This window comes from Cavia porcellus, unplaced genomic scaffold (assembly GCF_034190915.1).
Source record: "Cavia porcellus strain 051 isolate PalLab524CR breed Dunkin Hartley unplaced genomic scaffold, mCavPor4.1 scaffold_29, whole genome shotgun sequence".
Taxonomy (NCBI): Eukaryota; Metazoa; Chordata; class Mammalia; order Rodentia; family Caviidae; genus Cavia; species Cavia porcellus.
The window spans coordinates 38,226,895-38,515,252 of record NW_026947512.1 but is presented as its reverse complement, the minus strand read 5'-3'; the positions used below and the strand labels follow the sequence as shown (position 1 = coordinate 38,515,252).

The 288,358-nt window shown below is 36.4% G+C and overlaps 2 protein-coding genes and 1 pseudogene across 7 annotated transcripts; 1 reads left to right on the top strand and 2 right to left on the bottom strand.

The window, feature by feature from the left end:
* Positions 1-66,591: 66,591 nt before the first annotated feature.
* Wrn (WRN RecQ like helicase) lies at positions 66,592-217,842 on the bottom strand. 5 transcript variants are annotated; one of them, XM_063239798.1, is made up of 36 exons: positions 217,650-217,842; positions 199,808-199,914; positions 188,051-188,158; positions 186,803-186,915; positions 182,094-182,239; positions 181,521-181,669; positions 181,117-181,266; positions 179,875-179,944; positions 159,669-159,783; positions 154,882-155,311; positions 152,910-152,990; positions 150,838-150,976; positions 149,481-149,556; positions 147,415-147,482; positions 147,046-147,154; positions 146,348-146,416; positions 141,534-141,616; positions 137,033-137,139; positions 118,546-118,733; positions 116,550-116,724; positions 111,915-112,096; positions 108,217-108,318; positions 106,774-106,866; positions 102,288-102,429; positions 97,400-97,570; positions 97,224-97,324; positions 96,650-96,719; positions 95,805-95,881; positions 90,906-90,981; positions 90,564-90,676; positions 88,015-88,129; positions 80,956-81,087; positions 77,465-77,627; positions 72,284-72,498; positions 69,250-69,381; positions 66,592-66,841 (listed from the first exon to the last, which is right to left on the bottom strand). In XM_063239798.1, the coding sequence occupies exons 2-36, from the start codon at positions 199,820-199,822 to the stop codon at positions 66,725-66,727; spliced, it is 4,392 nt and encodes a 1,463-aa protein (XP_063095868.1). In that variant the 5' UTR covers positions 199,823-199,914; positions 217,650-217,842; the 3' UTR covers positions 66,592-66,724. The 5 variants fall into 5 exon arrangements, with proteins under 5 accessions (XP_063095868.1, XP_063095869.1, XP_063095870.1 ...); XM_063239799.1 differs by having other exon boundaries at positions 95,805-95,878; XM_063239800.1 differs by having other exon boundaries at positions 150,847-150,976.
* Positions 77,639-80,947, bottom strand: LOC134473928 (non-histone chromosomal protein HMG-17-like; annotated as a pseudogene).
* Positions 217,843-217,934: 92 nt separating the features above from the next.
* Positions 217,935-251,950, top strand: Purg (purine rich element binding protein G). Of its 2 annotated transcripts, XM_063239801.1 has the most exons (3): positions 217,939-218,436; positions 218,680-219,549; positions 251,058-251,950. In XM_063239801.1, exons 2-3 carry the CDS (start codon positions 218,686-218,688, stop codon positions 251,160-251,162), a joined length of 969 nt encoding a protein of 322 aa, XP_063095871.1. In that variant the 5' UTR covers positions 217,939-218,436; positions 218,680-218,685; the 3' UTR covers positions 251,163-251,950. The 2 variants fall into 2 exon arrangements, with proteins under 2 accessions (XP_003474927.1, XP_063095871.1); XM_003474879.4 differs by having other exon boundaries at positions 217,935-218,436; positions 218,680-251,950.
* The last annotated feature ends 36,408 nt before the right edge of the window (positions 251,951-288,358 follow it).

Genomic DNA, 288,358 nt, shown 5'->3' with positions numbered 1-288,358 from the left:
GCTGATGCCTAAATTTTCGAACCTGATACTATCCAGCAAAACAGAATAGGGGAACATCAGTTAAAAACCAGATGGTGAGAGTAATACAGGGCTTTAAATCGAGGTAATGGAAAGTCAAAGTGGGTTACTATAATATATCCTGCTATTTTTTTCCTTTAATTAAAAGGATAAAAATTTTTTTAAAAAGTATTAAAAAAGTAAATAATGGAGTGGAGATTGAGATAAAAGAGGGCATAACAACGAAACAGCACAGATCAAAACATAACCATTTAAGCAGAATAGTGTTTCACCACCAGATAATCCTGACCTAAAAGTAGTTACCATGTTGTCTCTTTCCTTGAAATCCTTGAGTACAACTTCGTATACTGTAGCATTAAGTATATCAAAACAATGTAAAACCATTTAAGAGAATGACAGCATTACAGAGTATTTAGAATCGACTAACAGAAAATGAATAATGGTTTCTGTATAATCTCCTTGTCTTTAAAAGGTTTTTGCTTATACTATTGTACATAATAAAATCCAGTAAGATACAACCTATTTAGACCATTGGAGACAGAAGGACAAAAGCTAGATGAGACTTCAAAACAAGATGATACTAAATCAGTATTACCTATTAAGATGTCATTTTCTCCAAAATAGCTGTTCCTATCATCCAATCTTCTCTGTATCATTTCTGTTGAGCTCTTATTCTGTCAGTAGCTGTCAGTTTGTCTTCTTCACTTTGTTCTCTGCTCCATTAGTCATGGCCTCCACTATTTTTGGATTCTTTGTATTTTTCTTTTTTTAGAATATCCTGCAATACTCTCTGTAGAGTTGAATTGGTGGTTGCAAATTCCCCCAGTTCCTCTTTATCCTGGAAGCACCTTGTTTTCCCATCAATTTCCAGGGACAGTTGTGCAGGATATCTCAATCTTGGCTGGAGATTATTATCTTTCAAAGCTTGAATTATTTCCCCCCACGCTCTTCGTGATTTGATGGTTTGTGCAGAGAAATCTGCTGTAATTCTGATGGGTGTTCCCTTGTAAGTAGTCTGTTTCTTGTCTCTGACAGCTTTTAATATTCTGTTCTTGTATTGAATTTCTGGAATTTTTATTATTATATGCCTGGGTGTTGCTCTGTTTGGGTTGTAGGTAGCTGGGGTCCTGTATACCTCATACATCTGAGTATCTTTACCTTTTGCTAAATTAGGAAAATTCTCCTGGATTATTTCTGTGAGTAGCTTTTGTAGTTCATTTGTTTGTGTCCCTACTTCTTCTTTTATGTTCTTAATCCTTAAGTTATGGTTCCTCTTATCATCTTCTTGTCTTTGTATTATTGCTGTTTGTTTCTTTGTTATTTTTAAGAAGTTTTTCATTTCATTCTCCCATATTACAATTCTGCCCCCCAGTTCAGATAGTCTGTCCTTAGTTTCTTTCAAGCTGTTATGCCAGTCTTCGATAGACTTCTTAGTTTCTTGGTAGTCCCTTTGAACCTGCTTCACGTATTCTATGCTTTCCCTGTTTTCTCCATCAAACAATTCTCCCCTCTTTTTCTGTTCTTCCATTCCACCATCTGTTTTTTCTTGGGTGGGGCTTAGCATTTCTCTAACTATTTTGCATACTTCTAGCTTCAGGTCGTTGATAACTTCATTCCTGAATTGGTCTATGAGGCTCTCTATATGGTGCTTTATGTGTATTGGTGCGGTGTCCGCTATTGCCTGTTTCTCAGAATTGGGGGCTGAGGAGCCTTTCTTGTTGCTGCCTCTTCCCATATTCTCTGTTCCTTATATATGCAAGCTTATATGAGAGGCCCAGCTTCTCTCCCTGTCAGCCACAGCCTGATCGAATTGCGCCGGTTAGGTGTTCCCACTCACCGCTGCGCACCAGCCAGCCTACGCGGGGGCCCGCCCCTCCCGGCCTCCGTCAGGCTCTGCGATCTGGGTTGGGCCAGCCTACGGGGTCCGCCGGCAGCGTCACGCAGGCCAGGCACTTTTCACCAATCCCACCCGAGAGGGGAATGTGTGGCTGGAGTCGCCAGCGCGCCCTGCTCCCGCAGGACTGCTCGGGCCCAGAAAGTCTGCTGGAGTCAAACTGTGGTGGAGTGTCAGTTTCTCTCACTCACCTCACCACAAGTCAGAACATGCCTCCCTGCCCGTCCTGTTTTCGACTCCGTTCGCAGACTCACGTTCTCAGAGTTTCCGCGCGTCTCTCTCCTTGCCGAGCTGATGTAGATGTAGCCGCCGCGCGGCGGGGAACCCAAATCGCGGCTTCCAATGGCGCAGGGTCCAGCCTCAGCAGCGAGACTTTTCTGTTCCTGTTTTAGCACCAGGACTACATTCCAAGTTGGTTTCTCTCAGCCGAGTTCATTCCTGAGTCAGCAGAGCATAACTCCACCTGCTTATGTCTCTTTAGTCCACACCATACCTGGCTTCTGAGCCTAGTTTTTCAGAGAGCCTCCGGTAGTTGCTGTTATCTGTCCGCCATGTTCTCCCGGAACTCCCCTCAATGCAAACTTTTTAAATGCTTTTAGGCCCAACAACATGGATACATTTTACACACATAATCTTGAGTCAAAGAACCCAAATGTGTGCAAACTGTATTACTCCACTCAAGTTAAGTACCAGAAGAAAGGCAAAATATCCCTTGGTGTTAGAATTCAAGGTAGTGCTCACTGCAGAAATCATTAGCAATGGGAAGTGCTTTTGAAATGCCCGTGATCTATTTCATTATTTGAATGGTGACTATGTGTGTGGATTCACAGTGTAATTATTTGTTGATCAGCAGAGTTAAGATTTGCATGCTTTTCTGCATGCATGTTACTTAACAGAAGTTTCTCTTTCAGCTTGTTTTTAATTCTTCATTTCCTACCAGCTCTGCTGAACATTCACTACCCCATTATAGATGGGTGAGTCTGGACCCCACTTAATTGAGAAAAGAACAGGGATTGGTTAGAATGCTTCTATTTCCTGCCCAAGCTGATTATGTTCCCTTCCAAACCCAGCTGCAGAGCAGCCTAATCCTGCTTTCACCCAGGAAAAGAGGCAGAGATGCCCTCTCCTGTCTAGGGGAAACTACTTTTTGTTCAGGATTATCTCCTTGGGAAGTTCTTGCTGGCCCTTGGAATGTTTCTCCCAGTTTTTCTTACCTTGCTTTGTCCTTCCCAGTAGCCTCTATAGTTTTCAATTATTTCCCGTTATGAAAAGCTCCTTGATGAGAACTAGTGCCAAGATATTTGGTCGTATATTATTCTAGATGTTTCTGTGAGATATTTTTAAGTGAGATTAACATTTAAATCTGTGGGCTTTGAATAAAGCAGATGATCTTCCTTGAAGTTAGTGGGCTTCATCCAATCTTCTGACAGCTTAAAAAAAAAAAAAGGCACACAAACACACACCAGACATCTCACACCACTTCCCTGACCCAAAAAAGAGGGAATTCTGCAGCAGACAGCCTTTGTACTTCAATTGCAGCATCAGCTCTTTCTTGGACCTCTGAGATTCCAGCCTGTACTGCAGAATTGGCACTTGGAAAGTTCTGCAGTCACATGAGCCAATTTCTTAAAATAAGTGTGTATAAACATACACACACATGCTATTGTTCTATGTAGTTAGATATCTAAACATGTAAATAAACATTTTAATATACATATATGCCAAGGATTTTTGTTTTATGCTTTGTTTTGTTGGTTTTGGTTGATTTTGTGTTTGTGTTTCTGCTTGTTAAAACAATTGGGAATATTCTTCTATTCTTCTGTCTTGGGGCTTCTTCATTTCCCCAATATGTGCCATTAAAATAATTCTGAATTTCAACCAAAACAAAACTCTATTGTTCTGACCTTGGACACAGCACCATTTCTTTGGTCTACCTTGTTTTCTATACTGCAACATTTCTAGAATTTTTTCCTAAACAAAAGAATCCTGAGTATTCTCGACAATAGTTTAAAAGTCCAGCCTAAGGTAAGTCTGTCCCCCGTTTCTTCTGCTTCCTCTACTTTGGAATCTGCAGCAGCAGCAGCTTCAGCATGACGTGCATTTACTGAAAACTCAAGCACTTCATGCATACAGTTATTAATCATTACCCAACAGAGCAACCTAAGTGATTGTAGGTAACCTTGTTTTACAATGAAGAAGACCGGGGAGTGCGTATCAGTGGCCAAGAGCATTGCTTGTCTTGATGGGCCTAAGATTCACATTCTGACTCCAGAGTCTAGAACACTCTCCCACCTGCCTCTCATCTACTCCAAACCAAAGGGGTACTTCTTCCCTAGTTAAAGAACAAAACTTGATCTCTATGGTTATTTGGCATGTAGTTGTCTAAATTATGTTTATCTCAGATCAAATGTCCTGGAGGATTAGAGAATAATAAGGCAATATGCTTATGTAAAATATTCCATGAGGAAATGCCCAATTTATTGTTCAATATAAATGATCATCTTTTTAAGTTTCTAGCCTCTCCTTTCTGCAAAAAAGCCAACCTTGGCTTCTATAACGATTTCCTGTTTTCAATTCATGTGTCTGTGAACCGAGTCTGCCATCTAGTGGCCACCATAAAAACTGCAGGGACATACACGCTACAAGATTTACCACCACATGGTACATTCTCCGCCATTTATAGATTTCACTTCTCAGCCAAAAAAACTATTTCTGCAAAACAGTTACTGTAATCCTAAAATGTGTTTACCTTTGACTTTTAGTTGGAAGATATAAAATGGCTAGGGGGATTTGTGGATAGAGCTGTAGTTTGGGAAAGTGTCAATGTGCCTTAAGTTTTTCCTCATATCTGACCTTTCCAGACACCAAGAGTTTCAAAAAATAATTGTCTGTCCAAAACCTCCACCTGATGCCAACCTCAACAACCATCACTACTACTAGACCTGTCTAAACAATCTTTCTCTTAATAGGCCTGACTCCCGTTCCTTTCAAATATACAGAACTCAAATCTCCCAAACTCAATTTTTCCCTCAAACTTGCTTTTTCACTGTTTGCTGTTTTACCAAAGGTGCTAACATCTGGTCAGCTCCACAGTTCAGACATTCAATACCCCATTACCTACTCCCCATTCCCCACGCCATACACACCCACAGAGCTTACATCCAAGAATCAGGAGTGCGGCTTGAACCACCACTGTCACGTACTCCCAGCATCTCCATCCCTGTCTGAAGACCCCATCGCCACACCCCTACCTGATTGTTCTGTGACTCTTCTGGTCCTGGGTTACTCCAGTCCATTCTCCACGTTGTTTCCCAATGACTTTTGTACAAATTTATGCTCCTTGCACACTTGTTTGGTGAGTTATGTTAGACAAGGTAACTAGGCATAATTTGAAATGGGGAAATACAATATTCTTTACACTAAATATAAGTCAGATCAAAGATCTGAGTGCAACTGTAGATGATAAATGTGAGTGTGTTTATGTACATTCAATAAGTATAGACACAAAGCAGGAGTGAGGTAAAGCCCTCTGTAAACATAGTTCAAACACAGAAGCTATAAGGAGATTAGGAAAATTAACAAATTTTAAAATGTGGTAAAATAATGTAATACGAGAGTGTGGAGACTTCCTTGGTCAGAGATCAGAGAATCTGCCTTTTCCGTCAGCATATCTTAGTACATATAAATAAGAGAAATGTTCCCTCTTGCCGAGGAAGGAAGTCATCTGCTTCCCTTTTATATCCAAGTCGATAATATTGATGAGATTAAAGTATAAGCTTTCCTACATGGGTCACTTAAAACAAAGCTTCCTTTGTTTTCTAATAATAATTTTAGATGATGACAACTTCTCAGACCAAAAGCAGGAGACGTAGGAGGTTTGGAGATATTTCATTCTTCTGTTTCTTTCGCTTCTTGTAACTTACATAAATCAATTTTTTGGAGTGAAATAGTTTAAGTCTTGCTCTGAGAACAAAAGTGTCAGCTCATCAACTCCTGAAAGAAAGAAAGAAAGAAAGAAAGAAAGAAAGAAAGAAAGAAAGAAAGAAAATGTAGAACTTTTCCAAAAATAGTCTCATGCCACAGTACCAGTTATTACCTTTGATAATCACCTCCCCAACCCCACCCCATGAAGGCCCCAAAAAGTTCTGTCCTGATTCAAACACCCAAAGCCTTAACACTGAGAGTTAGAAAAGCACGGAAACCTAACAGACAAAGGTTAGAAGCACAAAATCTACTGGGATGGTGTTCAGGAGGCAGGGACAAGAAACCATGGCAAACCAGGGCATGTGGCACACCCTGTAATCCTGGCACTTGGAAAGCTGAAGCTGAACGATCGCCACCAACTCAAGGCCAGTCTGAGCTGCACAGAGTTACAAACCAGCCTACCCTGCAGAGCAAGACTGGCTCCAAAAGAAAAGAAGAGAACCATGGCCGATTTAACCTCACCTGACAGAAAAGCTGGATCCCACCAACAATGTAACCCTCCCTAAAAAGAGGACCCAGGCAGCGGGGAGAAATTCCCTTCACAATAGCAAAACTAACCATAGAGAAGGCTGGTTTTCACTACTACCAAAAACACCTCCCCATTCATATGCATGCATATGCGCGCACACGCATACACACACACACACACACACACACACACACACACACACACCACATTCTTCAGTCTTTTATTATCTACTGCCATAACAAAATAACCAAATCCATTATAAGCTAGGAACCAGCTTGTTTCTCTCAGAGCAACTATACCTATACCTATTATTATTCTTTCTGTATACTTCCTGGCTCATGTGTGTAAGATTTTTGTACCTAAAGACTCTGAAATGGCCAAGACTGAACATTTACTAAATTAACTTCACAGCTAAAGTACTCTAAGCCAAAATTCACTCCCTACCTATTTCCCACCTCAAATTATGCCCAGCTGTATGGTCTATTATACTTCACCCCAGAAAATGTACAAGGAACACAAAGGACATTTTTAAGTCCCCAGCTCCTTCAGCAGTAATATAAAAATGTACCAAATTGAGACAATATGAATAGTAAGTGTCTAGAGAGAAATTAGATTCCAGAAATAAAACCCTCTTATACATTACAGCTGAAAAACTAATCCAAAACTTTTGATCGCCTCCAAAATCCTTACACTGCTTAGTTTTAGACTGGGACTTTCACGCACATACCTGGGCAGTCAGCACGGCCTCAGTAAATTCACAGAAGCCCCTTTCTCTACTCCCAGATGAATTCTCCAAACTCAAATGTCTCCCTTAAACAAGCATCCAAAGAACCAACACACATAGAAAAAGTAAGACACAGAGAACCAGCCCAGGCACAACACTGAGAAAACACAAACAAGTGGCCAGCCTACATTATCGTTACTCCATCAAATTATCATCTCAAAATTCCAGAACAACTCAAAAACTTCATTAAGAGAAAGATGCCACCAGAAAGCCAATTATGATATTAGTCAGCCCCTTTGGTAGAAAAAATAATTCATCTATGAATACAGCACTGGCATGTGGGAGGATTCTGTCTTCAAACCAACAATAGAAATTCCAACGTGCACACCTCCACGCCCTCTGGAGGACTTAACCTGACACTCTGTCCCCTCTGCATTCATCTCATTATATTTTAAAGCTTTTTAATGTACAGTTTCCCTTTGAGATTTATGTTCCTGGCATCTTTGCACTTAACAGGTTCAAAATTCACACAGGGAAAAGTGACATTTATAAGCTGGCCACTTCTTAAACAATGATCCATTAGTTATCATAAGATCTTCCTTCTAAGCCTCATTCTTAAAAGAAAATAGGACTGACTTGACCTCCATGATCTTAATTTCTCTCCCAGAGAAATGCTTTTCTTCTTCCATTACAATGAATAGCCTTTTCTTAACCTTCCTTTCACTTCCCAAGTGTCTCTATTTTGAGGTCAAGTCTAAAAACAAAGAAAAAAGAGAGGAACATTATATTCACTCTTCCTTGGGTTTGAGAATAAACCCAATTCATGGAGATACCTGTATTCTAAATACAGAACCTTCAAAACTTGTTCTAAGTTTTAAGGTATACAGTGGTTCAAATGAAATTGTTCTCACCCTAGCATAAAATGGTGAGAGACAAATTTTAATGACCTTCAGTGACCTTAAATTTATAACACTTTGCACAAAATAGTTGTAAAATGGAGAACTAACAGAAATTAAGGGACATCTAAGGGTTATGAGACTTCACTTTTTAAGAGGTAGTATTTTGTTCCGCGAATCAGCATGTATGCTTGTGTATATATGTGTCTACTCTTAGAACTATGATTTATCTCTTAAGCATGTTTCTGTTACTTCTCCTGAAAGGAAGAATAAATATCTTCCTTCTCAGTAAAATGATCAATATGTGAGATATAGATAGGCAGAAAGATAGTTGATAGATGATATACAGATCTCCCAAGTTGAATATAATCATTATGTATCATAAACCTAGGCTGATAAAAATATTTTAAATCTTTCCCTTTTATTGCTAGTTTCAAACATAGTATTCTACACATAGTGATGGAAGGGTGACTTAAGGGTATTCATGAGCCTCCTAACATCAAAAATCCTGTCCCTTATATTAGTCAGAGTTCTATTACAGTAACGAAATGCCTGAGATAATCAACCTTTTAAAAAAGAAAAATTTATTTTGGCTTACAGTTTCAGAGCTTCAAGTTCATGGTTGATTGGTCCCGCTGATGTTAGGCCTGGGGTTAGGCAGCACTTTACGGAAGGGAGCACATTGGAGAGCTGAATCACTCACCTCACGGCCAGGAAGTGAAATAAAGAAGGAAGAGACTGGAGTCCCAAGTTCAAGGGCAAGGACCCCCAGTGACCCGGAGACCTTTCAGCGGGCCCTACCTCTTAAAGGTGCCACCACATTTCCAATAGTGCCAAGCTGAGAACTAAGTCTTTAACCGTGCCATCACTACAAGTAGGATACTGTGTTTGAAACTGGCAAAAAAGGGGAAGATTTAAAATCTATTTATTAGTATATGCTTATAATATATAATGATTACATTCAACTTAGGAGATCTATCATCTACCTTGTAACTATCTCACATATTGTAGCTTTGAGAGACATTTCAGGTCCAAACTATAGCACCTTGTATGCTACTCTGATGCTAATTTTCCTTGCACATGACCTTGAGCTGAGAGACCAGGGTCAGGTTTCTGCCCAGACAGTGAATGCTTGCAGGACTCTAAGAGGTGATTTCACTTCTGTACTGCTTTCTAGTCTTGACTGTAAAATGAGAAGATACAAAGAACTTAAGCTACTTCAGATAACTCCTCCAGTTTCTTCTTGCCATAAAAATCACTAAGTCATTTTAAGAAGTGTGCATTTTGACCAAGTTAAGATATTATACATAGGAAATAATGTAAGTCATTATGTAAATAATATACTATTAAGAATTAATTTATTGTTCTCTCATAAAGCAGTTGGAAGAACTCCAAATACAGTAGCTAGATCATTAGATTGGTAAATCTTGAGTTTAGAATAGGAAAACATAGTGCATACTTCGTGCCCAGAATGGGTACATATCAGTAGAATCCTAAGCATCCAGAAGGCAGCCTGAGGTACCTGATCCCTCAAAAGAATTACCAAAGAGTCCCTTGGCTCTCAGAGGAAAATGATGTTTGGACCTGGCCTATCTTTATCCTCTCTGCAAGTTTGCCAAGGGACAGCCTCCTTGCTGCTGAGGGAGAGTGCTGAATGGATTATTTTACCTCTGATGTGACGGAGAAAGGTACCATTTGCAGATTCTTTCCTTTTGTTCTTTAGGTGGATCGATAAGTCTTTCCTATCTGTAGGTCTCTATCTTAGGCTGCTGTACTTCGTTGGATCCGATTGTTGCCTTTGGACCTCTCACTGCCCTCAAGAATTCCTTCAGCCCACAACAGATACCTTCACGCAGCTGAATTCTGATTTCACAGATAAATACACAGGGTCTAGGTGGCTCCTCAGTTCACACTCTGATTCCTTGGGCTTTTAAATACCCTGCCTCCTCCTCCAAAACAGAATGAGGGACAGTGTCGCTGCATTTCAAAATGCAGTTCTGGGCACAGGAAGCACACTGTCAGCTCAGGACATCAAAAGGGCTGTTAGGGTAAAAAGTTATTAGGAAATACTAGTGAGCCTGGTTCTACAAAGCAGCAGGGTTAATGGCACGTTTATCCAATAGCCAAAATCAGGAATTAGTCCTTAATCCCCTGTAAGAAGAGTAAGCAGAAACTGGCTCATGCTTAAATAAAAGTCACGTGTTATACTGAGATGTGGAAAATAAACCAATACCTCAATCATACTATAAAATTTCCCAAGGAAAAAAATCCAGAATATTTTTATAACCCATAGGTTTAACATTTACAAATGCTACTCGACATGTAAAAACACACATGCAGGTATCTGTAACACATGTATACATGGTTATAAAATATTTAAATACCACCACCAGTTTCATTTTTACAATTACATCATATAAATCAACCTCGTAGCTTCTGATAAATAAAAAAAATCTTGCTTTGGTTTTCAGGTTATTTTCTTCTATTTATTTTTGAAATGCCAAGTATACTGAGTATTTTATTAATTCCATTGAATTCCCAAGCCACACTTCTCTATACTTGATCAATAAATCAGACGGATACATTTTTCATGTAAGTTATCTCTCCAATTCAGCATCCTAGATTACTTCTTAGCATTTTCTGGTTAATTATCAACTTGGTAAGATTGAGAAACACCTAGAAAATTTGTACATCTGTGGATGTTTCCAGAGATAATTGTGTCATAGGACCTCTAACATCATCAGCGGATTAATCTGTTGATGAGGTCATAATTTGGCGATGTTTTGGGAGGCAAAGGAAATAGGAAGGGGCACAGGTTTGAAGAGAGAAGATTATGGGGGTTTGACCAAGGGGACTATTTCTAGTCTCCGGCCCTTCCCCCTTGAACTCTTCTTCTGTTCTATGCTTTCCCTTTCCATGAGCTAAGCACTTATTAGAAACAGAAAATGCACTAAAATGCAGTGATGCTCCATGAGCAGAAAGGCCACCCTTTTGCAGCCACAGACAAATCATAGCAGGTATGAGGATAAACTACCACCTTGTTGCTGCAAAAGATTAAAAACACAATTTTTTAAAAATAAAGGAAATTTCTATATCCTTCATCCCCTTCTTCCTTTCTGTGGCCTTTGACAAAGAAGCTCCCTGGGAAGTGTGTCTAGTGTTAGCCTTTTTAAAAGTAAATATTATTTTGAGTTATTTTAGATCACTGTCATAGGGACAAAAGCATTGTTTTCACTTCTGCTCCTGCTGCTCTGAACAACAAACAGGGCAGCTGAAGGTGACCTCAAACCACGTGCTGTCACAGATCACAGATTCCGGTTTCGCAGGGCATGGAACACATTAAACCTTAAAGCAGATGGCCTGTGCTGTATCACATCTGGTGAAGGCTTTTCTAGTTCTGAATCAATTCAGAAACCAAAATGCAGACCCAAGGAAAGAAAAGTCCCAAAGTCCTTGGGAGAGGAACCTTCTGATGATTCTGAGTGGGCAGCTGAAAACAATATTTGTTCTCCAGACAGATTCTCTTCTTCTTCCCTTCTTTGTTACCTTTATTAAGGGAGCGTGGATTAGACTGAGACAAATAATGGGTGAGTTTAAAAAATTTGGCTACTTACCAAGCCTCAGAGAACATTAGAGCAGCTACCTAAGAGTCCCAGCAAATACAAGAAATCCATACAGGACCCTCAAGCAACAAGCATTACACAGGCAGAGAACTGCTTCTCCCCAAGAAGTAGAAGCTCATTAGAAAAGAATGATCCAGAAATAAAAATGAATTTCACTTCAATCCCAAAAGTATTCCCTTGGGGTCTGCTTAAGAAAATCTAGTTCCTTCGGAGTGGCCTGGGAAGGAGAGTGAGTCATTCGTCTCTCTTACAGATTAAGCACATGTGAAGCACCAGCAGGCAGCATTCAACATGACAAAATGCAGAAGAACCCTCACTAATTACAGCCCTGGAAGGAAGCAGGTGGCCTGCACTTCCCGTCTCTGCAATGGGCCATCATGCAAGTGCAAGACACCCTCTGAACCCATGGCCACACAGCTCAGTACTCGGAAACTCCATGGTCTCAGAAACCACCAGCGTGGCCAGCCCCGGAGCAAACCAAAACCCTGATAGTGCCTGAGTGCTCTCCCGAAATGTCATTTCCCTTCCAGGTTCAGTCACTGAGCAGAAGTAGAACAAAGGCTGCTTGGGAGCTGGGACTCACTTACCACTGACACCACTGCCAGAGTGTGTCCTGTGAGTTTCACTGGCTCAGGAACAGGTCACAACTTCAGATGTTGTTTCTACTGAATACTAACAATTTCTGCACATCATAAAGCTGAAAAATCCAAGTCAAACCATCACAAGTTGGAGACCATCTATAGTTGTAATTTTTTTCTTACTGTTTGGAAGAATAAAATATTACATATTTTTACACACATATAGTTTGTAAATATGGAAGAAATTTGACACTGATTTTAGCCCAGCTGCCAATATGTTACACTGTGCTGTGGTTAGTTCCTGGCCAGGTGTCTTCCATTTGGCCTATAATAATTATGCACAGTCTTTCTCCAATCCAATCTGAGCTCCAGGAGATTAACCCAAAGACACTTTGCCATCTGGCTTCTGCTAGGATTTCACCAATGGCAGACTCTGGGAAGAAATCAGAGAAGAGTAAGGTCAGGTATTTGTCTCCTGAGCTGCTTTGAGTTAGCTGTCTCCTTCTCCTATCCCCTTCCCCTCCCCCTCCCCCTCCCCCTCCCCCTCCTCCTCCTCCCCCTCCTCCTTCTCCTCACAGGTAGACTTCTGAGTAGCTGCTTCTTACTCCAGGATGCATAACTTACCATACCCCTAGCCTCTTCAGGCCAAGCTGTCATCAGCTCCCCACAATTACTGAGCCACAGTTCTACATTCTCCTCTGTTGGGTCCTTAAACCTTACCCATACCCATATAAATACCCCCCTATTAAACCTCTTTAACATAACTATTTATACCCCACCATTTGCCTCTCAAAAGGCCCCTGACTAGTACAGTAATTGCAGCCTAGGATCATTGCAGGACAAAGGACTTCAAAGTGGGATTCTGGGTCAGTTTATCATATACTTGAGAGGTCACAGACATCCTCCTGTTATGAGAAAGTGGGTCTCCAGTAATCCATAGTGTGTATTAGCAGCACAGTTATCACGGATGAGCATAGGATGAACTGCAGGTGGAAGGCAAGTTGCAGAGAGAGAAAAATATCTGGGGCACATCATTGCTATAGCAACAATAGTACCTATAAAAGTTATGTAGTTGAACATAAGGCACATGGAGTCATTTGGCTTCTGATTTCCCTAGCCAACAAATCTATGGAAAAGAAGAAATTAGAATTAGTGACCATCCAGCTCAAAACATATGCAGAAAACTAGAAAGATTCAATAGCAAAGTTTAAAGACTCCTTTGTCTTGTGTAGGAAAGGAAAAGGTATTTCGGAGGAGCACATCTGACATTAGGAAATGGAGAGTTGCAAAGCCTTCTACATGCTCTGCCCTGCCATGTCTCTTCACCAAGATAAGAGCACGGGCCAGTGATGAAGGAGTGGAAACTTTAGAAGCCAGAAATGAGACTGAAGGTTTTGAACCCCCAAAATCTCCCTGAATCTTCCTTAAAAGTGGTGCCAGTCCCATCTGAGAAATGCAGCCTTTTCCTGGGAGAGAAAAAAAGTTTCTCTCATTGACTATACCTGGGAAAACTGCTTCAACAGTGAACACTTATTCTCATCAGCATGTAGGCTTCTCAGCCTTTTCTTACCTCAACTTCATGGTAAGAGATTGATACTAACAGATCCAGGTAAAGAAATGCAGTATCTACTATAGGATATAGGAAGGCACACAAGGGAGCGACTAGAAGGATATGAAACCAACAAAGTCTACTTGGACTGTATGGCTTCCATGGGCTCACTTCTCAGGAATTAGAATGTCATGAATTGGCTTGGCACCAGGAATTGATGTTAAGAATTTACTAGACTCTTTACCTGAAGCCTAGATTCAATAGTGATAAGCAGTCAATGAGATTAAAATCCAAAGTTTCCCTGGTTTACTGTAAAAAAAGAAACCCAAAAGCCCAGTGAGATGGAAAATTTGAAACAGACTCTGAGCAATTTACACAGACACCTAACTCCACTCTCTGAAAGGGGTACTCCCTTCACCAAGACACTAGGAACCGGCATCGCTTGCTGAGGGGTAGGGGCATTGGTGGAGAAGAAGTTAAACTGCATCTTTAAAAATTCTATAAATGAGCGATGGTGGGAAAGAGGCTGAAGTGGAATCACTTTCCCTGGCTTCAGTGGAAAAACAGACTTAGAGTAGTAGAGATTAAGTGACAACCTTCACCACCACAGACAACTGGACACAGTGACCACAATATGCCACTAGAACCACAGTCCACAAAAAAGTGCTACCTTTCCACCCTGTAACAAACACCTTAGATAATCTTATAAGAGCATACAGAAAGGTTTATTTAGGCTTGCATTTCTGGAGGGTCTTCTGGCCCCACTGTTTTGGGACCTGAAGCACAGTAGCACATCATGACAGCAAGTGCACTGGGGAGAAGGGCTTGCCTTATGGCCAGGAATTAAAAGACAAAAAGAAGAGACTTGAGTCCCACCAGTGCCCACATGGGTGCACCTCCAGCAGCCTGAAGATGGCCCCCTAGGCACCAACTCTTCAAGGGTCCACCACCTTCCAAGGGCACCATGCTGAGGAGTAAGACTTTACCACCTGGACTTTTGGGGAACACCTACGGTCCAAACTACAGCAGAAGGTTAAGATTCACAGAACTCTAAATTGTCTAACTGATCACAGAATCCCTGAGAATGAAATGAGTAGACAGCTACCAAATAGGTGGTCAGATGGAAAAATGCTATCACTCCTGGGGAGGCACCTAACTCAAGCTGCTACGGTAATTTACAGCCTTTTAACTAGTTCCCATGTTTAAATAATTTCAGAGACCCAAAAATCTTCAGCTGAGCAAGAACTTCAAGGAAGGAGCCTATACTACAAGCACAGGTGTTTTTCATTGCTTATATTTCATGGCCATGTAAGAGACACCTAGACAAGCAGGAAGGTGAAACAATATTTCTCTCAAGCTACTAGATGGTAGCCCTAAAGAGACCCTCTCTCCAGAGATTCAAAATACTACTGTGGTCCACCCAGCCAGGATGAGGGCTTTAGGAGGCCAGGGGATAAACGGTCTGGGCCCAACCAGAGAATCCAATGGGACCAAAATCCATACTTCTGCAGTTGTCCCCCGACTGCATAAAGCATAATGGAAACATATATGATGGGAATAAAATCCTTTCTTTATTTCCCTGGTCTGTGATTTGAGGGCTATTGGGGTAGAAAAGACTTTGGACCTGCCTAACCCTTTCTAAAGTAGTAAGCCAGATGTGGTATTAATCTGTCAGGTAAATGCAGCAATTATGGTCAACATCGAGTATTTGACAAATGCAGTGATAGTAATCATTATTTTTCTTTCTTTTTCAAAATTATGATTTAAAAAGCTTTGTAACACAATACTTACCATCTTACCCAATTTTAGGCTCACAATATAGCAGTATTATCCACATTCACATTGTGTAACAGGTTCCCAGGGCAGGTTCATCTCTCAAAACTAAAACTCTATCCCCAATGAGCAACTCCCTATGCCTTCCCCTTCCAATCTCTGGAAATCTCCTTTCTACTTGCCTTTTACTATGTGTTTCACTATTTTAGATCATAATAGTTTATTTTGGCTTAATAAGTCCTAATTTCTTTATTCAACATAAAGATTAGTCGTATGACATAATTTAGTTAGAATTTGAAAATTATCATTTTTTCACTCTTTTTATTAGTCCCTCTGTTATAAAAATGATACTAGTGTCTTATTTAAAATTGTCTTTTTAAAATCAACTTGGACAAAAGTAGTGAGTGACCAAGTACGTGAAGAGAATCACAGAGTACCCACAGTCCAAGTGACACAATATTCATGAAGGTTGGAAGCATTGGCTGCATGTGTATGAAAATATTTTAAAATCTTTAAGACCCGGTATGATTTGAAGCCGAGGCATCTTTCTGTGGGGTCTTGGTGCTACATGATTACTGGAAAAATTGGTAGCTGATAGAGAAGGTTCTCATTGTGTTCTCATGTAAGGGTATCAGGACACATCTGCATCCACATGAAGATTTTCCTCCTGTAGCCTGAGCAAACTGTCATGAAGATGAACTCAGGCTGAATGTCTAGAGTAGTACATGTCTTTCCCCATACCTTATGAGGCTTATGGGAATAATGCCCCAAACTGCACCTTCCTCAATGATAAACCCCGGCAACTTTCTGAAGTGGCCACACAATGAGTCCCAGCAAACCCTGAGCCTGTATATCCAGAATTCTCTGCACCTGTGCATAAACAAAGAGCTTTGTTGTTCTTTTTGGTGTTTCTTTTTCTCTTTTCTTTCTTTCGGAGATTGGATTGCTCCAGGGCTTAGTTAATTCTTTACACAACATCATTAAATGCATGTGTTTTCTCAGTGCAAAAGCCAGAAAGAGTACAAAGACGACTGCAGACATCACAAATAGTAGCAGATGGTGATGCCATTCACTGCTGCAATTTGAATATGTTATCCTCACAGAGCAAATGCACACAGCCCCTGGTAATTAGTGTGTGCTTACCAATTGTTTCTTTCTTATTAGTAAATATAATCAGAGATAATTGCCCTCATGTAGTAGGAAGAACAGTATGCCCTTACTCGTTTGCCTCAGAGCCATATATACAGATAGCAAAATTTAATACAGACTAGAAATAAAGACAAAGAAATCAAATTTTGAAGACAAAATCCAATAGGAAAAGTAAGGGATCAAAACAAGAAATCTAAATCAGAAAATTAGGGATTCTTTTTAAAAATTTAAGAATAAATGATCTTTAAAACATCTTTTAATATTTCAGGAAAAAGAACACATACAATATTTCTCAACTGAAAACACCAGCGCGTGGAGAAACACCTTAAAGCACAGAAACAAGACATTTTAAAAGCCTAAGTATAAAGAGAGTAAAAGCATTTGGAAAAATAAAGCAGTTCGATGCAAGGATCAGTACTAAGGATGGTCTCAGGCTTCTCTGTAACACTGGATATTAGAAAGTAGTGGAAAACTGTCCTCAAAATTCTAAAGAAAAGATATTTCTAACAGAGAATACAATCTTAAAATTCATCTGGAACCAAAAGAGACCTAGAATCGCAAAAGCAATTCTGGACAACAAAGGTAAGACAGGGGGCATCACAAGTTACAATTTAAAACTATACTACAAATCTACCATGATGAAAATAGTATGATACTAACAACAAAAAAAAAAAAAAAAAACAGGCCTGAGAGAATGGAACAGAAGAGAATATGCAGAAACAACTCCAAAGAGACTCAGCCACCTTATGTTTGACAAATGGGTCGAACATCTTCATGGAAAGAAAGATAGCCTGTTTAACAAATAGTGCTGGGAAAACTGGCTTTCTGCATGCTGAAGATTAAAAACTAGATGCATATCTCTCACTGTACACTAAACAAAAGTTGAAATGGATCAGAGTTCTAGAAACACTAAATCTGCTGAAAGATACAATGGGTATAACTCTTGAAGGCATTGTGTAAGTAAAGACTTTATGAACAAAACTCCAGTTGCACAGTAAATACTACAAAAAATCAGCAATTGAGATCTTATCATATTAAAAAGTTTCTGCACAGCAAAAGAAACCACTAACAGTGAAGAGACAACCCACAGAATGGGAAAAAAAAAACATTTACCAGATATTTCTAAGACAAAGAACTACAATCTAGAGCATATAAAGAACTCAAAAAATCAGATTCCTCCAAATTTAAAGTCAATCCAAACATGGACATCTGAAATGAATAAACACTTGTCAGATGAAGATTACCAACAGAAAATAAATATATGTAAAAATACTCAACATCACTGGTCCTTTTACAAATGCAAACTAAAACACACTAAGATTCTACTTCAATTCAGAAAGAACAGGTATCATCAAGGAATCAATCAATAATAAACTCTGGCGAGAGTGTGGGAAAATGGACCCTTTTTCATTGTTGATAGAAGTATAAATTGGTACAACCACTATGGAAATCAGGATGCAGAGTCATAAAACTAAAACTAGAGGTTCCATTTCCACCAGCTCTTTCTCTTCCAGGTATCTTCACAAAAGAATTAAAAGCATCATACTGCAGTAACAAATACATACCCATGTTTATAGCAGCACAATTTGTAGTAGCTAAACCTTGGAAACAGCCTAGATGCCTATCAACAGATGATGGATAAAGCAAATGTGATTTTTATATACAATGGTGGGGGATATAAAGTACAATGGTGAGGTATAAAAGTATTAAATCTTTATCTTCCAGAGTGGAAATTGGCCTGGAAGTAATCAAGAAATAGTAATATAATGCTATTTAGAAATATTGATGTAAGTAGCAAAAAAAAGGGAGAGGTTAAAAAAGTCGTAAACAGAAGTCAAGGTGGAAGAAGTTAGTGCCTTACCAAACATTTAAATTTGTATGCTGTTTTATTATTAATTTGATTATAATAAAATACCAAAGAAAAAGTATCTTCCCTCAGGATTATTAAACAACCTATTCACTGATATTGTATGTCATTATTCCAATGGAATTGTATAGTTAATGATGTTTTAAAACAGTACCACTTTGATTCCTGAAGATTTCTTACTTAAATAAGCAGTAGATTTAGCTTTTATGATTTTTGTTTCAGATGGTCAAACACTCATGGCTTTTGTCTTTATTTTGTTTTGTTTTGTTAGCTTGGTTTGGTTCACAGTATTGGAGTCTGGACTTGTGTATGGTAGGCAAGCATTCTAACACTGAGCTATGCCCCAGCCATGTACTTTAAAAAATGGAAAGAAAAAAGAAAAATTCAATTCCTCAGCTGAGCTGGATGGCATTAATGCGCAGCTGTTCAAGGTTTTGGTAAAAGTCATTCACTACTCAGTACCCCCCCCCAAAATTATATATATACATGTCTATATATCTATGTATCTATATATGTATCTCTATAGTGTATGTGAGTCTACTTGGTTATGAAGTCATACAGTCATTTTATCTTGAATGATCCACCAAAACTAGTATAACTTCAATTCAGACATCTTTTCCCCTGGAAAGCCTAAGGTTGTCACAACCAAGCTGTATTGTCTAGAAACCTGCAATGCATTTGCCCAGTTGTTTTCTTGTTGGAGAAGCTCCTGAATGTTTTTATTTAATAAAAAAAACTTTAAAATAATCTAAAATAAATTTTGTGCTTCAACCATAAAAAAATTACATTTTTCTAAATGTAACATTTGGCCAAGCCAAAACTATCCAATAAAGTTTATCTATGTTTCTCAAATTAAAAACTAGAATCATCATCCATTTGGAATTGGTGAGAGAGTAGTTTCATAATTCTATCATCCAAAACAGATCACAAGTTTACTTTGATTTTACAGGTAACTGCTTGATAACGAAAAGACCATTCTTTCCTGACAATTGAGAACTAGGTACCAGCTCCACATCATCTTCAATTCTCACAGACTGGCTTAGCCTGAATTGGTCTGTAGTGCTGGGCCAGGAGCTTGCTTTGAAGGCTGTAATAGGCCACCATACAAAATCCCTTGTAATACCCCCACTAACAAGTTCTGTTTTATTATAAACCATTGACTATGAAATAGTTTTCTTGAAAAAAAAACTATAAATGACTTGCTTTAGTATTCAGTGTGAATATTTTCCCAGTGCTCTGCATGCTATGGTACATTCTCCAGCAGTGAGAGCTGGCCCAGCCCACTGCGTCTCTACCCCAGGCCAGTGAGCTCCAGCACACCACACTGCACCCTTGCACCGCCAGAACTCGGCTCCTGAAATATATGTTCTGCATTCTGTGTTACTGTTCTGCTGTAGCGTCTCTTTCTTCTATTTATTTAGTCTTCTAGTGAATAGCTTTTACCTGTGACAAAAACTGAACAAATGTTCAACATTTCTCAAAAAAACAAGGAAAGAAAGTTACGGTGAATGTTAAAAGAGCTAATGCACCCTGGCATGCTTTCAAAAAAAGAGATAATAAAATGTAGAGGAGCAATTGCTACATAATCAGAGTTACTGGAAGTCCTTTCACATTTTAAGTGAATCACAAACACCTCCACAGGACTGATCAAAAACCATAGGTAAGGAATCAAAACTTGTCATGACTTCCAGGAGCTAAAGAGAACAAATGTGCTTTCACCAATGAATGACACAGGCAACATGCATCTACACAGAAACCACGTTCTAATAACACCATTTGGTGCTGACTAGATTAGTGCTACCAACTCAAAAAGTTTTCCTCCACTGCTTAAAAGATGTATACACGTGTATTGGTCATTTTTCCAATTCTGTGACAAAATACCTGACAACTACACCTTAAAGAAGGAGAGATTTATTCTGGTTCATGGTTTTAGAGGTTTCAATCCATGGTTAACTTGTTCCAAGCCAACGATATTGTACGAGGACACAGTAAAAGAAAGCAGCTGGGCAGCCGAGCAGGCTATAAAGAGTCAGAAAAGAAGGAGCCAGAATCAGCTATGGTCCCCAAGGCCACATACACACTATACAACACACTTTCTCCAAATAGCCCATTTAGCTATGAACTCACTGCCCAAGTCAATCATCTCTGATATGACTATGGAATGAAGCCTCTGAAACTATGAGCAAAAATAAACTTCTCCTTTAAGTTGTGGGTATTAGCAAGAAAGCCAAAGAGGGTCCCATTCAGGACCCTCCAGCACCTAGTTACACATTCATGTGTAACAATACTACATCTTCCTTATTATACCCAAAACCCATAGCATTAACATTCAAGCAAGTATGTTTTTCTTAAGGTTGAATTCTAATACTTAGCAGACTACCTAAGCAAACAGACACATTTTTAAAATACTCAATAAATATTTATTTAATGAATAAATAAAATTTATAGCAATTTTGGTCTCATGACCACAGCTGATCAGGTCAGCATAAGCCACACCCTAAGAAAAACAATTCATTGGTAACCAGATTGCATTCTGAGGGAATGGGAACTAAAAGACACAAGGCTCTCAGCAGGCCTTCATTAAGTTCTTGAAGCTGGGATTGGACATCCCTGGATTAGCTAAAGTAAAAAGTGTTGATGTGAAAACTGAGAGATTAATGAAGTGGATGTAAAGAAAAAAGAAACAGATCCAGGTAGCCTCAGAGATCAAGAAAAATCTCTTTTCCTGATTGTTTAGTTCTTGGTTGCAGTGCTCATGTAGCCCACCCCCATTCTTTAAGGGAACCCAGAATCCTCCCAGGGATTTTCTTTTCACATAAACTCATTTGGTGCAATTATATTCCTTGCAATTAACACTTCATCAGGCTGGCAAATGCTGTTCCATATCAGTGAATTCTCTAGGTTACTAAAATTGTTATTACTTGAACTGTTTATAATAATCTAATATCTCATAGATATGTTATACAGATTTATTCCTTCTCAGAGTTTGTAGAAGATAGTTTAACTTTTTTGTCTCAGAGTCACTTACAACATTAAATAAATAGTCTTTCAATCAAACTTTGCTACCAACTCTCACTAGTAGGACATTCTTTCTTTCAAAATAGTCCTGTTTTAGTTTCTACATAACTTAATTTTGAGGACCACAGACAGGAAGGGAATGGTAGAACCTTAAAGTAACAGCCTCAGAGAAAAAAAAGAAAACACCTACAACTCTGGGGAAAATGAGGGGAATGTAAATCAAGCTATCTAGCAAGCAAATTTTTAGTCTTTGAGCTAAGAAAATGGAATGTTTGGCTAACTGGATGAGACCAGTACAGGCAAAGACGGTGACAAATTCCACAAAGAACTAATCGTACACTTCCTTAGATACTCATTTGGATGCATTTTCCTAATAAAGTTTCCTAGAGAGGGGAACAACACAATCTTAAGCACATTTTGGACCACATGCAAGCTCATACTTGCACAGTAACTAAACTCCACCCTGTCTGTAGACTCTGGTGAACCCGTTAGAGATGACGCCCAGACGGCAACCCAAAATCCACTTATTTATCAAAAAGTGGAACTTAGCAGCACAGGCGCCTGCCTAGCAAGCACAAGGTTGTAAGTTAGAGCCCAGGTACCAAAAAAAAAAAACAAAAAACATGAAATGTGTCAACACTCCAATTAAACCTGAATACTGATGTTATACTTTAAAAACAAACAGCCCACACAGTAATATCTTAGTTATCTTAAAAGAAAAACAAATAACATATTCCATAGGTTCACCATTGCTGCTCTGGATTCTTTTGAGAAAAAAACTCCTGAATAACTAATGATGTTCCTTTGGAACTGCAGAAAAGTGGAATGCATCCTCAGATAGATGCTGGGCTGTCCACGGAGGAGCTGGCTCTCTGTCTATCCAACAGCCAATTTCTCGGTCTCTTTCTTAAGGCTGCCTATAGAATAGTCAGTTTCATTTCTTTTCTATTGAAAACTGCTGCCTGTAAATTCCTACTGTTGCTTTAGTTTTCAGTTACATTATCACTAAGGTAAGTGCCATGTTTAATCTGAGACTCTCTCAGCAAACATGTGGTCCGTCACAAACAACAGGAAACCATAAAAGCACCATTCTGTACTCAGTGAACAGAACAGATAGGCTTGAAGGAATTTAAGACAAGACTTAAAACTCCTAGGGGCTGGGAAGTCCAATATTATCTATACACCTGCTCTGACCATTGTGGAGACCTTGACCCCAAACATTCCATCAAGATTCTTTGGAATGATAACCCAACCCCAAACCCTATAAAATCCTAACTTCTCCTCCAGTCAGCTGCTGAAATCTTTCATGATCTCAGCCTGTCTGCACTAGACAAAATAAATCCAGTGTTTTGCTCACATAAATTCTGTGTCCAGCGGTTTCTCATTGATAACATATTGGTGCCATGATAGGGTAATCCCTCCTAGATGGCCCTACATCAAGGCTTTTGTCCTACTGAAGCAACCAGGTGATACTGCCCCCAGATCTTGCTCCAGTGCTCAGCAGCTCCCACCGTGACTGCCTGCTTCGGATCTGGTAAGATCTCTCTCTCTCTCTCCTCTCTGCATTTTAACACTCTCTGTGCCTTACTGTAAGACTCACCCCACCACTGCTACAGCAGCTGCTCTTTAGTTATACTCCTTTCACACTGAGATATGCCTTGATTTCTGTCACTGTAAACCCAGCATTGGTCACAGGAAACCCTCCAAGAACCCGCCTTCCCTTGACGATTGATGTATTGTAGTAATAACAGCTTTGTTCACTCATCCACGTTCTGTGGCCCTGGTCACAACCAGAGAAGTCCACTGCAGATTCTGGTGCTGCTCTCACTTTGTCATGCCACTGCCTCTGGGTCACAACCTTGGACTGGCTCCTCCCCAAACCTTCTTGGCTTGGCAACCAAAGACTGAGGCTCCCCAGAGGCCTCGGAGACACCCGGATCATCTTGGACTCTAACCTCCATGTAACTTTCGGTGGAGGGTAAATCCATCCCATTTTTAATCCAATGGACACCTGCACACTGACATACCTCACCCCAAAATTATATTATTGCCCTAGAAAACTAGAGCCCCTTTGTTGCTGTTGGGCCCAGGTCTAACAATGTAGAGCCTGGTATCAGCTGCTACAGGGACAGGCGTTGCAGGCCTATCTATCTCCCTGACCTGCTACTCCTGCCTCTCCCAAGATCTTTCTGACAACCTCAGGAAATAGTTGACTCCAATATTATGGAACCAAATCGTCTCCCTAGTAGCAGTGACCCTCCAAAAGAATAGAGGTTTAGATCTCCTCACTGCTGAGAAAGGCAGATTATGCCTCTTCCTTTGGAAGGAACATTGCTTTCACACCAGCCAGTCAGGTATTGTGTGAGACACAGCCAAAAGCCTGAGAGAAATGGCTTCAGAAATCAGATAGCACCTCTAGGACTCTGGGACTAACATTTGGTTCTGAGCCTCATGGCTCCTTCCACTAACTGGACCTCCTGTCTGTATTATTCTTCTTCTCTTTGGACCATGCCTCCTCAGATTTTTCTCACAATTTTAAGGATTATTCAGGCAGTCACAAACTGACAGATGCTGGCTCTAATCACTCCTTGATATAGCTTCATACTTTAGAAGCTCTCATCCAATCAGGCTGCCCATGCTGCCCCCATCTGTCACATGTTGAGCACCAGGCTACATGACTGGGGCCTCATGATCTTGAGGCCAATGTGACCTCACTTCAGGAACAGGGAGGTATATTGAAGGCTGCCGTGATTCCAGACTGTGCAGAGAAAGCTAGGAACCACAGCACTCCTAAGGCAAGATGACATCTGCTGAGGATGATATAAAGACTGCAGGCATCTGGGTGTAGGGACAAACTTGTCCCCCACTAACTTTTCCTTGTCTGTCATGGTCACTATTTCAGGAAAAGTCTACCACTCCTCCTGTGCTCACTTGCTAATAAAAATGGTCCAACTGTGGAGATAGGGTGTGCCTGTCCACTGGTCTCACAGGTTCTGCCCAGTCCCCTAATAACGTGAAATTTGTCTTTTTTCTTTCTTAGTGGAGCTAAGAATAACATTTAAGTCAGATATCTGGGAGTCTGACCATCTCCAGGCAGTCATGCACAAAGTAACCATGAGAAACACCATTCACAGTCCTGCCCTTCTCTGTATATAACAGAAAGAGAGGAATGTTATCCCTGACCTGAAAGAGACTCTCTCAGCAAATATGCCACCCTCTATAAACAACAGGAAACCATGAAAGAATGATGCTGCACTCAGCAAACAGAACAGATGACCATTAAGAAAATTTAGAACAAGACTTACAAACTTCTTGGCACCAGGAAATCCAGTATTATCTACATGTCTGTGCTGATCATCCTGGGAAATTTGACCCTGAATATTCCACCCAGATTGAGATTATAAACCAATTCCCAAACCCCATAAAAACTTAACTTCTACTCCAGCCAGCTGCTAAAATATCAGCCTGTCTGCACCCAGACAAAATAAATCCAGCATCTTGTTCACATAAAGCCTGTGCCATGTGGTTTCTTGTGCACCACTGATAGTAGTAAGAACTAGAACTATCCAGTAACAGAATCAGTTCTATAAGTTGATTCTATATGTATTCCACAGGATTTCTCTGAGAAGAGCCCACCCCCAAATGGATGATAGTTTCTAGAGAAACAGGGCTACACCTTAGAGCTTAAATCCTTCACTGTTGAAACCTTGCCCCTGACTCTGTAGCTTTCAACTAAGCTGTCACCCTTCTAAAACACTGATTACTTGCTTCCAGTCTCTGTTTCACTAGGGACATGTTCCCCACACTCTCTTTTGCTTTGACCATTAAATATTCATACACTATTAAAGTTTTCTTCACTATTAGCCATTCTCTCTTTAATGAGGTAGCTCTCCCTTTCCCAAGGAGCCACTGAGTCGACAACAGAGAGCAAGGCCAAAGTCCTATTGTCTTCATTTTGGAGTGTAAATTTGATGCCAGTGGACCTGCTGCTAGACTGCTGATGCAAGAGATTAAATCCCTCTATAGCCAGCATACACCTAAATCCACCAGGACTGCTTGCTGTTATTGCCATACTAGGTGTACAAAGCCCAAATATAACCTGGAGCTTCTAGAAGCAACATCAAGCCAACCTCACTGGAAATAGGCCAGATTCATCACTACAAGGCTCCTGTTTTCTAATGAGGAGTTTCAGAAAAATATGCCCACGTATAGCTCAGAACCACTAAGCAAAATGATCTAAAACTCGGGCCAGAGATCTTCCTCCAGCATAACTCTACAATCTATTTTCCTTGACAAACTTCAGTACTAATCACCAGAATCAAAGGTTCTAGGCCCCACAGAATCTAGGAAGAGTCTAGTGGCTCCCGTTGGGATCCTTTGGAAACACTTTACCCCATTCCCACTCTGCATAGGATCCGTGACAATGAGAAAACAAGGCTGATCTACCAGAGCCCTGGATCACCCACCATAACATCCCATACCTTTAACTATTCTAGCAATGTCTATGCACGAGCCCAAGTTTCTAAGTCAGCTGGATTTTCCACTATACAAAACACAAAAAATAAAACCAGAAACTAACATCATGGCACAATATGGCCATATCAAGTGAAAGAAAATGTAGAGTTACTAATTAAAACTTAGCTGGAATCCATACATACTCCTGACAAAGCCCTTCCCGGTAGCACCCCAGCCTATGGACCAACACTTTAGCATATTATCCTTTGGGAGACATTTAAGAGCTGAACTGCAATACAGCAGCAATCTGGAAAGAGGCTAAGAAAGTTCCACAAAAGGAGTAAGAAGGACAGAGAGGAAGGGAGAAGAGGAGGAAAACATGACAGAAAGTGGACGATTGCTAATGCAGTATCCTACTTAACCACAGGAGACAGAGCAGAAGACCTCAAGATTTTGCCATTCTCATGAGTCTAAAAGTAAGCTGGCTTTGCAAGTAATTTTGGCAAAAATCATAGTCTTTCTTTCCACCTATGAAGGCTAGTTTTATATTTGAAGGACAAAATATTCTATCTACAACTACCTTCCTGATGAAGAACACAGCAACGCTTTGCAATTCTTTCTTCCTATCATTTTCAGGAGAAAGACACAAACCATGCATTAAAATTGGATCCTCTCCACTCAGAAAACAGGTAGAAGACAAAGCCAGGAAGTGAGTAGTGATTACACTTCCAATTTCCACTGAAAGTAAGACCATGAAAAGGAATCATCTACTTTTGAAGTAATTTTATAACATTCTCAGTGGCAAGGTCCTGAGCTCCTCCATTGGTAATGGTCAAGTAAATGTTAGGGGCGCCAGCATGACAAGCTCCTCCAGGAGAGCCAACAGCTCCAAACAACAGCATTGATTCTAGATGGATGCACAGTGCTGCTGCTTCCTCTCCAGGTCTCTTTATTGTGCTGGCAACAGTCCTCAGGTGGGCCGTTCACGCTCAGTACCATGCTGATTTTATTCAGCTGTTGTTTAAGTTGACCACCAGTTACCAATCCACTACAAATAGGTAGGTACAATAAATGATATTTACATCAATAGGATCATACTGTTTTTAATAAAACCTACTGGATTTAATTTCACTTGAATCTAACAGAAGGGAAATAAATGGGAAGAGTCAACATCAAATCAATATTCTCACTTCACAAGATATTATTTCTTAAAGGATAAGAAAAGACTAAAGACAACATGGCTTTCAGTTATTTGGGTTTTGGGGCTGGGGATTTAGCTCAGTGGCATAAGCGCCTGCCTTGCAAACAGGCGGTCATGAGTTCGATCCCCAGTACCGATAAAAAAAAAAAGATTATCAGTTATTAGGGTTTTATAACTGCCCATCTTTCAACTTTATTCATATTTGAGTAGAAGAATATGACTTATTATTCCTCCCTCCCAAGGCCTTTAGTTTTCTTGGCTGTACACTATATATTACTATCTCCCATTGTTTGGATTTATTCCATTTACTTTGTACTATATTTTGAATCAAAAAGCACCCCCCTCATCTCATGATTCAGAGATGGGGCTTTCAGAAAGTGATTAAATCATGGGGCTGTGTCACGGTGTATGTCAGTGGTCCCCAAGCCTCATGCCATCATGGACTTGACCAAATCTAGCATTTATGATTGGTTTGTTGTCTAGTGCTCAGATTGGTGGTGTGCTGCATTCACCTAGGGATGGAGCCAGGATACAATGTATTGGCAGGAAGAAGATGTGTTTCTCTCTCTTTCTGGTTCATGTCTTGCTGCTTGAAGCAGTCAGGAATGGCTGCCCCACCATGCCATGCTGCCGTGGAGCCTAGTGAGTATGGACTGAAAAATCTAGGAACTGTAAGAAATAAACCTTTCCTTCCCTAATTTTGGGTGTCAGGTATTTTGTCTCAGCAATGAGTGAAAAGTGACTAAGAATTTGGTACCAGTGGAGTGGGGTTGTTGCTATGACTAAACCTGATCATGTGGTTCAAAAACCTTTGGAAATGGCTTGTGAGAAGAGCTTGGAAAGGTTCAGAGATGTTGCCTGAATGCAAAAAGCAGGAACAGCTTAGGCTGTTTTGCATGGGAGATTCTAGTCAGAGCTCAGAAGATGAGAAGGTTGATAGCATACCTGCCAGTAAAGACCAGGCTTGGGAGGTTTCCACTGGGAAGAAGGACCATACTGGTTTTTGGACTCCCGACCATGGTTATGGTGTGCAGAAAATTTGTCTGCATTTTGCTCCTGTTCAGAGACTTTGCCTGAGACTGAGATTAAGGGTGGATGACTGATTAATCTGGCAAAGGAAATTCCAAGGCAGTCGAATATAGAGTCAGTGACAAAACTATTGTGAGTTTGGCCAGAAAGATTTGGACTGTAAAAATAGAGCTGAAGTCTCCACTATTGAGAAACTTAAAAGATGGCTGGGGGCATCCCAGGAAGCAGCATGTACTCATCTTTTGCAGCCTCTAAACTACGAAGGTGAAAGACTTTGCTCAGAGGACAAAGCTGCAGAGCACCATGCTCCAGAATGGTGGCAGAGGCCACATGAGGATCCAGAAGATAGCTGCACCAGGCTCCAGAATGGCAGCGACATAGAGAAGCTTTTCCTCACATTCAGGTTCACAGAGCCCAGTGATCCAGGCACTCAATCCCTACAGCCAAGAGAGAGAAAAGCCTGGCTACTGCTCCAGCTGGCAGCAAACCTTGGTGGCATCCAAATGGAGCTGATATTAGGTTCAAGGAAAATGCACAAATTCTGAAGGTAAGATGGCTTCAACCCTGAGTGCAAAGGGCCTGGGAAGCCAAGCAGTGTGCCCCTGAGAGGGCAATATGTAAAGATAAAAGGGTGAAGCCAAAGGTGCAGTGGAGACCCCAGAAGTTTGGAAAAGCCAGGAACATGGATCATCCAAGGAAAGCTGCAAAAACTGAGCAGAGGGGGCTTAAGAGAGAAGCTGTGGTAGCTGCAATCCCTGGAAGCCCCGTGGGGGTGGGACCATCCAAGTCTTTTGGAGCTTGCAACCAGAATGCTTCAAATACTGAACATGGAACTCTAGGACTTATTGGTCAGGCTACTGGATGTTGGACTTGCTTTGTTTCCAATGCTTTATATTCCCCTGTTTGTAACTTTTGGAATGTTTATCTTGTGCCTTTGCATTTTGGAAATGTTTAACTTTGTTTCATTTGTACAGGGGGTTACAGTTAAGAGTTTGCCATAGATTTCGGAAAGACTTGAGACTTGAACTTTTCAGCAGTGATGAACTTTTTAGGACTTTGGCAACTCTTGGAGATGGACTAAATGTCTTTTGTATAATGGATATGCATGAGTCTTTGGGGGCCAGGGGTGGAATGTCATAGTTTCTGTCAGTGGCCCCCAAGCTTCATGCCATTATGGACTTGACCAAATCTAGCATTTGTGATTGGTTTGTTGTCTAGTGCTTGGATTGGTGGTGTGAGTGCTACACTCACCTTGGAGTGGAGTCAGGATAGGATGTATTGGCATAAAGAAGGTATATCTCTCTCTTTCTGGTTCATGTCTTGCTGTTTACAGCAGTCAGGAATGGCTGCCCCACAATGCCACGCTGCCGTGAGCCAAGTGAGTATGGACTGAAAACTCCAAGAACTGTAAGAAATAAACCTTTCCTTTCTTAATTTTGGGTGTCAGGTACTTTATCTCAGTGATGTGTAAAAAGTAACTAAGAGAGGGTGCTTATCCATGGTTTAACCCATTTATGAATTCATAGCAGAGTGTGCTTTTAGAAGATAGAGCCTGGTTGAAGGAAGTAGATCTTTGGAGGTGTAACTGGAAAGATATGTCTTGCCCCTGGCCTCCTCCTGTCTGTGTCTTTCCAACCTTCTCTGTTTCCTGGCTACCATGAGATCAGCTCTCCTCTGTCACACCTTTCTGCCAAGATGATTCTTACATTAGGGAGACAATATGGTATTTACACATGAGTCTGACTTATTTCTCTTATAAGTATGGTCTCAAGTTGCATCCATTTACCTATAAAAGCCTCAATGTGATCCTTCTGCATAGTTGACTAGTACTCCATTGTATAAAAACACATCTTTTTTTATCCATTCCTCAGTTGGTGGGCATTTGAGTTGTTTCCAAGATTTGGCTATTACAAAATGCACTTCTATAAACATGGGTGCACATATATCTCTGTGGTATGGTTTTTTTCAATTCTTCTGGGAAAATGCCCAGAAGCAGGATAGCTGAATTGAATGGAACTGCTAATCCTAGCTTTATGAGATTTCCACACTGATTTCAAGTGGTTGCATCAGTCTACACTCCCTCTAATGATGCAGGAAGGTTTCTTTTTCCACATAGACCCTCTAGCATTTGTTTTTGGTTAATTTCTTGATCTTGGCTATTCTTTCTGGGGTGAGACCAAATATCAGTGTTGTTTTAATTTGCATTTCTCTAGTGACCAATTACGGTGAGCATTTTTTAATATACTTATTTGCCATTTGTATTTCTTCATCTGAGAAATTCACCTCAGATGCCCATTTTTAATTTTTCTCTAAATTTCTTGTAAAATTCAGAAGTAAAACCATCAAGATTGGGCTTTTCTTTGTTGGTAGGGTGTTTTTATTTTAAAAAGAAAAAAGTCAGAAAAGAAAAGCAATAAATAACAACAGCAAACCCAAAACAATAACAATATAAGTTTTCAAAACAGAATGGAAGAAATTTAACAATTGTTATTATGTTGTATATTATGTTAATAATTGTTATTATTGTTCTCTTTTTTCAAAGAAAGAAAAGAAAATTAAAGAAAATAGAAAAACAAAAAAGTGTAGAATACAAATTTTCAAAATATCATAAAATCACTAGTTGATACATTATCAATTGTCATCTTAAAAAATAGTTGCCAAGTCACAAAATCAAAGCATTAATAGTGGCTAGACACTCAAACACTGACAGTACAAATCCTTATGCTCAATGTTCCAACAGAAATTCAGTAATACGGTCATCTGTCTTACATACTATACATACCATTATTCCCTTTAGAGCACTTTCCTTCCCTTTTACAATATCTATTATACTTTTTGGATCCATTATTCTGTCAGTTTTTATTATTTTTACACTAGAGAGACAATGTGATATTTACTAAGGTAAGTCTTATTTATTTCACTAATGAGGATATTCTCAGGTTGCCTTCATTTACCTATAAAGGCCTCAAGATCATCCTTTTTATAGCTGAGTAGTATTCCATTGTATAAAAATACCACATTTTTTTTTTATCCACTCTGCAGTTGATGGGCATTTTGGTTGTTTCCAAGATTTAGCTATCACAAATTATCCTGCTATGAACATGGGTGCATATATATCTCTGTGATACAACCTTTTCAATTTTTCTGGGAAAATACTCAAGAGGGAAATAGCTGGATTGAATGGAACCTCTAATCCTAGTTTTTTGAGGAATCTCTTTAATGATTTTCACAAAGGTTCACCAGTTTGCACTCTCACCAACACGGAGAAGTATTGCTTTTTCCCCATATCCTCGCCAACATTTGTCATCAGTTGTTTTCTTGATGGCAACCATTCTTTCCGGGGTGAGATGAAATCTCAATGCTGCTTTAATTTGCATTTCTCGAATGGCCAGTGATGGTGAACATTTCTTCATGTATTTATTTGCCATTTGTATATCTTCATCTGAAAACTGTACGTTCATCTCCAAAACTCATTTTTTCAGAGGGTCTTTGAATTTGGGGGGTTTGATGTTTTTCAGTTCCTTATATGTTCTGGATATAAGTCCTTTGTCTTAGGGATTGTTGGCTAAATTTTTTTCCCATTCTGTGGATTTTCTTTTCACTTGGTTGGTGATTTTTTTTGAAATGCAGAAACTTTTTAGAATTCTCTCCCTACCCATATGTTTCAAGATTTCTACATATCTTGTCATCCAGTAGATTTAGTATTTCTGTTTTAATGTTTAGATCCTTAATCCATTTTGACTTTAGTTTACTGTATGGTGATATGCATGGGTCTATTTTCAGTCTTCAGCATGTAGAAAGCCAACTTTTCCAACACCATTTATTTTTTTTTAAATATTTTATTTAAAAGGAAAAAGAGAAAAAAAGCAGAACAAAACAAAACAGTGTAAGGGTATAAGTAATACAGAACTACAGAAAAGCAAAAAAACAGTATGCTATCACCAGTTAATAGATTACTCGCTATCATCTTAGAAATGGTGTTTCAGGTCACTGGATCAAAGCACACAAGCCGACCATTCAAACAGTGAGACTGTAAACAGTTGTGTTCAGTAATCCAATCCAAAATATTAATATGGTCTTCTATGTAACACACCTAAACACCCTTGCTGTTGTATCCTTCAGGGCACTTTTCTTTCCCTCTCTTTATTACAACAAAATTTACACATTTTGGGCTTTATTGCTCCCTTAGATCTTATTACTTTTTTTTTGTAAGAGAATAAAATCAAGCATGATAAAACAAAGCTGTCCGTCAAAACCAAGGATAGACATAGCGCATGAGGTAAAAACAGAGTACAAGGTTATCAACACCGGTTACCATAATGCCTCTTGTATCCTTAAGAAGAATTGTCTATCTCATTAGGTATTATAAAGTTAAACATAACAGTAGAGAACAAGACCAATAAAACCTAAACTTTGTAAATCTTACAGCACCTCAAAAGAGGATAATAGTCAAACCAGAATGGGCATCATAGTGAATCTTATTGCCTTTAAAGTAGTTGCCTATACTCTGATACTTGATACTTTCATACAGAGCAGAATAGAGTCTAATCAGTCAAGACAAGATAACGGGGGTATTACAGGACTTAAATTTGATAGGAAATCAAAAAAGTTACTATAATATATCCTCCTAGATTTTTGATTTTTCCCCTTAGTTTAAAAAAGAAATTTGAAAAATTAAATAATTTTTTAATGAATAAGGGAGAGGATGAGATAAAAGGAGGCATAACAACATAACACTACAGGTTAAAGCATGACACTTTCAGCAACCTAGAGCTTCACCACCAAATAACCCAACTTAATAGTAATTACCATAGTGTCTTTTTCTTTGAAATATTTGAATATAACTTCATATGCTATAGCATCAAACATATCAAGACTGTGTAACACCATTCAAATGGATGAAAGCATTGTAGAGTAGAATCGCTAACAGAAAAAATGATCAATGGTTTTTATATTGTGTCTTTGCCTATAACAATTTTTGTTTATACTACCACCTATGATAAAATCCAGCAAGCTACAACATGACAAAATCAATGGAGACAGAAGAGCCATAGTTTGGTGCGGCTTTAAGACAGGATGGTATTAAATCAGCACTAGCTATTATGATGTCTTATTTTCTTCAAAGTAGCTGTTCATTGCATCACAGGCTATAATATCAAAGAGCCTAGAATAAAGCCATTCCAATTAATGAGTGAAAATTTTATAAGGCTTCAAGGCCACATAATGGGGAATCATGGTTATCACATACTTTTGTATATTTGAATCATTTCCTACACTAGGGAAACTATTCAGTGTTCACAGATGCGAGTTTGATTTAGTTCACTTATGAGTATGGTTTCAAGCTGTGCCCATTTATTGATAAATACCTCAATGTGACCTTCTTTATAGCTGAGTAGTACTCCAATGTATAGAAATACCACAGCTTTTTTATCCATTCCTCAGTTGATGGACATTTGGGTTGTTTCCAAGATCTGACAATTACAAATTGTGCTGCTATAAACATAGGTGCGCATATATCACTGTGGTATGATGCTTTCAGTTCTTCTGGGAAGATGCCTAGAAGTGGAATAGCTGGAACAAATGGGACTTCCAATCCCAGCTTTTTGAGAAATCTCCAGACTGACCTCACAAAGGTTGTCCCAGTCTACACTCCCACGAACAGTGTAGGAGAGTTCCTTTTTCCCCACAGCCTCTCCAGCACTTGTTGTTGTTGGTTTTCTTAATCCTGGCCATCCTTTCAGGAGTGAGATGGAATCTCAGTGTGGTTTTAATTTGCATTTCCCTAACAACCAATGATGATGAACATTTTTTCATGTATTTATTTGCCATTTGTATTTCTTCCTCTGAGAAGAGTGTATTCATCTCAGATGCCCATTTTTGGATTGGATCTTTGAATTTGGGGGGTCTGATTTTTTTTTAATTCTTTATATGTTTTAGACAAAAGTCTTTTGTCTGAGGGGGAGTTCACTAAGATTTTTTTTCAATTTGTAGGTTTTCTTTTCATTATGCTGGAGATTTTTTTTGACTTACAGAAACTTTTTAATAAGAGGTGGTCCCAGTTATTGATTCTGGGAAGTACTTCCCGTGCAGTTTGAGTCCTGTTCATGAATTCTCTACCTACCCCTATGTCTTCAAGGTTTCTAACTAATTCCAATAGATTTAGTGTTTCTGTTTTAATATTCAGATCTTTGATCTATTTAGATTTTAATTTAGTACATGGTGATAGGCTTAGGTCGAGTTTTAGTTTTCGGTAAATGGAGAGCCAGTTTTTCCAACACCATTTATTAAAAAGACTGTTGCTTTTCCAGTGAACCTGCTTGGCTCCTTTATCGAAGATAAGGTGGTTGAGTGTGTTTGTAGTTGTGGTTGTATCTTCTAATCTATTCCATTGATCCTCTGCTCTGTTTTGAATACCATGTTGATTTTACTACTGTTGCTTTGTAGTATAACTTCAAGTCAGGGATTGTGATGCCTCCTGCTTTGTCTTTGCTGCTTAGAATTGCCTTTGATATTCTAGGTCTCTTCTGGTTCCAGATGAACCATAGGAGTAATTTCTCTAGATCTATAAGGTATGTTGATTTTTATTGGGATTGCATTGAATCTGTATAACAGTTTTGGGAGAATGGCCATTTTCACAGTGCTTATTCTTCCTATCCATGAACATGGGATGTCTTTCCATTTTCTGAGATCATCTTCAATTTCTTCTTTCAGTGTATTATAATTTTCCCTGTATAGGTCTTTCACTTCTTTCATAAGAGTAATTCCTAAATATTTCATTTTTTTGCTTGCTAGTGTGAAGGGTGTGGCTTCTCTTATTTCTCTCTCTGTGATTTTGTTGTTCATGTATAAGAATGCTATTGATTTCTGAGTATTGATTTTGTACCCAGCTACATTACTGAATTTATTACATCTAAGAGTCTTTCAATGGAGTTTAGGGGGTCTTTTACATAGAGTATCATGTCATCTGCAAATAATGACAATTTAAATTCTTCTTTTCCTATCTTTACCCCTTTTATTTTTCTCTCTTGTCTAATTGCTCTGGTAGTACTTCCAGTACTATATTAAATAGGAGTGGTGATAAAGGACATCCTTGTCTTGTGCCTGATTTTAAAGTAAAGGCTTTCAATTTTTGGCCATTTAGTATGATACTGGCTGTTGGTTTGTCATAGACAGCCTTTATTATATTGAGGTAAAGACCACCTATTCCAATTTTCTGTAAAGTTCTTATCATGAATGAATGTTGAACCTTATCAAAGGCTTTTTCTGCATCTATGGAAATGATCATGTGATTCTTACTTTTGGCTTTATTGATATGGTGGATTACATTTATTGATTTATATATGTTGAACCATCCCTGCATGCCTGGGATGAATCCCACTTGGTCATGGTGTATAATCTTCTTGATGATTTGCTGCATCCTATTTGCCAATATTTTATTGAGGATTTTTGCATCTGTGTTCATTAGGGAGATCGGTCTATAGTTCTCTTTTTCAGTTGAGTCTTTCTCAGGGTTTGGTACTAGAGTGATATTTGCTTCCAGGAATGACTTAGGAAGGATTGCTTCCCTTTCAATTTCATTGAAGAGTTTGAGGAGTGTCGGTATTAGGTCTTCTTTGTATTTCTTGTAGAATTCTGCAGTGAATCTGTCTGGGCCTGGGCTCTTCTTTGTAGGTAAGGAATTAATTACATGTTCAATTTCACTGATAGAGATTGAGTTATTCAGCAGTTTTACATCCTCTTGATCTAGCTTTGGTACTTCATATGTTTCCAAGAATCTGTCTATTTCTTCTGTGTTATCAAACCTTTGAGAGTAGAGGTTTTCAAAATAGGTGTTGATGATCTTCTGTATTTCTATTGAGTCTGTAGTGACTTCACCTTTTTCATTTCTTATTGCATGGATTTGAGCTCTTTCTTCCCTTTTTTAATAAGGTTGGCTAGGGGCTTATTGATTTTATTTATTCTTTCAAAGAACCAACTCTTTGATTCGTTGATTCTTTGGATTGTTTTCTTAGTCTCTATTGCATTGATTTCTGCTCTGATTTTTATAATTCCCTCTCTTCTTTTGGCTTTGGGCTTGACTTGCTCTTCTTTTTCTAGCTGTTTGATGTGTAGCATCATGTTGTTTATTTGTATTCGTTCTGTTTTCCTGATGTGGGAGCTCAGTGCAATAAATTTTCCTCTCAGGACAGCTTTCATTGCATTCCATAGATTCCGGTAAGTTGTATCTGTATTTTCATTTGTTTGTAGGTATTGCTTAATTTCTTAAATTCCTCTGTGACCCACTGATTACTCAGGAGTGTGTTATTCAATTTCCATGTGTTTGTGGGATTTTTGCAGTATCTTTTATTGTTAATTACTAATTTCATGGCGGTATGGTCCGATAGCATGCAAGGGATAATTTCAACTCTTTTGCATTTATTTAAATATGTTTTGTGAGTTAATATATGGTCTATTTTAGAGAAGGACCCATGTACTGCTGAAAAGAATGTGTATTCTGTTGTTGTTGCATGGAATACTCTGTATATGTCTATTAAGTCCATTTGTTCACAAGTGCAATTCAGTTCTTTTATTTCTTTGTTGATTTTCTGTTTGGTTGATCTGGCCATTGGTGTCAATGGTGTGTTAAGATCTCCTGTCAGAATTGTGTTACTGCTGATTTGGTTTTTCTATTCTGTTAGTACTTGTTTTATATAACTGGGTGCTCTGCAGTTTGGTGCATATATATTTAAGATAGTTATCTCTTCCTCTTGGAGTTTTCCCCTAACCAGTATGTAGTGACCTTCTTTATCCTTTCTGATCATTATTGGCTTGAAGTTGACTTTGTCTGCAAACAGAATGGCTACCCCTGCTTTTGGGGGGGGGGTTCTGTTGCATGGAGTGTTGTTTTCCATCCTTTGACTTTGAGTCTGTGAGTATCCTTTTGAGTTAGGTGGGTTTCTTGTAGATAGCATATGGTTGGATTTTGTTTCTTGATCCATTCTGCCAGTCTGTTTCTTTTAATTGGTGTATTGAGACCATTTACATTAGTAGTAAGAACTGCTATAAATTGGTTTATTGTTGACATATTATCTTTCTGCTGTTGCACATTTATCTTTCTGCTCTGTTCAACTGTCTGCTTTGTTTAGTGGTTTTTTCCTAAATGTATGTAGGCTGTCTTTCAGTATTCTTTGCAGGGTTGGCTTGGTGATCATGAAGTTTTTCAGCTGATCTTTGTCATGGAAGTATCTTATTTCTCCATCAAATTTGAAGGACAGTTTTGCAGGGTTCATCAGCCTAGGTTGGAAATCATTTTCCTTTAGGATCTGAAATACATCACTCCATGCTCTTCTTGGCTTTATTGTTTGTGCTGAGAAGTCTGCTGTAATTCTGATAGGTTTTCCTTTACAGGTGATCTGTATTTTCTCTCTGACAGCTTTTAATATTCTATTCTTTTATGTCTGGGTGTATTTATTTTGGTTGTGACTATTTGGAGTTCTATATGCTTCATTGATCTTGATATCAGTTTCCAATCTCATGTTTGGGAAATTTTCAGATATTACTTCTCTAAATATCCTCTTGACATCCTTTATGTTGTCCCCTTCTTTTTCATTTATCCCTATCAACCTTATGTTGTTTCTCTTTGCGTCATCCTGTAGGTGTTGAATTGTTATTTCCTGATTTCTTGTTATTTTTAAAAGATCTTTTCTTTTCTGTTCACTTGTTGCAATCTTGTCTTCAAGGTCTGAGATTTTATCTTCACATTCATTGAGGTGGTTTTTACAACTTTCAATGGAGTTTTTGATTTCCTGTATATCTCTTTGCATCTATTTTATGTATTCTGTTTGTTTCTTATATTGTTCATCCAGGGATTCTATCTTTTTGTTTAGTTCCTCCAATTTTTTAACTGCATCTTCTTTAGCTATGTTTAGCATCTGCTTCATTTCTTTTATCAATTCTTCTTTCATCTGAGAGAATATTTCTAGTTTGAATTCCTTTAAGGCTTCCCATACTTGCTTCTTTATTTCAGTTACCATTTTTCAGGTATTTCAATCATGTGACATGTGTTTTCTTCTATGCACATGGCTCCTGGGCTTTCTTGAGATGGGCTGGATGTTTGAGATTGCATTTTGGACTTTCGTTTTGTCATTTTTCTGTATTTGGGAGCTTCAAGTGTTGTTCCAGGTGTGGGAGAGAGATTCACCAGACTGGGATGGAGTACCCTGCGATGGCCCCACTCACTGGACCCAGCAGGGAACTATGGCCTGTTCCTCAGACCAGGAAGAGTATCTCTTCAGGCTGGGCGGAGCTCCCAGCAGCCAGTGCCACAGTCTCTGATCTGGTCTGGTCCCCGGGTCTGGTGGGGAACGGGCCTGGGTCCCCAGGTCCGGGTGAAAGTTCCTGCAGGCTGGGTGGAGCTCCCAGCTGCTGCTGCCACAGTCTCTGATCTGGCCTGGTCCCTGGGTCCGGTAGGGAACTGGCCTGGGTCCCCAGGTCAGGATGAAAGTTCCCACAGGCTGGGCGGGGCTCCCAGCCGCCGCTGTTACACTCACCCTTCCGGCCTGGTCTCTGGTCCGGTGGGGAGCCAGCCTGGTCCCCAAGTCAGGGAGAAAGTTCCTGCAGGCTGGGCGGAGCTCCCAGACGCTGCTGCCACCTCCAACACCATTTATTAAAAAGGCTATCTTTTTTCCAGTGAACATGTTTAGCCCCTTTGTCAAATATAAGGTGGCTGAGTATCTTTGTAGCAGTGTTGTATCTTCTAATTTGTTCCATTGAGCCTCAGATCTATTTCTTTGCCAGTACCATGCTGATTTTATTACTGTGGCTTTGTAGTATAGTTTCAAGTCAGGAATTAAGATGCCTCCTGTCATGCCTTTGTTGCCCAGAATTGCTTTTGCTATTCTATTTTTCTTCTGTTTCCAAATGAATTTTAGGAATGTTTTCTCTAGATCTGTAGGGTATGTTGATGGTATTTTGATTGGGATTGCTTTGAATCTGTATAACAGTTTTGAGAGTATGGCCATTTTCATAATGTTGGTTCTTCCTAACCAATAGCAAGGAATATCCTTCCATTTTCTAATATCCTCTTTAATCTCCTTTTTTAGAGTAGTGTAATTTTCAGCATATAGATCTTTTACATTCTTAGGTCGATTCCTAAGTATCTCATTTTTTTGGATGCTATTGTGAAAGGCAATATTTCCATAATTTCTCTCTCAGTGACTTTTTTGTTTATGTACAGTAATGCTATTGATTTTTGAGTGTTTAGTTTGTATCCAGTTATGCTGCTGAGTTTATTACCTCTATTAGTCTTTTAATGGAGTTTTTGGGGTCTTCTATGTAGAGTATCATGTCGTCTGCAAATAATGATAATTTATCTTTTCTATTTTTATTCCTTTTATTTCTCCCTCTTGTGTGATTGCTCTGGCTAATATTTCTAGAACTATATTGAATAGGAGTGGTGATAGAGGACATCCTTGTCTCGTTCCTCATTTTAGAGTGTTGGCAGGGTCTTGATTACATCTTCAGATTCATTGACTGATACTGGGTTATTCAGAATTTTTATATATTCTTGATTCAGCTTTGGTAAGTCATATGTATAGGAATCTGTCCATTTGTTCTGTGTTTTCCATCTTATGAGAACACAGTTTCTCAAAGTAGGTATCAAAGATCTTCTGGATTTCTGCAAGATCTGTTGTGATTTTACCCTTTTCGTTCCTAATTGCATAAATTTGAGTCTTTTTCCCATTTTTTGATAAGGTTAGATAAGTGTTTTTAATTTTATTTAGTCTTTCAAAGAACCAGTTCTTCAATTCAGTGATTGTGTTGTTTTCTTAGTCTCCATTGCATTAGTTTTTGCTCTCATCTTTTTAATTTCTTCCCTCATATGAGCTTTAGATTGACTTGCTCTTTTTCTAGAAGCTAGATGTTCAACATTAAGTTGCTTATTTGAGGTCACTTTTCCTGATACAGGAAGTTGCATCCATAAATTTCCCTTTTGGAAATGCTTTCATTGTATCCCATAAGTTCTAGTAGATTGTATTGGCATTATCAGTATAATGTAGAAACTGTCTAATTTCTTCCTTAATTTCATCTGTGACCCATTGGTTGTTTAGGAGACATTGTTTAATTTCTATGAGTTTATGATGTTCATGTGATTTATTTTACTGTTGATTTCAAATTTCAATGCACTATGGTTTGATAACATTCATAGGATAATTTCAATTACTTTGCATTCACTTGAGCACAGTCTATGATCTAATATGTTGTCTATTTTGGAGAACATCTTGTGTACAGTTAAGAATGTGTATTGTGGGTTGGAACACTGTAGAAATATACTAAGTCCATTTGTTCAAGTTTGGTTCAAATCAGGGAAATAGCTCAGCAATACAGCACCTGCCTGGAAAGTTCAAGGTCATGAGTTTGATTCCTTGTACCAAAAAAATTATTTGTTTTAATATTTCATTGCTTTTTGGCTAGTTGAGCTGTATTTGTGACAGTACTGTATTGAGGTCCCTCATTATAACTATATTTGTGCTTATTTGAGTTTTCATGTGCCTTAATATTTGTTTTATGTACTAGTACGTCTGGAATATACAACAATAAAAATAGCCCTGTGAACAATCTTGATTAATTTGTCAATCATTTGTTCAAGCATAAAATGGTTAACATGTTCAAAGTAATGTTCAACTGTCTATATTGTACTGCTGTTTTGAAGACACCTACATCATATCCCATTAAGACAGAATGACTGCAGAAGATTTTAATAGAGAAGGAATAATTTGAGTTGGGTTGTAAATATTAGAATTTAGACAGAGGGGAAGATAGCAAGCACTCCGAACAATCCAGTACTGTGCCACATGATTTCCTGGTACAGAGCAAACAATCTGAGTTAGTTTATGGGAAAATGGAGGATAAGCCAAAGAGAACCAGTTACTGGTATCAAGCTACCATTAGGAGTCCACTTATTTAATCTCTCAAGTATAAAAATATAAAAGAAAATTTGTCTACTCTGGTTCATAGTACAGTAATAGAATTCAGAAATTTCTCCCAAATTATGCAAGATATAATACAACTAGAATCAAACTGAAGGGAAGTCTAACCATTCCAATTCTTAATGTATAAAAACAGGAAATATAGAGTTGTGATTCTTCAAGGGAGAAATAAATACATCTTAGTCACAGAGGTGTAATGATTGGGTGAAAGAGATAACACGAACCAAGCCTCAATTCTGAAAACGAAGTTTCAAAGGACAGGAAGAAATAAAGCACCAGAATATGTTCTCCTTTCTGGCTAATGCTAAAAAGGAGCTGTATGTCAGATTAAAGAGAGATGTCAAGGGGCTAGAGATTTAGCTCAGTGGCAGAAGCACCTGCCTTGTAAGCATGCAGTTGTGAGCTTGATCCCGGTACCGCTGGGGGGGGAGAGAGAGAGAGAGAGAGAGAGAGAAAAGGGAGAGAGAGAGAGAGAGAGAGAGAGAGAGAGAGAGAGAGAGAGAGAGATCACTCTATGCATCAGAATTCTCCAGCCAGAACTTGTGGCACACATCTGTAATCCAGGCTATTTAGTGTGCTGAAGCAAGAGATTCACAAGTTTGAAGCTGGCCGGGCAACTTAACAATACCTTGTCTCAAAATGAAATAAGAATGAATTCTTTGAAGTAGAGCATTGATTTTCTCTTTGGGACAATGTCTCCTCAATTTGGACAAGATAATAAAGCCAAGATTAGTGTGGGTATCAGGAGAGGGTGGTGAGCAAATGACATCTGAAATAGACCATGTGAGCAGAAAATTTGAAACAAATTCAAAAATCCTTTCCACCTTCAGGAAACTAGAAAGTAAAATAATTTAATCATATTTAATAAACAAAGTAGACACTAAAACCTAGGGAGGCCAGTGGAATGACTCAAAACTCAAAAAGAGCAAAAAAAAAAAAAACTCAATACACTTTAGCACAACAATGGGGCCAATTATTCATAAGAGACATGCCCTTTTCTTTTTATAGATTGAATAGCACTGTTGATAAAAATTGCTTTCTAGTCAGACTATTGTTCGTTTGTCATGGACTCCAGCCCATTCTTATGGCTGAACACTTACACTGAAGCGAGGATCATTTTTCCCAGTAAACTCGTGGAGATGCAAGATGGCAGGAAGGAAGAAAGATCACTTCTTTTGGAATAAGTATAGTTTTCTTGAGACAAGACTCAGACACAAGTTCCAAGGCATGAAAGCCTAAGATATTAAGACCTACTCTTATTATGGCTCTGAAGAATAGCAAAGGCTCACTCTGAGGGATGAAAAGGAAGAGCAGCAACTTGTGGAAAATGCTTGACACCACATCTAATTTTACAGTAACATGTAGAGAACTGAAGTTTCCATTTTATGACTGACTAGCTTCTGCCAATAATCTCTGATTGACACAGTGGTCCCCAGTTCACAGAGAGAAGTTTAACTGACTGTATAACAAGGGTTCAAAACTTAGCCCTATGAACAACTCCTGAAAATGAAATGTGGGTCAGTAAACAGAAGGGAAGGCCACGGTGTCCACTGCACTCACTCAATAATGTGCCAGATGGCTCCTAGCAAGGTTATTAGGCCATTTACAGCCAGAGGCATGCCCCCTTGCTATACCTGCTGTGTGATAAATATGGGAGGAGTAGATTGGCTCATTTGTGAAGTTTGGGTCACCCAATTGCCTGACCTTTACTCTCTCTCTTTTTTTTTATCAGTACTGGGGATCGAACTCTCAACCGCCTGCTTGCAAGGCAGGTGCTTATGCCGCTGAGCTAAATCTCCAGCCCTACTGAGCTTTACTCTTTTCATGTTTCTCTCAATTAGAATACACTAGCAAAATGAAAATCACAGAAAAGTTAGGAGGCCCTCCTCATTCCCCTTTTCCTACAACTAGAGACACACAGCATCTCTGAGTCTCAAATTTTTTCTTCTTCTGAGTCTCAAATTCTAAAACTGGCAATTATAGGCAAACTTACCTATAAGATTAAGCCAACAATTCACTATGATTGGATCTGGAATAGCTCCCCAAAGAGCTCATATTAAAGACTTTGTCTTCATCTTGGCACTACCGGGAGGTGGTGAGACCTGTAAGAGTGGGCCTTAGGGATGGTAGGTTATTGGGAGTGTGCACTGTAGGGGATATTAAGACTTCAGTCTCTTTCTTTCTCTCCTTGACAGTGAGGCAAACAATTTTTTCTCTGCCACAGGTATGCACCATTGCCATCCAGAAACCCCACTAAAGGCCTAAAAGCAATGGGTCCAACTAATCACAGACTGGAACATTAATATTGTGAGCCAAAATAAACCTTTTTTCTTCAGAGGCTGATTATCTAAGGTATTTTGTTATAGTGATAGAAAGCTGACTAATACATAATGGAAATGACTAGATTCCTGATTTAAAGAACTGGGTCAACCTGAGAAATGGATATACTTTATATGCCCCTTATGAAATAACTTTCCTACAAGAAGCCTATACAAACATTCTGAATATCTTATTTTACTATCACTATAATTCAGAAGAATGTTTTACCTAAACGTCAAGAGAAATTAGAGATATAAAGAAAAATACAAACTATATAAACATGATGGAAGCAGGAAATTAGGTTAGATATCACAGAACAATAATATAGATTATTAGAAATCCAGTTTGGAAAATGTTTTCAGAACTCAGAGAGAAAACACCCAATGATAATGATAAAAGAAGATATCTGAGTGGTCATAAAAACAAAAAAGCATGAAAAATGGATTCAAAAACTACCAGGTAATGTAAAGACTAAGAATAACTGGAATAAGTGAAAAATCAGCATAAAAATCTGTTCATATAAATAATGCAAGAAAATTTCACCAGTATATGGAAAGAAATAAATATACATATGAGGCATATAGAACCCCAAATAGCTATGACCAAAAAAGAACCTGTTTGCATCACAATGTAGCTATAATTCCAGAAGTCTATCATGGGGATAAAATTTTAACTGCTAGAGAAAGCCAACATATCTGTGGCAATCCACAGCGGACTCCTTCAAAGCTCAGGGGCAGCGGATGATACCTGAGGATGTCAGTAGTCTGTTGTCTATCACTGATGCAGAGCAAGATACAGTTATGTAATCATGACTTAGCACTGGACAATCATGCATGCACCAGTGAGGCCAGCATGTAAGAATGTAAATATGTGATAAGGACATGTATAAGAGCTAACTAATAGAGGATGCTCACTGTGTTTGCTGCCTACTATGATGCTGATTCTGCTTCTGTATACTTTCTTGTGACTTCATGCATGGAAAACCTCCTTCAAACATCTTGACCTTGACAATATCACATATAGAAGTAAATGGGTAAAGGCTATGAAAAACTTCTCCACACAAACTTTAAAGGCTAGGAGGGCTCACAGTGAAGTTCTCCAAGCCTTAAAAGATAACAGCTTCCAACCACAGCTTTTGTATCTGGCAAATTCTCCTTTAAAGTTGATGGGCAGGTGAAGTTAGACGTTTTGGCTACAAGTAACAGAAACCCCCACTAAAGTAGCTTCAACAACAAGGGAAGTCATAAGCTTACAAAAATCCAAAATAGTCCTACTGTAATGCAGCCTTCAACCATATCATAACACCAAATTCCATCTCTGTATTCTACCAAGTGAGTATCAGCTGTTCCCCTTAAGCTGTTCCCCAGATGGCTTCAATAGTTCTGGGCTTCACATCCCCAAACACCAAAATCTACTCCAAAGTAGGCCTTTTTCCTTGCAACCTTCTTCCTGAAATAAACTCTTCTCTCAAGTACCACAACCAAGCCAACTTCACTAGCTGTTTTATTGTTCAGAGCTAAACTCATGCTCATTCCTAAGCAAAACAAAAGGACCACTATAATACATATTGTGCAGTCTCTATGCTATAGCAATTAGTCTTTTATAACTGATACAGAAAAGCAGACTGCTGGAAAGCCACATTTCCTGGGTATAGGGCAGCATGTCTATTAGTAGTACAATCAGCTGCAAGACACAGGAAGCATAAGCATCCGGGGAGTAGGTCTTCATGTGACTTACGTCATCAGAAATGGTAATGCACCTCCTGACTTTCTGCTCTGCCACACTTACTTTCCTAAATTCTGTCCCTTTGCTTTAACTCCAGGCATCACATTTGCAATTTAGTGAGGAAACTTGTTGAGGAGGAAGGGGAAAGGACAAAGAAGTAGATGATCTTCCTTTCAGTAAGTGTTTGCCTTTTTATTCAGAAAGGGACTGTATCCAAGCACCTGTGCTTGCATTACTCTGTTCAGATCCTTGCTCGTGTCCTAACTAGTTACAAGAAGTTAGGATAGCAAACTGAGCAATTATAGCTATATGGTTTGCTGCCCTCAACAAAGCCTGACTTCTGCTACTAGAGAAAAATGAAAGAACTAGATAGTGGTTCGGCATGTAGTAGCACCTGCCACTTGAAAACAACCCCAAAATATTCAGAATAAGGTACTGAGCTTTCAATAATTTTATTACTTTTTAAAATTAAATTGAAGTACTAGAAAAAAAGAGCAAAAGTGAATCAAATGAAAGAAAGAGGTGATAATCAGGTTTGGTAGAGTACTAATTCATTATGAAAGTTAACAGAAATAGAGCTGATAAGTGTCTATAAGACACTGAAAATGTCAATAAGAGATACAAACTATAGACAAAACTAACCCAAACAGAAAGGAAAAAAAAAAAAGAAAATATGAGAAACAAGAAATGGAATGTATTTGGAAGTAAAAAGGAAAAATGCCAATTATGAGACAGGATCACTGTATAACTTTTACCCACAAATGCTATGACTGATAAAACTAATATCTTTACAGGTATAAATTTTCACAATATGCTCCAGAAGAAATTAAACTATTCCTTTAAAAAAATAGAAAGGTAGGAAATACAAATAAAAAAGAAAAATACTCAATTTTTTAATAGCTGTATACTGAAAACTGGGGAGGAGGGAAGAATGGAAGGAGGGAATCATTGTCATGAACATAAAATAAAATATGAATACATTAAATCTGGCTCCAATTAAAATAACAATACATCACTACCAGGAAAACAAATATTACTAAATATTAGAAAAATCTATACAGATAACATATTCATGAACCAAAAATAAGCAAGCATATAAACATATCAGATAAGTATCAATAAAGACACCTAATTAAATATGACAGTTCTGGAAAAAATTCACAGCTTAATAAAATTACAAACAAAAGAAAATTTCCTGGATATAATAAAATTTATTTATCAGAAATCACTATTAGATGTAATAGCAAAAAGTTATTATCAGGAACAAAATAACTATTTGATCTCATCCACATGGGGGATGGAGGTTCTCTCTAAGCAGAATGGTACTTAGCCTACCCTCTCTCTAGACATGTGCTTCCTTCTCCAGGCACTAGGTGTAGCCATAATCATGAGACTCACGAAAGGAAGCTAAGGTATTGCTCTTATTCTCTGTGAAGCTGTGAGCTAAATTCTCTAAGGTAGGAGGGCCGGGGAGAAAGCTGAAGTCCCTCTCTGAACCGTGGGAGCCACAGAATGTCCTCACTACAGACCAAAGGGAGAATTCCAAATGAGAAAAGAGTAAATGCAATCACGCCCCACCCAAAAGAACATGGACAGTGTTATTTCCTGAGTCCCGCAGGCATCTCTGTAAATGAATGAACAGGTTCCAGCTTCTCTGTGGTTGACAGAAACCAGCCCATCCAGATGCACCAGTCCCATACCTGTATCCAAACCTTTCTAAAGCCCTGAACGCCTAGGCCTCCCTCTCTCAATGCAGAGAAGTCATTTTGAGCAAAAATATTCTCCTTGACTGCAATAAATTCCGTCTTGTTGGTTTCAGAAATAAAATCAAAAAATAAAATAAAAGTTATTATTTAGCTAATCCCCAAACACTAAGCATTCACTTTTCTCTTTCCTCACAAATCAATAAATAATCCTTATCTTATTCTGATATCCTTCGTCATGTGAACACCATAATAAATAGAACTTGCAAAATCAGAAGCCTTGAAACATAATAGACACAGGTGTCTATTAATCAGACTTTCTTAACACCTGGGATGTGTGTGTACATACATGTGCATGTGAACATACATGCACACACATAGCTATCAATAATACAGAATTCTGCAACAGGATGAATCTGATTAATGATTCAGTGTTATCCCAGACCCGCAGTTACCAAGAATTGGAAGAACATTTTGTTCAGAGTAAAAAGGAACTATCCAAAGCCTGGTAACATTAATGTTATCCAGAGTCTCAGACAGTCATCTTTATCTGCCTGCAATTAAAGTCTCATTCTAATTCACTTCCTGTCAAGAAATCCACAGTTTGGGGAGAAGAAAAAGGGTCACAATCCTAAAGTGACCACCAGAGGGCATACACACTACATTTATGGCTCATCCTAACAGCCCAGGCTTTTCAGAGAGGATCCACGTGCTGGACCTGCTGTGTAACCAGCGTCCCTGGAAGACCAGGCTCCTTAGCTCCCAGTATTCACAGTGACACCTGTCACTGCACTCCTCCCCAGAGGGGGGACAAATGCTATGTCCTCACATGGCAAAAGGGATACAAAGGCAAACTCTCCCCCTCTGGACTTCTAAGGACCCAATCACATCCGTGAGGGTGGAGTCTTCTTAACCTAATTGCCTTCTGAAAAATATCCCCTCGTGAGGATTAAATTTCAACAAGAACTTTGAAGGGACACAAAAATTCAAAATATCACCACACTGGGTGCTGGGTGTTTGGCTGTAAATAAAATAGTCCAAATCCCCACCCTTGTACTGTAGTGGGAGAAACAGAATCATACCATCTAATACTGCAACTGATACCCACATGTGTAAATTAATTTAGATGCCATAATTTTAAATTGCATTAAATTGGAATGATAGTTCCTCAGCTGCACTAGCCACTATTCAGTGTAACAGCAGCATGTGGTGGCTGCCGTACTGGGCAGTACAGAATTACAGAACATCAGGGAGATCAGGGAAGTGTGGGAGAGGGAAGGGCGGCGAGATCATTTTAGATGTGGTAGTCACAGAAGGCTTCTCTACAGAGATGACCTTTGAGCAAAGGCTCATTCATGGTCACATTTTTTTTAAAAAAAAATCTCATAACGAGGACCTATATGAAGGCAACAGTAAAAACTTTCCTTACTTATCTGGTTTTGAAGAAAAGAAAGACAGACAAACAGACATGTAACTGGTGAACCAAAAATCTAGGCAAGAGAAAAGAGCAGAAGGGAAACCAAACATGCAAGTGGGTCCCTGGAAAGCCCAAGCAGGTGCTCTGACTGATGTTAAGACTCTCAGCAGGCTGCTCGCCAACCTCAGATCTGACACCCCACACTTGCACTCTACTTTCTGACACAATGAAGCATGTGGTCACTCTCTCACAGTGGCTGGTTCTGTACTAAAATGCTCTTTTCTTCTTCCCCATCTGGCAGTTTCTTATTTATACCATGATAGGTCTGGTTTCATCTCCCAGGAGCCTACACTGCTTCAGAGCTGCCCCAGGGTCAAGCGCCCTCCTGTTTCACCATTTATGTCCATTCTGCTTTGATTTCAGGGACCTTCAAGACCAGAGAGAGCCTCATCTCCCCATCTAGGTAGCACAACACCCAGCACAGGTTAGGTTTCTTTGTGCATTTGTTCACATTTGCTTTTCAACACATCTGTTGATTAGCAGGCTGAGGCAGGAGGATCACAAATTCAAGCCTCACCTAGGAAAGTTAGCAAGACCATGTCTCAAAATAGATCAAAGAAAGAAAAAAGAAAGACTGGAAAGACAGAAAGACAGGGGAAAGACAAAGAGAGGAGGGGAAGGGAGGGGGAGCGGAGAAGAGTGGAGGGGAGGGGAGGGAAGGGAAGGGATGAAGGGAGGAAGGAAAGGAGGACACGGGGGAGACAAGACAGAAGAGGCTGAAGGGGAGGGGAGAGAAGAGAAGGAAGAGAAAAAGGAAGGAAGGAAGCAAGCTTCAGTGTAGCACAACAACGCAAAGCCTGGTTTAGTCCCCAGCACTGTACAAAAAAAAAAAAAGTCTGTTAAAGTATTAGAACTTTAAAAACTTGAGTTCTTAAAAATCAATGACAGGAAGCAACACTCCACACCCCCGCACAACCCTTATAATCTGTGATAGAGTTATTTCCAAAAGATGAAAAATATTAACAAAAGATGAGAAATATAAAATAAAAAGCGGCCTTTATTCTGAGAACACGGAGAGAGATGACCAGCAACCCCACCGCTGGCGTCCGGCGATCTCTCCGGCGGACACGCGGCGTGGGGGCCTGTAAATAGCCTCGGTTTGGGGTGGAACCTAAGGCGGGCATTAGGGATACACAGGTAGCCCATTAGTCCTAGGTTTGGCGCCATATGTAAATTCCCAGGGGCGGGAAGATGGCGTCACAGGTAACTTCCTAGGGGCAGGGCAAGATGGGGCTTCCTGCTTCCGGTTGTGGCTTTCCTGGCTACAGTGTCCTGTCTGGGCCAAAACCTTTCATATCCCGTCTTATGGTTATTATTATGAAAAGGGGCGAAGATTTCTCTCTTTAACTACTTCCTGCTGGCAAAGGGCACTGTACTGGAGCCTAGGGAGTCGACGGGATGAAGGTTGATGCCCAGGTAGACGCTGGTGCCAGGTGTTTTAGCCAGGACAACTTCACTGGTGAATGCACGTATGTCAGACTGGAAAAACAAAGAGACAAAATGTTATGAGGAGACATGGCACTGTCATATTTAAGGACCCAGGTGAGGTAGAGGGAAAGGTGCCTTTGATTTAGACATGTTCCACGGTAAGGCAGAATTCTGAAAATTAAATGTGGGGTTAGGAGGAGTGGAGTTATGAGAGGTGATTACTCCCCCATCTGAAAGCATAAAAGTTAAGACGGTAGGTTGGTAAGGCTTGTCTCTGGTATGCATGATGTTGGAGTCTGTAGGCAATACTGTTAAAGAGTCCTGCTGTAAAAATGATCATTAATAGAATGTAAGAAATTAGGAACCAAAATAGATAACAAAACATGACTTAGCCTGTTAACTGTGGCTGCGAGGCCTTCGTGAAACGGAGATTGGGTAGGCAACAGAAGATGAGATGACCACTCAGAATGATCAGATTTAGGGCTGGGAGGGCATCTCTTAGCCTGAGTGATGTGAAACCAGGATGGCAGTCCAGCAACTTTGATTTAGGCATGGGTCACTGTAACCTGGTTGTAGTCCTTGGAATGATTTGCTGTAACAGAACTTTAGCAAGTATGAGAAAGGCTTTTATGTATCCTGAAAAAGTATAAACCAAGTGAGAAGACTGGGACCTGCACAAAATAGGCCCTGTTTGTAAATGGCATAGGTTGACCATCAATACCCCATCATAGAGATTGAGGACTTAATATAGCAGCCTGAATACTCAGGAAGAACTCTGTATATATGGCCTCTATGTCCACAAATATAGAGAATGTCTTACCTGAGACTTTAGTGCAACTTGGAATCTGAGACGGACACCTTAAAGGGGGCTGTTGTTGCCCTGAACCCCCTCAGCCTCCAGCAGCGATTTTCTGTCAGTGATGAATCTGGCAGTGTCGACATTTCCTGTGAGGGCTATTACTTAGGATGACTTACCCACTCTCTGGTGGCTAGGACAGTCCAGTAGCCCTGGAGTAAGGTCTCAAAGAATGCCAGGAAGGGGCATTTTGGTGCCCAATGTCTTCTGCTGCATTTGAGCATGGTCCATGGAGGGGGCAGGCAGCTCCACCTTGTGTAGGTTTACCTGTCTCAGAACTTCAAGTGTCACAAGTGTTAAAAATATAAAAAACCATATTAAGATCTCTATAAGGTTTGAAGGTCAAGTTTTGCCTTTTTGTTTGGGATTTGGACTATAGTAGAATTAAGTAAGTATGCAGGAATTTAATATTGGCATTTTGGATTAGAGAGCAGGCTTTATCTGGATGGCATACCACTTTTTTATAGGGTGACACGTAGAATTAACAAAAAAGCTTTAGTCTGCCAAACAAGGCTTTAATGGAAACATTTTGCAGTAAAGGTTTAGCAATCTTATGAATAAATCAAAACTGATCTAATACTGTCAAATTCTGAACACATTTACTTTTAAAGTTGTTATCTGCAGTAGTATGAACCAAGACAAATAAAATAAAACTTTGAAGAAAACCCTTGTCTTGAAATAGAGCTAGTGGTTTCCAGCAAAAAGGAATTTATAACCTTAGTTGTTAAACAGGAGATTGGTGAAGGCTTTGATTGATAAACAAGGCTGGTAAAATTATCAGGTGGCCAATAACCTTGATTAAATGGTTTGAGAATTGTAATAAAAAAGCATCTTTTGAGCAGAACCAAATTGTAAAAAAGCATGCCTGAGCAGAGCCGCTGAGCTGCTGTTTCGCGGCGCTCTGGCAGAGCACACCCAGTGGGTGGGGCAAGCGCTGGGATGTGGCGCGCAGGGGCGGGCTCGGACTGCCCCCGGAAACGTGTAAGGTGGCAGCGGCGGCGACGGCGACACACAGGGGAGGGAGGGGCTGGGTCAGCACATGGGGGAGGGGCTGGGAGGCGGTCCGACACAGCGCGCAAAGCTGGAACTGCTCGAAGGGCGCAAGGATTAGAAAGCCAATTTAGGAACACAGCTGGGTTTTGATTAGCCTCCTGGACCTGTTTTAAAAGTTTGTTATAGTTAGTATGCTTGTCCTGCTCTGGCACAGATATAGGCCCAGAGTCATTATAAACGTCCTTAAAATGTAAATCATAACAATTAGTAATGAATTCAAATTGCCTGATATAATTCTGTGGGTCAACAGAAAAGCTACCTAATTTATGGACAGTCTGGGATAGATCAGAAAGGGAAAAAGGCACATGGATGTTAACAAGTCCCTCGGGGCCAGCTTGCTCCCGAAGCGGTAGCAGAGCCTGAGGAGATTCCGGAGCAGAAGGCCACTGAGCAGCCATCCTTCCAGTAGGCGCATGTGAGCAATCATCTGTAGAGCAGCTACAGAGCTGCTGCCGGTCACCCTGGGAAACATGAGCAGATGGCGTCTCACTGTGTGCCTTGCAGTGAGAGGACTGCTGTCGGCAGCACGATGAAGCGTCATGTGCACTGCAACAAGGCGGCTGTTGTAGTTCACAAGAGGAGCCACAAGGAGATGCCTGTTGACAGTGAAGGCCCTGGAAACATGGCGGCGCCCTGTCACGTGACCCAAAACATGGCGGCGCCCTGTCGCCATGTGGCCCTCCGGAACATGGCGGCGCCATGCCATGTGGCAGAGGGTTGCAACATGGTGACTGTTCCCCATGCAAGCTGGAACAATCATGCGACCTGCTGGAAGGACACAGCGACCGAGACCTAGTATGGTGGGCGGGTGGTGAGAATGCTGTAGGGAATACAGAATTCTCAGGAGAAGTCGGAAACTGTGAGGAAGCACTAACAGAGAGATTAGAGCTGCTGGGAGAGTTATGGGTCCCTGGAGACGGAGGGGGAGAGGATTGAACATCGGGAGATAACTGCGACACAGAGGGATTAGAGCTGCTGGGAGAGTTATGGGTCCCGGAAGGCAGAGAGGGAGATAATCGCACAGCGGGAGGTATCTGCAACAGAGAGGGATTAGAGCTGCTGAGAGAATCAGGCATAGGGGGAGGGGAGAGCGGCCCAGCGGGAGGTAACGGCAGGGAATGAGTTTGGTGTAGGCAGGCGGTGGCTGGGAAAATGGAGGGCAGGACGGAAAAGTTTGCGGCGCAGTAGACTTAGCTAAAAGTATCTCAGCTGGAGCACAAGACTTAATGAGAGATGGGCGTGTTCTCAGAATAAGAAAGGCTTGGACATAAGGGAGTTCCAATAACTTGTTGCCAGCTTGACAAAAATCATACAAGTTCCTGAGAATGCAGGGGTCAAATGTTCCTTTTTTTGGCCAAGGCTTGCCGATAAGCGGATAGGTTGGCCAGACCTCCTGGCAGTAAAAAGTTAGTTGTTTAGTTTTTATGGTACCTTTAATTTTTAGAGTACGTAAATTGGAAATTAGGCATTGTAAAGGCGTCTTTGGGGAGTTAGAAAATACGTTCCCCATGACTGATTCAGGCAAGAAAAAAAACCCGGAGGTCCAGAAAAAAGTCGTCACTTATTTGTGGTACCACACGGCGGCTACGGTTCCAAACCGTAAACTCCAGTCGTCACTGAGAGATTTACGAATGGAGTCTACGTGGGGTCAGTAACAGTTTTGCCCGTGAAAGCGCAAGGCTTTAAGGGAAGTGAGGCATTCTTTCAGTGTGGGCGGTCCCAAAAATCTCTGCTTTGGGCTATCCGAACCCAAAGAACGTGAGAGATTTTGTGGGCGCAGGTTTGCCCAGAAAGAACCCTGCCCTGGGCGGTCCTAAGGACATGAAAATGCACAGACCCACGCAGACGGGGAGAACATTCCACTGGGGCTGCCCAGTGCGAAAAGTTCCCCGGGGAGTGCTCACCTGAAATCAGTCTGGCCAATGCGGAGTGCAGGCGGCTGGCGACAGGAACGTCTCGGGAGAGGAAAAAGCTCGGGATTAATCCAGGATGTTATCTGGTTATCGGCTAGAAGACTTTGGGTATGTGGCCCAACAGTCAGTTGCCTGCCGATAGAGTCATGGTACCAAATGATAGAGTTATTTCCAAAAGATGAAAAATATTAACAAAAGATGAGAAATATAAAATAAAAAGCGGCCTTTATTCTGAGAACACGGAGAGAGATGACCGGCAACCCCACCGCTGGCGTCCGGCGATCTCTCCGGCGGACACGCGGCGTGGGGGCCTGTAAATAGCCTCGGTTTGGGGTGGAACCTAAGGCAGGCATTAGGGATACACAGGTAGCCCATTAGTCCTAGGTTTGGCGCCATATGTAAATTCCCAGGGGCGGGAAGATGGCGTCACAGGTAACTTCCTAGGGGCAGGGCAAGATGGGGCTTCCTGCTTCCGGTTGTGGCTTTCCTGGCTACAGTGTCCTGTCTGGGCCAAAACCTTTCAATCTGCACATTATTTTGAGTATAGAAAATTTTATTTGACAGTGGATTGGTCCAAACCTAACAAAACTGAAACAAAATGATCTTTGATTTTCCAATGGATTTTATAATCTGGAGTTGCCAAATTCGACCACTAGGTGGTGATCTTGCACAAGTGAGGTAAATTGTTCTTCCGTTACTCCAGCTGCGGAAAGGATGAGCCAAAGACACCAAAGAAACAAACAAAATACCTCGTATATTCTTGGTGGAAGCTTAAAATCGTAAGAAATTGAAGTGAATCTATAAGAATTATAAACTACCACGATCGGAGCCAAAACAAAGAGGGTGGGACTAAGGCTTTGAGTTCCAGCGGAGGCTTTTTCCACCCCAGACCGCCACTTCTCCACAGCTTAAATACCCCTGCTTTTAAGCAACTACAATAAGCCTTGGAGAAATTAAAAAGTAATTTGTACCAAGATTACGATTTAAAAGGCTCGTGAACCAGAAGAGTGCATGCAAATATTGGATTATTTCAATGTTAACAGCTTCTATAATGTCCATCTCTTTGTTCTTTGTGAAGTAACAAAGATACCAAGAAATCTAGCCCAGTGTCTGTACATATTAAAATCATCTCACTGCCCTTTCTCAGAACAAAGCACTGGGAACCTGCTGACTGTAACGTGGTTCCCCACAGTTCTCCTAGAGAGGGTGAGAAGAGATGCTGCTGCTTTTCCCACAGGCAGTAAGGACTGGACAAGACACTGCATGCGTGCAGGGCTCTGAGGGCTCTCAGGCTGTTTACTCTTCTGGAAGGCAGTTTTAATTAAAGAGGCTTACGCTGGACCGACTTGTTCAAAGTTGCAGGCTCAAGTTGCCAGACTCAGGCTAATCCAGAGCTCAGGTCTCAGACTCTCACCTTACCCAGTGTGAACAACACCCAGCCACCTTCCCCACCCTCCCTACACTTCCCTCCATCTAAGGGATGTTTTCTTCTGTTCACTACTGCATCTCCAGCACCTAGCTCAATGCCTGACACACAGTAGGTACTCACTGAATATGCTGAGTACTGGTTTCTGTCTCTGTCAATCAGAATAAGAACAGATCACATTGAGACTCTGAGCAAACTCAGTAAGAGCCACACATAAGGACCTCTGTGACATCACCATGCAGTGCCTGCAATGTACTGTCCAGAGGGGACACTCAGTGCTGTCTTCTCTGTTAGATGTTTCCACAGCTGGAATGGAAGACACCAATGATGCATGCCAACCATTATAAGTGGTTCACGCACAGAGAGTCTAATCACAGCAATGTCTCTACATGGCACAAAGGGTGTAAAGGAGGCCTGATGTGTCTAAGTGTGTTACCTCCTGACCTCATAAAATGACAGAGCTATGGATGTTCCTAAAAGTGTATCTGACTGCTGAGGTCCAAAGGTAGTTATATGGGAAAGATGAATTCAGATTTGTTTTTTCTTTTCTCCACCCCCATCCCCAAATTCTTTTGCAATACTAGGGATTGAACTCAGGAACTCGGGGCCTCACTCATCTACGCAAGCACTCCACCACACAGCTACACCCCCCAACCCTTTTTAAGGGTTGCTAAATTGCTCAGGTTGGTCTGAAATTTTTGAGCTTTCTGCTTCAGCCTCCCCAAAGCTGGGTGCCTTACATGCGCCACCGTTCCCAGTTTAACCCAGACATCCTAATGGAACTGAAACCAAGGACCAGATGGACTGTAGACCTCCGTGCATGTCTGCATGGAAGGCAGAGACGAGTAAGGGTCCAGATGCTTCCCCCACGGCCAGGCCTTTGAAGGAATCCTACAGTACATGGACACTCCTGTACATTTATTTATTCAACTAGTATTTCCCGGGTTCCTGCTGGGTGGTCTGCTTTTTTTCTATGTGCTGGGACACAGATTGAACCAAAGCAGATAAAAACTCCTGTGCCTGTGTTATATTCTAGTGGGCAAGACTGCACACAAACATAATAGATATGTGAATCATCTACTGTGTTGCAAGGCGAGACATATCATAGGGAAAACTGAATCAGGCACCACAGCAGGACAGAGTATTGAGTTTTTGTTGCTGTTACTTGGGGGAAGTACAGACTGCAAGGACACGACCACTGAGCTACATCTCCACCCTGGTTTTTTGTTTGTTTGTCTCATTTTATTTCTGAGATAGGGGCTTACTAATTTTTTTAAGAGATTAAAAGAAAACAAAACAGTAAAAACAATAAATCAATATAGGATTTCAAAAGAAAATGATAGGGAATTAACAATGGGCACTACATTACATATTGTTATCTTTGAAAATAGTGGCTTAGATTACAAGACACAGGCATGTTCAACAAATTAAACTATACAAGCACATTTTCTTTCCATGAACTAATAGGAATAGTAGTATAACTGAGATATCTTGCATGTGTGTATGTATGTGATATACGTACACACAGACACACACATTTTCCCCCTTCCTTTTCCCCATCCCAGTTGTTCTTTCCCTTTGAGCAGTTTCTTCCCCTTTTGCACTTTCTATTACAGACTTATATCCTTATTCACTCTTTCAATTAAGACATATTTTATTTACTATTTTTGTTTGTTTTGTTGTACCAGGAACCAAACTCACGAGCTTGCGCTTGCCAGGCAGGTGCTGCGTCACTGAGCTATATCCCCGGCCCCCATCTCTCAACTTTTTACACTATGGGGACAACACGGTGTTTACACATGTGAGTCTGATTTATTTCACTCAGGGGTATGGTCTCTAGTTGCATCCATTTACCTATACTGTCTTGCTCATTTGCTAAGCAGAACTTAAACTTGAAATATTTCTCCCTCAGCCTGCCTGGCACCACATTACCCAATTGAGTACTGAGATTTTTTGTGGTTGGGGTTGGAACCCAGATCTTAGACTGGATTCCCAAACCCCGTGCATAACTGCAAACAGCTATTCTTTGACTACTCTTCAGACCAAGAAACAAACTCACTAGAGAAGAACCAAGGCCACAAACACTGGAAACCTCAGAGGCTCAGAAATGTTTGGGCCAGACCTCTGGAGCCCTGTGCACAGGGAGTTTGGTCTAGAAAAATAGGCAAGTGTGAGCTCCAGTGAGCATATCCTCACAGTCCCAAGAATCCCTCAACCCTGTAGGAACGGTAGGGATGTCATCTCTCTAAGGCTCAGCTGCTGGCACTGCTGCCTAGCAGGAGTTAGGGGTTCATGAGATCCCCATCAGCACTAGGATTAGCCCCACTGGCGTGAGAGTTCTCTTCCTTTAGAGACAGTAAGAATTCAGTCTACCATTTAGCTTTTCGGTTCTTTAGGGGATAAGACGACCTAACAGCATCCAGCAAACTGGGTCAACTTCCCGGAGGTCCAGGAATCTCCCTTCTTGCCCTGGGCTTTCCAACTTGTTTCCAGGAGACAAGAACACCTGTCATCAGTAACTGCACTCTAAGGCCCTGATCACATGACAATACCACCCATTAAGAATGCTCAACAGAGATGGCTGGTAGGGGAGCGAATGCATTGGTCTTCATTGTCCTGCAATGCTCTGTCTACTTCATTTTTTTTTTTAAATGCTGGTACCAGGGATTGAACTCATGACCTCATGCTTGCCAGGCAGTTACTTATGCCACTGAGCTAAATTCCCAGTCTTATCTACTTCATTTTTTTAAAGCAGTATACAGATGCAGAGTAGGATAAAAATTTAAATAGCTTCCACTCTTCCAACTGTATTTTCTGGACATAAGAAATGTTAATAAGAAGAAATTCCTACATAATCCACTAACAGGCAATGACATTGAAGCAGTAATAAACCTCCTAAGAACAGCCCAGGACCCAGTGGATTCACTGCCAAATACTAAAAAAACTTCAGGGGAAGTATAATGACAACATTCCTCCAACTCTTTAATAATATGAAATAGATACAGTACTCCCAAAGGAAGCTGGCATTACCTGGGTTCCAAAACCAGACAAAGATCCAATCAAAAAAGAATATAACAGGCCAGTCTCTTTAATGAACACAATGCAAAAATCCTCAACAGGATACTGGGAAGCAATGCATTGAATCATCAAAAATCATACATCATGGCCAAGTAGGATGTAAGGATGGTTCAACATACAAATCAAAGGTAATTCATCCCATAAAGAAAATCAAGAACAAAAAGCCTAAACAAAGAAAAAGCCTGACAAAATCCAACATCTTTTCATGATAAAAACACTGAACAAGTACAAAAGGACTTTATCTCAACTTGATAAAAGCCACTTATGACAAATCTATTGCCAACATTATATTAAATAGGGGAAAGCTGAAAGCTTTCTAACATCAGGAAAAAAAAGACAAAAATGTCCCCTATTGCCAGTCCTGTTCAACACAGTACTAGAAACATTAGCCAAAGAAATCAGGCAAGTGAAAGAAATAAAAGAGATATATACAGGAAAAGAAGAAATAGGATTTAAAAAGATATGTATGGGAAAGGAAGAAGTCATATTAATTATTTGCAGATGACATGATTCTCTACATAGAAGATTCAAAAAATTTCACCAAGACTTCTAGAATAACCAAATTCAGTAATGGAGCAGGATGCAAATCAGCACATAAAAGTCAATACAATTACCACACACCAATAATGAACTCATGGAGAAAGAAATTAGGAAAACAGTATCATTCACAATAATGTCAAGAAAAATACACATTAACCTAAGGAAGTGAAAGAACTCTACAACAAAAGGTACTCTTGTCTGAAAAATAAGATCATCAGAAAAATGGAGATATCCTATTTTTCTGAATGGGCAGAACCAACATAATCTGTCTTATCTATCTATCTACCTATCAACCTATCTCCCTATCTTTGGGAAGAATAGCATCTTCCCAAAGCTAGATAAAGCAATCCTAAAATTCATACAAAACCAGAAGACACTCAGAAGAGCAAAAGCAATCCTGAACAAGAGCAAAACAGGTGACATCACGATCCCTGACTTCAAGTATACTACAGTGCTACAGTGAAAAAAAAAAAAAAACCCAGCATGGTACTGCCACAGAAATATACACGTGGATCAATGAAACAGAGGATGCAGGAACCACCATACGTACACTCAGCCATTTGATCTTTGACAAAGAGCCAGAAACATATGTTGGATTAAAGACAGCCTTTTCAGTAAAATGTGCTGGGAAAAATGGCTTTCCACATGCAGAGGATTAAATCTAGAACCATACACTTCATGTATTAAATTAAAATCAAGATGGATCAGAGAGCTAAATGTTAAGACAGACACATTAAACTTGCTGAATGATCAAATAGGTAAAACTCATGAAGTGAGAAGAGTACCAAGGACTTGCTGAACAGAACCCCAATTGCACAAGAAACAATAAGAATCAACAAGTGGAACTATAACAAATTTTAAAACTTCTGTACAGCAAAAGAAATACCAGCAGTGAAGAGACAACTTACAGAAAGGGGGAGAATTGCACAGTTACTCCTCAGATAAAGGGAATGGTATGTAGAATACACAAAAAACTAAAAAATTAGACCCTCTCAAAAATGAAAAATGTGATTAAAATACAGGCAACAAAAATAAGCAGACATTTATCAGAAAAAAATTACATATAGCCCAAAATGAAAAATGTCCAGCATCTCTGGCCACTAGAGAAATGCAAATTTAAACAACAGAGATTACATCTTACTACTAAAAGATGGCTATCATCAAGAAATCAAATAATAACTAATTCTGGTGTGGCAGGGTCGGGGGGTGTTTTATAATCCTACTGGGATTGATAAACTAGTACAACCACTATGGAAATCAGTATCACGATTCCTCAGCAAACTAAAAATAGAAATTCCATTTGACCCTGCTATCTCTAACATAGGCACCTTCCTAGAAAAGATATCATATTATAGTGATGTACACTATAGTGACACAATTCATAATCACTAAATCTTGGAAGCAGCATATGTGCCCATCAATATATGAATGGTATTTCCACACAATAGAGTACTACTTTGTCATAAAAAAGGATCAACTTAAGTCATCCGTAGGAAATGGATGCATCTTGGGACCATAATGCTAAGTGAAATAAATCAGACATCCAAGCTTAAATGTCACATAGTTTCTCTTATATGAGAAACCTAGAATTAAAATAAAGAGTAAATAAGAGATACATTAAAAAGAAATAGGGAGGGGGATCTTTTACAAAGGGGAAAGGCACAAAAAATGGATGGGGGAAGAGGAGGAAAAAAGAATTAAGATGTATATTTTAGGGCTGGGGATATAGGCACAGCACTTGCCTGTCAGGTGCAAGATCATGAGTTCAATCCCAGTACTAAAAAAAATCCAAAGATACATATTTAATGGACCTGTACCAACTCCCCAAAAGGAAGGTAATCATTATGTACTGCAAACACTCACTAATAAAAATTTTTCTAAATTAGGATGTTTCTGATACAAGGGGACAAAACTCCCAACCTACTATAAGTCTGGCATGAGTTCGTGTTCTCTAAAATTGAAGAAAGAATTTTAAGAATAATAGAGGTTAAGAGCAGAAACATTTATTGAGAAAAAGAAAGCTTCTGTCTGAGAGACAGGAGTGGGTTGCCAGAGAGTCTGTATTTTCTCGGGATTTTCATAGAGTAAAATCATGAGGCGAGGTGGGTCTAAAGTGAGGAAAACTGGAAACTCACAAGGCAGACAGACGGGCATGAGGTGGGACAGAGCTATGGTCAACCAGTAAGTTTAATTGTTCAGGTAAAACTGACCAAATCAGGGACACATGGAGTCACACAGCAAGTGAGCATTCTTTATGATCAGTGACTCTTCCTATAGGGGGTTGGGATGGTGACTCTTGGCTTCTCAAGATGATCCAGACTTAATGCCTAAGGATCACACTTAAGGGTGTTGTTGCATTTGTTTTGCCTTCTGTACTGAGATCTGGCCCACAGCAAGAGGTGTGTGTATCCTCCAAGGTCATCAAACATCCGGTCCTCTATGCCGGATTCTTCAAGGGCCTAGCCCTGTCTTACTGACTATACAATATTTTTAACTAGCTCAGCTACCTGTACCACTTCCACCACGGTCGTCAAGCTAGACAGCTGGTCTCATTTGCCTCTTTCATGCCTCCTCCCTCTTCTATATACTTCCACTTTGGACTTAGACACCAAGGAGGGGAAGGAAAGATACAATCATGCAGTCTTCCTTCTGGCATGGTTATTTCCTTGGCTGACAGGCAGCCATTCAGTGTATTGGGATATATATGCATACCAGTTTTTTGGGGTGCATTAGGCATTTTTCAGAAGCTCTGGTCTCCTACCAGTGGAGAGCTTGCTACCAGGGCTACCCACCCTCAGGCAGCCCTCTACTACAGGTGCTATACCTTAAGGGTGGTCGTTAACCCCTACGAGGCTCCTGGCTGTGACAGGTGGCTGCCCTGTGCACAGCTACACTCTCAGCCCATCCTACCTGTAAGCCCAAGTACATACAGCGGCCACTGGAGCAGCAGGTCAAAAGCTTTCCCAGGGATAAGCCACACTTCCTAACCTACTCAATTCTTCCAGCACCTTTGGTCTTTTAGGAGGAGTGGGTGAAGCACCTCCCCTCATTGGAATGAAAGGATAAAAGGTTTGTGGCCTTGCACATCTTGTCAAGGAAGTTCTTACCCCCACCCAACAGGTAGAGGTGATTATCAGGGACCTGGCCAAGATCCCCAGTCTCCCAAATGAGTGTATGAAGGCTTCAATAAATGAGACAAACGGTATGATTTTAGGGTTCCAGAATGATCAAAATCCTCAAACGGAGTTTGAGACTCTGGGGGCTGAGAGAAGGAATGTCCCTGGGTGGCTTGTATTTAAGTTCAAAAACAAAGAAGGGGTTAGAGTGGAAAACACAGGAAAATCCTTGGGAGTGGTTCAAGAACTTTTTCAAGTAACAGACTCGTTAATTTAGGAGAAGTATCTTAGGAGCAAGTCTCCAGGCTGACTTTCACTACTGGAGTGAAATGCCAGCAGCTATAATTGCTAACTGGGGTTGAAGCCAGGTATCCTCAGCTGTGGCCCTAACCTGCCCTTTGAGGCAACCCTTTGTTCTCCAACGGGCCATGCCCCCACTCTGCACGGGTGTTCAATTTCTAGCTTCAGTGGCTCCCAACAAGTGACAGCACCACTGTTGCTAAAAAGATACTTGGGTACCAACAGCTAGAAGCACTCTGAAAAGCCTTCAGGATATTTGGTTTCTGCTGTTATTCTCAGCCAAATTCAAGAAAGTAAGGGAAGCTCATTTGGTCTAAACTTAGCTGGTAACATCCATGTTGTGATTTCTTTTCTCATTTCTATCCTGTTTTTACACACACATGCATTGCTCTACCTCTTCAGGTTGAACTGAAGTATAGCAAACATATAGGAAATATTTAATAAGTTATCCGTTGGAAAAGCTAATACCTGATATGAGGTGTTTTCTTCAAAATATGGAAACACTTTTTGTTGGATTTTTTAATGATTTGTCACAGAATCACTTTCCCTGTGTGGAGCATGGGACCCATGTTGCAATTTCTTCCATTATCTTTCATGAGGCCAACCAAACCTGCATACTACACATGCAAATCTCAATTGAATGAAGACGTAAGAGTTCATACTATTCAGTATTTTTTATAAATTCAGTTAGAAAACAAAGCTCCATGTAACGATAAATTTTATCATTTTTTTCTGAGAAATAATTTTTTCTGAGGTGTTTAAACCTACTCATTCAGCCAATAAGGGGAGGGGGGTACTACCCTGAGTTTTGTAATGCCTTTCAACCAGAATCCTGGAGACACCTTCTCACAGAACTGCAGTTTGTTAAAGGTTGCAGCTTTCACCAAGTCTGGACTGATCTAGTGTGTTTGTGGTTTTGAACTTTACTGTTAAAAAGACTAGCTCCAAAGCTACTTTAAGGTCATTCCCCTGGATCCTTTGTGCTTAATTTTATGCTACCTATTTGACAAGGAAGGATTCTGCTTTCTTATTCTAACAATTAATAGGGCCATAGGGTTTTGAATTCTAAGTAACTGTCAGGTCTTCTCCTGATGCTGTGTGGCCAGTTTTATGGTCAAATATCAACTAATACAGAAAAGAAAGTAATCAGTGTTTTCTGGATGAGAAAACATAGTAACTATGCCCGAGAAGAAAATTCTTATTTTTTAAGAATAAACATGAGACAAACTAGAGGCCTGGGAATGCTGAAAGATGATGCCACACCTGGGGAAACATCCTTTGGCCCACCTATTCTTACTGCATGTAATGTGCTGAGGTCATTTTCTACCAATTACTTACATCTGGTGGAGCCAGAGCTGCCTAAGCACACTCAGGTGGCAGAGAATGAAGGGCCACTGGGGAAATCCAAAAGGCCCATGGGAACTCCTAGAGAATCTGGAGATCTGGGACAGCTACACTCCCACCTGCTGCTGTCTTCTACTTGGTCTCTCTCTGTCTCTCTCTGATTCCATATCCTTTGCTGCAAAGGAACTTTCCATTCCCTGTGCCATCTTTCTATCAAGTACTGCCACAACACCAGTGAAGTTCAAAACAAAACAAAACTTTATTCAAACAGGTTTACCAAAGGTAAAGGGAAGTTAATGCCCCCTTACCTGAAATATTCAAAGGGAGAATTGAAAAGAAAGCCATAACTAGCAGGTGAGCAGTATCACCAACAACCTAATTTCTTTTCATGTTTCTTCTTTGTATACTTCAGTGTCAGCTTCACAGAAGGATGGTTTTTCATGGTGCTAAAAGTACACCAATACTTCCTCATAAGTGACATCGGGGAAAAGAGAACGTATTTGCTCCAGCATTTCGATAACACCTTGGGCCACATACTACCCCGGATCTAAATGCTGTTGCCAGGAATCTACTTAGATGAGGTCATAGATGCCAGTTCCACATCAGGTAGGAATTATCCCCCTTAAGCCAACACAAACAGAAATAGGAAATGGGGAAAGAGAAGGCATAAAGCCCACTACAAATAAGACTCTCCCTCTAGCTAGGTATCTGGCATGAAATTATACTAGGTGTTGTTTCAAGAAAGTTCAAAGCAGGGCTGTTTAAAATAGAAAAGAAAAAAATGGGAGGAACTTCAATATCCACCAACATGAAGCCAGATGAATTTCATAGTATAATACTATGATAAAAATCAACAATTCTCAATCTCTTAGGTTATAGAACCCTGCCTTACCTTTACAAATTTATTGAGGACCCCAAAGAGCTTCTGTTAACATGAGTTACATCTATCACTATTTACTATGTTACAAATTAAACCCAAGAAATTTTAAAAATATTTATTAATTTGCTTAAGTAGTAAACTCCCTACATGTTAACATAAATACTATTTCTTTTAAAAATTACATTTGGGGATTTAGCTAAGCGGCGTAACTGCCTGCCTGGCAAGTGCAAGGTTGTGAGTTTGATCTCCAGTACCCCCCCGCCAAAAAAAAAGAGAGACAGAAATGAAATGACATAAATGAAATAAAGTAAAAAATAAAATAAAAATTACATTTAAAAATTGTGACAAGAGTGGCAATATTTCAACTTTGTGAATCTTTCTGTCAAGCTTAACAGAAATGACTGGATTCTCACATCTGCTTCTACATTCAGTCTATTTTGATGTGCTGTTCTGACTGAAGTCTATGAAGAAATCCAACTTCACACAAGTATGTAGTTGGTTTCTTAAAGATTAGCTGCAGTGCATAATCTGAAACCATACCAATTAACCTTCTGAACTCTTCTACAATTTACATCCACTGATATATCTTTTATTCATGCATGAGTGTGTAATGCAAATTAGTCATCCAGAAAATATTCATTTGCTGTCTTCTAAATATAAGTAAAACTTTACATAAGATCAAAAATCTATTTGTTAATTATTATTATTAATCTCGTTAGACAAGTTTTCAGAGGAAGAAAAGCTGGCAAGTTCCCAGAGACAAACACAGTTTTCCAAAATCACAAGTTTTGCTAGAAATTTCTATTCTCATTATTGGCAATAAATGCCATAAGATATTTTCCTTGAAACAAGAGAGCAACTTCATTCAATCTTGAGAATATGCCTGTCAAATACCTAAATCTAAATAACCAAGTAGTTTTTTGTCAATCAAATTTTTTTTCAATAAAAATGTTGTCCCATGCAAAAAACGTCCATTCACAATTAAAAGTATGCTCTTCCTGGAGACGACGGTCACACTTCAGCCCGCAGAAAGTGCTTTCCTCATACTTACCACCTTGTCCGTGTAACACCGAAACGCATATTGCAGATGTAACAGCAAAAGCATCAGAATGCAGAAGATGTAAGTAGAGCACTGTTGAACAGGAGCTGCCTTATGATAAGGAGATGTAGAAAAATGGGAATACGGAGGGCCTTTACATTTTAAGTACAGCTTGAATGTTTTACAATGAAAATTCAATGTAACAAACTACGAAAGCAAGTGAATATGAGAAGGTTTGCCAGGATACACAAAAGATATGACTGATTACTTACTAGTGTACTATGGGTGACTCTGACGGCTCATTTTGTTCTCTTTATCTCTTTGGATTTCTAATTCTTCTGCAACAAATTTGTATTTTTTCTTTATTAACAACAGCTATTTTTATTTACAGAAAATTTAAAGGTTTTGGAATGTATAAACTATATGGCAAAGTGCTTAAAGTTACAACCATGGTTAATCCAATTCTAGGTTAGATATTCTTGTACTATGTAAGAGATAGTAAAATTAAATTCTGACATCCATAAACAATAAAAATACTTGAATTACGTGAAAATACACTACATATATCTTTATAATATTCAGTACATTGTTTCATTATTTGAAAAATGACAGAACTTGTGTAGAAAATACAAATTATATACTTGCCTGTCACAATTAGAATCCCTTTTAATTACATTCTTTTCCCCCCACTTAATGATATTCAAATTGTAATTTTATTTTTACTGATTTGGTTAACTCATATCATCTAACAATTGCTATAAAAGCTGCTTTGCAAGATGGCAAATATGATTTGTAAAAATAACTATGCTGTTTTACATTTATACGCCAAAAATTTGGTAACATAAGAATATTTTAAATTCTACAATCACCACACAACTAATGTTTTGGGGTTTGTTTTTGTTTTGTTGTTGTTGTTGTTTGGTGCCGGCGATCAAACTCATGACCATGCGCTTGCAAGGCAGGCGCTTATGCTGCTGAGCTAAACCCCAGCAATGTGTTATTTTTATTAAATTACCATACATTATATTTTCCAAATACACATTCGCAATAAAGAGATTAAAAAACGGTAGGAACAGAGTTCCTGAACGTAATTCGAAAGAAATCTAATTTAATATTCTATTATTGTGAAATAAATGTGTAGGTTCCTAGAAGACCCAAATAGTTTATTTGAACTATGGAAGGTTAATTTAAGATACTGGTTCTTCAGTAGGTATATGAGTCTTTATTTAGGGTTAAAACAATTTTTAAGATAAAATTACTTCTTTTAGCAATGAAATACAGCTCTTATAATACAGTAAGATACACAAAACTTTCTGGTAATTGCCAACTTAACTAAAAAGACCTTTCGGTTTTTTTTTTGGTCACTGGTTTCTTGCTGTTATCATTTATGGTATTATTTCCTTTGGTAAACCATTCAGGTAAGTTTCTCTTTGAGTCTGCAGATGATATCTATAGAAAACAGAAAGAAAAAATAAATAGTTTTCCTACTGAAATGTATATCAATTGCAAACAAAGTACCATGTGTCGGGCCCTGCAAAAACAAGTAACATGTCCTGAATATACACCCACCCTCTCACCATCAAAGCAAAACTGTTGCATCTATAGAATTTATTTCCTGGTCTAAAAGTTAACAAATGAAAGGGTAAAGAAACTGTAATATCACTTATTTAGGCAATTAATTGCTATCCCACCCATTCTTGGACACTCAAGTCCAGATCTTCATTTGATAAGTTAAAAATTAGAGATCATTTAATATCTGCATCACACATGTATATGTTTTGAGTTAACAAAAAATGGTGAATTTAATGTTCTGAGGAAGACATACAAACTCAGAATTAATCATATTTGGCATCTAAAACACAGTATAGTGCCTGATGTCTACAATGGCAGATAGACAAGGGGAGTGGTATAGTGATTATCAGCACTTTGCAGACTGGTCAAGACATAGAAGACGCTCAAAAACCAAACAAAGCAAAACCAACAAATCTTCTTGTCTGATAGACTCCTTTGAGAATCTGCTGACAACCACAGATCCACTCTCCAGAGAAAAAAAGCAAATACACGTACAATATTTTACACATAATTTTACAGGCTTATCTATTTAAAAAGCCTCTGAACCATAGGTTAAAAGTCCTGTGTGGTGGTGGAAATTTCAAACACAAAGGCAGCATATGGGTACTATATCCTTGGCATATGAAAAATATAAAACAATTTTAAAACAGGTAATGTTTGCATAAGCCTAAAATGGCATAAACTCAGTTATAGAACTTCAGAACTCAGTTACAGTACTTGATGCTCAGAATAACCTAACAGAGAAGTTACTCTAATATTATTACTCCTTTGAATCTAGCCATTATTGGAAATACTTGAGGGCTTTTGTAATATGTACTAAGGTACTCTTATCTAAGTTACAATGTATCTGTCAGTGTAATGTATAACTATAGTATAATTTATTTCACTTGAAGAATGATGGCCCTATCTATCTCTCTATCTAATCTAGTGTTTATCAATTGCTTTCTATGTTTTATTATGATTTCTACATTAAACTATGCTTTAAAATATTTAAGGATAAGTAAAAGAGCAAAAGATCCTTGGCAAAGACTGTGAAATTTTGTAACTGAAAAAGGTAAGAACTGTTAGCTTCTCCAGCTTAAGTAAAGAAATGCTGAAGAAAAAGCTACTCACATTATTGCAAAAGCTAGAGGAAAGAAACAGCTAATATACGGCAACTCTGTTCCTGGATATCCATTCTTAAGCAAGAAAGAAAAAAATCAGGAGAACAAATGAAACTTATGTATACTGAAAGATACACAACATTGGACTAGGAAATAGCAAGTGTTAGAGATGCAAAGATACACAGAGAAGAAGTATTTTGTTAGAGGAAAAAAAATGGGTCTAGAGCCAGCTGGGCAGTGCAGTGACAGAGAATGTGCTTGCATGCACAAGGCTTTTAGTTCAATCCCCAGCAAACCCCCCACCATAACAGTAACATTTATTCTTCTCAAAAGATCTTACTATTAAATCCCTTGTAGTCACAGACAAATACAGCTGCTGCAATTAGAGCCCTGAGTGTGGCAGGGGGAGTTAAAATTGTAATAAAGCCAAAGAGTAAAACACACTGAGATACCTGAACAGTAATAGAACACAGGAGAAATCCCTAGTCTTATAGTAGTCTACATCATGGAATAAAGATGGTCTTTAACGCAGGAAAGGACTAGTTTTGAGTTCTAATTAATCCACCTACTTAAATGTGTGATCTTAGGCATGTTAAACTTTAATTTCTTCACTCAGAAAATAGGAATACTATATAACATCATGAATTATTTGGAGTTAAATGGAAATATGCACAAAATATCAAAACATTCTGATTTTTCTTGTCACTCATTAACTTGTAGATAATACCAATCTTATTTCTGATAATATTATATGGAATATGATCCTCTGCATTTATCCTACAGTTGTAATAATCTTTTTTCACTGAGAAGAGGGAGGACATACACTGTATATCTTTTGAGCCTCTACAACAAGTGTCCGAAGAGATATTAATTCCAAGGTTTAGGTCACCAGATAGAAATAATGTCTTTTAGTGTCTATTTCCTTCATCAGTAGAATACTAAATTTCCAGCTATTTGTCACTTTATGAAACTTCAAATTATATTACAAAGCTATTATTGATCAACTGTGAACAGAAAACATTGACTCATTTGCTGATCATACGTACTTGCATATGAGCAGATAGAGGGAAAAAAGGTAACATAACATATTCACATTTAACCTCATCCATAAGTAAAAAATTGAAAATTATTCATTATCAAGCCCAATGCATTTATCATCAAAACTATTTTCATAATTTTTACCTGTGAATGAGAATCTGAAAATAATTCTTCTAGTTCTGGATCATCAGGTGGCTGATTCCAAGAAGCTAGTTTTAATGAAGTTCTGTGGTCTTTGTCTTTCAGTGACAAATTATCAAGATGTTTTTCATCAGCCTATGAAATTTTATAGAATACAAAATAGTTATACCTTGCACTTTTCTCTTTTTTCCTGTTTTTAGTTTTTACTAATATATGTTTGTCTCTCTTTTTTTTTTTTTTTTGGTGCCAGGGATCAAACTCATGACCTTGCGCTTGCCAGGCAGGCATTTAAGCCACTGAGCTAAATCCCCAGCTGTATACATGTTTGCAGTACATATGACCACACTCTTTGTTGAGAATAGATATACACACATCTCAATTCTTTTATCACCCCACATCTCCTAATCATCCTATTTGAAAAAAGATCTACCTTTGTACTTCCTATTATCTATAGGTTTTTAAATGTTTATGAATTCTAGCAGAATAGACAGAATTATACAGCAAAACTAAAACTTAGCTTCTACATTTACAGTGGAGCTACATTTGTAGATATCTTCAGGAAAGCCAAAGTATAAGAACAAACCGTCTATGGTTAGCTATTAATACTTGCATGGTAAATACATCTGTATGGGAGAAAGTGGCAAGCATCAAGGTATCTGCAAACTAGAGTACTCAAAAGAACCCACGGACAGACTCTGAAAAGATCATGGAATAATGTGAAACAGCACCTGACAATGCGGGGACAGACGAGGTGTAAAAATTCCCCACTAAGTATCTGAAGCAGGCTCCCAGGAGCTCTGACCAGCCCTGGCTGCCTTCCAGAAGGAGGCGCCACATGCAAGAGAAACTGCTGGGGTTAAACCAGAATCAAATGGGACAGTGAAACAGACAGAACAGAAGAGAAAGCCCAGTAAACATGGGGATGTATGGCTCAGAAACCAAGTTTTCATATTTTAAGTATTACATTATAAAATTAGAAAGAACTATGAAATTGGAAAAGCCATCCTGACTCATGCCTTCTTTTTAAAGTGTAGGAAAACTAATTTTACATTAAAATGAAACAATGAACAAGCAGCAAGGTCACATCTCACAACAGAAAGACGATTCAGTTAGAATTAAACTGCAACTTTTTGTTTTGTTTTGTATTGAGACAAGGTCTCACTATGAGCTCTGCATCTCAGGCTGGCCTTGAACTCACTAAATAGTTCATGCTAGCCTCAAACTTGGGGCGATTCATTTGCCTGAGTCTCTGGAGATCATAAGCACGTACCACCACATTCCAGCTAAAACTGTAACTTTTCAAAATTAATTGAAAACGTTTAAAGAATCATTTTAAACATGAAAGAATGACATAAGTTAAAAAAATCAGAAAATTCAAAACTGAGGCAGGCTCAGAGAAGAATCAGAAAAGAAGTGAATATGAAGAATTAAAGTGAATACTTTATTATATGAAAAACAGTAATAACAGAAAAGATATCCAAAGAAAAATACAAGATAAAAAAAATTAAGGTACAGGTAAATGAAGAGGAGCTAAGGGCACAGCTAGGTGGCGGATTCTTGCCTACTATACATCAGGCCCAGGGGGCTCCACACCCAGTACCACCACCACCACCACAAGACGAAAGGTATTTGTGAGCAGTGAAGACATATGTGACGAACAGTGAAGCTGTATATGAAGAAGACCTAACATAAGATAGCAGAAGTTCCTGAAAAGGAAATAAAAAGCAACAGAACTAAATACTAAACGGTGTAATTTACAAAACCTTCTGGAAATAAATTTTAAAACCATAATTGAAGAGAACTCTCCAGAACTAAAAAAAAAAAAAACAAAAAAACCTACAAAGAAACCACCGTGTTCCTAGGAGTGACATTTCAACAGAGGAAAAGCAAAAACCCTACATTGTTATTAAAATATTGTTTTACTATAAATGTAGAAATAATAAGTTATACCTATTGCTGTATATATTGAGAAATTGAGAAAAGTAGGCCCTCAGGCACATAGTATATGTTACAAAAATAAAAACCTGGGTGTCAAAGCTTATTTTCATTAATTCTACCCAAAATGTATTTTCTTTACTATCCATCTTCTAGCTAGTCAATTATAAAAAAGGTGAAATTTACAGCTAATTAAATGTCATTGGGTTACCTACTAGAATGTGAATATACACAAACCCAATGGAAGTACAGAATTTATAAGCATCAGTTCCCTTTATTTTTTAAAGCTATTTGGAAAAGTTAAGACTGTAATTTTCGGAAATATAAAGTTACCTTAAAAATAAAATAGAGTCTCTAATCTCGTAATGCAAATATTAACAACCACTAACTACCACACTAAGTTCATCATCTAGGAACTAAAAGAATTTTTAGCAAATTATTAAAAGCTCAATAACTTTTCTAATGCAGTCATGTAATTTTAGAGCTGAAAAATACTGAAAGTCAAATTTTATACAATCATTTAATTGAGTCATCTTGCCAAAGAATCATTCTACCATAACTATTTATCTTACATAATTCACTGAGCAATAATTTTCCACACACTTGATTTTAATATACTACCTGAAACATTACTGCATTTATAGTCCTTCTCTGACTATGCAGAGAAGGAGTGAAATGCCCAGAATCATGAGCAACAATTATCCTTGTACTCTATATAGTCAACAAAGTAGTAAGAGAACATGATGAATGACAGGATGATACATAAATCAGTTTGCTTTCATGAACCATATAAATTGCCATATGCTTAAGCCTATTAACTACACGTTTGAAAGCAAAAAGAATTTCGTGGCTACAAAGCTAATACAAGTAAAATTAAGTCCGCATTCTATAAACTAAATAGATGGACTCTCTTCTCCTTTTATTGTTTTTTTTAAATCATTTTTCTCAGATCATATTATAAAAAGCAAAGGAAACAGAGCACACAGATTGTTAAGTAACCTTATATTAGAATGTATAACAGTTCAAAGAACACAGTATTTTAGCATTAGAACTTGCAAACTAAACAAAGCGATATTATGAAAATTCTGCATATAATTAACACCTTGCTGTTTGTGCCTACTTCTTCCTTGCTTCTCTTAGAACCTGAAGAGCTCTCTTCAGAGTTGGGGAAACATCTCTTTTTGCTGGAATCAAATGAAGGCTGACATAACAGAGTGTGGTCACGATCACTTTCCAGTATCGCAATTACCATGTGGATCAGGTACGTGTCAATGTTTTCCGGAACTAACATTCTAATTAGTTTAATTTTACTCATATCTGTGAAAGATGAAAAAATGATTTTTAAAACAAATCATGCAGAACATTTCAGAAAACTGATAATCTGGAAATCAAATATTTTGTAAAAAGAAAAAAGAAAGGTTTGATAAGAATTTTCTTCTTTCAAAACTTAGAGTCCTATAGAACAGAGATGGAATCCAAACATGTCCTCCTCACTCCTGCATCACCTGCACCCCTTGTCTCCAGGACAAATGAACGCGATTGACTCTTTATAAATTATATTTCAGCCGTCTTCAGTAGGCTGCCAAGAATCAAAAGGACACTTCAGTTTCTAAAGGAAACTGCTTGAAATTTCAAGTATCAATTATAAACTAATCTTAAAGATGACATCATTAAAATACAACTCAATTATAATTAGAAATAAAATTCTAACAAGAGGATTGTTTCAATGGGTATTACAGCATAACAAAATACATCAATCTTTTAAAATGTTTATTAACCACCCGACCTTCCTGGGGGAACTATGTCTTATTTTCAGAATCAAGGAACTATTAATTTTTGTAACTCAAAACAACTAAATTCAGACTGTGTCAATATTTTCACTCTTCCTATAAATTATAGGGCAATCTCTTACAAATAAAACGCTGTTTCGACCACTTTCTTCCAATATTATACACTTGATTCACAGATGCTTTTATTTGTGAACAATTTGGTTTGAAAAAATTTTGTTTTTGTTTGTGAACTCCACACAGGGTGACAAACATGAACATGACCATCTTTTCCAGAATCATGGAACGAATTAAGTTCGTGAACCAAGGTACTGCTGTATTTATCTACAATGCTCTAGAGCACTTTAAAGAACTAGAACACACTCATCTTCATGTAATTTATAAAACATATCAAGCATTTATGACACAGCTTTGTTTATGGTCAGAATCCAGTATTTGTTAGAGTGTCATTCTGAAAAGCTGATTTTAAATTATTACAGTGTATTGGCTTGATATTTTGAGAATTTTCCAAACACTGCAGTTAAAAAAAAACAAAACACAAGACAGTTACACAACTAATACAAAGAAGGACAGTAAGTTATCAAAGTACTTTAAAGTTTTAAAATTCAAGACTGATGTAAGCAAACCAATTTTTAAAAACTCCATTCTATCATAAGCATTATTTTATAGAAATTTTCTCAATTCAGTATTATGTAAAATTTAGATATCAATCAAATTTTTCATTAAAACACTGAGTTATGTGAAAAGGTTACATACAGTTAAACATGAAAATAACATCTGAGTCATTAAAGTAGAATATATCTTCATTTCTCATATTTTACTAGCCCTTATATTTTCTCAAGAAAACAAATACTATTTTTACCAAATAAAAACAATCCCAAAGTAAAAATATCACACCAACAAATGATATCTTAGATATATAAATGTACTGTCAAAATAAGTAATGGCCCATGGTTACACCACCATTTTAACTTCATCTATCTCCCTTTGGATGCACACTACAAAAAAATCCTCTTCTAACATTTTATGTTGAACCTGGATACAAACTACTGACAGAGAACACACTGTTAATAGGTATTATTGTAAAATACACTCTGCTGTTCTTTGCAATTTCAATTTAATGCTTATCTCCAGCTAAAAATTTATGTAACATTACATACTTTATGTATGGTGATAAAGACAAATGTTTTACTGATAACATTTCAAAACGTTTTCCAACTCCCCAATATATGTTGAATTGGGCTAGTCATTTTTCATCTTTATAAAATTCTATTTTCATATTTCTTAATTTAGAAGTTATCTAACATCACACAGAGAAATTGCTGAACTCTTAATATACAGAGTACTAGAGATGGTGGTAGTCTTGACAGATTGTAAAAGATATTAAATTGAATATGATTAATTTTATTCATCAATTTACTGGCTTATAAACCTAAATCCTGCATCAAAACTATAAACTATATATTTCCTTCAAGTTAGCTGGAAACACAACTCAAAACACATTATAGTACTAAGAAAATCTTTGTCATTAATCTTAGACATGACATTAAAACAATTTTGCAACTTTGGAGGCCTCACTTTCCTTTCTTTGAACAAGGTAAGAGACAACAGAATATCTCCAATTTTTTTCAAATCAGAAGTTCCATAATTTTATGACATGATTTAGAAATGAAATTAACAGCACTTCCATTCTTTACCATAGCCACATAAACAGATACTGTCAACATCAAGCTGAATATTACAGTCTTAAATCTGCCTCTACCATTTTCCTCAGGCAATAATGAACTGAAATTAGAACACTCATTTTATGTTCATGCAGGAACAATGCATAGGAATTCTTTAGTACAAATACATACAGAACAGATTATAATCTGCCATAATTTTTCGCCATCTATGGGTTCTATATCCTGGATTCTTCAACCACAGATTGAAATTTTTTTAAAAATTTGCATCTCTATCGAACATACATATGGTTGTCATTTCATAAACATTTCAATAGAATTACTATCTACAAAGCATTTACATCATAGTATTATATGTAATCTAGAGATAGTTTAAAGTATACAAGAGGATGTGTATAGGTTACATAAAAATACTACACTATTTAGTACAAGACACTTTCACATGTACAGATTTCACTACTTACAGGAGAAGGAGGGATATTGTGAAAGTAATCCCTCCAAAGATAACAAAGGACACTGTGCAGGTTTTTAAACTTCTAATATGCCTACTTATTAACTTCATATATTCTTAATTAGCTATTAAAAAGATAAAGAATAAAATTAATCATATTTTAAAGGTATTTTTAAAATGCTAGATCATCCCATCTACTTCACTCATCATCATCTTTCACCACTGCCATTTACCAACTAATTACCATGCACCAGGACTTTCTGGATAATATCTAATTTATTTCTCATTATTCTGTAAGAAGCAATATTATCCTTCCTCACTTTAGAGAGAAGGAAACAAGACTCAGGGAGATTAGGTTCATTTGCCAATGGTCACATTAACTTTACACAGTAGAGCCAAGATCTTAGCACAGATCTGTCTGGTGTGGGAGCCTTGCTCTTACTGATGAGGCTCACACCATCTGTCAGCCTTCAGGTTTGAGGAAATGCAGCCAAAGGACAGCAAACATGACTGTCAATATTTTTTTTTTAAAAAAAGAAAAAGCTGCACAAACTCTTTCAGGGAATATTGCCTACTGCTCAATATCTCATCAAAAGACACATATTTTTCTGAGTCCTAAGAGACTCAGAACATTTATAATGGAAAACAGAATTCTAGAATATTACAACGTACATGGCATTGGAATCTTTAAATTTGCCTAAAACACTGTGCCATCTTGCAGTGGTGAAACAGATTCATACAACCATAATCTAGTCGTACAAAATAATGACTATTTTCTTCTTTCTGCCACATTTGTAGCGAACTGGCTGCTGATGTTAGACTGGAATATGCCCAGAAGAGTTGATTTTCTCATTAGATGATTGACAGCTAAATTCCCCATATTTAACATGCAGTCCAGGACTTGGCTCTTTCGTTTTCAAATTCAGAAATGTAATTTAGCCTTAGCAGATCCACACTCCAAGTTCACAAAATTATTCATGCACAATCATCATATATTCAAATAAGTATAACTACAGCATGCTTTCCCTAAGGAGAGATATACATAGGAAATCAAACAGTAACCAGAAAGCTGGGACAAAACAGAAGAATTACTTGTTAAAGGTCTTTCTCATTGCTTCTCAGCCTCTTGGCTGAGATCAAGTGTGAAGAGTCTTTCTTGAACATGATCACAACATAACATATCCATGGGGCTTAACACAGCTGAAATCTCACTGGCCAGCACTTCTCATCCCTGGGTTTTGAAAGAATGCCCCCCAAGCTTGCCTGTGCCTCAACTGCTGAACAATGGAAGTAATGGGGGTGCTCGTGCTTCACACCTTCAGTCAAGTTTTGCACAAGCCTAAAAATAATGCTGCTGTTATGGTGACTTACTTTTGCTCTAATCAGTACAGTACAGTATTTCCTGTGACTTCAGAGTAATCTTATTTCCCTTATTTCCAAATTCTTGGGGAGAATATTAAAGGTTGCTTCCATGTAGTAAAAAAATAAGAATCACTAAAAAGTAATTATTCATACAATTAGAAGGTTTTAGGCTATTGCTCTGTCCTGACAATCTGAAAATAGGTAGCAGATTTATTATATTCTAACACATGAAGTTTACACTTCTGCATTTAAGGGGAAAATCCTCTAACATATTTCTACTTAACCATAAAGAATGAATCTTTACTTAAAAATTTCTGCAATAAACGAGATACGGGAACATAGACCTATAATTCAGCACTCTCAAAGGTTGAGGAAAGAAGATCTGAAATTCAAACCTAGCCTGAGCAACTTAGGGAGATCCTATTTCAAAATTGAAAAAAATTCTGCAGGACAAGCAAAGGGGCTTCATTCACCTTGATGAGCACAGCAGAGGTTCTTTAGCACAGGGCCAAGAGAAAACCCTTGTGCAAGGGCTACAGAGCTTGGCCTCCGTCCACATCACAGTACACCAGGTTAACTGGAGAGGGCACTCAAGTGAAATAACTGACAAGGAATCAAAAAGGTTAGGGGAACACAGGCAGTCAGTAAGCTGTTGGGAATGAATAGAAAGGAAAATGTGGTTTTTGCATGTGATTAAGCAGAAATTAGAAAAGGGTAAATGTACCCTGTTTGGGGAAGGATATAAAAGATGGAATATGAAGCTGGCAAGGAAAAAAATCATTGTCAGTCTTTTTTCCTCTGAGTGATAACGAATAGATTATTTTTCTCAAACCAAAAGAACAAAAGAAAAAAAACCCCACAAACAAAAAGCGTAAGCTTTTCAAAGCAGCATAAAGGGTCAGTGCTGTTAAAGTGCAAAGTATTAGCTGATTGCTTGTTTACTTCATCCGGATTCAGTAACACAAGTCATTACTGCTGTAGCACAGAGCCCTATGTGTCACCTGAGTTGACGGGAGGGTTTTGGATAACAGCAGTAATAATCTTCTGAACCTCTGGAGTCAGCCCTGATCGCTCCATATCCAGGGAGTAGCCAGCTTTTACTACTTGGGCTAAGTGTTGGCCAACCACCGTGAGCGGCAGAGTCCTGTTCTTGGCTACGCTGTCCTAGAGAAATCATAGCAAAAAAACCAGTGAGATTTCTGTTTCCATTGTACTTCACAGAACAAAAATAATTAAAACCTCAGGTAATAAATATTTACCAAGAACAAAACAATGGGCTAAACTTGCACCTAAGATTTGCATTAAATACTAATGACCTCGATTGGTTCTACTTTTTATACTTGCTATATTGGGTAGAATAAAAGCTCCAGCATTAGACAAGCAGCCAATCCTTATACTTTTCCATTCGCTTTACAAAGCTTTAAGTGACAGAGAGTTATTCTAAGTCTAACAGTTGTTACAATTTTTGGAAATAGAACTATATTCTAATAGTTTCTATGTTTGAAATAATACATGGTGCTTTGGTTTCAAGAAGACAAATTTTAAAATGTGTAGTAATAATGTAAGACACCAGATGCATGATATAAAAGACTCCTGAGAAGACTTTAATAAGTGTTTTAAATTGTTTCTGTTAAAAAAATAACTACACTTCTAACAAGGCCTGTCACCACTTTCATACTACTGAACTTAATGTGTAATTTAGAATAATGTTTCATATTTATACAGCTTTTGAAACAACTGTGACTTCACAATTAAGATATATTAGGTAAGACATTCTAAGCATTTAGCTCAAATCTAAAATACTTCATGATATTCTTGCAATACATTTTGAAAGTTTAAATTTAGACTGAATTTGTGTGAATGCTGATACTTTCATAGAATAGATTATCTAAGGCAGTGTTTTCATCCTTCAGATAAAATTACCTTCATTAAATATCTACTATTTTCTACCAGAAAGTGTGCACCATGTGTGCATAATATCAGGGTTATCTGATACGAGGCATCAAGTTACTTCAACTTAATTATATTATTGGTCCTGATTAATAAGTCCTTAGGCATGTTTAATTTTGTGGTTAATTGGCAAGACCCTCTTAGACTCTAGGGAGGCACAGATAATTAACCATCCTATCACAAAATAAAATATTACAAAATAATGCCAAAAGCAAAAATGATGACACATTATTCTTTAATCATGAATATGTAATATATGAAACCGCATATTATGACTAATATTAGAATGGACATTATTCAAAATTCAGAGCTCATAACAAACTTACTTAAAAATGACAGTTCTAATAATGTATAAAGGCATTTTTAGCATGTTCAGGTAAGTTAGTATGAACACAAGAATTCAACTTTCTTAATAGAATTATTTGGTTTCTTGAGTAATGGCTTTTGTACTTTTAATTGAAGAACTTGACAAGCCAATTACATTAGTAAGTAAAATAAGCTATGAACTTATCTCTACTTTGTATACCAAAAAAAAAAAAAAAAAAATCAAACCTCAACAGCCTTAAGAATATGTATTAGAACAATGAAGAAATATTAAGTATGGCTCCTCTTTAACAACAGATTTATTCATCTATGTATTTATTTATTCATTTTTGCAAGGAGCAGCTCAGCTGGCATACTTTAAAACAAACAGTGCTAACAAATACAGAGTGATTTTTTTAATAACTTGATTTCCAGTTTTTTGGATATCCTTCCAGAGATCCTGTATGAATTTTTAGATATATACAAAACTAAGAAATGTAGAACTATGAATATATAAACACGTTTGTTTTTTCCCCTTCCTTTTTTTTTTTTTAAACTTAATGAACCTTGAAGATCTCTTTTTTTTCAAACCAAACTATCCAGTTTTACTACAGATATGTTTCATAAACAATTTCAATGTTTCAGGCAGGACATGGGTATACATCGTTCAAGTGCATGACTTTCAAACTTCCTTATTGGATGGATAAAGAAAAATTAGAAAGCCATTATAAAATCCAATAGTTTTCACTTGATGCTCTGAGTAGAGAAAATTTAGAGGGAGGACTGGTATTTCACATAGAGCATATTGTTTAACCACTTTTCACAAGATGGCTCTGACTTTCAGGAAATGAAATGAAAATGGAAGGAATCACCAATCCGAAAGCCCACAGTCTAGAAAAGGAGCGTTGTTTTTGGGGGGACACCATCTCCATGTCACTGCCAGGTCCAGACTGCCTGACACACTGGTAACTCCAGTTTCTGAGAGTCAGGTCTCCAGGCTTAAGAGAGTCTGCGCTGATGGCAGAGAAGGACAGGAGAACATAAACATTCCAACACCACCACATCTGCGCCAAGGCGTCCACATGTGTCAATATCAGGGAACCCCTCTTTCTGGGAGCCAAGACACAGTCTTTCAAAACTAATAGGGAAGGTGTTCTCCCCTTCAATCCAGCTTTGGAGACACTGTATTAGTGATATATACTCTTTACCCAAGAAACAATGAAGCAAACTGTGTGCTAACCACATAGCTAAAAAAAAGTAAGACAAAATTCTGCATTTTTATAAAACTCCATTAAAAAGTACTTCAAACTGTACAATCACCAGAAGTACAGTTACCAAAAATGCACACAGTTCATTTGGCTTCTCCAGCACTTTCTGCTTTCTGTTCCTTGTCTGGCTATGGATCTCCCTTTTCTGCAGGGTTAGAAAATAGCATCAGCTTTTCCCTTTTTTGTTCTGGGCACCTTCTCTCCCTTCCATTCAGGAGCCTTTCAGGTATGCAGGATCAGCTTTAGAAGAAGACCTTGCGGGTCTTCTCCGCTGTTGTTCCTTTGCCTTGGCTTTATCTCCTTTGCCTTTCTCTTCAGCTTTTCTCTTGGGCACAGAGGCCATATAGGCTGGATACAGGGTACAGCAGTATGCAGTTTTGGTCGATGTAGGGTTATTCTTGCCTCATGGTTTTTTTTTTTCCTGGTACAAGGAATCGAACTCAGGATCTTGAGGTTGCCAGGCAGGTGCTTTGCCACAGAGCTGAATCACCAGCCCCTTGCCTTATATTCTTGAAGACTGCTTATTGGTTGTTTCTGATGCTACTGAAGATTAAAACCAGGACCTCATACATGCTAGGCAAGCACTCTACCACTAAACTACATCTTAGCTGTAAGAGGCTCTTTCTAAATAGTACATATAAATGTACTGTAAAAGAGTTTTAAACTACTAATCCCATTTTGTTTTTTTAAAAAAAACGTTTAAAATACTGCTTTTGCAGGATCTCTGAGGTATAATTACACTTTTATGTAACTCTGATACCATCTCTGCATGAAAATCATGGTCAAGTTATTATTACTGTCGGTATTAACACAAAAAGAAAATGACATTCAGTTTCAAAATTAAAGATACAACAAGACATTTTGCAGGTTAAAAGAAACTGATCCCAAGTCACAGCTTTAATACTGAAAAGCTGACAATACACAGGTTTAGATAAACTAAAAACTTCCCTGTAACTTCAAATAAGACTTACCAAGGACATTTTCTTTTCTTGGAATAGAGAATATGTGACAGCCACAGACTGTGAGAATGAGCATTTTTCATGGTTCACTTCTGGACTTTTCTTCTGTTCTTCTTGAGGTTTTGTACTTGAAAAGAGGTCTGTCTACAGGATTTTAAATGTAGCGCAGAAAATCAATAATAATCTCAAAGTGAAAGACTAATAATAATTATCAACATACTGATCAATATATGATTACTGGTTATTTAGAAAAAAAATCCCAAGTAAAAATTTTAAATAACAAAGGGTTTTTATGGGGGATGGCACAATGAATTTGGAGTTTACATTTTAAAGAGTTAAAATGATGCTAGAGAGCAAAATGTTTTACCAAAATATTTATAACAGCCTAATTCTTGTCTTTCACTGGTAAGAAGTAATAAAAAAGGAACTAGAACACGATCCAATCTGTTTCCATTCTCTAGAAGTAAATACTTAATGAGTAAAAAGAATCAGTATTCATATTTAGGTTCTATAGTAACAAAACTGGCTAATGTAGTATAAGGAAATTTACCCTATCTATATGCATATGTTTGTCCATGTTCAAGATACAGACAGAGATGAGATCAGGTGCATTCAGGGTAGTATGGCCATAGAAGAGAGAGGGAAATTAATTTTAAAAGGTACATCCCAAGTGGTACTCTACCTGTATGAATTATATATAATCTTAAAAATAGTTTCCTAGGAAATGTTTAAAAAAAAAAGGGAAAAAATTTTTAAAATATGATGAATAAAGAGATATTGGAATTTTTTTGAAGCCTGAAGATAGTAAAAAGACAGAAAATTGGTTTTTAAAATTAATCAGACATAAAAGAGACATAAAAACAGTATATTCCTATGATAATGTAACCTGTAACAAACTTATATAATAAGGAGCCTGGTCTTTGATGAACAATATTAGTATCATTTTGATAAGCTTATATATCATTGTGACCTACTATTTTATGTATAGATACATGAGGAAGAATTTTTATAAGCTTTTCTTTGGGAAAGAACTTTAATTTTTGTTTCCATATCCTGTCATTTATGGAGTTCAATAAAAAAATTTTTTTTCCATGTCTTTTACTTAATTGCATACTGAGAAATATAAATGTGTTTGATTTTTTTCCCTTTTTATACCTAATTTTAGAATTTGGATTATGTGGCCCAAAGCAATAGAATATGGTCTCCAAACCTTTAGGATTTTGCTTTGCATGAAGAAGAATTTCAGAGCTATACTCACACATGAACACAAAAGAGAATTTCAACCACAAATAAGTGTGAGGATTTGGCGTTCTAAGCATATACCATATCTAAGTAAAACAGGGCTCAGTGTTTCATGAATCTATGTCTGTTTCTTTTTTTTTTTTTTTTTTTTTAATTTTTATTTAAGGAGAAAAGAAAAGAAAGAAAAAAAAACAGTGAAGGGGTACAAGTTATACAGATTTACAGAATAAAAAAATGCGCAATAGGAAATCACTAGTTAATGGATTACATATTGCCATCTTAGAAATAATTGTTTAAGTCACAAAATTAAAGCATTGTAGAGTGGACATTCCAACAATGATACTGCAAACAGTTTTGTTCAATGATCCAATAAAACTCTGTGCTATCATTTTCTATCTTATACATTTAAATATACATGCAGTTATATAGTTTAGAGCACTTTCTTTTCCTCTCTTTTGTACAGTGACTATTACACATTTTGGGTTTCATTGCTCCCACGGTTCTTGTTGCTTTTTTGGAAGAGAGTAAAACCAAATGTGACATAACAGAACAGAATCGGTCAAGTCAAAAGGGTGGACATAATAGATAATATAAAAACATAATACAAGGTGATCAACAATGGTTACCATAATGCCTCCCGCTATTTCTAATAGAATTGCCTATATCATTAGTTGTAATACAATTGAACAAAACCGTAAAGAATAAAACCAACAAAACCAAAACATTGGAGATATTGTAGGTCTTCAAAAGTAGATAAAAGTCAACGAGAATGGGCGTTATAATGAATCTCATTATCTTCTCAGCTGATGCCTAAACTTTCGAACCTGATACTATCCAGCAAAACAGAATATAGGAACCTCAGTCAAAAACAAGATGGTGAGAGTAATACAGGGCTTCAAATCGAGATAATAGAAAGTCAAAGTGGGTTACTATATTATATCCTGTTATATTTTTCCCTTTAATTAAATGGATAAAAATAAAAAAGTAAATAATGGAGTGGAGATTGAGAAAAAGGAGGGCATAACAGCGAAACAGGGCAGATCAAAACATAACCATTTAAGCAGAATAGTGTTTCACCACCAGCTAATCCTGACCCAAAAATAGTTACCATATTGACTCCCTCCCTGAAGTCCTTGAGTACAACTTCATATACTGTAGCATTAAGTATATCAAAACAATGTAAATCCATTTAAGAGAATGACAGCATTATAGAGTATTTAGAATCGACTAACAGAAAATGAACAATGGTCTCTGTATAATCTCCTTGTCTTTAAAAGGTTTTTTCTTATACTATCGTACATAACAAAATCCAATAAGATACAACCTGTTTAGACCATTGGAGACAGAAGAACAAAAGCTAGATGAGACTTCAAAACAAGATGGTACTAAATCAGCATTACCTATTAAAAAGTCATTTTCTCCAAAAAAAAGCTGTTCCTATCATCCAATCTTCTGTCTCATTTCTGTTGAGCTCTTTTTCTGTCAGTAGCTGTCAGTTTGTCTTCTTCATTTTGTTCTCTGCTCCATTCATTGTGGCCTCCCCGCCCCTATTTCTGGGTTCTTTGTATTTTTCTTTTTTTAGAATATCCTGCAATACTTTCTGTAGGGTTGAATTGGTGGTTGCAAATTCCCCCAGTTCCTCTTTATCCTGGAAGTACCTCGTTTTTCCATCAATTTCCAGGGACAGTTGTGCAGGATATCTCAATCTTGGCTGTAGATTATTATCTTTCAAAGCTTGAATTATTTCTCCCCATGCTCTTCGTGATTTGATGGTTTGTGAAGAGAAATCTGCTGTAATTCTGATGGGTCTTCCCTTGTAAGTGATCTGTTTCTTGTCTCTTACAGCTTTTAATATTCTGTTCTTGTATTGAATTTCTGGAATTTTTATTATTACATGCCTAGGTGTTTCTCTGTTAGGGTTGTAGGTAGCTGGGGTCCTGTATGCCTCATACATTTGAGTATCTTTACCTTTTGCTAAATTAGGAAAATTCTCCTGGATTATTTCTGTGAGTAGCTTTTGTAGTTCACTTGTTTGTGTCCCTACTTCTTCTTTTATGTTCTTAATCCTTAAGTTATGGCTCCTCTTATCATCTTCTTGTCTTTGTATTATTGCTGTGTGTTTCTTTGTTATTTTTAAGAAGTTTTTCATTTCATTCTCCCATGTTTCAAGTCTGCCCTCCAATTCAGATAGTCTGTCCTTAGTTTCTTTCAAGCTGTTATGCCAGTCTTGGGTAGACTTCTTAATTTCTTGATAGTCCCTTTGCACCTGCTTCACATACTCAATGCTTTCTCTGTTTTCTCCATCAAGCAATTCTCCCCTCTTTTTCTGTTCTTCCATTCCACCATCTGCTTTTTCCTGGGTGGTGCTTAGCATTTCTCTAACTATTCTGCATACTTCTAGCTTCAGGTCATTGATAACTTCATTCCTGAATTGGTCTATGAGGCTCTCTAAATGGCGCTTAATATATATTGGTGCAGTGTCCACTATTGCCTGATTCTCAGGATTGGGGGTCGAGGAGCCTTTTTTGTTGCTTCCCTTCCCCATATTTTCTGTTCCTTATAAAATGTAATCTTACACAGGAGGCCCGGCTTCCCTGCCTGTCAGCCACAGCTTGATCAAATTGCGCTGGCTAGTTGTTCCCGCTCACCGCTGCGCCCCAGGGAGTTGCGGAGGAGGCAGCCTACGCGGGAGTCGGTCGCTCCTCCGGGCCACCATCAGGCTCTGGGATCTGGGTTAGGCCAGCCTAGGGAGTAAGCGAGCAGCGTCCCTCCGGCCAGGCACCTTTCACCAATCCCGTCCGAGAGGGAAATGTGCGGCTGCAGTTGCCACCGCGCCCTGCTCTTACAGGACTGCCCGCGCCCAGAAAAACCTCCGCTGGAGTCAAACTGCGGTAGGGAGTCAGTTCCTCGCTCACCTCGCCACCAGTCAGCCTTCCTCCCTGTCCGTCGCGTTTCCGACTCCGTTCGGAGACTCCCGTTCCCAGAGCTTGGCAGTCGCGTCTCTCCTTGCCGAGCCGCTATGGAGGCAGCCGGCCGCCGGGCGGGGCGGGAAATCCAAACCGCGGTTTCCAATGGCGCGGAGTCGAGCCTCCACACCGAGATTTTTCTGTTCCTATTTTAGCGCCAGGACTGTATTCCAAGTTGGATTCTCTCAGCCCACTTCGTTCCTGAGTCAGCAGAGCGTATCTCTACTGGTTCGTATCTCCTTAGTCCGCATCATTCCTGGCCTCTGAGCCGAGCCTTTAGAGAGCGTTCAGTAGTTGCTGTTGTCTGTCCGCGATGTTCTCTCCCTATGTCTGTTTCAAAGCTTCAGAATTGTGCATTTTGACACAATAGGTGTATGAAGACAGAATGGGTAATTTCTGGAAGCCTAGCTTGCTACTCAGAGTGGTCCCTACACCATGCCATCATACATGGTCCAGGCTTAGGCTTTAGTTCTTACTCTCTCAATTTTAAAAGTCTTGTATGTCTTATTATAGAGCAGTTGTGCTCTGCAGAACTAGCAGCTGTGCTCTGCATAATAGATGTACAATATTGTTAACTTGACTTCATATATGTATATGCAAATGGAAAGCAAATTCAATAATTAAAGCAAGAAACATAACTGGGATGTTTCACATGGCCCATCTAGCATGCTTTATCCTAAAGAAGTTATATGGAAGCCAGCTTCCCTAAACATTCTTTATCAAGCTTGTAATACAACACGGGAACTTCTTTTACTGTCTTAATGCTTAAGACACTCTTAGCAACAAAAGTTAAGGCATTCTCCTCACCAGTTAAATCACTCTATTCAAAGCTACTTAGCCAAATTCTCATCTGAAAAGTGCCCAAGAAGGCTTTGCCTACATTTCTTCTTACGTTTTTGCTATGTGTTTCTACAACTGATCACTGTCTTGCCAAAATCTTTTACCTACACAGAATATGATTTCATTAGCCTATTGCTTAGTAAAGTTACAGTCTGATCCCACCTTCTTGATATTATTACTTTGGATTATTTTGCTGAGTGTCTTGAATACTCTTAAATCCTATCATTGCGCATTTACAGATGATGCCAGCATTTTGTCCCAAAAGTCCTAAAATCTTTTGGATTTTCCAGTGTAATTTAAAAAAAAAAAAAAAAAAAAAAAGAAGGAATAGACACTTAAAAAGATAATTTTCATAAAATGCATTTCAATAAAGTCATTTCAGCATATTTTTCTTAAACAATCATCTCAAGGGATTACACCCGTGTCACATTGTTACTTTCCTTTTTAAACTTTCATTTAGTAAGATGAGGTCTCATTATGCTGTCCACTTTTAGACCCAAGTTATTTTCTTGCCTCATCCCTCCAAGTAGCTGGGACTCGTGGCACATACCACCATTTCTAGTGCTTATTGGTAAGTACTGGACTTTGTATTATGGTAGTATTTAAGTTTTACTTCAAAATTTGAAGTAAATACAGTAAAGGCTTAGGAAAGTAGTGAATAAGAAAACTGGCTTAAACATTAATGATTATTCATTTCTTTCTTTTATAAATGATTTCAATTTGTAGAATATTCCAAGCATAATTACTAATCAGAGATACCAACAGTCATTTTCTCTATTCATAGGTTCAGAATAGCTTTTTTGTACCTGTCATTTGGAGCACTTAACTTCTAGCTTCCTACAGTTTTGTCTTCTGGAGGGGGAGTTGGGTAGGACAACCCATTCATATTGAATAGTAACATGAATTTATGAAAGGAGATACTACCATCAAGTGTCCAAAGAGAGGGACTTACTGAATTACCACTATGGGCACACTGATCTTCATCAAATCATCAAGATACTATAATGTTATTTTCAAAATACCTAATATGCAATATAAGGAATTTTCACATGGTATCTTAAGGTTAAGTTGCCAAACATACTCTACTTCAAAAAAGGAAATGCTACATACAAATCATAGCAGTTTTCTTCCTCAGGTGAGAGGAGGACTTTTCCAAAGTAGAATCTTAGGTTGTGCCTGCCCAAAGCTTACAGGAAGTTCTCAGAAAAAGCAGTCCTTTAATATTGCCTTAAGTGTTTTTAATTCTTCCAAATATTTATAAGCACTCCATGTCTTTTACCTTCCTAATGTTACCCATTGGATATGGGGCAGAAAGTATTATTCCACAGGTAGGTGAGCAAATGGAGACCCAGAAGTTAGAAAATAAAAAAATAAATAAGGTCAGGTTCACCAGGCAAACCACAGAACTGAAATCCTGATTCCCTGCTCAAGTCCCACAGTCTTTTCATAACCTCACTGCTCTGACTTTCTGTGCACAAATGAGCTGTATGTGGCATTCAAGGAAACCCCAACTGTGGTTTAAAACTGGTCATTGATATAGAGCAAAAAATAATAAAAAGATAAGAAGAACAAAGTATAAAGACAGAAGACAATAAAATGAAACATACTTAATAGGCAGTTAAGGACCATGCCAAATGATAAGAAAAACAGAGCAGCTGAGCTCCTAACCAAATGATATTAAGTATAATTTTGCAGCTGTTCTAACTGCAACATGTGAGAGAAAAATTTATAATTTATTAACTTAGAATAAAGTACTTACTCAAATCTAAGAATAAAATCTCTCAATGAAATAGATACAGGCTGCCTGGACACTGGACAACTACTTTAGTATCATCTTTAAAAGAAGGCAATTAACATGTTTTTACAATGCATTTACTGTAAAAAACAATACTGTGAATCTATTTTTCAAGTGTCCAATATGGAAATACAAATAAATGCAAAGATCTTGCTTTCAAAGGGTGTTTTCAGTTGATTAAAAAAAATTATTATTCTGTAAGAGTTCCTGTACATTGTAACATTTTACCTGAACACTATTTTCTTGGCAGAAATGCTTGATGACTTCCAAAAGAGGGGCCAACATAGTAGCTTTTCCTTCAGAAACACCATCAATCAGTTTTAGATTTTCAACTGTAGTTGGTCTGTCATAAGAAAAACAAAAAGGCTAAGAAACCACTGAAAGAGCATCACAGCAGCAATTCAGCTTCACATTTATACTTTATAAATATATTTCTTCCACAACCAAAAATAATATATAATACAAGAAGTCATGTCTTATAGTTTCTTGCATTCTTTCCTTCCCTTAAAAAATACCAGAAAGTACCTGTGGTAATTGGTAAACACACCTTTTATCAGGAAGGAGCAGCCAAAATGCCTGTTGTTCTACTCTATTACCAGATTTATTATTTTCATAGAAATGAAAAGGATGGTGATGACACTACGGACAAAAAACAGCCAAGAAACTCTCAGAAGAAAATTGCACTCATTATTTTTCACTATTTTACCTAAAACAGGTAAAAACTGTTTACCTGTAACCACATTCTGCTAACCAGGCATTTAGCTCAGAATTTTTTATTGTGTCCAGACCATACAATGTCTTCTTTCTAAAGCTCTGTCAATCTAATGATTACATCTTTTCCTTAAATATCTTCTCTGAATGTTAAAGTGTGATCACAGAATACAGTATTTTTTAAAATAATCATTGTAAGATATGAACACTGTATAATATTACTAGAAAATCCCGCACAAAAGGAACATTTTGAATGAAGTTTAGTAACATAAATCATTTTCAAAAGGAAGAATAAAATGAATACAATTAATAACTTAGCATCTACTGTTTGGAAATAAATTCTTCTAAATATTTAATGACCATCTAGTATTTATTAGGCATTATACTAGATTCTGTAGAAGACACACCAAGATAAACAACTATATTCAGAGTTTAAGATCTAGAAGATATAATGCATGTCTATTACTAATTACAAAGAAAAGGCATTGTAGAAGTTTCATAGAGCTATCTTTCATGAATTCAACAGAGAGACAAGTCAGTAAGAGGATTCATGGAGGAAAGAATGATAAAGTTAGATGTTGAAGGATTTAGGAGGAATTTTGAGGAACCAAGAAAACTACAAGGCAGAAGCAATACTGTAAATAAACATATAAAACTGAAAGGGATGTGGGAGTCCTCAATAAAGAATAAACAACCCAATCCAGGTAAGATAAATCATTGCAAATTCTGTGACTTAGGCAGAAGAGTATGTAAGTCCATAAACACAGAGGCTTAGAACTCTATGTTAAAAAAGACAGTGGGAAATGATTACAGCAGAAGTGTAATATGATAAAGCAAGATTAACTTGGTATTCAGGTATCAGATGAAATAGCAAGACTGAGGAGTGTCCAATTAAAAGTCGTTTGCAATACGTCAAGGGTAAATGGTCTGAGCTAACTAATAGAATGTCACTAAGAAAAGCAAAGAAGGCATAGACAGATATACACAAAGAATATTTAAATTTAAAAACTAAAGGAAACCACACCTTCCCATGAACCAGGAGCAGTAGCTATGGGGAACAGGAAGAGATTCAAACCAAACCATGCCTTCCCACAGCTGCCACAGGAAACAGGAAGAGAATCAAGAAGCCAAATCATGCCTTCCTGTGAGCCAGGAGCAGTCATCTTGGGGAAAACGAAGAGGATCAAAAAGCCAAACCAAGCCTTCCCGTGAGCCAGCTGATGTGTGGGCTGGGAGACAAGATGAGCAGCCCCCACCTCTATCTCCACCCCCTGTAAGAAATGGACTGATTCAGAGGAAGTCAGACTGAGATGATAGCAACTAAAGTGAAAAAAAAAAAAACTCAATGCTTGTATTGTTTGATTAACTTTGCAGGCCTAAAATGGGTAGTCTGAGCGCCTCTTGAAGGATAACAATATGCATTATAGGTACTGTGGAAGATTTCCTGTATTATTTTTGAAATCCAATGTTGTGTTCTGTTTTACTGTTTTCATTTATTCTGTATGTGGTAACCTGAGCAACTATTTTGAAGGTAACAATATGCAATGTAACAACCACTGCTAAATTCCTATCTTGTTTTGAAAAACCTGTATCGTTATTGTTGTTGTTGTTATTTTGCTTTTGTTTCTTTGTTTCTTAATTTTTCTGTTATTTCTTTTTTCTCTTTAAAATAAAATTTTAAAACAACTAAGAGGAAGAAGAGAATATGTGTTAGAAATGTGATAACTATCAGATTTTAAACATGTGTCATTAAGAACATAGTAATACAACTTTAAAAATGAGGAATTCCAGAAAGTTTTAGTGGTTGGATGAAATGCATGTTTAGAGGATGAATGGATGAAGAAATTGATCTTATATATAATTTGATTGCTGAAAACATGATTTCACTCATGCAGAAACATGAGACTAAAACTCAGCAAAGAGATCTGCAAAGCACTGTGGGGGAATTGGGAGTCAGCTCCACATGTGACAAAAAAAGCCACGGCCACATTATTATGACATGAGAATTTTACAGGTCTATTCTGTTATAGGAAAACAGACAAAATATACACAAAGCGAGAGCTTACCTCATTTTGGCCATATCCACCAGTAACTTATTTGTTGCCAGAATAGCTGGAGGAACATCCCTTTTATTGGCATGTTTCTGCCTAGCTTCTACTAATTTGCCATACAATACAGTCTGAACAAAAAACACAGAACAATTGAGCACATTATTTTCATGTATTTAGAATTCAATCTTTATTTTTAGCCCATCAGATATTATAATTTCCGTTTAGATGAAAATAAACTGAATTTTATCTCAGTTTCTTAGCAAAAGAATAATGTTTTGAAATACTACAGAATTTTAAGTAGGCAAGGAGTACTAACTATCCTCTGATAAACTAACTCCCTTTTAACAAAAGCCTTACCTGGGTCTTTTGCTCCTGGGCTGAAATAACAGCTCCTGAGGATCCATAAGTGTTTCCTGGTAACTGCGTCATGATACTAAAATATTTAAAGAAATACATAACCAAACTTTTTTCTTTTCCTAGTTTTTTTTTAAATTTCAACTCCAAAATGAGAATATTTTTCCCAGAATAACATTTATTCTTCACACTACCAATAAGTTAACTATGCAATAGAATAGACTTTAAACCTTTTGGATCAAATTTATTTATTATAATGGTAAAGTACTACAAAATACTGGCATGTTTGGGGAAAGCATCTGTCCCTTCTCCTCAACCAAATGCTGAGAACAAAAATAATTCCCATCCACTAAATAACATTTTCCAGCAATACAGATACAACTATGATTTCTCCTGTAAAACTACTGATTTTTAGTTGGTGCGAAATATTAGCAAAAGTAAAAGTATTCAGAAATTTTTTCAAAATCACTCAAATAAATATTTTTTTAAAAAGGAAGAAATCATGTACTATGCCCATCCTTCTGTTCTAACCGACTCTGTTTTGTTTAGTCACGTTAGATTTTATTCTCTTAAAAAAAAAAAAAAAAGTAATCAGAACTGTGGGAGTAAAAAAACCAAAAAGTGTAACTGTCATTGTAAAAAAGAGAGGAAAGGAAGGTAGTCTAAGGGATATAACTGCATGTATGTTTGAGTGTGTAGGATGGAAAACCGTATTACTGAGCTTTTGTTGGATCACTGAACGGAACTCTCTGCAATCTCACTGTATGAATGTCCACTTTATATGCTTTAATTTTGTAATTTGGACAACTGTTTCTAGGATGACGGTGTGTGGCCTATTAACTAGTGATTTCTTAATGTATATTTTTTTCTTGAAATCCTGTATTATTTATACCCTTTTACTGCTTTGTTTATTTCCTATCTTTTTTCTCTTTAAATAAAAAAAAAGGAAGAAATTTTGTTTTGAACTCCTCAAAAGGACAGAATACACCCAATTAATAAATATGGTTTAAAAAAAAGATGCTAGGGCAACAAAGTAGACATTCTACAAAAAGCATTTCTCATCAATAAATGAACTGTAAATACAAAATTATAAAAATGGAATTATATAAAAGTCTATATAAAAGACATCAAATTTAAATAAATTTCTGCTTCTTGACAATAAAGGGTGGCATATAGCCCAGTGGCACAAGCACCTGCCTGGTAAGCTCAAGGCCTAGAGTTCAATTCCTAGTTCCTCCACCCCACCCAAAAAAGACAAAGCTTTAGTGTACATAAGTTTTGTTGTAACACAACCATAAGCATCCATTTTCATACTATCTATGGCTGCTTTGAGGCTGCAGTGGCAACTGAAAAAATGTTTGTAGGCCTGAGGAAATAGCTCAGTGGCAGTGTTTGCCTACAATCCATGAGGCCTGGTTTTAAGCCTAAGGACTAGAAAAGAATGAAAAATAAGAAAGAAAAGGAAAAAAAGCAATATTTATAATTTTAAAAATTCAGAAACCTTGGTGTTAAACTGTTTTATTTTCACAATTAAATCAAATCCTATCACTGAAATAAACAGACGTTAGCCTGAAGAAAATAAAACACTAGTTGAAAGAATTAGTAATATCAGGTTAATCAAGAAAGTAATGTCAGGCATAGTGGCATACCCTTGTCATCCCAGCACTTAGGAGACTAAGGCAGAAGGATCCCCCAAAGTTCCAGACCAGCCTGGGCTACATAGGGAGTTCAAGGCCAGCCTGAATTACAGAGGAAACCTGGCTCAAGCCTCTCCCTTCACAAAAACAAGAATAAATTTATTTTAAATTAAATGTTGATCATTATCTTAGTATTTATAAAAGTTTTATAACAATATACTACTTGAAAAAAAGATTTTTATATTATTTTGCAGAAAGAAATTTTATTACTATACATGCTAGCAAAATTCTTGGTAATACTCCTGAGGCAAAAATATATGTAGAAAAGTTCATTTAAAAATATGGATGCTGAGCCAATGATATATTTATTGTTCAGCAGTATAGTGCCTGCCCAGCAAGTGCGAGGTCTTGAGTTCGACTCAAGGTACAAAATATAATATAAATAATATGAATATTTACAAATGCTACCACAAATGCTTGAAATGGCTAAAATAATCAGAGAAAAAAGTGAGAATACTACATCCATTAAAAACAGACATACGTAATTAAAGAAACAAGCAGGGAATAGGAGTTCTTAGAAATTAAAAATTTGATAGTATTAAATTAATGTTCCCTGGGTGGGAGATGATAGAAAGCAAAGGGACTCTCCCAGAGAGCAAACGAAAAAAAGAAGACTGAAATAAAAGAAAAATTAATAAAAAGGAATATTAGTGTCAACCAAAACAGGGAAAAAGAATGATTAACATTTGGGAGAAATAAAGGTTAGTGTCAGCGATAGTAACACAGTTTGTTTAGTAGTAAACATTATTTGTGTAGTTAAAATGTAGAAACAAATTATTAATATGACCAAAACTTTTAATATTATTACGTTGAATGGACTGAAAGAAAAGAAGCCTAACATAGAGCAAATTAATAAAAATTTTTTGTAAACAGTAGTTCAGTATGTCATTAGTAGTATGGAGTCAGTAAACAGAAAACTCAGTAGCAAGATCCAAGTATTTGCTTGCATAGAGCAGAACAGAGTGAGTGAGAAGGGTGTGGCCTAGGGTGCTTTGCTGTAAGCCTGCAAGTACCAATTGATCTTTTACTTGTCTTATTTAAGGAAAATTTTAGTGAATTTTAAGGTAACAGTTCATTTCATTCATTTCTATACATTGAACGCACGTGTTTAAGTTAATTTCTTGACCATTCCACAAGTATCCCAAACTCATTATGTTTTATCATGCCCCTAAGCTCACCCTCTAATCATCCCAGCCCTCCAACCTAGGCTTCCCCTATGTTGCCTGACAAAGAGAATGGCAACGTTCTTACATTCAAGCATTCAAAAATAGAAATTTAAAGTCATCTTCAAGTCTCTTATTTTCCTTAACCCACCTATTTTCTCAAATATCAACTCCCAACAATTCTATGTTCTACCAGAAGTCCTTTTCTCTCCACGTCCTCTGTTATTTTCTTTAACTATGCTACAATCACTTCCTTCAAACAGTCTCTACAATTCTCTCCACAGCAGAGCAGCCAATCAAGAATTGGCATCCTAGAGTCCATAGGTCAGATTTGTTTTTTCAGACCTGTAGGTTAGTATTTTTTCCAATCTGATCTTATTGGTACATTTTTGATAAGCATAATGATCACATTCATCATAGAGGATTTGTACTTGTGCACAAGACATTTTTTCCCATTCCCCTACCCTCCCTTCAACCTAATAATGTTTTTTACACTTTTACATAAAAAAAAATTGTGGCTTGTTAAATTACATGAAATTCAAGCTTTACTGTACATAAGTTTTGTTGTAACACAACCATAAGCACCCATTTTCATGCTATCTATGAGTGCTTTGAGGCTGCAGGGGCAAACAAAGGACCTCAACACCTAAAATACTGTCTGAATTGTTTATCTTTATGTACATGCTTATAGTTTGTAAGGATTACTTTTCACCCCAATATATTGGTACATGTACATAATATACCTTAATTCTTTGTATTTTCTCCGTCTCTTCTTGCTATCTGATTCTTTGCAACAAATCTGTCAACTGTTTGAAATTAGAACTGTGATCATACCACTGTTTTGCTCAAAATTCTTCTTTAACTCCCTACTCCTTTTATGATTAATTTCTTCCAGTACCTGGAAGAATTAGATATTTTGGCTCCTATGTAATTCTTGAGGCTTACGTTTTACCACTTTCTACTTCAGTAAACTTCCCCTCATATCACCTAACAAACATCCACTTAAGCCTCAAGTGTCACTTCTTTTCCTCTGTTTTTTGCTAAACTATTATAGCTTGAATTTTAGTTTTATGTCCTCTGTGTTACACAGACCTCCAAAGGGCCAGTGACTGAATATTCTTCACTTAATCCCACTGTCTAAAATAGTCCCTGGTACTAAAAAAGCAGCCTAGTAAAAGCATAGTAGAAGTTTAAATGAGGGCACACTCCAGGATAATGAATGGATACACTGTTCTGTACACACCTCAAATGTTTTGTTTACATAAAGCCACAGTAATAGTATATATCCAGACAAAAATTATTTAACTGATATTATGGTAAATATTTTGTCAGATCCAAACTAGCATTATCTAAGTGAGCAAAGCATCGAAAATGCATTCCAGTCTGAAAGCACATTCATTTACTTTGACCTGATGAGAATATAAACATGGTCCATTAACATAATGGAGCCCTGGCATGGTTTTCAAGTTTTCCAGCCACAAACCTCTGGAATTCTACATAGTTTCTCCCCTTTTATTAAGTCATCAAGTTAAACAGTAAGCTTAATTACACATTAACTATACTGCCTTGATCCTCTTGTCAATTTTTGTATTTAAAATTTTATGTTATCATACTTGTTCTGAAAATAGGGTGGGAATGGATATTTCAAACAAACTTAGACAAATATAGCTCTGAAAGCCAGCTCTGCCATTAGCTGTGTGCTCTTGAATCAAATAGTTTACATTTTAAACCTTGGTATCTTTAACTATGGAATTCAAATTAGTAATATAGCAACTCAACAGGTGATGTAGGCATTAAATGAAATATTACATATAAAATACTTAGCATTTAACATAGAACCTGGCAAAGAACAATGCCAAGAAGTGCTCCCTATTAATAATATCACCGTATGTCCCTGCTTTAACAATTATAGTACTAGATACACTTTAAAATTGTTTTGCTAATAAATTATACCAAAATATTGACAGTTATTTCTCTTTAAAAAGAAAGGAAAATAGTGCTGATAGCAGAGACACAGAAAATAAAAACTTAGAACACTGTACCTTTTTTTAGGAATGCTGATCCCAGAAGAAATTTTATCATTCGCTTTGTAAGAAAACATCTTCTCCAAATTAGACTGCTTTTAAACATACAAAGGGCCATTAAAAATAAGTTTTTTTAAAAACTTAAGTATTAAGGAAAAAAGATACAAAATCTCATAGTTACAATTTTCCCACTAATTAACCAGATCATCAAATAAATCAACTGAAAAATAAGGCATCACTACTAAGACCTTATAGGCAGATGAAAATATACCTCCAAGTCCCCTTCCTCCCTAAGCCATAAATATAGATGATCAAAAGAAAGCTCTGATACACAGCAAGATCCAAGTTATAAAACTGAGTGAATTACATTCTGCACAGTTTAATGAAGCAGAAAAACTGGACAGAAATTTATCACATTTGTCCATGTTTCATGTTCTAACTAGCTCAGGTCTGCCTGTAGTTAGGTACTTAATCCATTTCCTCAGATTCCCAACAGAACAAGACAGCAAACACAGGCACATGCATGTACATGTGTGGCTCAGAAGAGAATATTCAGGAATAGGTTTATTTTTCTGTCAACTATAAGTATCATAATGCATGAAAAATCCAAGCCAAATGAGTTACAAAGAAGGCTTAAAAGAATCAAAGTAAGTTACTTTCTCACATACTATCAATTTTTCTATTAGCTCCAGAAATTATGTAAAGAAGTATTTTATACTTTGCTCATAGCACTTCTCTTTCTAATTTACGATATATTACATGTGCTATTAGCCCCTTAAATTGGAGAGGATTTAAAATTTAAATTTTTAAACAAGAGTTGCATCAAGGAAGAATGAAATAAGAACCATCTCTTTAACACAAACCTCTGCAGTTAATCGAATAGGAATTTGATTAGAGGGATGATGTTCAATGCCTGAAGATACAGTATGAGAACTGAAAAATAGAAAAATTAAATTATTTCTGGTATTAAAATGCAGTTATCTAATTTGTGAATCATCACATACCCACACTCAGAAAGTAGATGAGATTATTTTACCCTTTTAGCACTGACAATTTTTAAAACTAATTTCTTTTCCCATAAAGGAAGAACTTTAAAAGAAAAAAAATTAACAATTGATCAATAATGTGTAAGGTACTAAAAAATACCCAACGGCATCTTTCCTTCCCACCTCCCCTATAAAAGAAAGAAACTTAGTACATGAGTTCTTCAGCATTCAACCAAGAATGGTTTTGTGATTTATCTTTTTCACAGAGAGCCTTTCTTCCAAACTGACTAAAATAAGTATGAAAAATAAGCAGGCAACAGACTTTACTTGTGTGGTACCTATAAAATACTATAATTTGAATCATTTAAGCAACAACCACCAAAAACAAAACCAAACAAACAAACAAAACAGAAGTAGGAAGGAAAAAAGATAAATGAACTGATAAATGAACCTTGGCAGAAGGAACTTCTTCTTCGGACACAATTCTTCACTGGCTTCAAGTATAAGTCTCTGAGGAGATTCTGTACTGGCTTTAACAAGCCAATTCCTACCCTGACAAAGGCAAGAAATATCTTAATACATGGCAATAAAAATTATGTCAAATACATAGATTTTTATTGTGTTTACCTTCACTGTAAGGGTGCAGGTCTTTATAAATCTGCTACTACCAGGAACCTCTGCTAGAAATCCTTCAGTCATGAGGTGACGGGCAAAGGCCTTCCACCAACTCTCTGTTTGGTCCTTACCAGCACCAAAAAGGCTGTGTCTACGATACTTATCTGGAAGACGCTGAGAACTCTGAAATTAGGAATAAAACTCAGTATCTAAAAATACTTGAATAAAAAGGCTAAGTAAACATAAATTCATCTACTTAGTCTTTGGATTTAACAATAAATACACACACACACACACACACACACATATATGTATTTTAGATAAGTTTTTAAGGGTTGGGGATACAGCTCAGTGGCATGCCTGCCTGGCAAGCATAAAGACGTGTGTGTGTGTGTGTGTGTGTGTGTGTGTGTGTGTGTGTGTGTATAGAGAGAGAGAGAAAATGAATTCAGGCTGGCCTTGAATTCACTGTGAGGCCCAGGTTGTCCTTGAACTCACAGTGATCCTTCTCCTGCCTCATCCTCCCATATTCTGGGATTAGAGGTATGTATTACCATTCCTACCTTTAAAACTTTAGAAAAACTTTATGCCCATTCCACTTGTTCTGAATATCAGATCACACATAATGAGTGTTATGTTCTTTTTGTTTTAAATAATGGCAGAAAGTCGGATATATAATTCATAGTGGTTTTCCCAATTTACAAGGTTTAGATATGGGGCTGGAATAATTAATCCTTGCTATTTAGACTTTTATTAACATACATTACTGTATTTAAAAAAAATAGGTCAAAGCCTGGCTCAGTAATTTCATTTTATTACTTAACAACTGAAACCTTGACTAACCCTAAATTTCTTAACCTGACAGCATCTAGTCAATATCCCTGGAAGGCTTGCTCATGGTTCTGTGCACTGCTCAGAGCTTACTTACCTTTGTAGCTGGAATGGGAGATTCTACTGCTTGCAGACTAGCAACACCAAAATACTGAGTTGCCAAATTATAACTTACTTGCTTTCTAAAATTACAACTCTTCAGGGGCTGGGGGTTTAGCTCAGCGACATAAGCACCTGCCTTGCAAGCAGGCGGTCGTGAGTTCGATCCCCGATACCGATAAAAATAAAAGAGCAAAAAACGAACAAACAAACAAAAATTACAACTCTTCCTTTCCTCAGCAGAAAACAACCTGAAGTGAATCTGCACATTTACTAGTATGAAACATTGAGGATGCCTAATTAGCAGGGAACGACTATGCTTTTTATGATCAATATTCACTGTTAACACTATGTTCAATGTGAAAAAATTAATATTGTCTTGATTCCATGATAATCACTATGTAGACAATACCGTTCCTAGAGGGCAGAAAAAGCTTGACACTTCTCCAATTATTTTCCTTAAAAATCACAATTGCTTTTTGTAGTAATTCTTTTCACTGGGAATAACATTTTCTTATATCTCATTTCATCTCTAAATGTCTAAATCAAGTGTACCTTGCCAAAATCTACCATGTCCCCAACTAAACAGAAAGAAAGTGATATTTTCACAAGGTCTTTTCTAATTCCCTGACACATGCTCTCTTCAGAACTTCAATAATGCTTCAATTCTATTCATATGTCCTTTATCTCTTTCTGTATATTACACTTTTTTTCTTCCTAACATCTTCTGTACTAGATGGTAAGTCTCATTTAATTTAGCTCTGGATCATCACCAAAATACAACCATATTGTGCCTTACACAAAAATAGATGTTTAACTGCTAGTGGAAAAACTTACAAACTCCAACTCAATATACATCAACACTTAGCTCCAACAAATGAAAGTCACTGATATGAAGTCTGCACATTCTGTATATAGGATCACCTTGCAGTACACTTCTCCAGCCTAAAAACAGCTGCAATCCCTTAATTAATTTTCATTTTATTGGTTGGAAATGTCTATTAAAATGGGCTATATCATGGGCACAATCACGCAAAATTAACCAAATAGTTAAAAGGTAATAATAATAAGATGGGCCAGTATGTGAGCTATAATTTTTAAAAACTACTTATTCAGACACAATTGTGAAGGGTGGATCTTTATTAAGAAAGTGATAAAACTTCTGTTTTAAAAAACTACAACTCAAGAAGTTTTAAGTTTCTAAGTTTTAAGTATAAAACCAACCCTGTAGTTTCTGTCAACTATTCTTTTTTCTCTCCCTTTCCCAGTTCCTACAGGCACAAGAAGCCCACAGCTGCCACTTTGGGGCTTCAGAGAGTCACTTTGAGCTATTTATTCTACATGCAAAATGAAATCGGAGGAGGATAGAGTAAAAATAATTGTCTTTAGAAAAATATTTCAATCATATGAAATACCTTGTTTGAAAATTATATGGAAAGCCTTCTCCCATTAGATTCTTTGAAAATTATAGTGGGAAATTAAAACTATCAAGAATTTCAATAGCTTTTTCTAGTTTAAAAAAATCTTTTATCAAAAGCGTTATTTGGCCAGGCATGGTGGCTCAAACCTGTAATACCAGCACTCGAGAAGCTGAGATGGGAGGATCTTTGTGAGTTCGAGACCAACCTGGGCTACAAAGTGAGCTCAAGCCCAGCCTGAACTGCATAGTGAGACCCCATCTCAAAAAAGACCAAAAAAAAAAGTATTATTTGAGCTGAGCATGCTGATATGGCCTGTAATCCCAGCTACACAATAAGCTGAGGCAGGATAGTGAAATTCAAGGCCTGTCTGGGCAACTTAGTGAGATCCTGCATTAATTAATTAATTAAAATCAATTAATTGAATAAAATTTTTAATTAAAAGTGTTATGTGATATCAAGGCTGTGATAAGGCTTTGCACTTTGCTAGAAGTGATGAGAAAAGGTATTATACTTAATTTACCCAGTATGCAAAGTAATGATCATGCTTTTGTTTTCTAATTTAAAAAGTTAAGGCCATGTGTATCTTACCACATATTCACACAAGGTGTTTAACGATTTTTAGATGGTGAGCTAATTACACAGGTAATCTTTAGTAACAGTTTTATTGTTTAATAACTAATCATGCATGTGCCTGGACACAAAATTTTAAACTCCACTCATAAACTTATGAATAAGCTGTATAATTGCATACTACTTTTCTAAATACTCCTATAAGAGTAGAATCATGTATTACTGAAACTATGTCATATATTTATATATTATTTCTTTTTGAAAAAACACGAGTAGTTCACAGTTTAAGACACATCATTTTATGAGTCAAAATTATCTACAAAGATATAAATTTGTCTTAAATTAGTTAAGGGGAATATTTGCTAATTCTCAAAGGAATTAAAATCTTAATTTTTAAAACAATATCCCAACAGATATGATGATCACTGAAGGGAGGAATATGTCTCATTTTCACTGCAGTTAGTATACACAAATTTTCATTAAGTGGTACTTTTTTAAAAAGTTTTGCACTTTTATATAGCAAGGGTAGTATAAAATTTCACAAAGGATAAACTTCTTAATTTGAAGACTCCCAGAAGACTCAGTATAAGAAGTCTGACTTGGTTTTCAAATAATAGGTGAAATCCGATCCCTCTTGTGACTGCCTCAAGTTCTTCTAGGAGCCCACTTATACTTATTTGTTGATACTGGATATGGCTAGATTATATCGAATTAAAACAAGAATAATTTTTACAAACTGAACGTCCAACTGGGATACACAGGTTTTGAGTGTGACAAAGAAGAAATTTTTCCAGATGTCAACTGTATTTAAGCTGATCCCTGCAATCTAACATTTTTTTTATAATACATAATATCAGTCATAGAACATAAGACAAAGTTCTTTAAACAACAAGTCCACTACTGAATTTCTAATCAACTGAAGAACAAGATTTTAAACTAAAGTTTTGGTATCTCAAAAATAAAAAGTAAAAATAGCATTGCAGCTAGGTTTGAATTCCTAGGCCAAAAAGAAAAAGCCAAAAAGGAAAAAAGTGGTACCTGAAAAATTAACATGTTTCCAATATATTTCATTGAAGATAATTCTCAGCTAATTTAATGTTTTCTAAACAAAACATTCAAAATATACCAACATGGAGCACTTCGGAATTTAACGAATAAGTATTTACCTAAAATGATTTTTTAAATTCTACATATAAAATAATAATCTTAAATTATTTTAAAAATATTACTAACAAACATTTATATTTACAAAGTATCTTTTCATCCATGTTTGGTTCGTTTAACCAATACTAATCATGTGAATCAATTAGCTTTGCTTTATAGGCTTCCAAATCAATAATGAAATCATATACACACGGACTTAAAAAAAAAAAAGCTGTTTTAGGTGGGTCATATTTCTTTCTGTAGTTTGTTATCATAATGCTAGAACAATTAATCTCTTTTTTAAAAAAAAAAAGGCAGTTAAAGTAACTAATTTATTGGTAATAGGGAAAAAACTTCCTTAAAATTTTAAATAGTTCTAGTAAGAAATGGGGAGAAAAAAGGTCCTATCAATATTGTTATTGAACTTAACCATTTATCAAATAATTCCTGAAATTAATGTTCTCCTCAAACAGTTTGTTTCCTAGGTGCCAAAAGACATAATTTTATTCTACTAGTCCCTTGACACAATGAAAGTTAACTTTTTTTAATTATCCTAAGAAAAACCAGTCAAAGGATTTACCCAACTGTAATGTGATAAACCAGTATAATGTTTCCAGACCAAGATTCAGGGCTTAGCTTGGAATAGCAAAACAGCAGGAGACATGATACATACAAGTTTTGTCTAAAGTAATGAACAGTGTGTTTAACTGGAACTTAATATGACTCTCTGAGTTTTTTTAAGAGTCGCAGACAAAGCTATATTCCTAACACTGAAGAAAGTATAGCAGAGTAAAAAAAAAAAAAAAAGCTTTAAGGTCAATCACAGTTATACTTACAGATCCTCGGAGAAATAAAATTGGAATCCCAATTCCAAACTTTTCTTGTAAGATGTCCACAGCTGATAACAGAAGAAATGCTTGTGGACCCAAGTCTTGTGATGTATCATCTGAATCACTAATGGAATGGCAATGATTCAATCTATAAAAGAGATAAAATATTAAGAAATCATAGACAAGGTATGTACCTTTAGAATTAAATGATTTAATGTAACACTTGTCTCAAAAAGTGCCAAATGCTCGATTATCTAAGAGGTACCAATTGTTTCAGAAACTACGAAGTTTATTACAGCCAAGAGTATGTAAAACACCTAAACCATGAAAAAAAAATTATCATTATAGAACATTATGCTAATAATTCTCTTCTCATGCTCTAGAAGCCAGGTTCAAGAGAGCAGAGATGCAGGATCACAGGTAGAACATCAGCCCTTGATCAACTACATATTATACCTTTGTGTTAGGTATGGTTGAAAAAGGGAGGAGGTTACTGCAAAAAATAAAATTTCAAATTTAAAAAAGCAAATTCCCTATGCAGTAAATTGCTACTTTAAATCTTAATGACTATGAAATATGACATAAAGATTATAAATCTTTCATTTAGGAACATTTAAAATTCTAAGTCATCCTTCAAGTAGATTTCAAATTATCATTAATAAAAATGAGAATTCTTTACGTTGAAAACAAAAGAATTCTTAAAGAAAATCAAATAAATACAGTTAAAATACCTAATCCAATTGCTTTCCTTCAAATAAATTATCTCTGAAATGTCGATACAAATATTTTAAAATTTCAGATAAAATAACCCAATACATTCAATTTTATTCTCCTTCTGTAACCTGTTTAGTAAAATTCCTAGTTGATATTGATATTCTCTTCAAACAGGAAACTGTATAGCTACCAAATGCCTACAAAGTACTATTTTACCAGTTTTAATATATATTATTGAAATTATCACAGTATTCTAAAAGTTTTTTACATTTCCAGTTTTATTTTTAAGTTATTTTAAAGTGTTTCTTTAATTTTCAGATGAATTACTTTAGCTGCTTACTTATTTCTAAACCAATCACATCTGGTCAGAGAATGTGGTGAGTTGGATAACAACTCATTGAAATTTTTTGAAACAAGCTATAGTCTAGTATAGAAGTCAGAAAACTTCTTGCATAAAGGGCCAGACAGTAAATACTTAAGGCTTAGTGGATCACAACAGGATCTGTAGATAATTATTTAATTCAAGCAGCCACAATAAACAAAAAGACATGGCTGTGTTCCAAGAAAATTGAAAGCTGACCCACAGTTTGCCACCTCTGATCTAATACATAATCAATATTCATAAACTCTCCAGGTATTTTTTAGAAATGCAGGTTTTCATTCAGTGTTTCCTAATCAGAATGCTGCAAATACATCCTAGGTGTACCAAAAAGTTAATTATTCCAGACCCTAGGACTCTAGAAAAAACCTGGACTTTGACGATTAGCCCAGTATGCTACACAAATAGTAACTGTTTGCCATGTAAGTCATGAACTAAAACACTGAAATATATTGCTCGAATTGTTTGGGAGAAAGTTCTATACACCACATATCTCATAAGTAAAATTTGTTAATATGCTGATCAAATTTTCTGGCTGTTTAGCTTACCAATAATATCAAACTCTCCCACTATGACACTGGTTATTGATTTCTTCTAGTTCATGTCATTTTGTACTTTATTTGGGTAAAGTATTTGTTTTGCTTTGTTTTAGTGCACAAAACAATTATAGCTTCTTGGTAAAAAACCATTTACCATTACACAGAAATGCCTCCATCCCTAATAACATATCTTTTACATTACAGTTATACAATTACTATACTCAGATGTACAGCTAACCCAAGTAGATGTCATTTGTTTTATTTTCAATAAACAAAATTAAATTCAATGTATTTTTGTAAAGTTCTACACATTTTAACATGTTTATAGGCACTATGCAGCTATATCTAACCTTCACCAAAACCGGGATATAGCAGAGTAACATTATCAATAAAATACAGCCTTTCTAAGACCTAGAATAGAGGTAACTGGAAAATAAGATCTTGGTAAAGAAAAAATTAAAAAAAGAGCTCTCTGAGAATTAGGAAGGAACTGACAGGAAAACTGGGAAATGACAGAGAAGCTAGAAAAACTGAGCACAATGCAGAAAAAAGGACAAAGCAGCCTGAAAAGCTCATCTGGCTCCCAGGGAAGGGTACCTGTCTCTGCTAATACAAGATATTCCCAAAGACAATCACCAGCTCCAGAGAGAAAATGGATCTGGCCAGCAGTACTAGGTCCAAGAAAAGTCCAAGGTCATTAAACAATACAAAACCAGCATGGGGTTTTACTCTAACAGTATACTCCTTTTGTATGGCAGACTCAAGTTGGAGTGCCCACTATATCTGTTTTATCAGGAGCTATTTTAGAAGGGGGTTGTTTTAAGACTGAGCAATAGAAGATCTACAGAACAACTGCATTTTTGGGTTTCTGGGATCACCCTACAATAGTAGCTGGGTGGAAAATGGCCACAAGAGATAGTCACAAAAAATGGGCAAGCTAGACATAAACCCCCAGAGAAGTTAAGGCTCAGGCTAGTTAAGGACAAGGCAATCCAACCTTTCAACTTGAGAAGCCAAGCCAGTCATGAGTGGTTGTTGGAGAGGGCTGGGTTTCAGAGTGCTGGCATTAAGTCCAATAGATTGCTCGACCTTTCTACCATGGTACCTACATTCAGCTCCAACCTCAGTAGACTGCTGGCTTTCCCCAGTTACCAACAGGATCTTGGATATACTCTGGCACAGCCTGGGGGTGTACAGACAGAGGTAACTCGAGAAGGGTGGGGTACCTCACAAACCAAAGACATAAAACTAGGTGAAGAGAGCCATGACTTGGAGCGTATAGAGTGACACAGAAACTAGACTTTAGTACAATGAATATAATTCAATAGCAGAGGATTGTTTCTTATGGTAGAAGTTTAACGACCGATTTGAAACCTATCTTCTTTTACAATGTAAGTATTTAATGTTATGAGTTTTTTCCGCAGTATCCTACGTATTTTTGTGTTTATTTCATACAGGTCAAAATATTTTCTGATTTCCTCTGAGATTTCCTCTTAGATTCACAGATTATTTTAAAATGTGTTATTTAATTTCCAATGGTTTGGAGATTTCTCTCTTGTCTTCCTATTATTGCTTTCTAGCTTATTTTCATTATTCTAAAATAATACTTTACCCAAATAGAATACTTCTCAATTTTTAAGGTTTTATGACCTAGAAATTTACATTGCACAAATGTTCCACATGCCTTGAAAAAGAATGTTTACTCTGCTGCTGTTACATGGATTCTTCTATAAAAATTAAAAAGATGCAGTTTGTCAAACGGTTCTTTACACTTTTCTTTCAGTTTTTGTCTACTAATTATTGGTAACTAAAGAAGTTGCTGAAATCATCTAGTATAATTGTGGCTTTTTCCATTTCTCCTTTTGGCACTGTAAGTTATTTTGTTAAGTGTATATACAATTAAGATTATATCCTTTTGATTGTGATGGTTAAATTTATGTATCAACTTGATTATGCATTGGTCCTCAGTTATTTGGTCGGACACTAAGTGTTGCTGCAAGAGTATTTTATAGATGAGATTACTATTCACAATCATCTGACTTCACATAAAGAAGATTACCCTCAATAATATGGATGACTCTCATCCAAAAGCCTTAAAAGCAAAAATTGAGGTTAGCTGGAGATGGAATTCAGTCTAACAGGTACAACATAAACTCCTGCCTGAGTTTACGGGCTACCTTCCTAAAAAATTTAAGATAACCAACGTCCACAGCTGTTTAAACCAGTTCCTCAAAATCAGTTCTATCAAACCATTCCTCCTTCTCCCACTACACGTACACATAGACACACACACAATCACTGTTCCTGTTTTGTTGGAAAACCCTGACTGATAAATTGCCGAACTGACTCTTTAACATCCCACGATGTCTTTCTTTATCACTGGTAACACTCTTTCTTCTCCACTGTCAATATGAAAACAGCAATTAGTGTTTTCATATTATTTCTTTTTTAAACTATGTAATTATAAATGCAGTGGATTTTTTTTTTTTCCGGTACCAGGGCTTGAACTCATGACCTCGCGTTTGCCAAGCATGCACTTAGACCACTGAGCAGTGGATTTCTTAAGGCAGCATGTAAGATACAGTCACATTTAAAAGTCAACTTTTATCATTTATGCCTTTAAATGATATTTTTGGACCATTTATAGTTAATGTAACTACTGATATCTTTGAATTTGGGCCCACCATTTTATTTTCCATTGTAAAAAAGTAAAATAATCTAAACTGTTTTCTTTTTAAATTTAAATAAATTCATTATTTTGTTTAAAAAAAAATCCTTCAACAAAAATTCAATTAAATATATCTGAAAAAAGAAGAAAAACGAAAGGCTTTTAGAGCACTCACGAGAAAAAAATCTTTACCTGGACCTGCAGTTATCACAGCATTTCTCAGTTCCCATAATATCCAAGGAGACCTTTTGTAGTTTTTTGTCTTCAAAATGAGACAAGATGATCCTATCCAAGAGAAAATTTAAAATTAATAAAAGAATAAATGTGCATATGCAAAATTCAGTGCTAAAAATGAGGTGAAACCATCTTTAATTGATTTACCTGGTATTCAACACAGTATCTGAGTTCTATTTCCTAGGCACAAATAAAGCTGCCTTATCCCAGTCAACAGTATAGACTGAGCATCGCTCAGGTAGGTGTCACTTCAACTAGTCAATGCTTGTTTGCATGAGAAACACTTGTATGTCTATTTGTTTTATATCGACAGTTTTCTGCATACATTTTAATTCAGAATGTTGGATTCACCTTTGTTGTGTACCTAGTGAAATCTAATAAGTAGTTATGATTATTTTCTTTCACAAATCTGTTTATTTTGTGAAAAATAACCTACTGTTTTGCACTATAAACTATAAAAACTCTTATCATAAGTATATTAGATATAATTTTAGTACTTCTCCAGAACCTAGTGTTATACTTTTTACAATACAAAATGGACATGTTTGGGAGACCAAGTTTGAACGGAAAGGAAGTGCCAAAAGAGCTGCAAGAGAAAAACCTGAAAAAAAGGGGAGAAATGTTAGCATATCAAAGAGGAAGTCTGTATGGAAAGACAAAAAAGATGTCTCTTTATTGTCAACTATTCATAATATATAAATAATAAAAATTAAAAGGAGAAATGAAACTAAAAAAATTCCAATAGTGCTTAATGATTATAATAATTCTATGGGGGATATAGACAGAGTTGACCAACATCTAACAATCTACCTTAAAATCAAAAAGTGAGGAAAAAATACTACTATAAAATACTTATGCCCCTTCTGGACCAAATAATATGGAATTCATTTGTTACTTATTCAAAACAAGGGGGTTCAAAAAGTCATTTACAATCTAGATTATGTCTGACAGACCAAATAATTGAAAAACAGCTGGTAGTGAAACATCAATCAGGACATCCATCATCAACGTCTTCATCATAATATTTCATGGACATTTTATTGAAATCATACCACCCACAGAAAAAAAAAGAAAGGCCAACATTGCAAAGTGTGTTGTTTAAACAAAGACAATAATGCAAAAAGAATTCAAAGACTACATACTACTGTCCAGACTGTAATATTGTGTTAATTGAATATTTTAGGAAACATCATACACAGAAAATTTCCTGTGATATTATTTTATAAAAATTAACAAAAAAATGCGTTTTTGGTAATCTTGTACTTACATAATTGAATTGGTAAGTGGTTAAAAATTCAGGACATATGTTATATAATGCTCATTCAAACTACTCATAATAAATAACAAGACTTTTTTCTTGGACCCATGCTATCAATTGATATAAAATGCAAAAATACATACTGCCGCCTACATCTGTTGGAATGAAGATATTTTTCCATTTTTGCCACCATCTTTAACTTGTATAATCGAAACTTTTCATTATGTATCTCAAAAAAGCGGTACCTGTCAATTAAAAATATCACAGGATCATTTAAAACTGTTTGCAATTTTGCTATTTTTTTAATTAGTTTTTTTCAAAACCCACTCTTCTATCAACATTCCTTTTACATCCAGAAAGTTCTCTTGCACCCCTTCCCAGCAGTGCCTCCCAGGACACAGTTTTGGCTGCTTGCAAGTCTTCTGTTACCTAGGAATTATGACCTTTCCCCAGGAAATTATTCTCTATGACTAATTCAAAGTATCTATATAAGAAATGGTGGGTAAAACAGGCACCCTGCTCCAGCATAAGCCTTAATCTGTATAAACTCTTCAGAGGGATATTTGAAGACAGCATTAAAGTATCAGAATTAAGTTTTTCCTCAAGCATTTATACTGATGCTATGTTTTCGCCAAAATACTCAACATCTTTAAAATTTTTAAATAACATTAAAAATATGTGTTCATTTTTTAAAAAGTCAGGGCTGCAATAACTCATCCTGACTGTTCACTGCTAGTTCTCTATGAAGAAACTCTGTGAATCCAAATACTTTTGCATACTTTTCTAAGAATAAATAAAAATCTGGGTAGAACTGTTCTTCAGATATTACAAAAGTTTAAAAATGAAGTACTTAAAAGATCTAAGTGTTAACACTGATCCTAATCAAAACGCTCTATTCAACCTTCTGACTGATCAAAATAATCCCTGAACAATCCTCAGAGAACTCTAGGAATACCTAAATGATTTGTTACTCAGAAACATTCTTGTAATTGAACGCTATTAACTACCATTCCCTTCTATGTAACCTGCACCCCATCCTAATTTCTTCTAAGTGTTGAGTCTAGGTCCTAGGTTTATTATCTGCCTCATCTCACTCTTCCTGGCTCAAGGCAAATATGAGTTTTGGGGATTTTGTTTGTTTATTGTTTTTGGCTTTATTTACTGTGTTCTTATTTAGTTCACCTCTTCCTGAGATAGCATTAACAAGGAAAATAAATTCCTACATTCTCAGATGATCCTTATAATTGCTTTGAGTGACTTCATTTAAATAATCTCATCAGTATTCACATCACTTTTGAGAAAAAAACTGTAAATCGCTAAAAAAAGAAAAATTCTAAAAATAATAACATTAATAGAAATCAGTTAAACCTAGTTAACTGAATTGAGATCATTTTGCAAATCTGATCACCATATCTGTTCTTAAAAGGATCACTGTTATCTATCAGGTTTGACTGCTTAAGATAACAGAGCTGACAGCATTGGGATTTTGCCTGTGGTGTAGTTTCTGCAATAAGAAATACAAAATTATGCAACAAGGACTCCAAGAGTAGCTCAGTGGCAGGGTAACTGACTCTCATGGGGAGAGGCCCTAGGTTCAACTCCAAGCATCACAAAATAAATAGAAATAAAATTACATAACAGTTACATAACGATTCAACACATTTGTCACTGATATTTATCACAAAATACATTATCTAATGTATGATTAGTAACCATTAGTAACCATTTCAACTGAGAGTTAGTAATCTCACTTATTTTTAAACTTCATTTTTTTCTAGAAAAAGTTTATCCCAGGGATGACACAAATCCAGCTTAACAGCTTAACTGTCTACCTTGATTACCCTACAGTTTTCTTTTCTTTAGGACTGATATAAAAAAATAACTTATCTATATGAAAATTTCAAGAAGCTGGCCTGCCATACCCAAAGGTTTAGCAGCAACTGATCCAACCAACTTCAAGTCAGAAATACAGTTAGGCTTACAACGTTTGCATCTGCACTGAACATGTAAACTTTTTACTTGTGATTATTCTCTAAACAATAAAGTAAAACAATTACTTACAAAGCATTTACATTGTAATAGGTACTATAAATAATCTAGATATTATATACAAACAGTAAGTATACCATTTTATATAAGGGAATATCCTCAGAATTTGGCATCTCCGGCAATCCTAGAAGCAATACCCTGCAGATACTACAATATACTGACTATATGAATTTCTCTAGCACCATATATGATTACTAATCACTGTTATTTCTTGTTAAATCTTAATGAAACTATCACTTAGCATGCCCAGATAATCAGAAAATAGTTATCGATGAACCTATAAAGCCACAATAAAAAACTCAAGCTGTTAATGACTTCTTCAGCAACGAGGGTAATACACAAATAAGAACTGGTAGGAATCAACTTACACTTGCTATATCCCAGATTTAATAGACCACACACAGCTGTGTTATACGCCAATTATATTAAATTAATCCATAAAAAGCTTGATATAGACATTGATGTCAAAAAGGAAAAAGAATTTTTCTGTGTAAGGAGAAGATGATTTTACTGTTTTTAAGTTAATAAGCAAAAGCTACTGATCACTTTTAGAAAAAACAAAATTTATAGCAAATATTTTTATCTAATCAATTTCTATTATTCTTTCAGATACTTCCTAAACGATCGTATCCTCAATAAAGCCTTACCTAACTTTTACGACTTGGTAAAGATCATGTGCCATTATGTACTCTACTCAGTACATTTTCCTTCACAGCTCTTAAGTTTCAATTTTTTTATATTAACATACACCATCAAACATATTTGCATGATGCACTTAGTAACAAAATTTGATCACTTTAATTTTCAGATGCAAAAAGAGAAGAGTAAAACAAACCCTAGACATCCACAAATATATGATTTTCTAATTAAGATCTATCAACTCCATTATACTACGAATTCTACACTCAAAACTCACTGATGAATCATAAAGACAAAACCTGCACTGAGTAGGTATTCACTCATTACAAATGATATATCCACTGAAAACTTGAATTTATTCAGCAACATGAAGATAAATATTTTTAAAATAACCTCATATTGGCAAGTTACATGTATAGGTTTTTCTCTTTTCCTGATGTTTTTGTTCTCTAAGTGAAAGGCTGAATTGGTAAATTCTCCTCTAAATTTTTGCAAGCTTTCCTTTCCAGTTCTTTGATATTTCCTTTCTAATATCAAAGAAGTTAAGTGTCGAAAAATAGCTATTTAGTATGTAAGTAAAATAATTTCCCAGAAATTAAACACTTAACCAGTATTTTTATGCTAATCTGTTAGTACATGATAACATTATTCAGTCAATAATTTTTATAGTTTTATAGCTTTATAGTCAATAGTTGAAGAGAGATGGGATGCTCTCATGAGATTAACCAAGGAAATGAATGTAAAAGAGACTGGTAGAAAATCTTAGAATAAGTACTTATTATTGTAACATGAGAAGACTCAACAATAAACAATACTTGAAATAATTATGGTTGAAAACATATTACAACTTGATAGGATCTAAGGAAAAAATTTTGTTCACTGATATACAATATCAGTGAAGATTACCAAAGAATAGCCCTGATTTAGTTAATTCCACATACCAACTGAGCCAGGAGATTAGGTCATCTCCCCTTTGTGGCAGCACTTATCATAAACGTTTTCACAGATACCCTCTGCTTTTTGTTTGGGGTTGGATTTGGCAGGGGACTTTAAACACACTCGCAAATTACCTACATGTAATTTAGGACAGTGCCTTAAAACCTTTCATGGAAAAAAGAGAACTCAACAAGGTAAAAGCACTAAATGTTTTTACCTATTTAAGTTAATGTCTGCTGGAGCCCACAGTACATGACAGGAACTTGGAAGTCCATCTCGGCCAGCTCTACCAACTTCCTGGTAGTAGGATTCCATTTCTTTAGGTGCGCCATAATGAATGATTTTGCGAATGTCCGGTTTATTAATGCCCATTCCAAAAGCTATAGTAGCTATTATGCACTGGGAATAAATAACAACACAGTTTGACAAACTAAATATAGAACAAAACTTTCAAAAAATTAGTAATTTGTTCCCTCATGTTTCTGGCATAAAACTGAATTTAACATAATTTGATCTAGTCACTTATAGATTTAAAAAAATTATCTGCCCAATTTAAGAATTGGTGAACATAAAATGCTCTCTAGAAAAAGTAGTAGATAAAAGGGTATCTCTCTACAATTTGTTAATACATAACAAAAGGTTCTTAAACTGTGTATTGTATTAAATTATAACTTACATTACTATGAAGTTTTAAGTGTCATATCTGATTGCAGATACTTTATTCTAACATTACCCTAACAGGAAAATTTCTCACTAATGATGGTACAGTGAAAGTGTTTATCTCTACATATTTAAGATAGTAAAACTGATATGATGATATGATACGTATGACTATATAGAGATAAGATTTACATGATTGGGGAAAGATTAAGGAAGAATTAGTAATAAGTACACAGAAAGCTTTAAAAAAACTTATAAAAGTATTAACAATAAGAATACAAAAAGGCAAGCAAAGTAACCATAACACACCACATTATTTAAAGATAAAACACATTTATAGATTGTGTAAATCTCATATATTCATCTCATCAAAATATGATATAAATAAACTGAGAAGAAAGGTGAGAAATGCATGGACTAGGTGAGAAAAGGAGAGCGCAGAACGTGACAGTGACAGAACCTCCATCCTGCAGATTGCAGCAACAGATAAATGCCTATTATAATAGGAAAATATTAAAGTGACAGCAGCGCACACAAGTCACAGCGGGATACAGCAACAGACATCTACAGTCTCAGAGCTGGGATGGGAAACTGAAGTGGTGATGGAATCGGGCTGATTTCCATTGCAAACATGGCAGAACAATTTGCATGTATAATAAAAATTAAAAGTGCTATTTTGAAAAAGAGACATGCTAAGATGAACTAGAAGGACAAAGGAAAAGAAAAGGATAAATGAGAAAAAAAGAAGGAAGATAATGGACAATTAAACAATGCATGAGATAGGTGAGAGAAAGTTACATGAATGAACATAAGTAAAAGCTTTGAACAAAGAAAGTCCAGGCAATTTGGCTTTACTTAAGCGTCAGTGAACAACACAATAATTCTAACCACATTATTTTTATTTTTTATTTTTTTGATACTGGGAATTGAACTAATGACCTCAGACTTGCCAGGCAGGTGATGTCTGAGATATATCCCCAGCCTAAACATGTTATTTTTAGATGAGATCAATTCCAGACTTTATTTTCAAAATATCCCTGTGGACTTTCACGTATGAATAAAAATGTCTATCAATGTTATTCATAATTTCATTCTAGAAAGGAAATAAACTCAAAGCATCTTGAAACAGCAAGTGAGAATATAAAAGGATACAAAAAATGAAGATTAAATGCAATGAATGATTATAATGCTATTCTGAATCTAAATGTGGTTGGTTATAATAAGGTGAAATAAAAGTATATTGGTTATAATTTGGTGAAATAAAAGTATTTTATTTGGTTATAATAAGGTGAAATAAAAGTATTTCTTTTTAAATTATAGGATGAAAACATCATCATTGGGAGTTCACTAAGAGATCAGCTCTGCTTTTAGGTTCACACTAAAGTATAAGTAGACTCAAAAAAACCCAGGAAAGTAAGTATTTAAAATTCTGTAATTTATGCTATCAGCAATAAATAATGGCAAGCACTCAATTCCAAGAACACCGGGCTATTCTATGAGGATAATGAAATGTCTTTTCATCATCTTGAAAAAGTGTATGAGAACTTTCAATGCAAATGTGACACATGTGAGCCATTTAAAAAGGTCAATAAAAGACTCCACAGGACAAATTTAGTTATCAGCCTACGGTGGACCTTTCAGAATTCTCAATGACACAAAGTTCCCTACAACACATGTGCCATAGGTTCACCACCACTGGCCTGGGGTGAAATAATCAATATAAATCTATTAATCTTCATAATGTAACCAAAAATTTGTAACATCCTGTTAAGGGAAAACAGAGCAGCATATGTACAAAAACCTTTCTAGAAATTAGATAAAATTAAAGATCACTGAGAGGATTTTTTAAACCGTATTTCAAAATATTAATGTTTTAATGAATATTAGGAAGAAATTCAAATAAAGTAAGCCATCAAAACATCATCTGGATAAAGTTTACGCTCTGGTCATATTTTGGGAAAAGGTTTAGTTTACAATAATTAGTAATTTCTCAAGAAGAAATCAATGGTCTGTTAATGGCTTGAAGAATGGTCCCTATTAAGATTTAGTAATAACAGCTTATAAATTTTATCTATAAAACTATTCACAAATATGACTAAAATCTTAGGTAGTTATGAAATGATTCCTATCTGTGGAAAGAAGAGGAAGAAAGAATAGCTGTTTCGAGGCAGATAAGCATTACAGGATTGATTACGCCAGGTGCATTTTATAGACACAATATTGAAACATACTTAGAAGTTGTTTGCACAATGCTGGCTTGAGGTGGATAACAACTACCCGCCACACGAGGGCTGGCCAGATATAAACATGCCAGTGTTCAGTTAAGTTCATCTCCTCACTTAAGAGAAGGACTGCTGCACAGATTCCAAGTGATTGTGTGATTGTGAGGCAACGCTGACAATGTCAAGTTGCCGATTTAAATCTACTCATGACTGGAATTCAAATCTTCACAGATATTCTCTAAGACACCCATGGAACCAGGTCATCGTTTCAGAAACCTCAGCTCCGGTACTAATCTAATAATGTCTCCAAAACTCCTCCCTTCTTCACATTTTCACCTCGACCTCAGTCCCATTTAGTGCTGCCAGTCTGTTTCCACAAGGTATGACTAAACCCACAGTAAGTGTTTAAACACAAACAACTTATGACAGTATGAAAAGATGAGAGTGCCACTAATCCCCCTCAAAAACTCCTCCTTGCTTCCCACACTCTTATCCCATGACTCTTGCCATTTTCAATAGCAGCTCCATAAGCCCGCATTTGTGTTTCTTTTCATGGCTGCCTCAATGCCTTGAATCTTAACAGTGATGGCAAATCTGGCAAATAAAAGCATTACAGTGCCTCGGCCTCCACCTTCTTTATGGGATCTGGCCCTGTATGACTTCTGGCTCATCCCCAAAGTCAAAACTACTAACATAACAGGTAAATGTTCAAGCCCACTATAGCATAACTGAAGGTGCTCACAACAGACGACATCCAGAACTTAAGTGTGTTGGAAGTGATCAAAAGTATTTGAGGGAAACTGATGGCACCGTGCTTTTCACTGTAACAAATTTTAAAACTTGGTTAACATACTCTCCGTATTTTTTATTTTGCCTCCTACAGTCATAATCATCAAGCTCAAAAACATAATGGAGTAGCCAATAATAATATTTATTTGAACTTTACTCTGTGGCACCTGAAGGACTATAAGGTTTCTGGGAGGCCTGCGAACTGTTTTTCTTCACACCAACTTTGACCAGAATTACTCGACTTTAATCTGCTCTACCTGTTAGATAAAAGTCCAATTAGATTAACAATTCCAAGGCTAAAGTAGTTAAGCCTTGCCTGCCTCTTTGCACATTTTAAAGCTACCCATTCCCTGGCCAACTAACTCACTTAGCATTTTTCCTATGAGTCTCTAACAGCGTCACACTTCCTCTTCACCTATGTTTATACCACTTCTACTCCAGTTTTCCCTCCCCGTTCCTAAAACACTGGTAATTTCCTATGCATTACCAGACCACATTCTACACCTGCTAGCTCACAGTCTGCACCAAGTAGACCACAGTCCCTGCCTGCTAGTCTGTCTTCCGAAATTCTACAACAAATTTTGTTGTCCTTAGCACCTGACTGGCCTGATAAAACGGACAAACTTCTTCTTTTTTATTTTGGTAACAGGGCTTGAACTTATGACTTGGAGTTTGCCAAGCAGGAATTTAACATTGCTGAGCTAAACTACTGGCTCCCAAATTTCTATTTATACATTCTAGCTCTCTCTGAATTTCATTTTTCTGGATTGCACAATCTACCTCAACAGAACCAGTGCTCCCTAAGCCACAGGTACTATTTAAATCAGTCTGCAATAGTTTATCCTACATCTATCTCTCATATTATATACCAATCCCCTTAATAAAGGGACTGTAGCACACTCAACCTAATGAAAACTGCTCTTCGTTTTTCATTTTTTGTGTTTTTGAGACAGGGTCTCACCATGCAGTCGAGGCTAGCTTTGAGCTCACTTTGTAGCCCAGACTGGTCTTGAACTTGCAACGATCCTCCTGCCTTAGCCTCCCGAGTGCTAGGATTATAGGAGTGCGCCACCACACCCGGCAAAAAAAGTATTTAATAGAGATGTGGTAAAATAAATATTTGAGAAATATTTACTCTTCTACAATCGGGCAGAAAAAAGGATGACAACTGATGTTTACACCTGAATTTCATCTCTCATGAACCTGTGATGAACATCTTTCCTTGTGCCAGAACTCATGCCTGCATGGTAGGTTTCACAGGCTAAATTCAGTTTCCTAAGTTCAGCAGTAACTTGTTCTGTCATTTTTCTGGAAGGACAATAGATGATAGTTGGACCTTCAAATTCCCATTCAGAGCTATAAAGAAAAAAAGAACAAGAGAATAAACATAAATATTACATGTATGCTTTAGACTTCAGTTTGAGCTTTATCTTTTCTTTTCTTTACTTTTTTTTTCTAGTTTTGAGACAGGCTCTCACTATGCAGTTCACGCTTGAACTCACTTTGTAGCCCAGGCTGGCCTCCAACACTCAGCAATCCTCTTGCCTCAGCCTCCCATGTGTTGGGATTATAGTCATGCACCACCAGTCTTTTTCTTTGTCCTTTTCTTTCCCTCTCCTTCTTTTGTTTTCCTTCCTCTTTCTCTTTTTCGTGGTTTTTTGGCATTTCGGGGATGGGGGCAGTGACTTTGTTTTTTTAGTATTGCACCCAAAGCCTTTGCATTCAGCTAATTTCTCAGCCTACTGCTTTTTGGTGGTGTGTATGTGTTTGTTGGTTTATTACAGGGTTTTCTGAGTTCCCCAGGTGGGACTTAAACTTTGTGCCTTGGCCTCCCAAAATCACAGACTTATATCACCATGCCACACCAGGTTCTCTTTCTATATTATAAATAAAAGACCAAAAGAAAAAAGCATATAAAATGATATACTTATCAGCATAAAAATCTAAAACATTATGGAGAATCAAATCAACTGGTAAGCGCCAAAACATGTGAACTTAAGTTTTGGTTCTAATTAAAGGCAAAACTGGCAAGAAGTTTTAGAATAAAATGTTATTTAAAAAAAGAAAAGAAAAATATATGCATACTTTTGGGAAGGCATATACTAGATTTACAACCACTCTACATATACAAAAGATAGAAAAATGTATATTTACATAGGAGAATGTATAAAATGTGTTACACTAGTCTTATTCATAAAGATGAATGCCTATAGCTATTTATAAAATGCTAGACTTCTTACAAGAATGATTGCTTTTAGGTTCAAAAAATATTTACTAATCTTGAGGCTATGAATGCTATAAAATATACTTGTTAGAATATATACTACAGAAACTTGTGCTTTCTATTAAAAGTTTAAACAATGATTTTCATAGGTTATTCAATAACTCAATATATTAACTTACAAAAACATAATCATTTATGTGAACAACATAAGAAGACTACATGATTTTAGACACGAAAAGTTTATTTAAAAGCATGTAACTTTTGATCCAATTTCAATTTTAGGAACCTACTTTATAAAAAGCGCTTGCCTATCTCCCAAAAGACACATGTACATAAATATTCAGAACAAAGCTATAATACTGAAAAATAAATGTTCAGTTTATGTACCCTTATATTCTGAAACACTAAGTATCTTAAAAATTAAATGTTCATAAAAATCTTTAAGGACTATGGTATAAGTCATTCAAACTTAAACAGAGAAGTAAACTAGGCAATATTTTTATTGTGAAGAGTCTTGCTAAATAATCTACTCAAGTTTCAATTACAACCAAATGGGTCTCCAAAGTAAATATTCATAATAAACAACTTAAGAGAGTTAAAAAATTGTATTTTTAAGTGTACAACATCCTATTTTTGAAAAGCTGTTAAAAGAAAAAACTGCTTACATACTTAGTAACTCACTAAACTGTGTAATACTATACTTGAAACGGAACAAGACAAAATTCTGAAATATGTTAAAATATATTTAAAGAAAATAAATAGGGTTTTTGGGGGTGGGGGCGTTGAGACAGAACCCTGTTATTTTCCCTAGGCAGGCCTTAAACTTGCTGAAATTCTCCTGCCTCAGCCTTCTGAGTGCTAAGATTATATACATATAGCACCAGATGAAATAATTTGAAAAAATAAAATAAAAAGTTTTCTAAAAAGAGTGAAATAGTTACCAAAATTCTTACTTTGTTCTTTTGACAAGAAATGGCTGTAGATCTTGAAGAATATTCCCTGTTTTTCGTCCAACTTCTAAATACAGATTTGGTCGATCAAAACTAGTACAGGTAATCTGAGGATTGTTCAGTTTCAAGCAACGTATAATATCTTCCTGGATTGAAGAACTTGCAGTAGCAGTGAGAGCAACTATTGGAACCTGAGTAAAGATAAGTAAGTAAGTAACTCAGAACCCAGAGCTTAATTCCAAGCATTGCTTCTGCCTTCTTAGGAAGAATTTGCTATAACTACAAAAAATGCACTGTCAAAAATACAAGTTTACCATTACTCTTTTAAAAAATTAACAAAAAAAGTCCTGCATTTCCGACTTCTGAATATAATCTTCACCTTCCCTCCCCCATTACTGAGGCTTAAACCCATGGGCCTGCCCACACTAGGCAAGTCCTCTACTACTATACTATATCTCCAGCCCAATACTTGCTTTCTAAAACTCAGCAATCATTTACATAAAGCAGGAAGATCCACAAGGCTGTTACATGCAATTGACCTTATCTTATTAAATTAAATCTACTTATTACTAAACATTTATGTCTTATGTTTTAAAAATCTAGGGGCTCGGGATTTAGCTCAGTGGCATAAGCACCTGCCTGGCAAGTATAAGTTCATGAGTTTGATCCCCGGTACAAATAAATAAATAAGTATCTATAATTTACATATTTAAAACTAAAAAAGAACTCCATGACACATTGTACTGGAAATCCCAGAAGTCTAACACAGGAAGAGTAAAAGATGTTAGGGAAAAGAAACAAATCATTTATAAACATAAAACCATTTAGAACCTCAGCAAACTTTTCAACAAAAACTTTACAGGCCAGGAGAAATTGGAGTTAAATGTTTAAAACCCTGAAAGAAAATAACTTTCACTTAGACTAAGAAATTCCAGAAAACTATCAAAATTGATGGAAAAATAAAGACTTTCCAAAACAAAAGAGAATCTTCAGATATTCATAACCACCAACCAGCATTTCAAAAGTTTAAGGACTTCTTGGACAGATAATGAAACGAATGAGGCCAAAAATACTAACAGAATGAATACATCAAACAGGGGAAACAGTTAACAGAAAAACAAAGGAAATCATCAATACAAAAATAACACAATGACAGGAATGAGTCAATAACTTTAGTAACAAAATTCAATGTGAATGACCCCAATTCTCCAAACAAAAGACACAAATAGAATATCAAAACATAAAACTCAGTGGTATGCTGCATTTAAGAAACACATTTACTACAAAAAGAAATTCACAAACTTTTAAACATCAAAGCCGGGCATCATGGAGTATGCCTGTAATTCCAGCATTCCAGAGTCTGAAGCAGGAAGACTGCTACAAGTTCAAGGCCAGTCTGGGCTGCTACATGACTTCAAGGCCAGCCTGAACTACACAGTAAAACCCTGTCTCCAGAAAAGCCCAAACAATATAAAACTATAAACATCAAGTATGAAAAGCAAAATTCCATGCAATGGGAGTCGTAAGGCAAGCAGGAACAGCTATCCTATTTTCAGACAAACCAAAACTGATCAGAAGAGGCAAAGAAGATCACTTCATCCTGGTTAAAGGAACAATTCAACTGGAAGAGATAAATAAAAATACATATGCACCAAACACCAGGACATCCAACTACATCAAACCAACACTATGGGATATAAAAGATCACAAAAACATTAGCACAATTACAGTGAAATACTACTTTATGCCACTATTACAAACAAATAGAACAACCAGACAAAAAGATCAACAAAGAAATATCAGAGTTGAACCACATCTTTGAAAACATTGACATAATATATATCTAGAGTTCCACCAAACAGAATGTACATTCTTTTTAGCACCACACAGAACTTTCTCAAAAACAAACTACATACCAGCTCATACAGCATGCTTAAGTACAAAAGAATCAAAATTACTTCGCATATACTATCAGAACATAGTGTATTGAAATGAGAAATCAGTGGCAAAAGAAATCACAGAAATTATGTAAACACATAGAGATTAAACAATACACTCCTTAGTAATCAATGGGTCACAAAGAAATCAAGAAAAAATTAGTTTCTAGAATTAAATGATAATACTAGTAAATATAATAGAAATTATGGGACACAATGAAAGTAGTCCTAAGAGGAAGTTTATCCTAGTGAACAAATCACAAACATAGAGCAAACTCAACTAAATTACTAAAGATGTACCTTAGGGTCCTAAAAACACAAAAACAATCTAAACCCAAACCTAGCATGAAAAAGGAAATTTTAAACATCAGAGATGATATTCACACTTTAAAAAATACAATCAACGAATCAAAGTGCTGCTTCTTCAAAAGAATAAAATAGATAAACCCTTAGCCAAACTTAGCAAAACAGTAAAACCCACACCAATGCAATTATAAATGAAAAAAGAAAAAACATTGTAGACACCATCGCAATCCAGAAAATTATTAAGAACTATGTCAAAAATTTAGAGCATCTGGACAAAACTGATACATTACTAGGTACATATGAATCACCAAAACTGAACCAATCAAATAATAGAGAATAATATTGAGGCCATAAAGCAAAAACCTAAGAAAAGCTCAGAACCAGACAGATTCGCCACTGAATTCTACTACAACTCTAGGGATGATCAAATGCCAATACACTTCAAACCCTTTAATGAAATTCAAAGGTAAGGAGTATTGCCAAAATCATTCCTGGAAGCAAGTATTACCTTGATTCCAAAAGCAGATACAGACACAAATGAAAAAAAGAAAGCTATAGACCAATCATTTAATGAACAAAGATGTAAAAATCCTAAACAAGAATCTGGAAAACAGAATACAAATCAAAAATTCACATTTCATGACCAAGTAGCCTTCACCTCAGGGATACAAAGATGGTTTAAAAAACGTAAATCAAGACATATAACATCACACAAAAAGAAGGCCCAAAATGAAATGATCATTTCAACAGATGCAGAAAAAGCTTTTGACAAAATCCATTATTCATTCTTGATTTTTAAAAAAGTAATTAAAACGGGATTAGCAGGACTTTATCTCAATCTGATAAATTCTATTCATGACAAACCTACTACCAACATTGTCTTAAGGGGGGAAAAACTGAAAACTTTACCCACAGCAATCAGACAAAAGAGAGAAAGAAATAGGGTACGTGCAGAAAAGGAAAACTTCAAACTAGCCTTATATACAAGTGACAATGATCCTTTACAGAGAATAATCAAAAAAATCCACCAATAAACTCATAGATCCAGAGAATAGATCTGAAGGATCTATGTCAAAAAATCAGTAATATTCCTGTACATCAATAACAAACACTGAAAAAGAAAACAGGAAAATAGTATCATTCACAAAGCTTCAAGAAAAATTAAATACTTAGGAAATAACCTAATGAAGGAAATGAGACTGCTATAATTAAACCACAGTACTCTTTACAAGGAGATCAGAGAAAATATAAAAATGGAAAGACAGATCCTGTTCCTGAATTGGCAGAACCAATACTGTCAAAATGAACATACCTCCAAAACTAACGTATAGATTTAATGCAATCCCAATAAAATATCAACAGTTCTCGACTTTTCACAGAACTGGAGAAAGCAGTTCTGAAATTCACATGGGAACAGAAGAGAACCATAGCAAAATACAACCCTGGGCAACAGGAGCAAAGCAGGAGGCATCACAATTCTAGACTGTAACACACATTACAAAGCTATAGTGATTAAATAACATGTTACTGGCACAAGACATACACATGTGGATCAATGGAGTAGAATACAAGATGCAGAAACAACCTCGGGCACATTCAAACATCGATCTTTGACAAAGGGGCCAAAAACATAGAGCGGAGGAAAGACAGCCTCCTCAGCGAATGGTGCTGAGAAAACTGGCTAACCACATGCAGAAGACCGAAATCAGACCCCTATATCTCACTACGTACTAAAGCAAAATCCACATGTGTCAAAGACTGACATATGAAAACAGAAACACTTCATTTGCTGGAAGATAAAATAGGTAAAAATCTTGAAAGCACAGATAAAAGCTTTCTGCGTAAGAAAAAACATTAAGAATCAACAAGTGAGACTATATCTAATTCAAAACCTTCTGCACAACCACCAACCAATAGAATGAAGAGACAGACACATGGGCAAAAAAAACTTGCCAGCTGCTCCTTGGATCAAAGACTAACACCTAGGCTACATAAGGAACTCAAAAACTAAATCCAATCAAAAAATAGGCAACTGAAATGAATAAAATTGGTCTTCATGGTACATGCCTATGATCTTAGCTCTTGGGAGCTTGAGGCAAGAGGACTGTTATGAATTCAAGGCCAGCCTGGCTACACATTGAGTTCAAGGCCACCCTGAACTACATAACAAAACCCTGTCTCAAAAAAACCCAAAATAATAAATAATTTTTAAAAAGAAATGAACAGAAACTTCTCATACAAGAAAAAATGTTCAACATCTCAATTCTTCGAGAGGAATTGAAAGAAAACTGGATTCTATCTTACTCCAGAAAGGATGGCTATCATTAAGAAATCAAATAATAGGAGCCAGGGATTTAGCTCAGTGGCATAAGCGCCTGCTTGGCAAGCGTGAGGTCATGAGTTCAATCCCCGGTAACACACACACAAAATAGTCAAGATAATAAATGCTGGTGAGGCTGCAAGGAAAAAGGAACTATTCTATCATGCTGGTCGGAATGTAAACTAGAACAACCATTAAAGAAATCAGCATGGAGATGTTTCAAAAAACTAAAAACAAAAGTTCCATTTGACCCAGCTGAATTAATGCCATCATATCACTGGGAACATTCATACCCATGTTCATCACAGCTTATGTCATAATAGCTAAATTTTGAAAGTGGCCAATATGTATATCAATGGATGGATAAAGCAAATATGGCATATATACCCAGTGAAATACCACTGAGTCACAAGAAAAAATAAATTTCAGTCACTTTTAGGAAAGTCGATGTACTTTAAGACCATTATGTTCCACATCAGATTTGAGTAAATGTCATGAAGGAACAGGAACTGGGTCAGTGATTATGATCCTGAGACCAGGGTTCAGAGTTCTCAGTGGAAATCACTCTGCTGACCTTGCAAGAGGAAAGTAAATCAGGCAAGATCGAACAACAAAAAAAAAGATCATTATGTTGTGAAATAAATCAAACGCACAAATATAAATAATTCAAAGAGCAAAATAAAAGTTAATAGCAAACAGGAAGATAAATCTTTGGTGAATAAGAAGAGCATCTAGAGATAGTGAAAGGGGAGGGGCGGGAAGTAACAATTATGTATGTTATGCACACATAATACCCTATAATGAATGTGATCACTATGAACAGAAAATTTGTGCTAATAAAAAGAAATGAAAAAAACATGAAGACAACCTATCTAGAAGTGTACAGAACTTTATGATGTGAAAAATGTATTAACAAGGGCCAGATGCGGTGGCACACACTAGTAATCCTCGCTACTCAGGTGGCAAGGAAGGTAGCCATACTTCCCCATTGGCTAGGAATCTTTCGGTTTATATTTCTAGTTACAAAATTGTTTTATTAATAGTTTTAACCCTTTAATTTTCAGAAGCAAACCTGCTGGATACTGAATTATATTGCTGGTTATAACAACTTCTTAATTCATGAAATGTATTCTTTGACAAGTCTTGATTTCTTCAGTAAGAGGCACCAAGTTTTATCCATGACAAGCAATAAAATACAAATTATTCTTGTGATATTATAAATTCAGGAAGACTTTAATCATAATCACATAGTACCCAAAGAGAGAATTATAACTACACCATCTCCTTCTGGACTTGGTCACATTGGTAACTCTAATACTGCACTCTAATACACATAGAATTTATTCATTCATTCTCTCGCTGTCCTAGTGTAACTGGAATTAGAAAGATAGCACTAAGTATACAACCACACTGGAAATCAGTGTGGAGACTCCTCAAAAACTAGGATTAGGGCAACCCATTTTGAGGTTCTCTGTCTTCTCTTCTCTGTCTCTTTCTTGGACAGAAGCTTTCTTTCTCTCAATCAATGTATTTTGCTCTTAACTTGTTGTTCCTAGGATTCATTCTTTGGTTTTAGAGAACACAAACTTGTACTGGACATCTAGTAGGTTGGTAGTTAGTAGTTTGGACAGAGGTAAGAGTTTGCATTTGTTTCATAGACTCTAAACTAGGACTCATTTTGGTAACAAATTTTAATGCTTCAAATTTTGTTATGTCTTTGCCCAATGCTGAGACTGCTTATGCTTTGTCTTTTCCCATTGCTTATAAATGCTTGTGCTTTGTAATAATGATAAATCTAAGTTACCATATGGGAAGATTATAAGGTTATGATATTTCTTTAATGGAACATTTTTTCCTGTTTTGTTCTTGTAAATTTACTGGTACTTCTTGATTGACTTTATTTAGACAATAGCACTAGAGAGTAACATTAGAATATCACTGGTAGACTTTAATATAAACTTCTATAAAATGGAACTTCTTAAATAAAGTCTAGCTCAGACTTGGAAAGTATATATTCCTATAATGAAACACAGGACCAATTAAATGGCACTAGGACAGTGGCTGTTCTTCAGACTTGGACGACAGGTTTCACTGGGACGGACTGGTCATGATTCTCCTCTACATTCTAGAGGAAATGTCAAGCCTGTTCTGCTTCAGTTTCCTTTCTCTGGTCTTACCTCTAATTTTTCCCCACAACTTTGTTCTTGCCGTTTTAGAGATGAAAATTAGAAAAGAACTCTGGACTGCTCCAACCTTTTCTCCTAAATTAAGCCCGCAGGAAATGAGCATTTGCTAACGCCAAAGACAGGAAAATCATCTAACATAAGGGATATATAACCCATTTCTGGGTCAGATGAGTCATCGAAGTTTTGCCCATTCAGAAGAACACACATAAAAACATGTCCCAGCTTAGTGTTCTGGGCAGCTCTCCTTTGGGCGAATGAACCTGAGAAACAGTGGAAAGAACTGACTTTTGGGTGAAACCAGATGGGGCCAGTTTCAAAAACACCACACTTACAGGACCAAAACACATTTAAATTAAGGGAGCTCTCCAATCTTTCATTTATATATATAAAAAATACTTCAGAAATAAATTTTGGACTTTAAAATCTTTACTTACAAAGTAATAGGTATTGATCTTACTCAGGCTTTTAATTATCCCTTACAGAACTCTGACAAACAGTGGTTACTCTGCCAGCTAATTAAATGCTCCCACATCAGCTACCACTCGTAAAGTAGAGGACAGGTTTCCTCATTATAGCTTTTGTGAAGCCAATGGCCAATGGAATGCTGACCAGACAGACAGCTAAATTCCTTTCTGGAGTCTGCTCTCTGATTGTGTGAGTCAACAGAAACTGAGATAACTCTCTTCAAGCATTCCTTTTGGATACCCTAAAAGCCCAAATCTAATCCTGGGAAGAATTTATCCTGTCTAAATATTGTAATATTATTTTGACCAGGTGGCAACCTGGATATATATATTCATGAAACTGGTTTTTACAAATATAGTACATATTGTTTTCATGTACAAAAACTTAAAGAGTTTTTCATTGGTCAAACTAATGTATTAATCTGGTTTTTCATATATCATCAAAAATTTAAAATAGGTAATTATAACTAAAGCTACAGAGATTTATGACAAAATGTTAGACTCTCTCAATAAAGGGACCTAAGCGCTAATGGGTTACAACTGCTTTCCCCTGAAAACAATTACTAAGCTTATCTGTCGGTTCTAATGCTCATGCTTTGATTATACATGCCTTTGTATATATACTTTGATTATACATACTTCAATTAAAACTTGTTCTTGCCTATAGGACGTCAAACCCTGAGTAATAACACAGATAAAAACAACAACAAATATGCTAGATTTCTCTTAGATTTTTTTTTTTATTGGAATCCACCAGATCTTGTCCATAACGAAGCCTTAACTAACTATACTCTACAGGCTTTAATTGATACCACAGCTAGTCTCTCTCTCTCCCAAATGAAGAAAATTAATGAGACAGGTTGTCCTCCAAAACTGGATGACATTAGACATTCTAACAGCAGCACTGGTGGTTCTTGTACACCTGTAAAAACTGAATGTTAGGAGCTGAGGATTTAGCTCAGCAGCATAAGTGCCTGCCTTGCAAGTGTATGGTCATGAGTTCAATCCCCAGTACCGATAAAGAAAAAAAAAAAAAAAAAAAAACCCTAACTGAATGTTATGTGTACATTTCTGATCCTTCTACTAATATCTCAATAGCTATTCAAGATATCAGATGACAAATCAATGACATATCAGACTCTAAAACTCCCTAGACCTTATCGTTATCCTCCTTACGATATGGAAACCATTCCTAGCTCCTCTTGGTGGCAATTTTTGTATTCATACAAAAATTTTTATATTAATAATTATACTGTTGATTCTATTATTTGGCCCGTGTATATTAATTATTTCTTTGCCTTTGTCTCCTCCAGACTTAAAGCTCTATACCAACCCAAGATGAAAATGCCTGCTGTCTACTGAGGGCCTTCAGATAGGACCTCTGCAGAGTATCCCTGACTGTGAATCAACAACTATGATCTCCTTCAGCCTGAAGAAGCCAAATTCATCATCCTCCATTACTCCTTCAAGGCAGTTCAGGATACTTCTTCAGAGGGGGTAGTGTTATAGGGAGCTGAATTGGATAAAAGTATTACAGGCGGGCAGACAGTGCTGGCCCTCAAGGAGCCAGTGCAGAAGACAAGATACCAGACAGATTGCAACTGTGGGGGGAAAACAAACACCTGCTGGCTTTGAACCAAGAGACAAAACAAATGCAGCCACACCCTAAGGATAAATATTAGGGATATTCTACATAGGGTGTGGTGGTACATGCCTGTAATGCCAGCACTCTGTAAGCTGAGACAGGAAGATTCTTACAAACTGGAGACCAGCCTAGGCTACAAAGTGAGCTCAAGGCCAGCATGAACTACATAACAAGACCCTGTCTCAAAAAAGACAAAAAAGGATTGATATTCTAAATAGGTATCCATCACCTTGTAGAAGCCACAACGAACCACTAACTCAACTTCCTTCAGGCAAAGGTTCTGTTCTATATTCACGCCTGCTTACTATGTAACTTGCTTCCCCATTTGATCCCAATTTAGTCAATTTTACCCATACAATTACACTTGTAATCTTATTGGTTGACCATAGTTCTGTCCTATCTCATGCCTCTTTGTGAGTTCCGATTTTTCCCCACCTTGGACCTGCCTCACCGTGAGGTTTTGCTCTATAAAAATCCCTAGAAAAGGCAGGGTTCTCAGCAATCCACTTGGGATCCCTTCTGTCTCTCTCAGACAGAAGCTTTCTTTCTTTCAATAAATATCTTCTTCTCTCATTAAAAAAAAAAACAAAACTAGGATTAGACGTTCTATTTGACCCAGTTATTTCCCTTCTGGGTATTTACTCAGAAGAATTAAAAACATCATACCATAGTGATACATGTACATCCATGTTAATAGCAGCACAATTTGTAACAGCCACATCTTGGAAACAACACAAATGCCCATCAACCAAGGAATGGATAAAAAAGATATGGTTTTTTTATAAGCTATAAAGAAGGATAAACTCGAGGACTTTATAGGTAAAGATGCAACTTGAGACAATACTCATAAGTGATATAAGCCAGACTCATAGGTATAAACATCCTACTGTAAAAGACTGAAAGAGTAAGAAAGATCCAAAAGGTACAGTAAATATTGTGAAAGGGAAAGAAAAACTGGGTGGGGGAAAGGAGCAAAGAAAGAAAATGAAAAAAATATAAATATGTACCTATATACACAAGATAGCAAAGATAATTGTACTACTAGTTCTACTAGTTCAAGGAAGGAAACAGTGTTCATATTGTTTGATCAGTTTTGCATGCCTATATCTGGTAATCTGAACAACTCTTTTGAAGATATCAATATGCAATATAACCACCATTATTAAATTCCTACTGTCTTGTCCTGAAATCCTATATCGCTATTGTTTTGGGGTTTTTTTCCTTGCTGTTGTTGTTTCTTGTTTCTCTTCTTTGTTGTGTTTTCTGTGTTTTTTCTTTAAAACAAAAAAAGAAAGCACCAAGAATAATAAGGAAAATGGTAGCCCTACATCCACCAGGTAGCATTTTTTACCACTGCCCTCGGGGCTCAATAGAAGGAACATACTATATTTAATTATATTAAAAGTACAAAAATGATCCAATGATGTCTATGTCAGACATAATAAAAGATTTAATTCCACCTAAAAATGTTTAAGAACTGCATAAAATATTTAAAACTCCTTTAGGCCAAGCATGGTAGCACATGCTTGTAATAACAGCACTCAGGAGGCTGAGGCAGGAGGATCACTGCTAGTTCGATGCTGGCCTGGGCTACAAAGTGAGTTTCAGGTCAGCCTGAACTGCACTGGGAAACCCTATCTCAAAAAGTCAAAAACAAATAAACAAACAAATAACAAAAACTCCTTTAATACAACCCTTCTAAAATCAAAGGCCTTGGAAGGTATTACAAAAGCTATGTGTTTTAATTTCCAAAAGCTTACTTTAAACCATTCTAAATGAGTGGAAAGCAGTCCTCTAGGTTACTATACCTAATGATTTTCATCATCAAAATCCCTTCTGTCTCTATTACAATACTGTCAGCACCATTAATCTTTATTATTTGTGTCATTCTATAGTGTTTAGTACTAGTGTTTTTCTTTTATAGGTTTAAATCTAAACTCCTACACTGGTTTATAAGCTATGATATGACAGAATATATGTTTTACAGCTTTTTCAAATGATTTGCTTTGGAAATCAGCATCTGATGGTGTAGCTATTTATTGCCCAAGTCTTTCATAACTATCTGGATGGAAAAGTTCTTTCTCTGATTCTAGGTTTTCTCATCTGAATTCATCCACTCATTTAACAATTTATTGAGCCAAGTACTATTCTAGATGTTATAAATTAATCAAAAATCCTTCCCCACAAAGAGTTGACAGTAGGGATTCACAGACCACAGACAAAATACAATAGAGTGAGTTAAACAGATACATGTGCTATTGTTAAGAATAACAAAAATATATGACGAATGTTTAACATTGATAAGGTTAACTTGGTATTTTAAATACAGGAGCCCAAGAGGCTGAAATGAGAAAGCAACAATGTGCATTAGCAAGGACCTAACAGAAGTAAGGGGTACGCTACCCAAATTACATGGGTGGAAGTGTTCATGGAGAAGGAACGGCAAACAACTGCAAGCCTGAAGCCCAGTGACGGCAGTGAGGCTGGAACACAGTGAATATCAAGGAAGGCGGAAAGGATGAGGTGAAAGACAAACTGGAGGAGCAGATGAGGTCAGACTCGGGAAGACATGACGTGGACGTGTGCCTTCAGAGGGAAATGGCACGCTACTGCCACAGCATCTTGAGCAAAAGACTCGATCTAATGTATCATTCTGGATTCAGGGTTGTTTTGTTTTGTTTTGTACCGGGATTCGAGCTCAGGTCCTCATACTTGCCAGGGAGGTTCTGTGCTGCTGAGCTACATCCAGGACCCTTGCTGTCTCTCATTCTGGATGTTATATTTAAAAAGACTGGAGAAAAGAGTGAAAGCAGAGGTTACTGTGGCACCATAGGTGAAAGATGGAGGCTTAACAATGGCAGGGATCAAGAGAGAAGAGATTAGCTCCTGTATATAGTCTGACGACCTCACAAGATTTTCTTTCTGATTATTTGTGTTTCTCTGGTTATTCTTTTCTGACAGGGTCTCACTATATGTAAATAGTCCAGGTTGGCTGGCTGGGAACTCACTATACAGCCTGGACTGGCCTTAAACTTGGGACTCTCCTGCCTCTGCCTCCAGAGTGCTGGAATTACAGGAGTGTACCCACATGCCTGGTTTCCTTGCTGCTTAAATGTATGGTGGAAAGTAAGGGAAAAGAAGATTTGAATCAAATTGCAAAAGTTTGATCTAGGCACCAAAAGCACGGAGTTGCTATTAAATAAGTGTTATACTCTAGGAAAAAAATAGCTTTGTTATATGTGTATTATAACAAAACCTACAAGGGCTTACTGTATGTGTTTTCCTTTTCCCTTTGGATGACCTAATATGTTAATCAATGCTCTTCTCTGTAAAGAATTGTAAAACCTTACCTAATTGATATGTTAACCATTGTTGCCCTCTACAAACAACAGAAGTGGTGCTAACCAAACTAACAAGGGTTGTTAATCACTGTTAGGTGCATCTATTCTCCGCTAAAGAGCTAAAGAAAACCAGGATGGCCCTCTAATTTATACTTGTTTGAAGTAACTTGCTTGTGTGCAGGGAGACTTGCTTATTAGCATAACCCTTTACCTGACCTTGATCCCCCTCCCCAGAAAGAAAGAAAAACATAACCGCCGTTTTGTGTTCTGTAAAGCGCCATACTGCCTCCCCTTTCCCCTACCTATCTATCTAGGCCAGGCCATAAAGATTTTGGGTTTCTGGTGACCTCTTCCCGATCCGGTGGTGGTCTGTCATAAAATGAGCCTGCTCTGTTTTAAGAACTGCTTAGCTTCAAAGAAATTACAGGAAAATGTTGTGGCTTAACCCTAATGCACCAAAAGGGTTAAGTTCGAAATCCTTGTGAAAACTTAAGTTTCAGCTTCTTGTAACTTTCAACCCCTTCCCACCTGTTAGTGTTAACGAGCTGTCCTGAGGTAATTAACTTTCTACTTTCTTCTCCAAATGTTATTGCAGATGTGCTATTCTAAGATAATGTTTATCTGCAGGATGGGAGTAACTTGAAAGGCACCAAAGGCTCCTGAGGTTGTCAGAACTAATGGACAGCTATACAGTTTTCAGATTTGGGTAAACAGTTTAATGGCTCTGCGGGTTTCTTTTGTCCCCCCCCCCCCTTTCCTCCGGCTTCTTTTTAAAGCCCTTCTTTCAGTTTCCGGCACACAGTCTCCAAATTGGCCTCCAGAGACTCGTCGCCAGGCCTGGCCTAAATAAAGCCTTTGCTCCCCAAATTTCAGTCTCTTGCTTCCTTGGATTTTATACCGGGGTCCAAGTTATTACAATAAGAAGGGAGAGATTCTAAGAAAGCATGAATAGGGAGATTCTTAGTGATTTTCACTTTGGGGTTAAGTTTGAGATCTCTGTTAAGCATCCAAGAAGAAAAGCCTTGAGTAGGCAATTATATGTAGATATATGCATATAAATGTGTTTATATGTTTTTATAAGTATATATTTATATGTGTGCATTAACAGTCTATAAATATAAAATATTTTATTTATATTCTACAGAATGGCTAAAAAAATAATATTGATAGAAAATGCTGACAAAGAGAGAATTGAATGACTTACACATTGCCGCTATAGTCCTAAGATAAGGACATAAATTTAAGGCTTTCAGTACATAGACATTTACAACTCTCTGTCAGATAAGATGACCAAAGGAGTAAAAGTATAGGAAAGAGAACAGGGCCAAGGACTAAGATTTGAGACACACCAACAATAAAATGCCAGGAAATGAAGTGAAACAGAGGAGAATAAGGATACAGTGAAGAAGAAAGCAAGCCAGAAGAGCGTGCTTTTCTGTGAAAGTTAAGGACCTTACAGGGAAAGGTTAAGAAAACATTAGTAACCACCTTGCTGAATTGTTAGGAGGCACTTAACCTAGTGCTAGTACCAGAGAGTTCAATCTACAGTAGTTTGAGTGTTCCTCAATTTATACTCGCTAAATGGTACATTTCTGTTTCTGTTAGTCTGTTTTGCTTGTTTAGTATCTGTCCCAACAAAACTGTTTATGAGAAAAACTACCAAAAAGACAGTATATTTAAGATGGCTCTCAATTTGTTATCAATAAGCAAGTTTAGTAAACAATAAAACTGACTTAGCAACTTACAAACAAGTAACAAAGTCCACTGTGTTTCTTAGTTCACTCATTCAACTGTGAAATCTTGGGCTCCCAAGGCACTACTACCAGGAATATCTAAACATAAGCCAACTCTGTTTGTTCACTCAAAATTAATACAGCAAACTAAAGAACCCAGAAATAGGCCCATATGAATATGTCCAAATGACTAATTATCAACAAAAGGACAAAAAAATGATTCAAGGAAGGATGACTATTCAACAAATAGACCAGAGCAATTAGACATCTGTGGGTAAAATGATGAACTCTGACCTAAGCCTTATACAAGACTGAATTCAAAATGGATCACAGGCCTAAATGTAAAACTAAAAATTTTAGGAAAAAATAGGAGAAAGCCTTCAAGATCTAGCATAAAGGCCATGAAAGCTTCTAGAACTTTGAATAATATAAACAGCCTATTGCAGCATGCTTGCCACAGGTAGATTACCATGAAGCTAAGGGAGCACAATTCATAAAGAAAAATTGATAAACTGGATTTTATCAAAGTTAAGATGCTTGTTATACAAGAGCAGCTCTGTGAAAATGATGAAATGACAAGTAAAACCTGTGAGGAAATACTTGGCTCATATTTATAATATATATTTTTAATACTTGACAAAAAAATTTTTTTTTGTCTTTTTCCTTTTTATCGGTACCGGGGATCGAACTCACAACCGCCTGCTTGTAAGGCAGGTGCTTATGCTGCTGAGCTAAATCCCCAGCCCCTGACAAAAAATATTTAAACACAATCTAATTAAGTTAAACAATTTAGCAAAGGCAAATTAATACAAGACAATATATCCAACTTCATTCCTTACTAGAGAAATGCAAATCAAAGACATTTATCAAAGTGGCTAAAATTAAAAACACCGCTAACACAGGACCACGGCTGGGATGAGGGGAACTGAGTCTGTGCTGCCACAGCGAGCACAAGGGTGAGCAGGGAGAACCTGGGTTGCTCGTACGCTACTAATGGGAATGTGCAATGCCACAGCTGCTCTGGAAACAGTATGGCAGCTCCTTAAAAAACAGAACCTGCCATGTGTAAAGCCCTGGATTCAACACATAGCCCTGCAAAAGACAGAAAGCGAAGGAGGCTGCATGGGAGGCAGATGAAGGATGGAACGAAAGAAGGAATGAAGGGAAGAATGAACAAAGGGAATTAGGAGGGAGGGATGGATAGATGAACAAATAAGCTGACTTACCATAGGCCCAGCAACTGCATTCCTGGGCAAAAACAGAGAAATAAAGAAGTCCACAGGGAACAAAGAGTACAAAATAAAGGATGGGTAGAAGGAGACAAGGGCATGGAGGTCTCTTACAAATGAAAAGGGCTCCTGGGGACTGAAGGGAGCGGAAAGGGAGAGGAGGGGGGAAAAGTAGAATAATGACATGCCGTGTACAAGAACCTAAGCACCTCAATGAATGTAAGCATTTTATGTCAGAAATATGAGATAAGATTAATAACATCACCAAGAGCAAAAACGAGGAAAGGGAATTCAGAGGAGGGAGAGAGGCAAGAAAGATTTGAAAAAAAAATTAAACCGTGTTATGTACAAATACTCATTCTCCAACATGACTGCAAACTTGATGTATTGTAACAGGTGCTAGTAAAAAAAAAAAGTTCACAGATTGTTTAACCATTGACTTTTGAGTAGATGCAAATGTTCACAGCATCTTTATTCATAACGGTCAAAATCTGGAAAACAACCCAAAGTTATTCAACAGGTAATCGGTTAAAACAGGCAAATGATACCGTGAATTAATGACAGCAATAAGAATTTTTGAAACATATAACAACTCTGAAAAAAAAAGTCAGCGTCCCCCCAAGAATCAGCCATGCTGAGACTGGGAGGATCCAACAAGAAGCCAGTAACCAGCCTTTTCCAGTAAGCCTGAAAAGCCAGGCGGCTTCTAGAAAGAGAAAAGTCACTGTCTCCCCTGAGCCTACTGGTGTGCGAGCTGGGAATCAAACACTCCACCCTACCTACCCGCATCCCGCGGCACCCATCCCACCACCCCACTCCTACCCTTGCCACGAGCAACCCACAGGATAGGAGGCCAAGTTGAGTTGAAAGCAACTAACGCACATAAAGCAAGTAAATGCTTATATTGTCTGGTTGATTATGCAGGCCTGGGGCCAGTGGTCTGAGCATGTCTTGGAAGGATGACACTATGCAATATAGCAAATATGGGGGATTTCCTTCTATCTTGTCTTTGAAATTCAATATTGTTCTCACTGATTTGCTTTGTTCTGATTGTTTTGCTTTATTCAACATTCTGTTTTGATTGGTTTTACAGTGTTTTGTTTTTGGTTTGATTTTGCAATACGTGGTGGAATGGACAACTACTGTGAAGATAACAAAATATACTACTGTAGTTACTATTGTTTTGCTAGTATCCTGCTTTGAAGTTCTGTACCAATTTTGCTGCTTTGTTTTGATTGGCCTTGTTCTGTTTTGTTTTGTTGGATTTTACTGTCTTTAAAATTAAAAAAAAATTTTTTTTAAAAATCATGTAATTGCTGACAAAAATAGATAGATAACAACTCAGAAAGATTTAGGCTAAGTGAAAAAAAAATCATGCCAAAAGTTAGCAAACTGTCTGATTTCATTTCTATAGCATTTTTAAAAAGAAAAAGTCAGATGGAAACCAGATTAGGCGACAAGCTGGACAAAGGCTAAGGTTGAGGGTAGGGAGGACTGTGGTATGCCTACAGAAGGACAGCTCCAGACAGTTTGTGGTAACAATAGTTCTGTATCTAGACTGCAAAGCCAAATCTACATGAGAAAAGGCTTTTAGAAAAATATTCATATAGGTACAATATTGATTTAATGGTGTAACATGAATCAACTTTGACCAATGTACAAATGTCATATTCCTAAATTTGGTATTGTACAACAGTCAGGAATGGAATTATTATTTGGGAAAATAGATGACAGGTACCTACAACAACTCTACATGATTTTTTTATTTGTTTGTCTATGAGTTGCTGACAATTTGTAATTTTTACAAATAAAATATTGGCAGTATTGTGATTTTCAAGGCATTCCTATAAAATACGTCATTTGGTGTAAAGTGTTCACATAAAAATGTTACAATGCTTTATATTCAGGAAGAAAGTGGTAATCTAACACTAAAAGCTTTTCTAAAAATTCAACGTGGAATGCCTCCACGTTACGTTCTCAACTTGATTCAAGATGGGAAAATCATGCTTTACTATATCCTATAGTAAAAGGACACAGAGATGGAACATCACTGAGAAGACATGCGAGTTTAGCTAACTACACTTCAATAGCAACAACCTACAAACATTGTCCATGAGACAATATGGCCCATCGTCTCCTGTTGTAGCCCGCAAATGAGGAATTCACAGAAACTCTTTAATTGTTTTGTTTTGTGGTATTGGGTACTGAACCCCAGGCTTCATGCATGTCAGGCAAATAATCTACCACTGAATCACATCCCCGGTCTTTTTTTTTAAATTTTGAGATAGAGTCCTACTAAGTTGTCTTGGGCTGGCCTTGAATTTGTGATCCTGTTTCAGCTTTCTGAGTTGCTGGGATTACAGGCGTGCTGTACTACACCCAGTATGCATACTCTCTAAAGAATGTTTTAGAAAAACAGAGAAAAACATGACAAAGACATAATGCACTAGTCCCACTTTATCTGCAGTTTACCTTTCTAAAGCTTTAGTTGTGGTAACCATGGTCCAAAAATATTAAAAGGAAAATTCCAGAAATAAAGACGAGGTTTTTTTACACAACATTCTAAGCAATGTGATGATGTTTTGTCCTATCTTATTTTGACCTGCTCCATCGGCCAAAAATGAAGCAGCCCTTCGATGCCTGCTTGCCTACTTTGATGAAGCTTGCTTTGACATGCAAGCACTCCTGTTGCACGTACTACCCACCATTGTATATACTACCACCAGTTAGCCAATTAGTAAGCAATCCCAGCTTTCAGATCAACATTTAAGGTATAGCAATGCTTGTGTTCAGATAAGCCTTCTTTTACTTAATAATAACCGCACAGAGCATGATTAGTGATGTGGCAATGTTATTACAGCCACATCAGCTGTACAGCATAATGTTATATTTTTCTACTTCATTTTAACGCACTTTTATCACCCTCCCACGATACCTACATTTATAAGTTAAACTTTATCATAGATATGCATGTACAGGAAAAAACAAAGCATACATGTGGTTTGCTACTATATGCAGTTTTAGGCATATGCCAGGACTTTAAAAATGTATCATTGGTCAGTAAGGTAGGATTACTGTTGCTATTATTTGGTCCTTTTAGAAAAGGTTTGCCAATCTTATTTTATAATATTCCTCAATAAACTGCGTGACAACCTTAGAAACCAAGATTAGAATTCTGAAAAATCCCTCCCTCACTTACACCATCCATTTGCCCTTTCACAGAGAAGTCTTCATTTTGGGGGGTTTTTTGTTGCTGTCATTCACTCCTCACTCCCAGATGCTTTGCTTGTTAAAGTGACCCTTCAAGCATTGGACTTGGCATAGCTTACCAACGGGAGTGCTGTCTTCAGGGAGCCCAGTGTCCTGAATGAACTTCTAAAGTCATGCCCCCACTCAGAAATACAGTGAGCCTCATCCACCGCAATCAGTGCAATACCTATTTGAAAACATAAATAGACAAAGTTCAGAGAGGGAAAAAATTCATGTAGATCAATATTGTTTTCTTCATTTAGAATATATAAAGCTTACAGAATAACCTATATCAATTTGGCTTGTATTAAAATATGAGTGTAAGTATAACATCAAAAGGCATTACAGGGAATGGGACGAGGAAAGATAAATACATATAAATGGTATTAGAATAAAAAGAAATCATTTATATATTAATTCAAAAACATATTTATTAAATTTCAGTGTTCACTATTCTTCAAAGAAATAAATTGCTTACTAGAACTTTCTTCTTAAAACTATCCCAAGCAAACTGCTTGCCTCCCTCGTAAACAGCTGGCTAGAGCAAACAGCGGGCCGCCCCAGGGAGAGAACCAGCGAGCGTCTCCCGAGATCCATGCCATGTTGGAACTTAGGGCGCTGGAAAACCAAGCAACCAGCTCGTCCCCCTGGTAATCAGCCGTGAGCCTACCAGCACATGGGCTGAGAATCGAACATCCCATCCCCCCACCATGTTAGTAAATGGGAGCCAGAGGTCTGAGCAATCTCTTGGGAGCTTGACCATATTTCATATTGCAAATAGGGGGGATTTCCTTCTACCATCTCTTTGAAGGAAAATATTGCTATCATTGTTTTGCTTTCTTCTGACTAATTACATTGCTGTATTCAATGTTCTGTTTTGGTAAGTTCTATAATGTTCTGTATTTGGTTTGATTTTGCTATACCTGATTGAAAGAACAACTACTGTGAAGATAACGAGATATACTATGGTACCTATTACTGTTAACCTTGTAATCTGCTGTGATGTTCTATACCAATTTCACTGCACTTGGCTTTGTTCTGTCTTGTTCTGTTGTATTTTCCTACCTTCAAAATAATAAAAAAAATTTTAAAAAACAATCCTTATGAACCACCTGCAACAATGTCTTTTAAAAGTTCTATTTCTCTTTGATAATGCCTTCAATCCTATCTCACAGATTAGCTACAGAGACAGGAAGAGTCAATACATTTCTACAGAGATTAAATGCATCACTATCCATGACTGATCACATATGGTATTACAGAAAGCACCTTGGAAATGCCAGTATTACACGATGACATCTACATCTTACATCTAATCATGATGAATTGCCATTGGACATTACATCATTTTACATCTAACGTAATATAGAACGAAGAAAATGAAATCTCACAATGCGCAAAGTAGACAAAAAGAAGATAATTTATTGCCTCCTCCCCCAGCTCTGCCCCACATCACACATATGCTGAAATAGAATCACCCATATGTAAAAATGCACTTTAATAAAAGGTTTTATTGTACAATTATCCATTAAAATATCTTCAGATATTTCAGTCATGTCTACTATGCTTTTGTCCTCCCATACCAAATTAGTACATAAGACAAACCAAATTAGTACATAAGACAAAGTAATTTTTCCCTTTATCTGAGTATTAATATTGTTCTGCCACTAAAGGGGTAACTAAAATCATATATTCTGGAGTCAGACTACCTGGATGTGGAACCTGCCTCTACCACTTACTGTGTCTAAAACAAATAACCAGTTTTCCAAATCTCAGTTTCTACACAAGTAAAATGTGGATCAAAAAAGTACATAACATTTCTTATTAAAGATTAACTTCAATCACTGTGATAAAATGCTTAGATAGTACCTGGTACAGACACAAAAAGAGCTTAATTTTTAAATATTGTACTACTACCATTATTATAGTTATCACATGGCCAGTATGAACTAAACTTTTTTCTAGGAATAAACAGATTAAAACAATCTTTGACCTTAGAGTATTCACAATTACACAAGAGGAAATAGACATCCCAGTAAACAATGGCAGTTCATCACGATTAAAACTACATACAGTACAGTTCTAAGAGCACAAGGAGGAGGAAAAAAAGCACACAAATCTACCAAACATAAGCAAAGAAGACGGCTTAGGAACAAAATTCTCTAGCCACTGTTGAGTAGCTGGACAAACATCAGTGTAACCAATGCAGGTATTTTTTCAGAAATTAAATCACTTAGATTTTTCAATTAAATATGTCTTAAAAAGATGAAGATTCTTCCTTTATTTTAAAAGTCTTAGTTGCAGGTTTGATTAACTAGCTCTTAGAGGAGGCTAATCTTATCTATCAAAATCAGTTTAGGCAACAATGTTCACTTTAAATGTACAACTTCAAGTGCTTTTGCAAGACTTATATGCATTTCATTTGGCATACCTACTGTGAAGTCTAATTTCTAAAGTTAAAAGACATTTACAAGCATGGTAGTAAGGACTGTCTACATAAAAGTATGTTTGCTGTTTTAGGTATAAATCCAGAATACTTAAATAATTTAACATTTACCTAAAAATTGTATGCCTGATTAGTCAAATGTCAGACTACTATAAAAATAACATCCTGAATACATTAATTTTTGCAAGTGCTGTACAATTTCTTGCAAACAAAAGCCAAAGGAAAATATTTAAAAAGTAATTTCCATTTATCCCTTCTTATTCAACATTAAATCACCCCACCAAAATTTTTTTATCCATCCCAATGAAAGTACAGTGCTCTAATGATTCCAGTGCTCATAATCAATCCATTATTTATAAACACAGAAAGTTGTAAGTGATTGCTTTGGCTAGTATCTAGATGTTCCCACAAAGCCTCATGTAATCATAGGTGGGGTTTTTCAAAGGTGGCTTGATCCATGGTGTGTAATGCATACTAAGAGTTGTGTGAATATGGATTAAGAATGTTATAACTAAATTTGTTTAGTTAATATTAATTGGCTTAGCATTTTTCTGGGTGTGGTTAATGGGAAGGCTCACCCTGAATGTCAGTGACTGATATCACCTTTTTAAAAGGCTTCTAGTTTACATGAAATAAAAGCTTGCTGCTTCCTGCCTACCTTGTCATGAACTGTTTCTCTTCTGCATGGTCCTCTGCCATGCTGCCTTGCCTTTGAGCCAACAAACTATGGACTGAAACCTCTACAAATCGTGAGCTAAAATAAATCTTTCTTCCTTTAACTTGTAGATATCAGGTATTGTATTTCAGCAACGAGAAAAGTAACTAAGATGCTGCTTATCAAAAGTATTAAATATCTGCTTAAATGTTTAAACTATTCATTTAAAATCACGAAAACAAAACAAACACTTAATATACAACAAAATATACCCAGACCACTATGGCCACAGATCCTACTTTTCACAATCAAAACAGGAAATTTACATCTAGGGTAGTTAGACTTAACTTGAAGTGAAGTGTTTAAAAGAAACTTCACACAAACTAATAGGAATCATATCAAACTCATTTTCCATTAAATGCAAAAATATACCTGTAACTGAGTTTAACAGCTGAAGGATTTATTTAGATAATGTATTTATTCAAATATATTTCCGGACTCATTCCTTTTTGTGCTTTAATCACATATTAAAAGACAAGTTTGTTTTCATTACATTGTTGGAGAAATGGTTAACTATTTTCCCTATGTGCAAAATTAAGTAAAATGTTGCAATGTAGAAAACTTATACTATCTTTAGTATATAATTATTTAAGAAAGTCATACAATGTGAGAAAACCCTAAGTTTAGTTAGTTCAACTGAAGGTATAGAATATGGACATCTGTGATCCAAATCATGATTATAACTCAGGAAACCACTAAAAAAGACAATTAAATTAAAAATTTTACATATCCCCCAGTACAGTGGCAGTAATTTTTAATTCTACATTTACATTTCCTACAAAATATGCTCTGACTTAGATTACCTAAATTGAGAAATGTGTTTATTTGTAATCAGTCATATTCATTTGTATCAAAGGACTTGTGGTTCCCAACACAAGCTACACATAAGAATCACCTATGAAAAATTATAGATTCCAAGCCCCATCCCAGCCTATTATATCCAAATTTTTATTGTTGAACACCAATTAGCTACACTCTTTAAAAACTGAAGGGTGATTCTTATGCACAACAAAGATAGCGAACCACTATATAAATTATATTTACATTCAAAATACGAAAAAGTGGTAAATTATAATTTCATAAAATATGGGATTTAATATTTACTCAATGATATATTTAAGTAATCAATTACATGCCAATTACTGTATTGGGAAGTATAAACAAGAATGGTGTTTTCCTCTCAAAAAGTTTACTGTCTAGCTGAAGAAAACAAATATATAAACAGGAAATAATAACGAAGAAGCCCAATTTCTATGGTAAAACTATGACATAAAGCAGAGAAGCAACAACTTGGAGTTAGATATTTTGGAGATGTTTTAAATGAACTTTAACAAAAGCTAAATCTAGTTATACCTATAGGTTTAACTCTTTAGGTTAATAATTCAGTAAGTATTTATAAAGATACTGTTTTGTCACTTACCAATATTAGCTTGTAGTTGCCGAAGCAGGTCCAAGTTACCTGAACAAAATTCTGGAGTTATGTAAATAATCCGATATTTGCCTCTGTGAAAAACAAAAAAATAGAAACAAGGAAAAAAAAACTACCTAATTTTTAAATGATGCATTATGCCACTTATAAAAAACTAAATGAATGCTATATATGTGTTTATATATTCATATATTTTAAATATTTGACTTCTCTTTAACACATGAAAATAATATATGGCAATGCCTGCCAGGGGGTATTTAGCACTAAGATGACATTAAAAGCCAGGCTCTTGATTTCTAGTAGTCTAGTCCGAAAACTACAGTGCTTGAGTTGAATGATCAAACCTTTATAAACTTTTCATGATGTTATGTTACTCATCACCATACTCCTTTTCTGAGAATCACAACCCACAGTCCCTGCTCCCCATGATTAAGCCTTCAGTTTTCATGTTTATTCTATATATTTTGCTATTTTGCATAAAATTTTCTAGGCCAAGGATAGTGTGTCAAAGTCAAGCCAGTTCAGTCTTTGCCCTAGAATCTGGAAGTCTCATCATGAAACAACCAGTCAGAGAGATACAAAGAAAAAAAAGGGAACTGCAGAGCAGCCATCCTCTACTGTGTGACTAGAAAAGCCAAAATGCTTATCTCCTCATAGGAAAGAGAGAAAGAGAAAGAGAGACAGAGACAGAGACAGAGAGGAGAGACAGACAGAGAGAGAGAGAGAGAGAGAGAGGAGAGACAGAGAGAAAGCAGAGAGAAGAGAGAGAGGAGAGACAGGAGAGACAGACAGAGAGAGAGACAGAGAGAGAAAGCAGAGAGAGGAGAGGAGAGACAGAGAGAGACAGAGACAGAGACGGAGACAGAGAGGAGAGACAGACAGAGATAAAGAGAGAGACATAGAGACAGAGACAGAGGCGAGACAGACAGAGAGAGAGAGATAGAGACACACAGAGAGAGAGAGAAAGCAGAGAGAGGAGAGACAGAGAGAGAGAGAGAGAGAGGGAGAGAGAGAGAGACAGACAGAGAGAGAGAGAGAGAGAGAGAGAGTGAGTGTTAGACATGGAGGCTCCAGATAAAAAGAAAGCTCCATTGTATTTTCCACACTTAATTCCAGCCTCTACCTTTGGGCTGCCTAGCTTTTTTTTAATCTGTAATATAAAATTCAGGATTTACTTAAACTACGTTAAGTTAATTTCTATTCTGGGAAGACAGAGTAGTTATTAAGATGATATTTGTTACAAAAACTAGGTCAAAATATAAAATGTCTTTCTCCATTCTACTAAAGACAGAGCAGATAAAATAATGTTCTACACAAAAAGACTTTAAAATAATGAATACATTTATTCAAACAAATATTTGAGTGTCTACTCTATGCTAGGTATTGTACTTTCCCTACAAATCCATTAATAAAAAAAATTCCCAGAAATTAAGTTTTCTAATTAACCTAGGAAAAAATACAAAAACACCATTGCTATCAGATTGCCCAGGTTTGAAACTCAGTTCTAACACTAGCAAGCCAAGTAAGTTTAAGCAAGTTAATTAACTTTAGCATGCCACAGTCTCTTAAGAATAAGACAGCGATAATAATTATCACGGCAGCTAATTCATTAGATATATAGATTCCAGACAAGCCAAATCAAAATAGTAGTAGGAATTTTGGTTCAATAGGTGTTGTGAAATCCTTAGAAATAAAAATAACCCAAAAAATCCTAATCAATTTCAAAAGAAAAGAACAAAACTGGAGATTTCTACTGCCTGACCTAAAGGTTTAATAAGGCTCCAGTAAGGAAGCAACAACAAGGCTGAGGAATGGATCTACGTAACAGAAAACAGAACAGCAAGGGACCTTCTGACACAAGGTATCAGTAAGTAGCCCAGACTGGCCTCAAACTCTTAACCTCCTGCCTCAGCCTTCTACATAGCTAAAAGTACAAAGTATATATAATTTATTTTTTACAAACATAAAAAGACAATTCAGGATAGTCTTTTCAACAAATGGAGCTGGATCAATTGGACAATCTCATGTGAAAAATAAAATACAAGCAATATCTCAGATGACATATAAAATTTATTTAAATGACTCATAGGTCTAAATGTAAAATATAAAACTGCACAACTTGTAGGAGAAAATATAAAAATGAAATCATTATGACCTTGGGCTAAGCCAAGATTTCTTAAAACATCAAAGCAAAATCCATAGAACAACAAATTAATCAACTAGACTTTATCAAAATGAAAGCCTATTGCTTTTTAAAAGAACTGTTAAGACAGTAAAAACAGGAGCCATGAATTAGGATAAAAGGTTTGCAAAACATAGATAAACTAAAAGATTTATATCCAGAATATATAACTACCAAAACTCAGTATGAAAAAAAGGCCAATAACGAATGGACAATAGATTTGAAAAGACACCTCCTCAAACAAGATATAGAGATGACATAGTATAAGAAAAGATGCAACATAACTAGTAGGGAAAAGCAAGTTTAACACACAATGCTAAACTTAAAATCATTAAATTTGCTATAAAATTGCTAAAGTTAAAGACTGACCACACCAAGAAATGTCAAGGATGGGGCAGAATTGGACCTTTCATATACTGCTGGGGGGGGGGGTATAAAATAGTAAAACCACCCTCCACAAGTTTGACATTTCTTAAAAAGTTAAATACAGAATCATCATATAACCCAGAAATTCCACTCATTAACTTATACACAAGAGGACTGCAAAACATGTTTATATAAAAACTTGTACATAAATATTCAAAGCACTATTACTCCTAAAATCCAAGAAAGAATAACCCAAGTGTGGCACTAATGAATGGATAAACAAAATGTGAAATGCTGATTCAGTAGCATACTATTCAGTCATAAAAACTGACAGACTGGGGCTGGGGATTTAAGTCAGTGGCATAAGCGCCGGCTTTTCAAGCGTGCAGTCATGAGTTTGATCCTTGGTACCGATTTAAAAAAAAAAAAAAACACTGATATACTGTGGTTGGAATGGAAAAGAAGAGGGAATAACTACTAGTGACTGGTTAATTGGTGTCAATAATTTTGTGGATAATGGAATGTTCTGGAATTTGTGATAACAGTTATATAACATTATTAACACATTAAAAGCTACCAGATGTTAATAATAGTAAAATTGGTAAATTTTATGATATGTCAATTTTACCTTAATTGGAAAAAATAAATTGTGTATACGAATGAACGAAACTACATTGTTCAGAGTCATTTTATCTTTAGTTGTCTAAAATGGAAACATTCCAAACATCTATTAACAGGCAAAAGGACAGATTATAACATATCCATGTAATGTACTCTACTTGCCAATAAAAGGAATGAACTATTAATAAATGTAATATTATGGATAGATTTCAAAATAAATATGCTAATTATTTAAACTAGACAAAAGAAAAAACATGTAGTGTATGATTAACACGATTTATATATAATTTTGGAAAACACAAATTGATTTATAGCGATGAAAAACACACTAACAGGTACCTGGTAACTGGGGTGGGAAAGTAGAGAAAAAAGAAGAAATGGATCAAGAAAAGTACTAGTAAACTTTGCAGGTAATGATTATGTTCATTATCTGAATTTTGATGATGGATCTGTAGATACATACATATGTTAAAATGTACCACACTATATATTTTCAATATGCAAAACTTATTGTATGTCAATTGTACCTCAATAAAGATAATTAAAATATTCAAATATACAATACATATGTTTACAAAAAGACTGTTTTGGAATGTTAATATCAGCTTCCTTACTAATAGCTCAAAATTAAAAATAGTCTAGGCATCTATCCATGAGGAAATGTGAAAACAAACTATAGTACATTCATACTCAAATTATAGTACATTCATTAAAAAACCCACTACTGACACATGTAACAATACAGAGGAATAACAAGGACATTATGCTAAATAAGAAAGTCTTTCAGGAAAAAGTTCATTTTGTGGCTCCATTTACATGAAATTCTAGAATAGTAAAAATTACACAGTAGTAGAAAAACTTAAGAAGCACTGATTTGCTTCAGGATACAAGTTGAGAAAGATAGATGGGAAAGGACATGAAGGAACATCTTAGAGCCACAGTAACACACCAACATCTTGATAGGGGTTTGGGTTACATATTTGTGTGCATTTCTCAAAACTTATTAAATGCATGTGCACATGTGTATGTATTTACATATGCATATATGCATATATTAATATGCACATACATTGCGTGTATCTATATACACATATTTTTAGTGTGTATTTAAGATTATATTCTTCTTCCATCATGACAAAATTGGTGGGAAAAGGACTGTCTAGCCCAGTGGTGGCAAACCTATGACAGACATACTGCAGCCAGCTGTTTATTATTACTGACAGCTCTAAAAGATTCACCATCACTGGTCTAGTCCCTGCTCAGTCAAAATTTCACTGAGAGATTTTGGAAAAATTATTTGCCTCTGGGTTTCAGACCCTCATGAATAAAAACAGTCAAATCTAGATATTCTTTGAGTTCTATTCTTAAATCTACAAAGTTTACTAATAACTTTCCTCTCTCCCTACCTTTCCCACTCCAGTCACCAAAATCAAACTTTTATACATCCATGACTACAATGTTAATCTTACAGCTCAGGAACTAAGAATAACAGAGCCTTCTATGTTTGAAACATGCTAAAACTACACTATGTAGTATAATGTACACTCAAATCATAGGCATTTTAGTCATGCATTAAGTAAAGTATTTCTGCATAGAATTCTCTCATATGCCATAGTCACCTGAGTAACTTACTCACAATTTAGCATCTTCTAGAACATTGTTTGATTGTGCTGATCCAAGGAAACAGGCTGGAATGTTGGACATTCTATAACAAGAACAACAAATATTCCAGAGCAATGTTCACATTACAAATGTTAATTTCATTTTTGAGAACAAAATTTTTTTTAAATTTATAAAAAGTTACAATGCTCTACTCTCCTTTTGCATCTCACTAAGTTGATAAAGTCCCTCAACAGCCAGGCAAATTTTTAAGTCAAGTCTTTCATTGATAACTTGGGTTGAAGCAGATAAAAAGTTCTTTAGAGATTAAAAAATAGACTTCTCCGTATGTATTTGATACCAAACTGAAGTACAGGTAACAAATTTTAAGATAATAAATGTAAACTGGAAAAATAATATTTTTAGAAAATTTTATCAAGGGCTCCTGATAACTATGATTTATAGAGAAATCAAGAGAGAAGTTAAGGGCTGGAGGCACAGGTGAGTGAAAGAGCATTTGCCTAATATGTGCAAGGCCCTGGGTTTCATACCCAGCAACAGAAAAGAAAAGAATAATGTAGTATCTTTCACGAAAGTGTTATTTATTAGTAGTAAAAATAAAACACCATTTGCAGAAATGTTACTTTAAACTAAATTTTAGCACATGATTCATCAGATGTTTCCTTATAGACTAAAGCAAGAGGGCAATGATGTGGCAAGGAAAGCATTACATACTCAAGCTGCAGCACTTGATCTTCCATCAAGGAAATAAGAGGTGAGACGACAATGCCAATCTTGCCCAAGTACACAGGTGGGTATTGGAAGCATAAACTCTTTCCATATCCTTAAAGGAAAAATAATACACTCACAAAAATAAAAAGTAAACAACATCTTCTTAACATGTGCTTGTATGGCTGCATCATCAGTACTAATATACCATCTTCTTAAAAGCTATTTCATGCATAAATTTCAGCATGTTCACTCTCTTCTATATTTCAAACCACATATATTTGTATTTTAAGAGTTTAATGAAAGGTTAAGCACTTTAAACCCTTTATGTTTTATTTTTTGAAGGATTAGGTTTTTCACTTAAATATTACTTACCAGTTGCCATGACAACAACATTATCTCTTCTTTCTTCCAAAACAGAATAAATAACTTTCCACTGAACCCTTGAAGGTAAAAAGCAAAAAGCTATTTTGTTTTATTAATGACAAACTCAAATGGTAAGTTGAAACTCATCTAATTTTTTCCTTCCACTAACAGAATTTCATTTCTAATTCTGAATTTCTTATATAAACATATACACATATTAGCACTTTACAATGAGAATCCCCAATAATCAACTTCCCATTCAGGCTAGCTAAAGAATTAGAAGTCTAAACTGGGCATGGTGGCACATGCCTGTAATCCCAGCATTCACGAGACTGAGGCAGGAGGATCATTCCAAGTTTGAGACCAGCCTGGGCTACAAAGTGAGTTCAAGGCCAGCCTGAACTGCATAGCAAGAACTTGTCTCAAAAAGACAAAAATAAATAAATATGTAGAATTAGGAGTTTACATTTCATTGTATGTATTAAACTTTATTACATATAGTTACAGTATAAAATAAGTTTCAAGCTTCATGCTAGATATCCAAAAGAATCGATTATTTATTAAGAGAAATGCTATAGGATTAAAACAAGAGAACTCTTAGAGTAATGGTAATGTAAGGGGCTGGGGATTTAGCTCAGCGGCATAAGTGCCTGCCTCGCAAGCAGGCAGTCATGAGTTCGATCCCTGGTACCGATAAAAAGGAAAAAGACAAAAAAAAAAAAGAGTAATGGTAATGTTCTGTATCTTGATAAGGACTTAAGATATGTGGGTGTGTGCTTGTATACTTGAGATATGCAAACATTCATTTAAGATTTGTACATTTCTTATATGCTAATTTTACAAAAAGAAACATTACACATAAATATTTAACTCTGGTTAATAATTTATACATTGGAGTACTTAGGGGGAGTGCAATGATGTCCACAATTGACCCTGAGATGCATTTTAATATTCTGACAGAGTAACAGACTGATGGAGAGATGGGCATGTGGTAAAACAAGCACAGTAAAATATAAATAACAGAATCTAAGTGATGGATATACACCTAGAAGAGGGAAAGAGAAAAAAATAAGATGTGTAATGTATGTACCAACTCCACATAAGTATAATCATTATGTACTGCAATCATATACTAATAAAATTTTAAAACCCTTTCACTTTAGAAAATTTTCTTATAATCTCAAGACATTTCTAGATAAATGTATGCACCTTGAGACCATATTCATAAGTGAAATAAATTGGACACAAACATGTTAATATCAACTGTTTCTGATGTAAGAAACTAAACCTGTAAATAAGGACTAAAATGTGTAATAGGTACTGTGAAATAGGAAAAAATTTTCAAATGGGGAGGGTAATTTGGGAGAGGAAAGGGGGAAGGAGTGAAAGGAAAGAAAGAAAAAGTAGAAAAACTGAGAAGAAAAAAATGGACACAAAGCTTTTGTAAACGGGGAGGGAAGGAGGGGTTGAAGAGAGGTTAAGCTAATGGAGAGAATGAAAAGAAGCATTATACCATGTACAGCTACAAATCCTCTATGATGAATGCGATCAAGACAATAAGGAAAGAAATGTTTCAATGGAGTTTATCTTAACTTAAAATGCTTAAAAGTGGAAAAATTTAAATTTTTACATTCTTACTACTTTTATGCAAATTTACTTTTTCTTCATCTCATTTTTATTTATTTGTACTTATAAATATGTCCTTTAGATGTAATACAGCTTATGTTAAATGAATTATCATTGTTCCTGAAACCACCATCTTACAAACTTCTATTAGCTTTGGAAAATATAACACACAAAACAGGTACACAGATACTTAATGAAAAATAAACCAGCGTCAAACAGAAATTCATTAATATCTTTAGTTTCTACAAAGAAGCACTCCTTACTTATAAACATGATTTGCAGAAATAAATTGTATATCAAATAAGTTTGTAATCACTTATAGGAATTACAATGTGGAAAATATGACTCTAATGATATCACATTGCTACCAATGAATAAAACATTTATCTTTTTTCCCCTATGAAAAAAATACTAAAATATTTAATTTAATTAACTGAGATTATACTCACGGTTTAAAATTATGATGGCCAAAATACGTCTTCAGGCAAGTAACTTGTTTTGCATTGGGTTCTGGCAAAAAATGGTCTTAAAAAAATGAAATTGACATTTATGTTCAAATAGAAATACATTAGATAAAAGGAAGGAAAAAAGTTTATTTCATTGGCTTTTTTTTTACAAAAATATAATTGTAAGTAACAGAAGTTACTGTTTTCTTTTCATTTTAACCCAAGTTGATGCTCAGAGTATTAGTCATGACCCTAAGACTACTATTAAATTTTAAAATTTCATTATAGTTCACATTTTACCAGCACCATAAAATACTCAGAAAATCAGCTATGCTTCTTAGATTTTTACTTCTAGAATGAAATAGTAATATACCAATCCAATTTAATAATATAGCTGACTTCCAATTAATGATAATCAGATATGACAATGTCACAAAATCAAAATCTTCATTTTAGTTACCTAAGCCTGGTTAACTAAACTTATCTAAATCAATTTAATGAACTAAATCCAATTCAGTTAGCCAAATGCACCTACCTAAATTCTGACAAGAATTCTAACTGCAGAGTACAGCAGAGCTAGTATGTTACCTCTACTCACATGATTTTCACTGTCCATGTTTAGGTCCAAAAATTCATGAGTGGCAAAAGAAGGGCAAAAAAGGAATGTCATCACTAAATAATTTAAAGCTCATTACTACACTTCTCAACTTCACCACTTTTAAATACAAAACTAGTTTCAGACAAATTACAACTATTTAATATAAGAAAAGGAAGAGGCCAATTATCAATATATTCATATATTTTCCACACTATACACTGTTTAATTGCACATTGTGTCAATGATGAAGTCTTACCCTAAAATGAGTTCTACTTTATAAAGATTCTCTGATTTGTCATAATTTTTTCACTTAATAAAAAATTCAGTGCATCCTTTATTATATTAACATAAAACCTAAAAATGAGGCCATTTTGCTCCTTCAAAATATATTATTTGTTTAACTAATAAGCTCCTGTAAAACGAATGCTACATATCCATGTCCTTTGCAATGATCTTTTTAATATTCACTAAATGATTTCGTGACTACAATTAAGACCAAAACAAAATTTATAATTCAGAATGAAAAGTTTTACAGATTCACTGAATGACAGAGATTTTCAATACTTATTTTCAGATACAGTAAGATTGTGCTTGATAAATAGGACAGCATTAAGGAACTTTACAGGAAGTTTACAGGACTTAATAACAAATTAATTAAATTCGTCACAGTCCCTAACCTTGAAAACACTTTATACCTAGACCATAAACTACAGGGTGCAGTAGGTATCCCAGGTGAGTCACAGCAAACATTTCATGGCTTACCTTCCTCACCTTCTTCTTCCTCATCAATGCTCTCATTTTTATCTTCATCAGCTTCAACAGGAAAACAGGCATTTCTTTCTGTTTCTGAGCACTTAGAATGATCTGTTTCTGCAGCATCACTATTTAGGTTTTCTAAAGACTGAAAGTTTAAAAGAAATTGTAAAAGGAGAACCACTGACAGTATTATATCTTTTTCACCAAACACAAGAGGGTTATTGTTAACACGGCCTACAATTTTGTTCAAAGCTGGCAGCTGTACAAGCAATACCACAAAAGAACATGTGTGTTCCTCTATAAATATGCACTCCAGAATAGTTTTCAAGGCACAAGGCCAAAGATGGGATACTTCCAAAATAAACAAGGTTCATTAATACCATATAATGAACTGCCCTGGGGAAATCTATCATAAATTTTGAATTTGGGTAATTTAAAATTTTTTTTCTCTATTGTACAATGTTTTCAATTCCCAAGTGATGAATTTAGGTTTCAATTTTTTTTGTAATGAGTTTCTTTACGTAACACATAAAGAGTTATGTAAAGTGTTACATAAAGTGTGAGTAAGGATTAGGTTTAAACTACAAGCAAATAATAAGTACAGTTCTGGACTTGTCCAAAAAGAGGTACAAGATTCAAAAAATTTCAGGAAAAGAGTATTACATATGTGAAATAAAATTACTCATTTTTAATTTGGCTTTATCTTACTTGGTTTTCTCTCCCAACAAAAGATTATTTCAAGAATGTTAGGATATTTCGATTTTATCTATACACTTTTTACTAAAAAGTGATAAGAAAAACTTTGGTAAGACATAGTTCTCATTTTCTCTTTTCATTAAACCTTACTGTTTTAAATTTCAGAATTAAAAAAAAGTATACTCATTTTAGGCCTAAAGAGAACAAAATGTAATTCTGCTTCTAATTTTTTTATTCAAGACTACAAACGTATTTAGAAAGCACTATAAAATAAACCTAATACTGGTGACCACATTTCCTTCTAAGAGATTCATTATATATTCTATGTAGAAGTCCACAAGCATTCTGTCAATACACTACTTGGAATAGGACTCCTCAGAGAAATGATTAACTCAATAAAGGAATTGTGATTAGCTTATATTTAATAAACATTTAACTCAATGCCAGGCTCTATGCTAAGTTCCCAAAGATTCTTTAAATAACAACTGAGCTTCAAAAAGGATAAGAAAAGTCACATGGTCAATAAAGCAAAAGGAAAGACTCAACCCACATCTAAATTCAGAGCCTATATATATTCTTAATTGTAACTGTAACAGCTACAACTAGGCCTCAAAACTTAAGAATCAAGAAATTATCCTCACTTCATAAAAAGAAAAAAAAAATCACAATCGACCCAAAGATAAGAACTAAAAAGTATGCACAATGACTCATTTGTGTTTTCCTCCATTCTTCATTTAATTTGGCTAAAGTGGATTTTTTGAGGGTTTTTTTTCAGCATTGGAAATTGAATCCAAAATGTTGCTGATACTAAATACCAACTAACATACAGCTACATTCCCAACATGGCTTTTACTGTTCATTTTTGGTTTATAACATCTGACAAGCTACAGCTTAAATAAAGGGGTAAAAATACATAAATTACATTTTTTACATTACAATAAGTTACATTAGTGTTCATAACAAAACAGTAAAATTAAATGATATAACTGTTAGAAAACTACACAAAATATTTAAAATCCATAGTAAGAGACACCAAAGAGTGTAATGATTATTGAATATATAAAAGCACAATGAATAAAAAAGGACATATATGGATGAGAAGGGAAACCAATGTCGATATGGAAGGGCTTAATGTTGCTTCTATTCCAGAAAACAATTAAAAGAAAGTGATGTATGCAAAGTGATGAATACAAAATGTGTATGCAAAAATCAGTGTGCTACTTATAAAATATTACTCATATACCATATAAAGACATAACGAAATAAAAAGTTACATAATTGGAAGTAATATTGTGATGGGATCTAGTCTACAATTAAGTAATATTTCAATTAAATGTCTTTTGGAAAAAACATGAAGTAATTTTTAATAATTTTAAATATACCTTAAGCATCTCCATTTCTAAATCTTCATCGCTTTCAATTATATAAGATGATTCTTGCTCATTATCATTCAGAGACAAATGCTTTAAAAAAAATTATTTCAAAATTAATTTCCAGTAATTCATTACCCTCTTTTCCACAAAACAAAGTTTACCATGCTACCTATCTTAAGCCATCTCTCCTCTTCTCTGAATAGATAAATGTACAAATCATATTTATATGTTTATAAGACAGACAGAAGAAAAGTGGGAAGAAGAAGGAATGCCCAGAAAAACCAAGAACCAAAGGGAAAGAAAGATAGCTAAAAACTTACACAATTTAGCTTAACAGACTTGAAATAAAATTCCTACTCTAGAGCAAAAAGTTAAAAGTTCAACTATGGATAAACAATATCAAATGTTGAAAAAAAATTTTATCGGTGGTGATAAACACCTATAACCCCAGCACTCCGGGAGGCTGCAACAAGAAGATAACAAGTCTGAGCCCATCTGGGCAATTTAGCCACTTAGTAAAATTCTATCTCAAAATAAAAAATAAAACTGGCTGGTGATGTAGCTCAATGCCAAGACCCTAGATTCTATTCCCAGTACCATAAAAAAAGTCAAGAACTGTAATTGTTTTTTAGAGCAACTGATTTAAAAATTAAAGTTGGTATGACTGCCTATCTTTGAACAGATAAATATTTACAAACAGCATCTACATAAATTTAAGAAATTGTCAGATACGTTACTTATTTAGTCTGTTACATAAGTTTGGGTATGAGGAATCTTAATAATTTGCCAAGCTTCAGGAAGTAAGTGCCCAAAAGCATGCAAATCCACACAAAGAAATTCATAACCCAAAAAAGATGCCCCCCAAAATGCCTAACACTTAAAATGAAAGAAGATAAAGAAATATAGTCTTAATCCGCAAATGTTAGGTTAAAAAAAGTTTAAAGTTTTTACAGAGAGAAATTCTCTTACTTTTTAGATAAGGTCTTTAGTGACTAAAGGAAAAATGCTACTAATTATCATTAATAAATGGCAGTAACTGGTCTATAAGGTAAGTTATGAAATCATGATCATAATTCTATACATGAAATATATAATTTTGAATGTATATATCGAACAAGAAATCTTTGGAAAATTAAAGTGTAACACAGATGTTAGCAAAAGAGAGACTTAATGAAGAGGGAACCTATTTTTCAAATGCTTTGAGAGTATTTTGTAAACAATTTTAAAACAAAATGCATTCACAGACTAATGGAAAGAGTTACTAATACGATTACCAAAACAGAAAATTTCTCCATTAGAAATTTTGTTTCTGTTAAAAAAAATGAGAAAATAATACTATTAAAATGGCTTTCAAAATCTAAACATTTATTGCAAGAAAATGTAAAATTCTAGAAAATGAGTATCTTAATTAATTTCTACTAATGAAAAAACAAGTAAAATTTAGAAATTAAGAAAAAAATAAGTTATTTACTCTCCAGATGACTGTAACAACTAGTATTAAGCAAAAAATCAAGTATTTGTTTTTAAAAAATCCTCTCATCTTAACAAGAATTTCTGTGTGAGCAAATAAAAGCTGCCTCCAAAGAATCAAGTGTAAAAAGTGAATATTAGCATATATGCAAAGAATTTTTAAAAAGCAGACATATCTACTATGTAGAAAGCATAATAAATTGTAAAACAGTAACATAATAAATGTCTATTAACACTACAGAATTTTACAATGCTGTTTATTATATTAAGTAAGGAGTGGCCAACAATGACTCATAAGCCAAACATGGTCCACTGACTGTCTTTGTAGATAAGATTTACTGAAAAACAGAAGGCACATTTGCCTAAGGCTGTTTTCACACTACAAAGATGCAATGGACAGTGTGAGGCAGAAAGTTTATGTCCCACAAGGTTTACGTTATTTACTATATGCCTCTACAGAAGTTAGCCCCTACTACGAAGGTAAAGAGTATGTCTTCACTTTGTTTAGTACCTCAGCAGACTGAAAAGAAACATTACGGGAATGTGTTTCTTGAGCCTGCTGTTCCAACATTTGGAGGTCATATTCTGTAATATCTAATGACATCAAACAAGCTCTTTCCATATCTTCTTTCAGTTCTCTGTCATTTATTCCATCTTCAAAGCCATCATCCTCTTGTTTCACTGCATTTCCAAGTACATCTTCTCCACTGTGTTTAATTAAACTGTCAAATGTTGTGTCTCGTGTTTCAGCTTTAACTTTGGTAAAACTGTTCTGTTTTCTAGTTTGTTCCTGTTGTTGTCCATCACCAGTTGAATCCTCCAATGATAGCAAGTGAACATTCTTGTGGGACCTCAGTTCAGGCTCAGCATCAGCAGAGGCAAATATCATCTTCCTCAGTGAATATAGATTTTCTGAAATATTCTTCAATATTATAGGAACCCTATAAAATTTTTAAGAAGATTAAACTTTAATTACATTAACTATAAGGACAAGTTTAAAAGCTTTTTAATACATAAAAGGTTTTTACAACCGCTTAGAAGGCTCATTGGATTATATCTGTTCTTCCTTCCTAATGCCTCATGATAAGAATTGATAGTTACTCTCTAGTACAGGCAGGAACTTCTGCATTCAAGCATTGATTTGCATGCTCACACAGAATTAGTCATATTTGATCCCAAACTGTTCATACCAGCTATATTATTTTTTGCAATTAATTTAATTAAACATAAAGTAAATCAATGACATGTAACAAACAATATAAAAGTTGACACTGAACACACTGGAGAGATTTAGCACATTTCCTTTTTAAAAAAAGTTGCTTGAGGACCAGGGATACACCTCAGTGGCACAGTACCTGCCTGGCAAGCGTGAGGTCGTGAGTTCGATGTCTGGTACCAAAAAAAATAAAATAAAATAAATTTTAAAAGTTATTTGATCACCCATAGCCAAAGTAAGTATAAAAGTATAGAGAAAAGTTACAAAAATTTCAGAACTCTCCATTCAGATTGCTTCAAATGTCATAATTTTTCATTCCATTTTAAAGAAACTAAGTAGAAATTGTAAACAACATGAATATAGTCTAAACAAGATACATTCCAATCAGCAGTCTACATTTAATAAATAAGCACCGATGTGGATCAAAATGTTTAGAACACAGATTAATATTGTTTGAGTATTTTATCACTCAGTCTGAGGTATGCAGAGAAACAGAGAGAAGGCTAAGATCAGAGAGGCCTTTAACGTGGGCACAGGAGAGTTAAAAGAAATATAAATGCTCTCAGCAAGAACAAATAAGTGGAGTTACTTTTATCAGTTCTGGCTGGGGAAGGAATTTGGAAGGTGGGCAAAATGACTGTTAACAGTTGATTTGAAGGAGCATCTGCCTGTGCAAAGCAGGAAACAACAATTTACTGGGGTTTGGGCTGGAGGCTTAGGTAGTTGTAGAGTCTTGGGATTCGGGAGGGCTCAGCACATGCGCTAAAAGGAAGCAAGAGGTTTATCTCTGAAATAAGGAGAACACAGAAGTTACTCTTAGAGAGCTAAGTTGCTTCTCTGGGTCCAGTACCAAATTGGGTGAATGTCATGTTACAGATATTTAAGCCCAAAGCTAGCAGAATCTGTCATTCTCATCTTTTTGATTTATGGGTGAGCAGGGGTAGTGTTCATCTTAGACTGCTTCCTGCTGGAGAGAGGTGTCGTGGTGGGCGCTGTAGTAGTTGTCAGGATGATAGGTTATGCCCACATATAAGCTGGTGCCAGCGGTCTCAGCCAGTATAAACATGTTCAGTTAAAAGAAACAGATTATGATCCAATATTCTACCTAACTTTTCATTACTGAAAAGTCTCAAAGGCAACAGATTTTACACTGTACTTTGAAAACGATAGTTTTATGTCTTCAAAAATGTATAAAATGAACACATATTCTTTAAAACATGAAAAAAACCTTTTCCATTAGTAGGCAAATAAAACAAATGAGAAGATATAACATTCATATGAAAAAATGGCATATGAATTATATTTAGTTCAGCTGCAATGTTTTCAATAAAGAAATAAATACAAAATTAAAAGCCAGGCGTTGTGGTACACGCCTGGAATCCCAGCACTTGGGAGGCTGACACAGGTGGATAGTTGCAAATTCAAGACCAGCCTGGGCTACAAAGTGAGTCCAAGGCCAGCCTGAACTGCATAGTGAGGCCCTGTCTCAAAAAGACAAAAATAAATAAATAAATATGCAATGTTTTAACTAAATGCCATTAAGTGGCAGAACACCACAGTCACTAACCCTGATCAATCATAATGGAAAACCACTCTAGAATATAAAATAAGACACACTATCTTATCTACTAGTTATAGGTCTCATTAAAGCAATTTTTTAGTACTTCATAAAATCCTAAATTAGAGATGGTAAAGGGAGTACAATGAGGAGCAAGACATATTTAACCATGCAATTATTGCTTTCTAGGTTTTCTAAATTTTCAGTATTTAAAATCAATAATAAAATCTGAAAAGCTTTTTAAAATTTTATACTAATGATTCAAATAAAGATCTGCTATGACATGCTAATAAACTATCAATAAGCCGGGTCATTTCAAGAGTTATTTCCACAGTATTCCAAGATGAGCTCAAGTTTAAGTCGCAAATCCACATTAACACAAACAAAACCAACAGCAAAATTAAAATATCAAAAAATAAAACCACAGTTTTTGTATTTTAAAATTTTGTAAATCATAAAGAATATTTAGCATTATACACAGCTATTTAACTAAAAGAACCTTGTACATACAGTAGTTTGGTAGGAAGACAGTTCATTACCTCTATAGAGAATGCTGTTGACATATAAACACAGCAACAGTGGCACAGATCTACCCACAAAGTTATTAAGAATTCATTTATCCTTCACTAACATTAGAGGATGACATGTTTCATCTAAGATACCTAATATTCACTCTTAACAAATATCAAGGGCTTTCCTGCTTTCTTCAATGAGGCACAGAGAACATTTCCTACTTTTTTTAGGATTATTATTAGGTATACCAGTTGACTGCAGACAGCTTTAGCTCTTATCAGAATATAATGTACAATGACAAGAGAACAACAGATATATACTGAATCTAAATCAATGATTAAGCAATACTATATTCAGTGAACTCTCTGAGTCCAATAAGCATAAAGCTATTCTTCTGTAAACCTAAAAGTGCTCTATTGTAAGAGTTCCTGGTTCTTTGACACAGGCAAGGCAGTATATGCCTATAATCCAAGTTATGAGGCAAGCAGAGGTAGGACAATCTCAAACTCAAGACCAACCTAGGAAAGTTAATGAGATCATGTCCCAAATATAAAATAAAAAGGATAAGGATGTACTCCTGGGATCCCTGGTACACTCCCCTTTAAAAAACAAAAGCCCATTCCTTCACAGATTGCCAGATGTCACTTCCAGCTGCTATCATGCACATTTCACTACTTAACTCCTGTCATTTTCATTTTAATCAGATACCCAAACTTCTCAAATTGTATCTATAAAAAAGTCAAAAGTACTCTGAAGGTGTCCTCGTGCACTCCACTGGAAATGTAGAAAGTGAGTCTGAAACTTATGGCATATAATGGGACTGTTCAAAGATCTTTTCTGTTCTCTCCTAAGTTTCTGAGGTATAATTTAAATATGTTAGGATTTACTGTAGACTTACGCAAAAAACAAAAGATTTGACTAGTTCTTGTCTATATACTAAAACTTTATAAGACACAGTATTTTCCTTTCCCACATATTAAGAAAATGTTATTTAGCTTTGATATTATGAAGCAAATCATATGTGATTTACACTAGGTATATATTTTAATTGCTAGTACATATTTCTGAAATGTCACATAAAAATCACATAAATGGTGGTTTTTCTAATTTCATAGAAAAATGAAAATATTAGTAAGAAACAGCCTTATTGATACCTTTTCCATTTGAAAGTTACATCTTTTAAAAATTTTCAGTTACATAAAAATTACTAAACAAATTGGTAGAGGGCAAAAATTATGTTAAGAAAGAGCTGAAATTCAATACCACCTTGTTAAATCTTTCAATCAAAATCCATAACAAATATCATCCAAAAAAGAATACATTAACATTGTATTTTCTTATATGACAAAGTGATATATGAATTACATTTAATTCTACATAATGTATTAGTTTTAATCCAACTAACTTCTCATTTCTAAAAAGTATTCTTTGCCTCAGAATTACATTATCACATTGCATCTGTTCACTTGTTCAGGAACATTCCTGCTTTTAGAGATTTAACAAAGAAATCACTCAGTAATTAAGAACAGAGAAAGGTCTGGTCCCAAGAAGAGTGAGCTACATATGAGCCATAATCCAAGGGCTATTAATACTTAAAGAATATTTGGTCCAAATATCTCAAGTTATCTAGTGCTTTAGCTATAAACAATTTCTAAGCTTTGCATGTCTTTTGTTCTAATAATGTACTCTAGGTAAAATAAAGCGTAGCCCCACCAAAAATGAAGCTACTAAATATAAAACTTGTTTTGATTTATAGACTTCATCTGATCAAACTATAAAAATAATTAAAGATTGCTCTTAAACAGATTTCCAAAATCCACAAATCAGTCTGTATGCATATATTCAAGTATATATGTATGAGTCTACCTTAATGAACAGTTAATTATCCACATACAGGAAAATAAGAACAAACAGAACTGATAAAAATTAAAAATTATTCACATACAGGAATAAGAACAAACAGAACTGATAAAAATTTTTAAAAAGAACTGATAAAAATACAATATACAACCTCTGTGGATTTTCCAATTTTCTGTAAGTGTCAGGAAAATGCTCAACCAGATCCATCACCTCTCTGGAGATTGCAGTCAACTGTTTCATTATTTCACTAGGTAGGATTTCCTCCCCTGGTGGAGGGGAAAAAAAAAGAAAATCAGTGTTAATTTTTCAAACTACAAAGAAGAGAAACTTTAGCCACTCATTTAGAAAGTATAAGTTCAGATTTTCATTTTAATTCCTTAACTGAATTCCAACAAAAAAGGTTTCCTTATTTAATCCCCAAATGACCTCAGTCATTTCCTTTCCTTTCAAATTTTTGCTCTTCAAGTAATCTGCACTCATGTATCCTTCAACTTACTGGTTATTGACCTAGCCAGAAAAAGGTAGAAAGAAAAATCTGAACCCTTGTGCACTATTTCTATATCAGATAAAACGATGTGGGTTGCTACTTGACAGAGTTTACTAAATATAACCTTACCCAAAGTCAACTCTACATTGCTTTCATTACTAGGTATCACTAAAATAAAATGCAAGCCTTTATTATCAGTGATCATCTCCCAAATAGCTAATTTCATTATCTCTGTTACACCATTCTCCATTAACAGTACAAAACCTGCCCTTCATCCCCAAACTCATCCCTTTCTTAGAATTTCTTCTAACCACTTTTATTCAGTCTTTATAAAGTTCAGCTCCTCTGAACCCACCACTATGGGTCCTTTGAACCCAGGACTATGTAACCTGTTATTTCTGCTTCTATATTTACCCTGTGATCTCAAAATCACATCTTTTATCTGTTGAAGATTTTAGCATCTGCTCTGTTTCTTCTGGGAAGAAGGACTGCATTGGTTGCTGGAGTTCAGATGATATATGTTCTGGCTTGGCAGAAAGTTTACGTGCATTTTGCTCATGTCTAGAGATTTTGCCTGAAACTAAGATTAAGACTGATAGCCTAATTAATCTGGCGCAAAAAAAAATTTTTTTTTATTTTCAACTGAACATTTACCTGCTTGGATGTAGGCATCAAATCAGCAGAAAGGTGGGTTGGATTAGATATTTTGACCGATAAGTCAAGCTACCTTGGTCTTTTGCCAGCGGGAGCAGTAGCCAGGCTTTCTTCTTTCTTGGCTACAGGTTCAAGTGCCTGAATCATTAAGCACCCTGAATCCAATTTGGAGGAACAAATTCTCTAGGCTGCCACCATTCTTGAACCTGATGCAACCACAGGCATTTTGGAATCTAGTGTGGCCACCATGCCCAATGTGGAACATAATGGGGCTACTGTTATTCTGAAACATGGTGCTCTGCAGCTTTCTCCTCAAAGCAAAGTCTTACACTTTTGCAGTTTTTGAGGCTGTAAAGGATGGAGATTGCTGCTTCTTATAAGACCCTCGGGCTGTCTTCTTATAATCTCTTGTTCTTTCTCAGCAATCAGTATCTTCTCAGCTCTATCTTTGTGGTTCAAAGCTGTAAACCTTCCTTGCTGGGCAAACTCACATTTTGAATCATCCTACTGGGCTCTCTGCTCTTAATTTGCAACACAGATCTGGCTAAAAGCTGCCAACAATAACCATGTCACCATCTCAACATTCAATTACCTTAAAATTTTTTGCACCAGATTAATTAGGCTACCAGTCTTAATTTTAGTTTCAGGCAAAATCTCTAGACATGAGCAAAATGCACATAAACTTTCTGCCAAGCCAGAACATACATCATCTGAACTCCAGCAGCCAATGCAGTCCTTCTTCCCAGAAGAAACTTCCTGAACGTGTTCTTTACTGACAAGATTTCTATCAGTATTCTGGTCTTTACAGCTCTGACCAGAATCTCCCATACAGAACAGCCTAAAGTGTTCCAGTTCTGCTCTTTAAGGTGACATCGGTGAACCTTTTCAAAGTCTTCTCAAAAGCCATCCCTAAAGGCTCTTGAAAAACATGGTCAATATAGTAACAGCAATGATCCCACTTCTTGTATCAAATTCTATGTTGGGTACTTTTTTCTCACTGCTGAAACAAAATACTTGGCACCCAAAATGAAGAAAGAAAAGGTTTATGTAGCTAACAGTTTGTGGAGGTTTCAGTCCACAATCTGTTGGGTCCGGGGCAGGGTGGCTCATGGCAGATGCAAAAATTCACGGCAGCAGAAAACAGCCAAAGCAACAAACAAAAAAGGAGGAGAGTGCTACAGAAAACTCTTTCTATCCCTTATATTGTACGTAGTCTACCCACCCTAGTGGGAGTATAGCATTCACACCCACAATCTCAGTATTGGACCATGAATCAGTCATAAACCCTACAAGTCTGTGTGCATGACTGCATAAGGCTTTAGAGGGACAGCCAGATATAAACCCTAACAAAGACCCAGGGAAGTACTCCTCAGAGTGTGCCCCTTTCTGTTCCTTGACCCTTCCATTTCCAAAAATCTTTTTCGTAACTAGTGTTAGTCACTCATTCCCACAATTATACCCTTGATCTTACAATTACCTAATAAAAACCACCACTTCAAAACTTCAATTATAAATATTCCAAAACCCCTGAACACTAGCATGCCTTTCCTTCCAATTTCTTTTCCCAATATAATTCTTTGGCATTTTCAGAAACAAATCCATTGCCCCTACCAATTTTCCTTATCTATTAATGTCTGTGTTTCCACTATCCACCTTTCTTTACTTTCCTTTCTTGTCTACATTATGATAATCATTGCTTTGACATATAGATTCTCAACTCCCTGGCGCGTCCCTCACCATCGATGGAACTTATCAGTCAAAATCTCTAACCCAACCCACCTTTTTGCTGATTTGAAGCCTACATCCAAGCAGGTAAATGTTCAGTTGAAAATAAAAAAATTTTAAAAATGATGACTTATTTGAGTTTAAATTCATGACACATCTCAAATGAACCCTCTACAATTAATCCACAGTTCCCACTCTTAAGATCATTGCTTCACACCTATTTCTTTCTTGTTGAGCTTCAAACACCCATTCTTCCTTCCTTTTATTCAGGCAATAGCATCACCTCTAATTCCATGAAGATAACAGAAACAATAATAAGAATTACCTCATCTTCCTACCTTCCAATCTTTAGTCTGCATTCATATCTCTAGTTCCATTTACTGCAAAATCCCTTGAAATTGTTGTCTACAATCAAACTCAAATTGTGTGCTACCATTTTCTCCTAAACCAGTTCCAACTAATTTTATGTACAGCAAAGCTGACTTTGGGAAGGTTACTAATGGCTTCTACTCTATCAAACCTAAATGTTAATAACAGATCTTCACCTTACTCCAATTCTCAGAAAACTTCAAAACTGCTAACAATCCCCCACCCACACCCACACTGAAATCATTTTCTTCACCTCTAAATACTACTGCCCCTATACTTCCTGATTACTGACCTTACTTCTCTTTACAATTTTCTCATCTTTCTGAGCTCTAAACACTGGTGTACCCTTAACATCAATAGTCAATATCTCTTTAGTTCTTGATTTTATTCATTTACTGCTTTTTCCTTTTATTTGTTGTTGTTTTGGTTTGTTTTTCAGTAATGAGAATTGAACACAGGGGCCTCATGCACGCTAGGCAAACACTAGGTCACTGACCTATATCCTGAGCCCTCAAACATTCCCTATTTTACATTTTTTAGTTTCACTACTTTGAACTACCATCTGCATGCTTTCAATTCCCAATCATCTGCAACCCAACTAGTTCCCTCAACTACAGAATCACATTTCCAACTAAGATATCTTCTTACATAACAAACTCATTTAAAATGCATCATGCCCAACCCTGAAATCTAGATTTTTCTCTCAAATCTATTCTTCCAATAATCTTTCACTAAAAATATACTCAGTTGATTCAAGCAAAGAATCTTGATTGTTCTATCAGTATCTGTATCCATCACAAAGAATTCATCTGCAAATCCTTGAACATATCTAAAGAATCTACTATCTCTAACAACTTCTATTGCCATAATTTTAATCCAAACGATCATCTTTTGCCTGGACTATCAAAATAGCTTTATTACTGCTTGCCAAACACGTGTACTCATACAGCAGCCAGAAAAACACTTTTTTTGTTGTTGTTTTTTTCGTTTTTAGGGATCGAACTCATCACTGCCTGCTTGCAAGGCAGGAGTTTATGCCGCTGAGCTAAATCCCCAGCCCCCCAGAAAAGCACTTTTAAAATAAAATTTTAATTATATCATTCTTCTGCTCCTCACCCTTTAAGGTTTTCCCATCACCATTACCACAGTAATTTGTATTAATAAAACATGGAGTCAGCATACAATGCCCCAAGCCACTTTTCTAGTCTTGTTCCCTACTACTTTTATCCCTATTCATTTTTCTTCAGTTACACTCCTCCCTTAAACAAGGCAACCAATCACCTTTAGAGGTTTTACACTTTCCTCTAAGACTGCAAGGCTCTTCCTTCAGGTATCTACATAGCTTGTTCCTTTATTACTCAAAATGAAATAAAGAGGCTTGGGCTGTTTTTTCAATGAGTTTCTCTAGTACCTGTAAACTGTTGTAGCCTAGTTCTAACCAATGCGCCTCCTTCGTGTTCTGTATGTGCCGTTTCAATAGAGATTAAAATTCCATTTCCAGTAAAGACTTTTAAGTTTCAGCTCCTTGTAAATCCCCCAACCCCCTTCCACATGCTTCTGCGAGGTGTGACGTTCCAGGAAAATGTTTAACCGCAGAGAGCATCAGAATGTACCAAGAATGTTATCTGAAACAGGTCGATAGCTTTGCGGTTTTTAGCTTTAAAACCCCACCCCCTTCTGCCTACCTGTAATAAAATGTGCTGTTGCTTAAGAAACGTTTAACTACAAGGAAATTACAGGAAATACCAAGAAGCCCAGGAGCTATCAAACTGTGTCAAAGTTCGCAACATACCTGTGGTTTTCGGCTTTCATAGCCCATTCCTTACCTGAACCTTGCTCTTCCCAAGAAATGTAAACACCAAGTTCCTGTTCTGTAGTGCACCACAAACCCACCCCCCCACCCTTGCATTGTGAGACCAGCAGCTGTGTGCGGTTTTACAAGATAAAAGCCCTGCCCTTTAGCTGTGAGTTGCAGAGTCTTCCATATTGGCTCCCGGAGGCGACATCACCAGGCCTGGCCTAAAATAAAGCCTTGCTCCCTAAATTTTAATTCCTTGCTTCCTTGGATTTTATTCCGGGGTCTGAGCTATCAGAGTAACAATACCTGATATATAGTAAATGCTCAACAAATGTGTCTTTGAATCAATAATATTTCCTTTCCAAGCTTTAAAAAAAAGTCGCTCATGCACACTTAGCATTCAATTCCTTAGATTTAACACAACCCTCTATTCACACTCATATGATCTCCACCGACATCATTCCATTACTCCTCTCATGCTGTGGTTATAGTACCTTCTTGTTTCCAAAGCCTCTGGACACTTTTTTGTTTGTTTGTCTAATAGTATATGCTCTTTCAGTAAATCAGTAAAGCTACTATAGTGAAAAATTAGAAATAATTGCATGATGCCAAATATAATATATAAATATAGGTCCTCTGAATTTAAAACAGCTGATGAGATCTTCCTGGATGGAACACGTTCTTCCCTTGGCATTCTGTATAACATACTTCCTCATGTCCTCCTAGGCTTATAGCAATTCCTGTGGTGGTCCCAGCCTCCACATAAATATTAGACGCAGGAGTTCTACAGAGCTCATAATTCCCAACTCATCTCCAACTCCTGCTGGCCTCAGAAATATAACTGAGATAGCTAAATGTCCACAGGCTACATTCCTTTTGCTAACTTAAAGCTTTCTCTCCCACAACACAGCTAAAATCAACTATGTACCTCCTCATCCATGAATCTTTCTCTTCCTCATCAATGTTTTTCCATTCCTATTGCTTTGTTACAGGTAACACACTTAAAATTCTAATCCATGACTGATGAATCTCACCTTAGTATCAACACTTGTTTGACATTCAAGCAAGTGTAATAAGCAAGTTGCTGCCACTACACCACAACCCAGCTGCAACATGATAAGATTATATCCAAAAGATGAGAAGTATAAAACAAAAGAGGCCTTTATTCTGAGACGGTGCAGAGAGAAAACCAAAACAACCCGACCGCTGGAGTCTGGCTTTCTCTCTGGCGGTCACGTGGCGTGCAGGGTATATAAGTAGCCTCGGTTTGGGGTGGAATCTAAGGGAGCATCAGGGATGCACAGGTAGCCCATTGGTCTTTGTTTGGTGCCATAGGTAAATTCCTAGGGGCGGGGAAGATGGAGTCACAGGTAAATTCCTAGGGGTGGGGGAGATAGGAGCTCCTTGGTTCTGCCTCTAAGGCTTCACCCACTACAGTGTCCTGTCTGGGCTAAAACTCTTTCACAACCATTTCCCAACTCTAATGTATCTTTACATTTTGCTTCTCCCTGGTAGCAAAAGACTAACTGACCCAATCATGGACACGGCCAATGCTCAGGGAAAAAGGTAAGCACTGAGGGCCAGCAGACCAAGGAAGAAAGAATGAACATGGCTACATGCTTCATGGATTCCAGTGTTACCCTCCCAAAATGACTGGCTGTGAGAAAGCTGTGAAAGACCACCATGGAGGCTGCAAGCTAGACATAAACCTCTGGAGAAGCCTAAACTCAGGCCAAGAAAAGGACACACACCTGGCCTTCTGTAGTGAGCTACCAAGCCCAGGGAACACTGACAGTAAGTCCAAAAGTCAGCTAGAACCCCAGCCTCTCAGTCTACATCAGGCAGAGATAAGAGCTCACTGCTTTTTCTATTTACCAATATAAGCAAGGATATATTTTAGCTTGAACAGTTATCACAGTCTCAGGTGAATGGACGGAGGGGCCCAACGGCCCTACATCTAGATAGAGAAAATAATGATTTACTGAATTGCAAGAATACAGAAGCTGGAAAGAAATCACTCATTCAAAAACACCAAAGCATTACTTTTTATTCAATCTTAAGTTTTTTCTCTGTTTTCCTTTTCTTTTTTTATTCTTTCTTGTTACTGTTTTCTTCTATAATCAGTTTCCTTTTATTCCTCGATACAATCCCCTATCTAACTTTTCTTTTTTTCATCTTCCATTCGTCAGTTTTTCAAATTTTTCATTTCTCATTTTCCAGTTTCCCACTTTCTCTATCTTTACTATTTAAACTATTATACTTTATGAAACTTTAGATAGCCAGTGAATTCTATGCCATTACTGTTGAATATCATTCTATTGTTAGTGGAGGTGAAGTTCCATTTAGTAGACATTTACTATAGGTCAGTATCACTTTTGCCTTAGTGTTTATATTTAATTAAAAGGCAAAAGATTTATATAAGAGAACCAGAGTTCATATTTAATTATATATCTCATTTCTATAGTTAAGGGTGGCACATTATTCATTCTTTGAGTATGTCAATATCCAAATAGTCTTTGACACTATCATCCTAGGTGATTTTATTACTATACTCAAAGTAACATACTTGTTACTATCAATTGCTTTTCACTCCATGACAATATCTGGATTGTCTCTGTATCATTACAATAGTGTGATCCATTTTCTGGAGGACATGGTATGGTCCAAATATACTGCAGCCTCCCCTTCCAAATAAATGGAACCAGCTGAATCCTGGGGAAAAAATCCTGCCAATAATTAGCCATTCCCAGAGGGCATAGCTGATAACATTAACTAAAGAGGTCTTCATACTAGCAATGAAGCCTTCCACCATACTCAAGAAGCCTTGGTGCACGCGAGCGAGGGCACGTGCGTGTACACACACACACACACACACACACACACACACACACAGAAATGTGAGAAGACAAAGTACTGATAATTTCCCCCCTAAAACTCCCAACTCCCCAAAGCTGATCCATGAGGCATCAAGGGAAAGAAAATGAAAAGGGACAGCTCAATTCTTCAAAAGGGCAACAGAGGAGATTTAAAAAGAGGTCAATAAGGCACTTGAGAAGCTCAAAAAAGATATAACTAAACAGATAATAGGCCTAAAAAACAAAATATTTACAAATCTACAGACAATATTAATAAAAAGCCCCCTGGCTAAGCAGATCAAAAAAACATAGCTCCTTGTTCCATGGACCTATAGGTCAGCAGATCGTCAGCCTCACCACTCCTCCTTGCTCCATGGATCTAGTGGTCCATGGGATCTCTGCAGATCGATGGTCTCACCCCTCCTCCTTGCTCCAGAGACCTAGGGGCTGGCAGGAACACTGGCCTCGCCCCACAGACCTAGGGGTCAATGAGAACACTGGCCTCACCCCCACTCCTCATTCCACAGACCTTGGGGTCAGCATGATGGTCCATTACCTCCTCCCTGACAGCCAAAAGACCACAGCAGCCCACAGACAACTAGCTACCCATTTCACCACCTGCAGAACTGTGGTGGGCTGGTGGGAGCCTCAACAACCCCCCACCCACACAGAGGACCTCAGTGGGCTTGAGACAGTGTGGTAAGTTTCCCCCTTAAATAGAGGACCTTGGTTGGTAAACAGGAGCAGCAGTGAACTCCCCACCACTACCCCCGCTCTAAGATCCTGGCAAGTCTGGCAAGAGTGTGGGTGAGTCCTTCTTCCATATGGAAAACACTAGAGGGGTTGAGGAGAGTGCTGACAAGGCCTCCCCCAACCTGAAAGGATTAAAAGAGCTTAGGAGACACCCAGTGAAACAGCAGGGCTCCCGCTGAGGCAAATACACTACAGCCAGGTAGATCTGTCACAGCCTGGAGCCACAGTAAAAACAGGAACTACTAAAGGTTGGCTTACATCAATATCTGCCTAGGAAGAATATAGGACTCACCCAAAGGCCCTGCAGGAGGAATTCAGGTGACTGGCCTCTCTCCTTCATTATGGGAACCAGCAATTGGACAAACATCAACCACACAGTAGGACCCTAAGATGCACACTACTGAGTTGAGATCAGTGGGATTGAAAATGAAAAGCAAAATGCAATCTCAAATGTCCAGTCCATCAGGAAGAAGTACAGGAGACATCAAAATAGAGGACATTAGAAGTCATACACCTGAAATTTTTGAAAAATAGCAAGTGAAACAAAGAAACAAATCCATGAGGCTATAAAGGAAATCAGATTAGAAATAATCTCTCAGGTAAAGAAAGAAATGACAACCTCACTACAGGAGTTGCTCAGCACAGCTAGAGAAGACATAAATAAAAAAGTACAGTAGCATGGGAACATGATGGAAACTCTGAATAAACGATACAGGAAAGAAGGAGAATTCATGAAAGAAATTCAAAGAGACATCCAGGAAATAAAAAATTCTATTGAAAGCTGAAAAAACCCTTTAAATGAATTTCAGACCTTGAGGACAGGATTGCAGCTAGTGATCAGGAAAGAAAACAACTTTTGTAGAAAGTGTACTGAAACATATACTAGATAGAGATAAAAATGACAATAATTTACAGAATAACAACAGAAAGAAACCACCAGACAGGGCAAGTAATTAAACAAGGAAGGAAAGCAGGAAACCAATATCTGGAAAATAACATGACAAAACTGAGCCATTACATATCAGTTCACCAATTAAAAGATGATTCGGCCAGGGGTTTAGCTCAGCATCCTAAGTGCCTGCTTGGCAAACACGAGGTTGTAAATTCAACCCTTGGTACCAAAAAAAAAAAAAAAAAAAAAAAAAAAAAAAAAAAAAAAAAAGACATACGTTGACAGAATGGATCAACACACAGGATCCAACAATATGCTGTATACAGGAAATAAATCTAACTCAAAAGAAAACTCAGACTAAAAATTAAAGGATGGAAAACAGTATTCCATGCAACAGGAAACTAGAAAAAAGCAAGGGTAACGGTTCAGTTTGCTGACAATGCAAACTTAAAACCAAAAATGATCCAAAGAGATAAAGAAGGTCACTACATACTTGTTAGGGGAATAATTCAAGAGGAAGAGGAATAGGGGGTTGAGGATTTAGCTCAGTGGCAAAAGCGCCTGCCTGGTAAGCACAAGGTCGTGAGTTAAATACCCAGTACCAAAAAAAAAAAAAAGAAGGAAGAGCTATTTTTCATAAATACGCAGCAAATACCGAAGCACCAAACTATATAAGACAAATACTAATAGACATGAAAAATCAATTGTGTTACTGTGAATCTATCAGGATTTGGGCAGTAACACAATTGTAATGCAGAACCTTAATACCCCATCGTCACAAAGAGATACATCAAATAGACAAAATGTTGGCAAAGAAGTAACAGAACTGAATCAAACCTATGAACAAATGGACTTAGTAGACATTTACAGAGTGTTTCACTCAACCACATGAGAATATACATTCTTCTCAGCTGCGCATGGGACATTCTCTAAAAAAGACCATGTATTAGCCGTAGAACATTCTTAAGGAAATGCAAAGGGACTGAAATGATCTCATGCATATTATCTGACCACAGTGCATTGAAACTGGAAATTAATGGCAAGAGAAACTGTAAAATCTACATAAACACATGGAAATCACGTAACAACCTCTTGAATAACCAATAGTTACAAGTGAAATTAAAGAAAAAATTAAACAATACCTATAATTCAATAAAAATGCAGATACAACATACCAAAACCTGTGGGACGCAATGAAAGCTGTCCTAAGAGGGATATATACAGCAATGAATAGACACAACCGGAAAACAGAATCACCACAAATAAACAACCTAATCCTGCATCTCAAGCTTCTAGAACAAGAAGAGCAAGTCAGCCCAAAGCTCACAGCAGAGAGGAAATTGTAAAGAGCAGAGCAAAAATTAATGCAAGTGAGACTAAGAAAACAATACAAAAAATTAATGAACCACAGAGCTGGTTCTTTGAGAGAATAAACAAAACTGATAAACCTCTAGTCAACCTTATCAAAAAAAAGAAAGAAAAAACTCAAATTCATGCAATTAGGAATGAAGAGGGTAAAACCACTACAGAACCCATGGAAATTCAAAAGATCTTGAGTACCTAACTTTGAAAATCTTTACTCACATAAGGTGGAAAACACAGAGGAAATGGACACATTTCTAGAAACATATGAATTACCAAAGCTCAATCAAGAAAATATAACAATTTTGAATAAGCCAGTATCAACTACTTAAGCTAAAAATATGATGATAAATTTACCAACAAAGAAAAGCCCAAATCCTGATAGATTCACAGCTGAATTCTGTAAGAATTTCAGAGATGATTTAACACCAATACTCCTCAAATTTTTCAATGGAATTAAAAGGGAAGCAGACTTCCCTAACTCATCCCTGGAGGCAAGAATTACTCTGATACCAAAACCATGAAAGACTCAACCATAAAGGAGAACTATAAGCCAATCTTCCTAATGAACATCAATGCAAAAATTCTCAATAAAATACTGGCAAATACAATGCAGCAAATCATCAAGATTATACATCATGACCAAGTGGGATTTTTACTCCAGGAATGCAGAGATGGTTTAACATATGCAAATCAATAAAGTTAATATACCATGTTAACAGAGCTCAAGAAAAAAAATCATGAACATCTCAATACATGCAGAAAAAGCTTTTGATAAAGTCCAACACTAATTTGTGATTAAAAAAAAAAAACTCTACAGAAACTTGGAACAGATGATATCTACCTCAATCTGATAAAAGGCATCTATGGCAAACCAATAACCATCATTATACTAAGTGGGCAAAAATTGAAAGCTTTCACTCTAAAATCAGGAACAAGACTATTGTAAACTCAGAAACTCATAATATGCTGTACTTATTAGTCAATAAACCTTTATGACTCATACTTTCCCAATAAATTTGTGTAATTGCTAGTTAGGTCGCAACTTTGTGACATATCCCTCCCTCCTTTATAGCCCTCTACCAACTTCTTCGGTTCCTATTACTTTATTTCACCTCCCTGATCCCTGTAAAACTACACCAAAGTTGCCTTTTATGGAGACCCTGACCCCTCCCCTTGCAGTTTATTGCTACAATTGTAACTCCCTGCAGCCCCTCAAGTGGGGCACACTTCCCTGACGGTTTTCTGGGACAGTGTCGCCGCGGAGCTCAGCTAATAAAGCACTTCCTTTTTAATTTTTTGAGTCTGTCATTTTTCTGCCATATCAAAGACAAGGATTCCATTATCACAACTCCTATTCAATATAGTTCTGGAATCATTAGCCAGAGCAATTAAACAAGAGAGAGAAATAAAAGGAAAAAGCTAAATTGTCACTATTTGTACAAGACATGATACTCTACATAGAAGATTACAAAAACTCTATCAAAAGACTACTAGAGTTAATAAGCAAATTCAGCAAAGTAGCTGGAAACAAAGTCAATACTCAAAATCAAAAGCATTCTTGTACACAACAAACTCACTGAGAGACAAACTATGGAAATAACATCTTTCACAACAGCATCCAAAAAATGAAACACTTAGGAATCAACCTAACAATGTAAAAAATTTACATAGAAAACTATAGTACACTAAAAAAGGAGATTGAAAAGGATGTCAGAAACAACTAAGAACAACAAAGATCTAATAGAATATATTCAGAGAAAGCAGTTAAAGAGAATCAGTAATGGAAAAATAATGCAATGACAGAAATAAATCAATACCATTCAGTAATAAATCTCAAGTGTGAGTGGTCTCAATTCTCCAGTAAAAAGACAGAGATTGGCAGAATGGATCAAAAACCAAAACTTTTTAAAGGTATGCTGCATATATAAAACATATTCAATTCATAAAAGAATTCATGTACTAAAACACAAATGATGGAAAATAATTTCCACACAATGGGAACCTGAAAACAACCAACAGTAGCTATGTTAAGACATAGGGACATAAGACATTTGGACATCAAGCCAAATTGATCAGAAGAGACAAAGGTCACAAAATACTGGTTAAGGACAAAACCCAGCAAGAATTGACAATCGTGAATAAATATGCACCAAATAATGGCAACTTCATAAAATAAGTATCACTAGACATAAAAGAGTATATAACCATCAACACAATTCTAATAGGGGACCTCAATATCTAACTGTCACACAAACACAAACTAGACAAAATAATGCACACAGAAATACCACAGTTCAACAAAACCTTCAAAGGAATGGACTTAATACATAACTACCTATAATCTTCTGTCCAATAACAACAGAATACACATTCTTCTTAGCAGCATCCGAAACATTCTCCAAAGTAAACCACTAGCTAGCCAAAAAAGCATGTTTAAGTACATTTTTACAAAACTGAAATTATACTGTATTATCAGATCCAATAAAACTAGTCTAATCAATGGTGTTGGAGACCACTACAAAGTGGCTCTGAGCAGGATTTAAATTTTACTAATTGGCTTTCTATGTTTACCTGTGTGTCTGTCCTAGGCCTAGATGCCTTGCCTGGTGACAGGAGCTGATTCATAGTGAGTGAACCTCTGACTGAGGCCTGTAGTGGCCTGTGAAACCAGAGATACTTCTAAAGGCATGATAAGGCCACAGCTGTGGACACTTGGCTCAAACATCAATTAAGTGGATAGACTGCAGCTGCAGGAATTATTCCTAGTCTCACTCCTACCATGTCTTCATGATAAGACAGTGCTACTGAGTTGACATGATTCATTACTTGGAGATGTCCTTGAAGGGACTCCCAAGGTCCTGCACATTACCTGTGCTTTCCTCAGTTTCCCAGTTTCCCCACCCCTTGTTATTGGACCCCTTAAAAGTGGGTGATCCAGAAATACCTTTGTCTTAGCCCTTGGAGTCTTGAGCTCAGCTAAAGGGTTTTGACCTTCCTGGAGCCCTAAAATCATACCACTTGTCTCATTTTATTTAAACCTCCACCATACACTCATTTGGGAGATCGGGGATCTAGGTCAGGACCCAATAAATGGCACAAGAAACCACAGAAATTATGCAAATGCATGGAAATTAATGCCTCTTAAATAATAAAAGATACAAAAGAAATAAAAGAAAAAATGAGACAGTTCCTAGATTCAAACAATAATTCCAGCACAAGATTCTAGAACTCATGAGACACAATGAAAGCAATCCTAAGAAGGATGTTTATATCCTAAATGTGCATATCATGAATACAGAGCAAACACAAATAAATAACCTAATGAGATACCTCAAGTTCCTAGAGAAACAAGAAGAGTACAAATTCAAAGCTAGTACAAAGAACAAAATTATAATGTTCAGAGCAGAAAATAATGAAATTAAACAATATAAAGAATCAAAGAAGAGAAAAGCTGTTTCTTCAAAAAGTAAAATACACAAATAGCCAACTGTTACAGCTTATATATAAATGTCTCCCCAAAGCCTCATGCACTCATAGGTAAGAGATGCCTGGATTATGGGTACTAAATTACTACTGCTACTAGATTATGGGTATATGAAAATTCAATCAGTCTACTGATTGGTTTGAATGAGTGTCAGTGATAAGATTACCAAAGAGGGAAGTCTCACTTCATCTCCTGGTGAGAGTGGCACCAACCAATAGGCTTGTAGCCCAGACGGAATATAAAGAGATGGAAGGAAGGCAAGCTCGCTGTCTCCTGTCTGCCGTGCCATGAACTATTTCTCCTCTGCCATACTGCTCTGCCATCATGTCCTACCTTGAAACCACCTAACTATGGCCTGGAATCTCTACAAACTGTGAGCTAAAAATAAAACTTTCCTTTAACTTGTGAGAGTTGGGTATTTTGTCCCAGCAATAAGAAAGTAACTAAGACACGTTTTGGTACCAAAAGTATAGATGCTTCTGAGACAACACCTGGCTATATGATCCAGCCTTTGGAACTGGCTTGTGAGAGGAATTTGGAAAGGTTTGGAGATGATGGCTGGAAAAGCAGGGCTAACATGCTGCAGGACAAGCCTGATGGAAGTTCTGCTCAGAACTCACAGATGAGGATGGTAACAGAAATGCAGTGGTAAAGACCAGGCTCAGGAGGATTCAGTAGGAATGAGAACTCAATTGACCATTGGCCTCCAGACCACAAAGTGTTACACTTTCTCAGAAAATCTGTGTGCATTTGATTCATGTCTATAGACTTTGCCTGAGACTGAGATTAAGGGTATTGGACTAATCAATCTAGTGGAAAATTTTCATGGCAAAATGTTTCATGGCATGGCTACTACTGGAGGTCTTTAGCCAAAGTTGTCAAGATTCAAGAGTGAAGGGTTCTGCAGTATGGTTTTAAAAGTTTTGAGTTAGACCAAAAATAAAATAAAGTTGAAGCCTGCAAAGATGGAACAGAGAAGAACCTGGTTACTGAAAAGATTAACAATAAAAAGTCAAATATTTTAGAAGACTACAACAGAAAGCATGCTCTGAGGGCATCACAAGAACCAGCAGTACTCCATCCTTTCAGCCTCAAAATTACAAAGGTGAAAGACTTTGATTTCAGAAGAGAGATCCAGGGAACCATATTCCAGAAGGGAAGCAGCCCAGGGAATTTGTTCCTTGGGATTGAATCAGCTGTCCAGGCACTCAACCCTTACAGCCAAGAGAGAAGGAAGCCTGGCTACTGCTCCAGCTAGCAGCGAATTTTGGTCATCATCCATGTGGTGCTGGTTTTGGGTGCATGCAGAGTGCAAGAGTTATTGTAGAGGTCAGAAACCTTCCACCGAGATTTCAGAAGAAGGCCTGGGAGGCCAGGCATGTGTCCCTGAGGGTAGATAAGTGAAACTATGAATATGAGGCTGAAGTATATTGGAGAACCAAGAAGGCTGGACATGCCAGGGACACAGACATCTGAGGAAAGTTGCAATGAAAGAGCAGGGTGACTGTGGTGAATTAACTAATGATCAATTTTTAACAGCCAGCTAAACTCAATCAGTGGTGGTGCTGGGTTTGGAAGGCCCACCTGAGGATTGTTGCCAAAATCATAAAAAGAACTGAAGGGGCAAATAGTGTGTTGTTCATTCTCGTGGAGAATCTTGTCACACAATTTTTCCTGATAGTCCATGAACTCAGTTGTTCTCATCCTCAGAGGAGCTCAGGTCCTCACTGTGACTGAGGATGGCTGTGGTTTTTTTCTGGAGTGCTCTGGTCTTTACCTTGAACATTGCTTCCTGACTCCAGTGCAGGTCCCTCAGTCTACTGGAATATATCCTTTATCTTTCTGCTGTGGACTTTCTAGCTTCCACCACTGACCACTAGCCCTTCCCAGTGCAAATCCTTGAAATAGACTTGCATGACATATTGTTGATGGCTCTAGGACTTCCGCTGTATTCATACAGAACACTGCCGTGAGATTCATGCCCTCAACTACATTCTTTGGGTCTCTAAGTGCATGGACATATCTCCTACAATCTTTTGCATTTGCTTTGGTTGAATATTATAAAATAATTTTATAAATTATGTGCCTTGTATTAAACCTTCCTTGTAAACCCTGACTACAATACTGGCCCAAGAGAGCCACCATGAGGGTCACAATTCCTGGCAATGCCATATAGGCAGAGCCACCCAAGCACTTTGGAATTCACATCTTACCACCTTGCATCAGATGCTGAATATGGAGCTGGAGGATTTAATGCTTGCCCATTAAATTTCTCCACTATTCATTTTAGTCTTGCTTTGGTTCCATTGATTTTATTCCACTATTTCTACCTTTTGGAATAGAAATGTTTACCTTGGATATTATAGGTTGAAAATGTTTAACTTTCTTTACATTTTTCCAGGGACTTGTAGGTAAGAGTATGTCTTAAATCTCAGAGAGACTTTAAATTTGGACTTCTCAACACTGCTCAAACTGTTGGCTCTCTGACAGCTATTAGAGACGAACTAAACACATTTTGCATACAGGGATGAGCGTGAGTCTTTTAGGGATCAAGTGTGGGATGTTATGGATTATATCTAGATGCCCCTCCACAAAGCTTTATACACTTACAGTTGCAGCTTTTAGAAGGTGGCTGGATCATAGCTTTGTGGTCTTAGATTATGGATGTATGATAACTGGATCAGTCTACTGACAGGTTTAGCATGACGGAGATTACTGAAGGTGGGGTCCCACTCTGAGCATGGATAGCACCAATCAATAGGCTTGTAGGCTGGATGACAATATAAAGGGAAAGAAGGAAAGTAAGCTCTCTGTATCGCGCCTATAATGCTATGAACAGTTTCTCTTTTGCCATGTATCATCCTGCCTTGAAACCAGCGAACTATGACATGAAACTTCTACAAACTGTGAGCTAAAATAAACTTTCCCTCCTTTAACTTGTGGATGTTGAGTATAAGAAATAAGAAAAGTAAAACACCAATCTTACCCAAAAAAGGAAAGAAAAGACCCAAATCAATGCAATTTAGATATAAAAGAGGCAAAATCACAATGGACATCATGGAAATTCAGATATTCATTAGCAGATACTTTGTAAACATGTATACCAATAAATTGAAAACTTTAGAAATATTCCTACATTCATATGAATTATCAAAACTTAACCAAAATATTTAGAAACCCCAAATAATCTAGTAATAGGCAACGAAACTGAAGCAGTAGTAAAAAAAAAAAAAAAGAAACAAAGAAAAACTTACCCACTAAGAAAAGCCCAGTTCACTGCTGACTCTATAAAAACTTTAGGGAATATCTAGTATCAATATTCCTCAAACTCTTTAATGAAACGGAGAGATAAAGAGTATTACTAGTGTCATTTCTAAAAGCCAATATTACTCTGATTTCAAAACCAGAGAAGAATTCAACAAAAAAAGAGAACTATAGCCCAATCTCTTTAATGAAAATACATGATAAATCTTCATTGTTGCATACTGGCAAACGAGACGTAACGAATAATCAAAAAGATCATACATCATGACCAAGTAGGCTTCATCCCAAGGGCATAAGAATTGTGCAACATACACAAATCAATAAATATAATACATCATACAAACAAAAGGATGAAGAAATCACATGAGTATCTCCATAACTGCAGTAAAAGCCTTTGACAAAATCTAACATCTGTGCACGATAAAACACTGAAGAAAACAGGTAGAAAAGGACATTATCTCAATCTCATAAAAGCAATTTATTACAAACACTGCCAACATCATATTAAATGGGGAAAAATTGAAACCTTTTCTCCAAAAATCAGTAACAAAACAAGGATGACCAATATTCCACTCCTGTTCAACACAGTACTCAAAACATTAGCAAAAGCAATTAGGTAAGGAAAAAAAAGGGATATGTATAGTAAAGGAAGTAGTCAACTTATCATTATTTGCAGATGACATGATACTCTACATAACAAGGCCCAAAATATTGCACCAAAAGGCTCAGAAAATTAATATCCAAATTCAGCAATGTAAGAAAATACAAAATCAACACAATATCACAACACAAAAAATCAGTAGCGTTCCTGTACACCAACAATGAAAGCGTTGAGAAAGTAATTACAAAAAAAAAAAAAAATAGCATTCACAATGTCACTATCAATTAAATACTTAAAAATTAACTTATCCAAGGAACTGAAACACTTCCTACAATAAAAACTACTACTCTGAAAAAAGAAATATAGAAGTCATTAGAAAATGGAAAAATGTCCCATTCCTGGATAAGTAGAACCAATATAGTCAAAATAGGAATAGTTCCAGAATTGATACACAGATTTAACACAATTCCAATCAAAGTATCAACAGCATTCATCACAGAACTAGAGAAAACAGTCTTAAAATTAATGCAGAAAAAAAAGAAACAGAATAGTAAAAGCCATTCTGGATAAAAATAGCAAAATGGCAGGCATTACATTACCAGACTTCAAATTGTATTACAAAACTACAGTGTTAAAAACTACACAGTTATGGCACAAAAACAGATACATGGATCAATGGAACGGAACAAAGGATGCAAAAAAAAAAAAAAAAACCCAACCATATTCCACTATTTGCTCTTTGACAAAGAAGGAAAAAACATAAGCCAGAGTAAAAAATCTCCTCTCTCATAAATGGAGCTGAGAAAATTCACTATCTATCTACATGTGGAAGATGAATCTATACCCATATCTCTCACCATATACTAAACTAAAAATGGATCAAAGAGCCAAATGTTAAAACAGAAACACTTAATCTGCTGAAACGCAAAATGAGTAAAAGTGTTGAAGTCATACACATAGGCAAGAACGTTCTAAAAAGAACCCCAGAGCAGGAAATGGTACCAAGGATCAACAAATGGGATCATATCAAATTAAAAAGCTTCTGCAAAACAAAAGAAGCACTTAGAGCAAAAAACAACCAACCTAGATTGGTAAAAAAATTTTTCCAGGTATTCTTCAAAGGACAAAGATCTAGAATATATAAACAACTCCAAAAAACTAGGATCTCCCCAAAGGAAGTCCAAAAAAATAGGCAACAAAAATTAATAGACACTTCTCAAAAGAAGACACTTCTCAAAATTAATAGACACTTCTCAAATGGCCAATAAACACATGAAGAAATGTTCACCATCTCTATCAATTAAAAAAATGCAAATTAAAACAACACTGAGATTCTGCATTACAACAGAAAGAATGCCTGCCATCAAGAAATCAAATAGTAACAAATGCTGGCAAGGCCACAGGAAAAGAGGAACCTCTCTATGTTATTGGAGGGAATGCAAACTAGTACAACTATTATGGAAATCAATATGGAGACTGCTCAAAAAACTAAGAATAGAAGAAATTCTATTTCACATCTAATCCCCTTCTAGATATCTTTCGAAAAGAGTTAAACACATGTATTTCAGGGATATACTCATACTCATATCTAGAGCAACAAAATTCATAAAAGTTAAATCTTTGCAAGTGGTCTGCATGTCCACCAACAGATGAATGGATAAGAAAAATGTTGGCAGACTATACTGTGTATTACTACTCTGTCGTGAAAATGATAAGCTTGAGCCACTTGTGGAAGCATGGATGTACTTTAAGATCATAATGTTAAGGAAAATCAAATACACATGCTTAAATATTGCATGGTTTCTCTTATATAAGAAAAAAACATAAAGGGCAAAATAAAAACATAAAAGGATCAAGAAACTAAAGGAACAGAGAAGAAGGGAGGCCAAGGAGATGAAAAAGAATTAGGATGTGTTACACATGCACCACCAACTCCTCACAAGGGATGCAATCAGTATGTAATGCAGACAAGCACTAATAAAGAGAAAAGCTGTAATAATATGTAACACTTTACAAATCTATGAATACTGTCATTTTGAATAAAGACCATATTTCAAATTCATGAAACAGGCAATTCACACTTTATCTTTTACCTTGAGATCATACATACCTTTATTTGTATCAAACCTCTGTACAGCATCACTCAAACTTTCTAATTTCTGATAAATGATGAGACCAGCCTACAGCAAAACAGGAGAAACAAAAGAGCAAGCTGAGAAAAGATAACAAAAATAACATTCTATGTCCCATCTAGAAAAATCCAAAATATGATTCTCAAAGCAACCCTGAAACTAAATTCAATCTATTACTGCTACACAAACATCTATGCATCTTCACTTAATCACCAGTAATGAGAACAGAGAAAGCTGTCTCATCCTTTAAAGAGAAGTTTAAGTTTTCGCTAACCCTTAATATTATAAGCAAATATCCAAATTGAATTCACTGTTGGAAAAAAACTCACAAAATACATAAAAGGAGAGAAATCTGTTTTGACCACAGATAATTTACTTTCTTCCATTTCATTAAATCAGTTGAGAATGTTAGGGTGTGAACGGTTCTCCTTGTAAATACTGTTAACAGGAAAAATCAAAATGCACTGAATTTTTATAAATAAAAATGCTATAGAACTTGTCCTACTTTCAACAAGTACTGTACTTTTATAAGAGGAATGTCATACCATGTCTCTGACAAAATTTAATTTTTTTCTGATTACAAATTAAATGCATTTCCACTCCTAAAAACAGAGGCAAAATGGGAAACAAAAATATTCATCAATAAGTAAAAATTACCAATTAAAGGAAAAGAAATTATGGAAAAATGTATTTCATACATTAGATACACACAGAAGAGTACTATATATAAAATTCAGATTTCATCATGTACAAACTTGTAAATATAAGAAGCAGCATGCCAAATTTGGAGGCAATTTTTCTACATTTTTACTACAGTTAAAATATAAATAGAAGAAATAAGGCCAGTTGCAATATAGAAACAGTTTTATAATTACTCTTATTCTGAAGTGTTACATATCAAATGCATCATCAATACCACTTGTGCTTGCTGAGTCTAAGCTTATTAGTCTTTCATGTTTTCAGCAAAGTTCACATTTCTTTTACCTACAAATTGAATATTATTTTGGAATCATGACAGTGAAAATAAATAGTACTTAATCTGTTGATACTTGCTAATTTATATCAAGAACTAAGTTTCACTTAATGAAAGCATTTTTAATGCCAAAATGATACTAAGTATCTTAGTTGGGTTTATGTTATCACCACAATAAAAATTCTGCAAAGTAATTTATAACAAGGTTTCAAAAATCATTTCAACTTAAAACTCAGTAAGTACGTACATAAGCATCAGTGGCTGCATACAGTTTCTGATCCTCACTGAGAGGGAAATTACTCCAGTTGCTACAGCGGACAGACTTGTCTTTTAGAAGTTGTTTACCAAAGAGGTGTTTAACCAGACCATTGAGGCTCCAGATCTCTGTAGATTTCAACTGGAAGTAATGAAAAAGTAATAAAGCAAAAATTACTTCCTACTATTATCAGACATCCCTAAAGACCACCAAATAACCAGGCCACAAATAAGACTAGGAATTTTATACCCAACTTCAACCCAGAGAATTTCTCTACTGCTACAAAAACAATATGTAGCTTAAATTATTTTGTCAAAAACATAACATTCAGCTAGAAGGCATATTTTGTAAAAACACAAAACTATTTTCTTAAGGAAAAAACACACATAATCTACCTTTTGATTGGCAACATCTGTCAATTCCACAAAACTCTTCAATTTGATGTCAAAGTCACGTAGAAGTTTCCACTGATCTCCTTCAATTCCTACACCTGCCTTTTTAATTGCTTCATTTTCAAGCAACATTTTTAATCCCTGGGGAAAAACTGAAATATTTCATCATTATTTCCATAATATCTGTTAAGTACCCTCACCTCTAATAATTACTACATGTATTTTTAAATTTGTATTTGTTAAGGTTAAATTCAGAAACCTTAAATATTTCTGTTCCTAAGACAAAACTCCTGATTGATAAGTGATAAACCAAAAAAGTCTGAATGTCACCTCTGCTAGTGTCATCAGTCTATCCTTCATAAACACTGTCTAAACTTCACTTCTCCCTTAAAACAAGAAAATAGAGGTGCCTCACAGAATGTTATAAAAATTCAGTGTAACAGGGAATGTGAATAAATCAGGTAGAAACTAAATACAAGATGATGAGAGGAAAGCCAGCTAATACAAGATTAATATTAAAGGAATAAAGTTGATAATTGCAATTTCAATAAAACTGAAATAAAAGAGACAACCAACCTGACATAGAAGAAATGTGAAACAAATAACATTTGCTCTCAGACACACACAGCTGAATTAGTGCAACTCTGCTGAGTTTCCCTTTACTGTATGTTGGTGGCCATTCCATATCAAATCCTATCACATCTCCAGGAGAAAGACGCATGCTAAAGAAGGAAATACACTGAAGATTAGTTGCATTAAAATATTAAAGTTCTATAAAACTAAAGAGATCATTCAAAAACTAAAAAGACAAACTACAGACTGGTAGAAGGAATCTGTGACACATATAACTGACAATGAATATCCAGAAAATATTAAAAGTTACTCAAAAAAATTAAGAAAATATAATAATCCAACAGAAAAAAAACAGGAACATGCAATTTGCAAAACGAAATCAGAAGCTCCAGTTTTCTCTACACAATTTTACACATCTATTTGATTAATAAAATTTAACAAAAATTAAATGGTCACAATATCAAGTGCCATGAAGCACATCTATGGGTGGGACTGCTCATTTCTGATGAACACATAAATTGGTAAAAATTCTCTTGGAAAAACTTTTGACAACATCTATTTGAAAATACACAAATACTATGTATGACCTGACAATCTTTTCCCATAAATATATGAGACTAGTATGTACATAAAGAGACAGACACGCGTTCCTATTGGTGAAAAACAAGAAAATGGGCAAACAATAATAAAACAGTGCAACAACGCAAAAAAGTTGAAATGGAATTACAGAAAAAAATTACCTACAACATAGTGTTAAATGAAAAACATAAGTTAGAGTATGCTTGTACATATAATTTGATAATATTGGTAAATGTTTTTAAACAAGTGAAATGATACAATATTTTGGGATATAAAATTATGAAGTAATATTAAAAACATGTAAGAGAATGCTAGACATTGAATTCATGACAGAACTTCGAGGGGCACAGGGGAAAAAAAATCAGAAAATTTTATATATGGGAGGGGCTTCAACTGTATTCTATTTGTTGCAATCTCTAATAAAGATCTGGAGAAAATGAATGTTAAGATTTGATTAAGCAGTCTGGCATGGTGGCACATGCCTGTATCACTAGCATTCTGCAAAGCTGTGGAAGGAAGACTGCAACCTTGAGCAAAGTCTGGGTAACAGGGAGACCATGTCTCAAAGTAAAAAATTAAAAAAATTTAAAGGGCTGGAAATAGAGCTCGGGGAGCAGCTGTATTTCTGATGAAGACATAAGTTGATTAAAACTCTCTCCTGGGTTCAATCTCTAGTACAAAAAATTTGATAAGGCCAGGTGGGAGGAATATATGTATTTATCATACCACCTATGATTATATTTGCCTATTTCACAATTTTTAACTTTATAAATGTATTTTAAAAATAAACTCAACTCTGCGTCAAGCCAAAATAGAATAGCTGAAACAGACTCGTTCTTCTATCAAAAACAAATTGATAACTGGACAAATTGCAGCAGGCTGTGCAGGACTCTGCTCTGAAGAAAGGGAAACAAAGGGAAAGCCTTACAGTCTTCAGACAACTGAACAGGAAGGAGAATCCCAAGAAGAACACTGAGTTGGGGAACCAGAGTTCACAGCAAGAGAAGCTGACACATCTGGGAGCTGTGGAGCAGGCTACTACAGAAGAGCATGGCAAGCAGGGGAACTCCCGAGTCTTCATGAGTTTCCTTGAGTACTTGCAGAACATTAAGACATGCATGAGTGGTCTGGAACTATATGAAGCTGAGCAAAAAACCATGGAGAAGCCATAAACTGAACCATTCCTAGGGATTACACAGAGGTAGATGGCCTTAAAGTTCTGAAAAGTCTTAGTAGAAATTGTCGTTGATCACTTGGGGAAATCAGCAGACTCCACTGTAGTACGTTTCTGACACCAGGGCACACTCAACTCAATGTAGGGAGTTGGTGCATATACACATCACATCTTAATCCGATTTAGTTCCCCCCTCTCTCCCCCTCTTTAGGTCTCCTCCCATTTGCAAAAGTTCTTTTTTACTTGCTTCCTATCATCTATCTTTTATTTTGTTCTTTAAATTATTTATACTTTGGATTTCTCATAGAAGAGAAACTACCCCATATTTAACCACCTGTGTCTGATTTATTTCACTTAGCATTATGGTCACAAGGAAGAAGGGTAATCTTTAAATTACGGTTAATTTACTAAAGGTAAATGCAGACCTACACTGTTAATGATTTCTATCTAAAACAGCCCTCAAAACCTCGTGTGTTTGATTGGAAGATGACTGGATTATGAGGGTATTATAGCTGACTTCTGCTAGAAAGCAGGGTCTTGTCAGAGGAGGTGGGTCAGTATGGGCATAACCCGGAGTTTTTCCTTTTCTGCTGCTGTTTCCTGCCGTGAGGTGATCACTTTCCTCTACCAAGCTCTTCCACTGTGCCACTTTTCCTACAGCCAACCAACCAGCAAGGTCTACGATTTCTAAAACATGAGCCAAAATAAATCTCTCCTCCTTCAGCTCCAAGTGTCGGGTATTTTGTCCCAATAACTGAAAATTACTAAGACACAACGTGTAAACACGAGTCTTAAAATATATAAAGCTGATCTTTTAATAACTGACAAAGAAAGCTCCTTTTTCTGAAAGAAGACAAAATCTAACATTCAACAAAATAAACTCACAATGTCTAATCAGCAAAATTAACAGCCATGAGAAAAACAGGAAACTATGAGCCATGTCCAAGAGGAATAATCACACAACACAAATAATGATATTAACAAGAAAGACATTAAAATACTATAAATATGCTAAAAATGTTCAAGAATTTAAAAAAAAATATTGAGACCCAAATGGCAGATATAGTTTTAAATAAAATTTCTAGAAATGAAAAATATTTAAAACAAAAAATTTACAGGAAAGGATAAATAGCAGATGAGATAACGTAAGTCAACTTGAGGACACAAAAGTAGGTGGGGGATTGAACAGAAACAATACCAAGTAGTCTAATTTACTGGAAGTAAAGATTTGTAGGATGATAGAAGAAATTTTCAAAGTTGATAGAAACTATAAATCTATAAATTAAAAAACAAAAACAAAGAAACAAAAAACTTCAATGAGTTCCAAGTAGAATAAACACAAACTACACTACACAAAGCCATACCATAATCAAATTGTGGGAAAACTGCTAGATTAAAAAATCTTAAAAGTCAGTCAGGCATAATTGTGCATGTTTGTATTCACAGCACTTAGGGAGGATGAAGCAGAAGGGCTGCAAATTTGAGTCCCACCAAGGCAACAAGACCCTGTCTCAAAAAAATTAAAAGGGCTTGGGTTGTAGTCCAGTGCAAAGGTCCTGGTTTCAATCCCCAGTACACACATACACACAGGGTGGGATAAAACTTAAAAGTGGTCAGAAAAGGGGAAATATAAAACAAAACAAAAACTCTACCTTTTACCACATACAATCGTCAAAACTGTAAATCTTCAAATCACTTATGATTATTGCCTTCATATATGACATAGTAATGCAAATGTTGGTAAAGTCCATATGTAATAATAACAGATTTTCACCTACTCTGTGAGTTAACTGAATTCGGCATAATGAAAGTGGGCAGATCACTGGAGTGGAAGTGAGGCTATCTTGAGTGTATTTCTAGCTAAATTCTACCACCAGGAGAACATGGACTTACGCTTTTAAGGGGCAGAATTTCAGACAGTGTCTCATTAAGTCCCCCAGGCTGCCTCAGACTCAAAATACTCCTGCCTCAGTCTTCAGAGTACTGAGAGTAAAGGTATGTGCCACCATACCCAGCTATTTCCGCGTTTTTAAGGCCAAGAGTAATAGTTAAAAAATAAAGGGAAGTGGGCAGGAACAAGTACAGTATGATAACTTCCAAACAGATCTGAATTAATTCCTTACTACTTCTGCTTGTAAAGTGCACTGATAGCCTGAGATTGTATGACTGCAGTCTTAATTTAACAAGGTGCTATGGTTTTAACACTCACGACAAAACTGAAATCCTCAACACAACAATGTTGGTAGGCAGGACCTGGTAAGAGGTGACAAGATCACAGTGGCTTGGCGCTTCTGTATGGATTCACACTACAAATGGCGAGGGTGGGCTATCCAGAGAGCAGGCTTCAGTTTGGCCCCCCTGCACCCTGTCACTGCTCCTCTGCCCTTCACCATGTTATCCCAAAGGACAAAATCCTCATTAGATGCCAGTGTATCACTATTCAATTTCCCAGCCTCAAACACTGAGAAACAAATTTGTTTTCTTTAGAATATATCCAGTAGGTGGTAATTTTGTTTCAGAAGCAGAAAACAGGACACAAGGGAATAATTAAAAGTCAGTTTTAATGTTCTTTCTAAGGACCACTGATGTAACTATCACTACCTGAATAAAACAGACCCTATCATATCCACTGTTCAATATTATTATTGTAATGTTTTAGGATGTAGAGGTATATTTAGAAATTCTTTCCAAAAGTCAGTAAAATATACACAATGTGTTCAACAGTTCTATATATAATACATTAAGAATTAAAAGAATTCATCTAAAATAATAAAAGACACATTACAAACAATTCTATGACTATTTTATTTAAAAAGTAGAATAGAACTTATTGATAATCTACACAGAGAAATACCTCTGAAACAACTGTAAAACTCAACGTATTTACAAATATTACCATAATATTTATTATGTTCTAAGGGTCCAAAATAAATAAAATTAGCTAATTTAAATGTCTTACCTGATATCTTGTGATAGGAAAGAGCAATCACTAGCCTCATAACTATATACAATAGATCCAGTAAATTCTAAGAAGGAGAGATCATCTTCAAAAATACTCTTCTGAATGCATGGCTTGAGTAACATACATACAAAATAGACAAAGTAAAATTTATATTAATAATGTTTGCTGAAATAATAAAGCTCACTGATACATTTAATTTTTAGTTCTACATTTTACCAGTTAATGCTTTTTATAGACTAGTAAATTCAAGGTCAATTTTAAAAAGATAAAGGCACCCCAATGTAAAGTTATTTTTCCTAATAAATCTGTTTTCAAACATCTAATCCTATTTTCACTAAAGCATTTATTTTACCTAGGAGTTTTTGGTTGTTTTTTTTTTTTTTTTTTTTTGGTAATTATCTCAGTAATAATGTAAAAGGAGAAAGATTTATAGGATCTGAAGAGAAACCAAAGTAGTAATGTAATACTGTGGGCTTGAAATGCAGGCAATGGGCTGGGGATGTAGCTCAGCGGTGCAGCGCTTGCCTGGCAGACGCGAGGGCCTGAGTTCGGTTCCCGGTGCCAAAAAGAAAATAGTAAAACTAAGACCAAAAAAAAAAAGCCCCTTTACAAGAAAAAGAAAAAAAGAAATGCGGGCAACTGGTTACCACATTTTAATCTATGAGAACCAAGCTTAACAAAAAAATTCACCACTGCTAATGTTGTCCAAATTAATATATGAATTGGAACAAACTAGTAAAGTTCAACTATACAAACTGGATACAGAAAGCAGATGTATACAGCAAGAATTCTTATTTTGTTAACCCAATTAAAATTTTTCACCTTCAGGTTTTCAACAATTAGATCTTGGTTCATTCACAAAACAGACACTCTGACTTATATAATGATCTGAAGTGTACAAATGAGGACTGACTCATTAAATTGTCAATGTGAAGTAAAATAAATCAGACACATATGCTCAAATAGTTTATGGTTTCTTATATGAGAAATCCAAAAGCAAAATTAGAGAGAGATAATAGGAAGCAGGGAGATAGATCTTTCTCAAATGAGGAGACCAAGAGATGGAAGGAGATATGATCAAAGGAGGAAGATGTGATGGAAGGCAGGGAAGGGGATAAAAGTAAGACATGTCATGTACACATTCCAATTCCCCACGAGGAATGTAATCATTACATACTGCAAACATGTACTGTACTAGTAAAAAATAAAAACTGATAAAAAAAAAACAGTAAATGAACACTATACCTCTTTTCCTTTGGGAGTACATCCTTTATTCGGTACCGACATCCATTTAGGAAATTTCCGCTGTTGGGAGGTTGTTTCCAATTTTTTCTCATTCATCTTTAAAATGACCTTGTTGCAAAAAATGACATTATGAAGTAAATTAAATAAATCTTTAAAAGAAAACTCAGAGATAGTCCTGTGATTTAAAACCAAACACATTTATAGTAAGTTATGGCATCTAGTCCTTAAATGCAGTATTGTGGCTTACTAGTTTGTTCCAATTCATATATTAATTTGGACAAGACACAAGATTCTAGAGCTAAATTCCACTAATATTTCTTCTTTTGAAATAAATTGCCTGCTTTAATTAAATTCTAAAGTTCTAGCAACTGCAAAATTTTATTATCCTTTTAACAATTTCAAGGAATAACCATTATTTCGTTAACAGAAACTTGAGTATATTAATATTTTTTGATATCTTTAAATTTCTGTATAAGTCACCTCAGCAAAACTGCTAGTTACTCACAAGTCTACTTAAAGATCTGGCTTTCAAGGCAGAGAATAACTTCTATATTAAGGATTTTTTTGTTATGCTCTTAGCCTATTATATGTTCAAGTTTCCTTAAAAAGAGTTTCTTAAAGGATTTTCTAAAAATCTGTTGGTAACTTTGAGGATATTCTGCAAGGTAAACAAAATGTCAAACATGGTTAAAGAAAACAATGACAGAACTATAACATGTACTTTGTTAATTGTAAAATGAATCTTTACTGTAGTGACTTATACTAAACTGAAACAGGCTGAGGGGCTTAGTAAAAAAAAAAAAAAATCACTCTTATTTTCCATTACAACAAATTTCTAATAAGGAGTGTTATGGCTTGTGTCTAGATGTCCCCCCAAAGCCGGCTTTTTCAGAAGTGGCTGAATCTAGAGTGTGTGGTCCTCAATTACTAAGTCAATCTACTGATTAGTTTGGCACTTACCCTAAGCCAGGTAGCCTACACAGAACATAAAAGGGACAGAAAGAATCTGCTATTGTTGCTTTTTCCTTGTAGCTCCTTAGTTCCTTCTTCCTTCTGCCCACCACGTGCTGTTTCTCCTTTGTGATGTCCTATGTCATGTCACCCTGCCTTGGAGTCAGCCAACTATAAACTAAAATTTCTACAAACTTTGGGCCAAATAAAACCTTTCCTCCTTTAACTATGGGTATTGGGTACTTTGTCTCAGCAACAAGAAAAGTAACTAAGACAAGGGTGTAGCAGTTTTTAAAACATTCCTTAAGATTCTCACAATGAATCAAAAATGTCACCGTTAAACAATTACAGCAACTATTTAGGATTTAGGGATAACCTATTACATTTGAGTCTATTTAGCAACATAAAATAAAGTTAAATAGTCAACAAGCATCCACTTTAATTGCTCATTTTCTTAGCATAAACCAAAACAAAGAATACTGACAATTACTGGACAAAAATTTAAAAGATTACTTTATCAAATAATTTCCATATAGAACAATATCCATCATTCTTATGTACTGGGAAGAAAGAATTAATAGCAGGAATGTAACTTTTTGACTATTAGGGGAAGAATAAGGAAAGACCTATACTAAAGTTTTTACTAAGGACCTCAAGTCAGATGGCAGTCTAACAGAATTAAGAATATTAACAAGAAAAAGTGTTTTTCCAGAAAATACATCAGCAATATAGAGCTCAACTATTTAAACTGATTATTATAAATAAGCACAGAATTACAGGTTAGTCTGTGATCCCAGAACTCCAAGGCTAAGGCAAGAGTAATTAAGCTTGGGCCTATGTAGTTAGACTCTACCTCAGAAAACAAAGCAAAAACAAAAAATTATGATAACCTAATGCAAATTAAACTGATGGTGTTAAGTTTTATTCTGAGACTAAAGTTAATATACATACAATATGAGCAAACTAAAAAAAAAAAAAAAAAAAAAAGACATTTTTGGAGTCTGTTTCTCAAAGTTTGGGACTCCTCCAAAAAAGGAATGTTCCTCCTGCATTAGATATTTATCTACATTCTTTGAATCACTGACTATTCTGTCACTGGGTAAAATCTATGATTCACTAAATCAAAACTGACAAGTCAATTCTTGGTGTAACCATATATATATTATGTATAGTATACTATGTAAAGTACATGTGGTTTATAAATTGTAAAACATTTACAAATATAAGTGATGGGCTGGGGATTTAGTTTAGCAGTGTAAGTGCGTGCCTGCATGGCAAGAGGCAGGTCATGGGTTTGATTCCCAGTACCGAAAAAATCTAAGTGATAATTAAGATATCTGCCACAAATTCGAAACAGTTGACACTAATCAAAAGTTGATCCTAAATTGTATGTATACTGTTTGTTCTTAATCTTAAAATATACTTTTATAAAATATACAATATTTTAATAACAACTATAGAACCTTGGAATCTTTTAGGTAATTCATTTATAATATCAAAACAAAAATAAACCTCAATAACTTTTCCATAGCTGTACATAACACAAAAATCATTTTAATTTGAAATATTTTTTTACATACTCTCTTTTACACACAAAATTCAATCTAGATGTTTCAGGCAAAGAATTTGAAAACAAATTTGTTTACAAACCTAGCATATTTGTCAGGTTTATTTAGATATTGAGGTAGACAAAAGCGAACAAAATATTAAAAGTTATAAAATAATTTTCAATAGGGAAATCTTCAATATACAAGATTTTAATTCTCTATCAGATAAAGATTTTCCTGGAAGGGATTAAGTCACTCCATAAAAGAATTTTATTTATATATTTAGCTGTTATGTTGTTGAGCACAAATAACTCTAAAATATCTTTTTTTAAATCACATATTTTATCATTTGTAATGCTTCACACTGTACCATGAAAGGATCTGAAATCTCTCTTTGAAATGAATACTGTATTCATTACTGTATGCTTTGGTTTACACTTTTGCTGAAATCATCTTGCCTGCTGATCTACTACTATCTCCAACTTTTCAACTTTCTCACTGCTTCTAACACTTTTTAGGATTTTTGTTGTGGTTTGCTGTTATTTTGGCCTGCCCAATGTGAACATGCAGAAAAGTTCATCTCATTCACAGATAGTAAAAGAATATGAATTTCCCATTAATTTTATTCTTTCTTTGGATTTGTTTTCTATTTTCTTTTATTTTGTGAAATTATTTCTCTTTCTCCATTACTGATCTTTAAATATATAATAGGTTTTATGCTATATTCCACTTCTGATCAATACTCAGTTTTCATCAAATTCCTTATAGCAGTCATCAAAAAATAACTTTTAGAACTGAAGACTCTCAATCAGTATTTCAACAATTTAATCTCCTGAACTTGTACTTCAAAGCTGCAAAACATTCTGAAGCTCTGAATACCACCAAGTTTTTTTGTTTTTTGTCTTTTTCCTTTTTATCGGTACTGGGGACACCAAGTTTTTTATTTAAAAATTTTAAAATAATACTAAAGCTTTACCTCAGACATAGACTGACTTTGTGCTCTATTGGTACTATTAATTTTCCTTTAGGGTTCAAATAAAACCAATTAAATATCACTTCTAAAAACACTTTCCACGTCACTATTTCAAAACGGAATTTTAATTTTGAATTCATAAACCACCAGTATATGTTAACATATTTTCTACATGATCACTGTATTTTGATTGAGTTAATTCAAGTGCTCAGAGTATCAATTAATGATGCCATGTTTTGGAGACAATAACTATACTTTAAGAAACCTACAAAGTAAGAAATATTCACAAAGACTAACTTAAAATTTTCCTTTTAATATACAATAATTTTCCTTTGCACTGTCAATATATTTCAGGAATAAATAAATAAATAATATGTAACTACATTTCTTCACCTAAATTGAAAAGAAAGTATTGCTGGTGCTTGAATTTCAATAGCCTCATAATTTTTATGGTATCATTTAATGTAGAACTAAAAGTTAAAGAGCTGGGGATTTAGTTCACCAGCATAAGTGCCTGCCTGCTAAACGCAAGGTCGTGAGTTCAATCCCTGGTACTGCCAAAAAAAAAAAAGTTAAAGTGAATTTTAATATATAAATATTTCTCTGTGAACATACAACATATTATTTGTAATATATTTTTAGACTGAACTCAATGTAGTCTTTACATCTTCTTGTCATCACCAGTTTCAAACTTCCACTGTTTCCATAATGTTCTGTACATTTCAAGGTATTCATTTATCATTTTGGCTAGTTCCTTCCCAGTTGATTTGGAACTTCTTTTTCAGTCAAACAATGTCTTCCATGGTGGGAACCGGCCAAAAGTCCCAATTGTCAATATTGAAAACCTGACCAAGAGTCCCGATTGTCCGTCTCAAGGACATCACAAGAAAAATAAAAAACAGAGATAATTATCCTATTCCAACAATGGCTGGGAAGTCAATGTCCCTGGATCCAACTTCTTCCACTCCCAAAACAGTCACTATTTATGTGGTCTACACAGTAACAGGTGGGCCTAGCAAAGGATTACAATTCATCCAAAGACTGACTCCAGAGGGCGTAGATAATCTTATGTTTGAAGTATCTTGACCCAAATATAATCCTGTAATGATTTAAGAAGGCATAGATGATCTTATGCTTTGAAGTATCTTGTCCTTGAATATAATCCTGAAATTATTTAAGAAGGCGTAGATGATCTTTTGCTTGGAAGAGTCAGTGGGAAATCCCAGATGGGTGGTACCAACAATCCCAATCCCTCCTTTCGTCCCACAGGGAAACACGCAAAACCAGTCACTGTGAATTTGAGGCCCCGAACATATCCCCCTTTTTGCTTTTATAATTGAAGCACTTAAAACAGCACATAGGATATATATCTTTTGTATATACTTTTCTGCTGGGTGTTTAAGACCAAGCTAAAGTAAGACCTGTGTTAATAAAATTTACCTTCTTTGCCATCTATCAAGGTCAGTTAAGCCTCCTCAGGAATTACCTTGGAACCATGCACAGCACCTCTTAGTGCATCAGTCAGTCAGTGTCAACCATTTGGGTAAGTCACAGCCATTGCTTGACCAAACTGCTTTCCATGAATGTGAGACTTTTCTCTCCTGGTGACTCCTCTTAGGCACACTATACTCTGATGATCACTTTCCTCTGTAGTCCCATAATCTCTTTGATCAGAAGATCTGGGACTCAGCAAATATAGGATGTTGCAGCTGAGGTTCTCTTATGTCCTGGGTCTTTATTGACCTCAAAGGGTTAGGGCCAGTATACTGGGTTTTCGTCTTAGCCTATCTTTCTAGTTTCTAGTCTCCAAATCTTAGTTGTTGAACATCCAGAAGATTGATAATATTACAGTGTAATAAGGCAGTAAGCTAAACATTACTACTTATCTGCATATCAAGCATCTTAAAACATAAATTCATACTAGAATTTAAATCCTCCAAGAATGTTAACAGTTGCCTACTTTACACAGTAAATTCAAAATCAAACTATACACATTATTATATCATGACAATTATGACATTTTTGTAACAATCTGAATTTCCATTTTGACATGAAATATCCCTTTTAGTCAGTCATCGCTACCTAATACATAAGAAGCTTTCATCTAACTTACTGACCTTTAGTGGAATATAAGTCTCCTAAGTTTTTGGTACCAACAAAGGTCTGAGTATGAAACAAAAGTCTAGTACCATAAATAATCCCCATTTTACAATTTGGGAGACCTGTACATCTGGAGGCACCAATGCATTTAATACATCATGAGGTAACAATTGTCATAGCTACATGAAAACCTTTGTATCAGAGCACCTTTTAAAAAGAACCTATTGTCTAGAAAATTTAATCTTCTGACAGTGACCAAGATGAGAACATCACAATAATATATTTTAAAGAAAATTTACTGGGGTATCTCCCATAATGCTATGGAGATTATTGTGGCACCCTTATTAATGAACAAGGATTGGAGAAATTTATCCAGATAGCTGCTTCCTTATTCATCGATTGGAATCCTGACCAATAGTTCCCCTAAGCCTGAAGTGTTGCTCAAAAATTAAAAACTGCAAAAAAAGGAAAAGATTACTTTTTGAGCTCCATTATAACAGCTGTTTACAGAACAGACAAAACAAAGGTACACAAAACAGTTAATCAGAGCACGTTCAAATACATTTGGCCAATTTGAATTATAATGACTGTTTGATAGTTTCCAAATTTTTAAGTATAAATAGACTGGTCAGAACATTTTTGTGGGCCTATTAACTGAGTTTGCTTGTAATAAGAATTTTAAAAACTAAAACCTTTTAATGTGGGCTCTAAGCTGATGGCCTGATTGGAATTTCCAGCTATACAGGTTACTGACTGTTGTTTTGATAGCCGTATTTACAGGATAGTCATATCTGATGGCAAAAACTGCTGCTCTTATAGCTACATGTAACTGTGCCTGTTAATGGGACAGACTGTTAAAGGCAATTTTAACTATGTCCAACGGGTAAACAATGCAGCAGTTAGGAGAGTATGCACTGCAAAAAAAACCGAAATTTTCAGGTGGTTGATCTAAACCCAGTTGTTAATTAGATGGCAAATCTGATGAATGGTCTGCTGCAGGCCTTCCCAGTGCAGTGAACAATGTGCTTTCAGATTAATAATGGTTTGCAGTCTTGGTATAGGGTTCAATGTTTTGCATAGGTGGTTGAATTCTGATCAAAGTGTTGTTCTGATGGATGGTAGGGAATCCTCTTCTATCTGGTGAGAGGGGGATTTTTGATGCTTAAATGTTAAGAGATGCCAGTGGTTTGAGGTCTCTCTATGCTTGAGAGTGATGCTGATGATCCCGTGTGAAGCTGGCTGGTCCATGGGCATACATATCAGGACGGAATCTACAATGTTTCTCTGTCTCCTGTGAGAATACAGGCATTTCCTCTGCCCAATTTAAGAGTGATGCTGGACCATTCCAAACACCTGTTCATTCCAAACATCAAGCTACACGGGCTAAAGATCCCTCAGTGGGTAGATTCTTGTGCCTAATGTAACATTGCTGGTGGCAAATTAGAATTAGGCGCAGGATTCAGAAAGTTTAGAACATATGCAGCAAAATTTAAATACATTTGAGGAGAGTTCTAATCTTGTATTCCTTTCTTTTGTTTAGCTAGCTGATTTTTAAAATTTAAGATGAGTGCACTCAATTATTGCCTGACCTTGGGGACTATAGGAGAACCCTGTAACATGCTTTATATTCCAGTTATCAAGAAAACTCTGAAAATGCCTGCTAATATAAGCAGGACCATTATCAGTTTTTATTTTCTGTGGCACTTCTAATATAGCAAATGCTGACACACAATGCTATATGACATGTTAACTTCATTTGCCTTGAATGACAGGTGGCATCAAACATATGTGAGAAGATATCCATAGTGACTAGAATATATAAAGTTTGTTAAAAGAGGCTATATGGGTAATATCCATTTGCCATAACTGATTGGTCCTAAGACCTCAAGGATTGCAGCCCTGTTGAAGAACAGGCCTTGGAATGAGCTGGCAGAAAGGACATGACATCACTGTCTGTCTGGCTTGAGTTCTGGTAATTTTAAATTCCTTTATCAGGACTCTAGAATTTTGATGAAAAAACTCATGGGACTGTTTTGCTTTGTCAAAAATGGAAATCAGGTTGACAAGAGCATCGGCTTTATGATTTCCCATTGATAAGGGACCTGGGAGATTAGAATAGGCTCTAGTATGATCAATAAAGAATGGAGCAATTCTGTTAAATATAGCTTTCTGTAGTTTTAAAAATAGTTGTAATAAAGTAGGTGCAATGGTGGAGTAAAAAAAGTGGCTTCAATCTTTTGGGTCAGATATACTGCAGAAGACAAGTCACTTAATATATCGAGGCTGGTCTCTGAATTGTTCTAAAACATATAGGAGAGCCTTAATTTCTGAGTGCTGTGCTAAATCCCCCTTTGTAGAAAAGTAGTGCTGGAAGGAGCAGCTCCAGATAGCTACTTTCCCCTTAAAAGGACCATCTGCAAAGTAAGTAGGAGCCCCTGTCAATGGCTTGAAATGATGACCTTCGGAAGAATAATAGAAGTGCAAAGGAAGCATTGTAAAAGACGTAGGGTAGTGATTATCTATTGAACCAAGCAAATGCTACCTGCCAGAATAGGGCAGTATGGAGTAAAGTCTGTCTCTGTTGAGCATCTAGTGGTACTACAATGACATCCAGATCATGTCCAAAGAGCCGACATGCTCTATTTCTTTCCATAATCACTATTTTTGCTACTTGTTCTACATATAACTGGATAATTTTTATTAGTTGATTTGGCAAGAATAGCCATTCCATATGAGAAAGAATCTTATTAATCCATTGTCTTAACATTCCCGTAAGAGGATGAGGCATCTGTAACATGAATACATACAGAGGTTCAGTGATATCAACTCTTACAACATTGTCTAGAATGAAGACATTTTTTAACTAATTTCATTTCTTGTCTGGTCACTTCTGTGAGTTGCTGGGGAGAATTTAAATCCTTATCACCTTGAAGAATATTATACAGATTTTTTTTTTTTGTCTTTTTCATTTTTATCGGTACCGGGGATCGAACTCACAACCACCTGCTTGCAAGACAGGTGCTTATGCTGCTGAGCTAAACCCCCAGCCCCTATTATACAGATTTTGTAATTGATAGATTGCTACACTTAATTTCGGTCTAAGCCAATTAATATCTCCTAACAGTTTTTGGAAGTCATTTAAAGTTTGTAGATTACCTATCCTTATCTGAATCTTTTGTGGTTTGAATAAACCACAAAACAGTAGAGCCCTCTCAGAAACAGTAGAGCCCAAATAACTGTAAGGACTTATCACTTGTACTTTTTCAGGTGCTAGTCAAAGGCCAAAAGCAAGTAAATTTCTCTTCACTTCTTCAAGTAGCATCCATCAGTAACTTAGATTTAGAGGATACAGAAAGCAAGATGTCATCCATATAGTAGATAATACAAGCCTGAGAGAATTGAGTTCTCCATCTTTTCAAAGCTTGTACTACAAATGACTGGCAGAATGTGGCACTATTTGCCATTCCCTGTGGAAGCCCAGTCCATTGAAAATGTTTGGCTGGCTTGTGAAAATTAATGCTAGGTACTGAAAATGCAAAAAAAAAAAAAAAAAAAAGTCAATCCTGAGAGTGGGATAATAAAAAAGCAATCTTTAAAATCAGTAACAACCATAGGCCAGTGCCATGGGATTATAGCAACACTGGGTAGATCAGGTTGTAACGCCCTTATTGGCAGCATGCAAGCATTTACAGCTCTCAAGTCTTGTATTAATCTCCACTTACCTGATCATTTTGGAATTACAAGCACAGGAGAATTCCATGGACTAAAAGAAGGCTCAAGATGACCTAACTGTAGCTGCTCTTCTACTAATGTCCATAAGATCTTTAACTTCTCCTGAGTTAGGGGCCATTGAGGAACCCATTTCAGCTTTGCAGTTTTCCACTGAACTAGCAGTGCAGAAATGGGAAGAGGAGTGCCAATGGTTCCCACTATAATTTGACTCATATCTCATTCTAGATCTACCTTGTTTTATTATTAAAGGCTCAACTGGAAGAGTACAACTCTGTAAGTTTTTGCTCAAACTTCTGTTTTCTTGACACTCCATCTTAGCCTTCCTCTTGTTAGCAGGTGATATGTTCTTCTGAAGGGCAAAAATAATCAGGACAGTGCCCCACTCTTCCATAAGGTCACTCCCCATAAATTGATGGGAATGGATGCAATAAAGGGTGTTATAATGCCTGTCTGCCCATCAGGGCCAATATATGGAAGTGATATAGCTCTCTGTGATACAGATTGAGGGGAGCCTAAGCCTTTCAGGGCTGTGGAGACAGGTCTAGTTGGCCCAGCAGATAGCCAGGTTCCTTGCAGGAGGTATTTAATGTCATCCCTTGTACTCATCCCAGCAGAGGAACTGTTGTTTGTTTGGTTTGTACCAGATACAATTGGTCCAACTGTGCATGGGATTGCAGGGCACTGTGTAAAAGTGTACCCTGAGTTTATGCCTGCCCCCAGCGAAGGGCTGGTTCTCCATTTCCCTGGAGCAAGGTTGTGCAATCCTTATGAAATCTAGACCTGGAATCTTTTGCCTAGTGAAAACCTTTCATGCAACATGGGCACAGATTACATGGTAAATTTGAGCCTGGTCTAGTACTAGTATGCATAGCTGTGGGAGGTAGTACCTTTGTAGGCTCTGAGCAGAGTCGGCAAATGTGTCCCTCACTGCCACAATTAAAACATTTGATCATATCAGCCTTATAGGCTACCCATTGGGATATAGCCTGTGCCTTGAGTGCAGAAGTGTAAGTGGTAGATCCAATATTTTGACATGCTTGTATGTTAAGTAGATACGTCTTCAGTATGAAGCACTGAGGTTAAAACCCATTTACACTCCTCATTGGCATTCTCATATGCTAATGGACAAAGAAGTATTTTAGCTGTATTGTCATGAGAAATTTGTCTATTTATAGCCTCTTACAATCCAGCTACAAATTGGGTGTAAGTTTCTGTAGGACCTTGGAATATCTGGGTAAATGACTTATTGGGTACCATCTTCTGGGAGAGAAAGCCACGCTCAGCGTAGTTCTTTGCACTGTGTGATGAGAAGGGCCAGGGAACATGCTTAAACCTTTAAATCAGCATATCTGCCCGTGCCAGATAACATTTCCTGAGTAGTAGCTTGTAAGTTTTTATCCTCACTATCTTGATTATTCTGAACTTGTTCTGAAATGAGTATCTTTAAAAGTGATTCAAAATGTAGGAATTGTGCCAATAATAGGCATGTGCGAGCAAGATGGGTTACATTACCTGGCACCAATTGGAAGCCTTGAATTACGCTATCTAAGCAACCAAGAGTATATGGACTCAGAACTCCATTACCAAGCACACTCTGCCTCAATTTTTTCAAGAGTAAAAGGTTAAAAACTGTGGGTGTATTGCATTTATAAGCTGGATCTTCCAGATCTATCTCTTCTATGATTGGCAAGCATAATGTTTGTAAACACAGTCTCATGTCAATATACTTTGGCTTCCTTGCTAAGAGGGGAAGGAGCAGGATCCTTTCTGATATGAGTTCTTGGTATGGGGTACTGTAGGAAACATAGCAGCAGAAGCGTTAATTTCCAAATGAGGTGCAGAGAACAAATCTGAGTGTGTGGGTAAACTGAAAAAGTTTTGGATGTCATTACGAATTTCTTGTAAAAGGGAATATATTTGATTATCTATATTTCTTAAACATGCTTCACTTTTCTCTAGCAACCCATTGGGAGTCTTATTATCATGGTGATGTGGCTTTTTCATTATGCTTACATCAGGGCTCTTTTCCATTTTATTTGCCTCATTGATAATCATTTGTCAGCACAGGTAGAGTGTACTGCAATAATAACTGGCTGTTGGTCTGCTTTATTTTCTAGGTAGCTATTGTTTTGGGGTAGATTTTTTTTTATCTTGGATTGCAGCTACATAAAAACTCTCACCTATTTTATCTCAAACTCTCTATCATATAGAGTGTCTTGGGAAAGGAAAGATAACATGTAGGTATCTGATGGAGTAATCTAAAAACATGTTTTGATGGGACTTTTCAATACCTGCATCATTTAATAGCTTTATAATCAATTGGCTAAATTCTTTCTCTTCAGCAGATAAAGAACACGACTGTCCCATAGTTACCTTTAACAAACAGCCTCCCATAACTGATTTCTATTTTCTAATTGCATCTGAGCTATATAATTAGTAAAATGCTCCACTTACCTTTAATTTGGTCATGCAAGGTCTGGTGGATTGTCAGCACCTTGATAGTGGTTGTTGTGGCTTGAAGTCATGAGTTCCGGTCATGCTGGGCACCAAATATTGGGAACCTGGCCAACAGACCCAATTGTCAATATTGAAAACCCGGCCAAGAATCCTGATTGTCCATCTCAAGAATGTCCAAGAAAAATAAAAAACAGAGACAAGAATCCTGTTCCAACAATGGCTGGGAGGTCAATGCCTCTAGATCCACCCACCTTCACTCCCAAAACAGCCACTATTTATTTAGTCTACACAGTAATAGGCGGGGCTAGCAAAGGATTACATTTCATCCAAAGACTCTAACTCCAGAAGGCATAGATAATCTTATGTTTGAAGTATCTTGACTCAAATATAATCCTGTGGTGATTTAAAACCATGTAGACCATCTTATGGCTAGAAGTATCTTGTCCTTGAATATAACCCTGAGATTATTAAAAAGGAATAGATGACCTTCTGCTTGGAAGTCAGTGGGAAATCCCAGATGGGTGGTATCAACAATCCCAATCCGTCCTTTCATCCCACAGGGAAATACACAAAACCAGTCATTGTGAATTTGTGGTCACCAACACTTCCATATTGAAAGGTTTTTGCCTTATTAGAAATTATAGCGGTGGTCTAAGTGGCAGAAAGCCAAAGCAGGAACGCCTACCACTTCCTGCTTCTTCCTCAGCCTTAATTTGCAACTCCCCTTCCTGTTTGCGCACACAGAGAATTCCAATCAGATCCTGGCGTGTCATCAATGCCCACCCTAAGCACCCCTCCGGTCAGAGGTTTTGTATATATATTCCATGCCCCACATTCCAGCAGAGAAAGCCAGGCCACTGGCAGTCATGGAGTTCTTTCCACGTCCTTGGAATAAGGGCTATATTTTTACTTTATATTCTCTCTTTCATCGCGCCAAATCTTTCACATGTTTTTTTTCAAGGATTCTACAGAATCTTCTGAGGACCATAATCAATGTTTGTGAACTCATACCTGAAATAAATGCCTGTATGATTAAACAATCTTCTGGATTGTTGTCTCTGGGTCATTTGATTAAACTGTCAGCAATTACTCTAATATTTGAAAATGGCAGTTTTTCAATTGTCTTTGTACCACAAAATGTCCCATCAGTGTTCCACATTAGCAGGGAAAAAGAGGAGACTCAGCAAATAGTGAGGCATCAATGGCAAGGCCTTGTCAGTTGTACAACCCTGCTAACTAGATCAGAAAAATCACACTTATCAATTATTATGGTTAAATAATAAATTAAGGTAATCATAAAACAGAACACTATGCAGTCTTTAAAAGCACCAACCTTATAACCCATCAATTGAAGATGAAATTAAATACAAGATTCTAATTTTAGAGTCAGCATCTCCCGAGATCCAGCCATGTTAGAACTTAGGGCACTGAGCAAGAAAGCAACCCGCCAGCATTCCTGGTAAGCAGCCATGGCACAAACGAGCTGCAGGCGAGCCAGGAAGAGAACCAGTCAACATCTCCCATGAGCCTACTGATGCACGGCCTAAGAATCAAACTCCCATCCCCCACCACCCCGTTAGCAACTGGGAGCCAGAGGTCTGAGCATCTCTTGGGAGGATGACCATATGCAATATAGCAAATATGGGAGATTTCCTTCTATCATCTCTTTGAAGACAAATATTGTTTTCACTGTTTTGCTTTGTTCTGATTAATTGTTTTGCTCTATTCAATAGTCTGTTTTGATAGGTTTTATAATGTTCTGTTTTTGGTTTGATTTTATTATACCTGGTTTAATAGACAACGATTGTGAAGATAATGAGATACACTATGGTACCTATTACTGATATCCCGGTATCCTGCTCTGAAGTTCTGTACCAATTTCACTGCATTGTCTCAATTGGCATTGTTCTGGTTTTTTCTGTTGTATTTTACTACCTATAAAATAAAAAGATTCTAATTTTATATATGTACATTTGTATGTGTCCATGCATATGTATGTATGAATTCAGGTCTTAAGCAATGTGTACAAAACACTGTGGTTATCTAACAGCAGATGGTGAGCTATCCAAACTTTGTATAAGAGTATATTCCTTTTATTAATCATGATGTAAAAGTATGTCAATAAAAGAAATAAAGGATTTTTTAAAAATTAGTAATTAAGACTATATTTTTTCATAATATATAACAAAGATCAACAATTTTTTACTCTACAGTCAGATAATAAATATTCTAGGGTTCATAGGCCACAGAGTGTTTGTCCCAATGATTGCCATTGTAACAAAAAAGCCACAAACAACACCTAAGCAAATAAGGATATTATGATACAACAAAACTTTATCTATAGAAATTGAAATCTGAATTTATACAAATTTCCCAAAATATTATTTGGATTTTTCAACCACTTAAAAATGTAAAAACCATTTAGCTCATAATATGAAAAACAATCCCCAAGTCAAATGTTATCCACTGGCTAGTTTAGAACATAGACAAAATATTTTAGAACAATAGAACACAGACAAGATTTTCTAAGACTGAACAATGTCCAGTAACAGTATTATTAACTGCTTACTAAGGCTAATTTTAATCTCCATAATGCATTCACAAAGTATCTAAGACTGAAATTTCTTGTGAAGCTTTTTGATAAATTGGTTGTACAATAGGCCTCATAATAAAGGAGTGGACTTTGCGAATTGAACTGATAATATTAGCCAATTAAATGTGACGAGATTCTGTGTCAAAATTCTGAGTTTTGAAAAAATTTACATTACATACTCCACTTGACTCCGAGATGAGAGGGCAAACTGTTGACTAAAATGATTTCTACTTTATGTCAATAGAAATTACACAAATAAAATTTCAGAATAAATTTAGAAAATTTAAAACTAATCTCATTACAAATTAGCTACGAAGCAATAGCTTTTTAATCACCTGGTTCAGGTGAGGTGAACCTGTAGCACACATTTAATTTGTTATTTTAAGATAACAAATAATAACAAATAATAATATATAGATAACAAACAATAACAAATAATAATAAGATAACAAACAATAACAAATAATAACTTTAAGATAAAAAGTTTATGTGTAAGTTGTTTTCCTAAACTAAAATCTCGGTATTCAGGTTTAATTACAGTGTTGGCATTTTGCAATAAGTAAGTTGGTTTTGGGTGTCAGTCTGGGCATTCTAGTAAAAGATTAATCTTCCCTGCCCTAATTTTTAAACCAAATCCTACTGCATCCTGATGGAGTAGAGATTTCTCTTAAAAACACAGTTTTCCACATAGAAAAGTCATTTTCTAAAAAGTCTAAAGAGAAAGTTGGGTTTCAATGGATGAGCTCAGAGATTTGTTTCTAAAACCTTTAAGGTAAGGAAATTAATGCCTACTGTTACCATGGTAACTGAGTTGCTTAATTGCTTAAAGGCTAACCTGAAAAAAGTATTCTAATCTTCTTTAAGAGAAAAAAAAAAAAACATTGTTAAGTTAAATGGCACATAAAAATAGCCATTTCAAGCCCAGGACAGAATTATTCTTAAATAATTTAGAATGTTTAACTAATAGATAGTTATAAGTACAAATTTTCAACTCCTTAAAATGGTTCAATTCTCTTTTGTTCCAAATACTCTATGTAAAAAATCTGATGAAGACACTATTTTATAAATACTTACAGTACTTACAGTACTGACTTCTTAATCAAAAGTATAAGAATGTTCCAAATCACTACTCTAAAATTTGCTAACAAAGTATCATAAGAGTAGTTACAATACTTACACTATAATTTCAATTTCTCACTCCAGGCATCTATACAAATTTCTGAAGTATCAGCTGAGTTTCATGATTCTCTGAGAAAGGAAACTGTATCACCATCATTTTGCAACAAAGAAAAACTAACAAAAAAGGAAGCTGACTTTGCAAAAGTTAGTAGATCACTTTAGTGTTTGTACTATAGAGAAGCAGGGGAGTAGACTGAAAACAAATTTAGACTTGGAGTCAGAACACCTAGGTCTCAAAGCTGCTTTACGTCAAGAAAACTTACCCAAAGTTTAAAAGGAACACAAGAAAAGGCAGTAAGTCTGTTCTATGTAATATAACTCCAAAGAGTATTTTCTTAGAGAATATACTTTTAACTGGCTAGCTGTTTATTCATTATTTAAATATTCATATTCTATAATATTACCTGTTGATTTATAAATTTTGGTCTAGCAAAGATGCAACTGAATTCTGCCTAACAGAACAGAGTCACCTTCTCTAATGGACATAGTTAAAACCAAAAATCTCAAAGGCTATAGTTTTTATAGCCCTATAGGATAGCTTTATATCTAACCTCAAAATCTCATTCTCAACTTTTAGTAGGCCTGGTGGCACAAGCCTGTAGTCTCAGCACTCAGGAGGCTAAGGCAAAAAGACCATTATGAGTTCAAGCCCAGCGTAGGCTACATAATGAATTCAAAGCCAGCCTGAACTACAAAGCAAGACTCTATCTCAAATATAAAAAATATACATAAACTTGTTTCTCCAACATTTATATATTCTTTGTGCTGCTCTGGACCACTTTATCATGCTGCTCATTAATAAACTCAAAACACGTGACAAGTATTCATTCTAAACTTGTATAAGACTCTGTTGTGAAATTTTTTGAAAAGTGATACCTTGACATTTGTTTTCTTAGTGTCCATATAAGCTTGGATTTTCTAAATTTTAATAAGCTAAATAAGCTGCTTTCCTAAATTTTAATTTTCTCATCTGAAAAAATGTGATTGTATTACTATTATTACTTGGCCTATATTATTACATATTATATTACTTGCCTTATTGGCCTCAGTATAAATGTGAATACAGTGATAAACACAATGTCACACTTTTTTAAACTGTAGCTATATATGTTAGAATACTGACAAGAGTAGTGGTAGATCTTTTACTACTGTACTTCATTTGGATACTTTAGGAAGGCTCTTCAATCTGTAAGTACAGATAGAGATACTAAATCCATACGAATTAGACAAAGTATGTAAAGTCATCAACGGCTAAATAAGCACTGAATTGTTTCATAGGTAAAATGTTCTTCTAAACGATAAATTCAAACAGGGAAAAGAAAATTGATTCATTTATCTAATACCAAAGTATCTAATACTTAATTCTTACTCATGAGCCTGACTCAAAGAGTACTGAATTTCAACACACATCTATTTATTTCCCTTTAACTATATTTCATAAACTGTATTTGGGAGGTTTCCAATTAAATATAAATAACAAGAGTAACATTCATGTTCCCATCCAACTTTTCATGTGTCTAGGAAAGAATGTAGAAACAATTTCAATGACTGGTAAAGTTTCAAGACTGGATTAATGAACATTTTCAAATAATCTAACACAGAAACCTTGTAAAACCAAAGCAACTTCAATGCTTCACAACTCAGTTTGGTTATTAATCAATTACCCAATTTTGGTTAAAACAGCTGGATTTCATCAACAAAAGATATTATTTTTACTAAAAGGCAACTTCTAGTCAAAAAAGTCTTTCAAACTTTATCAGCAATGCAATAAACTCTAAAAATTCTGGACATCATTTCATTTAATAAATTATATATTCCAAATAATGTGACCAGGCATATTAATACACAACACTTATATACAGAAGCTATCATTTATTTTAAAAGATATAATTTACAAAGTGTTCTGTAATTTTTTGAAAATTTCTTTCTTATTTTTCTATAAACAAGCAGAAGTAAGAAAGGATAAAAGAAAACAGACAAGAACCAAAGAATCCATGACAAAGTGTAGGGAGCCGCGCGACAGCCCCATTGCTGCCTCCCTGCCTCTCTCTCTCCTATGGGCACAATGCATCTGCCTACATTAACCATAATCCTCTCCTGCTTACGTCACATACCTGGATGTGACGATGACCTTGTTGTATTCATCCCCATAGCCTCTTCCTGTACCATCAGCCCGCCCTTGGCCTGTAAAAGATGAAATCACTTCCGGAATAAACAGGGCTTGATTGGACTCTCTCAACTTGCCTCAGTCTCTCTCTATCCCCCATGTCTTTATTTAATCCCCATTCCCCCTCCAGGTACACCTCACAGATTGATCCGAGGGCCGGATCAAGTGGCGCCCAATGTGGGGCTCCTGGCACAAGGGAGTCAACAAGGGAGCCGTTTGAGAAAGCCGGCTAAAAGTGAAACCAAATTGAACCAAAGACCGCGGTGAAAGGAAAAACAAACTAAATCGAAGACTAAGGCTAAAAGCAAAAGGACATTAAATCAAGGACCAAGGCCAACGTGGACAACTACCCAAAATCCTGCTCGAGTCACAGTGAGTGAATGGCGACCCCATTCCCTTTCCCGGACATGTGTCAAGCATTGAGCGAACACAAAGTGTTCGTGGGAGGCCTTATAAAGGCATGAAAGACAAGAGGGGTAAGGGTTAGAACAAAAGAATTATTGCAGTATTTTCAATTTATTCATAAGGTTTGCCCTTGGTTCCCCCTAGAGGGTTCTATAGATACCAAGAGGTGGAAAAGAGTAAGAGATGCTTTAAAAGATTATTATAGGGTTTTCGGTCTGGAAAACGTTCCGGTGACCACCTTTGCATATTGGAATTTAATCTCTGAGCTGCTTGCCCAGCGGCATGCAGATCCTCAGATTGAGGAGACGGTCACACAAGGCCCTCCGAGCTACACAGCCTTACAGTGCCCCTAAGATGGTGCCTGCCTCCAGCGAGCCTCATGGCACTCGCCTCACTTCCGCCACATCAGTGTGGGTCCCTCCCTGAAATGGCATTTCCGGTGATGGAAACCAATGTACCTCCCCAAGATGGCGCTGCACAGCCACAAGATGGCACGGGCACTGCACCACTAGCTCCACAAGTCATTAGGACTCATATGCCATTCACAGTGGCAGCCTTAAAAGAATTAAAGACAGCGGTTGCCCAATATGGCCTTACAGCTGCTTTCACTCTTGCTGTTTTAAATTCTCTGGCTGACGGCTGGCTCACACCTACAGATTGGCAAAGATTGGCCCGAGTGACTTTATCGAGTGGGGATAATCTTTTGTAAAAATCAGAATATACAAAAAATTGCAAAGAGACCGCCAGGCACAATACACAGGCTGTCAATAGGTGGGACCTTAATATGTTAATAGTGGAAGATACCTATGCATGCAGAAAGGCTCAAAAAGAGTTTAATCCTACACTTTTTGCTCAAATTCAAACAGCAGCTACTCAAGCATGGAGAAAGCTGCCTGCAAAAGATAATATGAGCTCCTCTCTCACTAGCATTAAGCAAGGCCCAGATACACCTTTTTCAGAGTTTGTTGATTGTTTGATTGCTGCTGCTAGCGGAGTCTTTAGCCACGCTGATGCAGGCACTGATTTTGTTGAACAGCTGGTTTTTAAAGGTGCCAGCACTGTCTGCCGGGCTGCTATCAGACCTCGTAAAAATAGAACTGGCCTAACAGGATATATACACCTTTGCTGTGGCTGCTGCCTTGCAGGGGCTTACAGTTAAACAGTTGTTATCTCAAAAGCATGAATAGTTTTGCCTGTGGAGAGACTAGTCATTTTACAGAAAAGACTCCAGAGATAGAGATTCCAATGTCAATTACTTTGACTCATTTAACTGATCAAAGTGATATTGGTCTAGTCTCTTAAGTTTAATTTCAGCATATATAAGGATGGGGACAGCTGCTGAAAAAAAAAAAATGAGAGACACTATGATAGTTATTATTGTCTTCCCCAATGTCAGATCTTAAAAACCTAAGGAGCCTTCATCATTCTGTAATATTTGATTAGTTCTATAATATGCAGTATGCATTTAATGTGCGTAAAGATGGGCACAACTGTTTGGAGGAAACTAGAGACAATTAAGTAAACAGTAAAGATTTCCAGTGGACTTACTTTAAAATCTGTATTTCTTTAAACCTTTTTTTTAAACTGTTTTGTTCTGTTTTGATATGTTTTGTCTTGCCCTCTTTGAGATGGAAGGCAAGTGTGTGGGTCTGATAAACATGTTACTGGGTTTTTGTTGGATCGTTGAGCAGAACTGTCGGCAATGTCACTATTTGAATGTCACTTTGCATGCTTTAATTTTGTAGCCTGGACAGCTATTTCCCAGATGACAATGTGTAACTTATTAACTGTTGATTTCTTACCATTTATTTTTCTGTAATTCTGTATTAAGATCACTAGAAAACAAGCCAGACAGATAGTAAAAAATTGCCTTTCTTGTGCCATGCACCTCCTAGTTCCACACTTTGGGGTTAATCCTAGAGGACTTATCCCCAAAGCATTATGGCAAATGGATGTCACCCACATTCCTGAGTTTGGCAATCTTAAAAATGTTCATTTAACTATAGATACCTTTAGTGGTTTCATTTATACCTCTCCCCAGACTGGCAAACATTATTAGCCATATGTTAACTACCTTATCAGTTTTGAGATGCCCACAACAATTAAAGACTGATAATGGTCCAGGCTATGCTAATTCTGCCTTTGCTCATTTCTGTCAACATCTTAATATTGATCATATAAAAGGCATACCTTATAACCCTCTAGGTCAAGGCATAGTTAAAAGGGCACATCTCTCCCTAAAACTCACTGTTGATAAAATAAAAAAGGGGGGAATGGTACTACAAGGAGGACACCTAAAAATATTCTATCTCATGCGTTATTCATCCTTAATTTTTTAAATTTGGATGCTGCTGGACAGTCAGCAGCCACGCGTTTTTGGCATTCTGAAACACAAAAGCAATTTGCTTCTGTACTATGGAGAGACCTCCTGACTAATTCATGGCATGGCCCTGACCCCATTCTCATATGGGGACACGGCTCAGTGTGTGTTTACACTCAACAAGACAGACAAGCTAGATGGCTACCTGAGCGCCTTGTAAAACAAATAGACAGTTCTTCAAAGACCCCATGCAACGCCCAGGAATAATGTCATTTCCTGAGGCACAACCCCTGTGTTCTCCCACAGGTGACACAACTCCCCGGAGCCATATGCTGCCTACTCAGCCTTCTCCTTGAGCCGTACCACAGCCATGGTGGATTTAGACTCCTGCCAAACAGACTACAGCTGCTGACAGCCATGCACACAACCCCCTGTGACTGCGGAGGAGGCTCTTCTCGGTCTGGAGGAACATAAACCAGCCAAATAGACTGTGTCCAGTGTTATGCGAGGCAAGCTCCAAGAAACAGAAGAACAACTTCAACAGTGACAACAACAAATGGCTACTAACCCCTTCTCCTCGATGTGTGTGTGTGTGGGGGGGGGGAGATTTTCCCTTACCTAGCGCCCCTTTTGGGTCCTCTAGCTGCCCTATTGCTTCTCCTTTCTGTGAGTAGCTATATTTTTCAGAGGATTATGATGCTCATTAATAACCGTATAGACGCGTTTATGGCAAAGCGATCAGATACACTATCATCAGCTGGAGATGGCAGATCAAACCTACCGGGAAGGAAGTCCCACAAATGGCCCATATGACAATGCGGCCTAACTGCTCTGGGGCAATGGACAGGCAGTCAGAGAAGAGCAACTAGGACATGCATGTTAACTCCATCTGCCGCCTAAGACAGGCACAGGACCAACTGCTGTCCTGCAAGCCCATGACGGGTAAGGCCTGGTTGGGTTCATGTAATGAGGTCCTTGACCTAAGACAGACACTGTCCTCACAGGGCCTGCCATACTCCTGATTAAATAATACAGAAAGGGAGGAGATGTAGGGAGCCGCGTGACAGTCCCATTGCTGCCTCCCTGCCTCTCTCTCTCCTATGGGCACTGCGTCTGCCTATATTAACCATAATCCTCTCCTGCTTACGTCACATACCCGGATGTGACGGTGACCCTGTTGTATGCATCCCCATAGCCTCTTTCTGTCCCACCAGCCCACCCTTGGCCTATAAAAGATGTAATCATTTCCAGAATAAACAGGGCTTGATTGGACTCTCTCAACTTGCCTCAGTCTCTCTCTGTCCTCCATGTCTTTATTTAATCCCTGTTCCCCCTCCAGGTACACCCCATGGATTGATCTGCAGGCCGGATCAACAAAGCTCTAATTAAATTTCCAAAAGAAGCTTTAAAGGCTTGCATTACTATATTACTGCTAATCTTAATTTTCCTCCCAACAGTCCAAGCAAGCAAACCAGAGAAGCAAAATAAAATCACACATTAGCATTGGCTCAACTACTGTAAGGCAATGCAATTGTAAAATGTAGAAGGATGATTTCAGTGACCTATTTACCTTTGGTACCTACCAAATTTTCACAACTTCAAATATTACACAAAGCAATTTTATGTTAATAAAGTCAACTAAAATACAGTATAAATGGAACCATTAAAATGCTAACAACAGGAGAAAAAATAAAAGCCTCTCTCTTTTTGCTATGTCATAGTGAGAAGCTGCACCACCCATAAACCAGTAACATGACTGAACTGAATTCATGGCCAGGTGGCTTGCTCTGGAATTTAACTGCACTATCCAACTAAATAATTCATTATTTTTAATGAATTTCCTCTGTTCTGTAAGTAGTTACAGCCAGTCAGCTAAAATCAACCATTTAAAAGCTGGAAAACTGCAGAGAAAGTTTTCAAGTAAGTCAATTTATAACTCACTTAGACTGTCTATTTTTCCTTGTATATTTATTACTGTTACTTCAAATGACCTGAGATGAAATTTTATAGGATTCATTATTAAGTGGATGCCGGTGGTTGCCTAGCCAGCATCTATTCCATTCTGGACCTTCTTTACTGTACCAATAAATTCAATTCAGATAACAACCAGTTCCCACAATATAATGTGCTTTAGGGAAGCTGTCCCATTCCCAGTGTCCATGGTAGAACCAAGTGGCCTAAAGGTAAGCCCTTCTCCTTTGCCACAGAAGTGACTCAGGAACTCAGCCCTGTGCCCAAAGCAATCTCCCAAATTTGGTTTAAGAATAAAATACATGAGGTGAGTATGATGTGTATAATACCAGCACTGCAGGAAGCTAAGGCAGGAAAATCACAAATTCAACCCCAGCCTGGGCAACTTAGCAACTTAGTAAGACCCTGGCTCAACACAAAAATATAAAAAAGGGTTGGGAATTTAGCTCATGTAAAGACTCTGATTCAATCTCCAGTATTGGAAAAAATAATAATATCCATTATTTCAGGCCGATGAGACAGTTTTTAGGAAGATTTCTGAGAATTACACTGCCTTGTTAGACAACTATTAGGAGAGAGACTCTCTTAACTGAGATGTGAAACCCAGATCTTCTACAGCCACTCTTCCACCAGACAGAGCTCAGCTTGAGGATAAAGCCAACATGCAGAAGAAGGCAAAAATGAGACATAAACCACGAAAAAACCACTAAACCACTCCAACTCAACTCTATTTCAGCTTTCAATTTTCATTTTAATAATAAAATCTATGGGTGGGGGGATCCTTACCAAGGATAGAACACCGGAGTATTTTATGCCTCTTTTTTTAAATTTTATTTTGAGATGGGGTCTAGCTAAGTTGCCCAGAATGGCCTCAAACTAAAGAATCCTCCTGCCTCAGCCTCACAAAGAGCTGGGATTACAGGAGTCTGCCCCCGTGTCTAGCTAAATTTCCTCAGTTTTTTAGCCTATTTGAATCAAATGATCTACACTTGCATTCTAACTAATACAATGAAAATCAAATAATGTAATTAATCTTTTTTTTCCTTAATCCCTAATCTTAAAAATAAACATGGCCAAACAAAACACAAAATGAAGTAAAAAGAAACAAAACAAGGAAAACACACAGTAACAAAAGTTTTAGAACTTTCAAAAATAATGTTTAAAAACTTTAGAATCAGAATAAGAATCAAAATAATATTTAAGGGCTAGAGATGCAGCTCAGACAGCAAAAGTAATGAGAGCACAAGACAACCCTTGTTCTGTCCCCTATACTGTATCCACCTATTTTTATCTGCATTTCCCAATAATCTATTCTCGAAACAAAGGTCACACTGGTTACATTTAAAGATAACTGAATTTAAAGCATTATATATGGTAAATAAGTGAGATTTATCCCAAGCAAACAAGGGTGGTTCATCATAAGAAAATCAGTCAATATAATACATCATATTATCAAAACGAAGGAAAGACACCTTATGATCATCCCAGTCGATACAGAAAAGGCATATAACAAAATCCAATCTCCTTTCATGGCTAAAAAAGAAGAAAAAAAGAAAACCACTCAAAAAACTAGAAATACAAGGAAATTTCCTCAATATGATAAATTTACAAAAAACCTACAGCTAACATCATAATGCTGAAAGACTCAAATCCTTCTCAATACCAGAAACATGATGTGGATAGCTACCTTCACCACTGCTACCTGTTATTGTACTGAAAATTCTCTCCCGAGAAACTACACAGGAAAAAGAAATAAAAAGCATTTAAATTGGAAAGCAGTAACACTATCTCTATTCACAAGTGACATGATCCTATATATGAGAATCCTAAGAAATTCACAATAGATTCAACAATGTTGCAGGGTAAAAGACTAACAAAGAAAAATCAGCTGTGTGCTTATATACCAAAAACAAATACCCTAAAACGAAACTAAAGAAGCAGTTTCCTTAAAAATAGCACATAAGAAAAGAAATTACCTAGAAATAAATTCTAACAAGATAGGAAACTTGTACACTGAAAACTACAATGTGGGCAGACTGCGGCCCTTCCAAGGGGAGAACCACCAGAGGCTCCTTGAGATCCATGCCATGTTGGAACTTAGGTCACTGGGAAACCAAGCAAGCAGCTCCCTTCCCTGGTAAGTGGCTGCAGTGTGGCAAAACTACCGCCCCTCCAGGGGGAGAACCACCAGTGTCTTCTGAGATCCACACCATGTTGGAACTTAGGACCCTGGGAAGCCAAGCAACCAGCCTGCCTCCCTGCTAAGCAATAGTGAACCTACTGGCACACAGCCTAGAGTCAAACATCCCACTTCCCCTACCCACCTTTTCTTGTCGTTCACCCCCCACCCCACCCCACCCCCGTTAGCAAATGGGAACCAGAAATCTGAGCATCTCCTGTCCAGGTTGACCATAGCAAATAAGGAGGATTTCCTTCTACCATCTCTTTGAAAGCAAATATTTTTATTACTGTTTTGCTCTATTCTGATGGTACTGCTTTACTCAATATTCTGTTTTGATAAGTTCTATAATGTTCTGTATTTCATTTTATTTTGATATGCGTGATTGTTTGTAAAGATAACGAAATATACTGTGATACCTATTACTGTTATTCCAGTAACCTGCTGTGAAGTTCTGTATCAATTTCACTACATGGTCTCAGCTGGCTTTATTCTGTCTTGTTTTGTTGTACTTTACTACTTTCAAAATTAAAAAAAAAAAAAAAAAAACTACAATGCGCTGCTGAAGTAAATTAAAAGCACCAAAACATGGAAAGACTCTCCACTTATAGAAAGCCTTAACATTGTTAAGAAACTACCCATAGATGTAATACAACCACTATCAAAGCTCAACAGTCATTTCCAGAATAGAAAGACCAATCTTTACATCAAACAAAATTACAAGAATCTCATAGGAAAGGGCCCCTGGCCACAAGTGGAATTAAGAAATCTAGCAAAAGTTGTTCAAAATAATGGTAATCCAGGGCTGGGGGTTTAGCTCGGCAACACAAGTGCCTACTTGGCAGGCGCAAGATCCTGAGTTCAATTTCCAGTATGAAAAAAAAAAAAAAAAAAAAGAGAAAACAAAACAAAATAATCGTAATCCTTGACTCTATTGTTAAATGTTTGGGTTCCTTGCCACAACATCCTTTGCCACCTATAGCTAGAATAAAGTGTTGTCCTGATGCCAACTGGATATTTAAAAGTAAATGTTAATCAAAAACAAGTACATTCTGAGGTATACCCAAAAGAACTGAAAAAGAAGAGTTAAAAAAAAAAGATCAAAGTGTGATATGTATATGTATCAAATCTCCAAGGTGAATATAATCACTATGTATTGAAAACATGTAATTTTTTTTTTAAAAAGTGAAAAAAGGTGTCAAACAGATACTGCTTGGAGTGATAAAGTTTTAGAAATGGCCCAACATGTGTAGCTCAGTGAGCCAAACTTCACTCTGAGTTCAAGCCCTGGCACCAAAAACAAAAACAAATTTTAAAAAACCAAATTGGAACAAAATTGATAAACTTTTAACTTCCTCAAGAAAAGGAAAGAAAAAGCTCAAATTCATGCAATTAGGAATAAAAAGGATGAATTCACTACAGATCCTGTGGAAATTCAGAAGATCATCAACATTTTACTTTGAAAATCTTTACACCCATAGGCTGGAAAACACAGAAAAAATGGACAGATTCTTAGAAACCTATGAATTAACAAAGCTGAATCAAGAAAACATAATTCTCAATAACTCAGTATCAGTCACTGAAATTGAAAATGTAATTAAAAACTTTACTAACAAAGAAAAGCCCAGATTCTGATGGATTTACAGCTGCATTCTACAAGAAATTTAAAAAAGATTTACTGCCAACACTCCTCAAACTCTTTAATGAAATTGGAAGGGAAGCAATTGTCCCTAATTCATTCGTGGGGGCAAATATTACTCTATCAAAACCAGAGAAAGACTTAAGCAAAAAGGAGAACAATAGGCCAATCTACCTAATGAACATAGATGGAAATATCCCCATTAAAATACTGGCAAACAGAACACAGCAAATCATCAAGAAGATTATACACCATGACCAAGTGGGATTCATCCCAGGAATGCAGGGATGGTTCAACATACGCAAATCAATAAATGTAATACATCACATCAACAGGGCCAAAGACAAAAATCACATGGTCATCTCAATAGATGCAGAAAAGCTTTTGATAAAGTTCAACATGCATTCATGATAAAAATCCTACAGAAAATTGAAATCTCTCCCTCGATCTGATAAAAGCCATCTATGACAAACCAAGGGTCAGCATCATACTAAACAGACAAAAACTGAAAGTTCTCACTCTCAAGTCAGGAATAACACAAGAATTCCACTATCACCACGCCTATTTAATACAGTTCTGGAAGTGTTAGAGCAATTAGACAAGACAGAGAAATAAAAGGAATAAGGACAAGAAAAGATGAAGTTAAATTATTATTATCATCAGACATGATATTCTACATAGAAGAATCCAAAAACTCCACCTTCTGGTGGACTACTAGAATTTTTTTTTTTAATCGGTACTGGGGATCGAACTCACGACCATGCGCTTGCAAGGCAGGCGCTTATGCCATTGAGCTAAATCCCTAGCCCCGAAGACTACTAGAATAAGCAAATTCAGCAGCACAGCTGGATACAAAATCAACACACAAAAATCAGCAGCATTCTTGTACACAAACAACAAATTCATTGAGAGAAACTATGGAAATAACACTTTTCACAATAGCATCCAAAACAATGAACTACTTATGAATCAATCTGACGAAGGATGTAAAAGATCTGTATGTTGAAAACTACAGTACTCTGAAAATGGAGACAGAAGAAGGTATCACAAAATGGAAAGATATCTCTTTATCTTGGATAGGTAGAACCAACATTGTAAAAATGGCCATACTTCCAAAACTGTCATACAAATTTAATGTAATTCTGATCAAAATAACATTTGCATACTTCACAGATGTAAAGAAAGCATTCCTAAAATTCATTTGGAAACAGAAGAAACCTAGAAAAGTAAAAGCAAACGTGGCTAACAAAGGCAAGGTGGGTGTCACCACAATTCCTGACTTGAAATTTTACTACAAAGCTACTGTGAGAAAATCAGCATAGTACTGGCAAAAAAACAGACCTGAGAATCAATGGAACAGACAAGAACATGTACACACAACTACAAAGACACTCAGTCACCTTATCTTAGACGACGGGGCCAAATATTCACTGGAGAAAGATAGCTTCTCTAATAAATGGTGCTGGAAAAATTGGCTTTGGCCAATAACTAAAACTAGACACACATCTATCACCATGCACTAAACTAAAATCAAAATGGATCGGAGATCTAAATATTAAAACAGAAACACAAAATCTACTGGAAGACAAGGTAGGTAGAAATCATGAAGCCTGAGGGGTAGACAAAGAGTTCATGAACAAAACACAAACTGCACAGGTAGTAAGTACTTCAAAGAATCAACAACTGGGATCTCATCTTATTAAAAACTTTTTGCACATCAAAAGAAATCACCAACAGAGTGAAAAGAAAATTCACAGAATGGGAAAAAAATGTAACCCGCTGTCTCTCAAAGGCCTTCCATCTAGAACATAAAGGAATTGAAAAATACCAGGCCCCTCCTATTTCAAAGACCCAATCTAAAAATGGAAATCTGGGATGAATATGCCCTTCTCAGCTGAAGAAATACAAATGGCAAATAAATACATGAAGAAATGTTCAACATCACTGGTCTTTCGAGAAATGCAAATTAAAACAACACTGAGATTCCATTTCACTCCAGAAAGAATGGCTAACACCAAAGAATCAACCAACAACAAATGCTGCAGGGCTTTGAGCCAAAAGGAACCCTTCTTCACTGTTGGTGAGAATGTAGCCTGGTACAACCACTATGGAAATCAGTGCAGAGAGTCCTCAAAACTCTAGGAATGGAGGTCCCATTCCATCTAGCTATTCCCTTTCTGGTTATTTTCTCAGAAGAATTAAAAACATCACGCCACAGCAATATATGTGCACCCATGTTTATAGCAGCACAATTTGTAATAGCTAAATCTTGTAAACAACACAAATGTCCATTAATTAAGGAATGGGTAAAAAAGATGTGGTCTTTTTATACAATAGAATATTACTCAGTTATAAAGGAGGATAAATTTAAGGCTTTTATGCAACCTAAGACCATACTCCTAAGTGAAATAAATCACACTCACATGTGTAAATATCATAGTCTCCCTAGTGTAAAAACCTGAAAGAGTAAATAAGATCCAAAATGTACAATAGACATTGTGAATGTGAAAGGAAAAAAATTGCTCAAAAAGAAAAAAACAACTGGGAAAGAGAAAAGGAGGAAAAAAGAAGGAAAAGATATATATAGATAGATAGATAGATAGATATCCCCAACACCACGAAAGGAGAAGTGGAGCAGGGGGACAAAGTATTCAAGAATATCATAATCTGGGGGGCTGGGGATTTGGCTCAGCGGCATAAGCGCCTGCCTTGCAAGCAGGCAGTCGTGAGTTCGATCCCCAGTCCGATAAAAAGTAAAAAGACAAAAAAAAAAGAATATCATAATCTGATCTGCACTGACCATCCCAATCTCCTTTTTTTGTATGATGTATAGTCTATTATCATATAAATCTTAAATTACTCTGATTTTCAGACTCCTACATCAGCATCCTAAGGGCCTTATTACCCTTCTTAATTGGGAGCAATACTTTTATATATCAAACCTATCCAGAAAACTGGCATACAACCAGGAAAAAAAAATGTCAACAAATATAGAATCTTTGAACTCTAATTCAACATAACTTGCTAAATGATAGACAGGTTATTTTCCTTGACTTTTGGGTGAGCAAGGAGTGGCTGAATTTCGGCAATAACAAAGGCCTTATCTGAAAAGACAGCCCCTAGGGGCACTCCACAGTCTACGAGTTGGAGGAGTCAGCAGATAAACACACTTTCTCACGAACAGATGCTCTCACAAGGCCTGGCTACCATCCAGGGGTCGTCTTCTTCAGAAGTAAGATGGAAGGACATGGACTCTTCCCCCTAAGGAATCTCCAAATACAGCCCAGGGACTGGCTCCGCGGAGCTGAACACATGAAAGTGTCTGAAGCTAAGAATGCCACGCCGGGGACTGAGCTGCGGAAACACTAGTGGGGAGAACACGTTACCTGAGAAGAGCCAGCTCAACCGGTCTTCTCCTGCAGCTAGACGACTCGTGGGACGCGACAACAGGAAGGCCTGCAATCCTAGCGTTCAGGTTCGGCACCAAATCCACCAGCTTTATGCCTGTGCTCCACAGAGAAGGTACGCAGGAGCTTCCTGGGCGCCCTCGGAACACGTCAACTCAGGGGAGACAGTCCCGCCCTCTCCCTTAGCTCCGCCCCCAGACGACAAGGTACGCATGCGCAGACACGGGCTGCCGCTGAGCACTTCGGGAAATGTAGTCTCTGCGCAGGTGCCGGTGAGCCGCCAGAGTCCTACATCCCGGCAGAATCACTGCAAGTCAGAGCACTCCTACCCGCTCCTCCACCGGCCCTTATACCCATCTTCACAGCGGTCCAGTCACCTCGCGCGCACACTCCATCCCTACGCGCTGGGCTTCCGTCAGGGCGCGCCCCGCGGGAGAGCGCGAGACGCCCCTCTTCCCTCAGCCCGCCGCGCCGGGAGGCGGGGTCCGCCGCCCGCCCCCCGCCGTCAGCCTCCCCGCCCGCCCGCCGCTCCCCGCGGGTGTCGGGCGGGTACCCAGGTCCAGGCAGCGGCCGCAGAAGGGGCGGCGGCGGCGGCGGCGGCGGGCGCCGCGGGCGATGCCCCTGCCCCGCTGCTCCGGCGGGGGTCAGTGCGAGCGGCGGCGGCGGGGGAGGAGGCGGGGGGCGGCGGCCGCGGCGGAGGGGCCGAGGGCCGGCGGCGGCCGCGAAGGGCATCGGCGGCGGCGGCGGCAGTGATGGCAGAGGCGATGTGAGTGCCGCGGGCGGGGACGCGGGGCTGGCGAGCCCGAGCGGGCGGGCGGGCGGCCGGGCGGGCGGCTGAGTGCGCGGTGCGGAGCCGGGAGCTGCTACTGCGGTCCGCCGAGGCCGGGGCCTCGCGAACCCGGCCGTGCGTGTGGGGGTCCCGGGCGGCCGAGGCGGGGCCGAGGGCGGCTGCGATTGTTCTCAACACCCTTCCCCCACCCCGCCCCGTGTGTCTGTTTGTCACTTGCAGCTGAAGATGGAAGGAGCCAGGCGCAGGGGAGGCGGCGGCGGCCGTGGCCGTGGAGGCAAGACTGTAGGGGGCTCTGGCCTAAGCAAGAGTAGACTCTATCCGCAGGCCCAGCACTCTCACTACCCCCACTACGCCGCTTTAGCCACCGCTAATCAGGCTGGGGGCGCAGCCGAAATCCAAGAACTAGCCTCCAAACGAGTGGACATCCAGAAAAAGAGGTTTTACCTAGACGTGAAGCAAAGCTCGAGGGGACGGTTCCTAAAGATAGCTGAAGTCTGGATAGGGAGAGGCCGGCAGGACAATATCAGAAAGAGTAAACTGACCCTCTCCCTGTCTGTGGCAGCAGAGCTGAAGGACTGTCTAGGGGACTTCATCGAGCACTACGCCCACCTGGGCCTGAAAGGCCACAGGCAAGAGCATGGCCACAGCAAAGAGCAAGGCTCCCGGAGGAGGCAGAAGCACCCAGCACCCTCCCCTCCAGTCTCAGTGGGATCTGAAGAGCATCCTCACAGTGTCCTCAAAACAGACTACATAGAGAGGGACAATAGGAAATATTACCTGGACCTAAAGGAAAATCAACGGGGTCGCTTCCTAAGGATTAGACAGACCATGATGCGGGGCACTGGCATGATAGGTTATTTTGGCCACACTTTGGGCCAAGAACAGACTATTGTCCTCCCTGCACAAGGAATGATTGAGTTTCGTGATGCCTTGGTTCAGCTAATTGAAGACTATGGTGAAGGAGACATAGAAGAACGAAGAGGTGGAGACGATGACCCGCTTGAACTCCCAGAGGGGACTTCTTTCAGAGTGGACAATAAAAGGTTCTACTTTGATGTGGGCTCTAATAAATATGGAATATTCCTGAAGGTAAGTGAGGTGAGACCGCCTTACCGTAATACTATTACTGTTCCATTCAAAGCTTGGACAAGGTTTGGGGAGAATTTTATCAAGTATGAAGAAGAGATGAGGAAAATTTGCAACAGCCATAAAGAAAAGAGAATGGATGGCAGAAGGGCCAGTGGTGAAGAACAAGAATGCCTCGACTAGAGTGAAATTGAACTCCATCAGGCAAAATTTTAAATCATAAATTGGCTAAAAGTACTGATCCATAATCATTTGAAGAAGTTTTTTCTCTCTCTCTCTTTTTTTTTTTTTTTTTTTGGCCTTTGTTATTAGTAATACCTCTAGTAGTATATACTTCAAGAAGTCTGATTCTCATGTTCTGTTATACATAGATCACCATAATTCTTATGGGAATTCCAGCCTTCCCAGTTGAGCTGTTTCAACTGCTCCAGACTTTTGAAGTATGCAAATCAGCACAAAATGTGACATTTTGACCTTCTAAATACTATAAGATTTACATTGCACTGTGATATAATCCTGAAAAAAGATATACATACTTAATATGGGAGTATGAATTTCTATTTAACAAATTCCCCCCTAAAAAAGTATTTCATTCCTACTTCATGAAAAGCTGCTAAGCATACCTGTAGGACACCACAGAAACAGAGACTGACCACAAGTATAACATAAATACCATAAAAGTACAAATAGAAATATATTGTCCTTTGCATAATTCAATATTACATGGTAGGGGTCAAAAAAGTGAAATCTTATTAGATAATTAAATTTTAAAGATACATGATCATAATATTTCTTAATGTAGTATTCTATAATTTCATATACTGTGGTAACCTACAGTTTGTAGTTGCCGTATCAAAGCCATGAGAGAGTTCTGATTTGTTATCCTAAGATAGTTACAATCCCATCTTCACTTCAGTTTGTTGTACCATATATTTTTGTTGACTTTCCAAAGTTTCAGGAATTACTTTTGTGTCACTTTTGAGTGAGAGGCTTCATCCAGTGGCTTTGCTATGAGAATCTTGGTATTTTAGCATTTCATGCTAATTTGAAGATTGTGATAGATTTTTTTCCCTAAAATATAAAATGGACTCAAGATGTTACATTTTATGTTTCTTCTTTAACACAGTTTCAGAGGGGTTGGTGCACCAATTAACTGATACAAAAACATCTGTAATACTGTATTTAAGTAGCACTTTTGCAATTGGTACCCATAAAATGATGTCAGACTTCCAATATAAACCTGACTTTTATAGATATTTTAATTCCAGAATGAAAAAAAATTTCTAAAAGCATTTAGAATACAAATTTTCAGTTTGGGAAAAATATTTGAAGATAGTTTTGGTTGTAAGCATATGCAAAAAGAAAATTCAGGCATTATCCAAGGTGCTCTTTATGATACTTTAAAGAGGTTTACTTTACACAACTTATCCGTTTACCTGTATTAAAAATTACTTTTCAGAAAGTGCCACATCAACTTTTCAACACCTAAGCAATTTTTTAAACAAGTGGATATAGTGTATATGTGTACCAACCCACACTGTATTAACTGACTTTCATTGTTAACTATATTTTATTCTGAATGAAGTGATTGTCTTTTACCTTGGCTTTATTAACTTACCATACAATGAGAACATATAATCATGTTTAAGAGCCAGAACACTGATTTCAATCCCGAAGTATAGCTCATTGATGAGAGCTGGCTGCATGGATTGAGATCAGAAGATAGCTCTTCAATATATTACAAAAGTAATTATTTAAATATTATTTAAAAATTGTCCTTCAGAAATTTGTCCCCAGATAGTGTCCCTAAGAAAGCTTTGTTACAAAATAAGAAAGTTAATTTCATTGATTTATATTGCTTAAGAACAGGTGATCAGTAACCCAGACATACATACTGGTGTTAGTTTGTAGATTACATGTCACGTTTCCTCAAGTAGTGTGAAGGAATCTCAGTTCATTAAAATGTGGACCATCTGGATCACTATGGAACAACTGAAGGTTAGAAGATAATATTAGTACTAGAGTTAATAGCACATGGTGGGTGTTGAGACTATAAAGTAGCAAAGATTTTTTAACAATCCTAACTGTAAAATATCATAACAATGTAGGCTTGCTAAAAAGTAGTTTTTGGTATATGAAGGAGTGATGTGCACTTGAATTACTGTACTACTGATTGTTATTGCTGCCCATCATAGTGCCTATTAATAATCAACCTGTCAGATTTTGGCAAACTGGAGCTGTGAATATTCCAGTGTTCAATTGTTCCTATCACGATTGCTATGAGTATATGCTCTCTCTTAAAACCTTCCTTTTTAAAATATTTATAGCCATTAGGAATATATGATTTCTTTTTTGGTTTTTAGTCTGATAAGATTTGAGTATGCATATATATATATATGTGTGTGTATATATATACACACGTTACTATATCAGACTTAAAGATAACTATTCAATTCATTGTATATAATATTATTAGTTTAATAATGCATTATTTAAGTAAAGAATTAGTTACACAGCCAAATTTTTTACCTTGTATGTATACTTTAAAGTTTTGCTATCTCAAGATTGGATAGATGCATATATACCAGAAAAATGAATATACGCTAACATTAAGGCTTCTACCAATCCTTTTGTTTTACCTTTTCATAGTTAATGTATTCACTGAAAAATGTGATACTATGATTTTTGATATTTAAAATTTCCTAGAATTCATTAGCCATAAGTAAGTATGATCCAATTCAAAGCTCTGGTATTAAGACATGTATTGCCATGTATCTTTTGAAATAAGCTACTATGCTTATCTGTGCAATATACATTTTATTTATCATCACTTATAAATGAAGCTGCAAGTGTACATGGTATTCTTCAAAATATCAGGATCCTTGCCTAGAAGATATTAATCTCCTAAGGCAACTGGATGTTAGAAGTAAAAAAATGAGCATTGAAGTTAGTAACCAAAATTACTAGTTTACTGTATAATGCTAAAACTGATGATGTTTGCACATAATAATCCAAGCATAATGTGGTACAGACTCAAACTGTAATAATATAAGCTAATAGTATGAATTTGGAAACGGGTTCCTCATAATAGTTGGCAGTATGCTCCTAGCAATTAAAAGCAGCACTAATCCGTTGCTTATATGCAAAAGATGCAATGTACTATAAAGGTATTAAAGTTCTGCCACATTTTATAATTTTCCTTTTTAAAGCCCCAAACTGCCATGTCCCTTAAACTTGAGTCAAACATAAGCTTATTTGCACTAAAGAGCATGGCCAAAAAAATAAATGACAGGGTGGAAAAGCTAGTTGGAACCTTTTGGAATAATTGGTTCTAATGAGAGAATTTCACATTTGTCTATTTGAAAGCTATATGGTCCAGGCAGACAATCTGTCAGTTCACTAATTTAATAATGCACTTTACCTTTTGTATATAGAAGATGTACATTTATGTCTCTTGAAAGGTGGGATGTGTTTCAGTAACTACGTAGTTAGAATCTGTAGGATGATCTCTCTTGCATGCATATGTTTGTGTTGGAACTGTTGTAAGTAACAGCTTTCCATTAAATCAGTGTAATGGAGAAGGGTAGAAGATGCAGTTGAAACAAATCCCAATGCATTTAACAATGAATTTTGGAGTTCACTTTTGTATTCTTAAGGATTAGAATACATTTTAAAAGCTATTTCTAATCCAGATGAGTATTGCATTTGAGACTATATCTACTTGAGACTCTTCATAAGACTCTGAAAGTTAATTTTGGGAATTTATCTAGATAAAGTAATTTTTAATGATTCTATTTCATTGTTGACATATGTTTAAATAACAAAAAGATAGTACAGTGATACTGTACTAGAATTAAAAGTTTGGTTAGCTGATATTTTTTTAAATACCCAGATCAAACAAACAAAATTTCAAGTTAAGAAAATGCAACGAGCCTACTGTTACTAAAATAAATAAATAAAACATTTCAAAATTTGCATATGTACCAATTAAAAAGGGCATTGTGGGATTTAGTGTATCCTTCCATCCTAAAAAATTCCTGAGATGTACATTTTAAAATTACATAATTGTTTAATAATAGGTTGTATGTACTTTACTGAGAAACACTGTGTACTAACAAATCATTGAGAGTGTGCTATATTTACTGCATTCATTTTATATCTATAGATAAGAATACATTATATATAGTCATACTATCTTAATACAATCATGTATTTATATTGTAATTTTGCAAATATTTTCAGTAAAATAAACATTTATCTAAGCTGCACAATTTGAAGAGGATGAAATTAGAGTATACCCTCAGATACTCATTTTTATAAGCAGCTACAATTGAAAGCTGATGTATGTATCGTCATTTAAGTTTTGTTTCATAGTTATTTTGATATTTAATGAATAAGACTTAATTTGAATTTTTAAGTGGTTTTCTGAAAATAATTTATTCATGTGTAAGATCTTTTTTCCTGGTTATTTCTAAATGTCTTTAATTAAAACTAATATGAAATCCTATTCCAAACTTTTTGTGAGGGCTTTGCTTAGTCACCACTTAGTTTGAAGTCTGTCTTTACCAAAATAGTAAACATCTTCAGCAGGATGTTTTGATTGTAAAAAGAAGTTAACATTGATTCTAAAGCTAAAGAATATTGCAGGAGTAATATTTATCATTGCCAATTATGAATCTTAAAATCTGAAGTTTCCTTAAAGATTTCTTGATTTTCATAAAGATACGGTGACTAATGATTAGCCCATCAGAGGAAGAGAATAAAGATGTTAACATGCTGTTTAGACAATCCACAGTTCACATACTGTAGTAATGGAGTACAGGAAAACTGTGTTTCCCAATTTAATGTTATATGAAAATTGGAATTTTAGATCACAAAAACTGTCATAAAATATGCCCAAATTTATATAGGTAGATGTTAGAAAAATGTTAGTATATTTTCTTGTATAATGGAAAAAATCAAGCTATGTTCTTACTTTAACATGACATTTTAAATTTATTTTAGTAGTGGGATTTTAATATTGTTGAATAGGGAAAACTATATAGTGCAATATTTAAATACTACAAATGGTTAGACAGTGAAAAGTAGCAACCAATGTTACCAATTTTTCTTGTGTATCCCTCCAGGGTTACCGTGTGTATACAAACATATATGTATATACATTTATTCTTTTTAAATATATACATGAAAACATGTATACTTTCCCCTATCTCCTAGTATTAATTTTAGATCTGGCATTTAAGGTATTTTTCCTTTTACATAATTAACTGTCATACCTAATATAGTTAACATACCATTTAATTTAAATATTATATCAAGAGAGTATCAAAGAACTTTTGAATGAGTCCCATTGGTATTTACTTAAACGTTTTGTATATGTTAATTTTTAAAATGTATAAATGTTCAGGTGATCCTAATTTCCTTTTACTGTGCTTCCTAATCATTTTACCTTTCTATATTCCTTCTGTCTTGAAGTAAAAAAGTTTAAGAGCAACCGCATATTAAATAATTTAACCAAGTGTTACTTTAGGTTAACTATGTTTTCTAATGGGAAACATCCATATTCATAAAGCTTTAACAAATTATGACTTGATTTTTATGAATTCTATTACTGTTTCTATCCAAAGACCTTGTCAGTATAAGAACAAAATAATATTAGGACTATAGTAAAAGATTATATTATGACTTTGTTGAAGTGTTTTGATTTATTACACAAAGGTTTTATGATATGAAGAATAAATGGGTTTATTCAACAACTTCAGCAAATCCAAGTCTATGCAAAGAGATAACACTGACCCTAATTGTTAAATGCATTAATTTCTTATTGAAGGACCCAGAGTCTGTCACTTGTTCTTAGGATCAAAAGATACCATGATGATTTGGAGAAAGAGTAAAAATTGAGAGACAAAGAGATTCCAAGTGCCACTAAAACTTTTCCATTTTCTGCTGGAAAAGATAGTAAAATAAAATGGTAAATATGATTGTTTAAAATGCAGTTAGTATTATTCTGAAAACATAACCAAAAATAGTAATTCCCCTCTCCCACAGAAAAATCATTCTCATCAAATACATACTATGAGATCACTTTTCTATTGAATACCAAGAAAACATTATTGTCTGAAAATTTAAGATCCTGTATTTCAACTCTTCAGTTTTACCAGGTGAAGCAAGGACAGCATTAGGATTCAGTGCAGTTAAAAAACATGTTTAAAGCCATGTAGATGAGGAAGACTTTTTTAAAGGATCGGTATTTATAAATTTTATGAAAATGTTAAAATGTAAAATTTAAAATTGTCTAAACTTCATAAGAATATCTCCATTTTTAATGACATGTTGTTTGGTTTGGTTTGGTTTGGTTTGGTTTGGTTTGGTTTAGTTTGGTACCAGGGATTGAACTCACAAGCTCACACTTGCCACACATGTGTTTGTGCTGCTGAGCTATATTCTCAGCCCTAGTGATGTATTTTTTGTTTGTAAAATGGAAGAGGTGCTAGAACACAGTATCCTCTTAAACACATTTTAAAAGCATAGAAGAGTTTTGATTATTTTAGTAACGAATAACATACCATCCTTTATAGAATCTATAAAATGTATAAGGATCTCCAAGTATTCACTTCTTTATGCTTAAACTGGTATGTTCATAAATTTCCCCTTCTTTAAAGGGAGAGGTCAAAAGCAAAGTAAATTGACTTCCAAGAATAAATTTTATTTGAGTTCATGCTAAAAATATTTAAGCATGTCCCATCTTTTTAATCAAGGAGTTTCCCATGCTGGTGCTTTCTGATAAACTGTTTTCTAGACTTTACTTTCCAGTACTCCTTGTGAAAATTCTTAAATTGAGGCCAGTGATAGCTACTGGAAAATTGAAAGCATAGTGCTGTGGTGTGGTTATTTGAACAAAATAACTTATTTAAATGGAATATATGCTTAACTTTTTCTAAAGCTAGATAGTAGTTGGCTGTCTTCTCATTCTACATTCGTATTAAGTTTCTGCAAGAATTGTGGTATTCAATTTTTATTGACCTAGGAAATACTAGGACTTTAAAAAGAAAGTAACACCTATGAAAAATGGTACAGTGTTTATAACTCAAAAGTTGTTCAGATTGTAAGATGGGGGGGAAGACGTTTGTTGTTTTTTTGTCTTTGACATACTAATGGTATAAGTCTGATTTCTTTATCTGATTAAAATCAAATTTTCTTTTATAAGAAGTTACTATATTCTGAAATTGTATTTTATTTTTCTTATAGAAATGGTTCTGTAGATTAATACTCTTCTGCAGGATTTTATTTTTCATGGATACAATAAGGTTGTGTACAAGTAGCAAATAGAAAAAAATCAGGAGAAAGTAGTAGCTGATCATTTTGCCCATCTATAAAAAAAGACATCACTCTAACAGAAAAGTCAATTTCAAAATAAAGCATCTATGTATTTCACCTTTTAAAAATCATTTGAGAAATAGTTATATGACTAATTCTGCCAATATGTGGCCTGACTCTTGAGTAAGTCATTGAATGTCCGTGGTGGTTTCCTCACAGAAAAAAAAACAACGTTGAGCTAGAAGCTAAGGCTCATTCCTACTCTAGACTTAAAATTCTGCATCAGTGGAGTATAAATGCAAAAACAGATAAAGAATACTAAAATTGGAAAGTGTAAGTCTCTTCATTTAAATGTAAATATAATAATGTTATGATACCCAAAGGAGCAATGGAGCAGTGTCAGTTCTATAACATCTCTATATTGCTTTAGCCACACAAAATTAAATTTTTTCTGAGTCCTTATTAATATCACACTGTTGTATGCTACATAACCATCTTTAATATCTTGAAAGAAATATTTTATTGTTTTACAATGTCTTGTTCTTTGGAAAGAGCATCTTTCATTCTGCATAGCAAAGGAATACTGAAACTAACATCACTTCCTGAAATGCCATTTGTTCCTTCAATAAGCATAAATTGCATTGCTGAGTAATATACTGTAACTGTCATTACAGTGGGCCCTGAGAATCAAATACTGCCTTTGATCACTTTTACCTTGATTTTATTGAATAAAAAAATGACTTTTTAGCAAAGAACATCAAGAAAGAAACCAATCCATGAAAAGTATCTTTTGTTCTAGAGTACCTGTACCTACTAAAATGTGCAAAGATTAAACATCCTGAAAGTTTGTTATAGCCTTGAGAAACTGCAGAAGTTGTTGATGATTGGTAAAGAGAAGAAGCACCTAGGCTTTTGTCTTGAGGCGTTGAATTAGGCTCCCCATTCCTATACCAGCAGAGCCACACTCCTGGTGGTGGAGAGAACTGAAGGAGTAACACCTCATAACACCTCTCCAGCACTTTTCTTTGGTTCTTGTTTGTCAAACACAGTGCTTAAGAACAACCTAATTGTGTTTTGATCACTCCAAAACTGTCTCTGCACATAAAATTCCATTGATGAGACATTCTATGTGATAAACAATCTTCGGCCCAGTAGTGGTTCACAGTAGTAATTTGGTTGACCTGTTTTGAACAAATTCCATCAAATAAATTGGTTATTGTAGACAATTTTTTTCTCTTTTTCCCCTCTGTCTTCTCAAAATAGTAGATACAGTTTAGGTTCTTGATTATTTTGTCTTTCAGTTCTGTGTGAAATCTCAGTGGGGTATGTAAACATACTTTAGCTTAGCAGTTCTTTTGCTATTTTATGGAAATATTCTTCAACTTCCCTTCAGACAATTCAAGCAACTTTACCAAAAGAACATACCTAAATGTAAAAACTACCCAGCAAATTGAGACTACAGAGCCATAAGAAAGTTGTTTAGGAATACACATTTTGTACAAACACCTGGACTCAGTACACTCCTTATCATTTGCTAATTCACTTCAGAGACTGCTGGATTTTAGTTGTAAGTTTTTTAGACTAGCAGTGTGATTCATACCAAATGATTTGACAGTTTCATGATTCCAGGTGGACAAAGTCTGTCACTTATTAAATACTTCAGAACTGGTATGCCATACTGTAAACTAGATGTAAAAGTAAAATCTAAACTCCATAAGTCATAGTCTTCTCTTCTCCCTTCCCATACACTGTTCCCCTGTGGAAATGCATTAATCTGTGCTGCTTCTACTTCATCCAGTTTCTCAGGACTGATGGTCTGTTTGTCTGTCTGTTTCTCTTTCTCTCTGTCTCCCTCCTCCTCCTCCTCCTCCTCGTCCTCCTCCTTCTCTTTCTTCTTCTTCTGCTTGTTCTTCTACTTCTTCTCCTCTCTCTCTCTCTCTCTCTCTCTCTCTCTCTCTCTCTCTCTCTCTCTCTCTGACAGGGTCTTTCTTTGTAGTTCAGGTCACCTTCAACTCACTGTGTAGCCCAGGCTGACCTTGAGATCACTGTGATTCTACATCCTCAGCCTACCAATTACTGGGACTAGAGACATATGCCACCAAGCCCAGCCAAAGTGTTATTCTTCACTTTTCAATTCACAGTGACTCTTTAGAAAATATATGATTAGCATGACTGACAGGTAGTTTGAGAAAGTTTGACAGAAAAGTTGTCCAGTGGCCATTTTTAAAGAGAAACCATAAAAGGAACTTTATTAGTACTAATTATTACTTGTTGAATACCTACTCTATACTAGGGAATTGTATATGTACTATTTCCTTTCTTCCCCCCTTCTTGTATGCTAAGCAAGAGCACTACTCCAGCTCTCTTTCCTTGTTGAAGATAAGGTCTTGCTAAATTACCCAGGTTGGGCTTCGACTGGTAATCCTCAGTCCTCCAAATGCTGAAGTTATACGCCTGTGCCATCTGTCCTGGCCATATCTACCGGTACTATTTCTCATCCTCGTGACATTCTCATTTTCATGTAATTCTCCAGAGCCTTAGAAACTAGTTAAAGTTTCATAACTAATATATTTGAACCCAGATTCACACCAAAACAAACTATGCTCATTCACTTAGGCCAGGCTATGTTTAAGACATGCTCTAAAACTGATCCCCTGAACTCTTAATAAAACACAGTCTACCCCCTCCCCCTGAAATTCTAAATAAATCTCCCTCAGATATCCAGTAGTTATTTTATCCAAAACTGTCATCTTTATATGGTATTCAACAAAAGACATTTGCTCATCTGAAGATTTAATCAATTGGTTAAAATTGCTGCTAATAAATCCAATTTACTTAATCTTTTGCATAGTCTACAGATTGAACCTCTAATCCTGGTCCACTCAAATAAATGCCAGTAATTTTTAATTCTTAAAAAAGTTGGGTATTCCCTGTGAGCAAAGAGACAAGTTACTGTTCATTGAAAGCCTAAATTTCATTTTCATGAACCAAAACAACTGGGAATGTTAAATTTGGAAACAAATCTTAGTAATATTATTGAGAGTTTTGATTGCTTCTTCCAACTTTTTGCTGCCATCTTACTGGTTTCTAACAACCCTCCCTGCCATACATCATTTCATTCATTTTATGTTTAATTATCATCTCCTCTTCCTTTCCTTAGCTCCAACAGGATAAAGTGGGGTAACTGCTCCATTTAGAGATAATGTGTTTTTCTTCATTACTGCAGGACTATCGTTTATAAACCTTAGTGTGATGAGTCATCTGCAGGATTTGTTAAACCACAGATTGCTGGGCCCCAGCTCCAAAGTTTCCATTTGTTATAAATGAGGGTGTAGAGAGAGGACCTAGAAATTTCTATCACATCACCAGGAAAGTGGATGATGCTGATCTGGGAACTGTACTTTAAGAATCACTGCTCCAGGTTGATGAAATTCTACGAGAGCTTCAAAAACAAATAGAAGAAAAATTTAGTCAAAACAATTACTGTGTCTTGGTGGGAGAAGACAGCAGTACTTACTCTGCCCTGAGAAGTTTACAAATCTTCAAACAAACTTTTTTTATAAGTTGTATAGAGTTTTGCCTTTAAAAAAATTATTTTTTTCCTTTTTATCCTTTCTTCAATAACCTTTTGGATTTACTCTCACTATTTTAAGATCTGTTAGGAATTAATTATGAAAACAAAAATCAAATGTATGCAGATGTGCATATTTTTAATTTATTAAAGAATTCTAGTATGTCAATCAGCAATAATTTTTCTGTTCAATAATTATTAACACAAATTTAGCAAATGTTAATTATTAGAACTTGACCTTGGAATTACTTTAATCTTTGAATTTTACATTTTGTGACATATGCCATATATCTCAAAGATTCGTAATTATAAAGTAGTCTAAACAGTTTAAAGACTGGTCCTTAAAACATTATCTCTTGAGATACATGAATGAGAAATAAACCAATTTCTATTAAAAGCATGTAATACTGTCAAGCTCTTCTGATACTGTCTTTGTATGTACAGGACAGAGGAACTGTAAACTATAGTGAATTTATTGCACATTCTTAGATTAATAATTGGACTCTTTATTAGAGGTATTTATTTATTCCTATGCACTGATTGAGCATATTATTTGAAAACAACTACAATTAAAAATAATTGTTTGCCAACTTTATAGACATTCTATAATGTGCTGATCAAAATGAAAAAACATGCTTTATACTAAATCTAGTTAATATATAACTACAGAAGCTCCTTAATAACCATTATTCTGGTGGATCACATGCTATTGGAAATATTGAATTAACTAATACATAGGCAATTCTGAGTTCTTTGACTTCTCTTTCCATCCACTACCCTTCCATAGTGTCCCAGAACACTGAATGGTTCCCTGTGAGCAAGATTGACAAAACTGCTTATAAATAGTCATGAAATCAAAAGAATCATTGTAAGTTCTTAAATTCTCCTTCTCATTTGTATTATACAGCTACAATATAAATTTTATATTAAAAATTTAAGTCATCAACTTTCATTTGAGTAGGTTTCAGGTGGAATCATTTAGAGTAGTTTCAACAAACTTCAAGATCAATTATTTTTCCCTGTTTCTAGACTTACTGAAGGCAGAAGCTAGACATTCACTTAATGAAGGATACATAAGGGAAATAAATCGGACAAGAATTATTACTACCTCAAAGATCCTTTTCAATCCTGAGAGAATCAAAATTTATTAGGCATAATGCTTGGAAATTTTATATTCAGGTTTATTAATTTACCAGATTGTATAAAGAATTATGATTTGAATGCATAGTCCCAAAAACTTACCATTCCTTTTCATCCCTTGTTTTTGCAAAAACAACTAATTTCCCAATTTTCATGAGTTTTACTACTTAAATGAGTTAGTTAAGATAGTTTCCCTAAAGTTTGCCCTACAAAATTAAGACCTGTATTTTCAAAAAAAATCACTTTTCATCTTTTTCAAAAAGGATTACACAAAGAATATTTATGTCAGTAGTACCTGATTATGGGTTTCTTGAGAAAGGCATTAATGGCAGTAGGAGAAATTAGAAAACTAAATTATGGGGTATTATCAAACTTTTTCTTTATAAAAATTAAGAACTCTGTTTAAAGATCAAACCATCTTTATCACCGTTCTCTATTTTTTCTTGTAGAAGATGAAATAGTATAGTTTGCTGATTTCATCTTTAAATTTTCTGCTTTAAAACAGGTTTCCAAATCAGTTGATTATTGCTGCAAATCATATATGTGATTCTCTCCTACAGTTTCATGGCTTGATAAAGGGCAAAATAGTAACCATACTATCTAAATTGAAGACATGTCTGATCCAATATAAAACTCAAATTTTCCTTGCCAGTGTCATTTTTCATTAGTTCTTCCAGTCATCTGTGCTTTGTTGTGATTCTGTAACATTTCCAAATTTCAGCAGCCATCACTGTTCCAGTTTAAAACTTGGTCTAGTGATGCTCAAACATTAACATACATATTATATTAAAAATGTCCCAGAGACTAATTTGGTTGGCCAATAGTGGGTTTGTAAATTGGTGCTTTTAAATTGTCTTGCTTATTTTGATGTGAGTGTTCTGAAAGTCGTTCTTTGTCAGTAACTTTGACTGTGGAGCTTTGATTGGCATCTTTTCTTACAAATAGTACTTTTTATGGAGAGCGCTGAACAGGTTGAAATGTAATTACACACAAATTGCAAAGTATGCTACACATCTAACTATGTCGACATAGTTAACCAAGCAAATTTTATTGTTGTGCACAAATAGAATATACATACCTTATACATATATTCACTCTTACATAAAATTTTGCAGAGAACTCAGTCTCTTCCTTGCCCCTGAAGTAGTGGCAAATTGGTTTCATCTTGTTTGTTACTGAAATTGATTGGCTGCCCTAAGGTGCTGTGTTAAGAATTTAAGTCTGCTCATACAAGGAAAGACTAGCATTCATGCCAAAACTTGCTATTTATTATCCCTCCTTTAAAGCTATAAAACTTCTTGTTATCGCTCTAAAATTTCAGGTTTAGCCAATCAGCTGGCATTTGCAGCAACAAACTACCATGTTGAATGTTTCTGTTCTAATACAATACTTGAAAGAGATTGTTTTAATCCAGTGGTCCCTTCTTTAGAGTATCACAGAATTTCTGATATGCCCTAAAGAACTAAAAGAATCACAGCCATAATAAAATCATTAATAATACCAGCAAGCGTTAGCACTAAACTATATTTGCTTCTGAGTTCAGCCACCATTAAAATGAGTGTGCATTTCTTTCTCTCAATCTTACACTCTGCTTTGCTTTGCTCTGCACTGCTCTTCTGTTCTATTCTCTTTTCTTATTCAACACAGGCATTTGAAGTGGGGTCTTTGCACAGAGCTACATCTTCAGTCATTTTTTATTTTGAAACAAGATCTCACTAAATTGTCCAGGCTGAACTCAATCTTGGGATACTGCCTCAACTTTCAAGGATGCTGTAATTACAGGCACATGCCACCAAGATTCTCTCTTTAAAACTTTAACATCCATTGATGCTTGAATATTAGTGTACATGGAATATTAAACATGTAGATTCTGATTTGGTTCAAAGTAGTTCATAAATTAGCATTTTTAAATTGTCTTGCTCTTTTATCAATGTTCTGGAAGATTTTCTTTTGTCATAGGCTTAGATTATGGAGCTTTGATTTGTATCTTCTCTTTACAAATCATATTCCCAGCTAGAATTGCTTAATTAAGGTTTTACTATTATCAAACAAGATATCATCACATGGCCATTTTCTGTTAAAAATATTAGCATAATATCTAGGGCTCACTTTAAACAGGCTAAATGAGTATTTAATCCAAGATTCTGTACTATCATATTTGCAAGCCAGTGATTGCTGAGAATGCCAGTTTCTCCTCCATTTCCAAAACTCAGACTGTTTTCTTTGATACCAGAGATCAAACTCATGACCTTGCACTTACCAGGCAATCTCTTGAGCCACTGAGCTAAATCCCCAGCCAACTCAGACCGTTTTAACTTGACATCCAACCACTGATTGCATACTTAGATTTTATAACCAGAATGTTCTAAAACCTCTCCAACCTAAATCAAGTGAAAATTCTTTCAGTTGCTCACAGGTCGACCTTCTAAGCTGCTAATGATGACTTTCTCAACTTTTTTTTTTTAAATATGCCTAGTCTAGAGATTAACCAATCTCTAGAATTTGTCTTGTAGTATTGAAATTCTATACCCATTACATCTCCCATTGGCCTTTCCCCAGCCTCTGGCAACTTCTTTCATATTTTCTTACCAACCTTTTTTTAAATATGCAAGATGATCTTGTAACCCTTGTCTCTACAATAATAGATTTATAGTTATTGTTATTTTGCTCTACAAGTATAAATCTTATCCTATAGATAATTATAGTTACTTATAGAAACTTATTGTTTCAAAGCAATAATGCTTATATTGAGATTAAAAGATTCTCATAATCTTCATGAGTGGAAGATATTCTGTCTGCATATTTTTCTACTAATTTAGAGGTAGAGTTGTTTATTATTCTGAGACCTAGGGACTCTAAATGGACACTGTTTGATTGCTTTTTTGTTGAATATTTGCAATTACTGTTAACAGAACAATTGGGCTTATATACTAGAATTTCCATAGCTTTTTCATATATATATATATGCCAGTTTTGTCTAAGAAAGTATAATTTATATGGACATTTTTTTAATCCAAGATTCTGTACTTGAGTGGACATTTTTCCTGGAATTTAACAGTAATTTCACTGAATGAATTCAAAATCTTTGATTAATTCAGTATGAAACTTTAAGCAGCCTTACAGGAAACATAATTTAGGTGTAAAATTAAAACACATCTGTCTGCAAATGAACTATTTCAAATACTATTTTCAAAATCATTGGCAGTAAGAAAAAACTCTACCCAAGAAACATACTCTTTTTTTTTTTTTTTTTTTTTTTTTATCGGTACCAGGGATCCAACTCACGACTGCCTGCTAACAAGCAGGTGCTTATGACGCTGAGCTAAATCCCCAGCCCCTCAAGAAACATATTCTAAAAGCTTACTCTTTGAAAGCTCTCTTTAAAATAAATCTTCCTGTTATTAAAATTCTTTAAGAAAATCAATAGTTTAAAATTATATAATCAATATATATGTAAATAAGCAAAAATGACGTGTACACTGCTTATGATCTTGTTATATAAACTTAACTATCTTGAAACTATCAAAAATTAGTTGATCATGACACTTTGATAATATTGAATCTTTATTCATTTTAGGAATTTAATAATTTATGGTATTAATGCTATCTTACTATCAGTGCTTTCAAACTATGGCATTATTTTTAATATGTGTCCATCTTCAATATTTCCATAATTTTTGTAGCACTCAAATTTTTAACAATCTTCTGATTTACTTCAAAAAATTAGTTTAGATTTTGTGTCATCATTTCATTATTCTCCACTGTATTATTAGAAATGTAGTCTTGGCAGGGAGGGAAAAACAATCTCGAGTTGAAAAGAGTTAACCAAGCGATTGTAGTGAGTGCAGCTAGTATACTAACATTATCACAATATCAGGGCCCCCTTGCTATTAAAGATCTTTCTGCATTGTTCACCGTTATCACCCCTAAATCACCGAAATTTATTCACTGCCCTGCACTCCTCTGAGCACATGCTTTCAACACCCAGAACTTAACCTCCCCTTGATTTGTAGTCTCTGACGTAAGCACTGTCTTTCTAACAGGAAAACTTTAGAATAACACAGTGAATTCCAGCCTGAAAATTCAATGAGTTCAGAGCCTTATTCCATAATTATTAACCTACTTTGTCATTTATACTAAATTTTTCTAGAATGAGGAATGCCTGTGGACATTATAAGAAAGTAAGTGCACTACTGCTCCTCAGGAATTATTAAACTGCATCCCACTTAAAAATGTCTTTGAATTATTAGCTATCTTTGTGCAGTTCCACTAAACACCATTATATTGTTCGACTCTTTTCTCTCTCTCCTTTTTTTTTTTTTTTTTTTTTTTGTCCCAAGGATCAAACTCACAACCTTGCTCTTGTCAGGCAGGTACTGTGCTGCTGAACTATATCCCGGCCCTGACTCATTTTTTTAAATTGATTCACAAAGATTTTGCATTTACAACTAGCTTTATTTTTTTAATCATACATGTTTGCAGTACATAAAGTTTACATTCTTTGTGGGAAATTGGTACATAGCACATCTTAATTACTTTTTAATTCCCTTTCCCTCTTTCCTTTCCTCTATCTCTTGCTCCTCTTCCCTTATGAGGAACACCTATCTCCCTACTTCCTATTGGCTGTCTTTTTCTTTTTATTTGCATTTTGGGCTTGTCATAGAGGAGTAATCATGCAATATTTAGTTTTGGGTGCCTGGTTTATTTCACTTAATATCGTGGTCTCAGGGTGCATCTGTTTTCTTCCAAAGACTCAAATTTATTGTTCTTTTTGGTAGAGTAGTACTCCAAAACTGGGTGGTGTGGCCAGCACCTGTAGCCACCATTTGGGCTGCTGAGGAAGCAGGATCATTTGAGCCCCCAGCATAGCAAACCTGTTCGCAAACAAAATAAATAAAAGTGAAACACACACAAAAAAGCGCTTGTTGTAATTTAATAGTACTTCTATTGAGGTGATTTGAATCTGATGCAAGACACATTACCTAAAATCCACATACAATTTGAAGGAAATGTTTTATGGTTTATACAGAAAAGATAAACACAGAACTTGATTCTAAGGTTTTTAATAGCTAAAATTCAAATGACAAATTAGCATTAGCAAACTTATTACAAAATAACTCTAAATTAAAATCAATGTAAATACTAAATTATTCACTATGTTTATGTTATAATAAAGCCAGCAAAAATTGTATGTTTTTGGACTATGATTTCAAGCATTGATGGACACTTCAAAAATCCTTCCAGGCTTGCCTTTGAACTCATGATGTGCAGCAATATAGTATGTAAGGGAACTTTGTTGCCGATCAGAAGCCCCGAATCTGTGCCTTTTAGCTGGCCCCAGGGCACATATTTGAACCTCTGTGAACTCAGCTCACTTATCCATCAAAGAGACACTGATCAGAGTAGGCATTCTCCCTAGAGCCCTGTCAATTTCTGTATCTCTGGAGTCAGTGAAACTTTCCTTCCACACCCTTCTTTCATTTTTCTCCAGCTGCTCTTTGTTTCACCTGATATTTATTAACCGTCCCATCTTTCCTGGCACCTTTGTATTTAGTGCCAACTGCTTCACAGTGTTGCACTACTTTGTTTCAATGGACTTTGTCCAGTCCATTGTTGCTGCCATCAAATGTTTGTGTTGTTTTGTATCAGTGAAGTATACGGTCTGCCCAAAAAAATGTATACATACTTCAAGGGAAGAAAAATTTGTGTTAATATTTTAATACTAAATTTATTAAGACATCATGAGATTAATACAAGTTACCTTTGGACTCTATAGTTACAAGAGGTGCTCAAAGTGGTGGCCATAAGCTTCCAGACATTTATTAGTACAGCAAACTGCTGCTTGGGTAACCTTGGTCATTCAGATCGCTACACATACATTTTCATGTTCAATTTCTTCTCTCAGGGCTGGCAGTATAGTGGGGTTTCTGTGATAGGTTGCTACAGGAGGGTAACACCGATCTGCTAAAAACAATCATACTATTTTTCTTTTCCTGAAGTGTGTATACGTTTTTTGGTGGATACTATATTTTGAGCACTGTTTCACAGTGTAATTAATTATAAAGGATAGTTTTTTAAAGAAAAGAAAATACAGTTTTTTATAATGGTTTCAACTATACTTCTCACATTTACCTATTCGTGACAAGTAAATGAAGTATCTGTTGAACGAAAAAATAGGACAGTTTGATTAGGCTTCAAAAGCTACTTTGAATGAAAAAGCTTAACGCTAATCATAGTAAAACATGTATGTTATACAAATGAATGTACCTCTAGTCTCCAACATGGGGTCTGGCACCCACGACCACTGAATGAGTAGAAAGACAGTGAATTTATTAAGCAAAGAAAACAAATTTTTTTGAAGTGAAAATTTAGGATCTGCAAGAAGCAAAAGATTTCATATTAAACTGTACCTTAATTTGTGAGTTTCTTTAAAATAAAAATGACACTGTGTCTCTTAGCAAGTTTTTAAATGATCATTTTCATGAACATTAATTGCCTCTTTGATTTGTCTGTTAAGTACTTTGATCTCAAAGGTGAACAGGAAGGGGGACAGTGATGATTAAGTGACAAGAGAAGATTTAGAAAATCCACACAGTGTTAGGTATAGAGGGAAGTGCAAAGGAAGAAACTGTCCGGTTTAGAATTTAAATTCCGGTTAAAGAGATAGGATTGTCATAAGGGAAGCTAAGTTTAAAATATATTTAATGAAGACAGGTGGCATCTAAAAAGTCTTGTGGAATAAGGATAACCACCTATTTAAAGCAGGGGCAACTTAAATACCTTAGCAACAAAGTCATTTGCACTGAACTACATCCTCAGCCCCTTTTTCCCTCTAATTGTCTTCTTTTGAGACAGGGTCTTTCTAGGTCATTTAAGTTGCCCATACTGGGCTTGAACTTTGAGTCCTCCTGCCTCAGCCTCCCAGACTGCTGGAATTTCAGGTGTGCACCACCACCACCAGTCCTGGCTAAACTTTTTAAATTGTAATAATTTGCATATAATTTGATACGATTTTAAAGTTGTTTCACTAATTTCATTTTATCCTGATTCCAGTGAGTTTGGTTCCACATCACTATCCTCACCTAACCAATAAAACTCTGGCCCTGGGGTGAAATGATTTGCTGTAATCACTTAACTCCCTAATAAAATTCTGGGGTTTTAACAAGCCTGCTGCTTATCGAAGCCTTTGTAAGAACATTACAAAAATTTTAAATGTTAAGCTTTGAAATCAAAGTTAGGGGGCTGGGGACTTAGCTCAGCGGCATAAGCACCTGCCTTGCAAGGAGGCGGTCATGAGTTCGATTCCCGGTACCGATAAAATGGAAAAAGGCAAAAAAAGAAAAAAGAAAAATCAAAGTTAGGTAAAATTTAAGCATGTAAAATTAGCATATAGTGGGTTCAGCAGTACAAGCACCTGACAGGCAAGCACAAGACCCTGACTTTGATTCACAGTACAAAATTAAAAAAAAAATAGCATATAGCTAATTCGAAGAGGTTTAGGATGCATTCTACGTAATTTCTTGTTTTCTTCCTTCTGTAGGCCATTTTGCACTTATCACGTACTCAGTTTAAGCCCTGGTGAGAAGCACAGCAAGTTAATTGCACTGGTGCTTTTATCTTTGCATGAGTCACTTAACTGGATTCTGTCCATCGACACATCAGCCTCTGCCTCAGACTCTTAAGTCATCTTTTGTGCTTTCCTCCTTAGTCCGTCAGAACTTCCTCTCTTCCCATGCCACTATCAAAAATCTTGCCACGACACCAGCACTGCAGAGTAACCCTCAAAAATGTTATTTAGATCATTTAACTACTTCATTTGTATAGTAAGCTCAGTTAATTAAAAGTCAACTAGTGAGTCTTTACAGTCTTATGAGCAGGACCACCACTGTTAAGTTTTGGACAGACATTTGAAAGGAATGTTTCAGGTTTTTATCAAATTAACTCAAGAACCCACATCTTCATTCCATCATCATCCAGTGATCATACTTGTTAAAGAGGATAGTCCCAGGCATGCAACAAAATTCAATAATATTAATTATGTTGTATTTATTAAAGTAAAAATGCAAAATAATACCTATTAGAAATTTTTATTTCAGTAGGATTAATAACATTGTGATTATAGCTCTAAGTAACATATTCCCTTAAGTAAATTACCTTGCTCTCTGGTATTCCCAGTTAACCATTATTTTGTATCATCACCGAGGAGTTTGCAGGTTGAATTCCAAATTCATATGTGAAGACTGAATTATGCTGACCTTGTAGTTATGTCTCTAAAAGTTTCATGTGCAGATTAGCTTAATCTGCACAAAGTATCATATTTATAAATGTTTAAAAGATCAATATGCTTCATATTATCAAGGAGGAGCTTAATAGTTCCACATTTTTCTTTTACTATGAGAAGAATAAATCGATAATAATCCACTTCCTCCATCCCCTCAAGTAGTAACAGTAATTTCAGCTGTACTTTTGAGTCCTGGTCCCTAACAAAGTTATCATCCGGAGGCTGATCTCAGAGAAGTAAGGAGCACAGACTACTGTCAGCCAGTCCTGGATTCAAGCCAAATTCTATTGGTTGTGGAATTTGATGCAATTTACTTAGTTTTACAATGCTGCTTTGAGAATTTATTCATTTGGCATTCATTTTGTACTTATCAACCATCTGTTGTGTGCCAAACAATCTTCTATGTCCAGGAGATTGTATCAGTAACAAAACATAAGGTTCCTTATGGTCAACCAAATTCTCTTATTAAAGAAAATTAAATGTCTTCAAATACATGAAGCTGTTAGCAAAATATCTGTCATCAAATAAGCACTTAATAGTAACATCATTGTTAATTCTTAATTCACAATATACACATCTTTAAAAAGTGTAACAAAATTATGCAAAACCAGGAGAGGAACTTGTTTTATCACAAGAAATCACACATCAGCCAGAGGGGAGTTGGGCTTACTGTAGGCTCTTGAAGTTGTTTTCTGACGACGGTTAAAGAGCACAATTGAACAGAAAACAAAAAAGCACTAACTATAAAGGACAACGTTATACTTTAGGCTGTATCAAAAATTTTTATTCATCCACAGACACCATTAAGAAAATAAACTGTTTATAAACTGAAAAGTTTCGTTTGAAATTGGAATCTCTTTGTAATTTTATAAAAAAAATAAATAAATTTTTTTAGTTTCATCCAGTGACACCATAAGAACCGCTTAAAAGGATTACTAGGCAGTTTGCATGATGTGAGAACCAATTGCCCCAGCACTAATAGAATTATTTTCACTAATTTTCTAATATTGGTGTAGGTATCCATAGAGAATTGACAATTGCTTTTCTATGTCTGCCAACTTTGATTTATTTTTTTCCTGAAGGACTCTCTTTCACTTTCATTTATAAGAAATAGGAAAAATCTTAAAAGATATCATGAGACCTTTTCAAAATCATTTATTTGCTTTCAACATTTGAACTGTATCTCATTCAATGGTTTTTATACTGCCCGTCATCTGCTTCCCTGTTATTTTGCTTCAAAATCAGTAGGAGTATGTGGATTCATTTAGATTGTTTTTGTCTCGCAACTGTTTTCCACCTGTCTATTCTAAAGTTGAAACATTATTACCAGATAATATTTGCAGGCCATTTTGACCCTTAAAAAACAGCTTTTTAAATTAATGCACACTTTAGCTCTTGTTTTCAGAATAGTATGGAGCCATTAAAATTTAGGCCCCAGTGATTGTCTTAAAGAGTTTCTTACAGGTCATTATCTTGATACTCAGCTTTTCTTCTTTCATATTTAAACTAAAAAAAAATTTTTTTTGTACCTGGGGTCAAACTCATGACTGCGCACTTGCAAGGCAGGCACTTATGCTGCTGAGCTAAATCCCCAGGCCCTTAAACTATAATTTTTATCTCCTAGCATTAGAGCTGTCTTCTTTTGATATTTACAAACTTTTAATCCTCTCACAGTGATATTTCCATAAAGTACCCCACGACTATTCTATTGATTGTATACTTTTTTGCTGACTCTCAAGATGAAAATAATGTCTTTTAGTGTCATTTTTTAAAAGGAAAATTTTATAACTGGGTATCCATGTTATCTTGTATCAAATTATTGAGCTTTTTAATATTGTATCAATTTAAATTTATGCAAATTTTATATTAGCAATAGCAGTAGCAGTAATAATATGTGGGTTAGGGGTTTCCAAGCTTTTGTAAAAAACTAATTAAATATGTGCCTACATATTTTCTTTTTAATCAATTTGTAATGTGGAGTAAGAAGCCACCATGTCACGTAAGCAATGGCAATTTAAGAAAAATGAGACCATTCATTTATTCATTTATCAAATATTTACTGTGTTCCCTTCATAAACCAGGTGTTGTTTAGGAAAATTATTTTTTTCTCCAATCCCAGATTGAAATGACAATCAGCAGTAAAATTTTTTATTTTTATTTTAAATGTCTTTATATGACATATGGTTTGGGACAGCATATGCCTTTGGTAGGCTTCATTTGAAATAACAAAAAAAAATTGGAGAAATAATTGGCTTTTAATTTCCGCTTTAATTTTACAGGTAAATACTTGACATCATTCATAGCATTCTGTTGTAATGTACTATTTTCTTTTCAGAACCAATAGAATTTTCTCATTTATTTTTAGAATTGTCACATAGGTTATTTCTGTAGGAAAGCAGGCCTTCATTGGAAATTTTACTTTAAAGCTGATGAATGAATACATGGCCCCTTACATTTGAAGAGATGAAGTAATATCATAAATTAAGTCCTGGCCATTGGCATTCAGCATGGTTTTAAGTGTGAAATACTAAATATACCGCTTGACTTTGTATCAAGCATTGTAAGGTAAAATCTTGTTTTGTTTTTGCTCAGGTCTTAAGTGAATCATTCTCCTTTCTATACTGTTACACAGTACTGCCTCACCAGTGGTCCCTGAAAGTCCCTGTCCTCCTCAAAGCACTAATTCTGGCTCTACTTCAGAGTATGCTGCTTTCTAAAGGTAGTTTCAAAGAAGTTTTTAAATGAAGAAAAGGAAAGAAAAAAAAAAAACCTCCAATACTTTTGCAAGATTATAGTAGTTGTAATACCTTTTAACATTTTGATTAAGATACAATTTGCGCAATGTGAAATGCTCATATCTTAATATACCTTTCAATCGATTTTGACAAATATGGAAACAAAGAATGTTTCTCTCACACTGGAAAGTTCCTGTGTACCCTTTCTCTGTCAATTTTTCCGTGCCCTTTCACCATCCCAGCAATCACTGATCTGATTTTTATACCACTGGTTTTGTATATTCTGGAAGTTTATTTAACACTCGAAAAACTCCATTGTTAAGCCTAATAGATTTGAAATTATCTATATTTTTAAGTTTCATGATAGTTCTTGATACCTTTTTAATAAGCAGATCTTCACTAAGTACATATCTTAATTGACACTCTTAAAAATATGGCAGCAAGTCTATTAGAAGAATGCAGGGGAACATACACTATTAATATCAACTGAAATACTCATAACATTCAAACAACTCTGCCACCTTAGAGTTATATGGATCAAAAGATACTGTGTTGGAAGATTCTAAATAGTATAGTAAAAAGAGAGACACTGGGTGAATGCATTTAGCAATTGCAATGACAACAGAACTGTTGTTTCCTTCCGTTTACTGTTCAGGCTACAGAAGGTAATTATGACAAATCATCTCAGGAGAGGATTATCTCTATGCTGGACAGAAAACTTTCATGGTTTGTCAATATGATGATGCCTCAGTAGCTGTTTTATACTCTTAAAATGATGTAATGTGGAGCTGTAGAACTTACTTTTGTTATGAGACTCACTTTGATCTGTAATTCCTAGCAAAGATGATACGAGTGAAAGAAGAGCAAACAGTGAGAGCAATATCCAGGTTGCATTTTTATTTCTCTGAACGTCCTAATTCTCCTTGCCTAAATTTTGCCATTTTTGCAAAGATTCATTAAGGTCCCGGGGGCAGCAATAAATTTGAGCAAGATTATATCATAATTCAGGGGAGTTGTATTACTATACAATATGTTCCAATAGATCCAAACGGTGGATTTTACTCTTTATTGTTGGCTATGAAAAGAAAACCATATCCACAGCAAAAAGGTGGCTGAATTTACCATATCTAACTAAAGGAGAGGATCGAGCTGACCTTCGGCTAGTCCACTGACATCTTTAATCATCTTCATTTTCAAGGCTGTTCAGGAACACAAAAGGGTCCTGGTACATTGTCACAAAGTGACAGCGTGCACAGTAGCCACCTCCTCATCCTTATGGGAAGTTAGTATACCATTTTCCTTACTGCTACAATTATTCAGCAAGAGAAAGAACACAAATACAGCACAGGGCTTATATCAACTCCACCAGGAGAATACCTAAATGAAGTAAATTTAGACGGAGTAGTGAGAAGATGCTAATCTTTCTCTGTATCTCTCTTATTCATGCATTTTCTCATTTCTTTCACCTTCCTACCCATCACTAAGTAGTCCTACTTTCCTTCTCCCTCACAGACTTATTTTTCTCTTTCTGGTTCCTATTATTTTACTGTATTTCATTCTAATAATTCAAAAATACTGAATTAAGACATCTCTTTAATATGACCTACTTTGGTGTGGAATCAGGCTTATTTCTCATAAACACCAGTTGCATTTCAATTACCAAGGGAACTTCATTAGTAAAATTTAACCTATAAAGTGAACTTACATGCCATCATACTAAAATATGTCTGAACTCTAAAGAATGCTAAATTCTTTTGAGCTGTATGCACAAATTGAATTCTCTAAATGGCCCATGACCATTTTAGTTGTAGTATTTAATTTTAACTAACTGCCAATAGTGTTTCCTACCGCATGGAGAAATGAAGATATGGTCTTTGTTCCTATTTGAATATGAAAAATAATATCGGCTAAATGATAGGCAAAGTGATCTTAGGTTGTGAATTAAACCATTCTAAAACTCATTGATGTACTTTGAAGGGTTTTGAAAGACTGTAGATAAACAACAATTAAAGCTGATAGTAAATAATTGTTCCTCCTCCTTCCTACTTATGCTTTGAAATGGCAAAAATTAAGTTTTTAGGGGGCAGGAGGAGCAGCACAGTACTAGAGCACAGCTGAGTATGCACGAGGCCCTACGTTCAGTCCCCAGCACCAAAAACAAATGAAAGGTTTTTACATTCTGGTTTGTGCCTTTGTTTTGTTGTTACTTAGTCAAAATATTATTAAAAGTGCTGTTTTTACATACATGTATAGTAATTTAAGTTAGACATTCAAACTTCATGTCAAACCCATGTGTTTTTCTATAATGTAATTTAAACCATAACTGCACTTGCAACAAATAATTTCACCTCTCTCTGAAATGGAAAATGAGCTCATGAATTGTACTTGAGTAGTGAACCAACCTGTTCTTTAGGGGGCAAGCTGATGTGAAGGATTGAAATAGAAACAAACTCATAGATGCTAGTTTTGCTGACAGTGTAAAGTATTATGATAGTCACTTTATGTTGATACAATTTAACTAGAATTATTCAGGATTTTTTTTAAGACTAGTCAAGTGCTGTAGTGAGAAGGGGGGAAAGAGTAGAACAAGGAGTTCAATCTGTACTGACTGTGAACAATCAATTGAGATAACTCACTACCTTCGGACCAGCCAATTATTCAGGATTTAAAAGGCTTTTCATGGTATAATTTCCAAGCAAGGAGCAATAGTGATTTAAAAAAAAATCATTTAATACAGTTCAAGGTTTCTGAAGCATTAAACTTTTCAAGTTTATCCTTTTTTCTTAAAAATAAAATAGGTTTTTGAGCACTGCACAGATACCCCTCTAATCAGAAGAAGAACAAGTTAACATGATAAAGAATTTCAGAACTAGAAAAGATTTTTGTCATCATCTAAGTGCAACGTAGTTCAGCAAAAAATCATAATCTCAGGGGCTTGGGCTTTCCTGCTCTCAGTACTGAAAAAGTAAAAGAACAACTACTCCTCCTGCTGTTGCTGTAGCTGTGCAGCTGTCCTTACAGTTCCTTCTCATAATCTCCATAAGAAAAGAATCTGTGTAGTACAACTTTTAACTCAAATGACTGGCAAAGGTAAAAATGAGTAATTAGAAGTTTTATTAGTAGTTGTAGTTCTCAATGGTGTTATTGCTTCTTGGAGAATACATTTGAATGGGCTGTGCCACCTTCACTATCAACAACAGGTGATCCACCATGGTATGGTGGCGCACACCTGTAATCCCAGCACTCTGGAATCTGAGGCAGGAGGATCCTCATGAGTTTGAGACCAGCCTGGGCTACAAAGAGAGTTCAAGGCTAGCCTGAGCCATATACTGAAACCTTGCCTCAAAAAAAAAAATTGGTGATTCTATCCTATTATTAAGAAGAGTTTTATTGTGGAGCAGAAGCAAAAGGAGACAAGCACAGCTTTGAATGCAGAGGCAGAGTGAGACAGTATTATGTTGAGGTTATTTGTTCTATTTTCTCAGTCCCACTTCTTATTCATTAAATCAACAGACAGTTATCTTGTATACTTATGAGCTAAGCACTCTGCTAGGTCTGTATGTTACAGTACATAGCAAATGCAGTCGTTGGCCCCAAAGAGCACACAGGATGCTCAGTATAGAAAAAGGATGGTAAACCTTGTAGAGCCTTCAGTGATACAATCAGCCGCTGTGGCACACTTGCCCTAAGTTCACCACCACCAGCATAGAGCAATGCCAGGTAAATAACTAGAGAGCAGAAAAACACTTTACAAGCCCCGTGCAGCTCCTCCACTGCACAATTTATTAATTTTGCTTTCCTCACCAGAATATAATAAGAAATAACTACAATAAGTATTGAGCATTTTATAAATAAAAATGCTACAAATAGCTTAATATTAGAAAAACAAGATTAAATAATGTAGTACGAATGGTTCTTCTAGGTATGTTCAGCATTTATGTCAACACCATAGGACTGCTACCAAGGAAAAGCTATTTTAGGTAAATACAATTGTCTAGCGTTTGCAAAGTAAAAAAAAAATCTGTGCATATTTGCAAGAGAGATTGTAGAGTCATACTATTCTGAGTATTATGCAAGCTAATTATAGTTGGAATGTCATGTATAATATGGAGTTTGCATATATCTGCACCTTCTATTTAAAATCTACATTTCAGTTGAAATGTTTAACAACTTTTAATGCTGAGACTGTATTTACCAACAAAGGATTATGTTTTTATACTCAGAAACTATGAAAAGCTTCTGTGACTGCATATCTGCCCATTATATAATTTGCTATGTTGGATTTGGAGTTATTGGTGATTTAGCATGCTTTGTTTTGTTGCTTTCAGTATATGTGCACCTGAAGTAAGCACTTTCTGCTTTTAGTTTTTAAATAATTTTTTTAAGTTTTTAAATAATTTATTTATGTGTATATGATCACATTCATCATAGAGAATTTGTATCTGTATATGATGTACCTTTTTTTCCCTATTCCTCTACTCTCCCTTCATCCCCTCCTCTTCTGCTTATAAAAGCTTTGTTTCCATTCTTTTCCTTCTCTGTACTAATGTTTTTAAGGTTTGTTAATTTTCTCAGAATACTAATTTTTCTTAGAATGTTAATTTTCTCAGAATATTAATTTCTGTCACATTTACATCCTCAAAAGATGAAATGTTTACGTAATCATTTATTTTCAATGTTTTTATATAGTTATTCTTACATTTAAGACTGAAATTGTCAAATTGTAGGAAAAGGAAAGGTTCTTTGTGTTGTTAATCATTTTATAATAAACTAATCCTAATTTTAGCATTAGGTGTTTTGAATTTTTATCAGCATTTGCACTCTAATCAAATGAGGCATTAGATCACAGATTTAGCCTCTGGGATAATCAAACCCAGATGACCTGCCTTTGAGAATCATCACCTTACAGTCTCACTTTTTCTTCAGCAATATAGTATTTTGGGTCTCAGATTATAATTAGGTAACTCCCCAGTTTAATTTTATTTTCTCAAAAATAACAAAAATATTCATACTTTATATGCATGCCACTTATTTGAAAAAATCCATTAATAAAATTTTTTCATGGTAGAGACCTCCATTTTTAATTATCTTTTCCTGATGGATGAAATTCATTAATATGGAGAACTTCCATACTGTTCCTTACTATTTTATTTCTTCCATATATAATTTCTTTGGTGCCTACTATCATCTTCTTTTTATTGTATCTGTACATTTCCATTTGTCATTTATATTTAGAATAAAGAGATTAAAGTGTGAACATCAGTAACCCATTATTTTTACCATACTTCTTAGATATTAGCAGGTGAAGGCTAGAAACATCAGTATTTAATATTGTTTTCAAATGTGTTTATGATATTGATACTTCAGTGATTGAAAAGAGGAAAACAATATATAGTCAAATAGATAAAAAAGAGGATAACTTACCCAGTATGTTTTTTAAAGTATATGATTTCTGTGCATTGCATGGCAGAGTATTACTAAAATTTCCCTAAATAAGTTCTCATGATATTCTTAGATTTAATGGAATGCTTTGGCTGCAATTGGATTTGAATTTTCATAGTGACAAAGTCTATTAACAGTATTTTTTTAAACACAATACTGTTTCAAGAAAGTTATAATTCAAATTCCTGGTTACATTTATGCTAAATTTATGAAACTGTACTACATTAGTATGAAAAAGGTAAAACTGTATATGCATTTAGATTTTTTAAAAGTACTACTAAAAGTACTGCTTTTTACAAAAGTGTTTGGTAACTTGTGGCACTTTGGTAAAAGAATGTGCAATTATAAAGGTTTATGTCACTAAATTTTTTAACCCTGAAATTGCTCTTACTAGGCTTTGGATTCAAAAACAAACCAAGCACCGTGACTAGCACTTTTTCTACTAGTAATTCCTGTTTTTCTAATAAGGTGGAACATTTCACTTAAACCCACTCTCTTCAAAATTTTTACTTTCCTTCATCTTGACCTCAAAACTTTTAAAGAACATTTTAAATTAGTCCAGTGGTGATTGAAAAATATTTTAGATATCATGGCCATTTAATCTTATACCTCATTTTACTAATTTTCTCATCAAAATAAAATTCTTGAAAGTAATTATTCAAACATTTTTATTATTTTATATTGGTTAAAAATAATTGAGCAATTGATATCTGTATAGCTATTATTTATCTTAAAATCCAGACTGGTGTAGATAACCAAGTACACTGATGTGCTTAAAACATACCCATATTACCCAAAGAGAAGTGGTAAGATATGTAATAAATAGAATTCTGCATGATTATGGCTACTGTATAGATATACGTCTTGATTAGGTTAAGAGTATTTTCCTGTGAGATACCCATGGGTAGTAAAAGCAAAATGAATATTGAATGTTTACCATTAGATGTTGGCATTGATACAGATTATGCATAAACTGTTGCAATAAAGGTATTCATTGTGCCTGTAAGCTGAAAATTTTATCATTGATTTTCTTTGACCTCTTTCATTTAAGGATGCCCAATCACGTTACATTTAAAAACAACAATACATGAATGAAATGATGACCGTCTTCCCCATGGTGTTAAATATTCTGTTTTTTTGAGGGACATTGGTTGCTTTATATTTTGACATAAATCAGTATGTTCACAAACACGTCACAGCATTTAGAAATTTTACATCTTTCCCTTTTCCCACAAAATGAATTTAAAATTGACAACTGAATTTTATAATTTTAAGCTGCTAATTATTAAAAATTACCATATGGACTGAAAGATTAAATATCACAATAGCTACAAAAGAATGCTAATTAATAATGTAAGCCCATACACTATCAAACATCTGATAATGTTGGGTTTCTTATAAAGCCTTAAAATATTTTACTAAAAATTAATTACCTAGAAAAGAAGGCACTTTATTACCTTGAACTATTTATATAGAATTTGTCTAAAATCCCTTAAAATATTCCTTATCCTTTTATAAATTTATTCTAGTTAAATGTTTTTCTAAAGCCACTTAGAGTGTAATGTAATAAATCAAACTATTTTAATTAACAGAAAATTATGTTACATAATATAACCAATGAACAAAACAAATAAAAATCAAAAGTAACACTATATATGATAATGGCAAGACTGTCTAGGTCTACAATCATTTGAAGTTAAAACTGTAAATTTTGAAGATTATTTTCACTGAACAATTTTGGGCCAATTTTTATTTTCTAGATCTCATTTTTAATTTTTGTTGCCTTGTCTTGAAATGTTGGTCAAATATAACAGCAATCAAAATCATTAGCTAGCCTATCATAACTCAACTTTTAGTTGAGGTTTTCTTTAATGTAATCCAAAGCATAAATCAATCAATTTTCTTTCTTTGCTCAAGTCAGGTTGGTGAATTATCAGATTGAAAGCATCCACATAGGTGTCCTGCGGTGTAAGTGTTGGCTGTCCCGGAAATCAGTAGTTGATTTATTCAATCGATGTAGTTCAGCAGAAAAAACATAGGATAACATGTATAAGGATAGGCTAAAAACAAATTTTGCTTTCTTTTTTTTGTTTGGGAGCAGCATACTTTACAAAGAAAATATTTTTCCATAATATTACTTATTTTTAAGTCTCTCCATGGAATCATTTTTTTCTATATCTGGTTTTCAGCATTTTACTGTATGTATATGCAGTTGCATAGAGTCATTACATGGTATGGAAAGAAGTCAAGATTATCAGAGTCTGTGCTTATCAAAGAGAAACTGAAGACAAAATTCCATGTTGACTGTTTAGTTTGTTTCTTTGCTTTCTTTTTAAATAAGATATATTAACCCAAAGGTGTGTTAATGTCAAGGCATGAACAATCTTAAATGTAGATCTACTGAGTATTTTGTGATGCTGAGTAAAAAACTTCTCAATCTGTGATGCTAAATATTTTCCTTAGAAAGTTTTGTTTAATGTTAGATTGTTGTTCTGAAAGATGTTGGTCCTAGTGGGATTTTTAAACACTTGGAAATCAAAAAACGCATGTATCACAAGTATAGATATGGTGAATTGTAAACTTACCGTATAGTACTGATTCTATTTTCAAAAATGTTTCACTGTTAAATATAGACAACATGAAATTGCTGCCGTACTGTAATGGAGTACTTTTTCTTAAATGACCCTGTTAGCACTATTCCAGAACTAGACATTGGGCAGATATATGATTGATTCATGTGTCTGCATAGATACATCAAGGTATATTCTTCTCTTGGTGAGTAAAACTATATTTTCCTTGGCATAAATGCATTGAGACTTGAATATACCTGTATCTATTCTTATTGCACATTTCTTATGCAGTATCTTTTCATATGCTATAATTGGCCTAGGTACAACAAAAATCGAGGGTTTGTTACATGCTTTCTAACAGAAAGGTTTTCAATTGTATTAATTATGGGTTTGTATTGGGAAATTCCCTTTTCAATTTCATATTTGCTAAATTTAAATTAATATTTTTTCTTTAGCTCACAAATTACCCTAATTCCAGAGAGAATGTCAACCCTTTTCACTGTTGTCAAACCAACCATAAGGAACAGCCCTATGACACTACAAAAACAGTTGAGGAATAAGGAATAAATCTCTTATGTTACAATCCAGAATAAAGGCATTTGGTGAAAGAAATGAGCCGAAGTCCATCACGAATGCAAGGCTTCCGCACTTGACATTCCTCCACGGAGGGGAAGACTCATTATCAACGACACTGGTAAACTGGTCTTATGTGAGAAACCTTCCACCACACTGGAGCACTATTTGACTCTGTCAGGTTTTTGTGGGAGTTATGTTTGTTTAATTCATTGAAACTTTAAGTCTTCAACCCATCATTTGTCAGCCTTGAGGTAGAAGACATGTAGATTTGAAAATACTTTCTTAAGAGATCATGTAACTATATAACTCTGACTTTAAAAATTGAGGGGGAAAGGATGATTTCAACCCATGGCCTCTTACAAGAAACATTTTTTTAAAAATCTGTAACTGCTTTAGTGTTAACAGGGTACAAAGTGTTTTCTGTCCTGTATTGTACTTAAAAGGTTCTCATTGATTGTGATTGTATTGTACTGTATGAAAAGAAATCATAAATTGCCTTGTGTTGTTTATGATCGATCATACTACATACTATTTCAGTTTCCATGTTCCAACTTTTTCAGTGATGCATGTTAACAGTTAGGTCCTAAAATTCCGTGGTGCTAATTCTTCCATACCCAAATGGTGCTTCTGTGGATGCTAACTGCACACATGCTGAACAAAGCTTGAAATTTAAAACTTTCCTCCTTCCTCTGTTTATATGAAGTAAAATACAATAACTTGAACTTGTCTCAAAGTATCACTGACAATCTAATAAACCGGTTTATATGTGTAATTTGTTTGGATTCTTTTTTCAAAAATCACTTCCATTCTTCTGGGCCCCAAATGTTGATCTCATTGCGTGTTTATTTCATTATTATTGCTTTTGTGCCCCAAATTTGTGGTATCTTTAGGAACTTAAATCCAGTTGGCCTGGCTTCTACAATCATGCTTGATAGAACCTATAAAAACCAGTCTTAGAGTGGAAATAAGGAAGTTTGAAAGATAAAAAATGTGCCAGTAGAATGACTTCGTCTATTTTAGTACTTTATTAATATCACATATCATCACAATACCACATAATACCAAAATAACAACTGCATTTAAAAAAAGACATCTGAGAGCAAGTATGTCTACAAAACCTTTATTTTTGAGGGCTTAAATCACCTAGTAAGGCCCCCCTTAATCTTTCACATAGCCTGGTCCCCAACATTTCAACTCAGCCAGCACTGGAAAAGCCATTCCTGTTGGCTCATATTTAATGAAAAAGTTTTGTGTCTGGGGATACAACTCAGTGATACAGAACCTGCCTACCATGCATGAGGTGTTGAGTTCAATTCACAGCACTATAAAATATTAAAGTAAAATTTCACCGCTCAGGTGTGAAAATAAGGGCAAAAGAATCAAATTGAAATTTTCCAGAATGAAGTGACATCATGTGTCAGATGGCCTAGCAGATAAAACCATGGCAGTGTTCTCATTAAATGTTAAATTTCAGTATCTGTATTAAGAATCATAGCACTAAGACAAGTGATGAGAGTAGAGGATTATTTCTTCCAAGTCAGAGATGGGGCAAAACACACACACACACACACACACACATATGGAATCAAATTTACAACCTTAGCCTTGTGGGAAACATTAAATTTTAAAGGGAAAACAAAAAAATGGAAACAAAATCTCCTTAAACAACAATCACTGAATTTAAATCAAAGGTGATCAGATTTATCAATCTGAGTGGGACTGATGACCAAAATGAAATTCCCATACTACCAGCTCTTCATTATATAAGAAGTTCATTTTAATTTTATCTCAGAGTTAACTATAATGTGTCTGACTTCTAATAACAGAAAAGTTTTGAGAAAAGAGCTAGTGTGAACAGTAGGTTTATCTCTGTAACCATCTGTGACAAATGCAGTATTTACTAAATCACAGTCTTTTTTTTTTATTTAAGGAGAAAAGAAAAAAAACAGTGAAAGGGTACAAGTTATACAGATTTACAGAAGAAAAAAATGAACAGTAGGAAATCATTAGTTAATGGATTACATATTGCCATCTTAAAAATAATTGTTCAAGTCACAAAATTAAAGCTTGTAGAGTGGACATTCCAACAATGATACTGCAAACAGTTCTGTTCAATGATCCAATAAAACTCTGTGATATCATTTTCTATCTTATACACTTAAATATACATGCAGTTATATAGTTTAGAGCACTTTCTTTTCCTCTCTTTTGTACAATGACTATTACACATTTTGGGTTTCATTGCTCCCACAGTTCTTATTACTTTTTTGGAAGAGAGTAAAACCAAATGAGACATAACAGAACAGAATCCGTCAAGTCAAAAGGGTGGACATAATAGATAATATAAAAACATAATACAAGGTGATCAACAATGGTTACCATAATGCCTCCCGCTATCTCTAATAGAATTGCCTATATCATTAGTTATAATACAATTGAACAAAACAGTAAAGAACAAAACCGACAAAACCAAAACATTGGAGACATTGTAGGTCTTCAAAAGTAGATAAAAGTCAACAAGAATGGGCGTTATAATGAATCTCATTATCTTCACAGCTGATGCCTAAACTTTCGAACCTGATACTATCCATCAAAACAGAATAGGGGAACATCAGTCAAAAACAAGATGGTGAGAGTAATACAGGGCTTCAAATCAAGATAATAGAAAGTCAAAGTGGGTTACTATAATATATCCTGCTATTTTTTCCCTTTAATTAAACGGATAAAAATAAAAAAGTAAATAATGGAGTGGAGATTGAGAAAAAAGAGGGCATAACAGCGAAACAGCGCAGATCAAAACATAACCATTTAAGCAGAATAGTGTTTCACCACCAGATAATTCCGACCCAAAAGTAGTTACCATATTGACTCTTTCCTTGAAGTCCTTAAGTACAACTTCGTATACTGTAGCATTAAGTATATCAAAACAATGTAAAACCATTTAAGAGAATGACAGCATTACAGAGTATTTAGAATCGACTAACAGAAAATGAACAGTGGTTTCTGTATAATCTCCTTGTCTTTAAAAGGTTTTTGCTTATCCTATCGTACATAATAAAATCCAATAAGATACAACCTGTTTAGACCATTGGAGACAGAAGAACAAAAGCTAGATGAGACTTCAAAACAAGATGATACTAAATCAGTATTACCTATTAAGATATCATTTTCTCCAAAATAGCTGTTCCTATCATCCAATCTTCTCTGTCTCATTTCTGTTGAGCTCTTTTTCTGTCAGTAGCTGTCAGTTTGTCTTCTTCATTTTGTTCTCTGCTCCATTCGTTGTGGCCTCCCCGCCACTATTTCTGGTTTCTTTGTATTTTTCTTTTTTTAGAATATCCTGCAATACTTTCTATAGGGTTGAATTGGTGGTTGCAAATTCCCCCAGTTCCTCTTTATCCTGGAAGCACCTTGTTTTTCCATCAATTTCCAGGGACAGTTGTGCAGGATATCTCAATTGTGGCTGGAGATTATTATCTTTCAAAGCTTGAATTATTTCCCCCCATGCTCTTCGTGATTTGATGGTTTGTGCAGAGAAATCTGCTGTAATTCTGATGGGTGTTCCCTTGTAAGTGGTCTGTTTCTTGTCTCTTACAGCTTTTAATATTCTGTTCTTGTATTGAATTTCTGGAATTTTTATTATTATATGCCTGGGTGTTTCTCTGTTAGGGTTGTAGGTAGCTGGAGTCCTGTATGCCTCATACATCTGAGTATCTTTACCTTTTGCTAAATTAGGGAAATTCTCCTGGATTATTTCTGTGAGTAGCTTTTGTAGTTCACTTGTTTGTGTCCCTACTTCTTCTTTTATGTTCTTAATCCTTAAGTTATGGCTCCTCTTATCATCTTCTTGTCTTTGTATTATTGCTGTTTGTTTCTTTGTTATTTTTAAGAAGTTTTTCATTTCATTCTCCCATATTACAAGTCTGCCCTCCAGTTCAGATAGTCTGTCCTTAGTTTCTTTCAAGCTGTTATGCCAGTCTTGGATAGACTTCTTAATTTCTTGATAGTCCCTTTGAACCTGCTTCACGTACTCTATGCTTTCTCTGTTTTCTCCATCAAACAATTCTCCCCTCTTTTTCTGTTCTTCCATTCCACCATCTGTTTTTTCCTGGGTGGTGCTTAGCATTTCTCTAACTATTCTGCATACTTCTAGCTTCAGGTCGTTGATAACTTCATTCCTGAATTGGTCTATGAGGCTCTCTATATGGTGCTTAATGTCTATTGGTGCGGTGTCTGCTATTGTTTGTTTCTCAGAATTGGGGGCCGAGGAGCCTTTCTTGTTGCTTCCTTTCCCCATATTCTCTGTTTCTTATATATATGCAAGCTTACATAGGAGGCCCAGCTTCCCTGCCTGTCAGCCACAGCCTGATCAAATTGTGCTGGCTAGGTGTTCCCGCCCACCGCTGCGCGCCAGGGAGTTACGGACTTGGCAGCCTACGTGGGAGTCAGTCGCCCCTCCGGGCCACCATCAGGCTCTGGGATCTGGGTTAGGCCAGCCTACCAAGTCCGCCCGCAGCGTCACGCAGGCCAGGCACTTTTCACCAATCCCATCCGAGAGGGGAATGTGTGGCTGGAGTCGCCACCGCGCCCTGCTCTTACAGGACTGCCCGAGCCCAGAAAGTCCTCCGCCAGAGTCAAACTGTGGTAGAGTGTCAGTTTCTCTCACTCACCTCGCCACAAGTCAGTGTACGCCTCCTTGTCCGTCCTGTTTTCGACTCCGTTCGCAGACTCCCATTCCCAGAGTTTCTGCGCGTCTCTCCTTGCCAAGCTGCTGTGGAGGCAGCCAGCCGCCAAGCTAGCGGCGGGAAACCCAAATCGCAGTTTCCAATGGCGCGGGGTCCAGCCTCCACACCGAATCTTTTCTGTTCTTATTTTAGCCCCAGGACTGCATTCCAAGTTGGTTTCTCTCAGCCCAGTTTGTTCCTGAGTCAGCAGGGCATATCTCTACTGGCTCATGTCTCCTTAGTCCGCATCATTCCTGACTTTTGAGCCGAGCCTTTCAGAGAGCCTCCGGTAGTTGCTGTTATCTGTCCGCCATGTTCTCCCGGAAATCTAAATCACAGTCTTTTAAGAGATATTTCTACAGCGTGTTTTGGAAACTACATTTAAATCATTCCATTTTATGAAAATAGATTATTAATAATTATGCCACAAAATGATTTCACATTTTTTGTTAATAAAAAAGAGAAAAGTAGGAAAAAGTCTATGAATGTTTCAGAAAACCTTTATTTTCATGGTAATAGCTTGCCTGTTAATAGAAAAATTAATGCTGGTTTTATGAAGAGTTGAAAAAAGTGAGTTGACTTTGGGGGAAAAAAACGTCTTTTTTAATCTATCAGGGAAAATCTCTAATTTTAACCCCATTATCAACCAGTACTTTGTGTTAATATTCACCATGTTTGTGCCTTTGAAAAAACTATTCTCAAAATTTTTATCACTTTTTTTAGCTATTGAAATAATCTTTTAAAACTTAGCAGCCTTAAACAAAATGAATATACTTTGTAAGTCTAGTTCATTTATGAAAATAATTTAGTCCCACTTTAAGTGGAACCATAATATAAGTTGCTTTTAAAGTTACACAATTATCTATGTTTATCATTTTATCAAATTTATTTTAGGAAGTTGTCTTTTCTAATCCTAAAGCAGTAATTTCCCTTAGAAATCTTAAGCTCAACATGTTTCCCCTACATCCTTGTAGGAAAGTATTTTCAAAAAAGATTCTGATTTTCTTCATTGGGGGAAATCTTTTGAAGTAAATTTTATTAACTCTGAAAGTCTTACTTATGTTAGGGAACCAATTTTTCTCATCAGAAATTGCTTTAAGTTTGAAAATAGCCATTAATAATCATCATCTTAAAAAACCACAAAAATATCTATATCATTTCAGGTTTGTCTTCCTGTATTCTTTTTTATAGTTATTGTAGTGGGTGCATACCAGTTCACATTAGGATTAAGGTTATTTTCTTACACTTTATCATAGAAAGGAGTGTGTGTGAAAAGACTTTTGAAACATAGATAAAAAAGTAATACAATTCAAACAAAAAAATGAGTTGTAGTCCACAGAGTCGAAAAAAATAGAAAATGCTGTGAACTCAATGCTCCATAATTCTCCCAAATTGGTCTATTACATTCTATAAGTGGTAGGTAGAGCTCATACTTTTTGCAGAACATAATATTTGCTGTCATAAAAGACTTGACAAAAGACTACCTCATGAAGATAAAAAGGACTCTGAGTAAAAAGGCTGGCCTTCATTTTATGTATTTAGAAACTGAGTTTTCTTTGTTCAATCAGAGCAAATTCACAAGAGATTCTTTCTAAACACAGTCATAAGAAAACATCTTAAGCCCCAGGTATCCAATGGAGAAACCAATTAGTTTACAATATAAAATAAAGTGTTATTCCTAGGAATTAGTGTTAGGAAAAAGCTGTGAATAAGAAGTAGGCCTCAAATTTTATATGGTTTTTATATTTGGTTATTTTATGATAAGCATATATTATTTTATAATTCAAAAATGACTTAAAGGAAAGAAAGAATTAGTAGGCAGACTTTAACATCTTTTTCAATTGGCCAGCATGTCCTTTTTTCAGTAGAAAAATCACTTCAAAATCTGATTAAATCAGAATATTGCTTGGCAAGTATAAAATTGGATAAAAGAAAATGAGTGGTATTCATAAATAGCATCTTGTTACGATAGACTCCATGATACAAACCTGCCAAGGCAATAGGAATGGTCACTTCATCTCATCAGAGTATAGTTACCCCAGCCAGAGATGGAAACCACTAACAAATCCTTATGCAGTGAAGTTTTTCTCTATACTCCATGTGATCCATCATGTTTCAGTAAGATTATTGTTCATATAATTAAGCTACTTATTCTCTTACTTTTAATATCACTGTAGGATCCTCTATATAATGCCACTTTATGATTTTTATTCATCATTAAATATTTTAATCATATGATTACATAATAATATATTATTTTCTCATTAGTCATTATTATTATTAGTCATTATATATATATATATATATATTAGTCATTATTAGTCATTATCATTGTCAATCATTCACTGTCATCATACACATCATTCATTAACAAAAGTTTTTCAGATTGGGCCAGGGATTTAGCTCAGCAGCTCAAGTGCCTGCCTAGCAAGCACAAGGTTGTGAGTTCGATTCCTGGTACCAAACAAAACAAAAGAAAGAAAAGTTTTTCAGATAATAACTCTCTGACCTTGACTCTTCTTGACAGAGAATTGCCCTTTCCAATTCAGTAGTAGTGATTAATGAAAGAGCAAAATGCTATTCCCTTAATTCCATAATGACTCTCCCAGTAGCATTCATGGCATTCATTTCAATGAGCCACGTACAGATCCAGAATCTCTCTCAACCCAGCATTCTCAGTGTGGCAGCCACACTTAGCATGAAGACTGATCACACTTAGCATGGAAGACTGACATGCCTGCCACTCTATCTTAGACTCCTACCAGCACGTATCCAAGCCATCTGTGTTAGTTCAGGTGCTGTACAAAGCAAGTGCCAACATGGGGTTAGATGTGCAAGAAATTTATTACAGGAAATGCCACTGAGGGAAAATGGAGGAGTTAATGGACTAAGATGCAGATCTGCCCCCTATAAAGAAACTGAAAAAGCTACAGAGGAAGAAACAAAGGAAAAAGGAAATAAGGATGTTACTTCTTAGACTCAAGTGTGAATTTGAACAAGTTTCAACCAGACATATGGGGAGTCCATGAGCCAAACTTGCCCTTCAGGGAAAGCCAGCATTTTGCAGATACAGGCCTGCTTAGGATCTCTGACACACTTAGGAGCAGCCTAGGGAAAGCACATCATCACTGAAAACATGGTAAAAGATTCTGGAGCACTGGACCTAAGTCAGTGGGTCCATAGGTGGATGTTGGTGGATCAAATCAATTTGTACAGCACAAACTGGGGTCTGTGAGAGCCATGAAAATGCATCTTTCTGATTTCCTACTGCAAGAAGTGTGATTGATTCATAGGCTGTTTCTGCATCCTGTGAGACCAGCTTCTACACAGTGTGGGATCCCTGTTGTATCCTACACCGTCCACCTTTTTCTGTTAAGTGAATACCCTGGCTGTATGTTTGTACTACCATGTCCACTCTGTTTATATGCCATCATTCCAACTCTGACATGGCCAATGACAATATGAGTCATATCAGCTTGTAAAATTATTTTGATTACTTTGTTGTCTAGTGCCTTTTCTATGGTGAATGTTAATATGTGATATAAAATTCTTCAGTTTGTGTCCAGTCCCCTAAGCCTCTACCTGAGACCTCTTTACCACAACCTTCCCATCCTTTTCCTTCTTGGCTCCTAACCAGATAGCCAGGCCATTGATTACCACTCAGGATATATTATATATACCTAGAATCACTTCTTTCATATAAAGTAGGCACCCAAATGTACTGTGTGTAACTTTGCCCATTGGAAAGTGTCTCCCTCTCCACTGTCTTTCACCTTGGAAAACCTAAAAGATTGTGGAAGGGGACAGCAGTCTGCTCAGAATATATATGCAAAATTATCCATCTGTATATCCTCATTCCAGCTTTCAGGGCCCCAAGTTTTCTCAGGGTCCCAGATCCCTTACTCTAACCCCAGCACCATGTTCCTGACTGAACATTCACTTAGAGATCTCTGAAATCCTAACTACTTGATCTTAGTTGGCTGCTCTGCCACACTACAGAAGATAAGGGAATCTTTGTAGGCCACCAAGAAGTCCTTTTGCCTCCCATAGTTAGCATGGACTGTTTAATTGCATTCTTTGCTGGCATCAGAGCTGCCTTGGAAGACATTTTTCTCCCCACACCTTCCGAATACCTCAGTCATCACATGCACACAGTTCCTTTGTCTCAGGACACCTTCCCAGCATCATTAATGAAAACTTATGCATCTGACTCACCATCTTATTGTAGGAACGACCTATGCCCCATCTATTAGTCAAGTTAACATTCTTTTTGCCCAGTGGACTCCTTGTTGGTCAGTCCCAAATCATCATTTCGTTACCTGTTTTCTTGGATCATTCTTGGCAGTACTTCTGTTAGGCCAGGTCTTCTGAGACACAAAAGTCAAGATGAAGCTGACCATGATGGTGCACACCTCTAATCATGGCACTCTGGGAAGCTGAGGCAGGAGAATCACAAGTTCTGGCCCAGTCTAGACAACTTAATGACTTAGCTAAAGCCTCACTCAAAGATTTAAGAAGGGTAGGGATTTAACTCAATATGAAGTCTCTGGATTGAATCTCCTATATACCCCTCCAAAAAAAAGCCCTAATGAGATTAGATATATAAGAGATTTATTGGGGCAAATGCTGGTGAGACAAAATGGAGAGCTGGAAAGGCTAGAGAAACATCAGACTTCAGTGCCTGTCTGACTCTTATGAAGAAAAACAAAGATTGTAACCTGTGGCCTTATTCCAGGTTTCAGAAGTCTGCAGGTATCCTCAAGCAAAGTTATCTTTCAGAGGAATCTTGTGCTGTGACCTCTGCAGCTCTCAAACTTCCTGAGGTGAAGACCCTGCAGGGGAATGAGAAGGTGAAAAATAAAGACAAGACACAGAAAGCTGGGAACAGGTGGAGCACACTCCCCAGATGGGAGGAAAGGGACTGCCAGTATAGGGGAATTTATTTATACATTTAGCAAGATAAAGTCATATGACACCCCTTTGCCTGGCAACCCATTGCTTGGATTGTCTTGGGGCTTGGTGTTCTCTGGGCTGGAGTAGCTTGTTCATGTGGCTCACCCCAGGTGCTCTTTGTTTTTCCCACGGCCTTGTTCCACCCCTGCCCATGTGATCAATCTCCAGCTTCAGTGACACCCAATAGTCTTGGACCTGTCTTAGGCAGGTGTCCTGATTCGGCAGTCAGCATGAGTATGGTAGGGGAGGCAGGGTCCATGCCTGAACTCGGTGATGGAAATCAGCAAAGCAGCCATTACTCCTGGCTATCTTCCCTGCAGTAGGAAATGTGAGAAATCATCAAGGCTGTCACACCACAGTAATTGTGATCAAAAAAGATAATCTCAGCTATCAATGAAATCTTGGCATTTATTTTGCTCAGTTTGAGAGGGGGATAACCTTTATCCTTATACTCAAAATTTATAGGGTTCACCTAAGTAGAGTTTGAACTGACCATATGGAATAAATTTTAAAGTAAAATTAAAATATTGGTATTCTTAAACTCAATATTCAAATTTGAAATACAAAAACATTAATTACTTTAAAAAGATGTAGTTCTCCTTGCTACAGCTCTTCTTTCCCTCCCTACAAATCCCAGTGCTTAACGAGCATGGTTTAACTCACAGAGGCCTCTCAGCTCTTTGAGCCAAGCATGCATCCTCGCTTGTTGTTGCTGCCTGGCATACTAGTGCTTCCTCCACAAACAAACAATCTATCAGCTGACGTAATACCTAAGAATCAGAGCCATCCAAGGCTAAGGGCGGAAGGTAACTGAATAGATTACAACAGAGGAATGAGTATCATGGCTCTCAAAAAAGTAGGCAAAACTGGGCACGTGACACACACGTGGAATCCCAGTTATTTAGGAAGCTAATACAGGAGGATAATGAATTTGAGGTCAGTCTGGTAAGAGTGAAACTTGACAAAAAAATGATGCAGGAAGGCTTAAGGTGTGGTTCAGTAGTAACATATTTGCCCACCATACACAAGATTCTGGAGTTTAATTCTCAGCACTGCAAAATAATATAGTGGACAATTAGTACAGCTCTGCCTTCTCTAGTGATCACCATGTTGGCCAACTTTCCTACCAGTTATACTCTATGTCTCAGCTCAGTGCAGCCATTACACACTCAGCCAAGAAAGTATCATAGGTGTCAATCAAATCAAGCACTGGGAGTTGATTTATGGAGACTGAATGTGTCTGATTGCAATGCTACCTGTATCCCAGTAAAGATTTACTAAAATCCCTACTAGGAAACCGCCGTATTAGGGTCACTATCCCTGATCACAGCCAGATTGAACCCATGATCTCATCAGTATGTTAGGTTATACTGATGCTCTATTCATAGAGCTCATGCCCATGTATTTCAGTACCTAAGGGGACAATGAGGGCAGCAATGTAAGTACCGTACTAGACACTCAGTGAGTAGCGCTCTTTCAGACCCTTACCTGTCATTTGCAGCAGCTATGAACAGGCATGCAGGGTCTCTACCTGGATATTACAGTTTAGAACTAGAATCTTCCCCAAAAGTCTTTGTTCTCAAGTGAGGTTTTTGTATGACAACTGGTAACTCATTTCTGGATTAATCCATTGATGAATTCATGTGCTGTTAAGAGGCTGTTCCTGATTGGAGGCATGAATCAATGGGGGCGTGACCTGGAAGGGTGTGTTCTTGTCCCCAGTTCCTCCCCTCTCTTTCTATTTTCTGCGTGCCATGAGAAGAGCAGCTCTCTACCATCATGCCCTTCTGCCATGCCATTTCCCCCTCACAGCCCACCAGCCATGGACTGAACCCACTGAGACTGTGAGTCAAAATAAACTTCTCTTTAAACTGCAAAAGTTGGATAGTTTATCCTAGCAACAAGGAAATGACTAATATAATGAATAAGCAAGCCAGAAAGTGCTTGTCTGTCTAATATAACCTTCGAAGAAAGTGGACAAAGATACGTGAAATGAGAAATCACAAGATTGTATTTGGAACATACACAGGACTGACTGTGTCAGCCTATGGCTATACATTATTAAGGAAGACTAATCCATGATTTACCTGTCAGTGAGTTTGCTCTGAAACATTGCCTAATAATCCCATGGTTAAGGTGGTTATTCACCTGTTTAACACTGTGCCCAATTTCTAGGCAAAGAAAAACCTAGAATCCATGTCTTAATATAAAAGCTCATGGAGGGAAGCTGTTTCACTATCATGGCTTGATGGAGATGAATTCCTGCATGGTCCCATCATGTCTGTGGGTGTGCTGGCACAGCTCATGTGGAGCTAAACTACTCACTAAAGAGACCCAACTCCATGAGCATTGATTGTGTGAGGAGGTGTAGGGACTCTAAGTCAAGGTAAAAACAGAGACTGTAGCCTGCACAGTGGCGCATGCCTGTGATCTCAGTTATTCAAGCAGCTGAGGCAAGATAGAAAGCTTGAGGTCAGCCTGGAAAACTTAGCAAGGGCCTGTTTCAAAACAAAAATAAAAGAGCTGGACATATAGCTTGGTAGGAGAATACTTGTCTAGTATACATGAACTCTAGCATTCAACCCACAGAACGACCAAGAGGGGAAAAATGAAGAATGGTTGGAAAAGGACTACCAAAAAGTAAAGAAGCTTAAAATAGAAGTATACTTTTGTTTCAGGGGCCTTCAGAGATTTATCATTAAATTATATCTGAGGTTAAGATATAAATTAACACTTTAACATTGTTTTGAGATTATAACATACAGTTATTGGGATTTTTTTCCCACTAAATGGTTGCAAATTTTCCCTAAATATAGGTATGTAACAGTACAAGAAGTAGCTTGCTGGTCAACTCAATTGTTCTATGTGAAATATTGTTAAAAGATACGGTAGAGTTATCTAACTACCTTAATTCTTTTATATTTGAAACTTTTAAATGAAGTTTCTACAAAGACCATTGAGTGGAAAGCTGTACTTCTTAAATTTTTTTCTGAATATAAAGTGTTTGAAAATTTGGTTTTCTTTTCTGTGTGCAAACATATAAATTATAGAGGCACGCACAATCAAACTAAATTTTTGTAGGTAGCCATTACCTTTCCTTAAGTTACTTCAATGGTAATATGTATTCAACAAAAGTGAATGGGTTCATAAATTCATTGATTTAAAAGTGGGTTGGTTAAAAAATAAATTTTATGTGGTGAAATCTTTTAAAAAGTAAAATTACAAACAGTAACACCAGCTTCTTTCCTTGACTGTTGTCCATCAAGAGAAGGATGGTGAAGTTTCACACATGTGGCCTGGCTCAGGTTTGATCCCCTGCTCTCTCCAGAGTGAGCATCTGGCTCCTCTTTGCCTGGATAAAGCTATTTGCATAGAATCTGCAGTCACTCTGGAGCTCTTGCTTCCACCCTGCCCAGTCCTCAGCAGGCCAGCAAACCAGGACCCTGTCAGTCAGTTCCCATAGGAATGGTGTTTGATTGTCAGCTGTACCAAGCCTCAAGGCCTTCTTCTACACACACAAACACCTCCCAGGAAGACCTATTACTTGGTGGGGCTTAATTCAGCAATGTTTTTATGCCACTAGTTGACCATAAAACACTGCATTTGTTGTGACCCGTACCCAGCATTTGCTTTCTCTTTTTAGAATTATCCCATTAAAATTTTTGAGGTCCATTTCTCATGAATACTGTTTGTTTGTTTGTTTGTTTGTGGTACAGGGGATTGAACCCAGGGTCTTGGCACTAAGCTGCATCTCTAGCCCTTTTTAAAACAAAAATTTTTTGAGGTAGGGTCTTGCTAAAGTAGCTAAATTGCCTAAGCTGAGCTCAAACTTAAACCCTCCTACCTCAGCATCCTAGAGCGCAGGGTTACAGGCGAATCACAATGCCAGTCTATTTATCTTCTTCTTTTTTTTTTTTTTTTTTTTTTTTTGTCTTTTTCCTTTTTATGGGTACCAGGGATTGAACTCACGACTGCTTGCTTGCAAGGCAGGCGCTTATGCCGCTGAGCTAAATCCTCAGCCCTATCTTCCTTTTTAATATTCATTTTTTTCAGACTTTCTATGCCTGCTGTGCCCAAACTGAGAATGCTCTGAATTTTCCCTTTTGTCCCCACTTGAGAGCTTTTTCAATAGGTCTGTCTGATCTGTCATCTTTTCCAATCAATTGGCTTTATCAGTGCTTCGTGTGAATTCAGATTTTTACTTTCACAGATCACAAGTCTCTGACATTCCCCCTTTAGTATGCCATAGATATGGAACTCAGGAATGACCCGCATGGGGTCTACATTGTCCTGGGATACCAATATCTCTTTCTTGAATGGAAAAATTATTCAAGATTGAACAAAATTGGATTTGTCTCCTTTGACCACCAGGTCCTGGGTTTGGGGGCATTCAAAACAGTAAGCCTTCCTTTTCATCCTCTGTCACATGAAAATGCTTCTTTAACACAACAGAATACTGTCCATTCATTAAACTAGAAAAAATCCTGTCATTTGCAACATTGGAGATCACTGCGTCAAGTGAAATAATTCAGGCACAGAAAAACAAGTACTCATAACCTCACTCATATGTGGAGCCTAAAACAGCAGCTCACTAGAATGGTGGTCACCAGAGGCTGCAGAGGGAAGGAAAAATGTAAGTCAGTAGGTACTCAGTTAAAACTAGACAAGAGCAAGTAGCTCTGCTGTATCATTGCATAGTAAGATTTTTAAAAAGATAGCAATATTATATTGTACATTTCAAAAGGCTAGAAACATTTTTTAAAGTTTTCATCAATTGTTTTAAATTCGCATATTAACATAATTTACTTTCTTTCTACATTATATCTTTTACTACTCATAGGCTTTCTTTGTTTGTTTTTTGAAATGGTGTCTCACTATGTGACCAGGTTGACCTTGAACTTGTGATCATTCTCCTCTGTATCTCAAGTAACTCACATTACAAGCACATGCTGGAGCTCACCTTCACAGTTTCTTAAATAACTTTTTAAAAATTGAGCTATACTGTACATACATAAAATTTACTATTTGAAACTACAATAGTATCAGTATTCTCTGTTCTACTGCCAACTGTGCATCATCTAGAATAATTTTAGCCTCCTAAAAAGAAATCCTACAAGTATTAGTAGTTAGGTCCAAGTCCTTCCCCCTAGACCCTGTCAACCACTACCTTTGACTTTATAGATTTCCCCATACTAGACATTTCATACCCATGAAATCTTACAATGCGTGGCCTTTTCCATCTGGCTGCCTTCATGTAGCATAATGCTTCTAGAAGCTAATCAGTGTTAACCAGAACATACTAGTATTTCAAATCTTTTTTGTTGTTGTTGTTGTTTTCCTTTTTATCGGTACCGGGGATCGAACTCACAACTGCCTGCTTGCAAGGCAGGTGCTTATGCCGCTGAGCTAAACCTCCCGCCCCTATTTCTACTTTTTTAAAAAATTATTAGTACATGCTTGTAGTGCATAATGATTACATTTGTTGTGGAGTTGGTACATGTACACAACACATCTAATTTTTTTTATGTTCCATTTTCTACTATTTGCCTTTTTCCATCTCTTGATCCTCTTCTCATTTGTAAAATATCACTTTTTTGCTACTATGACTAGTGTGCCATGTGCATTTTTGCTCCAGTTTTTCAGGGACTTTTCACTTCTCTTGGATATGAAAGGAATTCAGGAGTCATGGTAATTCTACATTTAATTGTTTGAGTAATTTCAAACTGTTCTCCATTGTCACTATGCCATTCATTGTCCTCATAAGCAAGTAAATTACTATTTATATTTAAAATATCTTGAACACATTCAGTATTTTTTTATTCCATGGTATGAAAGGGTCAAAATTTATTTAACTAATCCTCTAATAAAGGATTATCAGATTTTTGCAATGCCAATGCTATATTTTAAACATAGTTTACACATATCTTATGAAATTACTTGTTCAAGAAGATGCATATTCTAATTATTTTATTGAGACATAACATTCAAAACATTGTGTATAATTAGTGTTTAATTTGATAAGCTTTGATTATGCATATAACATGAAATATTCACTGTAAAGGAATAAACATTTCCTTCCCTCATTATTATTATTATTGTTATTATTATCCATCATTATATTCTGCCTGTTTCCAGGTAACCACAGACCTATTCTCCATTGATGTAGATAGGTTTGTGTTTCTTAGAATTTCATATAAATTTGCTTATGTAATATGTACTCTTTGAAGTGAGGTCTGCCTTCTTTTACTCAGTATAATTATTTCCAGATTCATCTATATTGTTGGGTGTATCACTAGTTCATTTCTTTTAATAGTGTTTCATTGTATTCATGTACTAAATTTGTTCATTTTAGTCATCTGTTGATGGACTTTTGTGCTAAATAAAGCTACTATGAAAAGTTGTGTTCAAAGGTTGTATATATTTGCTTTCATTTTTCTTTGTTAAATATCTAGAAATGGAAAGAGTGGATCATATGCCAAGTAGAACTTTTTTTGAGGTGGGGTTCTAGAGGCTGAACCCAGGAGTGCCCTACCACTGAGTTGTATCCCCGACCGTTTATTTTTATTTTGAGACAAGACTCATTATGTTCCCCAAATTGGCTTTCAATTGCAATCCTCTTGCTTCAATGTCCCAAGTAAATGGGATTACAGGCATGTATCATTACCCAGTTGAAAATGTTTATCTTTTTTTTTTTTTTTTTTTGGAAAATATCAAACTGTTCTCGATAGCATAGAAAATTTCCATTTTACCTTCTGACTAGTAATTCCTCTAGCTCTTTGCCAGTACCTGGTATTTCATATTGTCCATCCTATAAGTAAAAATGTAATATCTTTCCAGGAGTGGTGGCTCACACCTGTAATCCCAACACTCAAGAGGCTGAGGTGGGAGGCTGAGACAGGAGGATTTTTGCGAATTTGAGACCAGCCTGGGCTACAAAGTGAGCTCAAGGCCAGCCTGAACTGCATAGCAAGACCCTGTCTCAAAAAGACAATAATAATAATAATATCTTTGTATTTCATACACAATTTATTTTTATATCTTACAAATATGAATATTTATGTATGTATATATTGTTGAATTAGACAAATCAATAGTTGATAGAACACCTGTATTGAATCCTTGGTTTGTGGAATGAACTTCATCAAAATAGGAAAAGGCAAGTGGAAGTCTCTTCCTCTTCAGCAATAAAAATAAATCAAAAAATAATGTGTCCCAGGGAACAATGGCAACGCTTCATTCCATTCTTAAATACCTAAAGGATATCAGAGTTAGAGGTCTAAATCATATATCCATTTAATTTTCCAATCTGGCTCTTACAAAAATTGTAGACTGGAAAATGGCAATAAGCTACCTCAAACTCAACCAATTCTGTAATACACACAGTATCAGTTGTGGTATCTTTGTTAAAGCAAATTAATACTGCCTCTGGTCCATGTGTGGCTACTGAACTGTGTAATGCCTTCATTTCTATCTCTATCCAAAACTTTACAATCACTTGGACCAGATCATAGTATAAATTATTGCCTTGCCATAGGGCTAAGTTGTCTATTTCATCATCTGTCAAAACACAGCCCACAGAGAAATGCATTCTCTTGGTTTTCTGTAGAATATCATTTTGATCCTTTATATTGATGACATCATGTTGAATGGATCAGATTAGCAAAAATTAGCATGTGTGTTGGGAGCTTGGTAAGGTGCTTCTAAATAATAGAAAGAAAAAAAAAACTTAGCAAGAGTCAAGCGCCTACATCATGAAGGTCAAGATCAGTGATGTAGGGCATAATGAGATTTCCTTTTCAAAGCGAGGGACAAATTAATGTATTTGACACTTTCCACCAGCAGCTTATTGCTATTGAAATCTTCAGGTTTACAAAGTAATATTTAACACTTAGAAATATGATTCTGGCTTATTTTACTAAATATCAAAGAAACTTCCTGATCTGAGAAATGACCAGAATAGTAAAATGTTGTACAGGAGATCCAAGCTACAATTCAAACAGATCAGTCACTTTACAATTTTAACTCAGCCAACCCTATTGTTAGAGTTAACCATGGTAGGGAATGAAAAAATGATATTATATGGGTTATATAGCAAGTTCCAACATGAGAAACACAACATAGATGCTTAAGGTTCTGCGGCTAGATTACACTATCCACAGCAAGTAAATGTAAACCATTTGAAAACCAGCTTCTGGAATACCATTAGGTATTGATAGAGATGGAATGTGTGACCATGGGACATGAAATTTTTATGTTTCCAGAACTGTCTAAATGAACTATCAGACCCCCACAGTTACAGCGTCTCTCTGATCTGCAGAACTACAGGGTCTGTCAGACCCCAGAATCACAAGGTCTATCAGACACAGAGTTATGTAGTTTCAGCAGCATCTACCCTAAAATGGAAGTGAAACATTTAGGAGTAAGGGGACAAAAGGCAAAACGAAGCTAATAAGCAGGTGTCCCAGATCCCCACGTCATTCACCACTGTCATACAGCACCTCTTGCTTAACTCACAATTATGGCTACGTTAGGGGCTATTGTGAATAGTTAGAAGAAAAAAGATAGGGCTTGCTTAATGGATTGGTCACCTTAATATGAGGCCTTTTGCCCAAAACGGGCTCCTACTGCACTACAAATCTTTTAGTGATGGCTTGAAGACCAATAGTGAAATGATATCATCCCAAAGACCAAATTTTTGTAATTTTCTAGTCACCTACTTTGCACCACAAAAAGGTGACCTGAGATAAGGTTCTGTAGACTCAGCAACAGTAGTAAATGGCTGAGCTGTATGGCCAGGAGCTGGAAAGAAGAAGTAGCTACAATAATTCTCTCTATATATATCTCAGGGTCTCAGAGCCTCTTCCTAAGGAATTTATCTATGATGAATACAATCTTTTATTCTTTACATAATAACGTTAAGGAAAACCATGCATTTTCCCCAAATTGTGCTTCTAATCTTGGAAGAATGTCAATACTTTTCCTCCATACATCTGATCCATTTGCATAAAAAGAAAGTATTACATACTTATATTTGCTTTTATATACACAAAATATCCCTGAAAGGACATGCAAGACACAATAGTTGGTATCTTAGGGAAGAGAAAATATGTGATAGATTAGGAAACCAATAGTCTTACTGACCATACTCTTTTTTAATCTGAAACCATGCAGTGGATTATCAATTTAAAAATAAATTTGATGAAAAAGAAAATTCTAAAAGAGAGAGTCACTTATGCAAACTCTCTGTTCTTTTTCAGACTCTTCCCCAATTCTACATTCACAGAAGTTACCGCAACAGCTTTCACCATCCATCCTCTTTTAGGGTCTTCAAAGTTGGTTTCAGGCAGATTCAACTTGTACAAACTCTTCTATCTCCTTCACTACCAATTCCTATTTTTTTTCCTCTTCCAAAAAAGCTTTCTTTTTCTGATGAAGCCAACTGACTTCTCCATGTTCTTTAGTTTGCTTGTTGGCACTTTGACACTTTGACCTGAATCCCTATTAAATGCCCCAATAACAATCTTAGGAGGGGAGGAGAAAGGAGAAAAGAACTATAATTTCATATATTTTCTTTTTTTCCTCTCTACAGATATTTTTCAGCATCACTATTAATTTTAAATGTCTTAATTTAATAGAATCTCTCCAGCACCTGGCACGTATTTAATACCAGTTATTTATTAAGTTAATTCAAAGAATGAAATTAGTGAATGAATGAATGATAGACCTGCCCAAAGGAGGTCAATTCCTTTTACTACACAACCTTAAAAGAAAAACTGTCACTATCAGATTTTAGGAAGTCTACAGACTTGTGCCTACACATAGAGCTCCCCAGAGGTGACACGCTGTGCTGCGTGCTTTCTCTGAATTCTCTAATCTACCCATGTCCCATTATTGTCACAGGTCTATGTACTTCGGCATGGTATCTGGACACTGAACACCTTTCTCAAATCAGTATGAAGGCTGATGGTGTTAGTTGGAAAGTGTTTGTCTCCGAGGGTCCTACCTCTAATATCCTGATTCATGAGTCTCAAAGCAGAAGAGTGAAAATTAAATTTTTCCTGATGGTTCTCAAAGGAGAACAGAGTAAAAAGCTAAAAACACCAATACCAAAAAGACAGAATATTCATTTCCCTGCGCTTATAAAGTATAGGTTCTAACAAAGAAATATTGATTAGCTCCTTTCCACATTTTTCCTTTTCGCCCCTACCCTAATAGGCAAAGGTGTAATTACTGAAAGTCACTAATTATATCTTAAATCTCTCATATAGTGAAATAGTAATTATGCATTAGTAAAAAGTGTCAAGCTGAAGCCTGCTTTCTATTTAGCAGGAAGAAAGTCTTCTGTTTATTAAGAAACTACTGTATCATTTATTTATCACATACCCACCACATGCTAGACAGTCTGTTATTTTGTTTCACATATGTGATCTTCTTTAATGCATCTTTTTTGTATGTATTTGTTCACTCATTGCACAACTGAAACAGGAAGAGAAAAAAATTCTAAGAGACTGCCCCTTTGACTTGCCTGAGTCCTCAACAATGGGGACAATTGAACAACAAAGAGAAAATGATGGGCTAGTGTAATTGGCTTTGATTTTCTAAAATGGAGCCTTGTTATTTAAATATAATTTTTTTCTTTATGTTGTATCCTGGTTTTAAAAGATGGTATTAAGGTTGAGCTAAAATTAGAGGCATAACATAAGTCACTTACATTTTTTTAATTGTACCCCAAAACACTGCACTATGTATGGGTATGAAATCACTGGCTCTACTCCAATACTGTAAAAGATGGCATATAAACTGTAGCAGGTCTTGCCACTGAGCGATTCTGAGGACAACCATCTGAGTTTGCTATACCAGTACTTAACAATGATAGGTACTACCATGTGCAAATGTGCTAGGATTTAAAGGAACATAAGGAGTTGATTCACAGATAGCATTACAATTTAATTCCAGAATATTTTTATCTCCCCCATGGCTACTGGCTATCAGTACCCATTTTTCTCAACTCCCAGATTTTCAGCCCTAAGCAATCACAAATCTACTTTCTGCATCTAGTTTTTACCTATTCTGGACATTTCATGTAAACAGAATCAATGCATCATTAAATCAGTGCCTCATTGAGACAGAAGGCTTTTTTAACATCCAAAAATCAAATAAATACTTTCTGAGACAATGAATCAGATGCATTGAAGATAAATACATAATTTAGTTATGAATCCAAATATCTTGTTCTGGTTATGTCAAAGAAGGGATTTTTTTTCCATTTGCATGGTCTGAAAGACATGTAATATGTAAACCCATAAAATGACAACTCATGACTGAAATAAGATATATTTTATATCTTAAAAAATGTGATGATGTAACAGCACACTTGAGAAAGTTACCCATGAGAGGCCAAGAGTAAAAACACAAGTGAGATTTATTTCAGAAGCTGCAGGAGTTAGTCAGCTCAGGTTGTTGGAGCTGCTGGCCTGGATCCTTTGTTCTCCTATCTTTTTATACACATGTGTGGGTTCACAAGGTCAGAGGGCTATCACCATCATTGCTTTGGAACATTAGAAGACCTTCTTACACATCTGGTTAATTGACACAAAGGAGGTGGACATTAGGCTTTTGCCCACCTTGAGATGAAACCACTTGTTTCTCTTCATAGTTTTATGGACAGTTAGAGGGAAGGAGGCCTTTTGGGAGGTGGGCCAAGTTTTTTGTGGTTTAATGTATAACTGCCTAGCTAAGCATCTAGACTATAATCCATAGGCTACAATGTAAGTGAAGCTTTCAAGACTGAAAAAAGCTAATAATGGGTGTTTGGGGCTATGAATTTCTCCATTTTTGTAAATTCATAAGTATCATGAAAAGGTAACAATTTTAATGCATTCACAGAGAATAAAATGTGAGGGGCTGAAAAGTTCGAGTACTTGAAAACTGCTGAAGAGACACTTTCCTTTAATCAATTACAAACACATACCTTAAAACTCATTTTGAGTTGCCTCTTTAATAAAGTAACGTCAGTGGGTTTTCCGTTGTGTTAAAGGGCATGAAAAATTGTCAACTGTCCTTAGGGCAATAAACAATTATATCTTTCAGCAGTTCACCCCAATGTCTCAATTTTTCATAGATGCCTTCATGGCTCTTTGCTCTCATATTCCTTTAAGTTGTCTTCCTTCCCTATCTTCGTATTGTTTTCTATATTTTTATTTTAAGAGAAAAGAACTATAGAAATAATAATACAAACTTTCAAAATATGTTAATAGGAGAGTGACAATGGCTAATGCATTGTATATTGTTATCTTCAAAGTAGTTAGTTGCTCAGATTATAAGATATAGGCATGAAAATTGAACAAACAATATAAGCACAAAACTCTTTTCAATGAATTAAGAGAAACTAATAGTATAACTATCTTAACTATCTTGTCAAACAATGAAAGCACAAACTGTTCTTTTTTTAAATTTTTTATTTTAAAAAGAATACAACAAAGCAAATCAGAACAGAACAATGCAAGCAACACAGCACTTCACAATAAGACAACCTATCATCAACAGTAGCTTGTTCTTTTGGATGAACAATCAGAGGTTAGTATTACAGCTATCTATCTTGTGTATATATATAAAATCTTTTCTCTTCTTTCTTCTCTCCTTTCTCCTATCCCAGTTGTTCTTTTCTTTTGAGTATTTTCTTTCTCTTTCATTATCCCAATATTCATTGTATACTTTGGATCTTCTTACTCCTTTATCTTTTTTTCTATACTAGGGAGACAACATAATATCTACAAATGTGAGTCCAATTTATTTCACCCATGAGCATGGTCTCAAGCAGCCCCCATTCATCCATAAAAGTCTCAAGATTATCCTTCTCTGTAGCTGAGCAACACTCCACTGCACAAAAATACCACATCCCTTTTATCCATTCCACAGTCGATGGGCATTCAGGTTGCTTCCAAGATCTAGCCAACAAAAACTGTACTACCATAAACCTGGATACACACATATCACTGTAGCATGATGTAACAGAAGCTGGCTAACCCTAACCTTAACTATCATATATATATATATTTTTTTCCCTATCCCCATTCTTCCTTTCTCCATCACAGATTGTCCCTTCCCTTGAACAGTTTCTTCCCAAGTCTCAGTATCTATAGTACATCTTTTTTTTAAAGAGAAGAAAAAAAGCAGAAAAATTAAGATGCAATACCTTTAAAACAATGACAAAAGCAAAATGACCACAGCAACAACAAATAGCTATATAGGTTTTCAAAACAAGATGATAGTGATTTAACAATGTTCATTATACTGCATATTGTTATCTTCAAAATAGTTGCTCGGGTTACCAGAAACAGAAATAAAACAAAACAGTAAAATGAAACAAAACATTGGATTTCAAAAACAAGGCAGAAGGAAATCCCCAACAGTTGCCACAATGTACATTGCCATCCACCAAAAAGATGCCCAGACCTAGTGATGTCCAGGCCTGGTAATGTCCAGGCCTGCAAAGTCAGTCAAATGACTTAAGGATCCAGCTGTTCCTTTCACCTCAGTTGCTCTCTTACCCTGGGTCCTCCAAATCAGCCAGCAGCTTACAGGGGTGGCGGGGGAGGGGGGAGTCATCTTCTGATTTCCCAGCCTGTGAACTGGCTGGTTCATGGGAGGGTGTGCTTTGTCCTCTTGTTGAGTAGTCTCCTCCCTATTCCCATGGTGCAGCCCAGTTCACAGTAGGGAATCCTTTGTCCTCTTGCTTAGTCAGTTTAATGCAATTCTGATCAAAGTTCCAGCACCATATCTCATAGAGTTAGAGAGAACAATGCTAAAATTCATTTGGAATCAGAACACACTTAGAATAGCAAAGGCAATTCTGAGCAACAATGGAAAGGCAAGAGACAACGTATGAAATTATTCTAGGAAGCTACTGTGATAAAAACAGAATGGCAAACAAAACAACAACAACAAAGCAGACCCATATTAGAAGATGCAGAAACAACTCCAGACATACTTGGCCCACCTAATCTTTCACGAAGTTGCCAAACACATTCACTGAAAGAAAGATAGGTTAATAAATGGTGCTAGAAAGAGTAGCTTTCCACATGCTAAAGATTAAAATTATACCCATATCTTTTACCATGCATGAAACTAAAATTCAAATATCTAAATATTAAAACAGAAACATTAAATTTGCTGAAAGATAGAATAGATAAAACTTTTGAAGGTATTGGTGTAGGCAAAGACTTTATGAACAAAACCCAGATTGCACAAAGAATCAACAACTGAGAGCTCATCTTATTAAAAAGCTTTGTTACAAAAGGAGAAATCACCAACAGAGTGAAGAGATAACCCACAGTGTGGTAAAACAAAATTAGCCAGCTGTTCCTCAAACACATCATTACTATTTAGCAAATAGAAAGAACTCAAAAAAATCAGGTCTCCTAAATTTAAAAACCCTATCCAAAAATGGATTTGAGATGAATACACACTTCTCAGATGAGTAAGTATGAACATATGCACACACATGTGCAAACAAATATATGGAAAAATATTCAACATCACTGGTCATTCAAGCAATGCAAACTAAAACAATGTTGAGATTCCACCTCATTCCAGAAAGAATGGCTATAATCAAGAAATTAACCAATAAAAAGTGGGGGAAAAGGGAAACTTTCTCCACTGTTGGTGGTTGGGTAGACTGGTGCAACCACTATGGAAATCAGTGTGGAGATTTCTCAAAAACCTCGGACTTGAGGTTCCATTTGACCCAGCTATTTCCTTTCTTGGTATTTTCTCAAAATGATTAAAAGCATTGCACCATAGCAATATATGCACTCCCATGTTTACAGTGGCACAGTTTATAAAAGCTAAATCTTAGAAACATCACAAATGCATGTCAATTGGTAAATGGAAAAAGGAAATGTGTTTTTAATATACGTAACCTGGAGTACTACTGTACCAAGCTTGAGACAATTCTAGCAATACATCTTGAGACCATATTTTTAAGTGACATAATTTGGACACACATGTGTAAATGCTGCATTGTCCCTCTGACGCAAGAAACAAATAGTGTAAATAAGAAATAAAATGCATAAAAGATATTGAGGAATAGGAAGAAAATGTTCAAGTGGGAAGGGAACATAGAAGGGGGAGGGAAAAATTAAAGAAAGGAAAAGTTAAAAATGAGAAAAAGAAAGAAACCATGGAAACAAAACTTTTATAAATGGGGAAGAGAGAAGAGGTTGAAGGGAGGGTAGGGAAAGGAGAAAAAAGAAGTTATATCATGAGCAGGTACAAATTCTCTGTGATGAAGGTAATCACTATGTATATCTGAAATGTAACAATAAAATGTGACTGAAAAAGTTTTTCAATAGACAAAGGACTAGTCTCAGCTGTTAGATTCTCCCACTCCTTAATATTTTATAGACCTTTTTTGGTATTATTGAAGAACAGACAGTGGAAATGAGCCTTTTCTTTCCTTCTAATCAAATTTTTCCATGTGAAAATTGCTGTCGGCATAAACCATCACTCAAACAGCACAGGATGGTTCTACGTCTTCAGAACAATCCTAAATTTTCTAGTCAGTACTGGCCTGCTCCTTAGGCTTCAGTGGGAACAGGTCAGTGTAAGGGTGCAGCATTTACATTTGAGGCTTGCATTTGTGTGTGCTCTCTGATCACTAAACAGTAGAATATTGTGTGAGGAAACAAATCCATTCACAAAAAAACAAAATCTTTCTTTGAGCTTGAATTTCTGCCTATTTTTATCTGGAATGGGTAATTTCAAATGAAATTTTTATATAAAGATAAATTTGTTTTATCTCCATGTTCTATGACTTTCTAACTCAAAATTCCAAGCTACATCTTCCATCTCTTTTTTAAATTTAAAGAATGCTGCTCTTTATGTTTTCTGTCTAATAAACAATTTCCTCTGTGAGGGGGAGGAAATGGGAGCCATTTTGATTTATGTCAATTTTAATCCCAAATTCCAGCCTTGGAAAACCAAACCTTTTATTTCATACTTTTGAAGGTTAGGATAGCTAACATAGTCTTAGTTATTTTTCTCGTTGCTTAGACAGAATACTGAACCCCAAAAGTTAAAAGAGAAAAGATTTAATTTGCTCCCAGTTTGTAGAGGTTTTAGTTCATAATAGGCTGGTTCCAAGGCAGGGTGGCATCACAGAAAACCATTCATGGTGGGTGGAAAGTATAAAGCAACAAAGGAGGATCACAGTTCTTTCTGTCATTATATCTATCCAAGATACTTAGGGTGGGTAGCACTCACATTGTTTATCCTAGTGCCCCTGAGTCTAGCATTGCACAGGAATCACATTCCAGAATCACAGAGGGTAGATTCATTTACCTCTGCAAAAGCCCCACCTTTGACCACATGATGCCTTGGAGTACATTTAAACACAAGCCATAACAGTCTGCCCTGACCCCCAAAATTCATGTACATCTCTTTATGCAAAATGCATCTCAGAGTTGCCAAAGTCCTAACAGTTTCAGTATTGCTAAAAAGTTTAAGCCCCTCCTCTGAGATTTAAATCAAATTCTGTAAGCCCCTGTGCAAATGAACAGAAAGGTAAACACTTCCAACACAGAATGGCACAAGATAGACACTTCCACACCAAAAGTTACAAATGGGATATCATGGAATGGGAACAAAGCAAGACCAAAATTCAGCAGGGAAAACATTAAATCCCATAGTTCCACTTCTGGCATCCCCAGAAATCTGTGCCAAATTGTGAACTCCAAAGAGATTATGTGTCTCCAACCCTATGACACTGCCTGTGGAATTAGTTCCCATGGTTTTCTCTGGAGCAAGCTCTATTCCCTCAGTTTTCCTCAGACCCTCCACATTTCTGGCTTCTCCAAACTTCTGGAGTCTTCACTGCACCTTCAGCTTCACACTCACAGCTTCACTCCTTTCCAAGCCTTCTTCTGAAATCTGGATGGAAGCCTACCTGACCCCACAACTCTTGCATTCTGTATGCACCTAAAGCCAGTATCACATGAATAATGGCAATGTCTGCTACAAACTGAAGCCATAGCCAAACTTTCTTGTCTTTTGGTTGAAGGGGACAAGTCCTTAGGAACTAAATGCCAAGGAACAACTTCCTTAGGCAGTAACCATTCTGGAGCATGATGCTCTGATCCTCTCTTCTCAAAGTAAAGTCACCTTTGCAATTCTAAGGCTTCAGAGGCTGTTGGTTCTTGTGATGTCCTCGGGCCATCTTTTCAGATGTCTTCTTCTAAAATACTTGCCATTTTCTTTCTAGTCTTTTCAGTGACCAATTTCTCCTCTGTTCCATCTTGGCAGGCTACAGCTTTACTGCAGTTTTTTTTTTATGGTCAAACTCAAAAAGTTTTAAATCTGCTGGGCTCTTTGCTCTTGATTCTCAACATAAATCTGACTACAGCCACCAACAGAAGCCATGCTACCACCTCAAAATTAGACTGCCTTGAAATTTCTTCTGGATTAACTAATTAGCCCATTGGCCTCAATCTCAGACAAAATCTCTGGGACATGAGAAAAGTGCAAACTTTCTGCCAAAGCATAACCACATCATCTGGAGCCCAACAACCACCGCAGTCCTTCCTTTCAGAAGAAACCTTCTGAGCCTGCTTTTTACTGGAAACTTTTCTATCAGCTTTCTGGTCTTCTGAGATCTTAACAAAATCTCCCATCAAGCCTAAGACATTCTGGATCTCCTTTTCTATCTGGCCTCTACAAACCTTTCCTAACTCTTCCTTTTCCCACAAGCCAGCTGCAAAGGCTCCTACATCACATGGCCAGGTAGTGTCACAGCAACGACCCCACTTCTTTGGAACCAAATTCTGTCTTAGTTACTTTTTTGTTGCTGGGACAAAATATTAGACACCCAAAGTGGAGGAAAGGTTTATTTAGCTTAGTTTGTAGAGGTTTCAGTTCACAACCTACTAGCTCCGAGGCCAGGTGGAATAACAGAGGAGAACAGTTCATGGTGAGTGGAAGGTAGCAAAGCAACAGGGACAACCACAATACTTTCTTCCCTTGTATTTTATACAAAATACTTAAAAGTGGGTAACACTCATACCCTTTATTCTAGTGCCCTTGAGTTAGCATTGCACATAAATCAATTCCATCATCACATACCCTAGTTTTAGCCACCTCTGCAAAAGTCTGCCTATGACCACATAAGGATTTGGGGGGACATCTAGACACAAGGCATAACAATCATGCCTTAAGAATTCTCACTTCAGATCTTTATTCCTCACTTCTGTGCATCTTTTACCCAAAAGCAAAATTTCAACTTGGCAAATTTCTCACTTAGAAACTTTTCATTTAAAGCATTTTCAACTTATTTTCAGGACAAACATTGATATTTCACTACTGCATCCCTGACACCTCTCACATAAATGTTTATTACATGAAGATAATAGTACTAGATAATTTATTATTTTTTAAGAAAAGACATGTAAAATATAGGGATTTGATCTAAGAGAATTTTGAGAGATAAATCATTGAGTATCTGTAAGTTGATAATACAATTTTTCAAACTATAATTCTACTTGCTTGGGAGAAGTAATGATTAATTGAAGATAAATGTAAGCAGATCAATTAGTAACTATACTAAAGACTTGCTAAAATCAAAGATGACTCCTTTAGTGGGAGGGCTAGACCTAATTTTGGTCCTTTTAAATAAATTATAGAAAAAATTTAAATGCTAAAGGACTTAGAAGCCAATAAAAACAATTTCTAATACCTATTTATTCTCTAATGAAAACAAAATTAAAACACCATTCAGGCATCATCACACTAGTTTTTTTCTTCTATGAGAGGGAGTCTCATGCTGAGGTAGACACTGGCTTTTTTTGCTCTAAAAGACAAGCAGTAGTTCTTATCCAACAATTGCCCCCTACTTCAAAGGGGTAAAGAATTATAGCCCCTTAAAAACTGTTTACATAGATGAAGATGAGTAGTAAGGCCTCTCATAGTTTCAATACCTCAGTCAAAAAGGTCCCTTTCTATACCTTAGTATTAACACCCCTATTTAAATTATTTCAAATATTAGTACAACATTAATATTAACACAGCTTAATACTAGTATAAGTACTGATACTACTATTTACACAGAAAATTCCACGAGAACATAGTGGGCTTTATATAATCCATTTGTGGTTATAAGGTGAAGAGTTTTCCAGGAAAAGAACAGATGGAAGTTGGTGAGATTTGTTAGAGAAAGCTGGTTAATAGGGTTTTATATTTCTATTTCTCCCCCACTATGGGAATGAAAAGCTATCATTAAACATATGGTATTAGTAACCTCTGGAACCATGAAAAGCACTTTTATCAAGAATCTTCTGAAATCAAATCCTAATATTATATGGGTCAAATCTTTACATAAAAAAGTATAAATTGACTTTCTGTAGGTAGATCTACATTTTAAATGTTGCTAGGGTTGTTCCTAGTTTAAGGATATAGCTGAGAAGGGCTTTTGAAATTGAAGAACCCCTTTAATATATGAACAATATCCTCCTAACTTAAAAATCTGGCAACTTTTTACTTATGTATTGAGTTTACTTGTAAGAAAATTTATACTACACTTGATCTTATACAAAAGGCCAAGAAACAATACTTACAAGAGAATTTATCAATGAATGAACAAATTGAAGTTTAGTGTGAAATGTCATATTATGCAGAATAGAATTGTATTCAGCAATGAAAAGGGCCAAACTACTGGTTAAGAAACTGCCTGACATGGCAGCCCTCTGCAAAGGACTGTTGTGACACTTGGGTCTGAGAAATGACTAACCATACAAAATCCCCCACTCCTAACACTGAACACTGCATATTCTCTTGGAGTGCTCGCAGACTGTTCACCTTTCACCTTGCAGTCAACCAAGGGCTGACAAATGCTCTTCAAAAACCATTTCCATCTTAATAGAATGCTAGCCAATCTGAAATTGTTTTAGGACTTCATCATTTTGTGCTGTAAAACTTACTTTCCTTTTTAACGCCTATGGATCCCACTTAACACAACAACATGTCTATGAATGCCGGCCACATGTCTATGAATAAATCACCTTTTTTTTATCCTGCTTTTTTAAAATTTATTTTCCCCTTAATTAAAAGGATAAAAATGAAAAAATAGATAATAAAAAGGACATTGAGATAAAAAAGAGGGCATAAGAACAAAGCAGTGCAGGTCAAAACATAGACATTTAAGCAAAATAGTGTTTCACCACAAGATAATCTCTACATAATAGTAGTTACCATAGTGTCTCTTCCATTAAATTCTTTGGGTATAACTTCGTATACTGTAGCATCAAACATATCAAGACAATGTAAAACCATTCCAGAGAATGACAGTATTACAGGGTATTTAGAATCAACTAACAGAAAATGAACAATGGTTTCTGTATAACCTCCTTGTCTATAAAAGTTTTTGTTTATATTATCACATATAATAAAATCCAATAAGATATAACACATTAAAACTGATGGAGACAGAAGAACAAAAGCTTGATGGGACTTCAAATCAAGAGGATATTAAATCAGCACTACCTATTATGATGTCTTGTTTTCTCCAGAATGGCTGTTCATACCATCCAACCTTCTCTGCCTCATTTCTGTTGAGCTTTTTTTTCTGTCACTAGTTGTCAGTTTGTCCTCTTCATTTTGCTTTCTGCTCCATTCATTGTGGCTGCTGTGCCACTGTTTCTGGAATCTTGGTATTTTTCATTTCTAGAATATCCTGCAGTAATCTCTGTAGAGTTGAATTGGTGGTTGCAAATTCCCCTAGTTCCTCTTTATCCTGGAAGCACCTTGTTTTTCCATCAATTTCTAGGGAGTTGTGCAGGATATATCAATCTTGGCTGGAGGTTATTATCTTTCAAAGCTTGAATTATTTCCCCCCACACTCTTTGTGATTTGATGGTTTGTGCCGAGAAATCTGCTGTAATTCTGATGGGTGTTCCCTTGTAAGTGATCTGTTTCTTGTCTCTGATGGCTTTTAATATTCTGTTCTTATATTGGATTTCTGGAATTTTGATTATTATATGCCTGGGTGTAGCTCTGTTTGGGTTGTAGGTGGCTGGGCTCCTGTATGTATGGCTTATACATCTGAGTATCTTTACCTTTTGCTAACTTAGGGAAATTCTCCTGGATTATTTCTGTGAATAGCTTTTGTAGTTCATTTGTTTGAGTCCCTACTTCTTCTTTTATGTTCTTAATTCTTAAGTTATAGATCCTCTTGTCATCTTCTAGTCTTTGTATTATTGATGTTTGTCTTCTTGTTATTTTTAAGAAGTTTTTCATTTCATGCTCCCACCTTACAAATCTGTCCTCCAGTTCTGATAATCTATCCTTAGTTTCTTTCAAGCTGTTATGCCAGCTTTCAATAGAGTTTTTAGTTTTCTGGTAATCTCTGAGAACCTGCTTCACGTATTCTATGTTTTCTCTATTTTCTCCATCAAAAAATTCTCCCCCTTTTTTCTGTTCTTCCATTCCACCATCTGATTTTTCTTGGGCGGTGCTTAGCGTTTCTCTAACTATTCTACTTATTTCTTGCTTTATTTCATTAAATACTTCATTTTTGAACTCGTCTTTGAGGCTCCAGAGATACCGTTTTATATCTATAGGTGCCATGTCTGATATTGCATGTTTTCTGTCTTCATTCTCTTTTGCTTTTACTTTTCCTGGATCAGTGTTCTCAGGATTGGGGACTGAGGAGCTTTTCTTGTTGCTCCCTTTTCCCATACTTTTTGTTCCTTCCATACAAGTGTATGTAGGAGGCTCAGTTTTTTTTTTTCTCTTTGTCTGTGGCAGTTTGTTTGAATCCACCAGCTAAGTGTTCCTGCCCACTGCAGTGTACTAGGGAGACACAGACCTGGGCAGCCTGTGCTGGGCTCATCCCTCCAGATCAACCTAGTGAAGACTTCACTGCTAGAGTGCACCGCCAAGCGCAGGGACCTGGTTTGGGCTAGCCTACAGAATAAATCACCTTTTAAATTTTTTCTCCAACATATATTTTTATATGATTCAGAACAATATGGATCAATCTCAGAACATCAAATTGAGTGAAAGAAGCCAGACACTGTGATGCCATTTATGTAAAATTCTGGATCAGTTCACATTAATCTACAGTATTAAAAATCAAAGTAGTCTTCCTGGTAAGTGGCTGTGATGTGGCAGGCTGCAGCCACCCCAAGGGAAGAACCACCAGCATCTCCTGAGATCTGAGCCATGTTGGAACTTAGGATGCTGGGAAACCAACCAAGCAGCTCACCTCCCTGGTAAATGGCTGTGGTATGGCAGGCTGCAGCCGCCCATGGGGAGAAACACCAGCATTTCCTGAGATCCAAGCCATGTTGGAACTTAGGATGCTGGGAAACCAACAAGCAGCTCACCTCCCTGGTAAATGGCTGAGGTGTGGCAGGCTGCAGCCACCCCAGGGGGAGAACCATCAGTGTCTCCTGAGATCCACACTATGTTGGAACTTAGAATGCTGGGAAACCAAGCAACAAGCCTGCCTCCCTGCTAAGCAATAGTGAGCCTACCAGTGCACGAGCTGAGAGTCAAACATCCACTTCCCCTTCCTCGCTTTAGTAAATAGAACCAAAATTCTGAACATCTCTTAGGAGATAGACCATATGCAATATAGCAAATAAGGGGGATTTCCTTCTACCATCTTTTTGAAGGCAAATATTTTTACTACTATTTTGCTTTATTCTGATTAATGGTACTGTTCTACTCAATATTCTGCTTTGATAAGTTCTATGTTTTGTACTTCATTTTATTTTGCTATATGTGATTGAAAGAACAACTATTATGAAAATAATGAGATATACTGTGATACCTATTACTGTTATCCCAGTAACCTGCTGTGATGTTCTGTACCAATTTCACTGCACTGTCAATTGGCTTTGTTCTGTCTTGTTCTGTTGTATTTTACTACCTTCAAAATAATAAACAAAAAAGATTTTTAAAAATCAAAGTAGTGATTTCCCTGGGGATGAAATTGGCTGGGAAGGAGACAAAGGTCCTTTCTGAGATGATGGACGTGTTCTACAGCTGACGGGCATAATGTTTACAAAAGCATACAGGTTTTTCAAAGTGTATGATTTATACATTTAAGAATTGTATGTTTTATTTTATGTGAATTATACTTCAAGTTTCAATACTAAGAACACTTATGGTTTGGAAGAGTCAGAGTGACCACCTTCAGTGTCCAACCATGGTTGACTAAGATAACCGAAACTCTTGTACTTTATAAGGAAATACACTCTTTCTCATAAATTCAAATGTTGCATGGCAAATTTGGCAAGGGAAGAGGAAGTTTTAGAATAAAAGTTATAAACATTACTCTTTGATTTTCAAGCATACTTACTGTGTGCTTGATATACAACTCATTTAAATATTATTCCTGTCCAAATACAGCACAGAGAGAAATGAAGTCCAGAGAGATTCCACATGATACTCAGTGTATTAGTAAGTTGGAAACAGTTAAGTGGAAAAGCCCACATTCAAACCCAGAGTTACCTCAATAATTACCCAATAGCCCACGATCAAACCCAGTTTACCTCAATAATTACCATTTTATCTATTACACTGATTTGAAGAAAGGATAACTAGCCCTCACAGCCCTGATTATATTCCCTATGATGTACCTGCTTTTAGGGATCTCCCTTTAATCTATTGTTGCAATACACCTCTTCCCCACCCGCGCCAAATAATGTGTCATTGAAAAAGAGCTTATTTCTGTCTCTCATGAGAGTCCAGGATGATGTTTCAAGCTCATGGGCAAATCTCTCTATACGATCTGGGGCAGAAATATCACAGTGAAAGGGCTTGGCAGAAAAAAGTTGCTAACCTCATGGCATCCAGGAAGCAGAACACAGGAGAAGACTCAGAAGAGAGGGCAAAGGACCCCATTAACCCACACAGAATCCGGAAATGTGCTTTAATAATCTCTTAGGTGTCTCTGCATCCAATCAAGTTGACAATCAAGATCAAACATCGCAAGAGTCAATGTCAAATTTCCTACATATACCATATTCATATCTCTTTCTTAGGTGTTCACACTTAGGTATTTGCCTCCCTGAAATTTCTCTTTAAAATGTTTCATAAAAAGAACAAGACCCCAAATGAAACATACTTATCCTGTATTATTTTCTCAGTTTGGATCTACTGAGTAGAATCCAATTTGATAAACAATACCAAGAACAATTTATCCTTTTAAGGGAAAACCTCACTTTACTTATAGGGGTGCAATGTTTCCTAGTATCTGTGACACATCAGGAAACCGCAATTTGACAGTAAACTAAATACCATGACTGACATAGAAGTAAGTGTGGCAGATGTTTTAATCACTAAAAATTTCTTTTTTTATTATTTTAAAAAGCAAAACAGAAAAAAGAATAGAAACAACACAATTTCAAAAAACAATAGGAAATTAACACTAGTTAATATACTGCATATTGTTATGTTAGAAGTAGTTGTACCGGTTACAAGATTTAGGCATGAAAAAATGATCAAACAATCAAACAATAAAAGTTTGCTCTACAAATTTCTTTGAAGTGCCTCCTATCACCAGTTCTTATTGCCCTTGAGATTGGAAAAAAATTACACTTCCATTATATATACTCTTAATAAGAACTCTTCACTGGGATCATTGTCTTTTCTATTATAATAGCCCATAGAAGGATACCTGGGGCCTTGACTTATCAGAAGCCCTGAACACGTAAAAATCTAAGATCTATGAGGAAATTTCATGCACATACAAGAGAAAACATTATTTCTAAACTCCCATGCAGCTATTCAAGAAAACAGGGAACAACAGGAGCTGTGTTGTTTTATTTTGTTTTTTGAAATCAAGATAATATCTGATCAGAATGGATTCACTCTGGAGTTCGGAGACTTGGGGACAGTCTTAAGTGATACTTTGTGGTATCTCTGAGACTGTAGGAGATGGAAGCAAAGAAAAGGAAGAATGAGAAAAGGGAACATTTGAGAAGAGGAACAGGCGAAGATTTAGCTCTGCAGCATAAGTGCTGGCCTGGCAAGCACAAGGTCATGAGTTTGATCCCCAGTACCAAAAAAAAAAAAAAAAAAAAAAAAAAAAAAGGAGAAGAGGAACAATAGAAGGAGAAAAGGAAAGAGATATATTTGAATGTTAGAAAGTAGATCACCCCCCAGTAGTTCCCACAGGGTTTTAAATGAAAACCAGCACTGTCTACAAAGATGAAACCTGAGCTAGTGAGCTTACCAGCTTTCTCTAAATGCTGTTGCCCCGCCCTCTGACAGACACAGACACCCTGCAAGAGGTCTTGTATTCTCCACTGTTCAAAGTTTTTAACCATTTTCAAAATAATTCTTTAAAAATATTGAAGCACAAAGAACAATTACAGTGTTTTGCCGTGCCAATGGGAATCCACTTGTGTTTATGCATCCATTTGTCTCTGACTGTGAATCATCTTTCTTAGGAATGGGCCCTTCTACAATACTAATATTAAACTAAGAGGTATTCAAGGTACAATAAGATTATGCCCATTCAACATGTATCAGGGAGAAATGGCTCCCTTGTGACCCATGAATGGATTATTTCTTTGCTCTCACAAATATTGCTTGTGTAAGTTAACTTTATATAATGGTTTTAACCAAGCATTACTGTAATTGACTAGACCATTGAGGAGATAGATTATAACAAAGAAAATGTAACTGAAATATTGCCCTTTTTTGTACAAAGGCTAAATTAAATTGATAGCAGTGATGGTTGTACAACATTGTGAATGCATTCAATGTCTCTAGATTGTATAAGTACAAATAGTAAATTTTATATTATGGCTATTTGACAGCTATAAAAATGATTGATCTTAGGGGCTGGGAATTTAGCTCAGTGGCATAAGCGCCTGCCTTGCAAGTGTGTGGTCTTGATTTCAATCCCCAGTACCGATAAAAAAGAAAAAGACCAAAAAAAAAAAAAAAAAAAAGATTGATCTTATTTTAAAAATACACAGCCAGAGTCAAACTAAGTTACAGAAAAAAGGAACCATTGATCGATAAAATTTGTATTAGAGAGGAGGAGGGATCCCGGGTTCCTGAGGCACCTCGGCCTGTGCCCAGCCGCGCCTAGCCATCGGTGTGCAGAGGAGGAGCTGCGCGGATCCGGAGCGCCTGCAGAAGCCCCTTCCTTTGTCTGGAGGAGGAGGGATCCCGGGTTCCTGAGGCACCTCGGCCTGTGCCCAGCCGCGCCTAGCCATCGGTGTGCAGAGGAGGAGCTGCGCGGATCCGGAGCGCCTGCAGAAGCCCCTTCCTTTGTCTGGAGGAGGAGGGATCCCGGGTTCCTGAGGCACCTCGGCCTGTGCCCAGCCACGCCTAGCCATCGGTGTGCAGAGGAGGAGCTGCGCGGATCCGGAGCGCCTGCAGAAGCCCCTTCCTTTGTCTGGAGGAGGAGGGATCCCGGGTTCCTGAGGCACCTCGGCCTGTGCCCAGCCGCACCTAGCCATCGGTGTGCAGAGGAGGAGCTGCGCGGATCCGGAGCACCTGCAGAAGCCCCTTCCTTTGTCTGGAGGAGGAGGGATCCCGGGTTCCTGAGGCACCTCGGCCTGTGCCCAGCCGCGCCTAGCCATCGGTGTGCAGAGGAGGAGCTGCGCGGATCCGGAGTGCCTGCAGAAGCCCCTTCCTTTGTCTGGAGGAGGAGGGATCCCGGGTTCCTGAGGCACCTCGGCCTGTGCCCAGCCGCGCCTAGCCATCGGTGTGCAGAGGAGGAGCTGCGCGGATCCGGAGTGCCTGCAGAAGCCCCTTCCTTTGTCTAGAGGAGGAGGGATCCCAGGTTCCTGAGGCACCTCAGCCTGTGCCCAGCCGCGCCTAGCCATCTGCTTGCAGAGGAGGAGCTGGGTGGATCCGGAGTGCCCGCAGGAGGCCCTTCCTTTGTCTGGAGGACTGTGGATATCTCTGCAAGCAGGGAGGGATCACAGGCTCCTGAGGCACTGCGGCCTGTGGTGAGTACCCTAACCCGGCTGCGATCCAATAGCTGTGGATCTACCAAGGGGCAGGTGGGCGCACAGGGTCCCTGAGGCCCAGCTTGTCTGGAACCACAGAGTTCTGAACAAGCAGAGGAGGGCCATTGGTTTTGCAGGCCCAATGGCCTGGGGTAGAGTGGTGCCAGAGTCTCAGTAGCTGCAAACATAGAAGGGGATTTTCAACAGATCCAGAGGAGGCTTTCAAATAACACTTGAAACACAGAAATATAGGAAAATGACAAAACGAAAGACCAAATTACAACCTCAAACCTCCAGCCCATCTCAGGAAACCCTAGGAGGAATGTATTTAGAAGAAAATATATCCTATCCTCCTCATATATCAGACACAATAGCTACTGAAGTTGACAAGCAACTCCAGGAAGCTTTAAAGAAATTCAAACTCGAAATAATATCCCAGATAAAAGAAGAAATGATAAAAGAAATGAAAGAGATTCTAAATATATCTAAAGAAAACACAGATAAAAAATTGGAGGAACTAAACAAAAAGATAGAATC

Bases quoted from the DNA above. Each gene is read 5' to 3' on its own strand.
- Wrn (XM_063239798.1), bottom strand. The intron at 181,267-181,520 runs GTAGATTATGTG...CATTACTTCCAG, and splicing joins CAGATGTTGCCAATCAAAAG to TTGAAATCTACAGAGATCTG. The intron at 155,312-159,668 runs GTTGTATATTGT...AAAATTTTATAG, and splicing joins AAATTGGAAAATCCACAGAG to GGTTCCTATAATATTGAAGA.
- Purg (XM_003474879.4), top strand. From the start codon at position 218,686: ATGGAAGGAGCCAGGCGCAGGGGAGGCGGCGGCGGCCGTGGCCGTGGA.